This window comes from Microchirus variegatus (genome assembly GCF_963457635.1).
Source record: "Microchirus variegatus genome assembly, chromosome: 16".
NCBI lineage: Eukaryota > Metazoa > Chordata > Actinopteri > Pleuronectiformes > Soleidae > Microchirus > Microchirus variegatus.
The window spans coordinates 7,986,757-8,255,721 of record NC_139817.1 but is presented as its reverse complement, the minus strand read 5'-3'; the positions used below and the strand labels follow the sequence as shown (position 1 = coordinate 8,255,721).

General features: G+C 39.3%; 9 protein-coding genes across 9 annotated transcripts; 4 read left to right on the top strand and 5 right to left on the bottom strand.

The window, feature by feature from the left end:
• Positions 1–5,434: 5,434 nt before the first annotated feature.
• On the top strand, positions 5,435–10,479 carry LOC310938498 (eukaryotic translation initiation factor 4E-binding protein 1-like). The gene is made up of 3 exons (XM_083903012.1): positions 5,435–5,723; positions 9,270–9,470; positions 9,555–10,479. The coding sequence occupies exons 1-3, from the start codon at positions 5,588–5,590 to the stop codon at positions 9,584–9,586; spliced, it is 369 nt and encodes a 122-aa protein (XP_083759138.1). The 5' UTR covers positions 5,435–5,587; the 3' UTR covers positions 9,587–10,479.
• A 295-nt stretch (positions 10,480–10,774) lies between these two features.
• LOC310938308 (nodal homolog 2-A-like) lies at positions 10,775–12,448 on the bottom strand (the record flags this gene model as incomplete). Its single annotated transcript, XM_083902800.1, has 3 exons — positions 10,775–10,927; positions 11,033–11,796; positions 12,166–12,448. 3 exons carry the CDS (start codon positions 12,446–12,448, stop codon positions 10,775–10,777), a joined length of 1,200 nt encoding a protein of 399 aa, XP_083758926.1.
• A 35,941-nt stretch (positions 12,449–48,389) lies between these two features.
• Positions 48,390–49,214, bottom strand: LOC310938136 (claudin-23-like; the record flags this gene model as incomplete). The annotated part of the gene is made up of 1 exon (XM_083902581.1): positions 48,390–49,214. One exon carries the CDS (start codon positions 49,212–49,214, stop codon positions 48,390–48,392), a length of 825 nt encoding a protein of 274 aa, XP_083758707.1.
• Positions 49,215–52,541: 3,327 nt separating this feature from the next.
• LOC310938191 (poly [ADP-ribose] polymerase tankyrase-1-like) lies at positions 52,542–131,101 on the top strand. Its single transcript, XM_083902662.1, has 29 exons — positions 52,542–53,064; positions 54,395–54,510; positions 55,883–55,991; positions 62,324–62,419; positions 78,850–78,886; positions 82,437–82,512; positions 100,069–100,163; positions 100,915–100,981; positions 101,192–101,378; positions 103,306–103,427; positions 103,510–103,601; positions 103,718–103,796; positions 104,741–104,912; positions 105,977–106,056; positions 109,895–110,040; positions 110,132–110,297; positions 116,493–116,712; positions 119,181–119,290; positions 120,178–120,366; positions 121,988–122,068; positions 122,291–122,477; positions 122,562–122,641; positions 124,855–124,975; positions 126,524–126,621; positions 127,975–128,049; positions 128,232–128,337; positions 129,076–129,262; positions 129,905–130,061; positions 130,965–131,101. The coding sequence occupies exons 1-29, from the start codon at positions 52,566–52,568 to the stop codon at positions 131,049–131,051; spliced, it is 3,837 nt and encodes a 1,278-aa protein (XP_083758788.1). The 5' UTR covers positions 52,542–52,565; the 3' UTR covers positions 131,052–131,101.
• A 9,324-nt stretch (positions 131,102–140,425) lies between these two features.
• Positions 140,426–148,952, bottom strand: LOC310938526 (NACHT, LRR and PYD domains-containing protein 12-like). Its single transcript, XM_083903042.1, has 11 exons — positions 148,876–148,952; positions 148,009–148,110; positions 146,277–146,441; positions 145,964–146,083; positions 145,651–145,770; positions 144,737–144,841; positions 144,414–144,562; positions 142,242–144,048; positions 141,874–142,047; positions 141,538–141,708; positions 140,426–141,354 (listed from the first exon to the last, which is right to left on the bottom strand). The coding sequence occupies exons 3-11, from the start codon at positions 146,423–146,425 to the stop codon at positions 141,165–141,167; spliced, it is 2,985 nt and encodes a 994-aa protein (XP_083759168.1). The 5' UTR covers positions 146,426–146,441; positions 148,009–148,110; positions 148,876–148,952; the 3' UTR covers positions 140,426–141,164.
• A 2,310-nt stretch (positions 148,953–151,262) lies between these two features.
• gemin8 (gem (nuclear organelle) associated protein 8) lies at positions 151,263–154,367 on the top strand. The gene is made up of 4 exons (XM_083903069.1): positions 151,263–151,298; positions 151,498–151,563; positions 153,126–153,459; positions 153,871–154,367. Exons 2-4 carry the CDS (start codon positions 151,561–151,563, stop codon positions 154,128–154,130), a joined length of 597 nt encoding a protein of 198 aa, XP_083759195.1. The 5' UTR covers positions 151,263–151,298; positions 151,498–151,560; the 3' UTR covers positions 154,131–154,367.
• Positions 154,368–164,954: 10,587 nt separating this feature from the next.
• Positions 164,955–185,691, top strand: LOC310938244 (neuronal membrane glycoprotein M6-b-like; the record flags this gene model as incomplete). The annotated part of the gene is made up of 7 exons (XM_083902729.1): positions 164,955–165,024; positions 179,974–180,160; positions 181,243–181,402; positions 181,873–182,059; positions 183,761–183,834; positions 183,928–183,993; positions 185,452–185,691. The coding sequence occupies 7 exons, from the start codon at positions 164,955–164,957 to the stop codon at positions 185,602–185,604; spliced, it is 897 nt and encodes a 298-aa protein (XP_083758855.1). The 3' UTR covers positions 185,605–185,691.
• Positions 185,692–228,116: 42,425 nt separating this feature from the next.
• LOC310937861 (ras-related protein Rab-9A-like) lies at positions 228,117–236,666 on the bottom strand. The gene is made up of 3 exons (XM_083902242.1): positions 236,617–236,666; positions 232,609–232,789; positions 228,117–229,441 (listed from the first exon to the last, which is right to left on the bottom strand). Exon 3 carries the CDS (start codon positions 229,402–229,404, stop codon positions 228,799–228,801), a length of 606 nt encoding a protein of 201 aa, XP_083758368.1. The 5' UTR covers positions 229,405–229,441; positions 232,609–232,789; positions 236,617–236,666; the 3' UTR covers positions 228,117–228,798.
• Positions 235,451–236,420, bottom strand: tceanc (transcription elongation factor A N-terminal and central domain containing; the record flags this gene model as incomplete). Its single annotated transcript, XM_083902266.1, has 1 exon — positions 235,451–236,420. One exon carries the CDS (start codon positions 236,418–236,420, stop codon positions 235,509–235,511), a length of 912 nt encoding a protein of 303 aa, XP_083758392.1. The 3' UTR covers positions 235,451–235,508.
• Positions 236,667–268,965: the final 32,299 nt, after the last annotated feature.

The window sequence follows — 268,965 nt, the reverse complement described above, 5'->3', positions numbered from 1 at the left end:
TCTACAAACTGAAGGGGTACAAGGTTCGGTGACTGACTCACATGTGAGCCACGGGGCCGTTTTCAGGACCTAATCCCCCCGCCCCAACGGAGTGGATTGTGTCAGCCGAGTTGAGTCCAGTAAACACAACAGCCAAAAAAAAGAAAAGAAAAAAAAGAATCCCTCAACGGATGGATCTGTATACAGTTAAGCCTCTGCTGAGCCTTCCAAACGCTTCTCTCACTGGACCCTTTCCCCTGTTACTCTCTATGTGATATATGCACTCTATGCTACGTGGACATGTGTCAGATTGTGTATGTGTGCGTATGTGTGCGTGTATTCTTCTCTAACCGCATGTGTTTCTTGCTTCTGACATGGCGCTGAGCCCCGCCCCCCATGATTGGCTTAATTGGCCCTGTGATGTCACGGCACAATCAGCGCCGGAGTGAGAAAAGCCGCCGTGCTTCCTCCGCTCGTGAGTGTTCCTGTCTGTCTGTGTGTGTGTGTCCTTTTTTGGTTCTCGCTGGCTTTCTTGGTAAACCTTTTTTTTCTTCGGCGCGCGTCCGCCTCACTTTTCAGCTTTGCTTGCAGACAGGTGGAATGTTTTCTGTCAGAAAGCAGTCGACGATGCGTGATTGTACTGTGCAGCAGCTCTGTCACACAAAGATCAAGTTTTTTCCGTCGTCCCTCGTGACATTTTCTGCCTTCATCGGCCAGTTCCTCCCAGTAGCGCACGCCATTTTGAAGCACATCCTTTATCAGTAGCCTCAATCAATATGCAGTAAAAATCACCGGGCATCTCCATCCGCATCTGTCATGTATAAAAACTTTGAGAGCTCCCTACTTTCCTCCGCAATGGGTGTAGCACCTTTGCCGTGTCAAATTGTTTTGGTTCCTTCATTTGAAACTTTAACGTGAACAAAGTGGATCTGATTCGTGTGTGTGGATACAGTGAGTTGAAGGATTTGTGGCACATCATGCGGCGTGCAAGGATTAGGTAGCACTGTGAACGTCTTACTAACACTGACCCCAGACTCGTGAACTGTGAAGACACACACACACACACACACACACACTCACACACACACAACAGAGAAAAAACAAGCATAGAGACAAACAAAAGCACACCCACACACACGTGTACATGAATATTATGTAATTATGTATCATTGCCTGGTCAGATGGCTCAGATAGTTTTTTTTTTTTTGGAGTATGTCACAGCAATAATACCAAACGAAGAGTACACAGTACAGTGGAAGCTGAAGAGTTTGCGTTCATCTGCAGTATAAAAAAAGGATGGGTTTAAATGATGAAATCCCATCTTGGTAGTTTCTCACAGGACTCAGCAGCTGAAGTGGTGTGGGAAGGATTTTCAACCTACAGTATAACGTAGCAAATCATAAACCAGGACGTGTCGATGTACATATGTTACCCTGCTGCTGCCGCCGCTGCTCAGAGGTGAAAATCAACACACTCATTTTTTTTTTTTTTGTGCTTTTGAGTTTTAGTCGACGTTAACCACCAGATCTTTTCCTCTCTGTATGCAGAAAAACTGAAGGAGGTCACGTCATCGTAGCACACACACACTTCCTGCAACACAAAAAAACCGAAACATGTATCCCATAAGTACTGTAAATGCTACTGTAGCCTGAATGAGTGAGACGCCGAACTGATGAATGACTGAATGAATGAAACACCAACACATGATATGAATGCACACACAATGTTTTTTCATCTGATATATATTTATATCGCACATGTTTTAATCACATATCGCACATTTTCCACTGTTATTCCACTCAGGTTTTCAGTTCTGCTCGGCCAGAATCAAAATGTTTATAAGTTTCCTCTCGGGGAGGGGGGGGGGGGGAGAAGTGAATCAAGCTGGGGGCTTTTGGGAAGAGGGAGGTAGTAGTGTTTGTTGGTTTATATATGAGGAGTTTGTGTGCATGTGTGTGTGTCTGTGAGAGTGGGAGTTATTGGATTCAAATACCAAAAAAAAGCTAATTAAATGTGTTGTGTTCAGCTCCAGGGGGCAGCAAAGGGACACTTGTTTTTAACAGTAATGAACAAAACCAAAAAAGGTATTAGTGAAGCATTCCAGGGTTCCCACGGGTCCTTGAAATCCTTGAAAGTTTGTTCATTTAAAAACAAAAACGTTTTTGAAAATCGCCCTAAATAGACATGGTTCATTGAAAGTGCTTGAATTTTATGCAAGAAAGAAGTTGATGTTTAGGTAAATGCCCTGCATTGCTTGATGTATGTACACTAGGCCTACGCAGGACAAACGTTGAGTCGGAATTGCCCGCGGTGTTGTGGACACTGTCTCTCTCTCTCTGCCGTTGATGTGAGATTCCATGCAAAGAAATGAGCGAGTAAAGTTAAGTACGTGAAATGAAAATTCACCAGACAAATTACTAAGACTGGCTTTGACCAAGACCCCAAGGACAATCTGCTTGTCCAGATGTAGAGCTTGCTGCAAATCAATAAAAGCTGCTCTTACAAGTTGCATGTGTCCACACATTCGGTCCTGGAAAGTCCTTGAAAAGTCCTTGAATTTGACGTCAACCTAGGTGTGGGAACCCTGGCATTCACTCCCGCTACAAACAAGCACACCCTGTAGAAATAATGCCCCTGACCCAGACAGTGTTTTTATATCAGTAATTATTTCATTTAAAAACTTTATCTCATAAAGTCCAGCCTTTAATTAAGTAAAATCTTATTATTTTATTTCTGCTGAATCATTTATGGTTGATACTGGTTATTCAGTACAGTCACTAAAGTGACGCATTCTACTTCATTCCTTACCTTCTGGTGTGAGCACAAGAAAGAAGCTGAATTTAGGCATTTTAAAGAAAAAGAAAATACGACTAGAGCTTTGTATTTAAAGGTCCAGTGTGGAAGAGTTAGTGACATCTAATGGTGGGACTGTCTGGGAACTACGGTGGCCATCGCATACCAGAAAGGACGTTTTTCGCAACTCTCTGACATTTCCTCTTTGGTTGTTTAATGCATTGTGAGCCGTTCTTTGTTTACTTTTAAACAAAGCAGCACAAAATGGCGGCCACTGTAAAGCAAGACCCCCTCGGTGGACTGTAGTAATTTAATTGCCCTTCAGATATAAACACATATAAACGGCTTTAATAACCAAAATATTTTTATTTCAAAGAAATTCAAACATTATGTGTCATATATTGACTTTCTGCCCATCTTGAATGTTACACACTGGACCTTTAAGACATTATCCTTAAGATTTAACCCTATTTTTGTATTGAAATGACTTTTACGTGGAGCCGCCCTTCCATGAAGTATCATTTCTATGGAGTCGTGGCGGACGTAGACAAAAACTGATGCAAATTGACGTCTCTGTGTGAGGCAGCGTGATTGAATCAGACGGTCAAAGTCTCTGGCGACCGTCTTCTTTAGTCTTCCCAACAAAAAAATTCCAATCAGCCTTCAGATTTAAAATGTTTCCCGACGTCAAACTGGAGGCCGTTCTAAATTAAAGAAACGTGTCTTAACGCCATCTCATTTGTCATTACCACCAAAAATCCATCAAAATGTAAGTATAACTTTGATTTTTCACGCATTATCCTCATGTTTACTGCTAAAAAAAACTGATTATTTACAGATTTGCAAACCAGGAGTCATTTAAATTGGTTTTATGTCCAGATATAATTTGTCAGTGATCCTCTATGTTGTACTATATGAAAAATCACTATTTTTATGTTTCATGGATATCATGTAAGGGTGTGTGTGTGTGTGTGTGTGTGAGTGAGATCATGCTTGGTTTTACACTTCGGATCCGGGGAGGGGGTAAGAAAAGTGAAAAAAGATTTTTACCCGACGTGTGACTCGGGGAGGACGTGTAAACCCTGCAACGATGTATTTTAAAAACGAGTATTGTACAATTTTAACTGTCGCGAAAGAATAGAGATCACCTATACTCCTTTAGTATGGATACATGACAATGTAAACGCAATATCATATACTCTATCCTAAGGAATGCAACCGCGCACATGCACACACACGAGAAAAAAAAACGAGAAAAGATGTTTTTATGGAAATATATGTATAAATATATGACAAAAAATATATTTAATTAGAATGCTATGCACCCTCATAGAGTTGTTATGGATGTTCTTTAAGCATTATGTAGACTAGGCCGACGCCCATCTCATGGGGAATGTAGAGGCTTCGTAGCTATGACCACTTGTTTTCTTTTCTTTTGTATCGTCCCTGGTCGAGAGGAGAGTTTAAACGTGAACATGTATACAAGCCTTTCAATCAGAGTCGTTCTGACATCAAGATATGTATAGATCATCTTACCCTGTTACACCAGCTCAAACCATTTACAAGGATTAATAAACAAAGATGTGACAAACAAGCAAACGTCGTGCCGTGTTTTGTGCCGTTTCCCCCCGAAAAAGGTGCAGTTATTTGTGAAGTTACATGTTGCTGCTGAATGTCCCTGACTTTATTCTTCCCTTCCAGGTGTGTTGGAGAAACGATGTAGCTGTAAGTTATCATCAAAACTCAAATGATGTTAAATGTGTCCATTGTGGGCTACTGTGAAAACATGAAATACAATTCATAAACAATTCATATAATCGGGTGAAGAAAAAAAGTGGGTTTTTTTTCACTTTTTTCTGGCAAAAATTGTACACACATGACCTTTAAATATCGAAATAGTGTCTATTTTAAGTTATTTGGTTTTATTTTGTAGTTAAAGATTGCTCATTTAGGGCACATCTGCTCTAAGTTTTATCATGTTTGTTATTTCTTATCTTTATCTACACTCAGTATGTTTGCTGCTGTCACACTGCAGGACTAATAAAGGACCATCTTAACACGAAAGTGCAAATTAATACTAGGACACTTTTGCCCTCTAGGGTTATTTACACACTGGTTTGTTGTTGGGGGGGGGGGGGGGCAAATCAAGTTCTGCAGCCCAAGCCCCATTAAAGCTTGGGCCGGCCCTGATAAACACTCACTGTGGTTGTTTACTTATTATTGTTCGTTTTTCCGTATCCAAACAAACACCTTTATTTTGAAATTATGTAAAAAAAAATAGTGCTACAACTGTCTTTTGTTGCTATATCATAATCCCCCATACAGCTGGACTTTTTTGGCCCCCTCTTGCCCAGATTATCTGAGTTTGAGGCCCCTGCGCTAGACTTTTTAACTATGAGTTGAATTTGTTAAAAAGTGATAAATTAAAGTTTGTAAATACGTACTTTTTTGACGTTTAAATGTGAAATATTTTACATTAACGCCACTTTGAGTTATTTGAGCCAATGGTTTCGTCTGTGTTTTCCAGATCAGGTTAAAAAAAACTACAACTTCCAGCGTGTGTGACGCCCCCCTCTCTCAGCCAATCACAGCTCTCCTCTCCACGTGTTGTTTTGTAGGAAGTCCTCTCTCTCTCTCTCTCTCTCTCTCTGCTTCTCTGACTTGTTTTGGGTTTTTTACACCACGTGGAGCCACGGGGAGAACTTTTATTTTTATTTTTCCCCTGCAGTCTGTCCAGTTTCTCGTCAGTTCCGGACTTCTAAGTTCCGCGCTGACAACGACACCACGCGCAGCTTTACGCCGGCTTTCGGAGACCATGTCCGCGGGAGGCCGCACCACCAAGAGCCGGGCGATCCCCGCTGTCAGGCGGGTCGCGATCCACGATGCAGCGAACATGCCAGCGGACTATTCCACGACCCCCGGGGGAACTATGTTCAGCACCACGCCAGGAGGTAACGACCCGGTCAAGTGACATGTGACGTTTAATGGCTAAATATGACTCGGTGGGATTTGCATTACACATTTCAACATAAGTATTTATTCATTTTTACACTAGTTTTTAATTATGTTTTTGACTTGTTGCAACAATGACAAGGAAAGTTTTATTTTAAAATGATCATAAAGCTACTTTTTTCACAAAAAGTTTTACTTTAGGTGTTGTAAAACAACATAGCATTGAATCAAACCTTTACAAAGTTGAATATATATAATAAATCAACATTATTTGTTGTTTTAGCACTGCTATAATGATCATACAGTCCAATTATTTCTCAAGCACCTTATTGGAACACATCCAGAAATATGGCAAATATGTATGTAGGCTTAAAGTATTGTAGACCTGCAACTAACTATTATTTTTATAGTATACTGGTCCATAAAATGTCAGAAAGTGTTCCTCAAATGTCTTGTTTTGTCCACAAGTTTTAATTATTATTATTAGTTCTATGGAGCAAAGAAACCTGAAAATATTCACATTTAAGAATCTGGAATGTCAGAAAATTTAGTTGATAGTTGATGATCGATTAGTCAAGTAATTGTTTCATCCCTAGTTTAAAGGTGCATAATGTAATAAATCTAAATCAACTGGCCATAAAATCATCCTTATGTGTCACAGAGACTCAGGAATAATGTTCATATAACAAACTGAACTCACCAACAACAACAGTACAGCCAAAATATTTGCATTAAAAAAATATTTTGCAGACTGCAAATCATGTTTATGTTTTGAAATCATGTTTTGGCATGTGGCGCCACCTACCGCCGTCTACCAATCATTGCAGTCAGTAGAGTCTCAGCTGCCGAGCAACCATGGGTTGCCAGTTACGTCAGAAAAAGAAGCCTAAAAGACCTCTGTATTTTGAATTTGAATGTAGTAACCGTTTTTGGCCACATTCTTACATATGGTGCCTTTAAAGTAACATATTTTTCATAAAAAGGTCAAAGGGTCAAGTATTGAGTGTGACCTACCCTAAAACTTGAACTATAGCGTGACCCTGGTTCTCTAAAATCTGGAGTGGAACCCAAATTAATGTTACTGGTAAAATCTGTGCTTGTCCTACTACAAATATCTTCTGTTGAAAAAGGTTAATTTACTCCAGGTTTATTCAAGAAATGCATTAAAATACTAATTGCCAGCGTGTTGATATATAAATAAGACCAACTTTCAGTCACATCATTCCAATCCAAATGACGATGATGACAACAACAACAAATTGCTTTTAAGAAACACATAGAAATGAACGGCTTAAGAGGAATAAAGTGTTAAAGGGGTTAAAGGGATTTGCAAATAAACACAGGGATTTGTCTTTAAAGTCAAGTTTGTCATTCAAATATAACAGTTGATTTATAAAGAGGTTGTGTTGCACTATAGTGGTTAAAGACCTGCAGCATATGTTGTGTTGTTTCTGTTAATGTTTGATTGTTTCGTGATGTCGCCGAAGAACAGTTCTGCACATTTCACAGACCTTAGTGATTAGACCCGAAAGGTTATCGCAATAAAACATAACTCATGCTCATGGTTATTGCATTAAATTCAACTGTTTTTCACGTGATTTCAGCTTCTCAAATCAACCAAAGCTTTTCTGTGACACTGAAATCACTTTGTTTGTGGACAAATCAAAAACATTCTGAAGATGTGTAAGGATTATGCAGGGTTTGCAAGTTGCAAAATAAAGTTAATAGTGGTTTAGACCTCTAAAATAATACATTATCTTATGTCAAAGTGCTTTGTCTTATGTATAAACCTTATGTCAATATCAGTTGTGCTGTTAAACTGGATGCAACATAATTATATTGCAAAAATAATTTGACTTTCACTACCAATATGTTTGTTTCCTGAGCACTTAGTGACTGCACAGGTTTGTATATATTCATATTTTAAGTCTGTTGTGCATGCATTTATGTGTACAGACACTCTTAATTTTCATGTGCATTTGTCTTGTCTCCTGCAGCTTTAACCTTTGATGCAAATAAGGAACAGTATGGTTATTGTAAGGACTCTACAGTCAAATATAGGGCTGCACCCTCCCGTATTCTATTTATAGTCCTTTTAGTACTTCGCGCTGTTGTCGAGCTGCAGCAACATGTTTACTAGATGTGGCTTACACTGAGCCACGGTGGGTAGATTTAAAGTGGGAGGAAAAGAAAGCAGTTTATTGCTTTTTTTTCCCCAAAAAAATATTAAAACAACCGCTGAAGTATAGTACTAGTACTAGTAACTAGTACTGCACTGACAACTACCTTCACCTTAATATCAGTAAAACCAAGGAACTTGTAATCACCAACACCAGAACACCATCTGACATAATCCACAACCCCACCTGCATCAACAACGGCACAGTAGAAATAGTGGACTGTTTCAAATACCTTGGACTCACCCGGGACAATAAACTCGGCTTCGAGCAACACACCACTGACATTCAAAAAACGTAGTCGACAGAGACTCTAAGCCATCCCTAAGCTCAGAAAACTTTCTGTTGCCCCCTGTCACCAAGCATAGTCCAGTCCATCCTCCTCTACTGTCTTCCCTGCTTTTTCAACATGCTAACTGCTGCCAACAGAAACAGACTCACACGCATCACTCACACTGCAGACAAAGCGACAGGCCTCCCCAATCTCCCTAATCTATCAGACCTCAACAGTACACTCACCAGGAACAGAGCACAGACCATCGCTCATGACCCCACCCACCCCCTCAATCCCTTTTTTATTCTGCTTCCATCAAGACGCAGATACAGGGCTATGGGGTGGAAGCGAGTACGCTTTGGGAAAAGCTTTGTGCCCTCTGCAATAGCAGCACTGAACAACAGGTCACAGCGGTGATGGACCACTGGGCCGCCCTCATTCCCCTGTAATGCCAGCTGGTGATGGTTTTCCTGTTTGTGTCTGTGTAATGTGTAATGTGATGTATGCACATCCATGTGGATAGGGTAGGTGGGGACATGCGGGTGGGTGAAGAACCGTAACTGTGTGTATCTATGTATTTCATGTTTTTGAGGCTTGTATGGTCAGTGAAAACAAATTTCCTATTTAAGGACAAATAAACTAACTAACTAACTAGTATGAATCAGTCACGTCATGGGTGTGAGTTTCACTCTCAGCTGCTACGTCCACTCGTCTGACCCACTTATTTTACTCCGTCTGTGGGAAACATTCAGTGTGTGTGTGTGTGTGTGTGTGGTGACCAAAGTAAAGACTGTCTGTGACTGTGGGAAAATGCACACACTGTGCACGTGTGTATTACACACAACTGATAATGTGTTCTGTTAGTCGGCTTTATCCTGCAAAATCAAGTGTGAATGAGGTCACTGGCAGTGTGTTGACGTCAGAATAAGTAGGTCATAGTTGACGCTGTGTGTTTTTAGGCAGTAATTGGTATATTTGTTTTTAACCGTCTGCTTTTAATGCTGTGTGTCTGCAATGCTCTTATTTTGTAAAGCACTTTGGTCAGCCGTGGGTTGCTGCTGTTCTCAAAGAGATAACTTCCCTTCCTCCCGCAGGAACCAGGATCATCTACGAGAGGAAGTTCCTCCTGCAGTGTCGGACGTCTCCGTTGGCTCTCACGCCTCCAATACTACCCGACATCCCAGGAGTCACCATGCCGCTCAAGCCCAACCAGTCCGTCCACAAGAAGCAGCCCGAGCGGACGCCCAGCGGCGACGTCTTCGAGGAGAGCCTGGAAACGGAGGACATGGAGGCGGGTAAGACGTGTCCCTCATTGTGGACGAAAGAGTCAAACTGCTGTTTACGATTCTCTTACTTCATCGTCTTTTCTCTCCTCACAGGAGACGATGCCCAGTTCGAAATGGACATCTGATGAGAGTCGTCCACGGGGGGGTTTTAACATAGTTAAGTGCCATAGTTAAGTGCAAAGACGGGACTAGTTTTACTAAGCTGCTTAACCTTCTTTCGGATTTATTCTGGAGAAAAACAGCTTGTTTTTGTTTATCTTTGTTAAAGTTAATATGTGTAAAAAAAAAAGTTGTACTCTTATATAAAAAAAACACTTAAAGTGAAGCATTAAAGAGTGACTGTGACATTGGAGTCACACAAGTCAGCGTTTATTAACATTCAAGTCTTATGTGATTTAAATAATTATGTTCGGTGTCATGCAAATAAGTTAGTAACAGTTAGAGGCCAAATCCAGTATTTTCATGTGTAAAATGTATTACCTTTTGTCTTAAATTAGCTGCAAATATCTTTTTACTCACGCATACATTGTTCCGTATCAAAACAAACACTTTTATTTTGAAATTGTGCCAATTTGTAACACTGGATAAAATAACATTTGAATTTTGCAAGTGAGACAAGTAATATTTAGTGATGTTATAAATCAAGTGAGAAGTTTAATTTCCCATAGACTTTAATTCAAACTGAATGTTTTTGCGACCAGTAAAGTCGCCCCCTAGTGGCTATTCAATATAGTTTTTTTTCCCTGGTTGACTGGCAGAAACTGGAAGATTTCATCCATTCAAAAACTGGGCATTTTTTCTGTTCCCACATGTATGCCACACACTATTAAGTGTTTCATTTAATCTACAGTTAGATGTGGTTAGAGAGACACAGCCATATTTGTAAACACTGTCAAAATAAAATACTGAACTCTCTGTTCAAGGCAAGAAATAATTTATTGTAATACTGTACATAGTGAACACATAAATGGATCAATGTGACCCAAACATCTTAATAAAGTTAAAGCGCTTGCTGACACCATTTCCTTTGTCATTTCTATGGCATTTAAACATCTCGGCTTCATACTGTACATAAGTCCTCTCGTGTACAGCTGCTTCTACAGTGCTTCAGTCAGTGACTACTCCGGTCACCTCATCTTCATCATCAACAGTATGAATAAACTCCTCGTTTTCTTATATCCTTAATTTTAAAAAGTAGGGTCCCTTTTGTTCATGTCCCTGCATCACAGCAGCAGCATCTGTCCCAGTGTCCCTGTAAAGTGCCTATATGTCCCCGCGTTCCTCTCCCTTTGCAACCTCTGCAGGTCAGTGGCTCAGTGGCAGCCGCACTCCTCCACCACCATGTTCTCGTGGTGCCTCATGACCATCTGTCCGTTCTCGTAGTACAGCATGGAGAGTGGGGCCAGGCGCGTCGGCACGCACGACAGACACGGCACCTTGTGTGGGTGATGAAGATTCAGAAGACTCTGCATGAAGAAAGAGAAGGACATGGATGGTTAGAACATTTGTTTTTCTCCAAGCGTTACTTTCCACAGTTTCGGTTTTGTCTGCGTGAATGAACTCAGCCTTACCTGCATGTATGCGTGGTTGGTCGGGGTGAAGGTCTCGTCTACTGGTGTGGGGCAGCTCCCCTCGCAGCGATGGGCGTTGTAACGTTTAGGGTAAACGATCCACTCGCTCCAGCCGAGCTTCTCAAAGTCCACCCACATGTCCACCTTCCTGCACAGAGGACCCTTCTTCTCCACCTCTGCTGGCTTGTTGTGAGCAGGAGCAGCTCTGCTTTGCCTCCGCCTCTGCTCCCGGGTCCTGTGGTGCCTCTTGCTCCTCATCCTGGAGACGCTTGAATCGTCCAAGGCTCGCTCCTTGTTCAGGCCGACGTACTTGGAGTGCTCTGCTGTGCGGATGATGGTCGGCGTCCTGTTGGTGTTCTGCCTGGAGAAGACCACCATCATGACCCTGTCTGCTGTAGGATGCTGGACCCCGTCCTCCTGCTCTCCTTCTCTGACCTCCTCCTCGTCGTCATTCATTATCTGCACAGTGTGTTCCTGCTGCAGCCAATGGCGGAGCCTCTCCGTCATGTTGAACACCTTCCAGGAGGAGGTGGACGCGGCAGAATTGGGGTGAGCGTTCAGGTGACCCAGGAACAGCCTCTTCTGTGGGCAGTGGGAGTCGGAACACTGGACTTTCTGGGAGTGGTAGACGTCCACAGAGGCTCGGGAGGACTCTGTGAAGGCGGGCAGGCGGATGCGGAGCTCGGCCAGCTGGACGTCGTCGCTCGCTGACATGGAGGACATGTCAAAGGTGACGGACCACCGTTTGCCAACCTGGTGGCAGCCTGAAGAACACAAGAGAGGAGAAAATTGATTAGAACACCGGTGCACATTGTGGCTTTTATCCCTATGATTGCATAAGCATTTCAAAACATTCATCAAGTGGAGTTTGATTAATTAGAAACATGATTAAATTATAGTGACTGAAATAAATCAACACAAGTCCACTTTCTGTTAAGAAAAGTCAGGAAACATGATGCTAAAATCTATCAATGTTGCATACAAGGAAGGGTTGGACTGTAGATTATGACAATGTGAAGAAGATTATTCATGCAGATCATTCCTAATCCTATGTTTTAAATAAACTTTAACACAGTGACACCAAACCTCATTAAAAAAACACATGATTTTCTTTTCATTTGCTGAATACTCACTTTTAGCGACGAGGCTGATGACAGAGTCCGAGTCATGCAGACCCGGGTTATCTTCGGCCCTGATCGGGCTCATGGGGACAGCAGCCCGGCGGTCCTCGGTCAGCATAGTCCGGTAGAGCTGCATCATGTAGAGGGGCAGCCTGGTGCTGTGCTGCTGTCGCTGCTCTGTGCGTCTGGAGCTGATGGCGCCGAGGAGCGCGTCAGGACGGTGAGCCATAACCAAATCCACCAAGAAGAGGAAGAAGAAAAGTGCGAAGGAGAAATCCACAGTTAGTCCCTTCATAATTCCACTGCAGGTGCTGTTGTCTCCTCCAGAGGTGAACTCAAGTGTGGTCCAGGTCAGATCCAGAGATCTGGATTTATACTGGCACACCTCTGCCCTGACGTCCTTTGAACACAAGTGTCAATCCTGATGGATGGAGGGCGTGTGTGTGATCCACGGCAGCGCACTCCAACCACTGCGCCAAATGTCGTTGTGTATCGAAACCAGTTGGGTCTTTGTAGTGACGCAGGTGCGAAACGATGCGGTGATTGTTGTCGTTTTGTTCGCGTCAGATCCCTTTGATAAGAAGACGGGACGATAATTTTGGTTAAGGAGATTATACAAAGCGCACAACTGCGATGTGATTAATGGGAAACTGAGGTAAACAAACAGGAGTTAATCAGAAATGACTTTCTGTGGCGCAGGTTGAGACCTGTTACTGTATGTAACCCTTATTCAACAAGGACATATTTTTCATTCTGAATTTTGATTTTAATTTCTTACTAGTTTCCTGTAAAATGTACAAGAAGTTAAAGCAGCCAATATGTGCCCCATACTCCAAGTTTATAATCGGTTATAATGAAATAATATTAGTAATACTAATAATAATGTACTTTACAAAACAGTTTAACGTGCAAACAAATTCAGAATTGGGGCAAAATTGGGAAATAAAACAAATAAAGACATGTATTTAAAATTATTATTTTTAAATAAAGACTGTATGGAGGTGGTCAAATCATTTTTGCTACATCAGCTACATATGATATAGTCTCATTGGAATGTTGCAATAACAGATTGTGAGGGCCACTTAGACTAATCCTGCACATTTCTTTATTTCCTATAAATGTTTGTCTGTGTATTATTATTTTAATGTATATTAAAATGTCTCGTGGTCCTCTAAAATATACAACAGAAATAAATAATAATCATTTTGTTTTTGTCCCTTTTGGCTCTGATAATCCTGGTTTTAGTCTTAAATTGTTATGATTATTCATTTATTTATTTTGCTCCCTGGTGAGTATGTTACAAGGAAAGAATAAACATAAATCAACATTGAGTTTAATTATATATATATATATATATATATATATATATAAAAAAAAGAATATATGTTTCAGGATATTGTGTTTAATTATGCATTCGTTCACTTATTACTGTTGTGGGCACCTTCGATGAAAATAATCCACGATGATTGACAGTTGACTTGAAAGAGCCATGAATAATGGCGTGACCTGATCGGTGGTCATTTATACAACAAAGTGCACACTCGACCTTCAGAGGAACAACAAAGAGCTGAAGGCTTTTTTCGTCCTTTTCTGATGAACACGATGTGTGAAGACAATAATGCAAATGTATAAAAAAAATGACTCGTTAGTATTAAAGAGTTCCTGCTCTTTGATATTTCCTTGTTCTTAATATCAAACAAAAACATTAGTTTCAAGGTGTCATCTGAAGTTTGGGATGAGTGAGATGAAAGAAAACGTCTTCTTAAATTCTATAGAATTACAGATTTTAGAGATTTACAAAATGTATACATATATAAATAACATTTTCTATTTATTTGTTTGCTGATTGTACATTTTACGCACGAGCTTTTACGCACTGGTGTCCAGTGAATTTTAATGCGAATACCAAAAATATTCCCCATTTTTCATCAGTCCAACACATGAAGAATTTACCCAACAATGTTCTGTATCAGTTTAAATTTTTGGCATCACGTTTTTAAAATAGGAAACAAATAATATGGATAATGGACGTGCGTAAAAACTGTCCTCCTTGTTATTAAGTGTTGTATGTGTCCTTTTTACATTTTACATGTATGTTATGTTGGTTATAGTATTCCCCCTCCTTGTATGTTAAATTATTTATTCTTAAATTATGATAACATTATTTATTGTAATAAAGGGCATGATTAAACAAATATGATAATCCCAATCAAAAGATGATTTAAGGTTGTTGACAATCAGTTATCATTATTTGGACATATTTATTCATAATTTACTTCCGCAAAAGTAACATATAATAATAAGTGTACATGATATTGCATTGCATAATTGCATACAGGTAAGAAAACTAATAATTGTCAAACACAAATCAAACATCAAACAACCTCTCAGTTATGTGTACATTTCTTATTAAAATAGTTTAAAATGTGTCAAAATGCACCGTAAAGTAATTTAAAACGTAGGGTGAGTTAACTCGTAAAACCAAAATGTCAACAAACTGTGTAAAAGAAACATATTATCCAAAATTACAACGAAATACAGTGATTTATTTATTTTTTTCCCCCAAAATGTTTCCTCTATTCACTAAATAATTTAAGTTGTTTGCGTAAGTGTGGCCATGACAGTTGCGCACCTGCAGCCGCTGATTAAAGCGTATCCTCTTAGGTGACGCTGTTTGTCTCGAGGAGGGTCGCGGGCAGACATGGACCTGCACTGCGTGATTTGCCTGATTATTGCGGCTAATTTAAGAGCTGCCCCAGGTAACAACGCGACACAACTGTGTTTTTGTGTATAAGTTGTGCGATTCTGTGAGCTTTTGGCGTGGTATTTTCACTTATTTAAATCGCGCCGAGTAGCTGGTGTAGCCATATTGATTTGGGCCAAGATGGCGGAGTAAAATGGCGTCCACCTCTGTTTTCATCAAATCTGAATCTTGAAGCCTTGAAATTTTATTGGTTTTGAACTCGAAATTGGACAATAGAGTTGAAGTTATTTAACCCGGGATGATGCCTGATTAAATCTCTGTTTATTTTACTAATATCAGTTCAACAGTGAGGTAATTATACACATAAATGACATTTAAATAAGCCTTGTGTAGATTACCATGTCTTTGTGCCACATTCAAATTCAAAATGGCAGGGAGTGGATAAAGAAGGCTTTGAAGTTGATTTACCAATTTAGATTAATTAATAAATACGTTATCTATTGGCGCATGTAAGGGTTTTGACCAATTACAGTGGCTTTGTTTGTGTTTGTAGTTGAAGTTTGTGTTTGATTCATGTTTTGTTCTTGGTTTGTAGGCTGTACAGATTGTAACATCTTACAATGCTATGTGATTTTTGGACTGTAATTAGACTTTAAAACAGAGTATTAAATGTGTTCAATTCAACATTTAAATGCCAGTCCAGTGTTTGTATTACAATTGTCTACATGTTATGGATTAAATTTTTTTTTTTTCTATTTTATTTTTGTCGGGTTTTGTTATTTATAGATTCATTAGCATCATAATATTTGGTGAACTGTATATCAAGACAAACACTTTTACTTTGAAATGGTGTGCAGTATCATATGATTTGCACTACCATGATGGATTGTCGAGATATAATTTTAATCCCCGAACAGTTAATTTTCCCCCTCCTGACCAGATTAGAAGTTCACTGGCCCCCGGAAGGTCATTCTGAGTTTGATGCCCCTGCTTTAAAAAAAATCCTGAACCCTATTCACTGTAGATTTTATGGAATCCTTGCAACAGAATTTCTTGGCTTCTTAAGCGAAAATCTGTTTTACTGGCAACTTTACAACTACAAAGGGTTAAGTTTCTCAAGATGCAGATAAATCAATAGCACACAGTCCTCTCTCTGTAGAATTTTCTATTTTCTGCATAAGGATTTCTCTGAAGATTTCACAAACATGACCATTGTTGCGTGGCCCCCCATAACTTTACGGGAAGCAGCATTCGGCTGACAATTTAGTGTATTTGAAGAAGTCTAAATCTTAAATCTTCCAATTTTTTGTAAATGGATAGATCAATGACTTGACATGTATTTTCTATTCTGTTTCTTGTCTGTGTTGTTCTTGTTGCTCTGTCTTCGTCTTCACTCCATCTCTAGGCCACATAACCAGATGCCCTCGAGGCCAGTGGCAGTGTGATGATGGCAACTGCATCCCTGAATTGTGGAGATGTGATGGAGACGCGGAATGTCTGGATGGATCTGATGAAATGCAATGTGCAGGTTGGTATACTTTATGGTCTTATCCAAAAACAAATCTTAGCCCAATTTGTCTTGAGGAGCGACACCAAATTTAAATGTTATTTCCAGTGAATTTAAATTTGTTATCTGAAGTTAACCTATGTTAATACTTTTCTGGCCCTCCTCTCTGTTCATTTTTAGTTTGAAATAATGAATATTGGAGGACACAGCTAACTTTTATGCAATGCTGTTTTCCCCCTTCAGCACCCTCAGGCTCTCCTCAGTGTCCACAAGGTCAGTTTTCTTGTTTGGAATCTGTCGGCTGTGTGGACTCGTCAGCCCGCTGTGATGGAAAAGCCCAGTGTCCCTCTGGCTCTGACGAGGAGAACTGCCCTGCCACTGACGGCTGTTTGGACTCGGACTGGACCTGTAAGAACCGCATGTGTGTCCCAAAAGAGCTGCGCTGCAACGGAGTGAACGACTGCGTGGACAAATCTGATGAAAAAGACTGTGGTGAGGAAGATGAGTGGGTTGAGTTAATCTGTGTCATTTCGAAAGATCTACAGCTTTGTTTCCCCAAACTTGTTTTATGGGGCCTCACTTTTTGTTTTAAAGTTGACAAACTAGTTTACATAATAAATCATGACAAGAGCACAAGCATGAAGTTGTCACATGTATGTATTACAGGTGTGTGTGGTGAGGGCAGTGTGCAGTGTCCTGATGGGTCGTGTCTGTCCCCTGAAAAGAGGTGTGATGGACAACTCCAGTGCTCAGATGGCAGCGATGAGCCTGTGACGTGCGGTAAGTTTATCACCGATTAAAGTTCAACGATGGAAAAAGCTTCCTGTGCATGGACTTCTACAAAGCCAAGCTGTTTCCCCTGCTTCACTTTTTGTCTCTTGCAGGTCGTGTGTGCTCCGTGAACAACGGCGGCTGTAGCCATGTGTGTGTGGACGAGCCGTGGGGAAGTCTGTGCACCTGTCCTGTTGGGTATAAGCTTGCCGCCAATGGAGCCATCTGTGAAGGTGTACAGGGCAAAAAAAACAACCCATTATTTACTTTCAATGTTTATTGATGTTTGTTTAATTTTCTCTCACCTTGTCACATGAGCAAAATGACAACAACAAAAAAATTAGTCGATACTAATAGTCGGTGTTTTGGAATTCCTGTGAAGCTAAAATCAGCTCTTTCTCCCCAGATGTGGATGAGTGTGCCTCATTTCTTTCTTCCTGTATGCATCACTGCACTAACACCATCGGATCCTACTACTGCCACTGCAGAGAAGGCTTCACACTGAGTGGAAATTCCACTTGTCTTGCAACAGGTACTTTTTGCTCACTTCAAATAATCATCTCACACATTGTGAGTCAATACAAAAAACACACTAAATACTAGTACAGATCAAATGCTGGGTTAACCAGCCATGAATTTAATTGCACAATATGAATCTGCTGCGGCTGTAGTTTCATCCTCTAAAAAGATCAATCCAGATAAATACCATGAAGTGCACATGGACAATAAAGATGACTGTCGTCTTAATTGGCAGCCTTTTGATGTGACTGAGAAGATTACAAAAGTAGGAAAAAAACATCACTCTGATCAAAGATTGAACTTCAAAAACAGAGGAGTTGACATCAAAACCTGAAACTGTCACCTGACATGCTGGTGTTGAAGTTATTTTCCATAAACCAGATCTGCAAATGTGTCTACACTTACCTGGAGCGATATTTACATATTTCCTTGTTGAACATGTCCAGGAAATGCTACCAGACTGCTGATGGTGAAGAGGAAAGCGATTGGATTGTTGAACACAATGTCTCGGTTTGAAGTTGTCCATACTCCAGTGTTGGATGCTGTGGCTTTGACATATGACATCGCTCCTGGTTGGTACTACTGGGCCGACGGCCGCGGCAGCATTTACAAAAGTGATGGACAACAAAGCTGGATAACCTACACTGGTTAGTCGTCTGCTCCAATTGTCACATTTATAAATGTAGTGTAGTGAATAACTGGACGGTGATTTAACAGCAGATTTGTTATCCCTAGCTTGGCTTTACAGGAAATTGTAGGATATTTTTATTTTCCACTAGTTTGATTTGGCATTTTTTTTAGGGGTCGGGGGAAATCAATACAATGAAATATTGGGATATCTTTTTCTTTCTTCCTTTTTTTTTTTTTTTTTACCCGATGCTACAAATATTACACTTTTTGTGGCATAAAAAATAAATAAATTGACGTTTCAGTCCACTAGATGGTGCCAAGTGCTTGCTTTTACTATAGTAGTTTGTGTTTTCTCTATCATCTTTGTTCATGACCTTGAACAGTGAAGCTTTGACCACAGTCCAAGTTCCACAAATGTCCCTATTTAAAAAAAATTTTTTAAACAGGTAAGCCTGGGATCAAGAGTCTGACTTGTGATTGGCTGAATGGAAACCTTTACTGGACCAATGGGCAGACAAAGGCCATCTACATGCAAGCAACAGATGGGAACAGTTACGCCACTGTGCTCAGCAAAAACATTAGCCCATCAGATCTGGTGCTCCTACCTGTGGAGAGGTACAGTTTAAGTTTTCACTTCTGCTTGCGACACTGGATTTAACTTGATACTAATTTAATTATTACATTTTGTTAAAGTTTTGTTCTTTTTGATAAATGTTATTTGTGACTTTGCTGAATTTTAAATCAGTTTCTTACTCCTTAAAATGATTTTCTGGTGTTTTGTAGCATGATGTTCTGGATGAATGAAGGTCCCGGCGACAGGGTGACAATAGAAAAGTCGTGGATGGATGGATCAGACAGGAGCTCTCTGACCGTCCTCACTGCTCAATCTGCCCACAGCCTCACTGCTGATGTGGCTGCCAGGAGGCTTTACTGGCTCAGCGACTTCAAGAAGGTGAATTAATGAAACAAATGACAAATTAAATTTGCACTATAAAAACATTTAATGTACTTTTCATAGTAAATTGAATGAAGACAGAAACATGATATGCGAAAGTAGATATGAAATTAGTGAGGAATAGTAAGCTGTACTGTTATAATTATTCAGTCCATAGAAACAGTGAAGATCGATGGGACTGGGCGTTACTCCTTCTCAGGGTTGTTCAGCAGGAAACCACCTCTCAGCCTGGCTGTCTTCGAGCGTTTCTTCTACTGGGTTGACGACAAAGGAGTGTGGCAGGTTCCACAGGATCGACCCAATCAGAAGATGTTTCTTTTGAAAGCTGAATTTCCTCAAATAACCATTTTCCATGAGCTCCAGCAGCCTCGAGGTATTTTCTATATACCTGTCTGCAGTTTTGCCCACATTTAGTCCATTTAAAATCCAAATAATTTTGAAGGGGAGGAAAAAAATAGCCTTTAGCAAGATTGTCTATAGCAGGGGTCACCAACGTGGTGCCCGCGGGCACCTGGTAGCCCGCGGGCAGCCAATACGGTGCCCGCGGGCTAACTTCACTTCACCTCACTTGCATGTATCCGTATGATCACTCAGTAAAATATCTTTGATATTGTTTATAAAAACTGGTAATCGTTAGGAGTAAGCACTGGAATGAATGTGTATGCAGTTGAATGCATAATATTAATCATTTAAATGGTAAACAAACAAAAAAATATTATATGGTAGCCCTCCATATTATTTTTTACCCTTAAGGTAGCTCTCTGACTCAAAAAGGTTGGTGACCCCTGGTCTATAGCATAGTATTCTGCATTAAAATGGATGTACTGGTTTGAGCTTTTTTCTTTTTTAATCAGGTTCTTCTTCCTGTGTGAGGACTCAGTGCCACCTATGTCAGCTAACTAAAGGAAACCCTGCTGGATTCACCTGCACTTGTCCAAACCTCAAAGTTCTGTTGCTTGATGGGACGTGTGAATGTAGGTTTATTAATAGGATTTTTATTACAGCACATAATGCATCACGGTGCCTTTATCCAGAGTGGTAAAGCATCTTTGTCTCCAAAACTGATCTACTGAAAAGAGGCCAACTTGTTCATGCCTCTTCATTTTGGGGAAGTCTAGCGTACTTTTTGTTTCCCCAGATCCAAGATTTATATATGCAACTAACACGAACATCAACCTGTTGGAGTTCAGTGGTGAAGCGTCCACTGACACCCAGCTGTTTACCACTGATGACGGCATCCTGTCTTTTGACGTGGACTGGTACAAAGACTGGCTGTACTGGGCCAACAACACTGGCCACATCCAACGGACCAGTTTAACCCAGGTCAAGACTGAGGTGGTACCAACACCTTTGCCAGGTTTGTGCTTTGAGTGAGACATTAAAGGAGACATATTATGCAAAATCAACTTTCTAATCATTTTAATACCTATATTTGGGACTTTGGAGGCTCTATGAGTAGCCAAGATGACTCGCTCATGTTTTTGTGGTCTGCCTCGGTCTAAGTACAGGAGATGAAACACGCAATGTTGACTTCTGCCTCATTGTTACGTAACAAGTGTTCATCAACATGTTCATTAGGACACCAGGGAACTAGGTTAACTTGTAGAAACGGGGTATACTGTCTACTTCAAGGACTATATTCATATCAGTTACACTTTAAAGACCAGGGTATAAAATATATGAACAGTTATATACAGTTTGTGACAGTCTGCAGTCTCGCCACTAGATGTCACTAATTAAACATTAAACCTTTCAGGATTAATCAATTAAAATTACTTAACATTAAAAATAGTTAATTTCAGCTATCTTGTCTAGTTTCACTGCTGTTTTGTCACATTCCAGTTGTAAGCATTCTTTTTATCTTATCTTAATTGTCTAATTTTTCTTTTTAAGTTTGTCTTGTAAAAGTAGACCAGAGGAGTGGGAATGTTTTCTGGGTGTCATGGGACCATAAAAGCATCGGCGCCACCACAGTTGACGGCCGCTACCCGCAGCAGCAGCTATACCGCACGACCAGAGAGATTGGAAAATTTCACCTGGACTGGCTGAGAGGTGGCATCCTCTGGCTGGAGGAAGACCAAATCCTCAGCATGAGCATGGCGGGAGGCAAAGCCAAACAGCTGCTGCAGTTGGCAGGGAGAGTCATAGGGAACATCGCCTTTGACCTCAGGGCCACTAGTTTGCTCTGGAACTCAAAAAGAGCAGGTTGATTTTCCTTTCTTTTTTCATCATCATCATCATATACCTCACGTTTTTAGTTGGATTGTGTACCACAGTTTCTTGCCAGATTTTTTGCTTCTGCCATTTTTTGTTTACAGGTTTGACGACTATGAGTTTGCTGCAAGAGCGAAGCCATCAGGCAGGCAGAAGATGGAACATTTCAGGCTCAGTCGTAGCTGCTTTTGAGCCCTTCCTCTTGTCCCTTTCTGACAACGTCATGACTCTGTGGGACCGGCGTGAAGGCAGAACTATCCAGAACATGCCAGTTAGAGGTCGCGTTTTGGAAGTAATTGTTGCACTTGGAGACATTCAAGCAGGTCAGACAAATGTTACTCTTGCATTGAATAACGATTCAGAAAGGTGCTGTTTTATTTAGTATTATCTTGCGTCCTTTTAAATTTGTTTGATTTAGTGGCAAAGGTTCTTTGTGTGGGATTTAATGGTCACACTGCAGATTATATTAGAGGCCTCCTCTGCTTATCCTCACTTTCCCAAGTGTTTTGGGGAACTGGTGGCCCTTTTGTAAAGCAGGCCGATGCATTTTTTCCTTTGACACAGTTTTGTAATTAATCTGTATTTTTCCCTCATTATGGTGTCTTTTTTCAGTGCCCAATTCCTCGGTCTGCAGTGCACCATCTGTGCTGTGCAGACAATCGTCAGTGTGCCTTTCACAAACCCAACTCTGTGATGGCAAACAGGACTGTCCTGGTGGGGATGATGAGGAATTCTGTGCTACCACGTGTCCATCTACAGGTAAAGTCTCAGTATATTAAAGTACTTTTTCATTTTTTGATAAACATATCAAATCAAAGTCACAAAGGCATTCACTGCCAATTTATTTGACTTTAAACTTGTTTTGTACCCTTTTTTAATTAAACTATCTCAGAGGATTTCAAGTGCAGGGACAGTAGCAGCTGCATCGCCAGGGATCTTCTTTGCGACGGTCGCTCTCATTGTCGCGATGGCTCAGACGAGGTCAACTGTTCGATCGTAGCTCCTCCTGCAATTCAAGCATATGTCCTCAAGTGTCGCATAGGCTCAAAGCTGTGTAAAGATGGCACAGAGTGTGTTCTAATCAGCCATGTGTGCGATGGAGAGGAAGACTGTAAGGATGGATCAGACGAACTAGAATGTGGTGGGTGTCCTTAGAAAAATATCACTTGGGTGCTCCATCAAACCATCAAATTTTATTTTCTACTATTTTAACTGGGCAATTCTTGTCTTCAAGATGTGGCTTCAACACCTGACATCGCTACAGTTAAAACATCCCCTGCTCCCACTGTGCCGGCCTGCAGCAGCCCCTCTGTGCTCTGTCCCTCTGGTAATCTCTGTATTTCTCCGAGCCAGATTTGTGACGGTAGTAAAGATTGTCCTGATGGCTTTGATGAAAATAGCTGTGTGAAAAGATGCCCAAACAAATGTAAGTAATGTGTTTATTGTTGTAATTTGTTATTCACAAGAAATTATTTGTCAAGTCTCCTGAATCTTGAACTGATTTTTCAAAAAATGCTTTCAATTATCTTGCAGACGATTTTCGCTGCAAAGATCGTCGCAGCTGCATCTCAAGGAGTCTGGTCTGTGACGGTCGCTCTCACTGTCCTGATGGCTCAGATGAGCTCAACTGTCCGACCGCAGCTGCCGCTGCAGTGCAGGCAAACGTCCTGAGGTGTCGCTTTGGCTCCAGGCATTGCAGAGATGGAAGTGAGTGTGTTCTCTTTAGTCACGTTTGTGATGGAGAGCAAGACTGCCGCGATGGATCAGACGAAGAGGGTTGTGGTGAGTTTTTATCCAGAATTTAAAGCTGCTGTTTTTTTGTATCACACGAGAAACTCCTCCAGCTAACTCTCCGTGTGAAACTTGTAGATTCTCGAGATACCACCACTCCTGAAGAGAACTTCTCAAAAATCTCTAAATCTGTGGAACCATCTACTGAGCCCCCCACCATGCCACCCTGCACCAGTCCTTCAGTTCTTTGTCCAGGTTCTTCTTTGTGCATCAGTTTGACTCAGCTATGTGATGGAAGAAGAGACTGCCCTGATGGATCTGATGAACAGTGTGTGAAAAGATGCCCCTATAAGAGTAAGTAGTCGGGTTATGAGCTTTAAACAAGATGATGCTCAAAGCTACGGTTTTAGCTGCAGCAGTGGGAACTATCAACATCTCAAGTTAATCTGTCAATTTGAACTGTGCAGACCAGTTCTGATCAGTAGAGGAGTCGAGTTTGATAACTTGTTGCCTTTCACAGCTGACTTCCGCTGCAAAGATCGCCGCAGCTGCGTTTCAAAAAGTCTGGTCTGTGACGGTCGCTCTCACTGTCACGATGGTTCGGATGAGGTCGACTGTCCGACTGTAGCTGCCCCTGCAACTCAGGCAAAAGTACTGAAGTGTCGCTTCGGCTCCAGACATTGCAAAGATGGCAGTGAATGTGTTCTTTTCAGTCACGTTTGTGATGGAGAGCAAGACTGCCGGGATGGATCAGATGAAGAAGGATGTGGTGAGTTTTTGTTTGAGACATTAAAGCTGCTTTTCAGTTATGAGAAATCTAGAAATGTATATAAAAAAGAAACTTCCCCCTGGTAACTCTTGGTACAAAACTTTCAGACGCTATAGACACTACCTCTACCACTCCACCAGAAAATCCCATAAATGGACTGGTCAAAGCTGTGGACCCATCTACTGAGCCTCCCACCATGCCAAGCTGCACCAGTCCTTCAGTTTTTTGTCCAGGTTCTTCTTTGTGCATCAATCCGACACAGCTATGTGATGGAAGGAGAGACTGCCCTGATGGATCTGATGAACAGTGTGTGAAAAGATGCCCCTATAAGAGTAAGTAGTTGTTATGGGCAACTAAAACACACAACTTTGCGTGGCTTCTCAGAGGTGTTCATTAACTCAATATATTCTGTAGGTTTGAAACATGCAGAGCAAACCTGATCGGTAAACTTGACTTCGATTTGTTGTTTTGCCTTTCACAGCTGACTTCCGCTGCAAAGATCGCCACAGCTGCGTTTCAAAAAGTCAGGTCTGTGACGGTCGCTCTCACTGTCGCGATGGCTCGGACGAGATTGACTGTTTGGCTGTAGCTGCTCCTGCAGCACGGGCAAAAGTCCTGAAGTGTCGCTTTGGCTCTAGACTTTGCAAAGATGGAAGTGAATGTGTCCTCTTCAGTCACGTTTGTGATGGAGAGCAAGACTGCCGGGATGGCTCAGATGAAGAAGGATGTGGTGAGTTTATTTGGCAGTGATATCTTATTCTAAGGCTACAAAAGCTAAACTATTTTTATTTGAAAAGCTTTTTCCGATACTGCAGATCAGTCCCCTTCACCTGTCAAACCGTCGACTCAACCCAACACCACGCCCTCCTGTTTCAGCCCGGCATTTCTGTGTCCTCAGTCGTTTGCATGTATCAATCCATCACAGCTATGTGATGGACGTAGAGACTGTCCCGATGGATCTGATGAGAACTGTTTGACCAGATGCCCTTACACAAGTAAGTCAGCAGATTATGGATTGACATCAACCACTGCAGGAAGAGTGGATTGTTATGACGATAAACTCTTCCTTCTCAGCTCAGTTTCTCTGCAAGGACCGTAGGAGCTGCGTCTCAAGGAGTCTGGTCTGTGACGGTCGTGCTAATTGTCACGATGGGTCAGATGAGGTCGACTGTCCAAGTTCATCTGCTCCAGCATATCAGCCGAGTGTTTTGAAGTGTCGTGTGGGCTCACGGACATGTAATGACGGCACGGAGTGTGTTCTATACAACCACGTATGTGATGGAGAGGAGGACTGCAGGGATGGATCTGATGAGCAGGGATGCCAGGAAACCTGCCAAAAAGGTAGTTTTAACTTTTAAGTCTGTGATGTGAAGGCAGCGTTATTTAACCTGCTACATTGACATTTATATTCTTCTCCTATATCCTATTCCTTGATGACATTACTTTTTCTCCCCCTCTGCTCTATCCCAGATGAGTTTCAGTGCTCCCATGGGAAGATGTGCATCCCTGTAGCTCAGGTGTGTGATGGTAAGTCACAATGTCGGGACCAGTCGGATGAGGTCAACTGCCGTGAACAAACCAAAAGCTGCGAATTTCGTTGTACCGATGGCAAACGCTGCATCCCTAAGAAATTCCTGTGTGATGGTGAGAGAGACTGCCTGGATGGCACGGATGAAGTGGGCTGTGGTAAGTAAATTCATCTTTGGAGATAAAAATGTAATTAAACAATTTGACTGACTTTGATATTACCTGGAGCTCTTTTTTAGCGAGTCCTGAAGAGTCCATGAATTTAACATCAGTGCAGTTTTCAACTCTCCAGAGTCCACTACTGCAACAACAACTGAGCTTCCTGCCCCCGCTTCCACGTCAGCTTGCATCTCTCCATCTGTCCTTTGTCCGGGTTTGTCGCTGTGCATCTCTCATAAACAGCTGTGTGATACCCAGCAAGATTGTCCTGATGGATTTGATGAGAAAGACTGTGTTTTCAAGTGTAAAAACAAAGGTGAGCCATTACCTTGATGTAGGTGCACTCATTTGCTGTAATTTTGTTGATTTCCCTCTGTGATTTCCCTCACATCAGACGACTTCTTGTGCAAAGACCGAAGAAAGTGCGTCTCCAGTATGGATGTGTGCGACGGTCGTTCCCACTGTCCTGACGGTTCAGATGAGATGCAGTGCCAGTCAGCAGATCCCATACCACTCTGTAAGAAGAATTCAATGCAATGGTAACAATATCTATTCATAATCTTTGATTATTTTTTGTTTTTATCTCTGCCAAGCTTCCAATATGCTCAACCCCAAATCAGAACCTCTGAAGTGCCGCAAAGGTTTCAAGCCCTGTAAAGATGGCCTCGACTGTGTCATGTATAGCCATGTGTGTGATGGCGAGAAAGACTGCCAGGATGGGTCTGATGAAGAAGGATGTGCTGCTCAGTGCAAAGCAGGTTTGTTTTTCAAAAAAAGAAGTAACATTAAATTGATAATATTAAGAGATGAGATTGTTGCTCTTCCTCAGGTGAGTTTCGGTGCGCTCATGGGAATAGATGCATCCCTTCAGAGCAGGTGTGTGACGGTCAGTACAACTGTCAGGACCGTTCTGATGAACTGGACTGCTCAAAGCAAAGTGAGGGCTGCCATCACCGCTGTGACAACAACACTCGCTGCATACCAGAGACTTTCCTGTGTGACGGCGAAAAAGACTGTGGTGATGGATCAGATGAGGACAAGTGTGGTACGTGACTTTGAACACAGATTTGCACAGCAGCGTGGATCAAGGTGTTTAGAAATGCATGTCTATATGTTTCTGGAAATCACATGACTTTGTTTACACCACCATGTTGGCAGGAAAATCTTCTGAAAAATGGGATTGCATGACATGAGTTACCAGAGCTCTTTAAACACTGGATTTCTGTGCCAGGTTTGGTTTCCTGTGCGATCAACCAGTTTCGCTGTGCTAGCGGCAAGTGTGTGTCTGAGGCTCTGAGATGTGATGGATATGCTGACTGCAGTGATCACTCTGATGAAATGGACTGTGCGAGACCCCCGCGTTGCCCTACACAGCTGCGATGCCCAAACAGCCATGAGTGCTTGCAGAAGGAGTGGCTCTGCGATGGTGAAGACGACTGCAAGGACGGGTCAGACGAGAAGGTAAGTAAGGACAGAAAATAATGCTTAATTTTTGCTAATTAAAAAATAATTAGTTGAAAAATTATCAGATTTAACTTGGCTGCTCATTTGTGTTCAGAACTGTGTGACACCACCAGCAAAGTGCAGGAAGTACCAGTGGCAGTGTGGCGACAGCAGTCAATGCATCCCGGTGTCCTGGAGGTGTGATGGGACTAATGACTGTCACAACGGTGGAGATGAAGACAAATGTGAGCATATTTCTTTTAGATACCCATACTGTGCAATTCTTATATATTACATATCAGATTTGATTTCAGCATCTCTCTACTCATAGCTATCAGCCTTAATAAGAGAACAAAATTGAACATAAAGAATTTTCCAACTCTGTAAAATAATTTTTACTCACTGTAGATGACCTGCAGCAAATACATGCCTCTGCTTTTACAGGCACCCAGAAAAAATGCCCATCACACCTTTTCCAGTGTGGCAGCGGCGAGTGTGTGGACATGGACCTGGTGTGTAACGGCTTCACTAACTGTGCTGACCGATCAGATGAGGGTGTGGGATGTTCTCGACGCAACTGCTCCAGCCTGTTGGCTCCTCGCTGTGACGACCGTTGTGTCAGCACCCCAAATGGAGCGGTCTGTTTATAATTGACCTCTAACAACTTTTGACCTCACTATCCTTTTTATGGACTGATTCTCATTCCTGTTTGGATTTAAAAATGCCCTTTTCACCCAACCTTTTGCAGAGATGTTACTGTGCTGCAGGTTTCAGACTTCAGTCCAGTGGTGTGTCGTGTATGGACATCAACGAGTGCAAAGCAACACCTTACGCCATGTGCAAACACATCTGCATCAACACTCGTGGGTCTTACGTCTGTAACTGTCACCCAGGTTTCTACCTGGAGCCTGACAACAAAAGCTGCAAGACAAAAGGTACTGTGCTGCACAAAGGCTTGGGCCAATTTTAATTTAAATATGGCTCTGCTCTTATTTTTGGTGCTGTCATGTCTCAATTTGTAGACGAGCCCTGGCTGCTGGCGTCAGTGCAGTCCGAGATGTTACTCCTGGGCGTCCACAGCAGCAAACTGCGTCTCCTCTCGTCTGCCAGTCGGCCGGTCTTCTCACTCGATTATCACTGGAAACAGCACAGAGTTTACTGGCTGAGCCCTGACTATCAGAGCATCCGCTGGGTTGACATGAAAAACTCTAATAACAAAGGGACACTTATCAAAGGTAAGAGCCATCACAGGATAGAAGTTGGTCGATAGTAGACCTGTTGACATGTGATGACAGGAAATATTCATTTGAAATCTGTCACAGGAGTGAAGTCTGATTTTATTGCTGTGGACTGGGTCGGTAAGAACCTGTACTGGGTTGATGGACTTGTTGGCCAGATTCTGGCTGTGAAGCTCAGCGACGCTACAGTGAGATCCCAGGACTACAATGTAGTCCTCGGTGAAGATCTGGAGCAGCCCAGCTCACTGGTCCTGCTGCCCCACAGAGGGTAGGATTCAGATTCACAAGTTCCAACATTTTTGATCCTAGAAGGGAAATTCATTTGCATTTTACCTCATTTACAATTACAAAAATAACAATCAATGTCGCATGTCAAGGCACAGGTCAACAGAGATTGGTAAAGGACAATAAAATGGGTAAGAAAACACGGTAGTCAAGCAGAAATATCATTTAAAATGACCACTGCCATGTTAGTAATGTAATGGTATAAGGGATTCATGATTTGGAACTTCTGGTGGGTCTCCTGGACGGTGCATGATAGTGGCAGTCTTAATGTTTTAATGTTAGATCAGCTGAAAATGGTTTTTGCCTCTCGTTACTAGACTGCTCATCTTTGAGCAGACTTTGTGCTGCAGGCTGTTATCTTTAATACACTATATATATATTTATTTATTTATTTATTTATTTATAAAAATAAGACTTTGCATTGTGGACTATTTCATAAATTCTACAATTGTTCTCAGCCTGATGCTGTGGTCAGAGATTGGCAGCACCCCACAGATTGAACGGTCTGGCATGGATGGTTCAAAGAGGAAGGTGGTGGTGAGCCAAGGCTTGAGTTGGCCTGTCAGTTTGGCCTATGACCTCTTGGACAACAGGGTGTACTGGGCCGACGAAAAGCTGCGCTGCATCGGCTCAGCTTCTCTGGATGGAGACAACATCAAGGTAAAGATGTTTTTATTGTGAACCTCAAAGCAAGTGCTGTACTGAAAATACTATATTTCAGAGTATATCACAGCTCGTCTAATCTCACTAGATTCTTCAGTTGGCTGAAACTCCAAGCCCTTTCTCTGTGGCAGTCTTCAATGACAAAGTCTTCTGGTCCGACACAAAGAGAAGAGCAATTCGTTCAGCTGACAAGAACACTGGGAAAGATCAAAAGGTTCTACTGAAAAGACCAGGGCAACCATTTGGACTGAAAGTGAGTAATTCAACTCTTTCAACAAAGTGATTCATCCCCAAAGAGCATTTATTTACATATGTTTTTTAAACAAATACACTTATTGGCCAATTAAGTAGACTTGTCAACGAATACAGTGCAGAATTGAATTGGATTTCTATGAGCCCTCATTCATGCTTCCTCCTCCCACAGCTGATGCATGCACTATCTCAGCCATTCGTATCTAGTCCCTGTGATCAGCTACGCTGCTCCCATCTCTGCCTCTTAGCCCCAGTGGTGAGAGGCAGGTCTCCAGGAGCTCCAGTGGTGGGTGACCTTACTGCAGTATGTCGATGCCCAAAGGGACTGCTGCTTTCCAAGGACAAGATCACCTGTTCTCTGCCCACAGAGTCAACTTTCATCCTGCTTTTGTCTAGCAGGACAGCCTATCAAGTGAATCATCTCACCGTGGTTTATAATAAATGTGACTTTACATTACTGTCTTAATCTTGCTTGTTTGTCTTTGTTTTGTCCTCCTGCTCCTTACAGATTTTCTTGCGCTCCATGCATGAAGAGGGTGTTCCTCTTAAGAAAATGCCTAACAATCGAGTGTTGGTTCTCCCTGGAGTCACTGAGGCTTCAGGACTCGACGTGTCCATTCATGAGCGGTCAGTGTTTGCGGCAGATGCTAATCAAGGAACTGTGGATGTGTTCAAACTTGGCAGGTCGAGACAGGGACTGACCCCTGCAGGACAAATACTAAAGCTGAAGGTAAGGCAATTGAAAGCTTTTAAATTTCCTGTTAAGATCTTGAAAACTTGTGTTTTTTTTCCCACCCAAAAGGATGATTCAGTCATTGCTCTGGCAGTTGACTGGGTGACCTCTAACCTGTACTGGAGCAGCGCCAACAGGCCCCATCTTCATGTGACTTCCCGCCAAGGCAGCTACACCACCCCTCTATTGCAGGGATCACTGAAGGTGATGTTTTTGTCCATTTTTAATCTTCTTCTTACACCCAGTCAATCAATTTTTTTTTCTTCTCCTGACCCTATTTTTGAGATTCTCCACTTGTTTTACAGTTTTTTCCCCCTGTGTTTGTTCTTTCAGGGCACCACGTCCATTGCACTGCATCCTCCCTCAGGACGACTCTGCTTCACAGCAATATTTGCGGTTGGTGGAAACAGCGAGGCCCAGGTGAGCTGTGCCTGGATGGACGGCAGGAACAAAGCAGTACTGTGGCGAAGGTCAAGTCTTCCCACATCGCTTGTGTTTTCTAATAACGGAGCCACAATCTACTGGGCTGATACAGGTATGTGGATTTAAAAGAAAATCAAACATGTTAATTATTTTCTTGCTCCACGTGTTTTATTTCTCCTTTTGTCAGGTGAGGGAGTAATCAACTCTATTGGCGTGGATGCATCAGGCTATAAACAGTTCAAAGCGGGGCCAGGTCTGCTCATCTCCTTCACACATGCTGAGAACTACCTCCTCTGGATCACTCTGGACAAAGGTAAGACTATTATTGTTTAAAGGCTTATTTTAGCATGACGGGTAACGATGGTGGCCTTTCACAACTCCTTTTTTCCCCCAATCCTCTTTGTGTGAGTGTAGCTGTTCATGTGCATTTGTGTAAGATTCCACTTCAAAATGCAAATTGCACATCCATTCAGGCTGCTGTAGAAAGAGGCAGCCTCCATAAAGCAATGCCCTTGGCTTAAAGTTAGAATATGTAAATATATGCTGCTTCATGACATCAGAGAACTCTGCTTCATGAACTCAGAAGTCTTTTGTCATTTCTTTGATGAAGAGTCGCTGAGGAGCAGAAATGTACAATCTTGTGTGCATAAATGTCCCCAATGGCTACAAAAACAAAGCTTTAAAGGTGCCATATGTAAGAATGTGGGCAAAAATGGGTTACTACATTCAGATTCAAAATACGGAGGTCTTTTAGGTTTCGTTATCTAACGTAACTGGCAACCCGTGGTTGCTCGGCAGCTGAGACTCTAATGACTTCAATGATTGGTAGACAGCGGTAGGTGGCGCCACATGCCAAAACATGATTTGCAGTCTGCAAAATATTTTTTTAATGTAAATATTTTTGGCTGTACTGTTGTTGTTGGTGAGTTCAGTTTGTTATATGAACATTATTACTGAGTCTCTGTGACATATTAGGAGGATTTTATGGCTAGTTGCTTTAGATATATTACATAAAGCACCTTTAAAGCTTTCATACAGTTCACAAATACACTGATAGGTGTGTTTAGTTTCATCAAATAAACTTCCCACATATTACCTTAATCCTTCTTTTCTTTTTTGAATGCTTTGATTTGGGCTTGGTTTATTCTCCTTCTCTTCCATTGCTAAAGCCTGTTGAGTTTTGCATGTGGGAACTACAATTCCTCACCTTCACTTCATTTGTCTTTTTCCCCTTCAGGCAGCAGATGGCATCACAGACTGATGTGACTGAATTATTCAGTCACGTAATTCTTATCACTCTGCTCTGTTGGACAACTTTAAGCACTTCCACTTTAAATCACTGGTACACTTTCCTCTCCGTTAAACCTGTCTTTTCTGTTAAATATTGAGTCCCAAGAATTTAATGTTTCCTCCGTATGCAGTTCTAGAGAGTTTTTTAACCTTGATTTTTGCTTAATATTTTTTAACCTTTGATTAGATGTAACCAAGCTGTGGTTCAGTGACGGGTTTCAGCCTAAACAGCTGTGGTTTGAGACGAAGACCATCATGGAGGAGGTCAAAGCCTACAGCAACATCAGCCAGACTGGTGGGTATGAGTGTCTCTACAATTAGAGAAAACAAATGTCACCTGCTCTTAAAATGCATTATAACTAATGCTCACTTGAATAGAGTTGGCACCATAAGAAGGTTTAGTAAAGGCTACACCCTGCAACAGGTGTGTTCATAATTTAAACATTCTACAAAGACTGAGAAGACAGGACTGTATAAAATGACAGAGCAAAATATAATTTCGAATAAGTTAAAATGGAAACACAAACTGAGCAATGAGACTTTCCAGGTGTTAAACAAAATCTGCATGTGCTTTAGCTTGCATACGTGGAATCATTTTCAGCTAAATCCAGTTGAATTTGAACTTTGGTCACAAAAAGCTGATAAAAAAATGATTTGATAAATGTTGAAGTTTAATAATAAAAGCAAGAGATTTGAGACTTGAGATCATTACCAGAAATGACTACATTTCAGTCAACTGAAATGAGGGGGCAAGTTTCATGGAAATACATTATTTTTGGGGAATCTCTATATTAAGAATTGGGGCTTCAAGTTTACATGCTTAGTCAAGATGATAGGGAAGAAATGACTTATTCCTACCACCAGAAACGATAATAAGCAGTAAAAAAAAAAAAAAAAAAAAAAGTAGTCATAAAACATGTTTTTTTCACAGTGCAGCCAATACACACATAGGTCATGACACAAAACCATTCTGGCTGCAGAAAATTTAAAATAATAATTTTTAGTCCTCTCCCATTGATGGTGTTTACGAGGGTAAAGAAACGTGAATCAAAACACGCATTGCTCACAGCTTGGACTGGCCCTGTCAACCTGTCAACTGCAGTGCACTGTTGAGTAAGACCTATTTTTTTAACATTTAACATGATGTGTAGAGATTTGTTGGTTGACCACATTGTGGAAGTAGCTTGTGAACAGGTTTGTAATGCTCACAAACTGGCTTTGTGGCACACTGCTCAGCAGAGGTCAAACCAGTTTGTTAGTCATCTGCATGAGTTAGTCCACACTCGTCATCCACTTTGTGGAGAAAGTGGATGAAATGTTATAAGACGCCTACTGCAGAATCAATAGAATAAGCTTGGACTCGGTTAGAAATAGTTAATGGAGTAATGAGATGGATGCAGGGAAATGGAAAATTAAAAGCCTGTTGCCATCTTTGCTGCCGTAGGAAAGACGGATGTCAAATTAAGTTTGAAAATGATAAGTTCATGCTGTTACCTCCTGCTTATTTGACCTATGACACACAGTTTTGCAAAGCACAGTTTTGCTCTGTAATGATGTGCTGATGATAATCAACCAGTAGAATGATAATTCTACTGGTTGATTATTAAAACCACTCAAGACCTGAAATCCTCATACACAACAGTGATTATTTACCTTATTACTACCTATGCTAGGGAGGTTTTACTGACATTATAATCAAGTGCCAAGTCGAGTTGCCCCCTCGGGTTGGTCAATTATTTTGGCTTCAGATGGAACCTGAAGGCTGTGTCAGTTCTTTGTCTACAGTGTATTATTCTGAGTGTCTTTATTTGGGAGAAGTGAGTAAATGCTGTTTACTTGGCAGTGTCTTATTCCTATGGTTGTGTTATTAAAGTTAATATCGGAATCAGAAATCATCTTTGATGTGGCTCAGCGTACAGTGCAAAGTCAGACTTATCTGTAAAATATACATCATAAAATAATATTGTATTGCAATTCATGTAAACATAGTTGAAATACTAACAAAATCTAAATATCAAACGCCTCAACTAAAGAATTGCAGTGTGTGAATGTAACATTTAACTTCACTCTCTTAACTTTATTTACTAAATAAAGTTTTTGGTCATAAAACACATTCCCACACGTAGCCTTCGCCATTTGAATGAAATAATTTCGTAATAAAACCGCAATGATGTAAAAGAAAACCCAATACATGTTGGGGCTCATGCAGAAGCTTGGTGCTCTTTCCCCACACACACACACACACACACACAGTTCTCCATTGATGAGTGATGTCACACCTGTATGGCATAATCTGGGTGTGACTCAGTCTTTGACTGGAACTGTTCTCACTGTGTCTGAGTAGACAGTTGTTATACACTGCCTGAAGGCTTTGATTTGTATTTAAACGAATGAAAGACTGCCAAGGTCACATGATCTGGTGGGTACGGTTACCACCACATCAATGTATGACACAACCAACTTCATATAGTTTATATATTTTATATTGACCCAAAACAGAACTCTATTGCTTGTGTAAATGTTAATTTCAAAGACCAGTACCAACATGAACAAATGCGTTGCCAATTAATTACTAAATTGTTATTTTGAGACCCGAGGCACTGAATAAAATGGGTTCCCATTTTGCTTCTCACTCACAAGTCCAGTTCTGAGGTCCTTGCACTAGTTTCCCATCCGTCAAATCATTTTTTTTTTTTTTTTTTTTATTGCTACTAGTCTATAAAGCACTGAATGGTTTAGGCCCAAAATATTTTGTTCTGACCTGCTGACTCACTATGAAAATATTTTAAATCTGCTCTGAAAACCTACCCATTTACCGCTGTTTAAATAACATTTTGAATTATCCTCACTGCTGCACCACAGCCGTAACTGCAACATTTACTCACTTTTAATTTCCCTTTTCTCCCCTCTTTCTTTTACCTCCATTTAAATGTTTTTGTTTTATTATGCCTTTATATCTTTAATGCTGCAGTATTTTTCTTTCTTTCTGTATTATTGTAAAGCACTTTGAAAATCCCTTGTTGTTGAAATGTGCTATATAAATACATTTGCCTTGCCTTGCTATATCATCTTAGATGAAGCTTTGAATTTAAATTAAAAATAAGTAATTATCAATGAATTTTCTTCTGTCAGCTGAAAAAGAATAAATACAAATCTTTTCCAGGAACAAATAGCTGCTCTAACAACAATGGCCAGTGTGACCACCTGTGTCTGCCTTATCCTGGAGGGCGGACATGTAAATGTGGACAGGCCTTCTACCGCGTTGATGCCACTTCCTGCATCCCGCTGCCCGACTGCCCTGACGGAGAACAATCCTGCGCCGATGGAACCAAGTGCGTCAGCATCAGCAAGTTCTGTGACGGACACGCGGACTGCTCGGACCAGTCTGACGAACAGGCCTGTGAGTTTTCAGACAAATGGAGAAGAAACTATTTTACAGTTACAGTATAAGAGCCATGAATACACTTAATATGATACAAAAAGAGAACCACCATAGGATAATTTCTCTTTTCTGGGCAATTCACCGTAAACCCTAATGTTTGTGCATGAAAATTCCAGTGCATCAGCAACTTCTGAAATAAATCGCAACTATATCGCATCTCAATCCTCATTCTCAGTTCAGAACTTCAACAGGTCGTTTTGTCCATGTCTACGCGTTGCTGCCATGTGATTGGCTTATTCAATATTAGTGTCAAGAACCCTTCGAACAGTTGCACCTAATACAGTGCCCTCTAAGTGTCGGTACATTATCACCAACATGGTCTTTCTCTTCAGGTCCAGACACGGACTCTACCAGGATCAAACCCACTGACAGTCGTCCTGCCCAGTCATTATCCACAGCTGGCCCTAATAGCCAACAAGACCCTGTTCTTCCAGTTAAAAAAGACTCGGTGTCCTGTGAGCTCCAGCACTGCAGCGGCCATGGCAACTGTGCTTCAGAGGATCAAGTCATTCGCTGTCATTGCTTGGCTGGTTTCAAGGGAGAGTTTTGCCAGGAGGCGGAAAATGGACACAGCCATGTCCCTGCTGCCCTGGGTGTCTTGTGCCTCGTTGCTGTGTTGACAGCTGCTGTTTTTATATTTGTTAAAAGGTATCAAATGATTACTTTTGCATCCCACAGGGATTCCAACCAGAAAACACCTTCTATGGCTTCAAAACGATTGTATAGAATAAATATTTGACTCGTGTTCTTTGGTGTCAACAGGAGAGCCTGGGCTTCCCTCAGGAACAGATCCACGGACAAAGAAACTCTGATGGCCAACATGGGCCTGCCATCTGAACACTCTGATTCTGACTCTGAGGTAAAAAGTAAATCTTTCATGACTATTTGCAAATATGAATGACTTATTTACTCATATTATTTACTTGTAGCTAATTTAGTAGTTTTTACAGTAGCCTACAATGTACAAACTAAACATCTTGAGTTTTTGCCACACCAACACAACTTGAAGTGAAGGTTAACTTGAAATAATATACAAATACAACACTAACACAATATGAAACATTTTTTTTTGTTCTCTTCAACCTAAAGTTAAACGTATAAACATACATTTTTGACCTCTTGATGAGTAACTTTCTTGTGTATGATTTTCCTCGTTGTTATAATTATAGGTTTGTTGTATGTCGTCGTTATTGAGCAACATTTATGATCATTTCCATTCTGAAAATTCCTGATCTCTTCTTCATCAACAGGAGCTCGAGTCCCCAGTGGACGTTGACAACCCCCCACTTTTGTTAAAGTCCCTCCAGCCTAAATAGATGATTGTTATTGATCAGATATCACAAGTCCTATCAGAATATACTTCTTGGGTCCTGAATTTCCACATGTTGGTGCAGATTATTTTGAAATAAACATCATTTGTCGTGAACCAATAACCAGACTCTGTTTTAAATTCACTTCTGAGTAAAGTAGTTGTAGACACATGTGAGACTGTTCCTGGTGCAGATTCATTATTCTCAGAACAACAAACAAACTAACAAACTCTCCTGACTGATGTTAATTCAACTTCTTAAATTTAAGGAGTTTTTATAACCCAGACTCTGAGCAGACAGAATTTTCATCACATCTAATCCTTCCACATTTACTTCATCTGCCAGTGTTGTTTTACTGGAGCTTACTTGTATCAGCTGTTTAGTGTGTGCAAATGTTTTGTCGGTGTGAATCGAACATTCCAGACCAGCTACTGTAGGTAGGTACGAAGGAGGGCAGCCCGTCAGTCATGTCTCTACCTGTAGACAGTTTTTCTCAAACGTGACATTATACTCCTTGTAAACTTTGCATTAACATTTCAATTATCTCCTCTTAGCTCAGGTTGCAGCAGCAAAGTGGTGTCACTGCCCTTCACGACAGTCTGGAGCCGTAATCGTGACCCGATACCAGACTAAACCAAACACTTCCTTGTGACACACTGGTCCCTATTCTTCAGTTAAATGTAGTTCCATATTTGTCATTAGATGATTGTGTGTTAATTTACTTCCGCCTAATTTTCACACAAACCTGATCTCCACATAGATAGCAAAGGCTTGTGTGCACATGTTTTACTGCTGTTTCCTAATAAAAATTACACAAACGACCAACATTTCTCATCTTGAGCCCAGGGATTAGACGATAACACTGTACCGAGTGCGTTTTAGTCATGTATTTTTTTTCTATATAGGAGCAAAATATATGTTAAAGTTAGAGCATTGTTGTTTTTTAATGTGTAGCACAAACATGTTAACTTGGTTTCAGAGATGTTAGATCACTGAATCAGACCGATTTTGGTAAGAGGTTGTTGAATTGGTATCAGAATTCCAGAGACTCACTGTCTGTGCACATGTACTTTTACTGTAGTTGTGATAATTCGGTATTTTGTACGCCAAAGTAAGTCTTAAAAATGTTCAACCGTTCACGGAATTGTATCCTGAAGATTCATGACAGACCAATACACATCACGTTTTAATTTGTTGATTTAATTTGACATTCTGCTTATTTTCTGCTTTTATTCATCAGGATTTAAATATTTCCCCCGTTATGTTGTTAACATTACGTTTTCATCCCGATGGGTCGAAGGCTCAATCTGAAATTTTTGTGATGGCTAGGTGATCGACTAAGTATGTTCCCATTAAAATAAGGTAAGAATCTTCCCGCTGATGACACCACAAAAAAGTATCACATTTTCAAGAAATCCATATCTCTTATAATGGGCAAAACTGTAAAAAAAAAATGAGTATCATGTTTCCTATTATTCTGGCTTTAATGTCTTAGGTGTGTATCTTGACTTTGTGGGTGTGGTATTTATGTGAAGCGCATTGCGTTATCTTTTATTTATGAAAAGTGCTATGTAAAGAAAGATTGTTTGACTACTCTTTGAGTCCGAGGACCAATCACACACAAGAGGCCCTAGTTTATGGAAAATTATATGAAGCTGCATCTCTAACAAGTACAAAATAATAAGCAAAGCAACTTAATGTAGCACATTTCATTAGACTGAAACATGTAAATGGATAGAAAGTGGGTTCATGCCATTTTCTACATTTGACAAACTGTGCAATTTTAATCTAGGCTATTGCGGTGTCGCAGCTGGTACAAAATCAAATTATGTGTTTGTGGCTGGTGGTGATTTGTTTCCCCTGACCATGTGATCCTTCTACATTTGCCAGTGACACAGCCATTTACAACTCAAACTTCTGAGAGGGAAAAACAAGTAAAACACATCATCACCCAAAGGTGTTTTGCGTACCGTAACCATAGAATAAGTTATTTCAGCAAACCGTGCTTAAAAGTGCATACCGAAGGATTTACAGACATCCACACAAGATATATGTGAATGCCTGCACATTACACAGACATGTCTGACATGTGAGCTGTATCCTGTTCTGACTTGCCTTCTCTCTCTATCCCCCACTGGACAGGCCAACACACACACACACACTGTTTTTCATATTATTCGTCCTCAGGTAAGGGTGTGTGAGAGAAAGGTAAAGAGAGAGAGAGATCAGTGTCATGATTGTGTTTATTGTTGTTCCTCAGAAAAAGGTGGAGTGTCTTTGTCACATTTCTAGCTGTCGTCATTCCTAGGAGAGTGCGAGGCAGCACTCGCATGAAGATTACTTTTCCCACAGATGAGAGGGCATTAATCTGGGTGAGTCAGAGATTACCTGCAGCAGACAATTATGAAATTTGTAGTTGCTGCATAAGGTTTAGTGTGTTTTAACCAAGCCTGCTGAAGGATAAAGCAGAGGGAGGAGGTGTGTTTTTTTTCTTTTTCTTTTTTGTGTGTGTGTGTTTATTGGAAAGAGGAGTCCAGGTATTCACAGGTTTCAGCTTTCTTCCTCTTCCTGCCTCTTCTGTGACAGATTCCCTTACTGACTGAGGAACTTCACATTCTTCACCAACATCTGCACCGAAGCAGCATAAAAAACTCCTCTGCCTTTGTTTCAGGACACCTGGGCTGCATTCTTTCATCTTGTGAGTACATGATTTTGTTTTATCTTTCTTTTCTTTCTTTTTATTATAATTATTGTGTGCCCACCCTGTGCTGCTGTGACGTGGGAAACCTGAATAGCGAGAAAAGCAGAGTAACTTAAAACACCATTTAGTCTTAAAACTTTGTTTTGGCTTTTCCACACCTCGCTATACATATCTATATAACTATAACAGATCCTAAATGAGGAAAAAAACCTGCTCAGGGTTTCACCGATGAGATTAGAGGAAATGTTTGTGTCATTGTTAGTGTTTTAAAGGCGTTACAGCCTAAAAAAAGAAACTTTATTTATGGGAGAGCGTTTCGATCATTCGTCATGGATCTTCCTCGAAAGAGTTTGATTTTACAGATGTCAGAAACCACTCATATATACACATATATATACGGCTATTGGCCACCACATTATTCCCTACTGTTAGAAAAATATGTGTGTAAACAGTGAACAAACATTTCATTTTAAAATGATGGGGCAACATGTCAAAATGTATGTACGAAACCATCAGGCAGTAGATCAAAGTTCAAGTTTCAAGTGTATAGAAAATGTTTTAGAATGTAATCTTCATTCAGATCATCTTAACAACACATATTACACAATAATAATTGCCATTGTTGCACGTTTATCTGCCAGCTGCAGTTTATGGTCATTTGCATGTTATGATTTAAAAGTAAAATCTGTTTACGGCACCACACGACAAGCAGCTCACAGTAAAACTATGCCATTTACATTACTCTTGTTGCTCTGCAGTCACAATGTGTTTGAGTTTTATTGTTGTTGAGCAAGACTCTGTGCTGTTAAATGTAAAGTTATGGTTGAAATGGACTGTGGTTTCATGCTGCAACAATGTGATCCAGTCAGTGCAGAGTGAAGAGCTCACTATGTAGGGTCTGTGCTCTTGCTTTGTCATGTTTACCTTTTGTGTTTAAAGGGTGTGTCCTTGCATTCATCCATCTCTTCTATTGTCATTCCCTTCCCTTAGGAGACACTTTCCTTCATTCCCTCCCTGTTTTCTGCGATGACCACCCCTTTTGCTGTTCTCCGAGGCCTCGACCCCAACCTGCCCACCTGTGGAGAGCAGCAGTGCAGCAGCCATGGCACCTGTGTGCCTCCCTTGGGCGGAGGAACCGACTTGGTGTGCGAGTGTGACCTGGGCTACAAGGGCGAGTTCTGCGACGACACGATCCACGGGTCACTGAGTCTGCCGCTGACCCTGGGTGTGCTGGGCGCCATTGTTGGCGTGGTGATCTTGGCGTTCATTATCGCTAAGGCCCAGCAATGGCAAAAGAAGAAAAGCAGGTGCTAAAACTTCATGGATGGAATCTATTATTGTTAATGTTCCCTTTGTTGTTTTTATGAGACAGTTACGGGTCCAGTATGTAACAATCGTTTACTACCCCCCACAGTGTGTTTATATAAGAACAACATATCTTTTGTGATGTGACAGCCCCCATAGTTCACTGACATGTTTGTGAAAAGTTTGATAATCAAAAGATCTGGAGTCACATGATTAGATTCTTATACACTGGATCTTTAAAGATGGTTTGTGTAAGCAGGTGAAAAGAGTACTGAAATATTCTACTCCAGTAAAATTTGATTGAAATAGTGGTCTAAAAATGTACTCTGTTGAAGTAAACAAAGGAGCTTGTTTAAAATTTAAAAGTAGATACAAATCTAACATGAATTGTTTCTATTTAAAGACAAACCTCTACAAATTAAAGTGCTGACAAAATAAAATATGTAAACATATAATGTATCAGTCAGAAATGCTTTAACCTTTTATTTTTTTTTACATCCAGGCCAACATTTAAAACGGAGCAACAGTTTTACAGTACTTCCAAAAGTACAAGTACTCAAAAAAACCTATTAAATTACAGCAATGCGAGTAAACTACTGCACGTCATATATGTAAAACCACTGTCGCTTTAAGGGTGCATTCACACCAGTCCTTCTAAATCTAATCCTAGTTCTGATCCGTTCCAAGGAATCGAACTCTGGTCCGCCTAAAAACGTAGGCCCCGTTCGCTTCAAGTGAACCAAATGCAGGAAGCGGACTACGTCGCAGGGCATTCCATTGCGGGTAAACGCACACTACATAAGCGCGTGTATAATGATAGACGGGAGAAATGGCTGAGCCCATTGTTGCAGTGCATACAGTATGTGTCGTATGTTCATGTTAAACCATAGGATTTGAAGCAGCTCCATGTTTTGCTCTTATGTGGAGGAAACAAAAGTTGTCCTGCATTAACCAACAGATAAGCGAGTTTTCTTGTTCATTGTTGTCTCGTCTTCTCCTTTATTCTTGAAGCAGCACTGCCTCAGGCGAGGAGGGGAATACGTTATTCAAAATGTTCACTTTGTTTCACTGAAGTGTGAAATCAAACTCTGACCGACTGAATGTTGCAACCCCCAATTGAACCGAGTCCCCAATTGTGCCGAGTCTAAAACTGACCTGAGGCTCTCGTGAGATCTTACACAAACCTAAAAGACACTTCACCAGCTCTGTGTTTAATGTTCCAGTGTCAGCACGGATCTTTTATTACACCAATAAATGTCAATTATTTGTGTAATTGACAGTCATTCGACAACACAGCCTGTAGAGATATGCAAATACTCACAACAACACAACCAGGAAGGCAAGTGTGCATCATGTTTGTGGATTTCCTTATGTATATGTGGATGATGATGTTGTATATGGTTGTGTTGTGTTGTATTTGCTATGCACGATGAGGGTCTTTTCTTAATTTGCTCATGTTTGTGTTTTGTCGATTAAAATACAAAAATTTCTGTTGAAAAGACACTGCAGTTGAGTTATTCCCAGAAACATTCAGTGTCTGTGAACTTTACTGGCAAACAAGAACAGGTGTGTGTTTTAATGAGCATAATAATCACTTTGCTGTAAGTGTCAGAGAAATTAACAGCAGACACGTCATACACAAGGATTATTCATCAACGCGAAATTCAAAGAAAAATATGCCTCTGTGTGACAGACACGTGATCTTTTGACCCTATTGTGTAAATACACAAGGATTCTGTGGCTGCGAATTCGTCACTAAGCCGAAAATGACAGATTCGTGAGAAAGCTGCTTTTCAGGAAATGTTTAAATGATCTTTTACTGAACTGAGAGCTGTTAAACTGTGTTCCCTCGTGAGAAAAGTGTGTTTGTTTGTCTTCCACTGGTTCACACACACATGCAGTAACAGGAACTTGTGTCAACACAAGACGAGGAGTTGTTGGTAAATTAACTGCATGTTGTTTGTTTTTTCTGTCTGTCAACAGGAAACGTGCGGCAGAGAAATATGCTTTTGACGTTGTTGTGTGAAGAGAGGTGAGAAAGATGCTGAAATTATGTTTTAATTATTGCTTTTCTTTATATTCAATACATTATCTGTGTACATTGTGAATGGCAAAGTGGGCAAATTGTGATTTTTTTTTTTCTCTTCAATTTATACATTTCCAAAGAAAAAATTAAATGACACAAAACACAAAATTGAATATGAAATAATTTCACACAAATTGAAATGGCAAAGCCATATTTGTAACACCTAATATCATTTTGAACGGCTAAATTAATTACAACTTCATTTTGTGCATGGTTTTCCAAACAGTGGTTTTCCAAAGTGTGGGCCTCAGCCCCCTTATGGTCTATGACAGAACTGCAGGTAGACTATGAAAGAAACATTTTTTTTTAACCGTTTTAAAATATGTACGATAGATTTCAAGAAATACTTTCTATATTATGACGTTTCATATAAATATATAAATGTAAATATCCAGTGTCACTCGGTCAGCAAACAGGCCTAACATTCTCTTCTGCTCCTCTTTCTCCTCCAGGTCAGATGTGACGACGTGTGACTCCATGGAGCTTCTGAAAGCTTCATCAGCGCTTCCACCACAGTTTGTTCAAGTATGGCTCTGACATAGATGAAACCAGGTACTCTTCCGCCACAATCCCTGATCATCATCATTATTGTTATTAATATTATTGTTGCTCCTTCGACTGTACGACTACCATACTTCAGTGTATATATCGGGAACTCGTACTGAACTGATGCACTGAACTTTGACTGTGTGAGAGAGACTTGACTGATGATCGGTCTGTGCTGCCCACAACTGTGGTCAACTCACTTCTGACATTTACCAGATAAGGGAACTGAGAAAAGGTTTCATGCGCTTATTGTTATCGACAGAACTTCAATGCTTCACCTTTTTGTTTTTCACTCAGTGATGTCATGACATTTATCTCCCAGTGCTTCACTGATATGTTTGAAAACTACTGATCATTAAGGTCAAAGTTCATTTAGATGTTTTTTTTCGATCATACAGGTAGGGAAAGCATTTAAACATTTGTTTTATTCTAAATTAAAACAATCAGCCGTTTTGGGATGTTTCACTGTGACTCATCAAAATGGCTGCTGTGCAAAGTTGGGAATGAAGGTTTTACCTCTGCCACAGATCAAGAAAAGATTTAGTTTTTGTTTATTTTTGTATTGATGCACATTTTAAGTTACTTTTTAACTCGGTTATCTCATAGCCTTATCCATAAAATCTGCTTTAACGTCTGGATCTCTGCAAATTGCAAAAGCAAATATATGGTTTTATTTGTATATTTGCAACTGCATTGACACTAACTACACAATTACCGTCCTGCAACCACTAATAGGCTCGTTTTTCTTTTTTTAAAGCAACATCATTTTTTTGCCTTTAGAAAAACAGAGAGAAATAAAAGGAGACGGGTTCACACGCAGGTTCTTCAATCTGTGTTTACAGAGATCATTTAAAATCAGGAGAACTAGCTTGTTTTTCCTTTCTTGTTTACACTTTGAAAGTCATAATAATATTTCCCCCCAATTTAAGCTTCTTACCAGTACTGATGCTTCATAAAATCAAAGACTGTTTGTGTTGTTGTTGTTTTGTTTGTGTTTTTTTTGTTCAATCCTGACTGAATTACTGTTTTATGTGCCTTTTTTTTGTAACTGTTGAAGCTGAAGAGTTTTAACCACAATACCGTCCTTTTTAAGGAATGTGTTTAAATTGTTGTCAAAACTGAAAATCTACTCTTGCTCAGAAGGTAAACGATGACTGATTTGAATTTTTTTGACACTATGGGCAGAGACGTGACTTAACTTATTATCCTCAATGATCCAGCGGAAAGACACTAGTGTTCTTGTTTTTTTTAATGTACACTGACCAGTACTTTTATTTCAACCATCGAGAACAAACAGTAAACCAACCGAAACCTGTGCGCTCACACCTACTCGGATCCTGTTCTTCTTCATTTTAAAATTCCTCTCTTGTCACAGACGTTTAGCAGGAAAACCGATCAGCCAGACCGTCATTTCACTCAACTATACTTTATGGATGGGTTATTTTTAGCCGCTTTTCAGGTGGCGTCTGTTCATGCTGCACATTTCTGGCGACATGGTTGATTTTTAAGTAGAAAAGGTAGAACAAGCTACAATTATTCTGCAGAAAAGCTCGTCTTTATCAATACTTTTTTGTTTGTATAAACTGAAGTCGATGTTAATTTATCGTATTCCTACACTTATTTCAATGTACAGTTGCACTTGTATAAATAAAAATCACTTCCTGACATGATTGTTTTTTTTTTTTGTCAAGAAAATTTAAATTTTAGTTGATGTCATGAGCTGTTTGGATTGATTTCACATACAAAACACAAACTAAGTCGATGATTACGACGTCTTTGTTTTGATTTTCACACTGCAACGTGTCTCATCGCTGTCAGAGTGTGTTGTATTCTTAGTAAATGTTAATAATGATATTTTCATTCACCCAAATAAGACTAACATGTTGTTACAGTGTTCTGCTGTGATCCGTCCGTGTGTGTGTGTGTGTGTGTGTTAACAGTGAAAATGTCACAACGTCTGTGTGTGCTTTGTGCAAACACACAAACTTTTACATAGTGTCTGTTTAAACTTCCTCTGGGGTCCAGTCACATGATAAGTTTACTCCACTCAGACGTTATGACTTAAACCTGAAACCAGAGCTCTGGACAACAGTGAAGTAAACTACTGGTAAAATCTGTATAATCCAGTATTCAGTAAATAATCCAGTATTTTTGAACCCATTGTAATATTTTGCCCTGTAATCCAATTTAAACCACTGCATCCATATATTGAGAAGCTCCCACCGTTATTTAAACAGCTGCTAAGTGAATTTATTACATATTTCAAACCACTCAGCTTCTTTTATGAGACTGAGTGTGGCAATAAAAACAGATATTCATGCAGACGCTGGGCCACTGCTGTGAAGATGATGTTTTTTGGAAACGATCAGTATCTGGGACTACGTTATTTATAGTTTATCACACCCTAAAGACAACATCTCACACCACCACACCTGCGTGATGGTTTATGAGTCAGTGAATTCTTTTGCATTCTTGTCGTCTTTTTTAGACACGGACGTGTGAACAGAGGGAACACACGGTCTCTCGAAAGTCCTTCCACTGAGTCTGAATCACACCATCATCGGATTTCTGGATGTGGAACTCTTTCAGAATAAAACTCATTCTCATCAGTTTCATCTAAACCCGAACCACAAAGTCTTCTGTCCGGGTGATGTTGAGATTATCGCTGAATTATTGTGTCACTCCTTAATCACAACAACTTTGTGGATTTATTTTAAAAAGTGCAAGAATGCCACAAAAGTAGAGCTGCGACCGTTATTGATCGGTAACTAAATGAAACAGCAACTGCTGTATTATTATTATTATTTTTTTTATAATTGCTTATTGATTCTAGTGTTATTTTTTAAATAATTAACGTTTTCTGATTGTCCAGCTTCTCAAATTAGAATCTTTTCCAGGTTCCTTTGCTCCACGCAACGCAGAAATCAGTAAAACTGAATCGTTTTTGAGAACGTCATCATGTTTGGGTAAAAAGTGATTATTGATCAACAACGGTTGCAGCTTTTACTTTTATGCCATTCTTGCACTTTCAAAATAGGTTGACAACAGTTGTTGTAATTCAGGAGTGATGGAGATTGTGTTCTCCAAGTAAATGATGCAATAATCTCAACATTTTAAGGACCAAAAGAGCTATCGATTCATTGAGAATGCACAGTGTACATGCAGTCAGACGTTTGCTGTATACGTGATTTTCTGCAACTAGGACGCTCTAACAGAGGAGATTGGAATGGATTAATATGCTGATATATACGTTCTACTTCTTTTTAGTTTATACCTTTCTATCTTGTGCTTTATTCCCACTGGTTCCAGCTGACCCTGTCACATCATGGCAGAGTCCAAGTGCAAAAGAGGAGCAGCCAGGGCGATCACAGGTGCCTTGCCTTGTTTTATATGTTAAGCCAGTTTAAACACTGCATGCGAGCAATGCTGTTCGACAAGTCGCTGAAAGGAAAGCAGCCTCTGAAACCGGTCGGGCTACATTGTGTGTATACTTACAAGGTTAACACAGAGGGAGGCGATGGTTGGTGGTGATGGTGGAGAAATATCACCGCAAACTTAGTGTTTGAATAATGTCCATAACGACTTTTCCCCCCTTTCTCTTATCCGATTCTTTAACAGTGTGTTTGCAGAAACCATGACATGATGATGATGATGATGATGATGCACTTATGTTTGGATTCTTTCAACCAGAAAAACCTGCAGCAGCAACATCTTCTGTCACTTCTTCCTGTACAGGTTTACCGTTTAAAAATCAGAAAATTCAGGAACACGTTTGGAACAGTTTTAATCTCAAACAGCACTTGTGTCACAGAGCAATGAGGGCGGCGACGGCCTTCAATGTAAAGTGCATAAGAAAAACAGTATTTACAAAACAATTATACATGCATTATTTAGCCAGTGAGCACGCGGGGGAAATATATAAAGTTTACAAAGAAAGTTCAGCATCATTTTCCACAAAAAAATAAAATACTTTTTTTTTTTTTTTTTTTTTTACAAAATCCTTCCCCTAGAATCTCTTTTTTCTGCTGCAGTGATGACAAACGTCTCTGCATCAGGAGCCACATGTAAGTGCAGCCGTGGCTCCTCACTCGCTCATTTCACACCTCATCATCCGTTCATATTTGATCGTTCGACGCCCACGATAATCGATCAATCGCCGATAACTGCACTGTGGGTGTGGGGTCAAAGTATATACTTTCTGGTATTATTCATGTTTTTTAAACGACGCAAATGCTGAGAAAGTTTCCACTTTCTGCTTCTTTTTTTTGCTCTATACGTTTATTATTCAAGTTGTCCAATCATGTTTTAAGTCATTTCAGCAAACTATTTGATCACCTCATAGGAGGATAGTGACTGCAGGTCATTAAAAGTATATTTTGCAGTTTTTAAATTGATATTCATATTAATATTCCCCTTTTTTTGCTATATATATAGTTGTTTTTCCTTTGTTATAGTAACTAGACAGCTGTTGGAATATTTAAGTGAGTTATTTGATCACTTAATACCAGGACAATCAATCAAAAATGACTTACTTTATCGTTTTTCAGACTTTTCAGTATGTTTTCATGTTTCAATTTGTTGGCCTTTTTTTCCCCCATATCCCTGCAGGTGATTAAAGTGTTTACTGCTATTTCATTAACTTGTTTGATCACATGAAACCAGGATAATCAATCAACGGTGGCTTTAAACGACTTAATGGTGTTTGTTAAGAGTGAATATTTTATAAAGGCACACGGTTTGCTAGAGTCATTTAGATTTGTGGGCTGTAAGGTGATTATTTAAAAGCCATTTTCTTCTTCCAGAGACTTTGTTTTCATCTATATTATGTCCATGTTCCAATTGTTTCTCCTAATAATCAGATGCATTTAAGTGTTTACATCTATAAATAGGTCATTATTCTAGATTTGGGGTCTGTAAAGTCATTATTTAATCACCGTTTCTTCTTCTTCCAGGAACATTTGTTCATTCTCTGTCCCTTTTTTTTCTTATTTATGTCCATGTTCAGGTTGTTTTTCTTTGGACTATGTGGCTCCTCATAGGTCCGCGTCCCCGGGTCTCCCGCTGTATGAGGTGTTCACAGAGCGGACTCCCGGACTCTTGGCTCGCGGGAAGGACACGTCGTCGTCCAGGGAGTCTTTGGAGTAGGGCACGGTGGTGCTGGGGTAGCTCCTGCGGTCCAGGCTCGGGATGATCGTGGGTCTCGGCGGCGGCTTCTGCCTGAACTCGGTGGCCCGGGCCTCCTCCATGCGCACCTCGCCGCGGTTCTTGCCGCCGCAGCAGCGGCAGATGCCGATGAACATCACGAAGCCGCCCAGGACCTCGAAGATGCCGCCGATGTAGCCCAGCACGATGCAGTAGCCCACGCGCACGTCGGTGAGCGGCGACACCGTGGTGACGTCGGTGAGGATGTGCGTGTACCACGCGATGGGGATGATGGTCATGACGCCCGAGAGGAAGATCAGGAGTCCCCCCAGACCTGCCGCGATCCAGTTGGGTCTGTCCCTCCAGCAGCGGACTCCTGGTATCGCCACGGCCAAACCGATCAAAGTCACGACCAAGGAGGCGATCATGAGACCCTGCGCGACCTCGATGATCTGGTTGGCGAAGTAGGTGGTGTCCTCCAGGGAGCATTCGCCCCTCGGCGAGGACGAGGTCCTCCTGCAGATGTCCCAGATGCCCTGCTCGATGTACTCACTGGGCGGTCTGTTGGGGAGGCTGTTCAGGGTCCTCCAGCTGGGGGCCACGGTGGCGGTCAGGTTCAGGATCCATCCGCAGGGAGCCATGACCATCCCGAAGATGAGGATCCCCGGCGTGCGCAGGGATAAGCGGATCCATTCCTGCGCGGTTCTCCTCGGCATGTTTGCGGCTGCGGCTGTAGAGAGCGAACTGTGGTGTCGTGAGGCTTTTAGACAACTTTTAAACAGCTGTTCAAAAGAAAACAAGTCCGACGGAAACCTGTATGTCTGGATGTGGGCGGGGCTTTCAGGCAAATAGAGACAGGTGTGGCCGTGCACGCGCAGCCAGGAGATGTTTTTTTTTTTTTTTTCATCCTCACCTGCGACAGGTGAAGAGGAAGAGTTTCGACGAGGCTTTTATTACGCAAATCTACGCGTGGAAAAAAAGATAGAGAGATAGAGAACTGTTGCAGTCACTGAGTCTGCATGTTTCTAAATAAAGTGCTTCAATACAAGGATAAACCTCATCCATTAAAAATTGGAGTCTAAGTATCTGCACATAATACATAATAAGAGTTTACATGTTTGTGCAGCAGTTTTCTTCCGATTAGGATTGCCAGATTGTTCTTTAACAGAACAGAAATCAGATTATTTTTAAAGAAACTTAAAAGTTCTGTCTGAAACTGCACATTTTCACCTTACAAACAAACATAAACAGCCAACGATATGCAGCGGTTTAATTTGTAAGTTTAGGATTTTCTACGGTGGCCCTGAGGTGCAAAACACAAACGCAAATCACAAAACACAAGAGCATTAACTCAGAACAGAAACACAAATCACACAACACAAAAGCAGAAAACACGAAAACATTAACAATGCAATGTTTTCTGCTTTCGTGTTTGCGTTGTGAGTTAATATTTTCGTGTTTTCTGCTTTTGTTTTTGCGTTGTGTGATTTGTGTTTCCGTTTTGAGTTAATGTTTTTGTGTTTTTGATTTGCGTTTGTGCTTTTGATTTGTGTTGTGATTTTGTGTTTTGCACCTCAGGGCCACCATAATTTTCAACTTGTTTTTGACTGAGAATGAAGTGAAAGTTCAGTTATTAAAAAAACAGTAAACATTGGTGGTGATGCCTCAACAACAGTTCAGTAAACTATTCTTATACGCGTCTTATAAAAGTTCTCGTCTTATGATAACACTATAGTTAACACGTTTTGCAGCAATTTCTCCCCAGATTAGGATTTTCAGATAGACTGTACAGTATAATATTGTTGTTCTTGCTCTGTAAAAAATCTTGTAATTAGGATTTTACTCTTATAATAATACTGTTAGAATAACTTAACTAAATTAATCTGCACATCAGAGGATGTAACAAATGCACAAAAACTAACAGATTAAGGCAACATGTGCTGCAGGAATCTTTCCCAGATTAGAAATGTAACCTCAAATTCAGATTTTCAGATTGTTGTCACCAGAGAATTAAAAAAAAAAAAACCTGAAAGTTGTGTTAGTTCAAAATAAAACGGTAGATGTGAGTGGGTTGGGTCAGTTAATCTTTTACTAGGAGGCTTGGTCGGTCCAATAAAAGCAGAAAAATGTTTTTTATGGTGAGACGATGTTTGATTAAATAACCTCAGCTCATGAAAACACGGAATACTTTGTTGTTTTTTGAGAGTCATGATTGACGTGGAGATTTTGAAAGAGTGTGGGAAGTGTTTTTGACAAGAATGTTGTTCTGCAGGAATCTAGTCCTGCATCTTTGTCTCTCTGTCTCTGCGCTCTCTTCTTCCTTTTCTCTGTCTTTATTTTCTTCTGTGCCTTCTCTCTCTCTCATGAGGTTTTCTCTCTAATGGGACAGATGGGATTATTCATGAAGTCTCTTTTCTGGAGATCTTGCTTTCAGAGTTGGCCCAGAAGCAAGATCTCCATCAATCCTGTCTTTAATCTGGTTTAATCTGGCCGCCACTTATGTTTTACTGCAGTTGTTGTGATGGTGTGAAGTTGCCAAAATAGTCACATTGTCTTTTATCTAATAAAAGTGAAAAATTGTATTTTATAAAAGCCGTATATGATCAAATGTATGTTTTGTCTTTGTAGCGATTTTTGTTCTTGAAGTTGTTTTTCAGGCCAAGTTTAAACTTTGTCACACAAGCAGCCGTTGGAAGAAGAACGTCAGGTATGTCGACCAACTGACCGGACAGAACTCTGCATATTTATCCACTGACATCACACACACACACACACATAAATCACTTCCACATGCTGAGTCACCACGACAGCAGGTGACACTTAGATCAGCTGCTTTAACTCATATCCAAATGTGTGCTAACATTTAATTATATGTCTTTTAAAAAAGATTTACTGAAAAGCGCCCTAGTATGACACCCATTAACCAATTAAATACATACTCAATGACATTTTGACCTAAAATACCAACTTACTTTTCAGATTATGTGACTTTAACACCTTCCAGGGGGAAAAAACACACTTATTTACAATGTTTTTCTTAATTTTCTTTTACACTTGTGGAAAATCAGATGTAATTCCCATAATGAATGTTAGTGAGATAGTCATAATCTGTCTTGATCAATAATGTTGAATTTTTCAGCGTAGATTAGAATTTTAATCATATTTACTCCATTAAAATGTATTTTCTATAACTTGTTTTGCTTGTTTATCATTTGTCAGAATCCTCACTGTCTGAAGAGGACTTTGTTTTTGTTTTTCCATTACCCATTATCTCCACTAGATGTCAGTATTGTCTCACGTCTCAAGTGCATCACTTGTTTTTTTAAATGATTCCTTTTCAATGTAATTTATCGAAACAAACAACAGATAATGATATAACGTGGAAAAACAATTGAAAATGGTTTATTTTGTAACTAATAACATTTATTTCGAACATAAAAGCACTAAAACCCAAACAAACAAAACGAACTGAAAACAGTGATTAGAAATAAACATTATATATGAATAATAGAGATGGTATTATTAAGATTTTTAACGATACCACTACTACTACTACTTTTTTTCGATACTGCTTATAAATCTGAGGCTTTAACAGTACTCTTTGGTTCTTTTTAGGAGAAAGAATTTAACAAAATAAGTAAGTACTTTAAAATGGTATATCAACATTTAGGAGAACTGAAACGGCGCTATTTTAAAGCTGTTTTTTTAATGTTAATAAGTTAAACTATTTTATTTACAGGCCTGTTTAATACGCTCAAACAACCATGTTTTTTTAATTTGGTAAACACAGGGATTTGATAGCATCGTTGCAGTACCCACAGTGGCCACAAGTGGGCCGCGGCTCTGTTGATCAGGGCTCTCTCGTCTCTCTAAGTTGCGTAAAATTATGTAAAATCACGCAAAAATAAATAAAACACTACACAAATTAGTTAGTGTGAACAAACAAACCGAATAAAAAAGTAACACATTAGTTTTCAGCTAATCCCTGCAAACCGGAAGTTTGACTTTTCTCGACAGGAAGCTGTCAGCAGTGTTTTGTTGCTAGTGGGGACTGTTGTGTTGTGAAAATGGCGACGCCTCGTCGCTCCTCTCAGCAGCAACAGTCGAACACCCTGCCGCCCCGCAGCTCCTCCATCCCCGGTAGCCCTTCCAGCTCTCCGCCGGCACCTGCCGATGATGCTACTCCGCTTCCCCGTAGAAGCGCGGCGGAGAACACGGCTGACGGCGAGGCAGCCCCGGCCTCTCCCACCACCACCACCACCACCACCTCTCCATCTCCGGCCCTCTCCTCCTCCGCCAGCAGCGGCAGCAGCAGTAGTGCTAGCTCCCCGACCACCACCGAGGGTAGCGGGACAAGCCCTGGCTCCACGCCCGACTCAGGCAGTGGTAACCCGAGCAGCAGCAGCAGCAGCGCTGTGGGTGCTAATGCAAACGGGGCGTTCAGGGAGCTGTTTGAAGCCTGTCGAAACGGGGATGTTTCAAGGGTGAAGAAACTCGTGGATGCGGTGAACGTGAACGCTAAAGACATGGCAGGACGTAAATCGACACCCCTGCATTTCGCAGCAGGTAACATTTACTAAATAAATCTAATTACACACAAATAAAATCGTATTTTTCAGACCGTTCACTTGTGATGATGCGTTCAGGGTGTGGGAGTGACCAGACACCAGTCACAAGCGTATCTGCAAACTTTATCACATTCGTTTTCACAATTATCAGATGTACACGTTTAAAACAGTCACTTTGTTGAACTCAAAAAACATTAAAAGCAAATTTTATGTTACTGTTAATTTAATAAATGAGATATAAATGCATTACACAGGGTGCAAGGCAGAAAATAAACAGGTGAAAGTATTTAAGAGAATGATTACACATATTTGAGTTGAGTGAGGAAAAAATGTATGAAGAGAAAATAAATGAGACAATATGCACTTGACACTTAACAGGGTGTTCATTTTTTTTATTTTTTTTTTGTGTATTTTGTTAAAAACACTTCACTTTTATGGCTTATTTTAGTTTTATGTTGTTGTCATAAAGGGTGTAGTCGATTGTGTAGGTAACTGAAAAAGACAGAGCGTCTAAGATTCCTTGTGTTGAGGTAATAATAATAAGTGATGTATTCTTCTAACTTCTCCTTTCCTAATCATTTAAATATGTATTATGAATGTATATATTGTATTATTGTTCACTTTAATGAAAGTAACAAACAAATGATTAAATAAATACTCAAAAACCAAACGATAGTACTGTCACATTTAATGTATAAATGACACATTATACCCAGCAACTGAAAGGTTCACGCTGTCATCTCAGGGAACCAGCTTTTTTAAATGCACTTAATGTTAAACAGTGGTGCCATTGTAAATGTTTACTTTTTTATTCACCGAGTGAAAAATCTGTAATAAGTGAAATATCCATAACTTGTAAATATAAACATTGCCTTTAGTTTTATTAGTTTTAGCCACATGCAAGACTTGAATCAAATTAGGAAAGTTTCTGTGTTTGTTTAAGGTGATCTTCAGCTCTCTTCTTTCAGTTTGGGCTGTTTTAAGCCTTTTAACTGTACAGCAAAAAAAACAAAAAAAACAAAAAAACAACAACAGCTGTTTTATATCTCTGGCTTTTCTAATCCTTGGCAGCTTGAACAAAAACAGATTCTCTAAAGTCTCTGGACACAGTTGACGTGAAGAAGGGTGACGTGACAACACTTTCCATGACAAATGTGATACAGATAGAAAATGACGACGAAAGTCGAGTAAAGTTTTAGAATTTCAGCATAAATAAGAATTAAATCAGATCTGTAAACACGGATGGTGAATATACAAAGTATTGTAAATGATGTTTTCTTCTTTTGATTCTAAATTAATCTTTTTCACCTCTTTTTCTCGTGCCTCAGGTTTCGGACGGAAAGACGTGGTTGACCACTTGCTTCAGACGGGCGCCAATGTGCACGCTCGGGACGACGGGGGTCTGATCCCGCTTCACAATGCCTGCTCCTTTGGTCACTCTGAGGTGAGATTTACTTACACGATCCCCCCCCACTGTGCTGTCCAGGCAAAATAGCACACAAATCCGTTTCCTGCTTTTGTCGACTTCCTGCTTTGTCAGGTGGTCGATCCACAAAACCACAAAGTGTGCAGTCATGGGTAGAGACCACCGTGAGAAGACGTTCATTCACTGCTGTGGTCATCCCCTGATCCTGGTGATGATGATGTTGTGGATTATGTGTAACAGATGTGCGGCTGAGGCTTTGTTGTTCTCGGTTTCATGTGTTTTGAGAGGTTTTGATTGAGAGCACTTAACGTCATCGTCGGAGAAGTGCTGTGCTGTGTGTGATCACACGGCAACGATTTGCATCACGATGAGAGTGAAAACACTTCCAAACTGAAACCAGTCACTCAGCAACTACAAAGCTGAGGTTCTTAAAGTGCTTGTTTGTCTAGTTTTTAAGTTGTTTTTTTCCTGCAAATTAGATGCAGTGACCTTGTTCTCCGACAGACAGTGGAAACCCTCTGCTGGAAATCGGATAGTTAAATGGACGGTTGAGGTACTGAGCTGTGTTGTTGCAGACGGTCGAGGTTAAGAACTTGCATTCTCTTTTACAACCAATGGAATTCTATCTACAGCTTTAAAGCTGCGATATAATATAATGCTAATAATAAAAAACTATCATTGATCAGGCATGTTTGGTCCATGACATGGGTCCCTCAGTTTCAAGTCCACAGGAAGGACACTCCTTATTGAGGTTAAGGTGTTTGTTGATTAATAAATAACAACAAAAGGCTGAATCTCTGACATCTTTTGTGAATTTTTGCCATTGTTGACTTTATTACTCTGCCTTTGTTTGCCTCATTTACCTGGAAACAGGCTCTGTCAAGCAAGACTATCAGACCTGACTGAGGCAGTGTTTGTGTGCATACAGTGGCAGTGCAATAGACATACATAATAATAACAATAATACATCAGATTTTTAATACGCTATTCATGTCGCGCAAAGACTCTTGAACAAGAAAACAGAAGAAAGGTGATCAGTAATAAATCAGTTAACTTAAGTAATGAATAACTATGAAGTAACTATGGAATTTCCAGTTTTTGCTAAATCAACCAGTATAAAGTTCTGCACTCCAGTTTTAAGTTTCGGCCGTAATGCTCATTGTTCATCGCCATTTTTTTTTTTTTTGTTTTGTTATTCTTTTATCTAAAGTAATGAAATCTCAAAAAGTCAGCTGGATTTCATCTGTTGGTAGGTTTAACTCAGAGGATTCACAACATGGCTTACTGTCACTTTGAAGTATATCCAGCCTGAGTAGAGTAAAAGAACATCTGATGTTTTTATAGTGTTTGCTAAATGAAAAGTAAGTTCAATGTTCTTCTTTTCTTCCAGGTGGTGTCCTTGTTGCTATGTCAGGGAGCCGACCCTAATGCTCGAGACAACTGGAACTACACGCCGCTACACGAAGCAGCCATTAAAGGCAAGATAGACGTCTGTATCGGTAAGTGCACAAAAGCAATGTGCTCAGTTTATTTTGTGTTTGAAGAAGTAAGTTATACTAATAATTGCCATGAAGAGAAATGGAAAAACCTTATTTCTGTGTGTGTGCAAGTACTTGGTTCCTTTCTGGTTTGGTTAAATATGCTTTTAAAGACATGGCATGTAAGATTTCTTTAACAATGACAAGACTTTTTATATTTCCAACACTCTTTAAACCCATATGAATATACATTATTCAAGGTAACAGACTGTAAAACAGCCTCTAATTGTGCTGCGTTCTGTTAACATTGTAAATCAGAGGTCACAACTTGGTGTTATCTTATATGTATATATTCAGTCAGATATTTTTGTCTACAGCAGTCAGGAGCCATTGTAAATGTTTACTTTTTTATTCACCCAGTGAAATAACCTGTAATAAGATATACTTTGCAGAAATATAATATATACTCTTGTAAATGCAAACATTGCCTTTAGTTTTATTAGTTTTAGCCCCAGGCAAGACTTGAACCAAATCATGAAAGTTTCTGTGGTTGTTTAAGGTGATCTTCAACTCTCTTCTTTCAGTTTGGGCTGTTTTTTAATTTGTGCTTTTAAAGACATAGTATGTAACATTTCTTTAACAATGACAAGGCTTGTTATATATTTCGTTTAGTGGTGTATTTACAGTAGCCAAAACATTTCCAACACCCATATAAATATACATTATTCAAGGTAATGGACTTTAAAACAGCCTTTATTTGTGCTGCATTCCGTTAACATTGTCAGAGGTCACAACTGGGTGTTATGTCACCTCTGAGTTGACCTTGCTCCTGAGAAATTGCTACCAAAGGTCAACCGGTGGCAATGGCAACAATTCCCATGATCCCTTGTGGTTTTTACGTACTGTTAATTTAATTCAGGACTTGTTAAATGTTAAATTCTGCTTTAGTTTTATATTCTTTTGTGCGTTTTATGTAAATGCACTCCCCACCCTTCAAAAGTCTTAACCCATATTTCTGTATAATCACACAGTAATTTTTAGAAACAATCGTAAACCACCCACTATTGTTTTTCATTAAGCTCGAAGCAGCAAATAACCCACGGAATCGCAATCACCGCGTTATAGTGCTTAATTCTTAAACTCACACGGGGACAAGAGCACATTGATTTCTCCGTCCTATATTATATGAGCTCCCACCAACGTGGTTTTAAATTAAAAAAGTGAAACGCCACCGCAGGCTCAGTTAGCAGCAGCAGTCACAGTTAATCTGAAGAATAGAGGGGGATGCTGTGTGTTACTGATCCCACAAAGTAGAAAAGATGCATCTTGACAGTAAACCCGTCCGCGCAGCCTTTTGAGGGTGATAATCTTTATGATCCTAATGGAACAGCATTGCTCACTTTGAATAATGATAATAATAATAGTAGACATACTGGCAGAAATCTTCACTGATGGTCGGTTTCATGGGGCTTTGAGTGCTGAGAGCAACGGGGAGGAAAAAGTTCCATCAGTCATTTTATGTCTGCAGTACCTGCTGCATAATGTCTGGGCCCTGAAGGACTGCACGGCAGCAGGGGGCTTGTTGTTGCTCTGATTATCACCACACACAAATTTAATCTTGTTATCAACAACTGGTGCAAGGATTGATGTATAAATCATTTTAAATGACATGGAGATTAAGGCCTTTGGTCTTTTGTTTTTGGTTGTTATACAATGAGCATATTTAGTTTTTTTTCTCAACTTCCTTTTCTCATTAATGGAAATGTCACATAGTTATTCAAGAATTGCTACTAAATCCTACTCACTTCAACTTTTAAATTCGCAATACTTGGTTGATTGTATTTCAGAAGACACCTCCACTCTTCTTCATTTGCGTAATGAGCTTCTGTTTTAAAATATAAAATTAGAGGTCGACCTATATTTATTTATATTTTTATTTTTTAGCATGAAATTATAAATGACAAATAAGATCATTAATCTAAATGATGCATGTTTAAATGGGGAGTGGGGAGAAAATATGTGTTTATTCAATGCCATTTTTTTAATCTAATGTTGCAAATTTACATTTAAAATACTTTCTGTCCAATCTTTGTTTAATTTTACATTATATACAGTTAATTTCAATAAAAATAATGTATAAACTGCATTTATCAACATTTATTGGATTTCTGAGAAAAAAAATGCATAATTTTTTATAATTGAGCTGAGTAGCCCAACCATTTTTTGACCTACCTCTACACAAACCTCCATAAAGCAAGACTCTGGCCTAAAGTACATGTCAAAGGCTTATTATTAGTTTACCTAAATAAAAGAACAGGTCATTTTGAGGATGTCTTTGCTCTGAAAACACTCTCCAGGGATGCTGTTTGCTTTTATTTGTGCGAATGCATCAGTGTTGAGGTGAAGGACGCAGACAAGCGTTGACAACACCGTGGCTCTTCTTGGTTCAGTTGCGAGCACAAATCACGAGTGCCGACATTTAGCCAACACTTTCTCCCCCAGAAAATACCCGCTTCAAAACACTTTGTGAAGCAAGAAGTTGATAAATGCGTTTTACTGTGCGGGTTCAAAAGGTAAATATTTTCAGGACACATTTCCAATTTGTGGAATAATTTGAAAAGGCTGACTCCTTCACTGCTCCTATATTTCTTTCACTGCCCTCTGGCACAACTGGAGACTGCAATACACATTTCCACTTATCATTTGTCCAAGTCCCTGAATGTGCGCATACTTGACTGCAACAGTGAAGGTATTTCTCTGAATTGTGATTGGAAAAACAGACTAAATATAAGGCATGCTTTAAGTTCACATTTTTAATGACTATCTATTTTGGGCAAGTCTACACACTTAATTTCCATTATATATAGAAAGTATCTGCAATCATCGGCTGCCAGGAATGCTGGATGTGTCTGAAACGTGCTGTTAAATGTGCGTAATAGTCTCGGAATATGTGGCAGAAACACTTGCCTGGACTCTTAAATAGCACACTGCACTTGAAGATACTCTTCAAAATTAAGAGCCACAGTTCATTTAGACTTTATCAGGGCATTGACATTATTGATTCGCCTGGAAATCTGTACTGGGCTGTCTTGTGCCTACACAGTATATTTAGCTTCGGAAAAACTTGCAAGACAAATCCCCTGCCTTTTTGCTAAGATGAAACCTCTCACACAACATTATAGACATCATCACAACTCGGGTTTGTACAGAGCCTCCTCCAGGGTCACGGTGGGAAAGTCTTTAGAGCAAACTTTAGCGTTCACTCGCAAAACGTTTGAGTTCTCTCGCCAGCTCTCAGACGGCCACTTGCACCCTGGCTCTCCTGGGGGAAAAGAGCCCAGCACGTATAAGCTGCAGCTGTTTATCTGTAGCTCCATAGATTGGAGCCATGGAGCCCTGGCTAGGGTAGGAGCGTGGCTCTCCAGAGAGGTCTTTTGGGGAACCTTCTGAGGTCCTTGAACAGTGGGCATCCCATGGCCAAGTGGAAAGGGAACTTTGCTTGTAACAGTAGGGTTCTCCAGGTCAAATGCCTGGAGTAACCCTGAGCAAAGTACCCAACCCCAATTGCTTCCTGTGCGCTGCTCCGTGGCTGCCCTCTGCTCCTAATTCTAGGAAGTTTTCTAGTAGAGGATGGCTTAAATGCAAAGACTTAATTTCCCTACGGGGGATTAATAAAAGCACAAAACAAGAACTGGGGAGCACCAGGGAGGAAAAGCACATGATTTGCAAGTAAACGTAAAAGTTTACTCACTAAAAGTTTTGCACCCTTTCCCATACGGTGGCTCCGTAAGGTTTGTTGAGTTGAAACAGGGAAGAAAAACCTGACTTAAATGTTTTTCTCACAAGGAAAACCAATGCATGTCAGCAAAAAGTCACATGACCCCCGGTGGCTTATTTATTGGACCAGCGTTTGGTCAACTGTTGTCCTGCCAGTTTGGAGATTTAGCAGCTGGACATGAGACTAAAATGAAGGCTGTAACTACAGCTCAGCATGATGGGATCACACACAACAAAAAGATACTTGACCTGTATCTCTTCAAGCTCAAGGTCCAGAGAAAAATCTAATCAACAAACCGTGGGAGAAGAAGATCTTGAAAAATGAGAACATCCATCATTTACACTTCAGTTTATAGTTAAACTGTGTTTGTTCCACTTTGTTTTGCGGGTTATGGTTAGATGATCAAGCCTTTCATCTCCATGTGAAGCCGCCGCATTTCTCAGTACAGCTATAGTGTTTTTGCTTTAATGTCGTTCATGATCACATTCCCACGCTGCAAACAGAGCGATGCGTTTTACGCCATGAACAATAAAGTCCCGGCAAAAGTACAACAGCTACATTGTGCTGGAGAAGCGAGGCGGCTGCATACGGTTTGACTACGGCTATAAATGCCAGATACGCCTATGAAAAGTGGATTCTACAAATAAAAATAAACATAGTTATTCAGTAGGACTTCACAGTTGTATTTTAATCGAGATCAATATTTTTTTTTCTGATGGTCTGTTATTGAAAGTGCATGATCTGCCAGTGGAAAACACAAAGCAAATAAAGCGCTCTCTAAAGAACTGCCTGGCCAGCCCACAACGATATAATTCCTTTATCTTTATTATGTAAGATGGAGGTTTGATGTTTGTCATGTCAGCATCTAAAAACTCTTTGCCCAAGTGTTAACTTGAACAAGATACTACTTAAAAAAAATGTGAAGATATAAATTCAGAACTGCTAAAAGTAAAAAAAAAAAAACCCAGCTTGTTTAATTGCTGTTATGTGTCATCAGCAGCACTTTGTTACCATGATGTAATCAGTTTTGGTTAATGCTCGCTTTTTTTCCACGGTTTGGTCACAGCGAGTCGTAAGTTGCAAATCTGACGATGTCCTGAAAGCTAATCCTGTCCAAAAGAAGGGATCTGGGTTGTCCTGGTATTTAAAGCTGACAAATGGGGGTTTGGAAATATGTGCTAAAATGTCACTATGATGACAAATTTTAGTTAAAGTCTAAATTAATATCGACGTTTTTTTAACATTTTCATCAAAGAAATATAAATATTTGTGTAAAGGGAATCAGGCTTGTATCGCACTGATATCTGTATTGGTACGTTCTTAAAGTGGTATTTAGACATCCCTTCTCAGGCTTCTCGACTGGCGTATGAAGGATTGATGCAGAGCTAAATCATGTTTTTGTTTTGTTTTGTTTTGAGTGGGTGAATAACACGATGCACAGGTACACGCACGCAAACACACGCACGCACAACATCCTGAATTTTTAAAAGTGTGCCTGCCTGGTTATCTCCGCTTTTCCTGCTGTGTTCCAGCAGGATGGTTCACAGCGAGTCAGAGGGCACGTGCGACGAGAACCGTTTCGGCAATCACAACAGCGGGAAGCGAGACAGAGAGGGAGGCAGGCGGAGTGGTGACATTAGTGCCCTCACAAGAGCTAATTTACAGGAAGAACTGAGCACAGGCAGAGTTTATTATTCAGCTCATACCTGTGGGGTAGTTCATCTCTCCTCTCTCCTCTCGTTTCCTCTCCTCTCCTCTGCACCCACTCTTATGTTTTGCTCTCCCTCCCCTCTTTTTGCCCTCTACCTCTCCCATCCTCTCTCTATGACTCCCCACCACCGCACCGTTCCAACCTTCTCCCCTCCTCTCCTCACTCATCCTGCTCTCCGCTGCATCGCTCAGTCAGTTGGAGAGGCGAGAGTCTCTCCACTCGCACCGCCTGCCTGTCTTGCTGCTGCCACTGCCGCCGCCGGGGCTGCTGCTGCTGCTGCTGCTTGGATTCTTCTCCCCCTTCCTCACTCATTTTGATTTATTTTCTCCGCTCGAGCAAAGGCTTCCCTCCCTTGTTCCCGTGGAAGTGGGATGTTTTTTGTAACCAGTCACGTAGCCCTTTTGTGAGGTCCTCTGTTTCTCCGGCGCTGTGGTCTCAGCGTTGCTTTTCGCAGCTCCCGTTGTGACATGTCTGTTTACATCAGCAGCATGGCTCGCAGGGCAGGGGCAGCCGGGGGCAGCCAAGGGAGCAGCGCTAGCAACAGAGGAGGAGCAGCTGGAGGAGGAGGAGAGAAATGTGAAGTAGGACTTGGAGGAGGGCTGCCAGTACAGCGCGGAGTCAGAATGACCAGAGGCGGAACAGGGGGGATAGCAGAGGAGCAAGTGGGAGAGAAGGGTCCAGGGAGAGCTGTTTATGGATCAGAATGTGGTTCAGTAGTAGCAGCAGCAGCAGCAGGAGGAGAAGGAGGAGCAGGAGGAGGAGGAGGAGGAGGAGGACTAGGACTAGGAGGAAGTGTGTGTCGAGGAGTTTGTATGTCAGTTCAGGAGCTCAGCTACTGTCTGTGTCTGCCCTGTTGTTGTACAGTGTTGCTGCAGCATGGAGCCGACCCCAACATCCGCAACACTGACGGCAAGTCTGCGCTGGACCTGGCTGAACCCTCTGCAAAAGCCGTGCTCACAGGTCAGTTTCCTGCCTATGTGTCTGTCTGCCCGTCGCTGCACTCACTCCCACATTTCAGTCTCACACACTCTGTCTTTGTGTTTTGCTGTGTGTTGGCTCTGTGCTGTTGCAGAATATGTTTGTTTGTGATTTGTTTTGTGGGGGATGTTAATGATTAATTGTTAGTAGGTTAATTAACAGAATTAATTAACCAACAATGTCTGTTACTTTTCATCCGTGTGTTATTTCGCTGGACCTCAAATACGGTGTAGTTACAACCGATACCAGAAGAGGGCGCACATCAACCCAAAAGCACTAACGTTATAAGCGGATAAGGTCAGAGTGCATGGACGTGAATCGCGTTGCAGCAGCCTCTGAGCTTATAATTACGATCTATCCGAACCATAAATCTGGTTTGTGCAACGCAGGTGTGAAAGTGCGGCGATTTCCTGTTTCCATTTTTGTTTTTACTACAGATGTAGTAACACGTAAGAAGAAATCCTTGCCCTAATGCTAACCCCTAAACTGTATGTATTTTTATTAGAAAAGCTACTACTAATAATAATAAAACAATTGTTTTTTATCGCGAAAATCCAAGTTTGCACCGTTGCCATGGCAACACAATGTAACGATAGGTGAAGATATTCAACACGCATCATCTCCATGTTTTTTGAGTGTTTCCACTGACAGGGGTTATCGTATCAAACTCAAAATCAAAGTTATTCCCGAAATCGTAAAGAAACTGTGTATATCAGTCACCGTACGTCAAAGTTACACTTCCTGTTTCTGGGCATTCCACTTCCTGTAGGGTGGTCATCCTTTGCAGACATGTTCAGGATGAGTCTCTGGTGACACATATTAAGTTTCTATGATTTGTTGTTGCCAATGAACTGACAATAGTTCAACTCCGTCAACTTTTAATATCGGTTAAGAAAATAGACGCAATTTGCAACCCGGGTGTGGTGAAATAGTTTCTCAGAATGTTCACATTTCACTCCTTGCTTTCTCACCAATATTCCTTTACTGTACACATGTTGCCCACTACCTTACATTTTCTTTGGTATTATGTTTTTTTCTCTGCCTTCTGCTCTGACTGAGCCCATCGATCAGCTACGCAAAAACAAGCTCACGGTGTTGGGTTTTTGCTTTTGTTTGCTTCTATTTTGCTTGTGTGTTTTTATCTTGTTCCATGTCAAACACACAATAAAACAAGCAAACATTGACACAGCTAGCCTGTTATAATAGCTGTTAGGTTACCTAAAACTGCAGCACTGTACCATTACCATTACATTCCCTCAGATACAGACCGTGGGAAACGCCTCCATCGACCATAGTCATCATCACAGCCGCCAACATTGTCATTATTGTCCTAGTTGGGTTTATCTGAAGGCCTGTTGTCGTACTCCTGCACATTCTCACTTTCGAAGCTTCAATCGATCACTCAATGGATTTCTTTTCACCCTTTTCATGTCAAAATAAACCTCCCAACGTTTTTTTGCTTGAGTTTAAAGAGCAAAAGAATCTAAAGTTAAACTCATATAAAACTTCTAGTGACCAACATGGGACACTTAAAGTATGTAGTGAATCTCAGACTAATTTACGGGGTCTTTTATTGTTACGAGCTCTTAAAGGCAGCAGGACTCATTACACCTGTTCATTGGCAGGAGCCGCTGGGACGGCTCGTGTTTGCTTGTAATTGAGGAGCTAATTTAAAACATGTCCTTTTTAGATGAATTATTTTGTGTGTTTTAATTAGACATCTCAACGTACTGAAACAACAAGCCTGTTTTCTTTTTTAGTCTGATTTTGTTCTTCTTTGCAAATGAGCACCTCATTTTCATACTGTTCATACACCCATCTGTAAATGTCTGTTCATGGCATAACTATCTGACAGTGTGTGGAGTGCTGACTTTGACGTTGTTTGAATCGGAAATGCAAGAACAGATGTTGCCCTATTGTCATATTTAATGTGTATCATTCCTTTTCTGATCTGGTAGGAGTTTAAAGTTTAATTTGTTTGTTTTTCTTTAAAGTTAAGTTTCTGGTCCCATAAAAAATAGGATTTTTCACATTTAAAAGTCTCGCTCTGTGTTCATTGTCGCTCACTTTTCCTCTCTGGGCATCAACACGGGCTCTAAATCAGTTTCGCAGCACCACTTCTGTGTTTACACTGGGTTACATCATCAATTCTCCTTGTTTGGCCTATGCGCCGGATGAGACAGACCTCAAGATACCACACTGAGACTGTGCAATGTCAAAACATGAGCGGGGAATCTCACTGCAGCCAGCCTGTGAAGAATTATTGTCCTCGGCTGCAGGAATTGAAATGAGGTTGTTCGGTGCCAGGATTATTGCACTCTGCCGCATGTGTCGCAGTTAGCCCCCCTCACCCTATTCTATCTCAGTATTAGACACGGTACACGTTTTACAGTGTAATTGTCGTGGTAGTGCAATTTATTGGCGGTAAAAATCAAAGATTTAGCTGAAGAGTACTTTAATTGCCCTCAGTCTAAATGTGATAGAAAATCAAACACGGTGCACTTAATCAAATGTGTGTGTGTGTATATATGGAATGTAATGACTCATGGCAGCTAATAGGCGATTTATTAAATCATATCAGTGCACACAAAACCAGAACTCTGTTAGATTGTCCAACTGTGTATTATGCCCATTAGAAGGTCACAAAACAATAATCACAGAGAGACGATGGTGTTTTAAAATGTACAAACTGTGGCAGAGTATTAAAATTTTAATGAGAACGTGAACAATGGTACATTTACAGGAAAGCCTTCTCTCCCCCAGTTTTTAGCATCTGCTGTTTCACACATAGAGGCACCTGCCGATGCATTCGGGTGAAAATTAGCAGTTAACAGGGAAAACGAGTCGATCCATAACAGGGGCTCTCGCACTCTCTGCTCTGTCATCAGTCTCTTTCTCTTGCAGTGGCTTGTTCTGTTGTTCTGATCCGTGTAGCTCAGATCTGAGAAGTATGCAGATTCTGGTTAGTTTCATGAGTTATGCTTCAAACGACCGGCACTAATTACCTTAAACTATCATCCCGTCACATTGTCTGCTCACCTAGTGCCAACCTGTAATGATACTACTGTCATAAAGACACTCGCCAGTGAGGCGGTTAAATCGGTGATCTCATAAATGCCTTTGTTATTGCCCAAATGGTGCAGTTTAGATGGAAGTGGCATAGAATTTAAACATTTCTCAAAAAAAACCTCCATAAATGCAGTGTCTGTAAAAAGTGTGACTTTGTTCTCCAGTGACACTCTGTGCTAGCTCTTTCTTCCCTGTCCTATATGTTCATTGTACATGATTTAGAGGTTCTGCTCTTTCCCTCATTTCTGCTGCATGCCAGTGCAGCTTTCAGCTCCAGTCTGTGGTGATGGAAGTTTATATTGACCTATAAATTAGCACGGCTGCTCTGCCACGTCCAACGCGCCGCGCCTAGAAACGACTCTGTTCTCCTTTAGCAGCAGATGTGACAAGGAATGGCAGATAATTTGTTTTTACTGAGCCCCAGAAGCCTGTCATGCTGCTCTAATGCGTGAATTTATTTGTTTTTAATTTCTGTTTTCCTGAACATGGTAAACACCTTACTTCCTAGATGTGCCGCTTTACACGCACAAAACCATGACATCCTGCAGACTGCTGCTCTAATTTATCGCAAACATGATTGCACTACACCATGAGGCAGATTCATTTGAATAAATGCATGTAATCAATTAGGAATTTGATTATAAAAGCCTTTCTAGTCTGCTTTACAATGTTTTCTGTACAAAGGTCTAGTGAAGATGGATAGATTTAATAATTACATTTATTTCTATAATAATAATAACAATTATTTTCATAATCAATTGATCTCCTAATCATTATCTTGATTAATTGATTGTTGTTTGGCCCAAAAATTATCAAAATAGTTTGTGATAAATAATTGCTTTTAAAGATTAGTTGACTAGTTGCAGTCATACTTTTATCCATACTGAACCAGTTTAACCTCCAAATCCCACTCGTGGGCCCTTCATTAATTCATGTCAATCAAACATCTAACAGATTTTTCCAAGGTTCCTGCATCAACGTGAGAGCATTATCAAAAACCCAAAGTATCCCTTAAGCGGGCTGCTAGTAAGTAATTGCAGAAAACGTGCAGTAATGATGTGGAAAAAGCCCCAGAACGGCTAACTTGAGAAATGAAAAGGTTCACCACAAGGATTTTTCTTTACATCTGTCTGTCCTGTCATTGGTGATTGATCTCATTCTGGCTGGAAACCAGTGATTAGGACACTTTCATCAAGTTGTCTATGTCCTTGACGATTATTTCTCTTCTCCCCTCATCTCTCCTTTGTCTACTCCCCTCACTCATCAATTACGCCGCTGTTTAATGAGCTTGCAAGTACAGCACATACCCCTCATCCACTCGCACACCAGCCCTGGTGTCACATCATCCGTACTCTTTGTCCTCTTGCCCCCTGCTGTCTCCAATCCATCGCAATCTCTGTAACAATCAGACTCTCCATTTTTTTTCCCCTCTCTGACATTTGTGATCTATTCTCTCTCTCTCTCTCTCTCTCTCTGCTCCTCACTTGAAATGTCTCACTCTGCCTCGAGTTACCTCTTCAAGTCTGTGACAGTAACATATTTCTAGTATCATATTAGTCTGTAAAGTGGTCATGATGAATCACAGACCTTGAGAAACCCTGGAAAATGTTACTTTATTTACAAAAACATATTTAAATAGCCCTCAGAGCTAAGATTTTATCAGCTAATAAATAACCAAAAGACTAACACGATAGATCAATCAGTAGCTCTGGCTGTTATCTCACTGTGGATGGTTAGATAACATACAATATTTGCCTTCAGTGCACGTTGTATAATTTCCTAGCTATAAACCAACTTTAGATGTGAAAGTCTGAAGAGTCTATAGCTTGGGGACAATTACAAAGAAGGAAGGAAGCGACTGATTAGTCATTCCTGTATGCATTATTGTTGCGTAATAAAAATGAGAGAGAAACACTGAAGGGAATAAATAGAGACAGACAAGAGACAGGAGTGAGGAGAGAGTCCATTAGCTCCTATTAATTACCACTAATTGGTATTCACAGACGAGCTGCTTCTGAGCCTCAGAGAGATCAATTCTCTTCCCTGGACTCAAAACATACATACACACACATGCAAAACAACACATCGCCACACAGGCATGCACACACTCATCACACAAATTCTTATTCAGATCTATGTTTTCTAAATTGGTCCGGATTGCCTGTTTCTTTAGACACCTGTACGACTTATTGGTACAAAATATCTATAAAGCCAATCACATGTCAGCAACTTCATGTCTCTACATGAATTAATGCATGTAGACATGGTCTAGATCGGGGTTTATCAATCCTGGTCCTGTGGACCCACTGTTGTGCAAGGAAACGTCTAAAACAGGCAGCACAGTGGGCCCCCAGGACCAGGATTGAGGAACCCTGGAGATGACCACCTGAAGTTCAGAGCATCAGAATGGTGAATGGTTAATATGGCATGGTTGTTGTTGCCAGATGGACTGGTGTTAGTATTATTAGAAACTGGTCACCTACTGTCTGTGAAGGTTCGTATTCATCCATCACTCAACACCAGTTATGATGGTCAGGCCACATCGCAGGCATGCCAAACAAATGCTCTGGTCGGATGATTGCACGGCAACGCAGAAGAAGAGGTTTGGCACATTGGCCTGTACAGCCACCTGAATAACCACAAATGATCAGACCAACCCGAAGGAGGACAATCTTACTTGTTGCGAGCGATCACCAATGATGATGACTCCTCTTCAGTAATTAGCTATAGACAAGTGGACTTGTTTGAGTTAGGTTTCACCGCTCATCCAACAGGCTTCTTCAGTTCAGAGCTGCACTGAAGAAGCCTCTGGAGTAACAGATAAAACATCTTCAATGACAAGATATGCAGAAGATGAGTGTTGATGAGTTGGAGGAAAATAGCCCAAGTGGCATTCGTTAATAAGAATTTGAAGTTGTTGAAATGAAGGCAGTAGCTCGTCTCCTTCCCTATTCTCGACCTTGGTAGCGATTACTCAGCTTTATTTAACATGGTTTATACCATTGTTCTAGGAGTCCTCTTGGGTACACGGGATTTAGCTGAGTTGTCGCTTGAAGGACAACTGTGCAGGTGACTGGACAGAGACTCAGCTGTTGTGTCTTTCTGCTAAATTCGCCTTTTCAAGCAACTGCCCCGTTTTATTGTCACACAATTGGAGGATAATTCCAACACGACGATACCCTTGTACGTCATTTTTTATCTAAATTGGTATTGACAAAAAACTGGACTCCACTATGGTGTGTCTCCTCACCTTTGATGGCAAAAGCCGGAGGCATTATGTTTTCAGCTAGTCCAATTCTTTTACCTCAGAAACCGCTTGATGGAAATATCTTTGTATTTGGCTCTGATATTTACTTGATATAACTGGTCTTATTTTGGTGGTCAAAGTTCCAGGTTGCTGTGACCTCTTTGCTGTCCTGTTGTTGTGAGGAATGCCTGGAGTGAATCTCATGCTGTCAAAGTTTTTTGTCATAACTCTGAATTTAACGGGGATATCTGATTGCATAAAAATCACGCAATGACATCTTATGTCTAAAAGTTAACTGGGATTTCATAACATTCTGTGATTTAAATGATTCTGGACACTGTGCACTGCCATTACTCGGGTACAGAAGAGGACAAAGTGAACATATTTCTTGCAGCTAGACTCTTGGTGGAGGCTGTAATCCAGGTCGCTGTATAAATTGATTTGCTCTGAGGTCAGATATAAAATTAGGACACCTCTAATGCCACTGTAAAGACGGCCTTCGATTCTTCTGCCTTGTTTTATTCCTTTTGATGTGGTTTCACCCACAGATACAGGCTCTCTTCTAGGTCAGAAAGTCCAAGGTAATATCTGTGTAACCTTTTACTGTACCATTATCTGCTGGTAGACAGATGGTTAAAGGTGCAGGATTCCTCACTGGGCCAGTGTCCAAACAGTGGACCTGAGGATTTATGATAGCATTGGAATACAATATATCTTGCACTTAAATCCATAGAAATAACATGTAGAGATAAACAGCATTATATAAACTGGTAAATGTGTTTCATACACAAACAGATTTTTCTCCTGACCTTCTCTCGACAAACCCGATTACTTTTGCTAAAGCAATAACTCACATGCACGAGGAAAATCAATCGCTTCGTCTTATGAATTCTTCTGAGCGCGGTTTTCACATTTTTCCTCGGCATTAGATCCTGATCTATTGCCTGAACTGAGTAAAGAAAACATTAGTCTTAAGTTAACGACCTGTGTGCAGTCAACATTTGGCCACACACATGGATTTAAACTCAGAGATTTCTGAAGATTTCTGGTTTTATCCGCACAGATCGATTTGATTCCTCCACACGCTCGGCATAAAAGTGAGACACTTATACTGATGGAATATTGTGTTGACTTGGTTGCAGTCATTGGATTTGATCATTGTATGTGTGTCTATAGATGTTTTCCACTAGTTAGTCATCTTTTTGTATCTTGAGTTTACAGTCACTGTCTCTTTTTAATGTGTCTCATAGGTTGTTGTTTGCGGTCTCTGTTGACATTTATTTGCAAGCATCTTGTAATTCTTTGTTCTTTAGTGTCTCTTTGTATCTGTTTTGTGTCTATTTGTAGTTTGTTTTGACCAAGTCTCTTTCTGTTGAATCTCTTTGTAGTCGTTTTGCCACTCTGCATTTGTGTTGTCTTATTGTAGTTGTTTTGAGTCTCTGTAGTTGCTGATGGTCTCATTTATAGTGTGTTTCTTGTAGTTTTGAGTCTTTGTGTTTGTTTCTGAGTTCCTGAGTTGTTTTCAACAGTCTCTGTAGTTCCTGGTCGTCTTTGTATTTGTTTTCAACCTCATTATGGTTGTTTCTAGGTCTTAATGGGTTTTAACATAATTCTGGTCATTTTGAATTTAATTTTCTCTCTCCTTGTTTTAGTCTTTCCCTACTGTGTCTCTTTCAAATGCAAATTCAGTTTAATAGCCTCTGAGTCTTTGGACCTATGGTCTAAATTCTTCATCATCTCCAGTCGAAACACGAAGGTGAAGTGCGTATAACTTGAATGACGTGCAGTGGAGTTTAACAACTTTTAACAAGCTTTATTTTCAAGAATCTCCCCTGTCATCTTGACATAGTCGGCATTTCATCCTCAGGATGTTGTGACGGACAGTGGTAATACCCTGTCACCACTTAAGACACTCTGGCAGCAAAGACATGCTGTTATTAAACGAAAGGACGGAGGAAAAAGATACACTGAGCTAAACGTTTTTTTATAGTGTCCCTGTCATCTTGTCATATGTGGAACTGGAACTAATCTGATTTGATTCGCTGTCGGATTGGTTTTCATCCCCTTTAAAATCAATAAGTGCCTGTGTCCAACCTGTGCTGTCGTGTTCATACTTGTACTTCTCAGCTAAATCTTCAAGGAGCTCTCCTCAGTCTCCTGTTTTGCTTTTTCTGTGTGACATAAAAAGAAAAGTTTGTAATAAGTGGTACTTGAATAGACATTGTGTGTGCATGAGTGTCTCCATTCAAAATAAGTCTTCCTGTCGCACTGAGTCTTTAAAAGGCATTGCTCCCAGCAAGGACTTCCACTTTATTGTAAATAAAGAGGCAAACATAAGCTGTTGCTTTTAAGAGAAGTCTGTGGTAGGTTAGCAGATTTACAAAGGCTTGTGGAACATGATGGGAGATTTAAGAGAGTGAGGGAGAGCGTGAGATACAGTGAGTCGATGAATGAGTGGAGGGCTGGGAGGGAGAGAAAGCTGTTGACTAAAAGAAGACAGGAGAAGAAAGGAGATCTAAGGTGTGATGGATGAAAAAATGCAGAGATGATAACGAACTTTTAACTGTGTTGAAGAACTTTAAACTATGATCAAGATAATTTTTTTCTGTGGAGGGCAGCATTGCACCTCTATTATTATTAGTAGAAGAAGAGTGGGGGTCAAATATGTTTGAGAAACAGGAGTAGAATGATCAGTATGATGGCTTAATGTGGCAGGATCTACAGTGATCTTGCACCTGATTGTGTGTGGTGTGTGAGAGACCTTGTCAGGACCAGCAGTCCTGACGGAGGGGTAGGTGGGGTGAGTGTGAAAGAATGGAAATGAATGACTTCTGTCTGCATAGTCTAAGTGTGTAGCTTCCATCCCCTTATCAGTGACATGCTTATTGATTACCACGATGACTACTGGTCGATTGGTCTCCAGTGATGAATGAGCCCGGACCTTATTGTCTTGTAGACAAACACAGACACACACCCGCACACGCACACACACCCGCACACGCACACACACACACACACACACACACACACACACACACACACACACACACACACACACACACACACACACACACACACACACACACACTTAAGGGTCACAACATGATTGTTTTTGCTGTCTTGCAGTCCAAAAGAAAAAGCACAAAATGTCCTCCCATAAGAAGCAGAGCAGATTTATTTATTTCCTGTGTCGATGTGTGTTTGTGTTACTGCCACAAACTGCGTTTGGGACCAGATATTTAACTAAAAACTGTCATTTGGGGTCAGTTTGTCCAATTTATGGGTCGGTAGTTGACGTGCGGGTATGAGCTGGGCAACCTGTGGCTTTGGTTGAGGTTAGGCTAAGTCCTCAGGAAGTGAACGCGAGTGTATGTGATGTCCCTAAAAGTGATTTGTGTGTGTGTGTGTTCCAAGGCTACCTCATCTCCTGAGTCGTTTTCCTGCAGCTGAAATTGCCTTGTTTTCCACTTGGCTGCACAGCTCCAAAATACAAAGTTAGTGGAGACAGTTGGCCACTCTGCAGGAGGAGCCTGATAGTGTCTGCTAATAGACTTGAATGTGGACTTCCCTACTCACATATGCAAAGAGAGAGAGGGGGCGAGAGAGAGAAAATGTGCGTCTTAAATTCTGCAATTCTTTTTCAATCACTGATGAATATAATAAAACAAACAAAGACAAAAAGTATTTGTCAGTTTTACAGTTGTTATAAAGGGGGAGAAAAATCACCGAGACACAAGGGAGATGTTTGTTTTAAACACTGCTGTAATTTGCTTTTATTATCCGTCCTGAGTAGTTAGTGTGTTTTGTGGACTGCTGAGGATCTGAAGTGACTGTGGTTCTGTTTTGTGTCTCCTCTGCCGCTCCTATAAGAAACAAGAGTATGATATCATCTTTTAAATCACTGCTAACTTTGTCTGTTGCCGTTGTTGATTCGTAGTTCTGCCTAACAAGGCAGGGAGGGAGGGGAAGTGTGTGTATCATCGGTATCTCTCTATCAAGTGTTTTGTAATGTGTTGTGGCTTTTCAGGCATGCTAAGTAGGTTGGCGATATCATCACCAATTAACATTGTGGTGTTTTTTAATCGTTATCCAGGAAATATCCTAACAGGCCTCAGGAGCCGTAGTCAGTTCAGACCTGGTATTAAACATTTCTTTATTGAATTATTTAGGAAACAAGGGTGGGAGGGTTGGAACACATTCAAGGGTGGAACGCATTCAAATAAAAATGTTTTAGTTTTGTTTTCTGTTCCATTTTTATGTATGGACACACACACACACACACACAGACACGCGCATACGTTGAATCTTATTAAAGTACAAATGATTCAGCTTGTGGTTTAGAGATGTACAAACATATAAACACGTCCACATCCTTATGTTTACTACAAGGAGGGAGGTGGGTGTGCGGGTGGCTTTGAAAACCACAATTAATCCAGTGCCATTCTCTTTAGTGCAACCTATAAAGCAATTAATCAGAGTGTAAGTGATGAGTGCGTGTGAATTTAGCTGAGCCAGTCGGCAAAGGCTCCAATCCCTCGCTCTTTTTAATTTCCTTTCGCCTCCCATTTATTTGTTTTTCTGCCACTGTTGATTGGCCTTAGTGTGCAGAGATCCACTTACAACCTCAGCAGTTGTGACCTTGCGTAGGTTAAAAGTGGATCGCTCCGCTCCTGAAACCGTTGACTCGAAGCCAGTTGTTGTTGTTGTTGTTGTTGATGTTGTATAACAGCGGAAAATCTGCTTCTACATTAAATGATATTTGATTCAAGAGCACAGACGCACACAGAGAAAACGAGTGGACAGCTGGGCACCGAGGCGACTCATGGTCCAGTCAGCGTCGGTCAACATCATCTGTGCTTGTGCACTTCACACACTCGATATAGTGAGTGTAATGGCTTTACCAAGTCCTTGCAGAATGGTCAATTTACTTCTATATACAGTGTGTGATTTGTTGACACACGTGCGTGACCCTGGAGTCACATTGTGCAGGTGCTCACGCAACTTCATGCGCACGCACACACACACTCTCAAGCATAAACCATTGAAATTCAAACTGTGATTGCTGCCGTCCACTGCTCTCTGCCAAGAGAGTGACACTAAGACCTACATGCACACAAACACACACACACACACACACACACACACACACACACACACACACACACACACACACACACACACATATCATCATTCAGGAGGCAGCAAGTCTGTTCTGAGCTTTAACCTGCCCTTGTCTGCTCTGTTAGGAGTCAGCAGGATTGTCTGTGACGCACGCACACACACACGCAGATACACAGAGCTTTGTGAAGCTATTCTTCTTAGGACACTACATTGTCGTCCATTCATTGGAACAGCTTAAACAAAGCACTAACCCTAACATTAACCTCAATCTAAGCACAATTCAAATGTTCGCCGTGAACCTCCTCAAAAGTGAAGTCCTGACAGGTTCACTGTTTATTACATGAAAAGGTCCCTAAAGAGGCAACAAATACAAGGACATGCACACATTTTTGACCAACTATCTTACTGAGGACACTCATAGGCATCACCTATTCCCTTACTTTACCTCAACCATCACAACTAAGTAGCCTTAACCTAAACCTAATTCTAAATCTAACCCTGAAATCCATAAAAAGCCTTTTTAAGGTGTGACAGACAGTGAGGAACAGCCTCAGTGTCCTCGCTGCCCCAAAATGTCCTTGCTTTTTATTATTTGTAAGTCGTAATGGTTCTCACAAAGATACTGTATATGTGCACACACATCATTTGAACCCATTCTTTGCCACGGAGGAGCAAAAAGAGAAGAACATACTGTGTATCACATCGAAAAGAAAAAGAAAAAGAAAAAAACTATTATTCCCCACTAATAACAGTGATTCCATCAAAAAAAATGGGTGAATAATTTAGAAAATGATTAATAATCAGCTAATTGTTGCAGCCCTCATCAAATATTCATTAGATAATAAGTCTTTTATATGAAGAAAGAAATATGGATGTATGACACAGATGCTACACATTGTATCGTTGCACTTCTCCTCCCATTCATTTGAAAGAAGCCTGGTCTTGTTAGCCTGAAATATTGGCTGCTGCTGAGTGATGAGAGTTCCCAATAGTTAGGACTTTCTTTAAGTGTATTTTTCTATATGGTTATATGTGGATAAACATTATTTTTGGTGATTGTTTTGGGTTCCTCACATGAGCACATACAGTATGTAATCGCCTTTTTTCCTGCCCTTTTAATGGAGGTGTCATCGAGTGTTAATCAATACTCCCTTGTGCCCCCCTCGTTTTGCTACAGTGGTCACCGCGTTGTCACTCTGAGGACAATGAGACCGTGTCCACAATCACTCCATCAATTGCTCGTTCACCACCACTTCCTCTATAGGTGACAGTTTATTCAATAATAGTCAGTAAATTGAGACCTGAATGGGGTGTGGGGTTTCTTGGATAGGTTTTGTTAAATGCCCGCCTGCCTTCTCGTCCGCCAAGAAGGAAGAAATGAGAAGAAACAGCGTTTGACCATTTCATGTTGAGGCCTGAGATATATAAAGTAGGTTAATGTTATAAACAGGATTTCATCTATCAGCAGAGATGGTAGAAAGCCAGATGACTCATTCAGTAAATAAAATAAGGACCTCAGCTCCACCACGACGTGACCTACGATCATTAACAATTCACTTTGTTCATTTAAGCTAATTTTATCGCCAATTTCTGTCAACAATGTTGGCTTATCATCGCACCCTTTGTTGGGAAAACTTACACAAGCTGTAAAGGCTTATGTAGGTTGTTTGGTATTAAAACTATTTCCTTTTTTCACTCTTAAATCTCAGAGGTTTGAAAATTGTGAGACGTCGTTGATATCTAGAAAACCTTGTGCTGCACAAATTCTCAATATCACTGATCGCTTCACATATTCCAGCAATAACGTATATCAAAAGTCTGTGAGCCCAAAATTGTGGTTTTATACCAATAGAGATTAAAGTGTAATGATCTGTTTAAAAGCAGAGATTTGTGAGACTTAAAGTAGAGGAGAGTTTGAGCTTTTCTCACAACTTTTTTCTTTCCCATTTTCTCTGGCATTTTTATGAAATATTAGCTCATGAATCAGTCCCAGAAGTAAAATCACAACTAAATGATGGCGAAAGTGAAGATTAAATATGACAAATATGCTATGCTGAGCAAGCTGATCGCATTGATTAATACTATTTATGATGACACAGTCCAGACAGCCACAACGACTCTGTCTGTCATGATATTTAATGGAAAAATGACGTCTCAACGCGTGAGAACTACACCATCAAAGTCACTTCCCTCATCTCCTTCTCGCTGTGATTTTCTGTTCCCCTTTTTTTTAAATTCATATTTCTCTCTCTCTCTCCTTTTACTTCTTTTTCTCTTTGAGTGACTTTTTCGCCTTCGCCTCCCTAACACCAATTATACTGTGTCAAATCCATGCATGTCAGTTTCCAGATCCCTAATCATCCCTTCTCTCTTTCATCTGCAAATCCTTTGTTCCTCCCTCACCCCCCCCCCCCCCCCCACCCCCATTTTTCCCTTCCCTGTAACCTTTCTTCTTCGTTCCTCACCCCGCCCCAGCTCTCCGTCTGCTCCACGCACACGCGGCCCATCATTCTTATCCTCCTTTCATTTATCTGTATTACATTTACCTCTCTATCTGCCTTTGAATGTTCTTTTTTTTTAAATTCCCTATTTCAATTTTATACCTGCCTTCCTCTCTGGCCCCCGTCTCAGATCCAAACTTCGTTGCATAATGCGCTGGCAATTTTTCATCGTGGTTCTCACGTCTGAATTTGCCCTCAAGTCACTCGTCAGTAGAAGTCGCGGCGGTAATCCTCCCAGGACGGACGTTGTCATGCCATTTTTCTGTGAACACGGCACTTACAGCAGTAGCCGCAATAACTTGTCTGCCTCCCGCGACTCGACATCAAACTCTTAATATTGCAGATAATAGCAATATCATGTTGTATGTCACTTTCTCCTTGAGGAATAACTCCTTTACTTTATATAACTTTATACAGCAACTATAGCTGCTTCACAAATGCAGTCTGAAATGGGGCGGGTCTGATGGTAAAGCAATTGCACAACATAATTAACATACAATTATTGGTTTATTTAAAGTAGAGGTAGTATATGAATATATTTCCCAACATATATATATATAATGTAATATTTTGAACACTTGCTCAACACTTCAAGACAGAGGAAACTCGTACGTTTTACCTTTGTCCTTCATAATTTGTAAATGAAAACAGTTGATGTTCGGTGTCATTTTCACCTCGTTGCCAGTCTGATTAAAGACATCCCTCTGATCCATGCCTGACACTAAGCAAACAATGCAAAGCTAAAATATCAGCTTTCCCTTTACACTGGCAGGGAAATGCTGTGAAATAAAAAACTTTCACTTTCTTGCTCCATTACTTGTATGGTCCGTAAAATGTCAGAGAATGTTGAAAAATGTTGATCAGTGTTCCTCAAACCTGGAAATGATGCTGTCTTGTTTTGTCAACAAATAAAAATGATTCAGTTTTAATGATTTCTTTGTTTCTATGGAGCAAATAAACTAGAAAATATTCACATTTAAGAAGCTGGAAAATCCAAAAGCTTGTTTTAATAATCACACTCAACTCTCAAACCGAATAATAATCGATGAATCACTGCAGCCCTAGTTAGTTTAGACATGGATTACTTCTGATATGGAGCTAAAACGCTTAAAATGAAAACATATGTTTTTATGGATGATGTAGCCCCAGTTTTCTCATCTTGAGGTCTAATGATCATTAAAGCCTTCTATGCGTTTCCTTAATTAATCGTTTAATTGTCACAGTGGTGCTGAAGCTGTTTTTAATTGTATTTTTTAACAGTTTTTGACAACTGGTGAATCTGTTGTCAACCGTACGCACGATATAGTTTGGAATTACAAACCCTGCATGACATCAGGCTTTTTGCTGACATCATTGCAAACACAGTGTCGCCTGCCAGTAAATTCACCAAAGGAAGCAGAACACGATACAGTGGCGACACTATTTGTTGAAAAATAAACACAAGCAGCCTTGAATTCCTTCTCTCTCTGTGTCAGAATACAACAGTATATTTAAAAAATATGGCACATTTTGAGTTTATCACCTTTCTTCTTCCTGTTGTTGTACAGAAGTGATGAGTCTCTGTTGACCAATCAGCAGACAGCAGTGTGTCCAGCTCCACCCTTAAGGTGCTGGACCACTGTGCCAGGGTTCCCCAACAGGAGGATGCTAAAAAAAAGTGGGACGGCGTACAATGATTGCGATTGCTTTGGTGGAGACAGCGCTACATAAATCATTAAATAAATACATCCAGCATCGTTCCAGGTTGCATGTCTGAAAAGACACTTGTGTATTAAGCCGCCCATGTCTTGTTTCCCTGGCGGAGGAGACACATATGGAAAGGTGTGACCGTAGTAGCAAGGGGGGCGGGCTAAGAGCGAGATGGGGAGGGGGCGAGGGAGTCAGGGGGAGGGGTTTGTTTATTTCTGTTGTGGTGTTTTTTTTTTTGTTTTTTTTTATGGTAACTGCGCCTCCTGAGCCCACAGGGGAAAAAAAAGGAAGGGGGGAGAAAGACACAGAGAGAGAGGGAGAGAGACGGGGATGATGGAGGATGAAGGGAGATGGTTAGCAATATGAGCTGCCGCCAAGAGACCGGGAGACCGACGCGGCGAGCGAGAGAAGGGATGCGCCGACACATGAACGCATAGAGGCTGAGAGCGCGCGTCCGTCCGCCTGCCCGCCCGCCCGCCGCTCACCACCCAAACAATGAACATGCTGTGGTCGCTGCCGGCAACACATCGTCACGGCAACCGGAGCCAGAGGGGTGCGCACTGAGCGAGAATGGCAGAGAGAGGGTGGGGGGAGGAAAGATAGGAAGGATCCATCTACCGGGGAAGATTCCTTCTGTGTGTGTGTGTGTGTATATGTGTGTGTCTGTGCGCGCTGTAGTATGTGTGTGCGTGATTGTTCTCTCTGCTCGATGATGTGTGTCTGTGTGTGGTCGGTGTGTGTTAGCGGCCGGCTGTCTGACACTATGATCTTCTGTAACCATCTAGGTGAATACAAGAAGGATGAGCTGCTGGAGGCGGCGAGGTGAGTAACTGACTCTTTGTTTTCATTTCCTTCTCGCCTCCTTTCTTTCTTCCTGCTTTGTCACATCCCCTCATATTTATCCCTCGTCCATTTTCACCTCTTCACTTCTGTCATCTCATTTTTCACTGGTTATTTTCCTCTCCTCTGATCCTGTTTGTTTCTCCTTCTCCTGCTTGTATCTCCTTTTCTCTTGTGTCATACTCTTATTTTCCATTTCCTTCTTTCTTCTATTCTCCCATTGTTGTCTCTCCTATCTTTTTTTACCTGATCCCTAACTATCCCTCTTTCTTCTCTCATCCACTCATGTTTGCTGTGTTTCCTCCTTGTTTCTCTTCATCTTCTCCCTTTTATTGTTGTTGTTGTTTTGCTTCTTTTCTTCCTGCTCAGCCTCTATGGCATTCATTTCCTGTTTTTTTTAATCACATTTGACTCCTTCTTTTCTCTGCGTCTTGGCTTTGATTTTTCTCCTTTTTTCCTTCTTACCTTCACTTTAATTTATGCTCTTTCCTTTGCATTCGTCTACTCTCTTCTTTGCCTTTCCTTTCATTTCCATCTTCTTCTTGCTCTTTCATGTATTGCTATTCCTTTCCTCTGTAAACTGTTTTCATGTGAATTCATTATTATGGACACACACACACACACATATTTACACAGGTTTATGCAGCTTTTCTTGAATCGAGCCTAAACAAAGCCCTATCCCTAACCTTAACCACAACCACACTTCAAATGTTAGTCTGTTCCATGTATACATGTGTTTTTCTCTGTGTTTACATGCATGTGTGTGTTCTTTTTTTGGATGGAGGTGAGGGGGTTGTTGGCTGTGGAGGCAGTGAGTGCTCAGCCACCCACACACACACACATAATCCCAATGAGAGCTATGGTTTTTCCACATGCAAGAGACAGAACACACACACACACACACACACACACACACACACACACACACACGGAAGGAAGCAGCTGGTCCTGTATCACTGTGCTCCAGTGTATTATGGGGTCAGGAAACTGTTAAAGTGTGAACTGTGAACCCAGTGTGCTGTTCTCACAGCTGAGCCACTGATGGGCTCATCACCAGTGTCATTTATGTCGCATTTGGTCAAATAACTCCCACTCACAGCTTGTGGGATATTGTTATTCCTCTGCTTTACTTGTGGCCCAGATCACATCTCTGCTATGGCAGGGGGAAAAAAAATCAGAGAGCAGAGCTGGTGTAATGCTTTTTCTGCAGGGGCCTTTACACAACAATTTATTATTTTAACACTTCCCACAGGCATGGGGCATGACAGTAACATTACTGCTCAGCACTGTATTCTTCAACCAGTCAATAATTAGGTTTTTCTGTCAATTGGTGCTGGGTGGGTAAAGTTCAGAGTATTTTCTTTTGTATAAAAAAAAAATAAAGCTGTTTGGTTTGTCTGGATGTGTCTGATAGCTGTGCGAATAAGCCAGACTGCTTATGTAGTGATCATTGTTCAGAGTGATTCAAAAAGACAATTTGAAATCTGATTTAAAGAGCCAGAGTAAAGCCTTCAGACTGATACACATCTGATCACATTTCAAACCACCTTCAAATGGGGTTTGAATCAGATAGGATTTATTTTGCTGCCCAGACTTTCACAAACAATTTGGTTAAAATATGACTCAGCAAACTAAATAATGATAATTTTTTTCTGGTAGAAAATAGCTAAATATTATATCCCTTGCATTAAAATTTTTCAAAATTAAAAAAACGCGTCTGATTTCACGCAATTTCAGAAAATTGTAAAAGAAAATGTTGATCATTACTAAATATAAAGACAACTCAAAGTCGTGTTTTCTTCACCAACTGACGATTTTCTCTTTTGTTATTTCCTTGGTGAAGAGGAGCAAATACAACCAGAAGAGTATTAAGATGAAGAAAAGTTGAAAAAATGCGCTCAAAATGATTAAGTTTGCGATTGCTTTAGTAAATGATTAACAATTGATTAACCGATGAGATATTTGTTTGATAAAATAATCACAACCCCACATCGTGCATATGTTTTTTGCATGAATTCTGCAAATGTGTTAAGTGAACAAAACAAAATCTCCCATGGCCCGGTCTGTGGGAATGACTGAAGTATATTCCTTGTAATCCTTAGCTTCAAAAACCAAAATTGCTGTTGCTCTACCAAATATGCCAAAGTTCAGAAATATTTCCTTTGTGAATACCTAAAACGACTTTGGTCCTCTCAAATTCAATTTCCATGCCAGATTCCTGCAGTTTTAGCCACTGTTCATTGGTTTTCTCCCGCGAGCACGTAGCCACTCACCAAAGTTACTTTGTGCATAAATATGTGTTCAGGGTGAAGGGATTAGAATGACAAGTCAATTTAGGGTTTGGGGGTTTCTTTTATGGTAAAGCAGTTGCACGATATTGATTTAGCACACAGCTTAAGTTATTTGTTATTTGTAAAGCTTTGCGATAGCATGAAAGTCTGGATTTAAGAAGCAGCTCCTTCTATAAGGATTCACAGAAACGTGTTTTCCTTTTTAAATCCGCAAATATTCAGACATGTTTGTGACACTCTGTCCTTTCCCAACCACTGTGGATGATTTTTTTATGATTAAATACCTGACTTTAGGGAAGCAACAAAGCAAATGTGAACAGAATCAAAACCCACATACTTGACTGGACATCGATATGTCTTCACCCTGTTAAATCCACACAATGTTTGTTCGCATCAGAATTAAGGTTCTCCTTTTCTTTTTGGTAGTAGCATTGGAAAGACGAGTTGTGAACAGGGGATGCAAAGGTGAAAAGGAGGGTAAAGATGGACCTGGATGAGTTGAGAGTGAGAGGCAAATAAGAGTCAGCAGATAATGGTTGCAGGAGGAGAGTTGGAGGAAAAACACGGAAGCACGGTAGGAGAGATGGACGGCTGAGAACTGTAGAGGATGTGGATGTTATCGAATGAAAAATCTATAAACAAAGAAAAGGAAGGAGAGGCCCAGCAGAGGAAAACAAAAGTAAAAAAAAGAAAGTGAGAGGGAGCAAAGGGGTACATCGGAGAATGGAAGAATAATCCTTTTCTCTCCACGTGACGGCCTCTTCCTTTACGGCTGTCATGGCGATGATGGGTGGGATTGGATGCTGCCTTGGTAACACTTCCCAGTGGTCATCCACTGCCAGGGCAGCCTGTCTGAGAACCAGGAAACACAAATCAACAACATAAACAAAATCTTAACTATTAACTCTGTAGCCAAGCTAAGTGCTTGTGTCTCCATCGTGTTCTATGTACCTTGTTGCTGTCACGTTTAGAAGAAAACGGACACACACACACACATACATATTTAAATTTTTGTTGATCCATCCCCTAAACCTTTCTTTACATCGCTCTGTTTCTGCAGATGAAATTTCTCAGCCCTTTCCCTTCCAGTCTCAAGCTCCTTATCTCATTCTGCCTCATTTTCTCCCCACCACACTCTCCTGCTGAGCGACAGTGCTAATCCTCTATGGTGTTGGATGTTTCCTGTGTGGTAATATGTGTGTCTCTTTATGTGTGTGCGTTTGTGCGTCTTAATTTTGCAGGAGTGGGAACGAGGAGAAGTTAATGGCTCTGCTCACTCCGCTCAACGTAAACTGCCACGCGAGCGACGGCCGCAAGGTAAGAGCAGACACAAGCATGCGCACGAGCACAACAACAACAACAACAACAACAAGCTTATCGCTATATTTTCTTTATGGCTTCACCTCAGGAAAGACAGTAATGTTACAAAACCGTTTCCGAAAGTGCTTTAAGGCTTTAGTTATTTACTTCAACCGAGAAAATAAAACAAACGCTGCTATTGGCAGCTGCAGGCTTGAGTTAAATCAAATAATCTGACCTCTCTCTCGACCAGTCAGCATCAGCAGCAGCAGCAGCCTTTTCTGGTTGTCAGTGTCATTAAGATAAACAGCGAGAGACGCAAAGCAATTCAGTAAATGAATGTGCACTCTTGCTGAATAATAGCAAAAACTGAATGTTTCGTTGCACAGGAACTATATCTCAACTATGCCTTCTCTCATAATATATAAGTTCTAGTTGTGGAACCATCTAGAACCACGTGGAGCTGCTTTCTGTGTCTTTCCAAAGATTTTTCTAACCTCATGTCAATGTCACACTCAGGGATGGCTCTTTTCTTCTTCCTGTGACAAAAATAATAAGTCTGTTGTTGTTTCTTTGTGCCTTTTTCTGTTGATTAGTGAATATATGAAATAGGAAATGGGGGAGAGGCTCTGACTTGGGAGAGCTTTATTTTTTCTTAAACAAAATAATTAGTTTTGCATAGAGTGAGGAGCAGACAGCAGTTGTCAGAAAGCAGGTTTCTCTCCGTGATTGTGTGCACAGTTATTTTGGAAAATGCTTTATAAATAAAACTCTTGACAATTGCCAAGGATGGAGTACGGGTTTTTTACTTTAAAAGATGACGATAATAACACTGCCCTTTGTACCGAGGCCTTCTCTTTGGGGGTTACCCATTAAAAGCTTGGTTGGACATTGGCAGAAAATGGAGTGTGGAGTGTGGCATGTGTACAAGAAACATGAGAATTTGACAAGATGAAAATCAGTGAAACCTGTCTACACCCTACATTACTGTGAGATGTGGCTAAATTGCTGGATGTGATTCACACAGTTTCCATTTTCCCAGATTCCACTATTTAAGAAACAACTTAAATATTTAAGAGGTTGAATGATTTTTCCCCCAGATTCACAGTTTGAGGCAGTCGGTCTAATAGGAATTCAGTTAACTGTGATCGGAGCGAACGGTCATCTCTCGGAGCAGTTCTCCTGAAACGACCGTGGTGTACAGGAAAGCCGGGCTAATTAAGAGCCAGTCAAGTGTGGATGCATTTCCTGTGGCGTGATGCAAAAACAATTTGGACACTTTTGAGGTTAGGTTCATTGAACATGAATGAGTTTCCTGTTGCCGGTCATGACTTTATTGTGTTGAGTGTTTAATTACCTTTATGCAATTCTTGCTTGAATAATAGTAGATCAGCGTAATGACCAGCAAATGCTGTGTTTGCAAGTTAATTCTGATCTCATTAGAGTGCAAATTGAGACTTTAGGGCATCGGAAAAATGCTGGGCGTGCTTAATGGAATGCTAGGTAACATTAAAAAAAAAGTATAAAAGTGCATTGGCCAACATTGCTTTGACTTGGAAAAAAATGGGTGAGCACAGCATCCCTTCACGCATCCTCAGGGAGAGTTGAGCCTCAGGTCGAGCTCTGCTGCTTGTGATTAATCCTTTGGATGGAAGACTGGAAGGAAAATCAAACTACTCTTCCAGGTTTGTGTTTTCCATCTTTGGTTCCTCACATCTTCCATGCCACTGCTTCTACACGTCATGTAGAGAGTTGCAGATCACTGCTCTCCATGGAGGCCCCACAGCTATGGCGAGCACAAATTATGGATCAATGGCTTCATTCACTAATTTAAGGGTCGTTTTTTGCTGTGTGTACATGTGATTTTCTGCTAATGATTAATTACAAAACAAAATTTCTGGTGCTGGATCTGTGCATGGCAGCTAGTGTCATTCATGCAGAGCCCACGGCATGTTGAGTTTAGAGATGCATTCAGTGAGTGTCGTAAATTTCTCAGGCTGAACAATTAATCGAAATCGCAGTACGGCCTACTGCAATTTTCAAATCAATTACCATTTTGGATTAAATATTGTTCCGACAGACTGAAGATAAAATTTTGTTTCTCACAGCTCTGCACAAATACCACAGTAATCATATTGAATTCAGATTTAGATAAAAAAAAAAAAATACCATTCACAATCACAGATCAGTCAGAAATAATCTCAATTATATATTTATTCAAAATCGTTCAGCCTTATAAATGTCAAAATTAATTCTGCAAAACCAGAATAATTTAGGTAATTATTTTGGTCACTGAAGAAGTATGGAAGTACACTTATGTTTTTTCAATCATTGCTGTCATTTATTATTTAGTTTAAAAAATGTATGTTTTCCTGAAATGTCGTAACAGTAATTTGGTTTTTAAATGCTCTTATCATTTGTTATTCTTCTATTTGGTCTTGCTCTTTATCTAAAGCCCAGACTTGCGACATTGTTGTTGGTCTGTCATGAACAGGTAGTTTAATTTCAATGATTGGGTCATTTACTTGTCATAAAGAAGAGCCCCGTGTATTTTATTTGTTCCTATGACAAAAAGGGAGCCTTTTAATCAGCACTTTTGGTAAACGCTGTGAAGAGCCCTTGAGGAGGCTCCTCCCTGTAATTAAAGGTGCTTCAGTGTGGTGGCGGAAGATGCTCAGCTGCAGCTCGTATCCGTCACATCGCCATCGCACCCAGAATTGTGAAGGAACAATCCTTAGGCTATTATCAGTACAGGTGTCTTGCTGGGAACACGGTGGCCCAGAGGGGGACAAAAAAAAAACTGTGTAATCTGAAATTGTGTGGAGATGCTGCGCGGACAAACACAAGAGTTCATTGAAAGTTGCTGATATGTAATGGTTTAAAATTAGATGACTGTATCCATGTCTAGGATATGAATAATGTGCTCAGACGTTCTTTTTTTCTGAAATGACCTCTTCCACTCACATCCGTATGTGTGATGCATTACAAATGCTCAGACTGAAAGCAGTCATGCACAGCAGATGGAATGTATTTTCACACCAGTGCCATTTCATCCTCATTATTGTCCTGGAATAATTTAATGGGGTGATGGGGATTTACTCCCCCCCCCTCCCCTCTGCTTACAGAAAACCATTGTCACTTCTGCTTAGGAGAACATGTTCCCACTTCGTCATTGTTCTTCCTTTGTCATTGTCCAGAGACAAAATCACTGATCTGGAAAAGCTGTTTTTGTAAATCACATAAACCCATTAGAAAAACAGAGTTTTAAATATCTGCTGTTTAATACCGTTACATAACTGTATATTTGCTTTAAAAAAAAGTACAAGCCTTGTAGATGTACTTAAGGTAAGGGCCTTGCTATTTGGAGGCCGCCATCTTAAGCCACCGTGTTTCTACGGTGGCCCCTAATGAACAAATCAGCAGAAGCATAGCTTGAGTTTCCCATTTTGAAACAAAAGCGTTTCACTGTCGGAAATGAAGGACAATGACGTTCTTTGTGGTACGAGAAGGCCACCGTAGGAAGACCGTGTTACAGTTGTCTAAATCTTACACACTAGACCTTTAGGCCACATTCACAACGAAACGGCATGCAACGTAAACAAAAATTTCCCTGCAAAGTGTAAAAAAAACAAACAAAAAAAAAAACATTTCAGGTACACTAAAACGCCTCTCTGATAAAATAAAAGTATGCATATTCACCTAAACCGGTTTTTCTGTGATGGCCCCTTAAAGTCACCAAATCATCACAAAGACACTTGTTTCAAATAGAATCACACACAAGACAGTGTGTGACTTCACTCCTCTGCCACCTCCTCCTCCTCCTCTTCCTCTTTCTTCTTCTCTCTGAATTTAATCTAAAGTGGCACAGGCTCTCGCGTACACCCACAGCCACCCACTGCCCCCCCCCCCAACCCCCAAACTCCCACACAGATCTGGAGCGTACATTTTGATTGCAGAAGCCTTTTTGGTGAATTAAAATGCTCTGCTTGTACACAGCACACACAGGAGGACAGAGAGGGAGCAAAGAAGATGAAGAGAGAGAGTGAGAGAGAGCAAGAGCGAGGGAGAGCATTGAAGTTCTTGGCTGAGAAAAATATGTGGACACCCCCAACCACTTAATTTTGGGCAAGAACATTTTCTTCCTTGCAGCTGATTGGAAGGTAATCCACACAACTAGGTTCCTATAATGAGGAAGGCATTTAATCAGCAGGGTTAAATTTGAGGGACTTGTTTTTTTATTATTTTAAAAGCTGTATATTTATGTGATTTGGGGTTTGTGGGTGTACTTTTCAGGTGTCTACATACTTTTGGCATTGCAGTGGTTTCAGCTTTGTGCCAGCAAAGGTCTTTTATTTTTCTTTCACAACCCTATTTCGAGTAACAGCTTCTTTTTTTCCTTGCTGCACTTCTGCGGTATGGGCAGTAAGAGCTGTAATGTGTGTGTGTGTGTGTGTGTGTGTGAGAGAGATGATCAGAAGATTGAGGGCCCGTCAGAGTTGGATATTGTTAGCACATTTGAGTGGAGAGCTGCCTCTATTGAAACCTACCCCTTCCTCCCACATACATTTAGCCAAGCACACACACACACACAGGTTTGTGCAGCTCTTCTTTCAGGGACACTGCATTGACTTCCATTTATTTGGACAGCCTCAACAAAGCATCATCTCCTACCTTAAACATAACATTCTGCCTTCTCTTACTTACCAATACTCCTTGACCTTGTCCCTCTCCTTTACTCGATTAGTGTTTTTCCACTTTATAGTTCTAGCGTGACTCGTTTTTTTTGCTTTTCCATTAGGGATAGTTTTTGGTACCTGGAATTTTTTTAGTACTTGCTCTGGCGAGGTTCCAAGCGACCTGAGTCGATACCAAAATGTGACGTCAACAGACTGCCGACCATTGATTGGTCAGAGAGTGTCACCATGTGAGTCATGAGCACGACTTCCGACACAGGAATTAAACCGAACAATGCCAAACTTTAGATCAGTTAAAAAGACTTTAGCAGAGGAAATTTCGAAAATCTCCACATTTAACAGAGGAGTCTCTTGTATTTAGCGACAGCACCGTTAGCCGAATCAGCTGCATTTTAGTTCAGTGACTGTGTCGGAGTCTGCGCTCTGGTCTTGCCAGAAGTACTGAGCTAATCTTTTTAATTAACTGATTCTAATTCTAATTCAAAGATGCCATATGTAAGAATGTGGCCAAAAATGGTTACTACAAGGTCTTTAAGGTTTCGTTTTCTGACCTAACTGGCAACCCGTGGTTGCTCAGCAGCTGAGACTCTACTAACTGCAATGATTGGTAGACAGTGGTAGGTGGCGCCACATTCCAAAACATGATTTCAAAACATAAACATGATTTGCAGTCTGCAAAAGATTTTTTTGATGCAAATATTTTGGCTGTACTGTTGTTGTTGGTGAGTTCAGTATGTTATATGAACGTTATTCCTCAGTCTGTGACTTATTAAGAGGATTTTATGGCCAGTTGCTTGGGATTTATTACATAATGCACCTTTAATACACCAAAAACAACTGCTTTGCTCCTAACTAGTTTGGTTATCGCATGAAAAATGGCATGCCTTATACTAAACTGAGTTGAGACATTGATGCTGGGTTTTATCGCCCACCCTCACCCTCACCGTACAAATCTTAACCCTGAACTTAACCAGTTCCTCAGAAATGCAGTCCTGCCTCATTAGGAAGAGGTGTTTATGCCAGAAAAAGGTCCAGAAGGGCCGTTCTGTGTGGGCATCCTGCATTCCTCTAGTCATCCTAACTTCAAGCTACTTCCATCCATGCCTCACGTCTCAACCTTCAAACGGGCCTTTGAATGATGAAGCAGAAAATGAGTGCAGCCAGCAAACTGCAGCCACACTTCAAAAACCTGCACTTGTGTTCTCTCACACAAACACACCCACACTCGCTGGATGTGGACTGACATGGATGTAGAAATCCCTCTTTCCTTCTTCTGTGCTTCATCTACTCAGCGTCTGTTCTGTAAAACCCGGTTTTTCTGTTCATCTTTTCCAGAGAAAACCTGTCCGTGTTTTCGTCTCTGTGTCGAGCTCCATCTGTTGTAAATCCATGTTTGCATTTGTTTACGAGCGTATTTGCGAACATTGCGAAAACGTTAGATCTATATTTTACCAGCGAGGAATCATGGCACCCACTCGCGTCCTAGCTGGCACACAAATCAAAGAAAATGGCAAGTGGAGAGCAAGACCGAGATTCCGATTCAGAGAGAGAGAGGGAGAGACACTTCCATTGAAGCCTTGTTTAAATGTTGATTGAGTGATCTTATCCTGCTGAGAGCACCAGGGCAACTGGCATCATTCCCAGCTGCTGGAAAACATGTTTCTCCTAAAGGAAGCTTTTCAGGAATAGAACACAGAATATTTAACTTTGAGGAAAAGTTGATTTTGAACTTTTCTTTTGGCTTATGACACAGTTCCATCATTATAATAAAGTTCATGGGACACGTTGAAAATGTAACCAGATAATATGTAAATATCAAGCTTAGAGGTTGACCACAAATGGGATTTTCTTAAGGAATCAGTGCAGCTAATGATCAACAAATGGAGTAAATTGAAAGATTTTTGCTGATATGTTTGGCTGGTTTGTTATTGAACAACACTTATGGTTTTGTCATTTTGTGTCTGGGCTGCAGTGCACTCATATATTTGCATAGATCCAGATCCTGAAAATTAAAATGTCTAACTGACATAAATAAGTGATAATTGGCTGATTAATGAAATAAATTAGCGACAAAAACAACAACAACAAAAAAATGGCAATGACAATTAATTACTCAGATTAAATCCATTTTCCTATAGTAAACAGACTTTTACTGTAACCTTTAAAAACATATTTTTTTCATTTCACACCATTACCATTAATGAAATGACATCATATTGTTATTTGTAAATGTTTTAATAACCGACTGAATCACAGATTTCTAAGTTACTAGCACCAGCTCGTAGACAACAGTGTCCACCTGTGACTAAAATTTGACTGCAGCAGCTGGTGTTTGACTAGAGAGAAGATGTGGATGCCAATTTTTATCACTGAATATTACATTACATGTCATTTAGCTGACGATTTTATCCAAGGCGACTTACATTGATCGATTCTCACATCTGAAAAAGGCAAATAGCATTAAGGGCCTTGCCTAAGGGCCCACACTGGGTATTATCTGACCTGCCCTGACCGGGATCTGAACCCCGGCCCTCCACACCAAGGTCTGTGGACTATACCACTGAGCTGTAAAAGATAAACTGAGTGTTTGCACTTGGAGCAACAAATGACATTACTAAACACCCATTTAGGTTTAGGGGTTTAGTTTCACCTTAAAGTGCCCACAAAATGTTGCCTGTTCTACTGTTCGGGGATACACGCTTTTAGCCCCCCACTCGCCCGTGCTGCTGCTGTATACACGCAAACGCTCCCTCAGTCAGGTCTGACAGTATTGCTTGACAGTGCACATTTTCAGATGAGGCTGCAGCATTGTAAATGATGTTGCATTGATTCTGTTCACGATGAAACAGAGGCAGAATAATAACATCAACAACAGCAAAAAATATAAAAGTAAGCACCTGAGGTTGCGTAGTGCATCTTTAATCCCTCATTTGCAGGTGTCCCTTGTCACCCCTGGTCTGAACAAATGATCCTGGTCTTAACAAAGCCAGCTGTACGTGCACAAGGCCGTAAGAGTGAATGTAAATTCTGCTTCATAGGGTGTTTTTTTTTCCCTTTCTTTCTTTGCAAATGTAACCCGATGCCCCGCCTGAAAGGCATTACACCTCTGCTCTTTTCAAACACGGGAGCGAAAATATCCACAGGCATTTGTTAACCGTTCAGTTGGCAGATGACAAATAGCGTGTGGGAAAGTTTTAATAAACTTCTGTCAGTGACAAATTAAGCGTCCTGCTTCTGTGTAAGCCCACGGCGTATTGTTGTCTGAGGAAGATGTATACACTTGCAGCCTGCAGGTTTCGCTGCTTGTTTATCACAGGGAATCAGATGTCACAGTCTGTGGTTACCCAAATTAAAAACTTTGAATCGAGTGCTGAATTTGTGATTCATTTCAAGTGTTCTACCGGCAGTTTAGTTGTGATTTAATAAATCATTCAGGATTATCTTTTCAGAACTCAAATTAAACATTAGCATTATGTTTTCTAATTATTACCTCTGCCTGGGCGGTTATGGTTTGATGTTTGTTTTTGTAGCAGCATAACTTTAAAAGTTAAAGGCGGATTCCAATCAAATTTCCTGGAGATGCATTTTATGGCCCAAGGGAGAAAATATTGGATTTCATGCTGATTCACATTCAGGACTTTTATAAATGAGATAGATCAGGGTTTTGACCCCTCACTTTGTGGGAATCTAAGTGGGTGGAAGGTTTGCACACTCTTAAATGTAGGGTTATGTCATGTTTTATTGCTGAAAACATCCACTTTTTGCAGTCAGGATGAAGAAATATTTGATTAAATGCAGTGTCTATACAACACGTGTATATGTGTATATCATATACAAGCGTTAAAACAAAGCAATTAATTGTTTTTAAATGACATCGCAATAGCGAAGCCGGCAATTACATTGTTCCATTTTTAATTGTTTCATGTTCTATATCTGGGGTGTCTTTTTCAATGTTACTATTATAATTTTTAAATGGCAACATAAGCCGTACACGAGTGAACAAATATGCCTATGGATATGCATATGGAGTCAGATATTATAGTAACAGAAAGTAATATTTACAGGTACATGACACCAACAGTTATAGGCAAACCTTTAGTTTAATACAGTAAATGGACTGTTTCATTCGGTGAATGCATGGATCCGGACGTGAACCCTGGACCCAGGCGTCAGAGTGTGACTCCTTAGCTGAGCTAAAGGGAAAGGCTGAAATTGTTATGGTGGTAAATGTTAGAAAATGCCAAAATGCCAGGTCCGTTTTTTCCTGTCCCAGTCCGTAAATAATTAATTTTAAAGCTGAACTGAAGCTGTAGGCTGTATCCTGTTCAATACCATGTGTTCTTAGTCAATTCATATCAGTACTTATCCTTAAGGCCACATTATACTTCTCCGACTGCGTATGCGTTATCCGTCTGCGTCACCACGGAGACGCCTCGAGCATTTATACTTCTGCGTCGTGGTGACGGACACTCGCTGCAATTTCCCGCCCGATCAGTAGGGGTCGCTGCGCAAGGTTGTTGTGCTTCTGGCTACAGTGAGCAAATGGCGTCCGAGAAAGAAAGAGAGAGAAAGACTGCTGTTGTTGAAAAAGTGGCCGTTTCTCACTTTTCTGTGTCACGGAACGCAGTTTTAAGATAATTTGAGGCGAGAAATTGGACATTTAGAGTCTAAACATGTGCTGTGTGTGTTAAGATATGACGTATTTATAGTTCGGCAGCGGCGTTATCGGCGGGGATCAGCTCCGCCTCTGTCAGGACGCCCGGAGCGCACTGAGAGCCGGCACAGAGCAGCTTAGCTCGGCCTGTCCTGAGGACCAATCGCAGCTCTTGCCGTCTCCGTAGTCCCTTGACGGAGTGACGGACACTTAAAAAATATTCCGTGCACCCGGAGACGACGCAGAGGCTCTTCGACAGGTTCTGCGTCGACGCAGAGGACTCTGTGTAGCTACGCAGAGCACTTTACGCAGAAGTATAAATTGGGCTTTACAATAGAGCAGGGGTCGCCAACCTTTTTGAGACAAGAGAGCTACCTGAAGGGTAAAGAATAATATGGAGGGCTACCATATAAACATTTTATGCACCATTTTTTTTACCATTTAAATTATTCATATTATGCATTTAATTGCATACACATTAATTCCAGTGCTAATGATTATCACTTTTTATAAACAATATCAATGATATTTTACTGAGTGATCATATGGATACATGCAAGTGAGGTGAGGTGAGGTGAAGTGAGCCCGCCGGCACCATATTGGTGCCGGCTACCAGGTGCCCGCAGGCACCACGTTGTTGACCCCTGCAATAGAGCATCCATCTATCCATCCTCTACTGCTTTATCCTCAACATGAGGGGAGCTGTGCCAATCTCAGCATACATAGGGCAAAAGGTGAGGCACACCCTATTTTGATGGAATCTTGCTTTTAAATTATAACAGAGTTAAGAAGTAATAAGGCAAATCACAGTCTTACTTGTTTTTGTTTTTTTACAATTTGAATTATGGCTCCATAGGATTGATTAATTGCTGTTTATTTCTCATAACTATCTGGCTCAGTGAACACTGACATTTCACATTCATATCAGAGTTGCCTCTCGCCGTAACCACACTCTTTCCAACTGTGGCAAAGTGTACATATTCCCTTAAGTTAATTAATACTAAAAATGATTGCAGTAGCATAAGTTAAAGCAAATAACTCCTATTAATTTATTCCTGTTGGCTGACTTGTATCGGCTGCTTGCTGGGATGCATCACAGTGTCTCCTTTGCCTCTTGTGTGGGAAGCAACATTCAGCCATAGAGAGACTCTTCAGCGGCATCACTCTCATGATATACTAATAACAACACAGCTTGCTGCCATAACTATCTTCACCTCCCTTTGTGCTGTATTTGGAATTGTTGATTCAATGCTTTACATGTGTGTTTATAATTGGGGATGAGCTCAGCAGGAATTGTCACGGCTGCTCAGTGTCGACTTGTACACTGACATTTTTGTGTTCTTCTAAAACGACAGTAGAACTCCTGCTGTAAGGGATATGTGTTATTTTGCCTGTCAGTCGATGCCGAGAAATACGATATTAAAAACAAGATGTCCGTCAGAGATATAAAGTGACTTCCTCTTGTTCCCAAGCAGTATTTTCTCAACATCTTATATATATATATATATATATATTATTTTTTGTTGAGCTGCTCGGCTTTAAAGCTCCCATGGAGCTCTCACCTTTGCCTCTCGTCTGGAGAGCAGAGCAGGGAGCAGATAAACAGGTGATGGCTGAGATATCACTTCATGTGAGTCTCGACTGTGAGTGCACACAGAGAGCTTAGGATGAGACGACTAGCTGTAGGTTATTTATCTTTCAACCTGTTGGCTGGTTCTGAACTGTCAGCTGTTTGATGTGTGTGTGTATTTATGTCTTTGGGAGTTACAGAAAATGTAAAAACATATCTTTTTGGGGACATTTTGTCTAGGGCCATATAATTTTAAAGTGTTTTTTCAGGTTCAAGACCTGGTTTTGGGGTTAGGGTTAGAATTGGGGTATGGTAAGGCACTTAGTTTTGATGGTTAGGGTAAGGGTAAGGGTAAAGGGGAATGTATTATGTCCTCTTAAAGATATATAAAAACATGTGTATGTGTGCTTCTGTGTGTCAGGATGTGTTCATGCAACTGTTTGTCAGGCAAATATCAGCTAGATTTGATTATTTGAAGGTTAAACCGTCTGACAATATTCACTTTTTTTCTTGGAGTACAGCTTTAAAACACTCAATCTATAAATTTTGATGCACAAGTTGTTTTTGAACATATTCATCAAGTCATTTACATTTCATAAATACAAATAAAGTGTTTCAACTAATAAAAAAAACAATCTAACTAAATTAATCAAGTTCAGTTTTGTTCTGACACTAAAGATCTCAGGTATATTTGTATTCTTTTTTAGAATATCATCCCTCCAAAAATGTTTATTTCTCACATTAATAATAAAAGTACAGTATGTAATCTCTGCCACTGGGAATATAATAATAACAAAAGACTGGGTTTGACGATGTCGGGAAGCAGTGTAGGATCATGGGAATTGCTGTCACGTTTGCTTCTTTCACTCGTCTCGTAGTGGGGAATTCACATAATAAAATGGAAAAAAATGAAAGACAACACACTGGCAAATGATTTATACCAAATGTTTCTGTCCTCACTCTGACGTCTCATATGTGGTTTAAATAATAGCCGACATGGGTGGGTAATGTCAGTAACAGTTGGTTAAAATGAAGTGCATTACCTTGAGTAGAAATATGACGTTTCTATTGATGTAAATGGCATTGGAAACATTTTGGGTAAAGGTAGTGTTAATCTGTGTGGCCTACAAAGGCCTTAACGGGGTCATATTATACCCTATTTCTCCAAGTTAAACTAGTTCCCCGGTGTCCGTCGGTCAAAATACCATAAGGATGAAGCACCACAGCAGTTCAATCACCCTGCCAAAACAGCCCTGTTCAGAACGCTCTATTTAGTAGTATCTCTTTAGGTCCACCTTTAGGTCCAAGTTAGCATTTGGAAAAGTGATCATTTGCAGGCTCTAGCAGGCACATTGCCGTCATATATAACATGTGTCCACCAATTCCAGGTATTTAGCGCATTGTGATGTCCCAATGAGTGCAGAAGTCAACTTCGCTGTACTTAGATTGAGGAGGACCACAATAACATGAGTGAGTCATCTTTTTCACACTTTGCCGACTAATAGAACCTTCAGAGTCCCAAATATAAGGATTTAAATGATTAAAAAGTTGATTTTTCATAATATGTCCCCTTTAACGGTTCATCAAACACAGTATTCTTATAATCAGCCAATTGTCCGCAATGAAATGAACGTGCATCTCATTTCCACTCGATGTAGTTTGTACTTTTGTCAGGCACCTGATGGATTGCAAAGAATCTCCTCGCCATTTCTCACAGGTGAAGATATTTATGACCTCGGCGCTCACTCGGTTGCTGATTGATGCTCTCGCCGACGCAGCAGATCACAGCGCTGCCCCTCCAGTTTCTACACTGTGTGTGTGATTGTGGTTTATATATTAAGTTTCACTGCAAGTAGACAGTGAGGGAGCTATTTATGTTACAGGCCGGCTTGCGTGATTTTGCCTGCAAAAATAAATTAAATCGTAAGTCACTGTAATATTTGTTTGAGGAACTCTCCAGAATCTCTGGTGATATCTGTGGTGTTGGTGACTCAAATGAAGCGCGGTGTTTGGAAGGTTCATGTACAATTAATGGGGGACAACACTAATGGCTCTTTGGTATCAGGCGCGTTGTTTTCCATTACTGTAGTTACCTCCTCAACGTGGGCGTTAGCGCGGCTGCACGGAACTGTTGTGACGTTGTTTTATAAGCGACACAAACACATAAACTAGTGACGAGCAAAGCAGATGTTTTCAGTGCACTGAATCATTACAATCAGTTAATTAAAAGACACAGTCACTGAACCAAAATACGGCTGAACGGGTTGTGATTTGGCTCACGATCTGCAGCTTTCAGCAGTGCTGTCGCTAAATACACCAGACTCCTCTGTTGAATGTTGAGATTTTCTCATTTCCTTGGAGATAAACGCATTATTTCAGGATTTTCCAGTCTTTTTAACTGTTCTATTGTTCAGGCATTGTTCGGTTTGATTCTCGTGCTCGTGACTCTTCCAGTGACGACACTCTCTGACCAATCAGTGGCCGGCAGACCAGATACAGACTCTTAAAATTGTTAGTTTGTCAAGAAACACCATCGCGGACCAGGTTACATCTATAATGCATCATATTTGTAACTGGAATAAGTCTTTCTACTTTGTTTGAGTAGTAATCCATTTCTAAATGTGAAAACATCAACGTGAGATGGTTGCCTCTGAAACGCAAGCGTCTTTCCTAACGTACATATCAATGGTGTAGGAAACTTTATTTTTAAACAATTAAACACTATAAATTGGACCTTTAACATTGATTTTTTTAAATTTTACCATTCACCTTCTCAGATATATTGTCTCATTGCTATGGCAACTGCTGACAGCTACCAGTCACCGTTGTCATGGGAACAACTTGACAGGCTCCTAAGAAGGAGAGTGAGAAGGGGGGGAGTAGAGGTTTAAGAAAATTGGAAACAAAAAAGACCAACACAGCAGCTGATTACAGACCGCATGTGTTTTTAATGACAAGTTAAAATGTGTGAATTTGACTTCAGGTTACCAATCTAGTAAACTTTATAATGTGTGCTCTTTGAATTTGCAGCTACCATTTAAATGTTGTTTTTTAGGGCAAATAGGGAAATAAATCAGAAAGCAACAACAACACAAAATGCTATCAAGGAAAGAAAGTGTTTTCTTTTCCATCCAAACCTGAACAAGCCCCTCTGCCCAGATTCTTGTGCTTCATTTGTTTTTGCTCGCGCACTCTTCTCTTTCATCTCCTTCCCCATCCTCCACCTCTCAAAGACGGCTTTTAGATGATTAAAACACAACACGGAGAGTAATAGAGTATTTTTTATTACTATTGTTCCCTTTCAGGCTGCCTCTCCAGGTGCCGATTGAATCTGTTTGAAATATAGTCCACCAGGTTTCACTTTAGGGCAACATATTTCACTGAGTCTTAGGTGACTTTAAAGGGAGGAGGGAAAAAAAAAAAACACAAAACAGTTGGACAGGAGCAAAACGCAAACTACATCTAGTTAATTAACTCGTAACTCCGGTGCAGTGAATGAACAGCCACCCTAAAAAATGAATGGCATTACAAAACCTTGCAGACAGAAAACAAACAAATCAAATAAAGAAAAGAGCAAACCCTCAAATTAATTATTAATTATGACACAATAAAAGCCTCGTTCATGTTAAGATTTGTGAGTGTAGCCATGAATTTTAAACCCAACACCATGTGTTTTTAGAAATGTTGGGAGTTTAACCTTCAAGTAATGTCTCCAAGGTCATTCTCACCACAGTCAAAGCCTGGAACTTTGGGTTTTGGGTTGGCACTGCAATGAGACAAAAGGAACCCAAACATTTGCCACATGTATTTTGCTGCATTTGTAACAGGCAATACCGGTTACCAACTGCAGGGGGACCCGAGAGTAAATCCTACGTTGTGTTACTTTAACACCATTTCCATTGGTTTTGGTTGTTAATGTTTCACTCCTGCGTTACCCCAAAGTAAAAATATGAAGTCACAAATGTTTATTTTAGTCTCTGCCGTGCTTTGCTCATGTTTGTGCACTGAATTTAAAGGTTGCTGTACCCGAGTACACCAGAATAGATTGGGACCTTGTCATTTTCACTACCCTACTATAGATAACGTCATTTAAAGTCTTATTTGTTGATATATTTGTATAATAAGGCCAAAGGAGAAGTCATTTACATTTACATGAACAAAAAAGCATAAAATGGCAGCTCAGCACTAGGAAAATGATAAATGAGTGATCATTTTGATTATTTACACACACACGGCATGTGGGTGCCGAGGTCAGACGATCATATTAAAGGTTTCAACTGGAGCTGGGGTTATTTTTATGACTTGAATTTAAATAAGCTTCTGTGTGAACATGTCAATAGTCAACACACACACACACACACATTGAAGAAAGATATTGACAGATTGAGAAGTTGGAACTTAAACTACTCAGTCTGACCCTGGCAACATCATCATGGTGATGCAGCAGCATGTGTGTCTGTGTCAGTGTGTTTGTGTGTGTGTGTGTGTGTGTGTGTGTGTGTGTGTGTAATGGACAGGCTGAAGTGATGACTCACTGGTAGCTAAGATGCACTTAAAGCTATATCGTTGTTGTTGTTGTTTTTTTAATGTGTCACTCTTTATTTATATTCACAAGAACAAGAACATAGACACAGAATGACAGTGCATAATATGAAGCGAGGGTTGTGACAAACTGAGCACTGTGTACTGTTCCCCGCAACGCCGTTGTCACATGCTGTAAATACGAGTGAACCATCTGTCCTCCCAACTCTGCCTCGCTGCTGCTGCTGCTGCTGCTAATCCTCCGCTGAGCTGATACAGCAGCAGATATCACCGTTTATTTTTCAAGATGTCCTCTAAACTCTCGGCAAAGTGGCACGCGGAGCAATTATGGACCTTTGCGTGATTGACAATTATTTTTGCTCTCATGTATGAGCTCCCATTATTTTTGCACCTTTGTTCTTTTTTTTTTGAGTGACTCATTGGTTTGTTCTCTTGTACTCTGCCAGAGAATAAACCAGGCCGTGTAATTTGTGGTATAATTTTTGTGCCATTGTTAGTCAGTGATGACATTCTTTTATAAAAAGGAACATTTTTCCTTTCTGTATCATTTTCCTTCATTTTGTACCACACCGTTTTGAGTGTAATGGCTAATCGTGATCAACTAAACCAAAAAAAAAAACTACATTTAACGATGTTGTCGTGAGCTTTATAAGACAAAAATAGCAATAACACAAACTTCAGAGTTCCTTTAAAGCTACAGTATGTAATAAATCTAAAGCGACTGGCCATAAAACCCTCCTAATATGTCACAGAGACTCAGGAATAATGTTCATAAAACATACTGAACTCACCAACAACAACAGTACAGACAAAATATTTGCATTAAAAAAAATATTTTACAGACTGCAAATTTATGTTTTGAAATCATGTTTTGACATGTGGTCAGTAGAGTCTCGGCTGCCGAGCAACCACGGGTTGCCAGTTACGTCAGAAAACGAAACCTAAAAGACCTCAGTATTTTGAATTTGAGTGTAGTAACCGTTTTTGGCCACATTCTTACATATGGCACCTTTAAAGTAGTCAAACCTCCTGTTTGCTGCCTGTTGTTTAATCACACTCTGATTTAGATTGTTGTTTTTGTTCATGGTGACATTGGTAGCAGTTGGCATTGTATGGGTGCAACAATGGTGTGCCACTCACAACATCTTCGCTCATGAATATTATTTTAATAATGTATGATTCACAGCAACTGTAGTCGGTTTTGTGGGGGAACATCGGAGGTTCAGTGTTGTCCTGGAATACAGATTCTTCGCTCCTGTTATGAATGCAGCTCAACCTGTGCCTTCATGGACAATCACAGTTTGAAATTACACGCACATGAAAGTGCAATTCCTCCACATTAAGTTGAGTCAGTTTTCATCAGCTTAGACAGAACTGTGTGGGAGATTTGGCCCTTTTAACGGGGTCTGTGTTCAAAACTCCTTTGTCTCTCGGGCCTGAGCAGCTGTGTCTTTCAGTGTCACTTTATACTGTGAACTTTAAGCGCCGTGTTAAAAAGGGCTAAATCGCCCACACACTTCTGTCTGTGCCAGTGGAGACCTGCTCGAGTCAAATCCCAGAGTTGGCATTTTGATGTAATATCCATTATTCTATTTCAAAGCAAATGCATTAAAGCGCAGAGCCTAAAAAAAATAGATGCAACCGTCAAAATACTCGCTGTCTTGACTTTAAATGACGCAAGTGACAAATGGAAATTTAGATTTAATCCCAGTCCTATTCATAATATAATTTCAGTCTCAACATCTTCATTTCATTTCTACTCTCTGAGGTCTTTGCTGATAGCAAATCAAGAAAACAGTGCACGGAGACATGAAGCGGTCTCATCTCGGTCATAAAGCATTAAGAGCTGCAGCTTTTCACCGGTTTTATAGTGGACATGCAGTTTGACTTTGTGACTGTAGACTGAGAAAATCCAATTTCTCCTTGAGAAGTCCTGCCTTCTAGAAATGTTCCTGTTGCTCAGCGAAAAAAGAAAAAAAACAACCCAAATGTCCAAACGTGTGCTTCCTCCTTGTATACATGACTGGTCGTAATGAAGTCATGGTGAAAAAGAACATATGGGCTAAACATTTACTCTTTTTTTCCCTCCCTTCTCTCTCTCTCTCTCTCTCCAGTCCACCCCGCTCCACCTGGCAGCAGGATACAACAGGGTGAGGATAGTTCAGCTGTTACTACAGCATGGAGCAGATGTCCACGCCAAGGACAAGGGGTATGTACAATGAAGAAACGTGAAATAAAAATGAGATTGTCAAAGGAAGACAACTTAAAAAAAGAGACCAGAATTTGAATAAAGCAGCAGCAAAAGCTGCAGAAGAGATGGATGAATAAAAACGGCAGAAACGGGCTCTCACACCATTCAAGTTAATAATCAAACTACTGAAATGTGTATGTGTGGCCATGTGTATGAATTAAACTAAGATGACGTGTGATGACGATTGATCTAACTGACATGCCCGAAATAAACAAATAAATAAATGTTGTTCATTGTAAGTAGGGCTGCAACAAACGATTGTTTTCTGTCGATTATTTTCCTCGATTAATCGAGTCATCGTTTGGTCCAGAAAGTGTTAAAAACCTGGAAATGATGATGTTCTCAAATGTCTTATTATGTCCACAAACCAAAATGATTCAGTTTTAATGATTTTTTTTTTCTTATATGGAGCAAAGAAACCTGAAAAATATTCACATTTAAGAAGCTGCAAAATCAGAAAACACTTTTTGAATTGAATCAAAGAATTGTGTAATTGATTCAGCCATAATTGTGATATCAAACCAATTTGTCCCAAACTCATATATTACCAGACATTTTTGATTGTGAGCGCAATGATTTTTCCAATTATGGGATGTTGGCTATCAAATTTTGTTGTCTTATAAACATCTTTATCGAGCTGAAGACATAAAAATGCAGCAGAGAGATAATGAGTTCTCCCCCCCCCCCCTCTTGTTTTTGGCTCCTCCAGTGGTTTGGTGCCTCTACACAACGCCTGCTCGTATGGACACTATGAAGTTACAGAGCTTCTGCTTAAGGTAAACACAATAACCAAAGTAAAGAATATGATTATATTTGTATGATTCAGTTATTTCATCAAACATCTCATTCGGTATTTTTAAGTGTTTCTTTTAACGTTTTTTGTTTTAATGAGGTAAAAAAACAGATGCTCCTGAAAACCCTGTGCTGTGTGTCCTTTCCTTCTCTACCTGCTTCATGCTGCTCTCCTCGCTTTCTTTTTCTTCCAGCATGGAGCGTGCGTTAATGCCATGGATCTGTGGCAGTTCACTCCGCTCCATGAAGCGGCATCTAAAAACCGAGTGGAGGTCTGCTCCCTGCTGCTGAGCCACGGGGCCGACCCGACCCTGCTCAACTGCCACAGCAAGAGCTCCGTGGACATGGCGCCCACTCCCGAGCTGAAGGAGAGACTCACATGTGAGTGTGCGGCATTTGCATAAACAGCAGCAGCCGTTCCGTAGGACACCTCTAAATGCGTCACGGTGCTGAATTAATGAGGAGATGATATTTTGGTAGGGCGTGTTTGCACCAGGTCAGGTATGGATTTATTTAACCGTTGGGCTTTAACTCTCTTGTTGTTTCCTGAAGCAGAAAACAAGGAATTATGAGCGTGAAGCGAGACAGATGCCAGTATCTGATAATCAGCACATTTACATGCTCGGATAAGCTGAGCGGAGCAAATATAAATTCTAAACTTGTGCACGGTTTTTGGGTGTTTGTACAGTTGTTTGTTTGTTTCCTGTGTAGCCATGAGTTCAAAACACAGTAGCAGAAGAGAACACTGGGGGTGGACTGGTCTGGGTTTTTCTATTGCAGCTGTGCTATGCAGATTTTACTCGACAGGGAACTGAAATTCAACGAATCAACAAAGATTTATTGAACAACGACCATGGTTTGTCTTTCCAGTCTGCATTTTTTTTGTCTGTACTTTAATCCACTTGTTATGTAAGTAAAGTTTCTGAGAACAGAATTGTGTAAACATACATGAATAAGTAATTAATGCAGATTTAAAAAGTGAGTAATCAAACAATTTATTTACCTCTGCGAATATTATTTTTTTACCTTGGCAAGAAACTTGCAACAAACTTATTTGGCTGAATGGAAGCACCTTTGCTTCAGAATCAGTTTTAATGAGCCTTTCAATACCCTTAAATAAATATTGTCTCTTATTCTATTTTGAAATTAAGTGGATTCACAACCACACAAAGTGTATTTTCATCTCTCCGTGTATCTACAGTATTAATAAGCCCTTTCTTTTTGTTTTTCTTTGTTCAAAAGTGAGACAAAAATCTCTTATGAATGTAACAGAGCAGTTTAGTGAAATTCATTTTATTGAGTGTTTTTTCTTCAGTTAAAGCAAACGCAGAACATTGAGTCTTTGTCTCTGTCAGGAATCTTTTCACCTGAAGCTTCCAGTGTGAGAAAGAGTGGCCTTGACTTTCAGCCTCGTCTTTGCCTTGAATTCAGATTTTTTTGTTTTCCCCGACAGTAAGAACTGATTCATTCACATCACCTTGACAAACGTGGAAAGGTGTTGAAGGTACCGAACGTGACATTGGAGCGAGTAAAGCATAACGGTGGCCTCTTAAAGGAATAGTGTGACATTTTAGAAGGAAAAAAAAACCAGAGAAAGCAGTTATTTGCTTTTCTGCTATGAGGTTGCCAGGCAACTGCCTTCATGGCCGGGGCGTGCCTGCTGAGATAGTCTACTATATAGTGTGTATATTTCTGCAAAATCCAAAACTCCACAAAGAAATGGGTTTCTTTTTTGTGAAGCTGAACTAACGGTGTCAAAGCTCCAGCTGAGAGATCATTTAGACTGAAAGGAGATATATAATGTATTTAATCCTTAAAATCTCCACAAAAATGTCCACTCTAGGACTTTAACTTGAAATAAAACACTGCAAATACATAAAGTTTCCTTCAAAGTTTGGCAGCCACTGAGCAGAACGCTCACAGACATGACAAATACGTTCTGAATAAATTGCTTTATAAAGAGGCTTTTTCCAATACATCAGCTATTTTCTATGTTGTTCAATTTGCCCCCCCCCCCCCTCTCTGTCTTAAGCGAGAAGATGCGACATCTGTGGTGCCCTTTCCATTTGTCTGAATGTCTGATTATGAATGCATGAACGCCGTTGCTCCGACTCAAAGCAGAATCCTTTTTATGCTGCTTAAAATGCTTCCGAAACAAAGTGGTTTTGTTTCTGGTAATTTTTTGGTCCTCGAGGGGATAATCAGTTGTTTCCGCTCCGTGTGCTGTTATAATGCATGGGGGGGGGGGGGGGGCAACAACTTTGAAGTGATGTATGAATGTGTTGTCTGTCTGTCTGTGTGCTCTCAGATGAGTTCAAGGGCCACTCGCTTCTCCAAGCTGCTCGAGAGGCTGACATGGCGAAAGCGAAGAAGACCCTGGCGCTGGAGATCATCAACTTCAAACACCCACACACGCATGAGACGGCGCTGGTGAGATAAACACACACGTGCACACTGCACGTAACGATATCCACACACGTGACCATACTAATACGGCGTTTCTGTCTCGTAGCACTGTGCAGTAGCATCGCCTCACCCTAAAAGGAAACAGGTGACAGAGCTGCTGCTGAGGAAAGGAGCCAATGTTAATGAAAAGAATAAAGAGTAAGTGTTTACTTACATATGTGTACAAATAACAGTGTAAAAACATGCTTTAAATATTTGTATATTACCTGAGAAACCAACCCAAACCTACTATACTTCTTTTTTTTTGTGTGTAGTTTCATGACTCCTCTTCACGTGGCTGCAGAGCGAGCTCATAACGATATTATGGAGGTGCTTCAGAAACACGGTGCAAAGGTAAACTGCCACCATTTATATTTCCTGTAGTATGAATTTATCTCTCTCTATCTTCTTCCACCTAATAATTATCATACCCACCCTTCATGTTGTACGTCAATCCATGTCTCTACAGATGCTAAAGTCACACATTTTTATTTCATATACTGTAGGTTTACTACAGTGCACAGCTCCCATCATTACTTTAATTATCCAATTTTATTCAGACTAAGATTTCGTTTTCTTAATGGCATCTAGTCCAACTAAAATCGGGCGCTAGTCTTAGTCGGACTAACATACCTGGATAATGTGATTCATAGTCCGATTACTCCTGCATGTATATGCTTGGTCGGACTTGACATACTAAGTGTCTTGTTTTTAACAACAACTTTTCAGTAAATAAATAAAAAATAAATAAAATTGTCACCCATCACGTTGTCATTACTGCAAAAATGGTGTCCTCTTGAACTTCACTGTGTGATCACTCTGGTACTGACCCGTGTACGGAGCTGAATGTGGAACAAATGTGATTAAATGTCCTCCAATATCCACACCCCACCTACACACACTGCAATCTCTAACAATATACCTGTTTATTACACCTCTGTAGGCAGTGTTGCGAATCCACTGCTTTATGACTGTATTGATGTTTTTTTTGCTTTCGGCTATTTGTCGGATTAGGTTAAAAACAGACTTTTGTCTCAGTTGATTTGTCCATTAGATTATTTACATCAATATCTCAATATATGTCATGATGAACCTGAACCACATGAGTATTTAGCAATAAAAATCATATTGTTGATGAAAAACGAGGTTGAATGTTGAAGGGATTCAAAGCTTAAACAAGACTATGTTATTTTTTCTGTGATTCTCTGTCCTTATATTTAAAAAGTGTCGCACTTTAAGGACTAAAACGCGGATAGCTTCATGAATTAGCGCCTAAAGTGTTTGTGTTTTTTTTGCAGGTGAACGCCTTGGACACGCTGGGTCAGACGGCACTGCACCGCGCGGCGCTGGCCGGCCATCTTCAGACCTGCAGGCTGTTGCTAGGATACGGGGCCGACGCCTCGCTGGTATCACTGCAGGGTTTCACTGCTGCTCAAATGGGGAATGAAGCTGTTCAGCAGATACTCAACGGTATGTTACCTTGTGTTTGTGTGTGTTTGTGGGTGGGTGTGTGAGTGGGTGGTCTGTTGGTGGGCAGATGTACAGGTGTTGTGCTCTGGTTGCTATGCAGCAGCTGGCAGCGAGGAGATCAAACAGGATTGTTTTGTAAAGGTCAATATTGATATTTTCAGACTGGATGGGTGCAGATAAATGTTTTTACCAATGTGTTCTGTTGTTCATGAAACTCAATTGTACACTGGAAATAAGTAAGTTCTGCTTACAGTCAAACACGCCGTGTGTATCTTTGAGGGCTAGAAACCAGCAATATTTACATCATATCAAAAAAACTGGCCCGGTTCTAAAGCTGGTTTTGACAACGGTAGATGTAACTACATGCACAAATGGAACCTCTGTGTCTTTGTGGAGTGTTAAGTCATTTTCACATTCATTCACAACTTTTAAAGGGGACATATTATGCAAAATTCACTTTTTAATCATTTAAATCCTTATATTTGGGACTCTGGAGGTGACTCACTCATGTTTTTGTGGTCCTCCTCAGTCTAAGTTCAGGAGATCAAACACACGATGCGGACTTCCGCGCTCATTGGGACGTCACAATACGATAAATTCCTGGAACGGCTGTCTCGCGGCGCTCCGCCTTGTCCGTTAAACACAGGAGAGTGCTGGCGAGGGCAACGGTATCCGAAAACCGGAAGTCAGCGAAGTCCGCGATATGTTCTATTCTTGACTCCACAGTGCAGCACAGAGTCCTACACAAACTTCCAGCCTCAGAGGATTTATCTGTCCAGTGGATACATGTTATATGACGACAACGTGCCTGCTGGAGCCTGCAGATGATCACTTTCCAAATGTTAACTGAGTGTTCTGAACAGGTCTGTTTTGGCAGAGTGATTGAACTACTGTAGTGCTTAATCGTTATGGTATTTTTTTCCAAAGCAGGTCTCAGACGATATGTTCATTAGAACATCAGGGAGCTAGTTTAACTTGGAGAAATAGGGTATAATATGGGACCTTTAATAACCCTTGTGCAAAGTTTTTCTAACTCGCGTTTATCCCATGTTCGTGCTCCGCAGAAAACGTCCCGGTGAGAAACTCAGACGTGGACTACAGACTTCTGGAAGCTGCTAAAGCCGGAGACCTGGACACTGTCAAGGTAATTTGTTTTTAAAAACATTGTGGTCATTCGTGGTGAAGATAATCAAGATAAACGACATGTGTACAACTGAATCACTGAATACGATAAATTGAATTTGTCAATCTTAAAACAAATCTGTTTTTGGGTACAGAAAAAAGTAAATCATTTAAAACTCTTATGTCTGAATTAGAGTAGATCAGTTTGCAAGTCACAAGTCGTTCTCCCAACACTCAACGTTGCCTTAATTGAAAAAAAAAAGAAGAAAGAAAATAGACATGAAAGAACAGAACATTTTCTCAGTAGCCTCCGTGTGCCTGATGACACCGATCCTGTGAAATAATTAGCTCTGGAGGAGCAGAGATCTTGTTTAAATTGCCTCATTAAGGGTAAGGATTAATGTAGACTCTTATTTAGAGGGAAAAAAACATCTATGAACGTCAACCGGCTCTGTAATTAAACATGTCACGATGTTGTCGTTAAAAGTAAAAATATGTGCTAATTGCTAAGTCAGCAGTGAAGGTGATGTCTTTTTTTTGATGATCATTCCCTCATTGGCACTTTAGAGGAGATCTACTAACATGACTTTTATTTTGAAATTAAAATGGATAAAAATGTGCTGACCTTTTATGATGGTTCTTGCTGCTCTTATTGATTTTCTTTTTAAATGCAATTTTCCGTTTGTGAGGTCACGCTGGTTTTCGACAAAAAAAAATGAAATGACAAAATCTGTAATTTTCTTTTCACGAGAGTAGCCTTTTTCACGTTTTCATTTTGATTTCCACTTAGTCTACTTGTGTCAAAAGAGGTCTCGGTGTTCATGATGTAACTGGGAGACTGTCAGAAGCTGACAGTGCTCTGTTAGCAGACGCTGGCAGAAGTCTTCGGATGTCGAGTGAAAATGTGCACGTCTTCACTCACTGACACGTCCTCCTCAGCTGGATAACCTCACCTGTCTGTGTTTGTGAGGCTTTGGCAGCTCGGTGAGGGGATTTCAGGAAAACAGACAAACATCTCTGCTCTGGCTTACTGTCAGTCTCTGTTACCAACGTTTTATTTATTTATTTTTATTTAAGTAATAACTTACTTACTTGCACTATTTCCTCTGTTCAAATGTTTGTAAGACGGTCAGTGGTGACGGCTGTACGTCTTTCTCACAGTAAGAGTTTCTGCGTCATCAAGAGAAGAAAATCTTTTAAATAAGGACTAGTTTCAGAATCCATTACTCTCTTTATTATATTCTCAAGTACATTTTTTGGTCAACACTATGTTGAAACATAAGTGTTTGATGATGAAGATGATGTATTCAAATGTCTTCTTTTGTCCACAAACCAAAATGAATCAGTGTTTTAATGATTTCTTTGTGACCTGAAGCAAAGAAACAAGAAAATATTCACATTTAAGAAGTCAGAAAACAAACAAACCGAATCCGTAATAATTACCATATTAGTTGACGATTGTTATTCTTCCACGACAGCCACTGTACAGAGTTTTCTGTCATTGTTTAGCACCTTTTCAAAAAAAATCATGTTTTTACAATTCAGATATTCCCCGTCCGCACGCACGCATGCGCATGCACATGCACACGCACACGCACACGCACACGCACACGCACACGCACACACACACACTAATCGGACAGCTTTTATTGTTACACACTGATCAATTTCATGAGGTCTCTTCTGCCGCTTCACTGTCTAATCTACACTCTTAGAAATAAGGGTTCCAAAAGTGTTCTTCTACTAGGGCTGAGGTTCTACCTGTAACCATTTGCTTCTGAAAAACCCTTTCCAGAAGTAAGGGTTTTTCAAGGGTTCTTGGTAAAACTAATGGTTTCTGTAAGAACCATTTTGATCTAGAGAACCCTGAGTAAAAGGTTCCACCTGGAAGTGTTACCAAGAACCAAAAAGGGTTCTCCTATGAGGACAAGCCGAAGAACCTTATATGTATCTGCTGAGTCATTTTGCACCATTTATGAACTATGAAGCTGTTGAGTCATTTCAAAGACATAATTCTCCAACTGTGGAACAAATATTGTTTTCCCCCAAAATAGTAGAAATAAACAGCCCAAACATGACTCGGCTAAAATGCTTTTGCTGAGTTTTATTAAAAAAATTTGTGAAGCACCGTATCATATTTTTTTCCATCCATAAAAAGTCAACCCGCGTTACCAGCGCCCTCTGCTGGTCCATGCTTTAATTACTTCACACAGTGTGATGGGCTTCAAGGCTGTATATTCTGAACTTGAGGTTTGAGTTTTCTCTTTCCTCCTATGTTCAAATGACTTGTTTTTCTAAACCATAGATATTCCGTTTATTAGCCTGAATAACAAAAATGTCTCACTTCTCTTTGTTTATTAGTGAAGTTGTCAGAGACGTCGTACAGCTTCTTGGCGGCACCACAGATAGCTTTAAGCTCATTTTCATCTGTTGACCCCCGGGAAGCAAGCAGAGAACAACATGTCTGCAAGAGCAGTCAACAGAATAATAAAAACACTTCTCCAAAAGAGAACGCAATATTCACAATAAATGTAAAAAAAATGCAACACGGATTCAACTCAACATATCCGTCTGGTTGCAGAAGCTGGAAGCAGCAAACATAGTCATATCCATCTTCATTTCCACTCACTTTGGCACAGATGACACCTTTTAAAGTGTTTTTCTCTGGAAATCCATTTCTCTTAAATTGCAGCCGAGGTGAGAGATAATGGCTGTGGATGGAGGAATGGGTTCACTGCTGAGATATATTTTTTTTACTTCCTGTACAGTGGGGGTGAGTTGTAGAAAGAAAGAAACTTTAAAATAGAATCTCAACCTGTGTTTTCTTTGCCAGCCTAAATTAAGGTGAAATTGATTCGGGGAAAAGTATTGGAGCTGTTATGTGGGCAGCAGGTGTCGGACTCAGTTCAGAGTTTTTTTTTTTTTCACCTTCAGTTATTAACTTCAATATTGTTACTGTTGCTCACTAAAACCCTTTTTCCCATATATTTCATTTTACTGATGTACTCTTTCATCATACGTCTGGGCAGGTAGTCTCTCTTCTCTTTGTTTTTGTTTTCCCCGTCTCTGACGCGTCTCTCCTTCTCATTTGATGCTGTTTTAATGGAAAAACAAAGGAATTATTTTTTTACAATACATAAACCTTTTGTGTATCAAGGACAGGATGGTGTATGTGAGACCACATTTTTTCTCTGATCTTTAAAATGAACATAATATACAATTTATTGACTGATATAAAAAGGTCGGTGCTGCATTTTCATATAGGGAAAGGTGTATATTGTAAATATCCTGATAGTATTTTAAATAATGTTTAATTTTTATCTTATTTTCATGCAAATTCTATTCATATATTCTTATTTTTAACCTAATTTTCTTGCTTATTCTGATTTATTTTCAAATTGTTTTCTGTAATAATTCCCTTGTCTTGAAGCAGTAAAGTCCATTCTAATTGTATGATACAAATGTTTAAACCAGGTTTCAGTTACTGCACATCTTAAACGTAAATGCTAAGCTCAACATAAAGACGAACAAGTATCCACTCTCACGGTCAATTTAGAGTGTCCAATTTGCCTAATCCCCAAATCTGCATATTTTTGGGCTGTGAGAGGAAACTGTCATTACACTTCACCAATTGCGTGGCCTCTTAAAGTGAATCAAAATCTTGAAACGGCTCCTCTTACAGCTCATTAATAAAGAAGACGAAAATAACACGTATACTAATTGCAACTGTTATCCAGAATTGTACACTGCCACAGATTTGTTTTTGTGTCTTTTTGATCGATTAGCTGTGAAAGTTGAGGCTAGATTTTGATTGATTTCTGTTTCATCTTTTGTTTCTCTCTCCCCCTCTGTGTCTCCAGTCGCTGTGTACGGCTCAGAATGTGAATTGCAGAGATCTGGAGGGACGGCACTCCACTCCCCTTCACTTTGCTGCTGGATACAACAGAGTGTCGGTGGTCGAGTACCTCCTGCACCATGGAGCCGATGTGCACGCCAAGGACAAAGGGTGCGACACTCGTAAAATAAATGTTAGGAAAAACGAGTGCAGGCTGATTTGAGGCTTCACAATTGTGTGTTTTTGTTCTCTTACTCTGCAGTGGTCTGGTTCCCCTCCATAACGCCTGTTCATACGGCCACTATGAGGTGGCAGAGCTGCTGGTCAGACACGGCGCCTCGGTCAACGTGGCAGACTTGTGGAAGTTCACGCCGCTCCATGAAGCTGCCGCAAAGGGCAAATACGAGATCTGCAAACTGCTGCTAAAGGTCAGACTCGCACGGTCCTGCTCTGTCCTTTTATTTAACGCGACTATAACGTTCACTACTGTGAGTTCAGCTGAAACAGTCACAGACTAGTCTGGTGATCAGTGAATCATCTGGGTCTGTCATGTGTCACATTTGAAGATATAATCTTAAAATATGGCACATTTTAGGGCTGAACAATGAATCTTTTTGTCATTGAAATTGCAATTTGAAACCACACAATTAGTACTTTAATTGTTCTGTTTTTGAGGGTTCTATGTCCTATGCATATGTTTATAATAAGAAAGCACATCTTTCAATAGCTGTAAGTTCTCAACCTTCATATTAGTGTATATGTTATTGTAGTTAAAGTTACAGTTGGTAGAATTTATTATTACCTTAAAGTCAGAACCACATGTTGTTGTTGTTGTTGTTGTTGTTACCACCTTTCTCTTCCACGGAGAGGAATTCAACCCCCAGATGCCACAAAATCCTACAGACTGGTCGTTAAATATTTCAATATTTTTGGTATTGTGTGGTGCTTCTCCCTTATGTTTTACATCTTTTACACAGTGAATATTAAACTGAAGTCATAGCACAAACTAAATTGCAAAACTTCACATGTAGACATTAACCTCCCTTTGGAAAGGGAATCTACCTTACGGACACATTTAAAAACAATGCATGCAAACTGTCTGCAGTCTCTTGTGCATAACTTTGAAGTTCACAGAAGAACTTCTGTAAACATACACTTTGTCCTCATGTGCTCACAGTTTGAGACTTTACTGAGTCTGAGAGGAAAAACATGCCCCGACTTGTAATGTGGAAAAACATTGACTCAGCAATAGCAAATATCAGAATGGTTGTAATATAGTGTTAAGTTGTCACTTGTCTGAACTCAGATCACCCGGGGAACAAGGTGGAAAATATCTTGTGTTTGTTACCTGATGTGCACTTCTCTTTTAGAATTCCGTGTAACGTGTTATTTTCACAGTCAAACGTGTTTGTTTATTTATTTCTAGTCATAAACACCTCCAGACGCGGTTGCATCACCACTGTGTTGTTGCTGCCATATGGGGCTGCATAAATTAATTCAACACTGCTGAATACGCACACACACACACACACACGTGCACATAGTCTGGTTTCCATGACTTTAGAGGACATTACATTGGCTTACATTAATTTCCCGGACCATGGATTTACACCAGGCGTGTTACAGCAGCGGAACGTCAGCGTCGCAGTCGCTGTTGCTGATCGCTTCCATTCTAATCAATGTGAGCATTTCCACCGGGCACGCTGTGGCATGTTTTCATTTTCGATTAGCATTAGCGTAGCTAGATGCCGTGGCTGACAGTTGTATTATGTTAGCCCTATGCTAATCGTAGACTTGCTAGCTTACCTTTGGAAACAGGTTCGCCAAGTTAGCCGCAAAGTAGTAGCATGCTAATGCAAAATAAATATATGCTTGCGTATTGGTGAATGGACACCTCGTCGTTTTCAGTATAACACGATGTTCTATAACACCTTTTTCACACGTTGAAGCTGCTGATGATGAGCCGCCGCCTGCCTGGTGTAGCGTGATACATCGGCGAAAATTACAATTCCTCCAAAAGATTTGAAAATCAAGGATGCACACCATCGGGCCCTGCTCAACCTATATCCAAAGTCTTAGGGCAATCTGTCTGACGGTCAGCGAGATATGCCTGTCACAGACACACAGACGCAACTTGCTTTATAGATAGATGCACTGTCATCACACAGAAATATTAAGGTTAAGAAAAATCTAATATTTAAAAGCTTACACAATCAAAAAAATACAATCAAAGACTAGATTAAACACTTCAGTCAACGCAGTCTGTCCAAGGACGAGTAAGAATTTAATGTTTTAGCTCAGTGTCAGTTGAACTTTGCTGTACACAGTGTTCACTGAACAGTCCTGTGAGTCCAGCGCAGCATAATAAAACAAATGAAAAATGATGACTTGACGACGTTACGCAACCAGAGACCTCACTGAAATTAATACGGCCTGGGTGGGAAGGTAGTGAAAAACACAGATTGTGTTTGTGATAGCACTTTTGAGGCTCGCTGTGACGAGGTGCAAACCAAGCGATGACAGTAACAGTAATGACGCAGTGGGTGTGGAACAGCTGTGGTGAAAAGGTGCAGTGGAGCTGCTCGGGATCAAAGTTATCGTTGGGCGTAGTGGGCAGTGTGGAGGAAAGTGGCAGCTCTGGGACTCGGGCAGCTCAGAGTAAGAGCTACATAGAGCTGAGGAACAAAAACGTGCACTGGCTGGTGTGGCTGTTGATTGATTTCCCAGAGGCACACACACACGCAATGTTGTAAAGCAAGAAATTGTAGTGATTTTTTTTTTTGGCTACTGAATAAACTGGCAATTCTGAAAAGAAAAGCACGAGAAGGAAAATGGGCGCAACTATTTGTCAAAAGTTGTGGACAAAATGTGACAAATTTAAATGCCAGTAATTGTCAGTTATGTCACTGCACGTCTTATTCATGCTGTGGAGCTGTACGTCCTTTTTTTTTTACGGAGTGAGTCATCTTGTTCAATCTCTGCTGTTTAGGTAACAGCTGAGGCGAACAGCTGAGGTCACAGATTTGTATGTGACTTTTCCATGTGTGCTGTAAAACCAGAAATACATCCACATGCTGCCTGTCAGGTTCTTTGGTGTCGTGTTTGTCTGCTCAGGTGCACAGTGAGCCGTGTTTGTGTCCTCCGTTGTCTTTGCAGCACATCATAATGACACGGTTGTCTTCTTCCGGCCGGTATATTGTGAACTCAAAAGGGTTTTAAAGGTGATGTGATTATTCAAATAATCGTCTCATTAGGTCTTACTTCATACACTTTGTTGTCTTTTATTTGCTTTCCCTGTGAAGATGCTTACTGTACAGTATTTCCAGTGCCTTTGTAGTTGGTCAGCATGTGCATTCAGTACATAACCAGTGACGCCATCTGTCTCAGCAGCTTTGTTTGTGTTCATCCAACATAAGGTCAGCGTGACACTGAGGGAAACAATTGATTCTTCATCCTCAGCTGTTCTTTGTTGTTTTCCTTTTTCTCTCTCCCTTGTTTCATATTATGCGAGGGTTGTTAAAGCTCCAGTACGCAACATTTTTTTTTTATGTCTTTTTGAGCAAAGCTTCTGTAATACCCTTTCAGCATGATAATTCTTATCATGTGATCTGGCTTCTGGATCCACCTCGGGGTGCGTGAGACAGATGGCAATGGCTTTGTCGCCGGCTACGTGAATATTCTTAGTTTAAGGGTTTTTCCTCTTTCATTTGGTGCTTTTGATACGGGCTAACTTTGATAAAACAACAGCATCAGGGTAGTGACAGGGACATCTGTGGCACATGAAGCTAGTTGGCTATCATCAGTTTTTCTAGTAGTGCTGCATACGTATAATATGTAACTTTAACATAGAAAACAGAGAGACTATGTTGAGTAGTTTTCTTACATTAGCCAAAACATTTCCAAATATCTTTAAATCAATAGAAAATAATATATTATCTCAAGGCAGAAACCTTACAATATTCTAGAGAGAAGAGAAACCAAACAACTGTGGAGAGAAAAGAACTCACAGGAAACTAACAGGAAGAAATGTGCCTTGACGGGTTGCGGTGAAAGGAAAAAAGGGGGGAAGAGAAAGGGATAGATAGAGAGAGAGAGGTAAGATAGAGACAGAACTCTCTTGGGTCGCACTGATAGATTTTCCTCGGCAGAGCTGGTGAAGACAACAATTCCCATGATCCCACGCTGCATCTCGACACCATCAAACGAGGTCTTTTGTCATTGTTTTGATTGAGAGACCCCTAGAGACAGAAATGACAGAAACATCTTCTCCTCAGTGTCTCAGTGTGAGAGTCACAGCAGCTCCTGCAGACAGGACTTTTCCCCCTGATGTGATTGCTGGTTTGTCTCCTGCAGTGAGATGTCTGCAGGCGGCAGTTAGAAACGCAGACAGGTGACCGATCAGTGCAAAGCAGACACGTTTCCACTCTGCTTGGAAAATTGGAAGTTCTTGTCGTGGCAAATTTCAGCTTGATATTGAGCTTACATATGCGATTTCCTGTGTCCTCTTTTCCCCTTTCACACATTAGAGCGCACACATATAGCGACGAGATACATGGTGTTCCTCTACGCTGGTGTTAATCTGTCTTGGCCTCGGGATCTAACTGTTCTATCTTTTTGAATAAACTATTCCAGGATCCAGTTGTAGGTTTTCCTTTGTGTTTTGTTTTTTTCCCTTTGTGTTGTCTTCTCACTCTCTCTCTCTCTCCTGTTTTGTGTTGGCGAGTTTGTGCTGAGCATTAAACTCTTGCTGCTTCTATTCCCAGTGCTCTGATCGTGCGTGCGATATACAAAATGCCCATTAGCATTTTCTTTGCTTGGGAGGAGATAAAAGAATCAGGCGTTTGGATCTTGGCTGGATGTCTGGAAGGAGCGCGTTGTTGTCTTGTAAGAGACCGACTGTCAGTGGAGCAGGGAGATGTCTTGTTTGGATAATCAGTGGCTGAATTATGGACGATCACTAGAGGACTTGCTTTTGTTTGTTCGGCCATGTTGGATGCCACTGATCATGTTCAAAACCTATTTCTCCTGGAAAAAGAAGGAATCGCAGTATATCAGTTTCTGTTTTACAGTTTCCTCTCCTAGAATTGTGCTATTTCTACCAACTTGAGAAACATAAGCAGTTAAGAAAGTGTTGAATGTTGTGTTTTTGAGTGAAAATACTTTTTTTCTGTTTCTTTTAAAGGCTCGTATTTGTGCTGCATCCTGCATCATTTTACCCAACGTTTTATTTATTCTTTACTCAGAGCACAAGCCCAAAACTTTGCTTTACATGGCCAGGATGTATTTATTTTATGAACTGAAGAATCTGTTGGACATTATTTATGTTCCACTGTCTCATTCAGTTCAGATGAATATCAGACTGGCTGTGAAATGTGGAATGGATTGATTTTGGAAATATGACTTGTCTTTGTTTTGGTTTAAGGGAGAGGACGTCACAATTATCTTTATTTTTTAATCACAATATTTTGCCACAATTAAACCGATTTTCAACACAAATTGAATCAGCACCCAAGTATAATAACACAATAGCGTTGTGACAAAAGCAAAACTTTTCTCATTCCTAATACTAAAGACATACTTTTATTAGGCAAAGCCTTTTCTGATTTTATATTTTACACAATATTGGTTTTATGTAGCAAATCATTTTAACCTTTTCCTTTTAAAACTGAAGATTACATTGAACAGTACAAGTGGTCTATAAATAAAAATGCATGGGTGTTAATTATTATTATTATTACTGCAAATACACCAGTCGGGCCTCAGATACCTGGTATAATGTGGTGCCTAACTGCTTTATTTATTTATTTTTAGAAGTAGAAGTGCATTCATTGAGTCATGAAAATGCAAACAGCATTAGGTCAAAAAATTACACACAGCAGTAACAAGAATAGGCTCATGCTCATATCTGTCCATTATTTCTGAAGAAGAAAAACACGAAAATTAAGGAAAAGGATACAGTGTATACATAAATACATTTTTGATGTATGTGTAGTATCTGTGCCTGTTTTCTCTCGAGATCTTTTGAATTTCTTATCCAAAGTCAAAGTCGGGACCGCACACAGCGGCGCACTTAGTAAGTCTCCTGCCAAAGTCCTGAAGCCTGTCATATGACCTGCAACACCTATTGTTAAAGCCATGAAAGAAATGCACAGCGGAGCTTTTTTTCCACACCAGCGGTGGATATTCAGGAGAGTGGTGCCTCATCATCCAAAACTTAGACCGTAACCTAGGAGACAAATGTGCAAATATCTGCTTCAATTTGCCCGTCTCCTGGGATGTGTGGTGTTTTCCACTTCACTGGATATCCTGTTTTCACCTCTCTACCTTCCTTTGTCACTGCCGCTCTTCTTCTTCTCTCTGGAGAACTACCTTCATCATCCTCTTGTTCGTCACTTGTCATCGTCTTGAAACTCCCTCACTGGGTAATGCACCGACCAGGGACTTTGAGCATTGGTAATTTTTATAGGATTTATGTGGATGGCAGTTTCCGCTGACATTTTGGGGTTGTTTATTTATTTTTTTTGCCTTGACATTTCAAAGGGAAGAACTTTAAGATGGATTAACCTCTGCATTCTTTTCTTGTACTCCTCCTCTCTGCCTCTCTCCTGGCTCCTTCTCTGCAGCACGGAGCGGACCCCACCAAGAAGAACCGAGACGGGAACACGCCGCTGGACCTGGTGAAGGACGGGGACACTGACATCCAGGACCTGCTCAGAGGAGACGCCGCTCTGCTCGACGCCGCCAAGAAAGGTTGCTTGGCCAGAGTGCAGAAGTTATGCAGCCCCGACAACATCAACTGTCGGGATACGCAGGGGCGCAACTCCACTCCGCTGCACCTGGCAGGTAATGTGCACGAAAAGAAACACAAAGAAACACAGCTCATTTTGAGTAGTAACGGGTCAATGAAGTGCAGGTAAGGCCCAGTGTGTAAGAATGAGTGACATCTAATGGTGAGATTGCAGATTGCAGGACACGATAGTAGCCTTTGCTTTCCAAATATTATGTTCTTCTTCATTTACTTTGTAAATTTCGGCTCAGAAATTCAATATACACATTCAAGTTAATATGGAAACGCATATGACCGACTTAAAAAGTCTTAAATGCATGTATCTAAAATTAAATTAAGGGGCATTAATATTTCGGGGGGCAGGACTATTTATTGTTATATTTTCTCAAGGGACTTTGAGAAGGAGCTGTAGAGACTATATATTACTATACTATATTATATTATTTGTATTTTTTATTTTTTTGTATATATTTTTTTGTATAATTGGTCGGAAACATGCTTTGCTTTGGTTTGAATACAGGAGATCCCCCAACTATCGCCTACATAGTTCATTCGATCTTAAATTTAATTCAAGGTTGCATTAAAAAGGTCTTAAAGAGTCTTAAATTTGACTTGCTCAAACCTGCAAATATTCTGGACCGAGATAAAGAAAGACCTTTAACCTAAAGCACATATAAAAACAAACATGTCTTTATTTTACAAACATACTTATTGGTAATATATCCAATTTCTGCCATTAAACCATCCTAAAAGTGACACACTTAAACTTTAATAACCTTTCAATAAGCTTTACACTACACTCAGAAATAAGGGTTCCAAAAGTGTTCTTCTACAAGGGCTGAGGTTCTACCTGGATCCATTTGTTTTTCAAGGGTTCTTGGAAACACCAATCATTCCAATAAGAACCATTTTTGATCCAGAGAACCCTTTAAAACCCCTTTCCTGAGTAAAGGGTTTTAAAAGGGTTCTTGGTAACGGGTTCTACCTGGAACCAAAATGTGTTCTACTATGAGGACAAGCCAAAGAACCTTATACGGTTCTACTTAGCACTTTAATTTCTAAGTGTATGATTCACACACAGCATTTTGTCTATCACACATCATTCACACGGTGCCAGCAGCTCGGCCGTCACAGGCAATTTGCAGTTCAGAGACCTTTCCCGCGAGCAGTTTGACATGCAGACTGGACAAGCCGCCCCCGCACCTCCCTGATTATGTAAAGCTCACTTACTAGACACATTAAAATGAAGGATAAAGCCAGAGGCTTTTTCGATACCATTTGGCTGAAGTTTGCAGGATTAAAGTGACTTTGGACGTGCTATATGCGCCGGTGCCAATCACTTCTGGCTTCCTCTGTCTCTGTAAACGCTGGCCTCTTGGGATATTTCGGCTCAGCGCGGTGCCAAGAACAAGGCGTCGAGCAAATCCAGACGGCGAGTAAGTCACGGGGTCAAAAGCACTTTGTTCAAAGGCAGACAAGCTCTTGCAATTTAACAATTCATCTGTAATTTTTTAAGACCCCACATAAGGCAATTATAGACATGAGGTTAAGCACACAGGTCACTTATGTGAAACAATTGTGGAGCTAACATGCCATTTTTTTTTTAAATACAATGTGACACTGAAGGGAATTCATTGTTATTTTAGGGAGAGATTGATTTTTCTCAGCTCTTGCATTGCAAGTAGATGCATCACTGAACTGCCAGACACAGCTGTGGGTCAATAACATCTCAGTGTGTTCCACCGCAGCCTCAAATGTGGCTCTCGCATTCACTGCAGGACCTCACTTCTCCCACTGACATCCTAAAGTATGTGGGGAGCTGTAGTGGCAGAGGCTCGCTCTCCTTGTCTTTTTCCATCTATTTTTTTTGCTATATGAGGACACAATGATACAGATCGTAAAAGAGTTTGTTAAATGTTGTTTGGCTGGTCTCGAACCTTTTTACAAAGTCACTCCAACACCCAAAATGTGATAATCTCAGTGGAAAATCTGCATCTTAGTCTCTTCTTAGTCTTAGTTACTGGTTAACTGTTGACATGGTAACGGTGTCACACTTTTCTGAAACACGAAAAGTGCATCACCGTGAAAACAACAAAGTAAAAACAGAGGCACGGTAAATAATGAGGTATCACGGCAGGAAAAGAACAGTAAAAAAAATGGCTTCATCTAAAAAGATGAATCAATTAAATATGAAAACACTCGAGGGGATAGTTTGCGTTGAAAAGGCCATTCATGAATTAAAACCACTAAATGTTCCTGCGTCTTCTGAATCATCCACTTCTGCTGGATAAACTGATTTGTCTTTTTTTTATTGATAATTTCTTGAACAGACTTTTTTTCTTTTATATCTTGATAATGTGTGTCTTAATAATAGGATGCCTTGTTCTCTCAGTATCACCTCCTCTGTTATCACCTGACTTCATTTTTGTTTTCTGCTCTTTTTTCCCTCTGCGTTGACTGGTCTATCTTTCTTTCTTTTTTTATTTACGTCCTGCAACTCAACCCACACTCCTCCTCTCTCTAGCTGGCTACAACAACTTGGAGGTAGCAGAGTATCTGTTGGAACACGGAGCCGACGTGAATGCACAAGACAAAGGAGGGCTGATACCTTTACACAATGCTGCTTCATACGGGGTAAGACACACACACACATATGCAGCATACGTGCGTGCATTCAGATCAACATTCTGCTTTAATTTCTTCTGATGACAGATTGAGTCACTATTAATTTAGGCTGAAATATAGTATGATAATTGCTATAATCTGGTTCGTTGATGAATTAAGGCTCTGGGTCCTGTTCCTCAAATGTGAGAATTTACTGCTGCTATTACATTTTACACATTTTCGCTGTTTAGTGGATTTTAATACATTGATTTAACTACAGACTAAATCTAAAGATGATATTCATTTTTTTCTTAAATGGTGCTAATTTGTGTCTAATCCAACTTTCTTGACTGTTGTTTGATCGCTCACAAATTCTCATCGATTGTGAGACCCATTTGACAGATTATTTTTTAACTTTATTTCTTAGCTGATGGCATTTATTTATTATTTATCTGACTTAGAACTAAAAAAAGAGACTTATTTCCACTATTTTTCCCCAATTAAATTGACCACTGTTCTAAATTTCCGTGCTATTGCACATCTCTGAAATGGAGCGTGTGAACTTCTCCCTCAGTCCGTCGTCGTCTCACAGTCACTTGAAACTAGACAGTGTTCGACTTCTAAAGGAGTCAAACGCATGTTTGACAGGAACGAGCACCACATTGTGTTTGATGCCAAGACACGAGTTGACAACGTACAGTGCAGGGGAAAAGGAGAAAGAAGAGAAAGAGTAGAGGCTTTTGTGGGAATACTAGAATCATAATGGCGTTAATAATTCACACTTCAGAGGATCCAACATTTATTCACCACGTTATAGATGTTTGATCGTGTTTAAATGCTTTTTTACAATGGTGTTTTATCCCCTTTTTTCCACTCCCTCTCCTCTTCCTCATGTCTACCTTCTCCTGTCGGTCCAGCATGTGGACATAGCTGCTCTGCTGATCAAGTACAACACGTGCGTCAACGCCACGGACAAGTGGGCGTTTACTCCCCTTCATGAAGCGGCGCAGAAGGGACGGACTCAGCTCTGTGCTCTGTTGTTGGCCCATGGAGCTGATCCCACGATGAAGAACCAGGAAGGACAGACGCCCCTTGACTTAGCAACGGTACAAAAGTTACACTATTGGTCCTCATTTCTTGAGGGATAAGCAGCACATTGGAAATCATTACTTTGACTGATATACAGTTGGTTATTGTCAACTTTTTTTTTAAACAGTGTGGAGACACCATGAGGATAATCTGTAGAAATGTAGATAATGATGTAGGGTAGCCTCCCTAACTCCCTGCACCCTAATGAGGCAACCACTGGTCTTTTGCTTGACAGGTGGTACTTAAGTTAAAGTCCTCCCGAGAAAACAACACATTACTGTAAGTGATGGGCACAGGAAGTGAAAGGAATCTTATAATTCTCACAGTTGTGCTCATTTTGCCAACAAAAAAATTGCTAAGTCAGCTTCTTTTCCCCTTGTTTTCAGTAGTAATTCATGTAATTAAACAGATAGAGGTGCTCTAGGGTAGAAGTGAATGGTTTGTCTTCCAACTAGAAGGGCAAATTTCAATCCCCGGCTCCGCACGTGTTCCTGCACTAGACTGATAACTGACTTAAGATTGCTCCAAATTGCTCCTGGTGGCTGTGCTGTCAGTGTGTGAATGGGTATGATAGATGTGCTGTATGAATGGGTGAATTTCAAAACTAGTGTGTAAAATGCTCTGAGTGGTCAAGAGGAGGAGGAAAGTGCAACATAATTACAGACCACATTTCTTTTGTGTCCGGTGTGTCCAGTTTGGATGATGCACAGGTTAGCTTGAGGGAAGCTCTGTTCTTTACTGTGTCTGTGGCTGCGTTCACATTACCGGCTTATTACAGGCCGAAGTGACTCATATCTGATTATTTTTTCCAGGACTTTGTGAACAGAAATGTGATCGACACTTCCGATTATCAAATCTGATCTGGGTCACTCAAGTTTGTAGTGCTCGAACAGATATATGTATATCTGATATGCAGCCATGTGACATGAACAAGAATGGTGATATCTGAATCCTTGTGGCTTTTTTAAAAATATTTACTGTGAATCTTTGAGCGGTGCCATCACTGAGCCTTGCTATTATCTACCTGCAAACTCGAACAACAGAGGTGTGTGTCTTCTTCTATAGTTAAATCTCACTTAGAAATCCACTGTGATACTTTCTGTTTCTGAATTTTCCCTTTGGGGGATCAGGTGCACATCTTATTTTTTTTACATTATCTCCTGCTTCAATCCCATCCGGTCTCACAAATATGACCTTTTCTGTCGTTGGCGGTGGAAGAACGCATGCAATAGGTATATCTTGGCACGTGTGCTGTTTGAGATGATTCATGATGCGTAATGAATCAGATTTGAAGTGGATTTGTACAACGTGGCTGGTCAAGTGAACGTATGACCAATGTAGAATGTAGAAATGCCCACTGTGATGCCTTGTTTTACTGTCTCTTTAGAATTGGTTACAAGGGAATTCATTAGGATAGACCTGTCTGGTAACATGTTTTTGGCATTGTAGAGCCAAAAACATGGCCATTTTTCAGTGATTTTGCCTATTAAAGCTTTAAGTTAGAACATTTACTCATTAACATACTATTGTCCAAGAAAGTTATTAGCAAACTTTCAGAACCATCCATGAAAAAAAATAATGTTTAAATCATAGAATACATACCATAAACACCTCATCTTGCTTCTCTGTGTGTTGCAGGCTGATGACATCAGAGCGTTGCTGATTGATGCCATGCCTCCAGACGCCCTGCCAAGCTGTTTGAAACCTCAGGCCACTGTGGTAAGAAACTACAACGCCGTAACACTAATACAGCAGAGACGGAGCGTTCAGCTGAGACAGGTCCTGTGGTGGATTTATATCGCGTTTGTTGTGAGGAGAAATAGCGTTTTAACTTTTAGAAGAAAGAAACGGACTTGTGAGCTCTGAAAGTAAACAGAAAAGTAAACGATTTGAATGTAAACAAAGTTCAGCTTCACATCTCTCTCTCTCTACTACTCTCAGGTGAGTGCGACTGTAGTGAGCGCAGGTGCTACAGGGGGCGTGGTCATCTCTCCCTCGCCATCCCCGTCATGCCTGTCTGCAGCCAGCAGCATAGACAACCTGACCGCGCCCCTTAGTGACATGACAGTCGGGGGAGCCACTGGAACTGCAGACGGAGCGTCCGGGTCAGAAAGAAAAGAAGGAGAAAGTATGTTTTCACACGTCCTAAATTAGGGCAAATAAAATGATGTTACGAATAAACATGTGTAACATCTGCTGACTTTCTGCGCAGCTCTGCTCGACATGACCATCAACCAGTTTTTAAAGAGCCTGGGGCTGGAGCACCTCCGAGACATCTTCCAACGGGAACAGGTACAAACACACATCATGCATTTTTGGTCTCCTCACTGTAACATTAACCATCACAACTAAATTTTAAGCTTTAAACTGTTCCATAAACAAAACATTTTTATAACTGTAGGGTTAGGAAAAGGCTAAATACGAAAACCAGATGATTCTGAATGAACTAGTGGCGCATTCTAGCACACCTTTAGTATTACATTTTAGAAACATTTTAGAGGAAGCTGAGCTTTTCCTGCTGTCTTAGAGCAATCGCCGCTGATATAAAATTCGTTTGAGTGGGACAGAAAAGACGGTGACGCACTGTTGAGCGAGAGCAAGTGATTGAAATGGAGAGAGTCCAGGAGACAGATGGAGAGACAGAAAGAGGATAAGTCGGAGACAGAAATAGAAAGTAAAAGGTGACAGCTGGTGAAAGGCTAAGCATAGACGGCAATGTGGGAGAAATGAGGGGGAGTATCAGTGTGTCTGTGTGTTACATTTATTATTGATCCACCGCTAAAGGGAAACAAGTCTTCATTAATATTCAGATGAGTGTCAGCGGGGGTCAGACCTTGTTGATATTTCAACAAGGTCTTGTGAGATGGAGTCATTACAAAATCCATTTAATTATTATTTTTATAGCGACATTGTAAAACCAAAGTTTGGCTCATTGTGCGTCTGTAACTAAAGTGAAAACTGAAAGTAAAAATAAATAAATAAATAACACGTTCTTGTGTTAAATTCTAATTAATGAGACACTAAAGCTATTTCAGCTGTAATATTTAATTACATATCTGATGTGACTCCATCTCTTCCCTCTGTAAAGCATCAATGTCGACTTCTTTGCTCTTTCATCACAGTTTAGAAAATTTTTTAAAGATTTTGTTCTTTAGTGGGGACCAAAAGCAGCTGAACGTCTACAGAATAATAACGTAAGCGTGCCAGTATCAAACTGCTAGTTCAACAAAGTGTAGAGAAGTGACATCTTTACCATTTTGATGGCAGTATAATGAAATACTGTACACAAACATGGAGTCAGTATGTTTACATTCACAGTTTAGTCGGGCTAAGGCCATAGTCTGACTAAGGCAGACAATCGGACAGTTCGCTAATTTATTGGCTCCGTTTGTCTGACTCCGCCTCCATAGGTAGCACTGTATCTCTCCATAAGCTAGAGCGTATTGAATGAGTTTCCTGTTATCCTTTACGTCACAGAAAAACCAACTGTGAATGGCATTATCCGAGTAATGTTAGTCCGACTAAGATTAGCTCGATAGTAGTCGGACTAACATGTTTACATGCCATTAAGAAAACCAAATTACTGTCTTAGTCTGACTAAAATCAGACTTTTAACCTGCACTGGTAGTAACTGCTCTGCTCTTTTTTTTCCGTTTTAAATCTGTCCTTTTTTTTTGCATCAAATTCATTATCGGGACACAGACATCTCAGCAAGCTAGAAAACCACAGGCCATAGTGCAGTTAGTTAAGAGTAAAAGCGGTAAACTGCTGATAAAACTGCTGGTTTTCATACTGTAACAGTATTTGAGGAGGAGTTACAGTATATACTAAATATGGCGCTGGTGTGTCATGGAGCCATATATTTAGACACGCCTACAAACTCCTCCACAGAATTCTAATTCTTTACTTATTACTTTTTCACATGTTCTCAGTCAAAGTTTAATTCAACAGCATGTTTGTGTAATTATCACAGTGGCATTTATAGATGGATATCTAAGTTGAGTTTTTTTTTTTTACAGTGAAAATGTCACATTTAAGTGTCATCCTTTTCAAATAATGCTTCACACTGGGTGCAAAATGAAAAAGAAATGATATACAGAGCTTTGTCCCTCAGTATTTAGGACGTGATGATGATTCATACCTGATCACAGCGACACAAAGGTTAACGTGTGAAATATTAGACTTATCGCTGCCTCCAGGACAAATCTCCTCTCTCTTCTCCCTGAACAATCTCACCCTCATACATTTGCATATCAATGTGTTGATTGCTGTCGTCTCCTCCTCGACCTTTTCTTCTTCTCCTGCAGCATCTGTTTGCCTCTGCCGTGTGTTTGTCAGAGCTGTTGTCTCTGTAACAAAGCTTAGACGACTGAACGATTTATCGATTGTCAGCAAATTCTGATGGCGAGCATTAACCTGGCGGTGTCCCAGTGTGTTTCTTTGTTTGTGTCCACAGATGTAGATGTTCAGATGTTTTTTGACACCTTATTGCTGTTTCTGGGCAGATTTCGCTGGACGTGTTGGCAGACATGGGTCACGAGGAGCTGAAAGAGATCGGCATAAATGCGTACGGTCACAGACACAAACTCATCAAGGGCATTGAGAGGCTGCTGGGAGGTCAACAAGGTCAGGAACACACACACAAACACAGGTGTATGAATGATGAATCAATCATTTTTTATGTAAATATGAAAGTATTTAAGCCAAAATTACATTTACAACTAAATTAAAAGAAATATATCGTAAATATTGACACATTAATAAATTATGTTTTGCAAAGTAGAAAAGCAGGAAGTCGTTTTTTACTTTTTAGTTCCTGCCTCTTTTTCCACCCAGTCAATACATCACAAACATGAACATTTCAGCAATATGATGACTCAATTGTCATTGTCCAGGAATTTTGAATGTGAAAATCGCAAGAATTAAAGCAAATTCAACCGATTATCGTTTTAATGCTTGAAAGCAAAATGCTTTAATGAGTATTTTTGTTGTTTACACTATTATGGAAAATAATCTCAGCTAATTTTGCAAATTCATTGAAAAATATCCATTAAAATCACTGCAACGTGCAACTTTTTTGTAAAAGCTGCTGCCAAAACTGGCTTTTTTTGGTCTCAATTCAATAAAACTTATAAACATGAACAACTTTATCAATTCTGTATTCCTCTTTGGAAAACTTTTTTGTACTTTATATTTATAGTCTGTTATAGTTGCAGCTTCAATAATGTTTTTATTTAGTCCACCTTAAAATAGCTCTGTATATCAGTAAATAAATCTTAATGTCATTTGGAAATATCGTTCCTGCCATCCTAAATTTAATCAGATCAATAAACTTTGAATATAGTATCTATCTATCTATCTATCTATCTATCTATCTATCTATCTATCTATCTATCTATCTATCTATCTATCTATCTTTAAATATATAGATATATATATATATATAGAGAGAGATATCCTACATTGTTTACCACCCGTGGCGGCTCTCTTAGTTACTGTACTGTGTTTATTTTTTTACGTAACGATCTTCCTTTTGTTTTGACAAGGTGAGAACTGCAATTAAATAAAAGCTGTACTTTTTATGTACTGTATGTATTTCCCCTGCTCCGTGTACCTGCCTGTACACGGACTCTGTGTCAGATAATCAAACATTGAGTTTCGGCTCCTGAGTTAATTGTGTTCGTCGTGGTTCGAGAATACTTTAGGGACTGAAAACAACAAACTTTTATTCACATGATATCGATATACTGAGCGTTTGTTATATTTATATAAAAGAAAATGATGTTGTGATATGTGTTGTTATTGAATTACTGCCCTGCCCTAGTGCATGGTATAAATCCTAATATTTTGTGTCTAATTTTGTTGTTTGCTCTTCCCATTATAAATTCTTGCTGCTCTTAATAAGTTAATTGCTCCAGCATGGGATCAAATATGTTCATCATCTTTAATTGACACCTCATAATCAGCTTAATTGTATTGAAATTAATAGTTAATCTCAAAATAAACATTTGTGAAATGTTTGTTCTTCACGATTTACATTATCCTGATTATGTAAGAATGTGATATGTACTAAATCTGCTTATGTGTGAACATCTTTGATGGCAAATACAGAAAAAGAACATGTTTAACGTATTTCTAAACATATATAAAATTGATTTACTCTTGTGTTTGTAGGTGGGAACCCGTACCTGACGTTCCACTGCTCCAGTCAGGGCACCGTGCTGATCGACCTGGCACCCGACGACAAGGAGTTCCAGTCTGTGGAGGAGGAAGTACGTGAAACACACTGACGCTCACGCTAAAGTTGTGTCATATTTTTAAACATCTGGCTGAGGAGGACACACACCACACACTGTACATAAACCAGTCGTATCTTGATTGGAAATCAAACGAATGAAAAGGATGTTACTTAATAGACATGATTTTTTGATTTATTTGATTATTTCACACAGTATAATCTTGAGAAAAGTCAATGGAAAAAGCATTTTCAGTGGCACCAGTACTGTTTAGTTGCCTTTTCTGTTTAAGGCTGTGTGTTATTAGTGTTGGGCAGATGAAGAATCGTGCTGCAGTTTTCTTAATATCTTCTAAAATGACTTTATTCATCCTGCAGCTCATCCTGGATTAAGAATTTGTGTGACAATATGTCACTGGCTAAAAAAACATTGGATAAGGCAGAGAGGACAAGGACAAGATGTCATTAACCCTGTAAAGCCTAAACCATTGAATAATTGACAGAAAATTCAAATTCGTTGAAACTGGAGCCTTTATTGGTCCTTCTGAACAAACAAAAAAACATTTCAAATATCAATTTCCGTATATAGAGTTTTAATTTGTATCATTTTAGATACATCGGGTCATAATGCTCAAAGATTCAAAAAATACAGAATCAAGTCCAACAAAACAATGCAGCAATGGAACTGGCAGGGTGGAAGTCTGGGAGACAACATTTCGGTTATTTTAACTCATTTTGCGGTTCACAACCTTTTTATTTTGAGTGTTGTTCGGCTTGAAAACAGTTGTTCAGACAAAGATGCACTCTGCATTTCTCACAGTACACATGGGTAAAGTGGCCTACACAATGCTTGCATCTCTGTCGGGTTTCCCATAATTTTAGGTTTTTCAGGGAAAAACATGTGGAGGGCTCAAAAACTCATGTATCACATATGATATGTTTGGCGTCATTGGGTTAAAAACACTATAAACATTTCTCTCTCATACAAGAGCATTAACATTAACCTATTGCTGCCTAAGTTTTACCAAAATGTCATTTATTTAACGGTCTTTTTTTTCAACGTTACAGCAAAACTTCATCACTGATCTACTTTTTTCAGTTGCCTTGATTCAGCTTTCCCACCGGCATCACTTAATCTTCTGTATTCAAATCTCATTAAGTGCACATGTCTCTAAAACCTGAAACATCAGATATCTTTATAGAATTTAGAGGAAGACAAATTGAAAAGTACGCATAGGTTTTCAGCAAGGTGGTCACTGGGCTTCTCCTGCTCATTTTTCTCTGAGTAGTGAGTCTTTGTTATGCAGAGAGCTGCTTGAATCAATCACATAATCTTTTAAAAGCTTTGCATGCGTTCGATTTTCTCCTGACTGTGTTTTTCTCTCCTCAGCTGCAGAGCACGATCAGAGAACACCGCGATGGAGGCAACGCAGGCGGAGTCTTCAGTCGCTACAACATCATTAAGGTGTGTAGTCAGTTTCCACCGTTTAATGGCCACAAATAATGATCTGGATCCCTCATTAAGCTACAACTTTTTGTCAATTCTAAACGCGGTGTCCTTTTTTGACTTTCGCAAAAAATTGATTTTAGTTGTGAATTCCTCAGCGGACGTGACATAAATGTTATTTCCCTCCTCTGGCCTCGCAGATTCAGAAAGTGGTGAATAAGAAGCTGCGGGAGAGATACTCGCACAGGCAAAAGGAGATTGCGGACGAGAATCACAACCACCACAACGAGCGCATGCTCTTTCACGGTGAGTGCTTTGACATTTTGACGAATTTAAACGTGACAAAATGAAGGAGCTTCCTCATCATATCAACTTTACTCCAACACCACCACCGTTTAATATCAGTATATCTATATACGATCACGTTTTTGTATAGGCTGTGTAAAACCAAGTTAATTATTATCATCACGGCCGTAAATGTGGTGTAATGGAGGCCATGGTGAGACAAAAATTGCATTCACAGCTGTTTGTGTATATATATCTATATATATAGATATATATATAGATATACATTCCGATTTAAAGAATCAGTTTTGCACGGGCAAATGTGACCAAAAAAATAAAAAAAATACTGCAACATCTGATTAATTCCAGGTTGTAGTCTCCTGTCGCGATGCTAAGTATAATTTGTCCAGGACGGTGACAGTAGTTTTCCTCCTCATTAACTTTTCACATCTCCCCTGCAGCTTCAGTCACTTCCTCTTAGTTGACAGCAGCGGAGCGCAGCTCGCTGTTCTGCCTCAAGATTCGCTTGTTCCCGTGTTCCGAGATAAACTCTGCGTCACGCTGCAAACCTTTCCCCCTTTCTCGCAGTCTGACCGTATGCTCGAGCAAATCGCATTAATCACCCACGTCCTTTTTTCACTGAGGACACGACTCTCAGGACAGCAGCACAGTGCTGTTTTTTCTCTCTTAACTTTAAACGCTGCAGTGCTCTGTTGACTCTTGTTTATTTTATTATTTCTTTTTTTTTGTTGTTGCCAGGTTCTCCCTTCATCAACGCCATCATCCACAAGGGCTTCGACGAACGCCACGCCTACATCGGCGGCATGTTTGGAGCCGGCATCTATTTTGCGGAGAACTCCTCAAAAAGCAATCAGTACGTGTACGGCATTGGCGGAGGCACGGGATGTCCCACCCACAAAGACCGCTCCTGTTACGTGTGTCACAGGTGAGGCATAACAGTTTTGTGATTAAAGCTTTATTTTGATGTCACTGTTGACTTACTTACTTACTTACTTAAAATGGCTTCTTATTTTCAGAAATAGTTTGCCTGATATAGATCTATCATCAAAACATTACAGTATATATATACATATACGTATATGTATATAAACGTATTTGTATACAGTATTTACTCCTGTTAAGGTCCAGTGTGTGGAAATTAGTGTCATCTAGTGGTAAGACTACAAATTGCAACATACGTAGGACTCAGCCCCAACCACCCCGCTCTTTTCCAAACTACGGTGGCCTTCACATACCAGAATGGATGTAAACACACTTTCAAAACACTCTTCCACTTTATCTGTGAGATTCATGTGGGCAGAGTCAATGTTTTGTCAATTGTGCGCTTAAAAATGTCTTTGTAAAGCAACTTTCTTGCCTATAGTGCATATGAAAGGCATGGACAAGCCTATTCCAAGGCTAAGAAAACCAATGTGTAGTAAATGGTACACACTGAAGCACACTGTATATAATATATTATATATTTTTACCACTCACAGATGATGAAAACTCGTACATTTTTCATGTGTGACATCTGAAAGTCCACTTACTGTTTCCTTTGCTCTCTCTCTCGTCTCTGTGTTTACAGACAGATGTTGTTCTGCAGAGTGACGCTGGGCAAGTCCTTTCTTCAGTTCAGTGCCATGAAAATGGCACATGCACCTCCTGGACATCACTCCGTCATCGGTCGACCCAGCGTTAACGGACTGGCGTATGCGGAGTACGTCATCTATAGAGGGGAACAGGTCAGTGAAGCCTTCAAACAACATCTAAATCTTTACGCTGTTAGTGGCGTTAACGTTACCGCATGACGTGTTTCCATGACGACTGACCGGAAAAAGACACGCGTCATGTTAACGTGATGTTCGATTGTTAAAATGAGTAACGCTAAACTTTAAAAAAACGGAGGCACACATACGCAGTACACAGGTACGATGGTTATTTGTAGCGCTGCTCTTTTCGTTTAATAAACAGACCGCTCCTGTTCGACTGTGGGTGCGCTAACAGCGCTAAAGGAGCTAACGCAGCTAACGGAGCTAATTGGTAAACGGTGCCTGGACTCAAGTGCCGTGGCACGAAAAACTGCTTTACTTTAGAAACTCTTTTTCTGGTCAGTCGTCATGGAAACGCGCCATAAGTGAACTTTAACGCCGTTGTTGATGATGCTAGTTTTCATGAGCAGAAAAGATGTAGCAATATTTGTGTGCTGTCCGTTATCTGAGAATGAGCTGATTAGGGGAGCGTTTGTTTGTATGCACCGGCAACACAGGGGTGTGTGGAGAACTGCGGTGTCCACTCATCCGAGCTTCATCAACGAGTGATTGAGACCACTAACTCCTCAGGAAAGTGTTAACTAATGTGATAAATGAAGTCAAAGGAAAGCTAATTTTCCTATAGACTTCTGTTCAAGCATAGTACTTGCTGTGTCACCCCCTGGTGGCCATTTAGTCTATTTTTACATCAGGAAGAACCTGGAAGACGATGTCCATTTTCTGGCCGGGTGACACAAGACCTAAGCACCACTACACTGAGCAACGCAGAGGATGTTGTGTGGACCAAATTGGAAAAATTCAGATTATATGAACTAGTTTCACAACAGTTTAACGTTCCATAATTTCAACATTTAAAATCTTGTTTTTGTTTTCCAGGCTTACCCAGAATACTTGATCACATACCAGATCGTGAAGCCAGAGAGTGTGGCCGCACCTGCTGCCACGGCAGAGCAGAAGTCCTAAGGTACAGACTGTTGTGGACTTCAAGAGGACTAAAACTGGACGAGCAGGTGTTTGTCTCAAAGCCTCCACAGAACACAGACGTGACGACCAGTAGAAAATCCCAGGAAACAGGTGGACCAGCTGTGTTTATGGAGAAAGACAAGAAGACGGGGGCGTCGTTGAGATTTGGGGTATGAAACATGCAGACTCCAGAGCAGCAAAACGCAAAAGAAAAAATCTATCAGTTTAGTTTATCTATTTAATTGGATCTATTTTTTGCGGGGGAGGGAATGCAAACGGCTGGATCAATGTGTCTGGAAGTGAACCAGTAAGCTTAATTTTAAATTTGCCAGCTTGTGGCTTGATCTTTAAAACAATTAAGGAGAGCAATTAGAAGCGGACACAGTCCAAAGCAACAAAAACAACAGCCCCGACTTTTCAGTGCTCGTGTGTGTGTGTGTGTGTGTGTGTGTGTGTGTTTTCTACTCCCAGATTTTAATGTGTTGTCTTGATGTCGTGTCCTCTTTTGGCTTTGTGCATCATCGACAGCAGCACAACAACGCAGCACCCTGAGGCTGCTCCCAGAAACAGCAGTTGTCAGAGAGGGAGCGAGAGAATAGAAATCCAGCATTTTCTCCTCCAGCTTCTCACATTTTCACCAATGAGGCTCATCTACACACAAACAAAAACAAAAACAGAACAGTCGTGTGTGTATGTGTGTGTGAGAGTGTGTGTGTTCACATCCTGTCCTCTGCAAACACACAGGGAACAATGTAATGAGTCTGAGCGAGAAGAAGTAAAAGAGACTCCTGTGGACAAACGAGTCTGTAAGCAGAATAATAAACAGGCGACCACAGTGAGAATCCACCGCTGACTGTGGACTTTTCCACTACAGTTCACTAGCAGGATAATTTCCAGTCAACTCATTACCAAACATGTGAGGACAAACATGGACATAACTCTCGAAACAAGCAAGCAGCAACCACAACAGCCGAGTGTGATCAACTCAGGCACCTGTCGATCAAGCCATCCTTTCCTCAACACACCACGCAGAGCCTTAAATTAACGCTTGATGAAAGATTTCTCTCCACATACACGTTAGGGCTGCAACTAATCACACATTTCATTATGGATTCACCTGAAGATTATTGTTTCAGTTTGCCATTATAGTTGTTTCATCCACAAAATGTCAGGAAATGTGTTTTTCCCCAGACATCAAAGTGGTGATGTCCACTTAAGACCATAAGTGTTCAAAAAAAAGGTACAGTAGGCAGACTTTTTGTCAGTAAAACTTTCAGCCTGGTGTAAATCAAGTGACCTGAGCACCTGCTCTCTCCGTTTATAGCCTCGCAATGTGATATGTAGCAACATGGAGGAGTTCTGGAACAATCACAGGTTCAGAGAGAGAGGAAGCAGGTGTACCAACGACACCTTTTCAGAATAAAAGAACCTTAAAACCTTGACAGTCGAGACCAGAGATGGAGACGCTGCCTCAGGTCTGAGACGAGAGAGCTCAGTGATCCAAAAGCATTCATCTATTCATCGTCTACTGCTTTATCCTCCACATAATTGCATTATAATATGCAGATTAAACTCTTAGATAATTTCTGCCACTAGAGGGCTAATACGAAAACAAAAGGCCTTGTCTGATGAGATCATGGGAGTTGTTGTCTTGTTTGCTTCCCCTGTACACACTAGTTGTGATGCATTAGTGACAAAAACTGACACTAACAAGTTGTTTTCTTCCTTCCGGGCGGGCTACAATAAAGCGGATTTAAAGACTCGAAAGTCAATATTCAATGAAATGTATAGCATTAGCTTCATTTTCTGTAGATATTTTTTTTTATACACAAATGTTATATAGTGTGTCTTTAAACCCTCAAATTAATCACAAAGTTTAATAATTCAATATCTCAATTAAATGTACTTAAATGACGATTTTGTCGTTGCAGCTCTAACTTTTTTACAACAAAGAATGTGAACAAAAGTTCAACTCTAACTCTGGTGGTCGCTGCTTGTTTCAGGTCAGCTCACTGGGAAAAGAAAAACCACACCCAAACCAGAACCAGAACCAGGGACCAGACTTATGTAGTTACAAGAAATGATTGATAAAGATATAAGTATTGTGTTATTATTGATCGTAATCCTCGCCCGGTGCAGCTCAAACATTCATATTTCTCTTCTTCCACATGTTTCTGTTACAACCTCGTGTTTTTAATTTTTATGTCGCTGCCTGACTTTCCTCTCTATACGTTGATGCCACCTAGTGGCGCAACAGAGGGACTGCAGTATTGACTTATATCTCTCTACATACACTACTATTTATTTCTGTTTTTATGTCTTTATTTTCCTCACACCTACTTTTATTCCATTCAGTTTATGTTCATCTTTTAAGAAAATGTGAAGTGAGATATTTCCTGATATTAACCAGAAACCTGCAGCTCGACTGAAGTGGGCACAATCTGTTGTACATAAACGTATACTTTTCAATCAATAAATATATATATATATACTATATATATATATATATATATATATGTGTTTGAAATCATGTACGACAGGCGGCAGAAAGCACTGTGTGTACTGTAAAAGCGTAAACTGATGTTTTGAACTACCCTGACCATGTTTTTTTTCCTTTCCAGTAATAGTTTATTATTATTTATGATTATTGTTTTTTTTGTTGTTTTTAATTAACGACACTGTAAAACTTAAACGGGACCACGTACGCATTTCATTTCTTTTACTGTTTTAAAGAGCGTTTGAAGGTTGAAGGAAATTCCTTAAAAAGTGCAAGGGAACGGAGAAGAAAGTGGCCTTAAAAAGTTTTTGAATATATATATATATATATGTCTATATATATACACATATACATTGCCTTTAATTCATCTGGAAACTCGTGACGTGATTGTGTTTGTTAATAAATTAACGAGAGCGATAGGAGGGGGAGGGGCCAGACTAAAGATTGGCGAAGCTGCTTTGACTTTTTCATTTCTTTTCACCCTGGACTTTCAGGGGGGTGAAATGAAGTCGACATGGGTTCATACAAACCGTTTAACACTTTGAACCCGAGCCTTAAGTGAACAAAAGTTGTCCGTCCGCTCTAAATATCTGCTAAAATTAGCGTTTATGTAAAGTGTTTTTCAAAGCCGTCTGCCTTTTTTCTCCCTCCTCCTCCTCCTCCTCCTCCTCCCCCCTCAGCTCTGCAGCACACGCTGCAGATTTAATATTTCATTCCATTAACGACAAAACGATAACAATTATTTCCGCTCCCTTCGCTTGTCAACAAAGTAAGGAGTGATTCATTTTGGGAGGGAAATGAAGAGGAAATGAATTAATAACTGGGACAGAATAAGTAGACAGAACAACAACTCATGACTAAAGCAGAATGGAGGGGAGGGGGTGTTTTTAAAAAAGAAAAGCTAATAAGCTTGAAATTATATTGTAATAATGAGACATTTTCAAAGGGAAAAAGTGAAAGAGCTGCAGCTTGGGGACACAGTGTGTCCGTGCAGCGTTTCCCCATGTAATTCATGTTTTTAATGGCATTTAACAGAACGATGAAAGCTCAATTTACAACAGTCAGATTGTGGAGTTTGAAAACTTTTCTCTGTTTATTGAAGCGAGTCTTTTGGACTTAGTTTGAAAAAAAACCTCTCGCGTCGTCGTCGCTGATTGCTTTCAGATGAAGTGGAAATCGTCGTTGCTGAGGTCAGCGGCGCATTATCGTTTAAATCTACCAGCCTTTGGGCTCCATTTTAAAAAACGACACTGTATATAAACTAACACCCGATGGGCTCTTTTTATGGATGATTTTCCGTTTATTTTTCTTGTTTGTCACTAATTTCATTTTTTTTTTTTGTAAGTGATGAATTTGAAATGTGTTTCAGCCGCTCTGTCTCTTCTCTACTCATGTGTGTGTTGAGGGGTCAGGGGTCAGGCGGGGGTCATCTTTTTGTGAATAAGAGTGTGTGCAGGTTTGATTGTGTCACATTCTGACCTGCCTTCTACATTTTCTCACCTGTTACATTTGACCCGTTGTTGTACAGATGGTTGTACAGAGCTAATGTGGAACTGAAACTCCTCACACTTGTACAGAAAAGAAAAAAAAACCTTAATAAAACAACTTAAAGCATCTGTTTTCTTTTACTTTAAGTAACTTTTACTTTATTACCTCAGGATGTTTCTCTATGAGCAAGTTTACTGACCTGAAGAAGAAAATCTTGACTCACAGAGGGCAGCCATCTTGTGTCGTCATGTTTCTCCAGTGGCCTATAAAGACAAACAAGCCTGTTTTTATGTCTTCATGTATGTTATGTTTAAAGACATCGAAATAATATAGATATTTGACATAATTTCAAAATAAAAGTGTTTCTTTTAATATGGAACGATGAACAGATGACAATATAAACATATTTATGGTGCCAAAATTAATCAGTAAATACATCATCATCGTGAAAATTACAATCATCATAAAACTACTTCATGTTATAATTATTTTCCTGGACAATAATATAAAAAATAAACCTGAGGTCTGTCAGCAAAATTTTGTATTTTACAGCATTTTTGATTATTAGCATACAGTATGTCAGTTAATGGAAAATCAACATTTGATTGGAATTATATAAGGGAAATCAGGCAAAAACAACATGATATGACATGGAAATAAACCAAATCATAGGTTAGACTTGCACAAAAAAGTCAGATTTGTATGTTGCCCAATATTTGACAATAAAGTCATACTTTAGTATGTCGTCAAAAAGTTGACAATTTTTTGGGAAATTTTTATACTATGACTTTTTGATCATTTTTGGACGACATACTATAGTATGACTTTTTTGACCAAAAAATAGACCGCTTAGCAAAACTCAAACTTAAATGACGAAATAAACACCATAGATGACTATGTCCTCTGAAACACCATCAAAAAAGTCATACTATAGGATGTCATCCAAAAATGGTAAAAAAAATGTCAAAGTATTGTATGTCATCCAAAAATGGTCAAAAAAGTCATAGTATTGTACGTCGTCCAAAAATGGTCAAAATTGGTCAAAAAAGTCATACAATAGTATGTCGTCCAAAAAGTCATAGTATAGTATGTCGCCCAAAAATGGTCAGAATTGGTCAAAAAGTCATACTATAGTATGTCATCCAAAAATGGTCAAAAAAGTCATAGTATTGTATGTTGTCCAAAAATGGTCAAAGTTGGTCAAAAAAGTCAAACTATAGTATGTCATCCAAAAGTTGTCAAAAAAGTCATACTATAGTATGTGGTCCAAAAATGGTCAAAATCTCATAGTATGGTCAAAACTTGACAAAAACGTCATACTATACTATATAGTATGTCGTACTATACTATGTCGTCCAAAATGTGACAATTTTTTCTAAAAATAAATTTGGTCCAAAATTGGACAAAAACAACATACTACTATGTCGTCCAAAATCTGAGAATTTTTTGAAAAACATTTTTTTGGTCCAAAACTTGACAAAACGCCATGCTATACTATGTAGTACGTCATACTCTATGTCGTCAAAAATGTGACAATTTTTTGAAATACAAATTTGGTCCGAAATTGGCCAAAAACGTCATACTGTCGTCCAAAATCTGAAAAAAAAATTGAAAAACATTTTTTGGTCCAAAACTTGACAAAAACGTCATACTACACTATGCAGTATGTCATACTATACTATGTCGTCCAAAATGTGACAATTTTCTGTAAAAAAAATTGGTCCAAAATTTAACAACAACAACATACTATACGATGTCGTCCAAAATCTGACAATTTTTTTGAAAAACTTTTTTTTGGTCCAAAACTTGACAAAAACGTCATACTATACTATGTAGTCAACATACTATACTTTGTCGTCCAAAATGTGACAATTTTTTTGAAAAACTTTTTTTTTTTACATACTATAGTATGTCGTCCTAAAATGGTCAAAAAAGTTATACTATGGTATTTCATCCAAAAATGATAAAAAAAACGTCATGGTATAATGTCTTCCAAAAATGGTCAAAATTGGTTAAAAAATGCATAGTATAGTATGTCATCCAAAAATGGTCAAAAACATCATAGTAAAGTTTGTCGTCCAAAAATGGTCAAAAACGTCATAGTATAGTATGTTGTTCAAAAATTGTCAAAAAAGTCATGCTATAGTATGTCGTCCAAAAACGTCATACTATAGTATGTCGTCCAAAAATGGTCAAAAACGTCAAACTATAGTATGTCATCCTAAAATGGTCAAAAATGTCATACTATGGTATGTCGTCCAAAAATGGTCAAAAACATCATAGTATAGTATGTCATCCAAAAATTGTCAAAAAAGTCATAGTATAATTTGTCGTCCAAAATTTAACAATTTTGGGGAAAAAAATGTTTTGTCCAAAATTTGACAAAAGGTCATAGATAATTATGTGGTAGCAAAAATGTCATAGGTTAGTATGTCGTTCAACATTTGACAAAAAATGAGGGTGTGAGCCAAACTTGCACTTGCTTTCTTTATCTTCTCTGCACATTGTTCACTTTATAGGTTTGTATAATTTCTCAGGCATTTATTTTTTTCAAGTTTTTTTTCAAGTTTAAGCATTTTTATTAGATTGTTTTGTGTTTAATTCCATCAGACAAAGAAGCTTCATGTAATAGGTGAAAGGTCAATGGCCCTCTGCTAGGCCCCTGATCCCTGAGCAGACAGATCACAATCCTTTAAAGAAATGACTGTCCTTTTTATTTCCATTGACTCAAAGGTCAATGGCAGGTTTTGTGTTTTATAATTTGTCTTCGTTTTAATTTTTTGTATTTACACCACAACAGTTTTATTTATTTTGTGTATCAGACTGTTGTTAATGTCCATCTCTCGTCCCCATAGACAAGTCTATGTAAAAAAGCCAGGCTTCCAGCAGTCATCATGTTTATGTTTAAATATTTTATGCACACTGACATTATAATTAATTGATGCATTAGGAATAATACCTAATTGTCATTATATCTTCCTAAATCGTAAGTAATTTAACAACATTACGTTATTAAACATTTTAGATTAATTAACCTCCACAATCACTTAAAATCCAAATCCAAAGACACTTTTTTGAAAATAGAATTCTTTGTATTGAGAAACATGAAGAAAAACATGAACACAAGCAATAAAAACATGTACAGACTAATAAGCAGTAATCGTGTATCAATGTTCAACATTAGAATAAATACTATATAGTACTTACAAAATTCTTATTTTTCTCTACATATCTATTATCAATTATATATACATTTACCGTGTGAGTTATACACACACATATAGTTATGTATACACACAAAGGTAATTTTGCAACACTTATTTAAACTTTGTGAAAATGACAATAAGCAATAAAGAAATTGTAACATGGTCATTATGCAGTATTCGCTGTAACAATAACATGAGTAAATAAATGAATACTACATATTTATTCTTTGAATCATTTCATCTTTAAACCATCAAACCATTATATTTTCTATGTATCTATATTTCTCTGTCTAAAATGAACCAAGTGTCTTCATATACAACAAGTTACTGAAAATGGAAAAAAAAAATACATAATATATATATATATATATATATATATATATATATATATATATATATATATAAGCAATAAATGAAAACAAGCTATTAAAAATATGTACCTAAGACAAATCAGACTGGACTCTTCTGGTGTTTGTCTGATATACCTTTGCTTTAACAGACTGAAGGTCCAGTCTGTTTGTGTTGCTATGGAGACAAGAAATCACAGCTCAGTCTGTTTTCTCTGGGCTCCTCGGCAGGTTGAGGAGAGTGGGTCACTGTGTGGTCTGGTCTGGTGTTAGTTCCTGGACATCAGTGATGGCAGGAGCTTCATCAGCTGAGGACACAGGAGCTGGTGTCTCTGGAAACAGGTCAGTGTCCAGTTCAGGACCGGATGCAGGTTTTTCCTCCGCTTCATCCAGACTGTCCTCGGGGTCACTCTGGATGACCACAGGTTCATCACCAGTGGTGCTCAGAGAAGTAGAGTCAGATTCTTTGTCCTCCTGCTGTCCAGACTCCTGACAAACATCTTCAGCAGTGATGACGTCACTCTCTCCACCTTCCACGGGTACCACAGTGTACCAACTAGTACAAACTATGATCCGTTTGACAACAGGAACGAGAGAAGTTGTAGTTTTTCTTTGGAAAACGTCCACAACAGGTGAGTTTCAATGTTCGTCTGAGAGAAATGACTACTGCTGCTGCTGCTGGTCGCTGTAGTCTGTGTGTTTACATACGAACGCGATCAAAGAACAATCTACGTCACGCATGGTCGCGCAGTCTGATTAGTTGTGCGTCGTCACGTGAGCGCCGCGCCAACCGTTCGCTAAGCTAACCTTGTGGCTAACGTTATCGGCTAGCAACGTCGAAACGAAATACACATATACATGTTTCAAGCAAAAAAATGAACCCCTTCATCTAGAAATGCTAACACAGAATCATTGGTTAGTATTGTTTTAACCGCGTCCCGTTCAACAACTTAAACATACGGTTTACCTTTTACAGACTGCCTTCCAAATGGTATATCCCACGGCACGAACTTCTGAGAACTTCCTGTAGTTCAACTGCAGTGCAGAGGTCTCAAGTCTCGAACACGCATTTCACGTCACATGCCATTAGTGATATATGAATGGATGATGCGAAGGCAGATTGCTATGCTGCGTGCATAGTCCAATCATACGGTTATCTTGAATTAGCAACCAATCAGGTAGCCAATCAGAAAATGCTACTACTTCCGGGTAAATACACTGGTTGCAGAATGGATGCTGCACTCCAGCTGGAGTCCTGAGACATGGTTTTGTCAGGGTACTTGTTGTATGAAAATGCAATGTATACGTTGTAAACACAACAAACGCAGCAATATTTCTATATGCAATTTTCAACGAACATTTTAATTACAATTTCCGTGATCATTAAATGTTTTTTTGTGAATTTTCCTTCAATTTGATCATTAGGATGATAATAAAACACAGGACGAAGGATTTTAGGCAAATAAAAAATACTTTTTCTTAACCAACTCAATATTTACCGTTTTAAATTTGACACTAATGACCATAGGTGTGAGTGTGTGAGTGAACGGTTGTTTGTCTGTAGCCCTGTGAACGACTGGAGAACTGTGCACAGTGACCCCACCTATCGCCCTATGTCAGCTGAGATTGGCACCCCCCCCCCCCCGCGACCCTCATGTGGAGGATAAAGCGGTAGAAGATGGATTGATGGATATTTGCAATTTTATCAAACTCAATTTGCATACATGAGCAAACATTTAAAATTTTAAAGTTTTGTAAATTTTTATTCAGAAACAAGTTAACAACAATGTAACAATAAGACAATCTTAAAACATCAATATAACAAAAAAGGTTCCTTTCAACACACACATATGTGCAAAATAAAGTATATGGTACCAATAAAAAAAGGGCAAATAACTAAACAAAAGCAAAAACTACGACAGGTTACTACTCAGAATACAGTACCAGATAAGCTACTTTTATAGATTCACCTGCAGGTTGTAGCTGCACATAGAATATTTCTTTGTACTGGTAATATTAATTGTTTTGTATGCTAATTTATGTTTTCTTTGTAATGTTTCACAAAATCCTGTGTATGACAGTTACCCAGTAAAAGCAAGAGAAGCCAAGCCTTGTGTACTTATTGGAGGACTAATGTTTTTTTGTTTTTTTTAAAGTACACAGCCTGCAAGGACAGTACAGCGACAGAAAAACAACACAATCAGCATTTGTGTCTTCAGATGACTTTTCTCCCAGATCTGCTGAAGCTGCAGCACAGAGCAGGACTCATCACCACTTCCACCTGTTGAGAGAAGATGAAGATGAGGAGAAGAGTCAGAGTCACAGCAGTGAGTCAATGAATATATCAAAAACACCAGTGTCGCGCCTCGCCTACCGATGGTGACGGGACATTAGGAAAAGCTTCTGTGGGTTGTATTAAGCCATAGACAGTGAAGACATTTTGGCAAGTCCACACATCTTTAAATGGGTTTTCAGGGTTAAGACCTGGTTTCAGGGTTAGGCATTTAGTTGTGAAGGTTAAGGTTAGGGTAAAGGGAATGCATTATGTCTATGATGGTATGACGTCGGACACTGATTAACACTCTACTGACCTTACAGTGTCCAGTCTGTAGTCTGGACTCGTCACAAGATCAGACAGAGGCTTCACTCCTGAATCCTGCAGATGGTTCTCACTCAGGTCCAGTTCTCTCAGGTGGGAGGGGTTGGACTTCAGAGCTGAGGCCAGAGAAGAACAGCTGATCTCTGACAAACCGCAGCCACTCAACCTAAATAAAGAATACAACTTTTGAGACTTTAGACAACAACTGTTTGTTTGTGTGCATGTGTGTGTGTGAGTTTGTGAGTGAGAGAGTGTGTGCGTTTCATTTATTCATCAGTGAATCTAAGGATTTTAATGAAATTAAAGTTTAAAAAAAAAAAACAACAGCAGCTTCAGTCAGTGAACTCACTCCAGAGTCTCCAGTCTACAGTTTGGACTCTCCAGTCCAGCACACAGCAGCTTCACTCCTGAATCCTGCAGCCTGTTCCAGCTCAGGTCCAGTTCTCTCAGGTGGGAGTTAGACTTCAGAGCTGAGGCCAGAAAAGAACAGCAGGTCTCGGACAAAATGCAGCAACTCAACCTGAATAAAGAATAAAACATGAAACTTTAGACAACGACTATGTGTGTGTGAGAGCGAGAGAGAGTCTGTGCGTGTGAGAGCATGCAAGTGTGTGAATACAATTAGTTTAGTATGAATAGAATGAAGGTTTATAAAAACAACATCAGCTTCAGTCAGTGAACTCACGTCAGAGTCTCCAGTCTACAGTGTGGACTCTCCAGTCCAGAACACAGCAGCTTCACTCCTGAATCCTGCAGGTTGTTCCAGCCCACGTCCAGATCTCTCAGGTGGGAAGGGTTGGACTTCAGAGCTGAGGCCAGAAATGAACAGTTGATCCCTGACAATCTGCAGCGACTCAACCTGGATAAAGAATAAAACATTGAGAAGTTTTGCTGCTTGAAACCAGTCAGTGTTTGATCATGTGTTCAGAGCAGAGACCACAACTTCACACCGAGTCTCTGAGAGTTCACAATAATCCAGTCTGTGATTATGTTGATAAACCAAACCATTAATCATCACTCATTGATAATGTTATTGATCATGTCCAAACTTACCGAGCTTTTCTGCAGTTCCTTACAGCTGCCATCAGCCTGTGTTTTCCCTTGTCCGATGAGCTGTACTTGTCCAGGTCCAACTCATCCAGAACTTCCTCAGACATCTGCAGCATGTAAGCCAGAGCTGAGCAGTGGACCTCAGAGAGTTTCTGTTTTCTGTCATTTGACTTCATGAACTGCTGAATCTCCTGATGCACTGATTGGTCGTTCATCTCCGTCAGACAGTGGAAGATGTTGATGCTTCTGTCAGGGGAGATGTTGTCTGTGTTCATCTTCTTCAGGTTCTTGATGACACTCTGGATGATTTCTGGACTGTTCTGAGTCTGACCCAGCAGACCTCCGATGAGTCTCTGGTTGGACTCTAGACAGAGTCCATGAAGGAAGCGAACAAACAGGTCCAGGTGACCATTTTCACTTTGAAGTGATTTCTCCGTGGCTTCTTTCAGGAAGTCGTCAAGTGAAAAGTTTCTGCTAAACCCGTTCGAGTCCCCGTCGACTTGCCTGAAGAAGTCCTGCAGTACCTCTGTCTTCCTGTTGGTGAAACAGTGGAACATGTAGACTGCAGCCAGAAACTCCTGAACGCTCAGATGAACAAAACTGTAGACAGTTTTCTGGAAGATAACACACTCGCTTCTGAAGATCTCTGTGCAAACTCCTGAGTACACCGCGGCTTCTGTTACACTAAGACCACACCGCTCCAGGTCTTCTTGGTAGAACATCATGTCACCTTTCTGCAGATGTTCAAAGGCTAGCCTCCCCAGCTTCAGAAGAACGTCCCTGTCAGCCTCCATCAGTTCTTGTGGACTCGTCTCACGTCCTTTATCGTACTTGTTCTTCTTCCTCTTCGTCTGAACCAGAAGGAAGTGTGAGTACAGGTCTGTTAGGGACTTGGGCAGCTCTCCTCTCTGCTCTGTGGTCAACATGTACTCCAGAACTGTAGCACTGATCCAGCAGAAGACTGGGATTTGACACATGATGTGGAGGCTCCTGGATGTCTTGATATGCGAGATGATTCTGCTGGACAGGTCATCTCTGGATCTCTTCCTGAAGTACTCGTCCTTCTGGTCGTCAGTGAAGCCTCGTACTTCTGTTACCCTGTCAACACATGTAGGGGGGACCCGACTGGCTGCTGCAGGTCGGGAAGTTATCCAGATGAGAGCTGAGGGAAGCAGATTCCCCTGGATGAGGTTGGTCAGTAGCACGCTGACCGATGACCTGTGTGTGATGTCAGAAAAAAGCGTCCTGCTGTTGAAGTCCAGTGAGAGTCTGCTTTCATCCAGGCCGTCAAAGATGAACAACAGTTTACAGACAGCGAGCTTCTCTGCACTGACCTTCTGTAATGTTGGATGGAAAACATGGAGCAGCGTGAGAAGACTGTGCTGCTGATCTCTGATCAGGTTCAGCTCCCTGAACGAGAGCAGAATCAGCAGATTCAAATCCTGGTTTTCCGAACCATCGGCCCAGTCCAGAGCGAACTTCTGCACCGAGAATGTTTTTCCAACACCAGCGACGCCGTTGGTCAGGACCACTCTGATGGGTCCCTGCTGGTCAGGTAAGGCTTTAAAGATGTCACAGCACTTGATGGGAGTGTCCTGGACTGTCTTCTTCTTGGAGCTCGTCTCCAGCTGCATCACCTCATGTTGAGTATTGACCTCTTCACCCTGTCCCTCTGTGATGTAGAGCTCAGTGAAGATCCTCTTCAGAAGGGTTCTACTTCCTCTTCCATCAGTTCCTTCAGTGACATGTTCAAATCTCCTCCTCAGACTGATCTTATGTTCATCTAGAACCTCCTGCAGACCAACATCTGCTGAAAGACAAGATACAAAGTCAGAGTAAAGGAAGAATCTGAGCAGCTGATGGTTATTTTCATCATTGACAGAAAAACTAAACATATGCACAATTTTGGTAAAACTAAACAAAAAAAAAACAATAAGAAAAACTGACAACGTTGTTTTATGTTGTTGTCAAATGAAAAACTACAGTAATTTTCGCTGTGAAGACTTCAACAACTGTGATCTGTGAATACAATACTGATATAAAAGCAGGAAATTGTGTGTAAACCTTCATTTCTTGAACCTGCAGGGGGCAGCAGAGAGTTAAACTCAATAATCTTCATGAGTTAACATGAGTAACATTTTTATCCTTTAAACATTTTTATCCTGTCTTACATACTCTGTACACTGATGATCTGTGGTCCATTTCCTGTCCTGGGTCTTTTCCCATAGCAGTGACCACAGCTGGTGGAGACTGGATCCTTCAGGATGTCCTGACACACAGGACAGCAGGACGTCTGCTCGTCCACAGAAACAGCAAACTTGTGTCTGTGAAGACATTTCTTTATTATCAACATCGTCAGTGACGGCTGAGACAGTGAATTAAAACTCTTGTTTGTTGACTGGAGCAAATGTTGAGCATGTGTGTGTGTTAGAGATTGTTGTGTTGTGAACCTATACTTTTATGAATCTCACTCCTTCACAGGACAAACTGTCTCTTACTTTGGTTCACGACTGAAGCCTAGAGGGTGATCCATGGACTGGTCACTCTTCACAGACAGACAGCTGGGTCCTGCAGCCTCAGCTCTTCGTTTCTGGTTCTGACCACTGCAAAAACAATCAGGTTTTTTATCCACATCATATCACAGTCTTAAACTGACAGTGCCAAAGAACTTAATTATTTCTTTTCTAGATTTGACACCTTCATAGACTGATTTACAGCTTATGGTCGATGATCTTTGTGTAAAAAAATGCTTCTACAAATGGGTATAGAAGCAGTAATTTAGTAAAAGTATATTTAAAAATGTTCTGATAATTCTGAGCCTTTAACATGCCGATGACAGCCCCTCCCTCTGTTACAGAGAGATTGACTTGTTCAGGTCATGGTAAGCATCAAGGTTTTGATGCATTTTATGTAGCGGTAGAACTAATCATTGTAATTGTCGTAGTTAGTGAGTTTTTCAGTCAGTTCTAGTTGAGTTTTGAACTTGTAGTTTTATTAGTTTTAGTGATATAACCTTCAGTGATTATTATAATAATTTATATGTTTGTAGTACTGGAAGAAAACGCTGAGAAACAATAACAATAAATGTCTTTAAGCAGTTTCCTCTTATGGTAAATTATTTATTTCAGAAATATGACAAATAAGTTGAAATGAGTCCATGTCAACATTATTATTTTCACTGACTCTAATTTAATTACATCTGGTTGTATTTGTTCATATTATGTCAGATTTTGCATTTTTGCATTTGTGTTTAACACACAACCAAGTCTGTTATCTTGTTGTAGGTGCATTGATTGCAAGTTTTCTCCTCATAAAAGTTTTTATGATGGTTGGTAAACCAGATTTAATGTACATTACTGCCACCTGGAATGATCTGCTGCTAACACGCTTCACTGGACAAACTGTCTCTTACTTTGTCTCTGAGGCTCCAGGTTCACGACTGAAGCCTAGAGGGTGATCCATGGACTGGTCACTCTTCACAGCCAGACAGCTGGGTCCTGCAGACTCAGCTCTCCGTTTCTGGTTCTGACCTCTGCAAACACAAACAGGTTTTTTGATAAGAAACAAGCCTCATTGCGACTTCCAGAGAGGAATGATCTTGACAGAGCCAAATAACTGAATTATTCCTTTTCTAGATTTGATGATCCGCATCTGACACCTTCATTGACTGATTTACAGCTTGTGGCCGCTGATCTTTGTGTAAAAATCGCTTCTACGTCTCTTACTTTGTCTCTGAGGATCCAGGTTCACGACTGAAGCCTAGAGGGTGATCCATGGACTGGTCACTCTTCACAGACAGACAGCTGGGTCCTGCAGACTCAGCTCTCCGTTTCTGGTTCTGACCTCTGCAAACACAAACAGGTTTTTTGATAAGAAACAAGCCTCATTGCAACTTCCAGAGAGGAATGATCTTGACAGAGCCAAATAACTGAATTATTCCTTTTCTAGATTTGATGATCCGCATCTGACACCTTCATTGACTGATTTACAGCTTGTGGCCGCCGATCTTTGTGTAAAAATCGCTTCTACGTCTCTTACTTTGTCTCTGAGGATCCAGGTTCACGACTGAAGCCTAGAGGGTAACTCATGGACTGGTCACTCTTCACAGACAGACATCTGGGTCCTGCGGACTCAGCTCTGTCCTTGTCTTCCTCCACACAATCGCTCATCTGCTGGACTTCAGTCATTCTGAGAGAGACTGAGCTGACACACACAGAAAAACAGGAGAGGAAACAAACATGAAAATATCCAGAGTGATAAAAAAGATCTGGGGCCTGTTGCATAAGAGTAGTATTACAGTTTTTCTCGATTGTTTACACACATTTTCTGAAAGCATGCCTCATGCTCTCAGAATTCTATATACAAATCCAAAAACACACACACAATGGGCAAAACCCCTTAGTAACCCAGTTATTTCTTCTCAAAATGGTATTTTGCTTTCAAATGACACACAAACCGTCATATGAATAGACATTTATAAGAACCAGTTGAACACTGATGTGCTCAATGTAAAACACCATGATGAATGGAAAACACTTCTTCTCCATTGATCATAATGACTTAGGCCTTTTTTTAGTGTTTAGTGTTACACTTACTACAGACAATTCATAAGTGTGTAAAATATTTTATAATATTGTTTTATAGGCCCTGTGATGGACTGGTGAACTGTCCAGGGTGTGACCCCGCCGATCGCCCTATGTCACCCCGCGACCCTCCGGTGGAGGATGAAGCGGTAGATAATGAATGGATTGTTTTTATACTCAAAACACACAGTAACAAATATATTATATTCCTATTTATTTCCCACAAAAACAATGTACACAGTGTCCATCCCAACCAACACAAAGTTGCACATACAGTGGTCTGCAGACAAAACAGAACCCTTTTATGCTAACGCACTGATTGCAAATTGAAAACCTGTGTGACAGTGTTTTCCCATGTGATGGGTCAGTTTGCATCGTAGGGAAATTAACTTCAGAACTTTGAATGACAGTGTGTTCCTTGAAAAAACAAGAGATTTTCTTCTTGAAAAGTGTGCCAAATGCAGAGAATTGTGTGTAGTGTTTTGAAAAAGTGTGTTTTACAACTGCAATTTGAGTGTAAAGCAGGAATTGTGCTTGTAGTTTAGCACAGTTGGTTCAGGGGGTTGGTGCATGAGTTACCTGTTGTGGTCATTGTGTCTCAAGTACCAGCATTTGTGTGTAAACAATTGAGAAAAACTTTAAGATATCTGGTCAATCTGAGAAAGTGGTCCTTAACCTATGCTACTAAATTCCTCCTGACTGAACATCAAACCAGGATGAGGAGACAGGGTTTGGTCAATCCAGGTGTAATTTATCCTGGTAAATTCACATTCACGTCTCTTTGAAGTCGACCATCACAGATTTACCGATGCAGAAATGGAGAAGACGTGTGTCGACAAGCAAACAACAGCTAATCATGGAAACTTATGAAGAGATGAAACCTTTGATACGTTTTTTTTAAAAAGGCCACCCAGTAACTTTTAATATAAAAAGCACCCTTTCTCTTCGTTGTTCTAATGAGCTCCTCACTTACATATCACTACTCATAATATGAGTAGTACTTGACTTGACATATTATTTCAAGTCAAGTCAAGTCATGTTTATTTATAAAGCACATTTAAAAACAACCTCAGTTGAACCAAAGTGCTGCACAGTTATTAAAATACAATATAATCACACACAATATAATAATAAATAAAAACAATAAAGGAATAGTGAGAGCTCATATTTGATCATTAAAGAGTTACCTCTCAGTTTGATTGAAACTCTGCAGCAGAAAATCTCCTATCACGTTTTCCTTGAGGACGTTTATTTGATGTGGCTCTGCGTTCAGTCCAGTGACCAATAATCTGTAAAACAACATGAGTTTTCTGTAAGAGAAGGTGTTTCATGAAATCTGAAGTTCATGCTACTTGCATGAAGCCCACTCTTCTGTGGTGACTGAGTAGCATCTGTGTGATACAAGCAGCCTATGGCCAGTAGATGGTGCTAGGCTACTGTGCTTGTATGTTGTTGAAGGGGTGTTGTCTGCATTAGTCAGCTGACAGGAAAATAAAGTTTAATGAATTGATATCCAGAGATATCCCAAATACATGAGCCTCTGACTTTATCACATTATCACACAGTTCTGATAGTTCAGAAAATCCTTTATTTAGATTTTCCATGTGTGCATTTGAGGATTAGAAAATGACAGAGTAAACGTACTTCATACTACTTGTGCATGAAGTAAATAACGTGTTTTATCCAATAAAATAGAAACCATAAACTAGTAAAAATTGTGGATTTTATCCCACTAAAAATTTAGACAAAAAGTTAGAATCTTGTTCATTTTAAGAAATTTTGACCTTGGATTACTCCCCCCAAAAAAGGCCAGGTGATCTTTTTTTTTAAATGACGTATATCGTGTATTCATAAACGTCCATTATAATCCGTCAGGATTACGTCAGTGTGAATTTAGTAGCACAGGTTAAATCTCGCGTTCAGTCTACGCTCGAGACAGGCCTAAGATCAAAGTTTGTTTAACACACACACGCGCACACACACACGCACATACACACAAATAAAATCATCATGTATAGCCATATATTATCATCATAATCATATAAACAACTCACTCGCTCTTCTGCCCTTCTGTTGCGCAGTTAAAATGACGACGACGGGGGAGAAAACAGTCACAGGACGGTTTCACTTTCACGTCTCCTCCCTTTTTCCCACCTTCTCTTTTTTCCAGGATTTCCAGGAAGCCGCGCCGATGGTCTCCTCTGGAGTTCGGTCACTAAACTGGAGCTGGAGCTTCCTCAGTCTGTCTGTCTTGGAACTATCGATATTTGGCTGAATGGTGGTGGCCAAACCAGGCTTCGTGAAACTTTGAATCCAACTTTGAATCCACCTGGACATAGTATTTAGAATTAATCGAGCACGTGGGCGACATCTGCTGGCACGGCGGTAGTTGTGCAGCCTCTGAAATGTGAACAATGACATGAATGAAGCTGAAGTCAAGTGAAGTATCTTACTTCAATAATTCGTAATCATTTTGAAACGGATTTATAAATGTGTAATCAAATTACTCCCTGGACAGAGCAAATATGTATAAGTCTGTGAATGTAATTCATGTTATTTCAGCATAATATGATATATTCATATTACAATGTAATAGAGCTAAAGTGGAGCTTCTAAAGATTTGACTTTGACTTTGACTTTGCGGCCCAGGAACCATCAGAGGAAGTGAAGTCTACAAGTGAAGTCTACAGTTCCACTTAGGTCCAAACTTTCAGTTCTGCTATTAATGAGTGGCACGAGGACGTTTTAAATCACAAGACAGCAAATCTATTTTTGAATTATTTATTAATTCAGAGTGGAGGATTCTTTTAGCCACACTTTCAGATTATCTATCACCCTCAATAGTGCTTTCATTGATTCATCACTATTAGTCACATATTGATTATTTCTGTTCCAGTGCACCATTCAAATGTTTTCATTATTAAATGTATTCCATGTTAATAGTTGAACAAATACCAATTTTTATACCCAGTTGTTACTTGTGTGTTCCTTTGAAGAAGAACATTGAGACTCATTAAATGATTGAGATTGAAATAATAAAACTATTACAATTTGCTCCAATCAAAGCTGGTTAATTGATTGACAAATGGCAGAAAAAAAGGTCGTTGCATTGGCCGGGAATCGAACCCGGGCCTCCCGCGTGGCAGGCGAGAATTCTACCACTGAACCACCAATGCTTGATGAAACCGCATATGTCATCAATCGGTATTCTGTCGTTACACTTTTTGTATTACCTTCTACGATTGGACGGCTCCCCAATTGCTAGGACTACAAAGAACTTTACCGAATGTAAATAAATAAATTTATGAACAATGAACACAGGGTGTATATATAGATAAATAAAGGGATAACCAGCAAATGGTGGAGATATATTGTGTAAGCTACTTACTGTGATCGAGCTAGTCCTCACCTAGCTTTCCGTGCTCAAATCGACCGCTCCTAAATGTCAGTGTCCTAAACGGCCCTAAAACGTTTCCCATTCATTCTCTATGGTAGTGCTAAACCACTACGGATGTAATGCGCATCCCGGCCACTCGCACCTTTGGCGCTGTAAGCACTCCGTCTCTCTAAATCGTTTCCCATTCATTCTCTATGGTAGTGCTAAACCACTACGGATGTAATGCGCCTCCCGGCCACTCGCGAACTTTGTGAAATGTGAAGTGCGCTCATATTCTCTCATTTACGTCAATTCCTTACGTCAATTCTAATTAAACGGCCCAAACCAAGCAGTCCTATTTCCGGTTCTATACATAATAGTCCTATCGAAAGCGATCACAACGTACTGAAAAGAAAATGTTACAGTATGTCAAAACAACTATATCATATTATATTATAGTGATTATATGTAAAAAATAATAATGTAAACATTAGTAAGATGTATAGTAGCTCTATACTGCAAACAGTGGAGCTGTAGTCATTTCGTCATATTCTTAGAAAAGGTTGATAATTAAAAATGAACAAATAAAATGAGACGAAAAGTGAGAAAAGTGTAACTGCACTATATACAGTATTTGAGATACATTTTACTAATGTATTATTTGACATTATTATATTTGACTTCTAATGTAACCTTTTCTTTTGAGTATGTTGTGTACGCTTTCGATATAACTTTATTTTGAAAACCAGAAATAGGACTTGGTTTGGAGAAGAATTGACGTAAAGGAGAGAATATGGGCGCACTTCGCAATCAGGAGCGGCTGATTTGATTAAGGATAGCCAAGTGACGGCTGGCTTGACCGCAATATCTATCATACATGTCACATTATTTTCTCTAAACGTAATGACAGATATACAGTCAAATATGACTGCACAATGAACACAATTTTAAAAGGATGTGTTCATTGATATTGCAATATTACAGTCGTCAGCGTGAGCTGTGTCCACGAGGTGGCGATAGCTACATGCTAGTTCTCTGTGGCTCTAAGGATGCTGGGAAGTTTACGCTGCGGAAGTGTCCACGATAACACACTGCACAGAGGTAAAAACTATGAGAAATGAGAGAATATTTGTATGTAAAAGACCTTATTGCGAGTGTTTGCAACGCTTTATCACTTATTGGCAAGTGTCCCCGCTGTTTACAACTCACAAGTTATCTAGTTTGTATTCATGAACGCAGACGTTGTGGAACTTTGAATTAGCATGTTGCTAATACCGTTTATCTGTATTTGTACATACAGGTTGCTCGCTGCACGATAGGTAAAGTTAGCAGAGAGACCACAGAGGAAGAGGGACCTCTAAACATGGTGAGTACAATACTAAGCAGTGCTCCCCTAACACTCAACTCAATAAATATTACGTGATATTAGGTAAATATTATATTTCACGAGTTGCACAAACAAACAGCTCTGTGGGACAGCACAGTGAGAAAGCTTGTTGGTTAACCTAATAACATTTAAAGAGACATCAATTTTCTCATTTGTTAATGTCAAGCAGGGTTCTTCAATCATGTTCCTGGGGACCCACTGCTCTGCATGTTTTAGACGTTTCCTTGATTCAACACACCTGATTCAAATGATCGGGCTTCTGCAGATCTTGTTGATGAGCTTAACATTTGAATCAGGTGTGTTGGAGCAAGGAAACTTCTAAAGCATGCAGGGCAGCGGGTCCCCAGGACCAGGATTGAAGAACCCTGTCTTAGATTTTTTTTCTGCATTGCTTAAGATCCTCTTCACAGCCTGATTGTAACCAATTAATTAATACATTGTCACAAAAAAATAAAAAATGTCAGTCAGCTGCAGAACGGACAGGCCTGTAAAAACACCACCCAACCATATTGAACAGCCTGAACAAATGAATTGGATCGTGATACAAGCCTTACATACAAACTGTATCAACTAATAAAAGCGGTGTGTAATGTAAATGAAAATAATAAATAATGTGAATTGTGTTCATACATCAATGAGATGCGCCGTTACATTTGCGTATTTTATGAAAAATACCTAAGCCCATAGCACCACCTTCCACGACTGGCTGAATTGCTGATTGATATGACTACCAAGAAGTTTACCTAATGTAAAACAATAAATATATGAATGAATGAATGACTAAAAGGATAGGTAAACCAGTAGATGGAGTAGATGTCTTGTATAAGCTACTGGTTAAGCCGGTGGTCACTTGGCTTTCCGTATATATCTATATCTATATCTATATATATATCTATATATATATAGATATAGATATATATATAGATATATATATATATATATATATATCTATATATATAGATATATATATATATATCTATATATATATATACACATATAGGGGTGTGTATGTAAAAAATGTGCAAAGAAATGCACATACACCTCTTCCATGCTCAGAATACAGTGCCAGAGCTTATGCTAGCTTGGTAGATCCAACGAGACAGTTGCAGCAACGTTATGGCAAAAAACAAACGCAAGACTTTTTTTGGGAAAGCTACTGCCAAGAAAAAGGTAGATGCAGAGCGATCGAAGATCAGTGTGAACGTCGGTGCTGCATTTGAACAGTGGCGACAACTGAAAGCCCAGAAAGGACATGGTGGCTCTGTTTCTAATGGACCGGTAGTTTAACTTTATGTCTTTGTGAACTTTTTTCGAGTATTTGTTGTTTTTTCATCATCGCGTTGTCAATTGAACAAGTGTCCAAAAAACTTAGCGTGACCTAAAAGTACCCGTGAACTGCGCAGTGCACGTGAATCTGTGTTCGTTGCGCGTTTCTGTGCCCTGGAGGCGTGAAGTCTGAAAAAAGGGGCTTGGACTTGGTGACCATTTTGTGATTTTTAGCTTAATACAGTGGTATACACATCAATGTATTTCGTATACAGGAGGACACAAGCACTGTGATGTCCTGGTTTTCCAGTCCCGTGTACAACCGTTACTGGCAGCACTACTACCAGGCCATGGCTTGGCACCAGAGACACAGACGTGCCTACAGTAAAGCCCTGGAGGCCGCCTACGGCCCCGGCTACAGCTGGGAGCAGTTTCCCAGCAGCCCGCAGCGATACGCGGACTGGCACGCTCCAAAGAGTGACGAGTGCGAGGAGTGGGATGAGGAGAGCAGCTCTGACAGCGAGATCGAGTGTGATGTCAGCAACATGGAGATCAGCGAGGAGCTACGGCAGTACTTTGCCCAGACGGAGAGACACAAAGAGGAGCTGAGTAGGTGTCTCCATCACTTCATGGTTCAGTGTGGTTTATAGTTTAAGTGTAAAGATTCTTAGAAATAAAAATTGTTAATCTAAGAGTATTCTTAGAATAAACTATATACTTTAAGCCAGGGTGTTGTTTTACGGAGGCATACAGAGTATGCATTTTAAATTGTGAATAGGAATACTTTCTGGTATGAGAAGGCCACCGTAAATCACTGACACACACTTTCTCACACTTGAGAAAGGGAGGATGTTAACAGAGGAGTTCTTTAGGTCTTTCCCTTTCCATTCTCATCATTAGATCTCACCGTTTCTTACACACTTGAACCTTTTATTCATGACTAATTTGTCTTGCCTGCACAAGGTGAGCACATAACAGAGCCAAGTACCTAAAAATAATCTTGTCTTCCTGTCCTTCCAGAGAAGCAGATGGAGGCCGAGCAGCAGGACTGCTACGTGCTGGCTGACCAGGACCTGCGCGGCGGCGGCGGCTCCCAGCAAAGCACCGGAGCTCCTCCCATCGAGCGACCGGGCGAGAGGCGCGTGGCAGAGATGAAGAAGCTGTACGGCAAGGACTCCGCCAAGATCTTGGCCATTGAGACGGCAATGCAGCTCACGTTTGATAGAAACTGTGACCGGAAGCAGCCAAAGTACTGGCCTGTGATCCCTCTGAAACTGTAACTGTGCTGCAGGCAGAACCATCAAATCAAAGGTATTTTAGGCACCAAGGACCCATACACACAAGTTGAAGTACACATAAAGACTTTTTAAATCGTCACCTTACCTTTTCATAGATAAACATGATCATCTTTATAACCCTTTACCCTAGACGTAACGTATACAACGGCGCTTGCTCCCTGTCTTCTTCATTTTTGCTGTACTTCTGTGGCGGCCTTACAGTACCGATGCTTCATCCTGCAGCAGCTCCTCTCATAACAAATGTTTCAATGCACTCTGTGATGTGCCTGTGTTTAAGGAGAAATCTTGAATATTCTCTTTTTTAAACGGAAGTTTTTTGTGTGTTTTTTTTTTTTTTTACATAATAAATTGTTATTTGTTTGGATAAAACCTGCTTGTGGTTTCTGTTCTTGATGACACGCTGTAGCTGTAATTCAGCTTTTTCTACATTTAGAAACTGGGTCAGTGTTTTGTTAGTGTATATGTCATTGAGGATTTCCAGTGCTGAAGCTGCACTTCACATGCATATTTGTTCATTCAGAGAACGTCCACAGTGTAGGTGTAATATTTTAGCTGCCTATTACCATTATTTATGGGTCAGGCTGACATGTCATCGCAGATGTTTATGTATATGTGTATACATGTATACGTATATGTGTATATATGTGTATGTATGTATATGTATATATGTATATATATATATATATGTATGTAATAAGTGTATATATATGTGTGTATATATATATATATTTTGTTTATATCATAAATACAATAAAAAGATAATCATTAATTTCATTAAGGAAATCATTAATTAAGATGATGCTTGGGGTATGTTTGGATTTTGGATTTATCATAACTCCACCCAACTCACCCCCCCCCCCCCCCCCCCCCCCCGTTCTCTTCGGAAAGCTGCACAGCCCCCTAAACCAAACACACCACCACCACACTTCACTTTTTCAAACAGCCAGTGGACAAACATCATCTGGGAGTTGTTGGGTTTGTTTTTGTTTTGTTTTTTTAATTCTCCGTTTTCCACTGGAGCTGAAACACTGAAACATGGGTGAGTGAAAACCTGCTCCTGGCTGTTGTTTCCAGGTCTCTCTGTGCGCTTCACTTCAATTTGCACACGTCTGTTAATCAGTTTAAAAGCTCAGAGGCTCCCGCGTCTGTTAACTTTCCCCAATTCACCCCTGGACTCTTACACTACCGTGCACAGCAAACCAAACAACACATTATTTGCTGCAGCTGCTTAATTGTTTGCAAGTATTTCTCTTGTTGTGGCTTTTTATGTATGTTCTTAATGTAAACTATATTTCTTGATCTGTGGAGTGCAGCGTGTGCTGGACAGAGCATATTAGAGCTTTGAAAGATTAAGATCCGTTGTTTCCACACACTGCTGGTGCATATGTGTTTCCAGACCTTTCTTTAAATATGAAAGTATTTTTAAATACTTTACCAGAACATTTTAATCCCATAGCGCTTCACTGTAATGCTCCGTCGTTTGTCTCCTGTTTCAAGGTAAACTAAACACCTCATCCTTCACATGTCCACTCCTAATGAAAGGGCTGATTGGCTTAAGAGGGAGGTTTAACCAAACCGTAGACCTTTAAAAACAGATTAATGTTTTGGGTCTAGTACACACTGAATGTTCCTGCATGGACAGTCCAAATCTAAGAATCTCCTTTGTTTCTGCCTCTTTCTCTCCTTCTCCTTCTCTTTCGCTCCCCATTCATAACATCTGTTTCCAATAAGGGAGCAGGTCTGTTTATCGCCTTCAGGGCCCGGTGAGAAGTTGAGAACAGACAGGATGTAGCCAAGTGACATGATTTAGTGCCATGCAGGAGCCGGAGACATTTTCCTGCGGGGAGCAATCGTAAAAAAAGAAACTTCTCTCGTTTCGTCTCCGGTGTAAGTTCGGCCCGTTTTGTTCCCTCCAAAAACCAGCTTCTTCTGTCTCATCATCTTCAGCAACGTTCGTGTGCATCTGGTCCTCTCATCATCTCCCTGCTCATTGTGTTCATTGTTATTCCTCTGCCCCCCTCCTCCTCCTCCTCCTCTGTCATGAATTCACTCTTTGTGCTCACTCTTTTCTCTTTTGCATGTGGAAATTCATATCCTCTTGCATCCTCTCCTGTGGATTCCAGCTGTGGTATGGATACAGAGCTGCAGCAGATGGACTTCAAAGTCCACACATTTTGAAAGGACTGTTTTATTCTGAGGGAATAACTGAACACTCCGCTAAAATGGAATGATCCATTCACCCGATAACAAAGCCACTAAATCTGTTTATAAGTATTTTAAAAGCCGGTATATTAAGACGAGACATGATGACACCCAAGTAGTGTATTTTTTTAAGCATATACTGAACATCCTAAAACTGTGGGATGAAACCTTTGAATCTCATGTCTTCTGGTGACATGAAGATGAGATTTGTATGCTGCAGCTGTATACCCACAAACGCTCCCTCTGTCAGGTCTGATAGTATTGCTTGACAGAGCCTGTTTTCAGAGTGAAAATATCATTGAAAATAACCCAAAAAAAAGTCACTAAAAGTTGCATACTATGTCTTTAAAATACTTTTGCGACTACAAATATTCATTGAAAATGGGATGAAATCCTCAGAAAATTAAGTTTTTCAGCATTAAAGGTCCAGTGTGTAACATTCGGGAGGGTTTATTTGCAGAAATTTAATATACTAACAATATCTATAAGTGTATAATTGCTTTAAATTATTAATAATAAAAAAATAATTAGCCTTTTATATGTCCTTAAGGAAGGGGTTAGTTTACAGAGTCAGCCATCTTGTGCCACCATGTTTCCACAGCAGCCGAAACGTCATAAATTAAGTAAATAATATGAAACGATATTCTTTTTCTGTTTTCAAAATCTGCTCTCCCACCATCAGATGTCACTAATAATCACACACTGGACCTTTGACAAATACAGTGTATCTCATAATATATGGAATACGGCCTTGTTTGATGCTGTCCAGGTGCATGAACATCATCGCAGGGTCCTGAGGAGAATAGCTGCTCCTCAAACCCGTGTGTAGTCGAATGATGAAAGGCAACGTGGAGGTCAGCTGCAGGTCAGGGAGGATGGAGCTCGGTCTGGAATGACATGATAGAAAGTGACCAGCAAATAAATAAAGAAAAAAAGGTGATAAAAGAGTGATCCATCACAGTGTCTCCTTCCATCAACATTAGTCATTCCCTTTAGTTATTTAGACACTGTCATCTTGTCCTTTTCTTCATCTCCAACTCCTCCAGCAACTCTACTTCATCTTCCTGTCTACGAGTCGATTTTGTGATACCACTGATCTCTCTCCTGGAACCAAACTATATCACAGAAATTGACAGCATGAGGAGCAGCCAGTTTCCTCGCAGCAAAATCATTACTTGGCTTATGTTTTTTCTATATGTATTATTGATTTTGCTAGAGATTAGTTTTTTTTGTAAGGCTTTGAAAAGTGCTCTGACAAAAAAGGGAAGAAAAGGTAGTTTTTTTTTGGGGGGGCAACAGTTCAAACATACATCCACGTTTTCTCTACACTTCAAGCTCAGTCCAGTGGCTATACTCTGTGTTGGAGACAATCGATGCTGTGAGGACCTGTTGCCATGGCAACACTGCGATGAGGAGGCCTCAGAGGCATCTCAAATCCGGGGCACATGCGGACCCTGTGATCACGCAGGCCCACGCAGGCAAAAAATAGATAGTACGTTCATATGCAAATGAGCGACAGACAGCAGGGGATTGGCGTTATCTGTCATTTCCTGCTATCGCTCTGACACCTCTGCAGTGATGATGATGAGGATGATGATATTGAGTCCAATGCGCTTTGTATTTTCTCCAAACAGTGATAGCTGTTGAGCCCCGAAAACCTCACTTATCCCTACATCACTGCAGGAGGAGGGGCTGCACTTCAGGCACCTGAGTCACATGACTTTTTTGCAGAAGTCACATGGTACAAGGGTGTATTGCCCGTGTGTGTGTGTGTGTGTGTGAATGACGGCATAACGTCATGCGAAACAGACTGTGGACCAAATCTGGGCCAGCGGGATTAGCAGCTCGTCGGATAAATTGCGGGATGGACTGGGGATGGTTGTGTAGGACAGTGTGTGTGTGTGTGTGTGTGTGTGTGTGTGTGTGTGTGTGTGTGTGTGTGTGTGTGTGTGTGTGTGTGTGTGTGTGTGTGTGTGTGTGTGTGTGTGTGTGTGTGTGTGTGTGTGTGTGTGTGTGTGTGTGTGTGTGTGTGTGTGTGTGTGTGTGTGTGTGTGTTAGTTAAGCTGTCCGTACTAGCAGGAGTCAGATATTAAAAATAAGGCATGATATAGCAGAGATTCTCTATGATTTGACATTTGTACATGGCTCATGTAGAGGGTTAGTGTCCAGTCAGCTGCTGCAGTCGTCATTTGGACCAAAGACCAGACGTGAAAGAGTAAAAACATACATTTTTAAATATCTTATACAGTTCAAAGTTCAGCAAAGTTCAGCTCTTTGCTGCATTGCTGTGCTTCATTTGTTTAATTGTTAAAATAACACTCAAGATAAACACATCTGTTTGGAATATCCCTACCCTTAAAACTGACCTGGGATCCTCAGCGTAATTGTTTGTCCATGTGAGTGGTTGAGGTGGATTAACCTTTTGTCAGCAGCATCTGACGCCTCTGCACCGCAGGGACGCGCGGGAAGCGTCTCCTTTGGTGACCGTCAGCTGAGGGCCTGTGTGTGTGTGTGTGTGTGTGGGATTGGCCGAGGTGGAAAGTGGGTCATCATTACCACAGATTAAGGGCCCGGATCTCAACACACATGCATATACGTATATAAACACACATACACACTCAGGTGAGAGATGAAACAAAGGCCATTGTGGCTACTGTATGTCGCTCTCTGCCAAAGAGGAAGCCAGAAGCTCATTGAAATGGCAAGGATTAGACTAAAGTGACAGTGGGCGTCTCATAAAGCCTTCACAGAGACACTTGGCTTGTTTCTGTGTGTGTGCCAGTGTGTACACCAGTGCCTTTTTTTCTATTTATGTTTGGCCTGTTTCCAGCACGACTGATGAAACTGTTTGATTTGGCCAATGGAGGCGGAGAAATGAGTAGAAAAGCTTTCATGACTGAGAAAAATGTACAAAGCCGTCACTTTGTGCACAACCTTCTTCATGTTTTAGTCACGCACCTGTAAGAGCCTGTGTTAGATTGTATTTTTTTGTTGAATTGCCGTGGGAATAATACACAACTCCTTATATGGGCATCCTGGGGGTGTGTGTTTATAGGTCACATCTTCAAGCTTTAAAAAAACGTACTCTTATATATAGTAGGTTAAATCCCAGTTGTCTTATGTATTATATTGTATATTGGTATTTAATTTCTTAACATGCCGCGACACAGGTGTTTTTATTGTACATAAAATCTCTGTTATATTTCAGACTGTAAAGCTCCCTTTATATGAAATATTTAGCTCCATCGGTAATTATACATGAGGTTATGAATATTATATTCATTGCATCTAGCGACCTGCACAATGCCAGCTAGGATTGGCTTCAACCCATCAAGAATAAGCTGCGCAGATCACTGTTTGCCAAGCTTTTTTTATTTGGAGACCCACTTTTAAAAGATGGCCACCAAACCACAACCGAATTAACAATATAAATGGTGTGTGATATCAATTTGAACAAGTAAACTAGCCACTTCCAAGAGATATATATACAAGCTACATTTTGAATTCAAAAGTCCAAGCCCCTTTATTCAGACTTCCCTCCAAAGCTACGCCTCCAGAGCACAGGAACGAACCCAGATTCACGAGCACCGCGCAGCATCTGTAACTTTCTGTACTTTTTTTGGTGACGCTAACTTTATTGGATACTTGTTCGAATGACAACGTGATGCCCAAAAACTCTAACAAATACTCTAAAAAGTCCACAAAGACATAAAGGTGCAGTAGAAACAGAGCCGCCATGGCTCAGACGCAGCACCGATCTTGGATCTTGGTCTTATCAGCCTTATTCTTGGCAGTAGCTTTCATTTGCGACCAACACCTGTTGTTGGCACCTTTTCTGCAATAACGTTGCTGCAACTGTGTCGTTGGATTTAGCAAACTAGCATAAGCTTTGGTGTTGGCTTGTGAGCATGTGCGATTAGTGCATGGGGGGGTACACGCATGTGGCAGTTTGATTGATCCATTACGATCCAATCAATTTGTTCGGGCCGGTCAATATGATTGGATGGTGTTTTTACAGGTGATTTTTCATTTTTGTGACAATGCATTCATTAATTGATTAAAATCGGAATGTGAAGAGGATTTAAAGCAACAACCTTTTAACCCAACTGTGTGTCCTAGTCTTTGGGAACCACTTGTATACATAATACAGTACATGAATGGATATTCAATAGCTCCTTCAGGATCTGTTTCCATTCAAAGGGATGACCGTCCAGTTTGTGAATCCTCAGATTCAAAACAGAGATCGCATTTACTTATTTACAGCCTGCTTTTCCTTCTTGCATCTGAGCCTGAAACGCTCTCTGCAGCTTGTCAACAACCACAAAGCAGCGGTGCTTGCCCAGGAGAATAAATCATGTTACTGACGGGACAATGATAAGATTCTCTTCAGTCCCTCCCTCTAATTAATTCGTTTTTTTATTATACCGGCAAGTCGTATTAGAACATTTTCAAGGAACTGATAGCATCGCCACGAGATGTGAATCAGCGCAGCCTGTGGAACGTCACGGCTCCATGGCAACAGCAAGAGTCTGAGACGGGACTGCTTTGATGTGGGGGATGTGACCGTCATGAGTGTTTGATCAAATCTTTTTTGATGGGGTTTCAAAATAATTTCAAGCCATTCAGAAGTAAGATGTGCAGAGGTTTTCTCTTCTTGTTATTTGCAGGCTACTCTTTGTTAGCTAAGAGGTGATGTTTTTTAACCCTCTCACCAAGTTCCATTGAGAAAATCACTTATTTAACTAGAGCTGAAACACTTTATGGATTAATCGATTACTAAAGATTACTAATTACTATTTTGATAATGGTTTTGGGGCTTTTTTCATTATTAAAACAGGATTTCTGATTGTTTTAGCTTCTTAAATATGAATATTTTCTTAATTTCTTTGCTCCACATCACACAGAAAGCATTAAAAGTGAATCATTTTGGTTTGTGGACAAAACAAGACATACGAGAACATCGTCATTTTATGGACCAAACGATTCATCGAGAAAATAATCGACAGATTAATCGATTACGAAAATAATCGTTAGTTGCAGCTCTGTATTTAACATCACAGGGGTTTTTGATCCGTTCCTACCTCTAGCAGTAATCTTACTCTGGGATTTTGGTGGACTTTGGCGTTTGAAATCCTTTAGTGAGCCAAAATCCAACCATGAGCTAAAATCACTGATTTTATCTATGGATTTTGGTGTGGGAGATTGAAAAAAAAAAAAACTGCACTGTTCCTTTAAGGTTGAAAACTACAGGTTGTGTACATGGATTCATTTCCAGTGTGTTTTGATGTGCTGTGAGTGTATATCTGTGTGTGACAGGGTGACGGTGAAAAGTGCCAGAAAACGCTGGATCTCATCTTCTGGACTAGTCCTTAATCTGTGTGACCCAGCAAGGGATTATAGGCATTCTGGGAGAGGGGGGAAAAATGGGGGCTTGGATTACCCTGTCAACCTGACAACTGACTATTTAGAGCATTTGTGTCTATTTATGTGTGCACTTTGTGGATACAACAAAAAGATAAGACTTGAATTATGATGAACCTGCCTCTGTTAAGTGAGAATATAGTGAATAATATTGTGGATAACCACCAGGGGGTGACTCTGCGGGTTGATTTATAACGTGAATTAACAATTTCAAGATGTATTTGCTGCAATTGCTCAACTTTCAACAGATCATCTGGTGGATTTTGACAATTAAGATCCAGATTGGAGGTAATTATACAATAGTACGGCACATATGAGTGGAATGGTACCGTCCAATAGGAACCTTGTCTTGGTCAAAATCAATTCTTGAGGCTTCAAAATGGAACTGTGTCAACTTTCTTTTTATTTTCACCTTCATTGATAACATGGGACAAGAGGTGGCAGTTTGCTTTGTGGTGATGATTTATTAAATTAGGTCTATAAGTGTCTAAGGATACACAGGCACATTTTAAATCACAGGAATCAGTCCACTGCTTGTATAAACAGGTAGATTATTCCACTGTGTTTTAACCCGAGACTGTTATTGCCAAAAAGTGGAATAGAATCGGGTTTCTTCATGGCTCGCATTCAAATCAGTGTAGAGGGCGCCGACCCTCCCTCTGTGCTCCATGCAGCAGCATATGCTGGTGTTGGTTTCAGCCCTGGGGGGAAATGGATCCACTAAATGTCATGGATGTCATGTTTGCCTGCTTCTGAGCGTTTGATGTTTTTTGTTGGAGGAACATGAGGGGCTGCTTCTGTTCTGCTGCTGCTGCTGCTGCGTCTGCTGCTTCTGTTGCTGGTGGTGGTGGTGGTGGGGTTCACCTCTGTCTGCACATTGTCTCGGGGTGAGTGTGGGGGATTTCCTCCTTCTCCGTGGGGCACAGCTTTGTCTGAAACAAGGCCACGTGGGCCCAAATTAAAACCTCATGTAAGAGGATTCGGGGCAGATGGCATCCCATTGTTTGAGGATGTGTTTATTATTATTGGAACATGGGGGGTGCTAATGCTGCATCCCGTTTGTAGTCGGAACTCTGAATTTCCAAGGTTCCTGAAGAGGAACTTGCTGTATCATGTATCGTGGAGTGATAATTTCATAAATCCAAATCTGGTGACGGAACACGGAACCCCTAATAGATGACAACCAATCATTCTATGGCCTATGCTAATGGAAATCTGTTCCATTTGTAGACACTTGGAATTTCCGAGGTCAGAGCGCCTTCCGAGCAACCTCACGTACCCCGAGTTTAGGATTCCAAGATGGCTATGCCCCCCTTTACTGAAGATCAATGATCACTTAACCCCGAACTGAAGAATTCAACTGTGTTAAGGTAGGATTTGTTTTATTGTTTTAGAGTGGTGAGAGTGTAGGTCAGGATATTTTCAACCACCAGTGAGCAGCAGGTGATGACAAACTTAAAAGCAAGCGCAAATGTATCTAAGGTGCACTACCGTTCAAAAGTTTGGGGTCACCTATACAATGTTTTTGTGTTTTCCATTAAAAGTCACACTTTTATCCATTAAAAGAGTTGCAAAATGAATAGAAAATATAGTCAAGACATTGACAAGATTAGAAATAATGATTTTTATTCAAAATAATAACTTTTCTTTCGTCAAAGAACCAGCAAAACTGTTTTCAGCTGTGCTAGCATAATTGCAAAAGGGTTTTCAAGGGGTTTCCAATCATCCAATAGCCTTCTAACGCGATTAGCAAACACAATGTACCATTAGAACACTGGAGACATGGTTGCTGGAAATGGGCCTTGATACACCTGTGTACATATTCTGTTTAAGAAGTGGGCGAGCAGTATGAGCTTAAAATTATAACACAATATTCCACCATGATGTAGGGATAAAGATACTCATGATGATATTTCACAGATTTTCAAAGTATAAGTTCTTGTTTTCCTACAACACGACGCATGCTTCAGAATAATAACATATTTAAAAAGCAAAATAAGTCTATTACTATCAAAAACAGGGAAATCTCAAATTATATCAATTATAAAATGGACAACCATACAAGCTGATATATATGTAAATTAATGTTGGCTGTAATGCATTTAATGACGTGATAATTATTACTATTATTATAACAATATTCTTAGCAAATTTAGTTCTATTCATATTCACCAACTATATAAACACACCTGAGCAAAAAGTACTCATAATGTTTAAAATCAAAATTTGGAAATTAAAGCCTGAATATGTGACCTAGAAACACACAGCCCCAGGATGTCCATATAAGGCGCTGTGTATTATTCCCATTACCATGGGTGCACCTGCGGCACAGATTACAACCGTGTGAAGCAACAAAATATAATATAACCATATTATGATATACCACATGAGATATTTGGCTTAGGGGCCACTTTAAAGATATCTGGGGTGAGTAACATAGTATTAGTAGTGAAGATATGGAGATAGTAGCACAGAGGCCTCTGGGCCCATTCAGTAATCCACTAATAATATCTAAGACATGAATGTCAGCCTTTTATTATTATTATTATTATCTGTCATAATTTGATTTTTGTCACTTCTTTCCTATCTTCACACCCACATTCTCACTACACACACTTGCACTCTCCTTTTAGCACTCTTCTTCTTCTTCTTGTCTTTTTTTCCCTCTCTCCTCTCCACTCTCCACTCCTCCCCTCCCTGACTCTCTCAACTCACCAGATGGAGAGGGGGCGGTGAGTGTGTGTGTTCTTGCATATACAGTATATATATGTGTGTGTGTGTGTGTGTTCTTGCATGCATGGTTACCCATGAGTTTGCATATTTACACCTCCCCTGCACATTTTGTCCTCATTTCCTCCTCTGCTTCACTGATGTGCAGCATGAAAAAGGTCAGAACCAGGTTCTTTTTTTGTTGGTGAATAACGGAATTAAAGACTGTTGTGATCAGACATTTTTTTACTCCACAATTCTGAAGTGTTGTCTTAATGTAAGCTGACAGGGCCTCTGCATTTTGAAGCTGGATTGTTAATAATAAAGAGGGAGGCAGTGCTGAGCTGTAAGGGAGAGAGGGAGGGAGAGAGAGAGGGAGGGAGTGTGTGTGCGAGAGAGAGAGCATCAAGTCACAGAACAGCCTCCACCATCCTCACACTCACACACACACGGAGACTATACCCCTCTGAAATAATGGACGGGACAAAGCCTGCCATGGAGTCCAACGCGGAGGAGACTCAGGACGAGGGACAGGAGAGCAAAGGTACAATATATATATATTTTTTGCGCACAGCCCATCAGCGGCTTTAACGCATACTTGCGACACAATAGCGGTGCCATTGCCTTCCACCGCCTCTGGCCTCTCACCTGGTTTAACAATCCCCGGCACATGCGATTGACAGGAGATTATTCCCTGCAAATCCCTGCGCAATTTGATCGTTTCACGCGTTATACCGTGCGCAACAGACAGAATGGGATTTGGCGGAGGATGTGGGCGGGTCGATGGGTTTGAAGAGGCTCGATTTGGTTTTATGGAGCATATTAATGCCCATTTTCCCCCTTTTCTTTAAAGCACAGCTGCATTATAAGGGGGGTTATTTAGGCGTCGTGGAGCTGCGTGCTGTTCCGCTCCGCGCGCGCCATTGTTGTCCGTCAGGTGCGGCGGCGGAGAGAGAGAGAGGCGCGCTTCCATTCTCCGTTTATTCTTCTTCTTATTGTTATTATTACAATTATTTATCGCGGATTTGTCCCCACGTGTGTGTTTGTGTCGAGTGTGTTGTGTGTCTGTGTGGCCGCAGTGATCGGATTCAGGAGAGCTTGACGCAGAGCCTCGGTCCTTGTTATAAACGATGCTCTGTCTGTATGTGTTTGTGGCTCCGCAGTGAGACTGGGAGCCCTTGTTTGAATCCAACCCTCATTGTGTGTGTATTTGTGTGTGAATCCTCTTCAAAACACACAGATGCAACATGTAGTTAGTCATCATGTTTTGTATGCATGCTGATTTTAAGCCAAACTAAATCACCAAATGTGCCAGATTGAGTCCACATATAATGCCAAACTGTTGCTGCTCAGTGTGTGTGTATGTGTGTATTGTGTAGGCGTGTCTATATAATGCACCCACGCACTGCTGACAGATACATGGAAATTATTTCACTCCAGTAAAATCACAGCCATCAGTTCAGATGGTGAAGAGAAGCTCCTTTGTTGCATTTTTGGGTCACATTTGATCCATTAAAAAAAAAGCATAAGACCTCATGATGTCATCCAGACTAAGAATCTGAATATAAACTGCTCAATCCTTTGCACGCGATTTTTAGATCGCAGGAGTTATCACTAAGTTCAAATGCGTTATTTTGTGTCTTTGGTGTTTGAAATCTTTCGTTCCCATTTCCCCTGAACACAAATTTACCAAATGAAAGCAGCAGTTGACCTCATTGCTCATGTTGCCCCCATGAGCTAAAACGTGGGATTTTTTTTCTCTGTGGACTTTGGAGCAGGAGGGCGAAACAATTCACAAACACCATTTTTGGAAAAAAAAGCTGTATAACAGTCTAAAACATTGAATCTCGACTGGATTACTCAACTTTAGCCATTCTTTTGTTGATTTCTGGTCAAAAATGACCACCATAAATGGGAAATAAATGGATAAGACTATATTATATTTATCCATCAGAGAGAAAACATTCCCATTCAGTACACATCCACAACTGCCCACTGCTTGCACCAAACTCCAAAGGGATTTTCATTACACTCTTGAAATGAGGGTTCCAAAATGGTCCTTCTACAAGGGCTGAGATTCTACCTAGTACCATTTTGCTTCCTGGTAACACTAATGGTTCCAGTAAGAACCATTTTGATCCAGAGAACCCTTTAAAACCCCTTTCCTGAATAAAGGGTTTTAAAAGGGTTCTTGGTGGAACCCTCGCAAAGGGTTTTCCAATGAGGACAAGCCAAAGAACCTTATATGGTTCTACTTAGCACTTTTATTATTTTAAGTGCACAGTTGCCGTTAACAGTTAGTTCAACAGTTATGTTTTATTTTGTTTGCCTCTGTAACACAAATTTACCAAACGAGGCAGCGTTGGACCAACAGCTCCTGTGCCGCCACAAGCTAAAATCAGCAATTTTCTCTATGGCCTCTGGTAAAGCAGAGTGAGCAGGATCCCCATGGATCCTGAAAAGTCATACATTTAATAATTGATATTCAAGGTCTTAAAAAGTCTGCAATTTTCTGTATATATTGGTTTAATGTTCAAGTTTATTTTTGAATTTTGCCTGTATTTAATATCCCCACTTGTGGACATACTGTACCTATGTATTCATTCGTTTGTCGCTGTGACCATGACCGTCACTTAAACGTAGAAGAAGAAGACAGTTTGAAGCAAATGTAAATCTAACCAAAGGTGGCTGTAAGAGGACAAATATGAACTCTGATGAGCACCTTTTCGCTAGCACCAGTCGTCGTCCCACGCTGCCTGACCCTTGCTTTGCCCCCAGTAATGGTCTTGATTCTTCCCTTTTGAGGTCTTAAAAGTCATTAAAATTGCCTCGGCATTTGACACACACACCACTTCACTCGGCAGGAACACACTTCCTCATCACTTGTATTTGAGAAACCCAGAGTTTGACCCCGCAGCAGCGGTGACACTGCTCCGTCACAACAGTCTAGAGATGCGAGTCCCTCAGCAGCGATGCTCTTTAAAAAACATTACATCATCCTCTCTGGAGGCACGCCGCTGTTCACACATGCAGGTGAACACACACACCACACAACAACTGCGTACGAGCAGGTCCTCGAGGACAGGCGAGTACGAGGGCGGCCGTATTTATAGTCGGGCAGTTAACCCTCTGAATCCCTTAATCACCATTTTATGTGGAGGCAGTGAAATTATGACCCGGTGAAACCCTTGCAGCCCCGCACAGCTGTGCTCAAGGTGTGAAAACAAAATCTGCCCTTAAAAGCATATACTGTACCCAAAGAGCTCAGGATCGGATGGGAGGACATTGTCTGTTTGTCGGTGTAATCGCTCGACATCTGGATTGTGACCAGAGGCTTATAGCAACCATCAAGACGCTGAAGATTTACAGTGATGGGGGGGGGGGACAAGAAGACAAGTGCTGTCCTGTAAGGAGCTTGTGCCGCTGCTGCGGGTATTGTGTGCCAGCAGCAGTGCTGCCCTCTTCAGAGCTCCACAGCAACATGTGTGTGTGAGTCACAAAAGCAGATGGAAGTGGAAAGTTTCCAGTGGTGGAAACAAAAGTACACGTTTCAAAAGGGACTCATTTTACTCGACTACATTCATTTATAATTTTGGACAATCACTCAAGGTTGTTTTGCATGCAGACTTATGGACCTGGGAATCAAACCCTTGACTTTTGAGTTGACAGACACTTAGTTGTGACTGTATACTTTAGATTTGGACAGGAAATCTAATGACTGAATGCAAAATAAATCTAATTTGACCAGTATAATACAATTATTATGTTTTAAATGACAGAAGTAAATCAAAGTTTAGTTGATGATCTGGTAAAAATCACTCAGTATCAATAATTATGAATGATGAATCATTTAAGATTGCTGTTGCTCCTCGGTGAAAGTTGAAGAAACCAGTGAATTGTGGTTTAAATCTTCTTTATGTACAGAAATATTTAAAACAGTGGTAACACTTTAGATGAGGGAACACATATTCACCATTCACTAGGTGCTTACTAACATATATAAGTAGCATACTAGCACTTTATTAGTAGTCATTAAGCACGTATCAACATCTTATTCTACCTCTATTAAGATGTGAATTAAGATTTTTCCTGAATAAGGTGTTAATATCTACATTGATGTCTATATATAAAAGCCTGTAGCTGCTACGTTATGTCATAGGTGGCAGCAGCCATCTTGGTACGTGACCTCAGAAATTCCCAGTTCCGACTACAAATGGAACGATGTGGAAGTCTATTACAATAGAATTTAAAAAACAATATTGGTCGTATATTATCTATTCCATCCACCAGATTTGGATTTATGAAATGATCCAACATGATATTATGTACTTTTATGGATTATTTTCAGCCAATAATTAGCAAAAAAACTGACAAAACTACTATATGTTCAATAACCAATCATAATAATTGTATAATGTCCATGTGAAAAATTGACATTTTGGCCAATATATAGAGATTTTTCAACTCTCAATGTATTTGGGAGGACACGCTGATTAGCCGCCGTCATTATGCTAAACTGTCCACGCTCTTGATTGCACGGCTGCTGTTCGTTTTTTGTGTTTGTTTTTGCTTGATTGCTTCATATAATCCCTAATCTGTATGTGTGTGTGCACAGGTGTATATATATATATCAGAGTGGCAATTTATATTGACGTCTGTCTGTACACTTTCCTTTCCTTCCCTGTGTGTGTGTGTGTGTGTGAGAGAGACCACACTTCACTGGCTCTGTGTCCCTGGCTGTGATGTGCAGATCAGAATCGAAGGAGATTACATCACAGTCTGCAGGTTTTGTTGAATGTTCTGCATGAAAGGACACAGCCACTGCTGCTCAAACCAGAGTTTCCTCATAATCGCGAGCTATGTTTACACGAGTAATCAGAATAAAAGGAAATCAAAATCCAAAAACGCTGATGCATAGTGACCTACTAAGGCGGCAAAATATACTGTGCGTAAAAATGACCCGAATCACGACTGATGTTGTGATCTCCGTATCTACCATACGAGCCATGTGTGGGTCCTTAACCCAAAAAAGCTTACGAAAAAAGCTTTTCTGATTGGCTAAAATGTTAAATTAAACAGCTTTTGATCGTAATTTACTGTCACGAGAACTAAAACGTCTCACCCGAGAGGTGTGTGAGGTTCCCACATCCTGCTGTCAGCCTTCAACTGTCTGTGTGTGTATATTTTATGTTTGTGTGGCACGGTCAGTGACCAATTGTGGTTATGGGGAATGTCTTGTGTCTGTGGTTTGAAAAGTCTTTATTTGTGTGGCCGAGAATAAGTGTGTGTGTGTGTGTGGTTTGCTGCTGTGTCCACATTCAGCATCAGTCTCCTCTCTGTGGTCACATTTAGATTCAAGCTAAATCATCTCTCTTTGCTTATATCATCACAAAGTACGTATGTGTATTGGCGTTCTGCCACTACGAAGTACCGCCTCATTGTGGGCGGAGTCATCACAACGCGGCTACGGGTTGGGCTAAGGGTTCCAAAAGGTCCTTCTACAAGGGCTGAGGTTCTACCTGGAACCATTTGCTTCTGAGAAACCCTTTCCCGAAGAAAGGTTTTCAAGGGTTCTTGGTAACACTAATGGTTCCAATAAGAACCATTTTGATCCAGAGAACCCTTTAAAACCCCTTTCCTGAATTAAAGGGTTTTAAAAGGGTTCTTGGTGGAACCCTCCAAAAGGAAGCCAAAAAGGGTTCTCCTCTGAGGTCAAGCCGAAGAACCTTATATGGTTCTACTTAGCACTTTTATTTCTAAGAGTGTAGTGGAAACACGCCATAAGTGTGCAACAGAGTTGATGTAACTGTAGATGAACGGGTGATTTCTTGGGTTGTGGACCACAATCTGCCGCCTCTGACCCTGAAAAGTTGCGTCCAACTTTGTGTGAGTACCTAGTTTGAAAAGCTACGTTTAAATGAGCGTTCCGACCTAAGCAGAATCACTAAAAGCAGTCACCTCAGTTGGAAGTCTAGTCTGCGGTGGGTATATGAATAGCAGCGAGTGGCAGGTTGGCGCAGCATGTCTTGTTCCTGAGTCATGCCAACCTCCTTTGGCGTTCCTCCATCGCCCACTGATTCCCAATCTGCTCTTCTCATCGACAGTCCTATGAAGTGTGTGATGCCGATTAGCGCTCGTCACAGATACATGTAAGGATGGCACGTTTTTCGCGTCCAATATATATGTCTTTGCGTAGTAAAACATGCGATTTATAGTATTTTGGGATTGTATCAGATTTCGATCTACGATATCCCATCCAGGGATACTGGGTATCGTATTGGCTCATTCATCCCTAGTTGTATGGCGGACTTTGATAAATGACTTGTAGAAGGTGTGAAAGTCACTGATATTTTAGAGGTTTTTCACGATATCCAGTGTCGGTATTGGTCAGAATCAAGGACTCGGATATCAGAAAGAGAAAATCATAAAATACCAAATGACCCACATATGGGTCACATGCCATTTCTTTTTGGTCCCCAGACAAATTGGTTGAATTTTGCCCAATTTAAGACTATTTACTGATTCAATCTGGACCTATTTTGAGATAGAAGCAATACATTGGTTAAAAGTTTCTTCAAAAGAGTGTTGTTTAAGTAGTACCAGACATAGAGCTGGAAAACAATATGACTTTCTGATTATGAATGCATTTTAAAAAAAATAGGTATATACATTCAAAACATAAAACAGCAAACTATTTTCGCTGATCGAGTCGATCAGTTTGAGTATTCAGCTCCTTCAAAATTAACATTTATTCTTTGCTCCATATAACAAATAGATTATTTAAAGTGACTCTTAATAAAACAATATGTGAAATAATTATGTTAATGATGGCTACTGTTTACTTTTTACTGTTCAGAATTCAATATACAATCAAATTGGAAATTAGTAAGAGTACAACTAATATACACTGCAAAACAGCGCTAATAGATATTATTATAAATATTCTTGAGTTTATTAAATTGAAGACTCTGCCATTGGGTTAAGCAAATTCTGCTTGGCTGGAATATATTAAACTAATGTATCGTTTTAATGTGCCTTAAAACAAGGAAAAAAATTGAGATTTGCGAGCAAAGAAATTCTTTCTTTACTTGATTAAGCTGTAAATCTTATGAAGAAAAGTTTGATATTTTACTTCTTAAAATTAGATTATTTTCCTCATGAAAAACTTGCTTGCCGAGATCATTTTTCATTATAGGGGAAAAAAATACGAACAAATTCCCATAAATGGGGCTTGTTTTACTTCCTTAAAAACAATTTTTTGCAGTGTATGATTGTGCTCACTTATAACACAAAAAAGCCCCAAAGGGAATCGAATACAGATGGAAATAAACCAGAATTTCTCCTTTTATTTTTATTACCTTGAACATTTCTGATGTGGAAGCCCTTTTCTGCTAAGAGGGTTTTTTATTTATATCACGTTGACTTTATTTTTGATTGAAGTAACGCTTTCATCTTGACCAAATCTACATCTTTTTCTTCTCCTCTGGGCAGAAAGTGGAGTCCTCACATCCTCCTGAACATTCTCTGTGGTCATCCTTCTGCTTTTTTCCCCCCAGTGCATCTATTCTTATTTTTTTGTATGTGGAATCTGCTGAAAAGGCAGCTTTATGAGAAATAAATACTACTGTGATGCTTCCAGCAAGATCTCTGTGGAGATTACTATATTCTGGACTCAAATTACAATCTGGGTCTGCCAGTAAAACTGATTGGTAGCACTGGAGTTTAGTTATTGAATGATTGGGAAGTTGATGAAGTAAATAGTAAATGTAATAATTACTTTTTGCAAGAAAAAGCTAACCTTACCTTAAAAGGCTCCATTAATCACACTTTAGTTTCCAACTAGATGCCTGTTGTTCCCAAACTCGTGTTGAAGGGAGATTAATAGACGCAGAAATGATGCTCTAATCAAGGTCGTCTCCACAGAAATCAGAGCTCAGACAACAAGTCTGGCTGCTGTTTGCCCGCATTATCGTGAAGTTCTTCTTCTTCTTCTTCTTCTTCTTAGTGACAGAGTGCTTTTTAAAATTGCCTCAACTTTCATGGGATATCCCAAGGTACCCCCAAGGGAATGGTGCCAAAAAATGGAACTGGTTATATCGGTAATGGCTAAACGCAACAAAAATGTCGTACCATGCTGCACCAAATTGAACTCTTCCACTTGATTTACACTGGAAACACGAGTTTAGATACCGGTTGAGTGGCGAGAACATGATTCCAGAGATAGATGGTAGCATCCAGGTGCTAATGAAATATGTTAAGGTCACACAGACGGATGATGTCTTCAGCCCTGGCATGCTGCTTGTTAGAATGTGAGGTCGTGTACGGCTGTGTTCACGGCCTCTGTTCTCTGAGCTGTCCTCGGTGAATTCTTCTTACTTTACCCTTAAAACACAATTTTCGGCTGCTTTTTTAAATATTTATATTAATATATCCTATGGCAAAAAGTACTCAACATTTTTAAAATTGGTTTGAATTTGTGCAATTTGGAAATACGTCAAAAAAAAGAAAAAAGAAAAGTGACTTTAGTGACTTCTGCACAATTATTGCCACATATCCCTACTACAAATGCGATGAAATGAATCATAACTTTGACACAACAACATGTTTTGCCTGAATATGAATATGTGACCTATAAACACCCCCAGGATGTCCATATAAGGAGTTGTGTATTATTCCCACAGCAATTTACCACGGATGCACCTGCGGCACCGATCCGAGCGTTAAAAGCTTTGTAAACAGCATAACAATAATACGTTATGAAGCAGGTTTTACATTTTCATTGTAGGAAGCTTCTGCTGAATAAAATCAACAATTTGAAGACAAGACCTTTCACCATTTCTTTTTAAAGACAACTAAAAGAGAGAAAGTGGCAACTCTGATTATTTATCATATCTGAAAATCTGGTTCCTTGTTTGCAACATTCGAATTATTAAACTCGTGTTGTGTTTAGTGGCAGTAGACAATAATACGATATACAGTACTTTCCTGTTTTTAGCTCATTTAGAATGTGCTGTTTCATGTTTCCTGTCAACATTCAAAAGGCTTTCATCAAAGCTTACCGTGTAACCATCTCTCCTCCCCCCAGCTCTCTTTCTTTTACTTTCCTACACCTCTCCTCTCTTTGCCCCACTCCCCCTCTCTCTCTCTCTAAGGATCTCTTCAACTACTGTTACAGTCTACCCACAATGCACTGTGAGCAAATTGCCCCATAATGAATACAGCACTTCGAAGTTGGAATATGGCCGCGGGCAGGAACCTCACTGGCCGCTGAAATATTAACAAAGCTTTAATGCTGTTAGTCCTGGCAGATGCACTCTGCGTCCTCACAGTTGGTGATAATCGTGCTGCGCCTCCGACTTGTACAGTTTACACAAATCATCTAACTAACACGACAGTCGATATAATCTCTCTCGCACTCCCTCCTCTACTCTGAATTTATATTCAAATCTGCTTTATAGACATCGACAGCAAAGGGAAATCAATCCTGCCGGACAGCTACGGCCCACAAATCCAGACAGTTTTATTGACAGATGACAGATGAACATATTTTTTGACATTAATGCGTATTCAAAATACAAACTGTGAGCATCAGAGGGAGGGAAACCTCCTCGCTTGGCTGTCGGCTGATTGAAAGGAAGCGAAGAATAATCGCAAAAGATGTCAGAATTCATCATTCATCCAATCAAACAGCATCAAACGTGTTTGTAGTCCAGTAAAAAAACAGAAAATCAGAGTATTACAACAAGATTATTGTGTTCGTGCAACAAAAGCCGGACTTTTAAAATACATGTGGTTTTGGGTTGAATTACTATAGCATGTATACGTTTGCATATGTTCACCTAAAGGACCTAAAGTCCCTGCACGGTCACTTCCTGGTTTTCAATAAGCCAGCCGCAACTGTTTTCCGCTGAGCTGTCCAAGCCAAAGAGACATGCAGAGACATCTTCTAAAGTTGGCGTCTGCAGAAGTTACCAAGAGTATTTAGTGATGAATTATAGATTTAAGCAGCGACTGTGTACAGAGGGATGGCATTTTAGGCCGTGTTGAATCCCTTCCCGACTAACTACTGAAACAACTGCTAAAAGACAACTGTAATCACTTAAATTACCTTACAGTTTGGCCTTAGAGTCTACTGACAGGAAGTTAAGGACTTCAGGTTGTACGTGATGTTTCATGCAGATAGTCTGGACAATGCAATAAAACCAACAACTCCTTGGTAAGTGCTTGTACAGTATACTGGGACAAGAACAGCAAAACACTAAAATAATTTCTTAACCTTTAAGGTACCGTGTGTAAAATTGAGCTACATTTATTGGTGAATTTCCTTCCTTTCATCCTTCCTCTCCAAGTGTGTTGGAAAACCTATGTAGCCGTCAGTTAGCATCAGAGCTAAAGAGGTGTTTTGTAAAAACATGATAGTCCAAAATGGCGGCAGACCCAGCCCTAAAAGCCTTATTTTATCTTCAATTTCTGTCAAATGGAACTAATTTCAGTTTTACATTTTAGACAATGGTCCTTTAAGTTCTCTTTCAATATTTGTTTAATCCTCTCAGGATTTATTTAGATTTTATGGCTGTAGAATTGTAAAAAAAAAATGTTCAGTGAGTGAGTTCTTCTGCCCCTTTTTCCAAGATAACTTTCACTTTCCATATCTGGCTGTTATTTAACTGTTGTAGAGCAACAGTGACATACTACAGCTTGAACATGTCATTTAAATGGGCAGAAACTGCCCATGACTTTTGAAATATGAAATGATGAACATTCACTTCCTAATTGTTTGTGGTTTTCACTGTTGTTTTGTCTTGAGCAGATTTTTTTGAAAGCATTAGAACGTTTGCCTCAGGAACTGTGATGAAACCAGACTTAAAGCTTGTCAGAAAGGTGTAGGATTTGCACGTCTGCAGACGAGTTGACGCGTTGTTATATTTCTTTGCCTGACGAGTGTCACTTTTTAGTAACGGCCTTTTTTTTTTCTATTGGAATGAGCATGTATCACTCCTCATCAGAGTGTGTGTGAGCGAGTGAGGAGAGAAAAGCGGCAGCGAAGGACTACGCTAAAGCTGAACTGGGTCGTGGGTAACTCGTTGCTATGGCAACTGATATTTGCCGGCCCTGGGGCCAGGAGCAGCTTTTCCCTTACACTTTCTTCCTCTCGTGCTCTCATTCTTTCTTTTTTCTTCTTCTTCCTTGTACTCGCTCTGCCTTTTTCTTTACCTTCCTTTCCTTTTGTTCTTCTACAATCTCTTGCTCTTTTGACGTCTTTTCCCTCTCTCGGGCTCCTCGTCGCCTCTCCTTCGTCTCGCACTTGAATTCCTTGCTTTTGTAAAGCATTAATTTATCACTCTTCTCACAACTGCAAAACAATGATTGAATTGATTTTAATGTAAGCTGAGGTACAGTTATTGCTTTTGTCCAGCAAATGCATGCAAACGGATGAACGGCAGCCGCTCTGAGATTGTTGAGATGATATGTGATGCAGAACTGCAACAGGAGCTCGTCGTATTGTCTCGGTGATTAAGTCCAGCTGGCTCACTGTAAGTACAGTGTGGGCATGTGGTCGTATTTCAGAGACAGGAGTGGAGAGTAAGACGGGGCCAGAGAGATAGAGGTGGTGGAGGTGCACTGAGGTATGAAACAAGAGCAATGGGCTGCTCCCGGTGTGTCATCTAAATTCTTACTCTAATGAAACGTCCATCGATTTCCATTAGGGCCGGCCCGGAGCTGACCACCCGGCTCTGTCTGTTTCCCATTAGCGCACTTTAAAAGTGAGTCTGACAAACAGCCATCGCAGCCACAGGCAGAGCAGATGAGTCTGCTCCGCTGAGAAGAACCAGCCGAAATATTACAGTCCTGCACTCCTGCTGAAGCCCCTTCCTTTCCCAAGCGTGAGGGAACTACTGTGGCGTTTACATTCTCCTTTTTTTGTGCATCAGGTTGTGTTTCCATCATGGCACGGTACAGTTTGGAATGGTAAAGCTGTGGGTCAGGGTTTGTGTTTCGTCTGGGCTGCATAGCGCGACTTTGTACCAGTGCGAAGGTAAAAATGGAGGACATCCAGCAAATCTTTTTTTAAGCACATCTTATTCAGTGGTGGAAAAGCCTGGATTTAAGCATTTACTGGTTATTGTTGCCTTCGTATTGTTCATAAATGGTTTACATTTGACAATAAGGCCTTAGTGTGTTACATGGCAAACATTGCGGACATTATGTCTCTCATGACACCATGTGCACAATCGAAATCGGAATTATTAAATTAAATTGGTTATCATGACATAAAACCAATGATCCGAGACTAAAAAGATTGAGGATCGTGACCTTAAAATTGAAAATCAATTTGAATCAAGGACACCCCTCGTGTTTTTTTTTTTCTTTTTCTCGTTTTGTCTTTTTTTTTATCTCTTAACATTGTACTATGTCCAGTGCCTTGAGATAATGTATGCTGTGATTTGCCACTATGCGAATATAATTCCATTGATTTGATTTGAGTATAAATGCATTAAAAGTTTAAATTACATAATAAAGTTATCAGAAATAGAGGACAAATTGCAGCCAGAGTAGTAAATTCAATATCAGCCAATAAACTCTCCTTAATGTCACACATTTGAGCTTTAAAGGAATAGTTTTTCCTTAAATAAAGGAGTGGAATAAGTTTTTAAAAAAAAGTTGTGTAAAAGTGGGATAATTAGCACATGGGAATTCTTGAGTTGCATTTAAAAAAAGGCAATCTCACCATGGGGTGAAGTTTTATTTTAGAAGACCAGCTTACCCCTCCCTCCCTCCCTCCCTCCCTCTCTCCGCCTCCTTCCAAGGCTTGGCCTGTTTCTCCGCTCGGGGATTTTAGAGGCATTTTACAGCCTTATCAACTCCCTTCCATCAGCCTGTTTCCTTCATTAACATTAATAGGATTTGGATCTATTATGCAAAGAGGCTCCGCTGCGTTACACAACGAACTTCATCTTCATCACTGATCAGACTGAGAAAAACAACACAGAGTTTACTTTATGCTTTTATATTACTTCAAACATTTACCGCCCAGCTTTCTGTGGATCACTTTTGTGTGCTCATATACTAAATATACATTTACAAATATATAAATAATTATTAAATATTATAAATCAATTAAATTAGCATGTTTTCCCACTGTGTGTGTGGATTTTCTCCGGCTTTCTCCCACAGTCCAAAAACATGCAATATGGGGATTAGGTCAATTGGACACTCTAAATCAGGGGTCACCAACCTTTTTGAGACAGAGAGCTACCTTAAGGGTAAAAAATAATATGGAGGGCTACCATATAATATTTTTTTGTTTGTTTACCATTTAAATGATTAATATTATGCATTAAACTGCATACACATTCATTCCAGTGCTTACTCCTAACGATTACCAGTTTTTAAAAACAATATCAACGTTTGCCCGCGGGCACCACGTTGGTGACCCCTGCTCTAAATTGACCGTAGGTGTGAGAGTGAATGGAATGGAAATCAAATAAGTGATTTAAATTACATCATCTACCAGCTTCCACACGACTCTCTGTGTCTCTTAATATAGCAGTGTTTAGATCTCGTCCCCGCCCACCCTTGCTCTGCTGCTGTATACACACAAACGCTCCCATGGTCAGGTCTGATAGTATTGCTTGACAGAGTCCTTTTTTGGAAGGAACACAGCAATGTTGTTAATGTTTATTTTTTCTATTTTCACAAAGGCAGAAATAACGAAAACAAAAAAACAATCACCAAAAGTCACGCACTGCAGCTTTAAGTACTTTCAGGGATTTCAGGGCACTTTCAGGGATTTTTTTGGTGATTTGTTTCCCCTTGACAGACAAATCAATCGGCTGTTTTAATCTCATCAATAATGTTTGCAGCTTACCAAACGGTTAATTCAGAAACAACTGAGCAGGAAGGCTTTCATTTCAAATGAAAAGGAATCGGCGACGCAAGCATGGGAGAGCCTGTTAGTGTTTGTGAATGTGTGTGTGTGTACTCCAGCTCCAGTTGTTTCAGCACGTGCAGGTTTTTAAAACACATCTCACGTGTTCACTTATGTTTTCCAGGCTTTATAAAGTGAAATATTTAGCTTCCGAGTATGAAATAATGATGCTTTGGAGTTGTAGATTGAGCAGGTTGTCATGGGAACAGCAAAGTGGTGCACTCAAGACCCTTCATTTTGTCTTTATCCCCCCCCCCCCACCCCCCACCACCACCACCACCACCACCACCACCCCCGCCCGCGCAGTAACTTCCTACTTTGCTGAAGGAGCTATTTTTATCAGGCATTATATAAGACACAACTCCCGTGTTCAGTGCAATTCTTATTTCCCTTCCTTCTCGTCCGTCAATGATGAGATTGCAGTATGCATCATGTTTGCCTGTGTCCTGCACAGAAGTCATTTATCATCATAAAGGGAGCGTTTCAGATCATTTGTGAAAAATGAGAAAGACGGAAATGTAAAACAGGTGTATGAAAAGTGAATTTCTTTTTTTTTATTTCTTCCCTTGATACGATAAGACAAGACAAGATAGTAGAAGATAAGACAATATAAGATAAGGTAATCCTTGATATCAGATTGTTTTAAAATGCACCACATCTACATAAGATAGGATAAGATAAGACAAGATAGGGTAAGATAATTCATGATAGGATAAGATAAGACAATGATAGGATAAGATAAGACAATTATAGGATAAGATAAGACAAGATAGGATCAGATAAGACATGATAGGGTAAGATAAGTCATGATAGGATGAGACAAGACAAGATAGGATAAATTCAGTCATGATAGGATCAGATAAGACGAGATAGGGTAAGATAAGTCATGATAGGATAAGATAAGACAGGATAAGATAAGTCTTGTAGTGTCCCCAGAACAAGACACAGTAAGAATCTGTGCCACCGTGATTGATGATCTTTCAATTATTTATCTAGGATTAGATTATGATTTATTCGCCCAATCTGGTCTAAAATTTGCCTTTAAAGACAAACAGCAGAGAGGAGCGGGTTTTACCCGAGCTCCGCTGACATGTAATATTCAACACTCCCAGCTGAGCACAGAGTGGATGCGCACTAACTGTGAAAGACACCACGATTAGCTGCTCAACATGGCTGACAGCAAAGACTGTTGTTTGTCTTTCTCACACACACACACACACACACACACACACACACACACACACACACACACACACACACACACACACACACACACATATGCCTGACTCAGCCTCAAACAGTGTGATCTTGAATCTTCACAGCAGTGAACAAAAGGCCTGAGTTTTGCACCGTGTGTCATCACCAGTGCTGTTTGAAGTCTCTTCTGCCCTTTCAAAGCAAACATTTTGTTGTGCCTTCAGCAATTCGTTCCCTTTCAGATCTGACCTGGATTATTTGTTGTTTGTTGTTTGTTGCGCCTGTTCGCTATCCGGGCAAGTTTCTTGCATCACCAGTGTTCCTCTCTGTAAATGAGTCCTCCTCTCTCTCTGTCTCCCCCCGTAGGATGCTTCGAGTGCTGCATCAAATGTCTGGGCGGGGTTCCCTACGCCTCCCTGGTGGCCACCATCCTTTGCTTCTCCGGCGTGGCTCTGTTCTGCGGCTGCGGCCACGTAGCGCTGACGGGCACGCTGACCATGTTGGAGAACCATTTCTCCACAGTCCCCACCGACCACGCCACGCTCGCCATAGTGTAAGTCCCCACTGTGGGTGGGTTAAAAGCGTAAAATGTGTGAAATATGTACAGCAGTGGCCACTAGCAATTAAAGCAGGTAATGCAATCCCAGGTCAAACTAAAAATTATGAAGCAGGTGACTTACTCATGTTGTGTTCCATTTACGTCGGAACCCGGAACTGGCTGGCCTTTGCCAGTTGAGAAGTCGGGAAAAACAAAAACGTGGACGTTATTAGCCATTGTTAGCAATACCAGTTAATAATAACCAATGGTACTACATGGTACTTTTTAGCATACAGTGTAGCAACACACAAATACGAAAGAAGTAGGATTAACCATAAATTAGCAGTGTTGGTGTGGTGGTGGCAGACATCTTGGAATCCCATGTCGGGGTTGGTGAGATTGCTCTGAGTAGGAGAGTTGGAAAACTCAAAACTTACAGTTAAGATACAGTTTAACATAGTTCCAATACAAAGAATGCAACTGATGTGCTGTACGTGTGCTAATTTTCACCCTAGTTGGGCTTTTACATGCACAATCTGATCAGCACAATAACACACAGATGATCAACAATTAATCTGGTCTGCCTCTTATTTTATTTGCTGCCTCTTATTTTATTTTCTTTACCGGTTGCCAAGCAACGACATTTCGTTGCCAGTTTTTCACTGTTGTGTTCTCTGTGCAATGACAATAAAAGGAAGTCTAAGTCTAAGTCTCTCTCTCTAAAAGAAATGAGGCGAGAATAACACACTGTAAAAACTACACCTCGCCCTTCTACAGTAGCTATGCATCAGCAGAGTTGTTATTATCCCATTAGCTGACTAATTGATTCAGTTATGACTAGTCAACTGTGACTACCTACTAGCAATAGTTAGTCACAGCCTTATTGTTTCCGTTGCTATCTGTGATGCTAGTATTTCAATTTAAGGGTAACCGCTAAATCACTCCTAAATCACTCTCACTCCACATTTATTTTCAAAATTAGGCATTGGGCGGAGTTAGCAGCAGAAGAGTGGGTTTAGCTACTCCACATTTGCAAAGAAGCCAAGCATTATGTCTCGTGTTTTTTTGACGACAACGTCCGCTCTGCCTGTGTTCAGGATCCAAGTCTTTCAGTACATCATCTACGGCATCGCCTCCTTCTTCTTCGTCTACGCCATCATCCTGCTGGCTGAGGGTTTTTACACCACCAGTGCCATCAAGAAGGAGCTGCAGAGCGACTTCAAGACCACCGCCTGTGGACGCTGTATCACTGCCTTTGTACGTGCATGCACATAGTACACAAGTACACTCACAATAGACTGATGAGTAGTAGTGATTTCTTGATTAATTGATTTTAATTTTGGCAGATAAAATAACATTTTCACCAAAACACATTTTGTAAAGCCTGAATATGTGACCTATAAACACACAGGATGTCCATATAAGGAGTTGTGTATTACTCCCAGGGTAATTTACCATGGCTGCATGAGCAATAAGGGTTAAAAGAACAAACAGGAAACAGTGATTTATTATATTTTGTCAATCACACGTGACACACTTATTAGAAGAATGCAAAATCCTGTGTACACACATGTACTCACTTAAAAACCCAGTTAAGCCTTGAGGGTAAATCTGGCCTAGTTTTTGTTTACTCTGATCCCTCCATTAACATTAGCTTCAACGCAGACTGTGACTGTGCGGTGCTCGTCAAGTAATAGTGCGACTCAAACTTTACTTTGCTCTTGCAGTTCATGTTCCTGACCTACATCCTCGCGCTGGCCTTCCTCGCCATCTTCTGTTTCACGGCGATCCCCGTGTTCCTCTTCTTCAACATGTCGAACACCTGCGCTGCCATGAGGTCACCGGATTTCTACAACAACATCACCGACATCATCACCACGCTCGAGTCCATCTGTGTGGACGTCAGGCAGTATGGTTAGTTCCCGTCACACACGGAGTGGATTCTCCACTCTTTACCAATTAATATAACAATTTAGAATTCACTGCTGTGAAGATAATACACCATATATGATTGAACGATGCTATTTTTGTGAATTAGCTCATCTATAATGTCTGTTAAAGGTCCAATTAGTAAAAATTAATAACATGTAATGGTTAGACAATTTCTAAGCGCCTCAAGGAACTATGGTGGCCTATGCATACCAAGAAGGATGAACATTCTTTCACTCTTTCTGCCATTTCCTCGGTCTTCTTCACTGGTGTATGGAAAGAATTAATGTGAGATTCTGCCTCAAAATTCAAAATGTGAAATTCAGGCTGCCGTAAAAAACATGGCAGCACAAGATGGCGGCCTCCATAAAGCAAAGTCCTAGTTTTTATTTTAAAGCGTTTATATACTTGCCATGCCATTGTTAGCGATACTAGCGACACAAACAGCGTAGTAACATGCCTACACTTAAAAAATAAACAGTACTATGTGTGTACACGTGATTTACTGTGAAACAAATACAACAGAAGTGCTATAAGATGTAAAAGTAGCAGTGTTTGTACTGTATAGTGGCAGCCATCTTGGAATCCTAGCGTGGGGAGGGGACCGTATCTATGTTCCCCGGGTCCTATGTTCCCCGTTTTCCCAAAAAAGGTCCTATGTTCCCCACTTTGTATGTGACAGGGAACCCTAACCCTACCCTTTTTCAAAAAAAGGGTAGGGTTAGGGTTAGGGTTAGAGAAAGGGTCCTATGTTCCCCGCTTTGTATGTGACCGGGGAACATAGGACCCTTTCTCTAACCCTAACCCTAACCCTACCCTTTTTTTGAAAAAGGGTAGGGTTAGGGTTCCCTGTCACATACAAAGTGGGGAACATAGGACCTTTTTTGGGAAAACGGGGAACATAGGACCCGGGGAACATAGGTATGACCCCGTGGGGAGCATGAGGTTGAGTCTTCGAGACTTACAGAATACGTAGGAACACATTTCATCATGTAGTGATATTGATAATAATAATATCATTTAAACATGCAGACACGTTATAGACAATGTAAATGGTCTGCTTTACGCTCTTTACTTTGTTTCTGTCAAGTTACTGTCGAGAGTTTTTTAGGTTTGTGCATGAGTAGAAATATTTCATCCCCCTTACATGTGTCGCAGAGACTCACCTGCAGGATTAAACACATACAGTTTTCATCTCTTTCCCACATAAAGAGGAGATTTAGATTATTCCGCACCTGATTATTGAGCGCAGTATCGCTCCCCTGTGATTGCATATATCTGCTTATCTGTCTCATGTACAGCATGTGACCCACATTTGAGAGACAGCTGGCCCTCGCTCGCAGACGAGGACGAGGACCACATATGCTTCACTGGCAGTCAGAGCTGAATCCACTCTGTTAAAGAATCTCAACCCCAATTACAGCAGGCATACAGAGTCATTGTATATGACCATAATTACTTTATCAATCATGATTCAATAGTCTGTCAATAAAATTGAAATAAAGGTCCATATTTGCCCATGGTAGAGGCTCAAAGGCTCGGACAGCAGCAGCAGCAGCAGCAGCAGCCATGTGTCCTTTAATCTTCCATTCATAATGCCTTCAATCACACAGTGACTCTCAGGGGAGAAGAGGGAAAAAGCTTCTTGTCCCACACACGTGACGTTTCATCTCTGTGATCCCGCAGGTATTATTCCCTGGACCGCCACACCGGGAAAAGCTTGCGGCGCCACACTGGGAGACATCTGTAACACGAATGAGGTGAGAGAGGACTCTGACCTGACCCTCTCACTTTCTTATCACTTATCCTTTCATCCCCTCACTCCTCTGTCTCTCTCTCTTGTCGTCACACAGTTCTACCTCTCCTACCATCTCTACATCGTTGCTTTCGCCGGAGCCGGAGCCACCGCCATCGCATTGGTAAGCGTCTCGTGTGATTTGCCCAAGAAATATGCACGTTGCCATGGCGTGCTTATTGGTTGCCATAGCAACCCCGCCTCTCATGCTTGTCGGCGTGTCGTCCTCCTGGGTTAGAATCGTACCCTGCAGCCTGGCTCTGCTGTGTGAAAATGTGAGCTTTACTCTGCTGTGGAGGCGGACTTTTTTTGTGTGTGTGTGCGTGCGTTTCAGATGAAGTGGGGAGGCTAAAAAAAACAATAGCGAGGAGCACCTCTGCAGATGTTATTGGGTCAGTGCTGTGTAGTAGTTTACGAAATGTAGGCGGTGGAAACATGGTAAGGTTGGAACATTCACCGCTTGAACTGTGTTTTATGATAGTAGAGCGTAACCATGTGACCGTTCCATGATCTCATCGAAAACAAACAGGTGCTGTTGAAATTAAAGGTTCACGATGTAAGGATTTGTGACGTCCAGTTGTTGAAATGAAGCGCTGGCACATCTTAATTTCACTATTTAGAGTACAGGTGCTTTTATTCTAGTGTTGTTGTCTTTTTTTGGAAATGTTAAGGATAATCTAAATATACAAGTTGGCAAAATGTGTAGCATAAGTCCAGTTTTTAGTTATTTAAATACAAAATAGAATTTGTGAACATCACTAATATCCTCTTGTATATTTTACTTGCTGAAATGATTTTGTAATACCACCTCATGTGGATGAGGGGGAGTACTGGTGCTTATGTTTTCACACACTGCTGACATCTACTGGTGAAAGTGAGGATTGCAATAAATAAAAGGACCCCCTCCACTCAAAACCACCCTTTCCAAAGTGTGTCAGCCAATTACGGTGGCCTGCACATGCCAGAAAGAATGTTGTTAATCTTCATTTGGGCAGAAAATCTTGCCACTTCATTGCCCAAAGACGGACAGATAGACAGATTGTCTAGATTGTGCTGAAAAAAGGATATAAGACACTCTATATAGCCTCTGTATATACTGTATGTTTTAACATACACTACTGTTCAAAAGTTTGGGCTCACCTATACAATTTTGTTGTGTTTTCCATTTAAAGTCACACTTTTATTCATCAAAAGAGTTGCAAAACGAATAGAAAATATAGTCAAGACATTGACAAGATTAGAAATAATGACTAAATAATGACAGCAAAACTGTTATCAGCTGCACTAACATAACTGCACATGGATTTTCAAGGACTTTCTAATAATCCAATAGCCTTTTAACGCAATTAGCAAACACAATATACCATTAGAATCCTGGAGAGCCTCTATACACCTATGTACATATTCCATTAAAAACCAGACATTTGCAGCTAGAATAGTCGTTTAGTTGTTATATTCACTGAAAAAAAAGTGCCTTTCCTTCAAAAATAAGGACATTTCTAAGTGAGCCCAAACTTTTGAATGGTCCAGTAGTATTGGAAATGTTCTAAGGGTTAACAAAAGATAAACCGTCTCCCATCAGATCCACTACTTGATGATTTTGGCAGCCAACTGGGCCTATCTGAGGAGCGCCGTCTCCACACACGAGTACCAGGACATCAAGACCAAGGACGACCAGGACGTCGAGGCCGAGGCTCGCTCAAAAGACGGCCAGAACTCCTCCTCCTACTCATAAGGACGAGGAGAAGCTCGTCTCCTGCCGCCACCCATCTCCCGTCCACGCCTCACCTCTCACAAAACACCCACCCATCTCTACCCCTTCCCCCCCGTCCACGCCGTTTCACACAAACCACCTCGGTAATGTTTGATAATCCCGCGGTCTCACGATTCTCCATCCTCTTCCCCTCCAAAAGTGCTGAGTCACAGTTGTGGGAGCACCCCCCCGCCGCCGCCACACTGGAGGGGAGGAGCATCGAGGGTCAGGAGAGGTGACGGGGTCAGGCGGAGGCAGATGTTTCAGAGCAGTGGAGCTCGCCCTAACGACCCCGCCTGCACGCCTTTCCACCCGCCCGGGTCAGGCTCATGTACGGGTACATCAGTTCAGAAGCGTCTCCCCCCCACACACCCCACACACACCTCCCCATCCCCTCGTGCTTTTGGGCGGCGGCTCGTGAACATGGCCCCCGGCTGTGACGGCCTCGCGCCCTGAGCCAGCACAGCCTCGTGACACAGCCTAAAACACACACACACACACACTCACACACACACACATACAAAAAAAACATTTTTCGCTGTCAGCGACCACCTTCCTCCATTTTGTTGGTGTTGTATATATATATACATATATATATATAAAAACACTCTTTCATATATATATGTATACATATATATATATATATGAATATATGGCGTGAATGTGTATGAATCTTGTTGTTGTTTTTAATACTCTGAAATGTGTGCCAGGTTCCTTTATGACCTTTTTTCCTTTGTACCTTTTCTTCTTCATCTTTAAACTTTTTATTGCTTATTGCTTGATACATGTTGCACTATTTAAGAAACTTTACAACGACAAATTTACAACGAAACCATGAGGTATCTTAACCCTTTAACCCCCTGCGCCTCAAAATCCAATGTCCGTCTGGACGTTAAAGGGCCAGAAAATGTCCCGTGAGTAAAAAGTTTATTATTATTTACTGCGTATTAGCAATGAACAAACTCCAGATTTGACGTGTTAAATTTGAAGTATGAACAGTGTAAAACATTTAAAATGGAGAGTTTTTGTCTCAGTGTCCAAAACCAGGCTGTGTACAGGTGTTTTTGCAACTCTGTCCTCTCTGGCGACAAAGACGCTGATTCGCCGGCGTCCTGCAACATCGCGAGTGACGTTACCGTAACAACCACACGCTTTTTTCCTGATAGCACAAACTGCCACGTAATTGCGCTCGGCGTTAAAGGGTTAAGGATTACGCGATCGACCGAAGAAAAAATGAACTATTCCACCCTCGCACACCTCAGGTATGAATTTAGAATCAAATCTGATCTTAGCCGATTTTGTTCTTTCACTTTCTTAAACACTTTCCTGATCGGGACGCTGTCCTGTGTGAATTCTTCGACATTTTTTCTAGTTCCACTTGTAAATAACCAACTCTTTAAAAAAATAATTATTCACACACCTCCCAAAGAGACGAACAGGGAGGACACAGGTGTTTAGTTTTTTTCCCCCCATGATGAATATATGTAAATGTACCCTTTTGCGATACGTGTTAGCGATCAAAATACTAGCTCAGAATTCGATATAATAATTGTGAACGTAACATCTTGGATGAGAAGGATCCAGTGCAGTCATGATATGAATATGATGGAGTGAGATGCTTGTGATGTGTACATTTTCAAATGAGATTTTTTTTTTTGTTTGTTTAATGGGTTTTAGGCAGCTGAGCACTTCTCGTGGTTCTGTATTAGTAACTTTTTATTTTGTTTTGTTTTCCCCTCTTTCCTTTTTCCTTTCTTTTTTTTTTTAATCCTCAATGTCAAGCAGCAGATACTGTTTTTTGGATGTTTACACTCTGAAATAAAACAAGTCAGGAATTTTCATAAATTGATTTTATAATCAAATATTCTTTAACAAATCATAAAAGTATATTCTATATGGGTCGTCACTGGTTAGTTTGCCCTTAGGAAAAAAAAAAAAAAGAAGAAGAAAAAACCCTGAAGATGAGTAGATTTTTTTTTTTACTTGAAGCATGTCAGTATCGTCCATGTGTGCAGCTGTCTATTCTGTATAAAAAAAAAAGGACTATATTGCCATGTGTGTTATGTTTGATAAATATACGTGCTTTTTTGCCGCCGGGTTGATGTAAAACGGCAAACTTCAATTTCCTATAAGACAATACTACGTGTCGGGGTGTTGTTGTTTCCTCGTTACTTTGCATGAAGGAGACATGACTTTGTCTTTGCAGTTTTTCAGGTGATGTGTAGTCAATTGTACTGACAACTATGGTAGGCGGTGTTTGCCCCCCCCCCCTCTTCCTCTTCCTCTTCCTCTTCCTCTTCCTCTTCCTCTTCCTCCACGCCCTCTGACCTCTCTCCGCCCAATCTTTTCTAGAGAGAAGAAAACTCCATTGTACTTTGATGGCATTGTAGTCCCTGTAGGTGTTTCATTATGCTTTTGATTTTTTAAGTTTCAAACAGTTCTATGACTCCCATATAGTGATGATTTTTGTAACCTTCTCTAGTAAAACCGATATTTTTTATTATCGTGACACTCTTGTCTCCTGTCTCTTTTTTTGACTTTGGCTCTTGTGTGTCCTAAAAAACTAAATAAATATATATATATATGTACATATTTGTGGAAAAAATACCTATGAAACCTTGGGACTTGGGAAAATAAGTGTAATCACAAAATAATCAATACATTGCAGATATTTAAGTGATCACTATAGCAGTTTTAAGTAATTACTTAATATGTTTCACTTAATAAAAATGTTATTAAGCGAAACATATTAAGTAATTACTTAAATGTGGAAAAAATAACCATTATACACAAGAAAATGTTCAAATGTTAGCTGTTTTACGTCCAATCAAGTCCAAAAAATGTAGAAAATCACTAAAATAATCAATTAACAATGTTAATTTCTGTTATTTTATGTAATTTTTCAAGTGATTGTGCTCATTATACAAATGTATTTGGAATTAGATGCTACAGATTGAATGAAACATTACATACATGTGTGTAATTGGTATCATTTACTGCAAATATATTCACATATACATATACATATACATATACATATACATATACATATACATATACATATACATATATATATATATATATACACAGTACAGTAGAGTAGAAGAATAGGCAACAGTTTCTAAGATTACCAAATTTAGCCACAAACTGGGTGTTCACCCCTCACATTTTGACTCAGGGACACCACCCTGTGGACAGAAAGGGTGCTACAAATGGAAAATCTTCATCTTTAATCTTTACATAATTCTCCAAAAGGAAAAAAGGGGCCTGTTTCACAGAGCAGGTTCAACAAACTCTGAGTTAAAACCTGAACTCAAGCTTGACCAACTCTGAGTTTTCAAACTCTTGATTTTTCGGTTTCAGAACAGGTGAAAACAGTTCAATCAACTCTGAGTCAAAGTGATGCAAAAGAGCAGGAGTGGCAGAAAATTGCTGAGTCAATGCGTGAGTATTAATTGGAGAAAAAAAATACGTTTTGTCGCGATTGTTCCACTCATTCAACAATTATATTCTAAATATATATTGGCAACAACTAATTATGAAATATGAAAATGTAGTTCAAATATAGTACGACTTTTCTGTCCAATTTTGGACAACATACTATAGTATGACTTTTTTGTCAAATTTTGGACGACATACTATAGTATGACTTTTTGTCAAATTTTGGACGACATACTAAAGTATGACTTTTTGTCAAATTTTGGACAACATACTATAGTATGACTTTTTGTCAAATTTTGGACGACATACTAAAGTATGACTTTTTGTCAAATTTTGGACGGCATACTAAAGTATGACTTTTTTGTCAAATTTTGGACGACATACTAAAGTATTACTTTTTTGTCAAATTCTGGACGACATACTTTAGTGTGACTTTTTTGTCAAATTTTGGATGACATACTATAGTATGACTTTTTTGTCAATTTTTGGACGACATACTATAGTATGACTTTTTTGTCAAATTTTGGACGACATACTATAGTATGACTTTTTTGTCAAATTTTGGACGACATACTAAAGTATGACTTTTTTGTCAATTTTTGGACGACATACTATGGTATGACTTTTTTGTCAAATTTTGGACGACATACTATAGTATGACTTTTTTGTCAAATTTTGGACGACATACTAAAGTATGACTTTTTTGTCAAATTTTGGACGACATACTAAAGTATGACTTTTTTGTCAAATTTTGGACGACATACTAAAGTATGACTTTTTTGTCAAATTTTGGACGACATACTAAAGTATGACTTTTTTGTCAAATTTTGGACGACATACTATAGTATGACTTTTTTGTCAAATTTTGGACCAATTTTTTTTTTCAAAAAATGGTCACATTATGGAAGACATAGTGTAGTAGGACGTACTACATAGTATAGTATGACGTTTTTGTCAAGTTTTGGACCAAAAAAACGTTTTTCAAAAAATTAGTCAGATTTTGGACCAATTTTTTTTTTCAAAAAATGGTCACATTATGGAAGACATAGTATAGTAGGACGTACTACATAGTATAGTATGACGTTTTTGTCAAGTTTTGGACCGAAAAAAACTTTTTTCAAAAAATTAGTCAGATTTTGGACGACATAGTATAGTATGTCGTTTTTGTCAAATTTTGGACCAATTTCTTTTTTTCAAAAAATGGTCACATTATGGAAGACATAGTATAGTAGGACGTACTACATAGTATAGTATGACGTTTTTGTCAAGCTTTGGACCAAAAAAACGTTTTTCAAAAAATGTGTCAGATTTTGGACGACATAGTATAATAGTATGTCGTTTTTGTCAAATTTTGGACCAATTTTTTTTTTCAAAAAATTGTCACATTATGGAAGACATAGTATAGTAGGACGTACTACATAGTATAGTATGACGTTTTTGTCAAGTTTTGGACCAAAAAAAGTTTTTCAAAAAATTAATCAGATTTTGGACGACATAGTATAGTATGTCGTTATTGTCAAATTTTGGACCAATTATTTTTTTCAAAAAATGGTCACATTATGGAAGACATAGTGTAGTAGGACGTACTACATAGTATAGTATGACGTTTTTGTCAAGTTTTGGACCAAAAAAAGTTTTTCAAAAAATTTGTCAGATTTTGGACGACATAGTATAGTATGTCGTTTTTGTCAAATTTTGGACCAATTTTTTTTTTCAAAAAATTGTCACATTATGGAAGACATAGTATAGTAGGACGTACTCCATAGTATAGTATGACGTTTTTGTCAAGTTTTGGACCAAAAAAACGTTTTTCAAAAAATTTGTCAGATTTTGGACCAATTTTTTTTTTCAAAAAATGGTCACATTATGGAAGACATAGTATAGTAGGATGTACTACATAGTATAGTATGACGTTTTTGTCAAGTTTTGGACCAATTTCTTTTTTCAAAAAATTGTCACATTATGGAAGACATAGTACAGTAGGACGTACTACATAGTATAGTATGACGTTTTTGTCAAGTTTTGGACCAAAAAAACGTTTTTCAAAAAAATTGTCAGATTTTGGACGACATAGTATAGTATGTCGTTTTTGTCAAATTTTGGACCAATTTTTTTTTTCAAAAAATGGTCACATTATGGAAGACATAGTATAGTAGGACGTACTACATAGTATAGTATGACGTTTTTGTCAAGTTTTGGACCAAAAAAACGTTTTTCAAAAAACTGGTCAGATTTTGGACGACATAGTATAGCAGGTCGTTTTTGTCCAATTTTGGACCAAATTTTTTTTCTCCAAAAAGGGTTACATTTTGGAGACATAGTATAGTATGACGTACTGCATAGTATAGTGTGACGTTTTTGTCAAGTTTTGGACCAAAAAAACGTTTTTCAAAAAACTGGTCAGATTTTGGACGACATAGTATAGTATGTCGTTTTTGTCCAATTTTGGACCAAATTTTTTTTCTCCAAAAAGGGTTACATTTTGGAGACATGGTATAGTATGACGTACTGCATAGTATAGTGTGACGATTTTGTCAAGTTTTGGACCAAAAAAACGTTTTTCAAAAAACTGGTCAGATTTTGGACGACATAGTATAGTATGTCGTTTTTGTCAAATTTTGGACCAAATTTCTTTTCTCCAAAAATGGTCACATTTTGGAGATATAGTATAGTATGACGTACTGCATAGTATAGTGTGACGTTTTTGTCAAGTTTTGGACCAAAAAAACGTTTTTCAAAAAATTGTCAGAATCAAAAACGACATAGTATAGTATGTCGTTTTTGTCCAATTTTGGACCAAATTTTTTTTCTCCAAAAAGGGTTACATTTTGGAGACATAGTATAGTATGACGTACTGCATAGTATAGTGTGACGTTTTTGTCAAGTTTTGGACCAAAAAAACGTTTTTCAAAAAACTGGTCAGATTTTGGACGACATAGTATAGTATGTCGTTTTTGTCCAATTTTGGACCAAATTTTTTTTCTCCAAAAATGGTCACATTTTGGAGACATAGTATAGTATGACGTACTGCATAGTATAGTGTGACGTTTTTGTCAAGTTTTGGACCAAAAAAACGTTTTTCAAAAAACTGGTCAGATTTTGGACGACATAGTGTAGTATGTCGTTTTTGTCCAATTTTGGACCAAAGTTTTTTTTCTCCAAAAATGGTCACATTTTGGAGATATAGTATAGTATGACGTACTGCATAGTATAGTGTGACGTTTTTGTCAAGTTTTGGACCAAAAAAAGTTTTTCAAAAAAATTGTCAGAATCAAAAACTACATAGTATAGTATGTCGTTTTTGTCCAATTTTGGACCAAAGTTTTTTTTCTCCAAAAATGGTCACATTTTGGAGATATAGTATAGTATGACGTACTGCATAGTATAGTGTGACGTTTTTGTCAAGTTTTGGACCAAAAAAACGTTTTTCAAAAAAATTGTCAGAATCAAAAACGACATAGTATAGTATGTCGTTTTTGTCCAATTTTGGACCAAATTTTTTTTCTCCAAAAAGGGTTACATTCTGGAGACATAGTATAGTATGACGTACTGCATAGTATAGTGTGACGTTTTTGTCAAGTTTTGGACCAAAAAAACGTTTTTCAAAAAACTGGTCAGATTTTGGACGACATAGTATAGTATGTCGTTTTTGTCCAATTTTGGACCAAATTTTTTTTCTCCAAAAATGGTCACATTTTGGAGATATAGTATAGTATGACGTACTGCATAGTATAGTGTGACGTTTTTGTCAAGTTTTGGACCAAAAAAACGTTTTTCAAAAAAATTGTCAGAATCAAAAATGACATAGTATAGTATGTCGTTTTTGTCCAATTTTGGACCAAATTTTTTTTCTCCAAAAAGGGTTACATTTTGGAGACATAGTATAGTATGATGTACTGCATAGTATAGTGTGACGTTTTTGTCAAGTTTTGGACCAAAAAAACGTTTTTCAAAAAACTGGTCAGATTTTGGACGACATAGTATAGTATGTCGTTTTTGTCCAATTTTGGACCAAAGTTTTTTTTCTCCAAAAATGGTCACATTTTGGAGATATAGTATAGTATGACGTACTGCATAGTATAGTGTGACGTTTTTGTCAAGTTTTGGACCAAAAAAACGTTTTTCAAAAAAATTGTCAGAATCAAAAACGACATAGTATAGTATGTCGTTTTTGTCCAATTTTGGACCAAATTTTTTTTCTCCAAAAAGGGTTACATTTTGGAGACATAGTATAGTATGACGTACTGCATAGTATAGTGTGACGTTTTTGTCAAGTTTTGGACCAAAAAAACGTTTTTCAAAAAACTGGTCAGATTTTGGACGACATAGTATAGTATGTCGTTTTTGTCCAATTTCGGACCAAAGTTTTTTTTCTCCAAAAATGGTCACATTTTGGAGATATAGTATAGTATGACGTACTGCATAGTATAGTGTGACGTTTTTGTCAAGTTTTGGACTAAAAAAACGTTTTTAAAAAAAATTGTCAGAATCAAAAACGACATAGTATATAGTATGTCGTTTTTGTCCAATTTTGGACCAAATTTTTTTTCTCCAAAAAGGGTTACATTCTGGAGACATAGTATAGTATGACGTACTGCATAGTATAGTGTGACGTTTTTGTCAAGTTTTGGACCAAAAAAACGTTTTTCAAAAAACTGGTCAGATTTTGGACGACATAGTATAGTATGTCGTTTTTGTCCAATTTTGGACCAAATTTTTTTTCTCCAAAAATGGTCACATTTTGGAGATATAGTATAGTATGACGTACTGCATAGTATAGTGTGACGTTTTTGTCAAGTTTTGGACCAAAAAACCGTTTTTAAAAAAATTGTCAGAATCAAAAATGACATAGTATAGTATGTCGTTTTTGTCCAATTTTGGACCAAATTTTTTTTCTCCAAAAAGGGTTACATTTTGGAGACATAGTATAGTATGACGTACTGCATAGTATAGTGTGACGTTTTTGTCAAGTTTTGGACCAAAAAAACGTTTTTCAAAAAACTGGTCAGATTTTGGACGACATAGTATAGTATGTCGTTTTTGTCCAATTTTGGACCAAATTTTTTTTCTCCAAAAATGGTCACATTTTGGAGATATAGTATAGTATGACGTACTGCATAGTATAGTGTGACGTTTTTGTCAAGTTTTGGACCAAAAAAACGTTTTTAAAAAAAATTGTCAGAATCAAAAACGACATAGTATAGTATGTCGTTTTTGTCCAATTTTGGACCAAATTTTTTTTCTCCAAAAAGGGTTACATTTTGGAGACATAGTATAGTATGACGTACTGCATAGTATAGTGTGACGTTTTTGTCAAGTTTTGGACCAAAAAACGTTTTTCAAAAAACTGGTCAGATTTTGGACGACATAGTATAGTATGTCGTTTTTGTCCAATTTTGGACCAAAGTTTTTTTTCTCCAAAAATGGTCACATTTTGGAGATATAGTATAGTATGACGTACTTCATAGTATAGTGTGACGATTTTGTCAAGTTTTGGACCAAAAAAACGTTTTTCAAAAAACTGGTCAGATTTTGGACGACATAGTATAGTATGTCGTTTTTGTCCAATTTTGGACCAAATTTCTTTTCTCCAAAAAGGGTTACATTCTGGAGACATAGTATAGTATGACGTACTGCATAGTATAGTGTGACGTTTTTGTCAAGTTTTGGACCAAAAAACGTTTTTAAAAATATTGTCAGAATCAAAAATGACATAGTATAGTATGTCGTTTTTGTCCAATTTTGGACCAAATTTTTTTTCTCCAAAAAGGGTTACATTTTGGAGACATAGTATAGTATGACGTACTGCATAGTATAGTGTGACGTTTTTGTCAAGTTTTGGACCAAAAAAACGTTTTTCAAAAAACTGGTCAGATTTTGGACGACATAGTATAGTATGTCGTTTTTGTCCAATTTTGGACCAAATTTTTTTTCTCCAAAAATGGTCACATTTTGGAGATATAGTATAGTATGACGTACTGCATAGTATAGTGTGACGTTTTTGTCAAGTTTTGGACCAAAAAACGTTTTTAAAAAAAATTGTCAGATTTTGGACGACATAGTATAGTATGTCGTTTTTGTCCAATTTTGGACCAAAGTTTTTTTTCTCCAAAAATCGTCACATTTTGGAGATATAGTATAGTATGACGTACTGCATAGTATAGTGTGACGTTTTTGTCAAGTTTTGGACCAAAAAAACGTTTTTCAAAAAAATTGTCAGAATCAAAAACGACATAGTATAGTATGTCGTTTTTGTCCAATTTTGGACCAAATTTTTTTTCTCCAAAAAGAGTTACATTTTGGAGACATAGTATAGTATGACGTACTGCATAGTATAGTGTGACGTTTTTGTCAAGTTTTGGACCAAAAAAACGTTTTTCAAAAAACTGGTCAGATTTTGGACGACATAGTATAGTATGTCGTTTTTGTCCAATTTTGGACCAAATTTTTTTTCTCCAAAAATGGTCACATTTTGGAGACATAGTATAGTATGACATACTGCATAGTATAGTGTGACGTTTTTGTCAAGTTTTGGACCAAAAAAACGTTTTTCAAAAAACTGGTCAGATTTTGGACGACATAGTATAGTATGTCGTTTTTGTCCAATTTTGGACCAAAGTTTTTTTTCTCCAAAAATGGTCACATTTTGGAGATATAGTATAGTATGACGTACTGCATAGTATAGTGTGACGTTTTTGTCAAGTTTTGGACTAAAAAAACGTTTTTAAAAAAAATTGTCAGAATCAAAAACGACATAGTATAGTATGTCGTTTTTGTCCAATTTTGGACCAAATTTTTTTTCTCCAAAAAGGGTTACATTCTGGAGACATAGTATAGTATGACGTACTGCATAGTATAGTGTGACGTTTTTGTCAAGTTTTGGACCAAAAAAACGTTTTTCAAAAAACTGGTCAGATTTTGGACGACATAGTATAGTATGTCGTTTTAGTCCAATTTTGGACCAAATTTTTTTTCTCCAAAAATGGTCACATTTTGGAGATATAGTATAGTATGACGTACTGCATAGTATAGTGTGACGTTTTTGTCAAGTTTTGGACCAAAAAAACGTTTTTCAAAAAAATTGTCAGAATCAAAAACGACATAGTATAGTATGTCGTTTTTGTCCAATTTTGGACCAAATTTTTTTTCTCCAAAAAGAGTTACATTTTGGAGACATAGTATAGTATGACGTACTGCATAGTATAGTGTGACGTTTTTGTCAAGTTTTGGACCAAAAAAACGTTTTTCAAAAAAATTGTCAGTATCAAAAACGACATAGTATGTCGTTTTTGTCCAATTTTGGACCAAATTTTTTTTCTCCAAAAAGGGTTACATTTTGGAGATATAGTATAGTATGACGTACTGCATAGTATAGTGTGACGTTTTTGTCAAGTTTTGGACCAAAAAAACGTTTTTCAAAAAAATTGTCAGAATCAAAAACGACATAGTATAGTATGTCGTTTTTGTCCAATTTTGGACCAAATTTTTTTTCTCCAAAAATGGTCACATTTTGGAGATATAGTATAGTATGACGTACTGCATAGTATAGTGTGACGTTTTTGTCAAGTTTTGGACCAAAAAAACGTTTTTTCAAAAAATTGTCAGAATCAAAAATGACATAGTATAGTATGTCGTTTTTGTCCAATTTTGGACCAAATTTTTTTTCTCCAAAAAGGGTTACATTTTGGAGACATAGTATAGTATGACGTACTGCATAGTATAGTGTGACGTTTTTGTCAAGTTTTGGACCAAAAAAACGTTTTTCAAAAAACTGGTCAGATTTTGGACGACATAGTAAAGTATGTCGTTTTTGTCCAATTTTGGACCAAATTTTTTTTCTCCAAAAATGGTCACATTTTGGAGATATAGTATAGTATGACGTACTGCATAGTATAGTGTGACGTTTTTGTCAAGTTTTGGACCAAAAAAACGTTTTTCAAAAAAATTGTCAGAATCAAAAACGACATAGTATAGTATGTCGTTTTTGTCCAATTTTGGACCAAATTTTTTTTCTCCAAAAAGAGTTACATTTTGGAGACATAGTATAGTATGACGTACTGCATAGTATAGTGTGACGTTTTTGTCAAGTTTTGGACCAAAAAAACGTTTTTCAAAAAACTGGTCAGATTTTGGACGACATAGTATAGTATGTCGTTTTTGTCCAATTTTGGACCAAATTTTTTTTCTCCAAAAAGGGTTACATTTTGGAGACATAGTATAGTATGACATACTGCATAGTATAGTGTGACGTTTTTGTCAAGTTTTGGACCAAAAAAACGTTTTTCAAAAAACTGGTCAGATTTTGGACGACATAGTAAAGTATGTCGTTTTTGTCCAATTTTGGACCAAATTTTTTTTCTCCAAAAATGGTCACATTTTGGAGATATAGTATAGTATGACGTACTGCATAGTATAGTGTGACGTTTTTGTCAAGTTTTGGACCAAAAAAACGTTTTTCAAAAAAATTGTCAGAATCAAAAACGACATAGTATAGTATGTCGTTTTTGTCCAATTTTGGACCAAATTTTTTTTCTCCAAAAAGAGTTACATTTTGGAGACATAGTATAGTATGACGTACTGCATAGTATAGTGTGACGTTTTTGTCAAGTTTTGGACCAAAAAAACGTTTTTCAAAAAACTGGTCAGATTTTGGACGACATAGTATAGTATGTCGTTTTTGTCCAATTTTGGACCAAATTTTTTTTCTCCAAAAAGGGTTACATTTTGGAGACATAGTATAGTATGACGTACTGCATAGTATAGTGTGACGTTTTTGTCAAGTTTTGGACCAAAAAAATGTTTTTCAAAAAACTGGTCAGATTTTGGACGACATAGTATAGTATGTCGTTTTTGTCCAATTTTGGACCAAATTTTTTTTCTCCAAAAATGGTCACATTTTGGAGATATAGTATAGTATGACGTACTGCATAGTATTGTGTGACGTTTTTGTCAAGTTTTGGACCAAAAAAACGTTTTTCAAAAAAATTGTCAGAATCAAAAACGACATAGTATAGTATGTCGTTTTTGTCCAATTTTGGACCAAATTTTTTTTCTCCAAAAAGAGTTACATTTTGGAGACATAGTATAGTATGACGTACTGCATAGTATAGTGTGACGTTTTTGTCAAGTTTTGGACCAAAAAAACGTTTTTCAAAAAACTGGTCAGATTTTGGACGACATAGTATAGTATGTCGTTTTTGTCCAATTTTGGACCAATTTTTTTTTCTCCAAAAATGGTCACATTTTGGAGACATAGTATAGTATGACGTACTGCATAGTATAGTGTGACGTTTTTGTCAAGTTTTGGACCAAAAAAACGTTTTTCAAAAAACTGGTCAGATTTTGGACGACATAGTATAGTATGTCGTTTTTGTCCAATTTTGGACCAAATTTTTTTTCTCCAAAAATGGTCACATTTTGGAGATATAGTATAGTATGACGTACTGCATAGTATTGTGTGACGTTTTTGTCAAGTTTTGGACCAAAAAAACGTTTTTCAAAAAAATTGTCAGAATCAAAAACGACATAGTATAGTATGTCGTTTTTGTCCAATTTTGGACCAAATTTTTTTTCTCCAAAAAGAGTTACATTTTGGAGACATAGTATAGTATGACGTACTGCATAGTATAGTGTGACGTTTTTGTCAAGTTTTGGACCAAAAAAACGTTTTTCAAAAAACTGGTCAGATTTTGGACGACATAGTATAGTATGTCGTTTTTGTCCAATTTTGGACCAAATTTTTTTTCTCCAAAAATGGTCACATTTTGGAGACATAGTATAGTATGACGTACTGCATAGTATAGTGTGACGTTTTTGTCAAGTTTTGGACCAAAAAAACGTTTTTCAAAAAAATTGTCAGAATCAAAAACGACATAGTATAGTATGTCGTTTTTGTCCAATTTTGGACCAAATTTTTTTTCTCCAAAAAGGGTTACATTTTGGAGATATAGTATAGTATGACGTACTGCATAGTATAGTGTGACGTTTTTGTCAAGTTTTGGACCAAAAAAAGTTTTTCAAAAAAATTGTCAGAATCAAAAACGACATAGTATAGTATGTCGTTTTTGTCCAATTTTGGACCAAATTTTTTTTCTCCAAAAATGGTCACATTTTGGAGATATAGTATAGTATGACGTACTGCATAGTATAGTGTGACGTTTTTGTCAAGTTTTGGACCAAAAAAACGTTTTTCAAAAAAATTGTCAGAATCAAAAACGACATAGTATAGTATGTCGTTTTTGTCCAATTTTGGACCAAATTTTTTTTCTCCAAAAAGGGTTACATTTTGGAGATATAGTATAGTATGACGTACTGCATAGTATAGTGTGACGTTTTTGTCAAGTTTTGGACCAAAAAAACGTTTTCAAAAAACTGGTCAGATTTTGGACGACATAGTATAGTATGTCGTTTTTGTCCAATTTTGGACCAAATTTTTTTTCTCCAAAAAGGGTTACATTTTGGAGACATAGTATAGTATGACGTACTGCATAGTATAGTGTGACGTTTTTGTCAAGTTTTGGACCAAAAAAACGTTTTTCAAAAAACTGGTCAGATTTTGGACGACATGGTATAGTGTGTCGTTTTTGTCCAATTTTGGACCAAATTTTTTTTCTCCAAAAATGGTCACATTTTGGAAGACATAGTATAGTATGACGTACTGCATAGTATAGTGTGACGTTTTTGTCAAGTTTTGGACCAAAAAAACGTTTTTCAAAAAAATTGTCAGAATCAAAAACGACATAGTATAGTATGTCGTTTTTGTCCAATTTTGGACCAAATTTTTTTTCTCCAAAAAGGGTTACATTTTGGAGACATAGTATAGTATGACGTACTGCATAGTATAGTGTGACGTTTTTGTCAAGTTTTGGACCAAAAAACAGTTTTTCAAAAAACTGGTCAGATTTTGGACGACATAGTATAGTATGTCGTTTTTGTCCAATTTTGGACCAATTTTTTTTTCTCCAAAAATGGTCACATTTTGGAGATATAGTATAGTATGACGTACTGCATAGTATAGTGTGACGTTTTTGTCAAGTTTTGGACCAAAAAAACGTTTTTCAAAAAAATTGTCAGAATCAAAAACGACATAGTATAGTATGTCGTTTTTGTCCAATTTTGGACCAAATTTTTTTTCTCCAAAAAGAGTTACATTTTGGAGACATAGTATAGTATGACGTACTGCATAGTATAGTGTGACGTTTTTGTCAAGTTTTGGACCAAAAAAACGTTTTTCAAAAAACTGGTCAGATTTTGGACGACATAGTATAGTATGTCGTTTTTGTCCAATTTTGGACCAAATTTTTTTTCTCCAAAAAGGGTTACATTTTGGAGACATAGTATAGTATGACGTACTGCATAGTATAGTGTGACGTTTTTGTCAAGTTTTGGACCAAAAAAATGTTTTTCAAAAAACTGGTCAGATTTTGGACGACATAGTATAGTATGTCGTTTTTGTCCAATTTTGGACCAAATTTTTTTTCTCCAAAAATGGTCACATTTTGGAGATATAGTATAGTATGACGTACTGCATAGTATTGTGTGACGTTTTTGTCAAGTTTTGGACCAAAAAAACGTTTTTCAAAAAAATTGTCAGATTTTGGACGACATAGTATAGTATGTCGTTTTTGTCCAATTTTGGACCAATTTTTTTTTCTCCAAAAATGGTCACATTTTGGAGACATAGTATAGTATGACGTACTGCATAGTATAGTGTGACGTTTTTGTCAAGTTTTGGACCAAAAAAACGTTTTTCAAAAAACTGGTCAGATTTTGGACGACATAGTAAAGTATGTCGTTTTTGTCCAATTTTGGACCAAATTTTTTTTCTCCAAAAATGGTCACATTTTGGAGATATAGTATAGTATGACGTACTGCATAGTATAGTGTGACGTTTTTGTCAAGTTTTGGACCAAAAAAACGTTTTTCAAAAAAATTGTCAGAATCAAAAACGACATAGTATAGTATGTCGTTTTTGTCCAATTTTGGACCAAATTTTTTTTCTCCAAAAAGAGTTACATTTTGGAGACATAGTATAGTATGACGTACTGCATAGTATAGTGTGACGTTTTTGTCAAGTTTTGGACCAAAAAAACGTTTTTCAAAAAACTGGTCAGATTTTGGACGACATAGTATAGTATGTCGTTTTTGTCCAATTTTGGACCAAATTTTTTTTCTCCAAAAAGGGTTACATTTTGGAGACATAGTATAGTATGACGTACTGCATAGTATAGTGTGACGTTTTTGTCAAGTTTTGGACCAAAAAAACGTTTTTCAAAAAACTGGTCAGATTTTGGACGACATAGTAAAGTATGTCGTTTTTGTCCAATTTTGGACCAAATTTTTTTTCTCCAAAAATGGTCACATTTTGGAGATATAGTATAGTATGACGTACTGCATAGTATAGTGTGACGTTTTTGTCAAGTTTTGGACCAAAAAAACGTTTTTCAAAAAAATTGTCAGAATCAAAAACGACATAGTATAGTATGTCGTTTTTGTCCAATTTTGGACCAAATTTTTTTTCTCCAAAAAGAGTTACATTTTGGAGACATAGTATAGTATGACGTACTGCATAGTATAGTGTGACGTTTTTGTCAGGTTTTGGACCAAAAAAACGTTTTTCAAAAAACTGGTCAGATTTTGGACGACATAGTATAGTATGTCGTTTTTGTCCAATTTTGGACCAAATTTTTTTTCTCCAAAAAGGGTTACATTTTGGAGACATAGTATAGTATGACGTACTGCATAGTATAGTGTGACGTTTTTGTCAAGTTTTGGACCAAAAAAATGTTTTTCAAAAAACTGGTCAGATTTTGGACGACATAGTATAGTATGTCGTTTTTGTCCAATTTTGGACCAAATTTTTTTTCTCCAAAAATGGTCACATTTTGGAGATATAGTATAGTATGACGTACTGCATAGTATTGTGTGACGTTTTTGTCAAGTTTTGGACCAAAAAAACGTTTTTCAAAAAAATTGTCAGAATCAAAAACGACATAGTATAGTATGTCGTTTTTGTCCAATTTTGGACCAAATTTTTTTTCTCCAAAAAGAGTTACATTTTGGAGACATAGTATAGTATGACGTACTGCATAGTATAGTGTGACGTTTTTGTCAAGTTTTGGACCAAAAAAACGTTTTTCAAAAAACTGGTCAGATTTTGGACGACATAGTATAGTATGTCGTTTTTGTCCAATTTTGGACCAAATTTTTTTTCTCCAAAAATGGTCACATTTTGGAGACATAGTATAGTATGACGTACTGCATAGTATAGTGTGACGTTTTTGTCAAGTTTTGGACCAAAAAAACGTTTTTCAAAAAAATTGTCAGAATCAAAAACGACATAGTATAGTATGTCGTTTTTGTCCAATTTTGGACCAAATTTTTTTTCTCCAAAAAGGGTTACATTTTGGAGATATAGTATAGTATGACGTACTGCATAGTATAGTGTGACGTTTTTGTCAAGTTTTGGACCAAAAAAAGTTTTTCAAAAAAATTGTCAGAATCAAAAACGACATAGTATAGTATGTCGTTTTTGTCCAATTTTGGACCAAATTTTTTTTCTCCAAAAATGGTCACATTTTGGAGATATAGTATAGTATGACGTACTGCATAGTATAGTGTGACGTTTTTGTCAAGTTTTGGACCAAAAAAACGTTTTTCAAAAAAATTGTCAGAATCAAAAACGACATAGTATAGTATGTCGTTTTTGTCCAATTTTGGACCAAATTTTTTTTCTCCAAAAAGGGTTACATTTTGGAGATATAGTATAGTATGACGTACTGCATAGTATAGTGTGACGTTTTTGTCAAGTTTTGGACCAAAAAAACGTTTTCAAAAAACTGGTCAGATTTTGGACGACATAGTATAGTATGTCGTTTTTGTCCAATTTTGGACCAAATTTTTTTTCTCCAAAAAGGGTTACATTTTGGAGACATAGTATAGTATGACGTACTGCATAGTATAGTGTGACGTTTTTGTCAAGTTTTGGACCAAAAAAACGTTTTTCAAAAAACTGGTCAGATTTTGGACGACATGGTATAGTGTGTCGTTTTTGTCCAATTTTGGACCAAATTTTTTTTCTCCAAAAATGGTCACATTTTGGAAGACATAGTATAGTATGACGTACTGCATAGTATAGTGTGACGTTTTTGTCAAGTTTTGGACCAAAAAAACGTTTTTCAAAAAAATTGTCAGAATCAAAAACGACATAGTATAGTATGTCGTTTTTGTCCAATTTTGGACCAAATTTTTTTTCTCCAAAAAGGGTTACATTTTGGAGACATAGTATAGTATGACGTACTGCATAGTATAGTGTGACGTTTTTGTCAAGTTTTGGACCAAAAAACAGTTTTTCAAAAAACTGGTCAGATTTTGGACGACATAGTATAGTATGTCGTTTTTGTCCAATTTTGGACCAATTTTTTTTTCTCCAAAAATGGTCACATTTTGGAGATATAGTATAGTATGACGTACTGCATAGTATAGTGTGACGTTTTTGTCAAGTTTTGGACCAAAAAAACGTTTTTCAAAAAAATTGTCAGAATCAAAAACGACATAGTATAGTATGTCGTTTTTGTCCAATTTTGGACCAAATTTTTTTTCTCCAAAAAGAGTTACATTTTGGAGACATAGTATAGTATGACGTACTGCATAGTATAGTGTGACGTTTTTGTCAAGTTTTGGACCAAAAAAACGTTTTTCAAAAAACTGGTCAGATTTTGGACGACATAGTATAGTATGTCGTTTTTGTCCAATTTTGGACCAAATTTTTTTTCTCCAAAAAGGGTTACATTTTGGAGACATAGTATAGTATGACGTACTGCATAGTATAGTGTGACGTTTTTGTCAAGTTTTGGACCAAAAAAATGTTTTTCAAAAAACTGGTCAGATTTTGGACGACATAGTATAGTATGTCGTTTTTGTCCAATTTTGGACCAAATTTTTTTTCTCCAAAAATGGTCACATTTTGGAGATATAGTATAGTATGACGTACTGCATAGTATTGTGTGACGTTTTTGTCAAGTTTTGGACCAAAAAAACGTTTTTCAAAAAAATTGTCAGATTTTGGACGACATAGTATAGTATGTCGTTTTTGTCCAATTTTGGACCAATTTTTTTTTCTCCAAAAATGGTCACATTTTGGAGACATAGTATAGTATGACGTACTGCATAGTATAGTGTGACGTTTTTGTCAAGTTTTGGACCAAAAAAAGTTTTTCAAAAAAATTGTCAGAATCAAAAACGACATAGTATAGTATGTCGTTTTTGTCCAATTTTGGACCAAATTTTTTTTCTCCAAAAATGGTCACATTTTGGAGATATAGTATAGTATGACGTACTGCATAGTATAGTGTGACGTTTTTGTCAAGTTTTGGACCAAAAAAACGTTTTTAAAAAAAATTGTCAGAATCAAAAATGACATAGTATAGTATGTCGTTTTTGTCCAATTTTGGACCAAATTTTTTTTCTCCAAAAATGGTCACATTTTGGAGATATAGTATAGTATGACGTACTGCATAGTATAGTGTGACGTTTTTGTCAAGTTTTGGACCAAAAAAACGTTTTTCAAAAAAATTGTCAGAATCAAAAACGACATAGTATAGTATGTCGTTTTTGTCCAATTTTGGACCAAATTTTTTTCTCCAAAAATGGTCACATTTTGGAGACATAGTATAGTATGACGTACTGCATAGTATAGTGTGACGTTTTTGTCAAGTTTTGGACCAAAAAAACGTTTTTCAAAAAAATTGTCAGAATCAAAAACGACATAGTATAGTATGTCGTTTTTGTCCAATTTTGGACCAAATTTTTTTTCTCCAAAAAGGGTTACATTTTGGAGATATAGTATAGTATGACGTACTGCATAGTATAGTGTGACGTTTTTGTCAAGTTTTGGACCAAAAAAAACGTTTTTCAAAAAAATTGTCAGAATCAAAAACGACATAGTATAGTATGTCGTTTTTGTCCAATTTTGGACCAAATTTTTTTTCTCCAAAAAGGGTTACATTTTGGAGATATAGTATAGTATGACGTACTGCATAGTATAGTGTGACGTTTTTGTCAAGTTTTGGACCAAAAAAACGTTTTTCAAAAAAATTGTCAGAATCAAAAACGACATAGTATAGTATGTCGTTTTTGTCCAATTTTGGACCAAATTTTTTTTCTCCAAAAATGGTCACATTTTGGAGATATAGTATAGTATGACGTACTGCATAGTATAGTGTGACGTTTTTGTCAAGTTTTGGACCAAAAAAACGTTTTTCAAAAAAATTGTCAGAATCAAAAACGACATAGTACAGTATGTCGTTTTTGTCCAATTTTGGACCAAATTTTTTTTCTCCAAAAAGGGTTACATTTTGGAGATATAGTATAGTATGACGTACTGCATAGTATAGTGTGACGTTTTTGTCAAGTTTTGGACCAAAAAAACGTTTTCCAAAAAAATTGTCAGAATCAAAAACGACATAGTATAGTATGTCGTTTTTGTCCAATTTTGGACCAAATTTTTTTTCTCCAAAAAGGGTTACATTTTGGAGACATAGTATAGTATGACGTACTGCATAGTATAGTGTGACGTTTTTGTCAAGTTTTGGACCAAAAAAACGTTTTTCAAAAAACTGGTCAGATTTTGGACGACATAGTATAGTATGTCGTTTTTGTCCAATTTTGGACCAAATTTCTTTTCTCCAAAAATGGTCACATTTTGGAGATATAGTATAGTATGACGTACTGCATAGTATAGTGTGACGTTTTTGTCAAGTTTTGGACCAAAAAAACGTTTTTCAAAAAAATTGTCAGAATCAAAAACGACATAGTATAGTATGTCGTTTTTGTCCAATTTTGGACCAAATTTTTTTTCTCCAAAAAGGGTTACATTTTGGAGACATAGTATAGTATGACGTACTGCATAGTATAGTGTGACGTTTTTGTCAAGTTTTGGACCAAAAAAACGTTTTCAAAAAACTGGTCAGATTTTGGACGACATAGTATAGTATGTCGTTTTTGTCCAATTTTGGACCAAATTTTTTTTCTCCAAAAAGGGTTACATTTTGGAGACATAGTATAGTATGACGTACTGCATAGTATAGTCTGACGTTTTTGTCAAGTTTTGGACCAAAAAAACGTTTTTCAAAAAACTGGTCAGATTTTGGACGACATGGTATAGTGTGTCGTTTTTGTCCAATTTTGGACCAAGTTTTTTTTCTCCAAAAATGGTCACATTTTGGAAGACATAGTATAGTATGACGTACTGCATAGTATAGTGTGACGTTTTTGTCAAGTTTTGGACCAAAAAAACGTTTTTCAAAAAAATTGTCAGAATCAAAAACGACATAGTATAGTATGTCGTTTTTTGTCCAATTTTGGACCAAATTTTTTTTCTCCAAAAAGGGTTACATTTTGGAGACATAGTATAGTATGACGTACTGCATAGTATAGTGTGACGTTTTTGTCAAGTTTTGGACCAAAAAACAGTTTTTCAAAAAACTGGTCAGATTTTGGACGACATAGTATAGTATGTCGTTTTTGTCCAATTTTGGACCAATTTTTTTTTCTCCAAAAATGGTCACATTTTGGAGACATAGTATAGTATGACGTACTGCATAGTATAGTGTGACGTTTTTGTCAAGTTTTGGACCAAAAAAACGTTTTTCAAAAAAATTGTCAGAATCAAAAACGACATAGTATAGTATGTCGTTTTTGTCCAATTTTGGACCAAATTTTTTTTCTCCAAAAAGGGTTACATTTTGGAGACATAGTATAGTATGACGTACTGCATAGTATAGTGTGACGTACTGCATAGTATAGTCTGACGTTTTTGTCAAGTTTTGGACCAAAAAAACGTTTTTCAAAAAACTGGTCAGATTTTGGACGACATGGTATAGTGTGTCGTTTTTGTCCAATTTTGGACCAAATTTTTTTTCTCCAAAAATGGTCACATTTTGGAAGACATAGTATAGTATGACGTACTGCATAGTATAGTGTGACGTTTTTGTCAAGTTTTGGACCAAAAAAACGTTTTTCAAAAAAATTGTCAGAATCAAAAACGACATAGTATAGTATGTCGTTTTTGTCCAATTTTGGACCAAATTTTTTTTCTCCAAAAAGGGTTACATTTTGGAGACATAGTATATTATGACGTACTGCATAGTATAGTGTGACGTTTTTGTCAAGTTTTGGACCAAAAAACAGTTTTTCAAAAAACTGGTCAGATTTTGGACGACATAGTATAGTATGTCGTTTTTGTCCAATTTTGGACCAATTTCTTTTTTCTCCAAAAATGTTCACATTTTGGAGACATAGTATAGTATGACGTACTGCATAGTATAGTGTGACGTTTTTGTCAAGTTTTGGACCAAAAAAACGTTTTTCAAAAAAATTGTCAGAATCAAAAACGACATAGTATAGTATGTCGTTTTTGTCCAATTTTGGACCAAATTTTTTTTCTCCAAAAAGGGTTACATTTTGGAGACATAGTATAGTATGACGTACTGCATAGTATAGTGTGACGTTTTTGTCAAGTTTTGGACCAAAAAAACGTTTTTCAAAAAACTGGTCAGATTTTGGACGACATAGTATAGTATGTTGTTTTTGTCCAATTTTACCAAATTTTTTTTCTCCAAAAATGGTCACATTTTGGAGATATAGTATAGTATGACGTACTGCATAGTATAGTGTGACGTTTTTGTCAAGTTTTGGACCAAAAAAACGTTTTTCAAAAAACTGGTCAGATTTTGGACGACATAGTATAGTATGTCGTTTTTGTCCAATTTTGGACCAAATTTTTTTTCTCCAAAAAGGGTTACATTTTGGAGACATAGTATAGTATGACGTACTGCATAGTATAGTGTGACGTTTTTGTCAAGTTTTGGACCAAAAAAAGTTTTTCAAAAAACTGGTCAGATTTTGGACGACATATTATAGTATGTCGTTTTTGTCCAATTTTGGACCAAATTTTTTTTCTCCAAAAATGGTCACATTTTGGAGACATAGTATAGTATGACGTACTGCATAGTATAGTGTGACGTTTTTGTCAAGTTTTGGACCAAAAAAACGTTTTTCAAAAAACTGGTCAGATTTTGGACGACATAGTATAGTATGTCGTTTTTGTCCAATTTTGGAACAAATTTTTTTTCCCAAAAATGGTCACATTTTGGAGACATAGTATAGTATGACGTACTGCATAGTATAGTGTGACGTTTTTGTCAAGTTTTGGACCAAAAAAAGTTTTTCAAAAAATTGTCAGATTTTGGACGACATAGTATAGTATGTCGTTTTTGTCCAATTTTGGACCAAATTTCTTTTCTCCAAAAATGGTCACATTTTGGAGATATAGTATAGTATGACGTACTGCATAGTATAGTGTGACTTTTTTGTCAAGTTTTGGACCAAATAAACGTTTTTCAAAAAAATTGTCAGAATCAAAAACGACATAGTATAGTATGTCGTTTTTGTCCAATTTTGGACCAATTTTTTTTTCTCCAAAAATGGTCACATTTTGGAGATATAGTATAGTATGACGTACTGCATAGTATAGTGTGACGTTTTTGTCAAGTTTTGGACCAAAAAAACGTTTTCCAAAAAAATTGTCAGAATCAAAAACGACATAGTATAGTATGTCGTTTTTGTCCAATTTTGGACCAAATTTTTTTTCTCCAAAAAGGGTTACATTTTGGAGACATAGTATAGTATGACGTACTGCATAGTATAGTGTGACGTTTTTGTCAAGTTTTGGACCAAAAAAACGTTTTTCAAAAGACTGGTCAGATTTTGGACGACATAGTATAGTATGTCGTTTTTGTCCAATTTTGGACCAAATGTTTTTTCTCCAAAAATGGTCACATTTTGGAAGACATAGTATAGTATGACGTACTGCATAGTATAGTGTGACGTTTTTGTCAAGTTTTGGACCAAAAAAACGTTTTTCAAAAAACTGGTCAGATTTTGGACGACATAGTATAGTATGTCGTTTTTGTCCAATTTTGGACCAAATTTCTTTTCTCCAAAAATGGTCACATTTTGGAGATATAGTATAGTATGACGTACTGCATAGTATAGTGTGACTTTTTTGTCAAGTTTTGGACCAAATAAACGTTTTTCAAAAAAATTGTCAGAATCAAAAACGACATAGTATAGTATGTCGTTTTTGTCCAATTTTGGACCAAATGTTTTTTCTCCAAAAATGGTCACATTTTGGAAGACATAGTATAGTATGACGTACTGCATAGTATAGTGTGACGTTTTTGTCAAGTTTTGGACCAAAAAAACGTTTTCCAAAAAAATTGTCAGAATCAAAAACGACATAGTATAGTATGTCGTTTTTGTCCAATTTTGGACCAAATTTTTTTTCTCCAAAAAGGGTTACATTTTGGAGACATAGTATAGTATGACGTACTGCATAGTATAGTGTGACGTTTTTGTCAAGTTTTGGACCAAAAAAACGTTTTTCAAAAGACTGGTCAGATTTTGGACGACATAGTATAGTATGTCGTTTTTGTCCAATTTTGGACCAATTTTTTTTTCTCCAAAAATGGTCACATTTTGGAGATATAGTATAGTATGACGTACTGCATAGTATAGTGTGACGTTTTTGTCAAGTTTTGGACCAAAAAAACGTTTTCCAAAAAAATTGTCAGAATCAAAAACGACATAGTATAGTATGTCGTTTTTGTCCAATTTTGGACCAAATTTTTTTTCTCCAAAAGGGGTTACATTTTGGAGATATAGTATAGTATGACGTACTGCATAGTATAGTGTGACGTTTTTGTCAAGTTCTGGACCAAAAAAACGTTTTTCAAAAAAATTGTCAGAATGAAAAATGACATAGTATAGTATGTCGTTTTTGTCCAATTTTGGACCAAATTTTTTTTCTCCAAAAATTGTCACATTTTGGAGACATAGTATAGTATGACGTACTGCATAGTATAGTGTGACGTTTTTGTCAAGTTTTGGACCAAAAAAACGTTTTTCAAAAAAATTGTCAGAAACAAAAACGACATAGTATAGTATGTCGTTTTTGTCCAATTTTGGACCAAATTTTTTTTCTCCAAAAAGGGTTACATTTTGGAGACATAGTATAGTATGACGTACTGCATAGTATAGTGTGACGTTTTTGTCAAGTTTTGGACCAAAAAAACGTTTTTCAAAAAACTGGTCAGATTTTGGACGACATAGTATAGTATGTCGTTTTTGTCCAATTTTGGACCAAATTTTTTTTCTCCAAAAATGGTCACATTTTGGAGATATAGTATAGTATGACGTACTGCATAGTATAGTGTGACGTTTTTGTCAAGTTTTGGACCAAAAAAACGTTTTTCAAAAAAATTGTCAGAATCAAAAACGACATAGTATAGTATGTCGTTTTTGTCAAATTTTGGACCAAATTTTTTTTCTCCAAAAAGGGTTACATTTTGGAGACATAGTATAGTATGATGTTCTGCATAGTATAGTCTGACGTTTTTGTCAAGTTTTGGACCAAAAAAACGTTTTTCAAAAAACTGGTCAGATTTTGGACGACATAGTATAGTATGTCGTTTTTGTCCAATTTTGGACCAAATTTTTTTTCTCCAAAAATGGTCACATTTTGGAGACATAGTATAGTATGACGTACTGCATAGTATAGTGTGACGTTTTTGTCAAGTTTTGGACCAAAAAAACGTTTTTCAAAAAACTGGTCAGATTTTGGACGACATAGTATAGTATGTCGTTTTTGTCAAATTTTGGACCAAATTTTTTTTCTCCAAAAAGGGTTACATTTTGGAGACATAGTATAGTATGACGTACTGCATAGTATAGTGTGACGTTTTTGTCAAGTTTTGGACCAAAAAAACGTTTTTCAAAAAACTGGTCAGATTTTGGACGACATAGTATAGTATGTCGTTTTTGTCCAATTTTGGACCAAATTTTTTTTCTCCAAAAATGGTCACATTTTGGAGATATAGTATAGTATGACGTACTGCATAGTATAGTGTGACGTTTTTGTCAAGTTTTGTATAGTATGTCGTTTTTGTCCAATTTTGGACCAAATTTCTTTTCTCCAAAAATGGTCACATTTTGGAGATATAGTATAGTATGACGTACTGCATAGTATAGTGTGACTTTTTTGTCAAGTTTTGGACCAAATAAACGTTTTTCAAAAAAATTGTCAGAATCAAAAACGACATAGTATAGTATGTCGTTTTTGTCCAATTTTGGACCAAATTTTTTTTCTCCAAAAAGAGTTACATTTTGGAGACATAGTATAGTATGACGTACTGCATAGTATAGTGTGACGTTTTTGTCAAGTTTTGGACCAAAAAAACGTTTTTCAAAAAACTGGTCAGATTTTGGACGACATAGTATAGTATGTCGTTTTTGTCCAATTTTGGAACAAATTTTTTTTCCCAAAAATGGTCACATTTTGGAGACATAGTATAGTATGACGTACTGCATAGTATAGTGTGACGTTTTTGTCAAGTTTTGGACCAAAAAAAGTTTTTCAAAAAAATTGTCAGAATCAAAAACGACATAGTATAGTATGTCGTTTTTGTCCAATTTTGGACCAAATTTTTTTTCTCCAAAAAGGGTTACATTTTGACGACATAGTATAGTATGACGTACTGCATAGTATAGTGTGACGTTTTTGTCAAGTTTTGGACCAAAAAAACGTTTTTCAAAAAACTGGTCAGATTTTGGACGACATAGTATAGTATGTCGTTTTTGTCCAATTTTGGACCAAATTTCTTTTCTCCAAAAATGGTCACATTTTGGAGATATAGTATAGTATGACGTACTGCATAGTATAGTGTGACTTTTTTTGTCAAGTTTTGGACCAAATAAACGTTTTTCAAAAAAATTGTCAGAATCAAAAACGACATAGTATAGTATGTCGTTTTTGTCAAATTTTGGACCAAATTTTTTTTCTCCAAAAAGGGTTACATTTTGGAGACATAGTATAGTATGACGTACTGCATAGTATAGTGTGACGTTTTTGTCAAGTTTTGGACCAAAAAAACGTTTTTCAAAAAACTGGTCAGATTTTGGACGACATAGTATAGTATGTCGTTTTTGTCCAATTTTGGACCAAATTTTTTTTCTCCAAAAAGGTTTACATTTTGGAGACATAGTATAGTATGACGTACTGCATAGTATAGTCTGACGTTTTTGTCAAGTTTTGGACCAAAAAAACGTTTTTCAAAAAACTGGTCAGATTTTGGACGACATAGTATAGTATGTCGTTTTTGTCCAATTTTGGACCAAATGTTTTTTCTCCAAAAATGGTCACATTTTGGAAGACATAGTATAGTATGACGTACTGCATAGTATAGTGTGACGTTTTTGTCAAGTTTTGGACCAAAAAAACGTTTTTCAAAAAACTGGTCAGATTTTGGACGACATAGTATAGTATGTCGTTTTTGTCCAATTTTGGACCAATTTTTTTTTCTCCAAAAATGGTCACATTTTGGAGATATAGTATAGTATGACGTACTGCATAGTATAGTGTGACGTTTTTGTCAAGTTTTGGACCAAAAAAACGTTTTCCAAAAAAATTGTCAGAATCAAAAACGACATAGTATAGTATGTCGTTTTTGTCCAATTTTGGACCAAATTTTTTTTCTCCAAAAAGGGTTACATTTTGGAGACATAGTATAGTATGACGTACTGCATAGTATAGTGTGACGTTTTTGTCAAGTTTTGGACCAAAAAAACGTTTTTCAAAAGACTGGTCAGATTTTGGACGACATAGTATAGTATGTCGTTTTTGTCCAATTTTGGACCAAATGTTTTTTCTCCAAAAATGGTCACATTTTGGAAGACATAGTATAGTATGACGTACTGCATAGTATAGTGTGACGTTTTTGTCAAGTTTTGGACCAAAAAAACGTTTTTCAAAAAACTGGTCAGATTTTGGACGACATAGTATAGTATGTCGTTTTTGTCCAATTTTGGACCAAATTTTTTTTCTCCAAAAGGGGTTACATTTTGGAGATATAGTATAGTATGACGTACTGCATAGTATAGTGTGACGTTTTTGTCAAGTTCTGGACCAAAAAAACGTTTTTCAAAAAAATTGTCAGAATGAAAAATGACATAGTATAGTATGTCGTTTTTGTCCAATTTTGGACCAAATTTTTTTTCTCCAAAAATTGTCACATTTTGGAGACATAGTATAGTATGACGTACTGCATAGTATAGTGTGACGTTTTTGTCAAGTTTTGGACCAAAAAAACGTTTTTCAAAAAACTGGTCAGATTTTGGACGACATAGTATAGTATGTCGTTTTTGTCCAATTTTGGACCAAATTTTTTTTCTCCAAAAATGGTCACATTTTGGAGATATAGTATAGTATGACGTACTGCATAGTATAGTGTGACGTTTTTGTCAAGTTTTGGACCAAAAAAACGTTTTTCAAAAAAATTGTCAGAATCAAAAACGACATAGTATAGTATGTCGTTTTTGTCAAATTTTGGACCAAATTTTTTTTCTCCAAAAAGGGTTACATTTTGGAGACATAGTATAGTATGACGTACTGCATAGTATAGTCTGACGTTTTTGTCAAGTTTTGGACCAAAAAAACGTTTTTCAAAAAACTGGTCAGATTTTGGACGACATAGTATAGTATGTCGTTTTTGTCCAATTTTGGACCAAATTTTTTTTCTCCAAAAATGGTCACATTTTGGAGACATAGTATAGTATGACGTACTGCATAGTATAGTGTGACGTTTTTGTCAAGTTTTGGACCAAAAAAACGTTTTTCAAAAAAATTGTCAGAATCAAAAATGACAGTATAGTATGTCGTTTTTGTCCAATTTTGGACCAAATTTTTTTTCTCCAAAAAGGGTTACATTTTGGAGACATAGTATAGTATGACGTACTGCATAGTATAGTGTGACGTTTTTGTCAAGTTTTGGACCAAAAAAACGTTTTTCAAAAAACTGGTCAGATTTTGGACGACATAGTATAGTATGTCGTTTTTGTCCAATTTTGGACCAAATTTTTTTTCTCCAAAAATGGTCACATTTTGGAGATATAGTATAGTATGACGTACTGCATAGTATAGTGTGACGTTTTTGTCAAGTTTTGTATAGTATGTCGTTTTTGTCCAATTTTGGACCAAATTTCTTTTCTCCAAAAATGGTCACATTTTGGAGATATAGTATAGTATGACGTACTGCATAGTATAGTGTGACTTTTTTGTCAAGTTTTGGACCAAATAAACGTTTTTCAAAAAAATTGTCAGAATCAAAAACGACATAGTATAGTATGTCGTTTTTGTCCAATTTTGGACCAAATTTTTTTTCTCCAAAAAGGGTTACATTTTGGAGACAAAGTATAGTATGACGTATTGCATAGTATAGTGTGACGTTTTTGTCAAGTTTTGGACCAAAAAAACGTTTTTCAAAAAACTGGTCAGATTTTGCACGACATAGTATAGTATGTCGTTTTTGTCCAATTTTGGACCAAATTTTTTTTCTCCAAAAAGGGTTACATTTTGGAGACATAGTATAGTATGACGTACTGCATAGTATAGTGTGACGTTTTTGTCAAGTTTTGGACCAAAAAAACGTTTTTCAAAAAACTGGTCAGATTTTGGACGACATAGTATAGTATGTCGTTTTTGTCCAATTTTGGACCAAATTTCTTTTCTCCAAAAATGGTCACATTTTGGAGATATAGTATAGTATGACGTACTGCATAGTATAGTGTGACTTTTTTTGTCAAGTTTTGGACCAAATAAACGTTTTTCAAAAAAATTGTCAGAATCAAAAACGACATAGTATAGTATGTCGTTTTTGTCAAATTTTGGACCAAATTTTTTTTCTCCAAAAAGGTTTACATTTTGGAGACATAGTATAGTATGACGTACTGCATAGTATAGTCTGACGTTTTTGTCAAGTTTTGGACCAAAAAAACGTTTTTCAAAAAACTGGTCAGATTTTGGACGACATAGTATAGTATGTCGTTTTTGTCCAATTTTGGACCAAATGTTTTTTCTCCAAAAATGGTCACATTTTGGAAGACATAGTATAGTATGACGTACTGCATAGTATAGTGTGACGTTTTTGTCAAGTTTTGGACCAAAAAAACGTTTTTCAAAAAACTGGTCAGATTTTGGACGACATAGTATAGTATGTCGTTTTTGTCCAATTTTGGACCAATTTTTTTTTCTCCAAAAATGGTCACATTTTGGAGATATAGTATAGTATGACGTACTGCATAGTATAGTGTGACGTTTTTGTCAAGTTTTGGACCAAAAAAACGTTTTCCAAAAAAATTGTCAGAATCAAAAACGACATAGTATAGTATGTCGTTTTTGTCCAATTTTGGACCAAATTTTTTTTCTCCAAAAAGGGTTACATTTTGGAGACATAGTATAGTATGACGTACTGCATAGTATAGTGTGACGTTTTTGTCAAGTTCTGGACCAAAAAAACGTTTTTCAAAAAAATTGTCAGAATGAAAAATGACATAGTATAGTATGTCGTTTTTGTCCAATTTTGGACCAAATTTTTTTTCTCCAAAAATTGTCACATTTTGGAGACATAGTATAGTATGACGTACTGCATAGTATAGTGTGACGTTTTTGTCAAGTTTTGGACCAAAAAAACGTTTTTCAAAAAACTGGTCAGATTTTGGACGACATAGTATAGTATGTCGTTTTTGTCCAATTTTGGACCAAATTTTTTTTCTCCAAAAATGGTCACATTTTGGAGATATAGTATAGTATGACGTACTGCATAGTATAGTGTGACGTTTTTGTCAAGTTTTGGACCAAAAAAACGTTTTTCAAAAAAATTGTCAGAATCAAAAACGACATAGTATAGTATGTCGTTTTTGTCAAATTTTGGACCAAATTTTTTTTCTCCAAAAAGGGTTACATTTTGGAGACATAGTATAGTATGACGTACTGCATAGTATAGTCTGACGTTTTTGTCAAGTTTTGGACCAAAAAAACGTTTTTCAAAAAACTGGTCAGATTTTGGACGACATAGTATAGTATGTCGTTTTTGTCCAATTTTGGACCAAATTTTTTTTCTCCAAAAATGGTCACATTTTGGAGACATAGTATAGTATGACGTACTGCATAGTATAGTGTGACGTTTTTGTCAAGTTTTGGACCAAAAAAACGTTTTTCAAAAAAATTGTCAGAATCAAAAATGACATAGTATAGTATGTCGTTTTTGTCCAATTTTGGACCAAATTTTTTTTCTCCAAAAAGGGTTACATTTTGGAGACATAGTATAGTATGACGTACTGCATAGTATAGTGTGACGTTTTTGTCAAGTTTTGGACCAAAAAAACGTTTTTCAAAAAACTGGTCAGATTTTGGACGACATAGTATAGTATGTCGTTTTTGTCCAATTTTGGACCAAATTTTTTTTCTCCAAAAATGGTCACATTTTGGAGATATAGTATAGTATGACGTACTGCATAGTATAGTGTGACGTTTTTGTCAAGTTTTGTATAGTATGTCGTTTTTGTCCAATTTTGGACCAAATTTCTTTTCTCCAAAAATGGTCACATTTTGGAGATATAGTATAGTATGACGTACTGCATAGTATAGTGTGACTTTTTTGTCAAGTTTTGGACCAAATAAACGTTTTTCAAAAAAATTGTCAGAATCAAAAACGACATAGTATAGTATGTCGTTTTTGTCCAATTTTGGACCAAATTTTTTTTCTCCAAAAAGGGTTACATTTTGGAGACATAGTATAGTATGACGTACTGCATAGTATAGTGTGACGTTTTTGTCAAGTTTTGGACCAAAAAAACGTTTTTCAAAAAACTGGTCAGATTTTGGACGAAATTTTTTTTCTCCAAAAAGGGTCACATTTTGGAGATATAGTATAATATGACGTACTGCATAGTATAGTGTGACGTTTTTGTCAAGTTTTGGACCAAAAAGACGTTTTTCAAAAAAATTGTCAGAATCAAAAACGACATAGTATAGTATGTCGTTTTTGTCCAATTTTGGAACAAATTTTTTTTCTCCAAAAAGGGTTACATTTTGGAGACATAGTATAGTATGACGTACTGCATAGTATAGTGTGACGTTTTTGTCAAGTTTTGGACCAAAAAAACGTTTTTCAAAAAACTGGTCAGATTTTGGACGACATAGTATAGTATGTCGTTTTTGTCCAATTTTGGACCAAATTTTTTTTCTCCAAAAATGGTCACATTTTGGAGACATAGTATAGTATGACGTACTGCATAGTATAGTGTGACGTTTTTGTCAAGTTTTGGACCAAAAAAACGTTTTTCAAAAAACTGGTCAGATTTGTGACGAAATTTTTTTTCTCCAAAAAGGGTCACATTTTGGAGATATAGTATAATATGACGTACTGCATAGTATAGTGTGACGTTTTTGTCAAGTTTTGGACCAAAAAGACGTTTTTCAAAAAAATTGTCAGAATCAAAAACGACATAGTATAGTATGTCGTTTTTGTCCAATTTTGGAACAAATTTTTTTTCTCCAAAAAGGGTTACATTTTGGAGACATAGTATAGTATGACGTACTGCATAGTATAGTGTGACGTTTTTGTCAAGTTTTGGACCAAAATAACGTTTTTCAAAAAACTGGTCAGATTTTGGACGACATAGTATAGTATGTCGTTTTTGTCCAATTTTGGACCAAATTTTTTTTCTCCAAAAATGGTCACATTTTGGAGACATAGTATAGTATGACGTACTGCATAGTATAGTGTGACGTTTTTGTCAAGTTTTGGACCAAAAAAACGTTTTTCAAAAAAATTGTCAGAATCAAAAACGACATAGTATAGTATGTCGTTTTTGTCCAATTTTGGTCCAATTTTGGACCAAATTTTTTTTCTCCAAAAAGGGTTACATTTTGGAGATATAGTATAGTATGACGTACTGCATAGTATAGTGTGACGTTTTTGTCAAGTTTTGGACCAAAAAAATGTTTTTCAAAAAACTAGTCAGATTTTGGACGACATAGAATAGTATGTCGTTTATGTCCAATTTTGGACCAAATTTTTTTTCTCCAAAAATGGTCACATTTTGGAGATATAGTATAGTATGACGTACTGCATAGTATAGTGTGACGTTTTTGTCAAGTTTTGGACCAAAAAAACGTTTTTCAAAAAAATTGTCAGAATCAAAAACGACATAGTATAGTATGTCGTTTTTGTCCAATTTTGGACCAAATTTTTTCTCCAAAAAGGGTTACATTTTGGAGACATAGTATAGTATGACGTACTGCATAGTATAGTGTGACGTTTTTGTCAAGTTTTGGACCAAAAAAACGTTTTTCAAAAAACTGGTCAGATTTTGGACCACATAGTATAGTATGTCGTTTTTGTCCAATTTTGGACCAAATTTTTTTTCTCCAAAAAGGGTCACATTTTGGAGATATAGTATAATATGACGTACTGCATAGTATAGTGTGACGTTTTTGTCAAGTTTTGGACCAAAAAGACGTTTTTCAAAAAAATTGTCAGAATCAAAAACGACATAGTATAGTATGTCGTTTTTGTCCAATTTTGGAACAAATTTTTTTTCTCCAAAAAGGGTTACATTTTGGAGACATAGTATAGTATGACGTACTGCATAGTATAGTGTGACGTTTTTGTCAAGTTTTGGACCAAAATAACGTTTTTCAAAAAACTGGTCAGATTTTGGACGACATAGTATAGTATGTCGTTTTTGTCCAATTTTGGACCAAATTTTTTTTCTCCAAAAATGGTCACATTTTGGAGACATAGTATAGTATGACGTACTGTATAGTATAGTGTGACGTTTTTGTCAAGTTTTGGACCAAAAAAACGTTTTTCAAAAAACTGGTCAGATTTTGGACGACATAGTATAGTATGTCGTTTTTGTCCAATTTTGGACCAATTCTTTTTTTTCTCCAAAAATGGTCACATTTTGGAGACATAGTATAGTATGACGTACTGCATAGTATAGTGTGACGTTTTTGTCAAGTTTTGGACCAAAAAGACGTTTTTCAAAAAATTGTCAGAATCAAAAACGACATAGTATAGTATGTCGTTTTTGTCCAATTTTGGACCAAATTTTTTTTCTCCAAAAAGGGTTACATTTTGGAGACATAGTATAGTATGACGTACTGCATAGTATAGTGTGACGTTTTTGTCAAGTTTTGGACCAAAAAAACATTTTTCAAAAAACTGGTCAGATTTTGGACGACATAGTATAGTATGTCGTTTTTGTCCAATTTTGGACCAAATTTCTTTTCTCCAAAAATGGTCACATTTTGGAGATATAGTATAGTATGACGTACTGCATAGTATAGTGTGACGTTTTTGTCAAGTTTTGGACCAAAAAAACGTTTTTCAAAAAATTGTCAGAATCAAAAACGACATAGTATAGTATGTCGTTTTTGTCCAATTTTGGACCAAATTTTTTTTCTCCAAAAAGGGTCACATTTTGGAGATATAGTATAATATGACGTACTGCATAGTATAGTGTGACGTTTTTGTCAAGTTTTGGACCAAAAAGACGTTTTTCAAAAAAATTGTCAGAAGCAAAAACGACATAGTATAGTATGTCGTTTTTGTCCAATTTTGGACCAAATTTCTTTTCTCCAAAAATGGTCACATTTTGGAGATATAGTATAGTGTGACGTACTGCATAGTATAGTGTGACGTTTTTGTCCAATTTTGGACCAAATTTTTTTTCTCCAAAAATGGTCACATTTTGTAGACATAGTATAGTATGACGTACTGCATAGTATAGTGTGACGTTTTTGTCAAGTTTTGGACCAAAAAAACGTTTTTCAAAAAACTGGTCAGATTTTGGACGACATAGTATAGTATGTCGTTTTTGTCCAATTTTGGACCAAATTTTTTTTCTCCAAAAAGGGTCACATTTTGGAGATATAGTATAATATGACGTACTGCATAGTATAGTGTGACGTTTTTGTCAAGTTTTGGACCAAAAAGACGTTTTTCAAAAAAATTGTCAGAAGCAAAAACGACATAGTATAGTATGTCGTTTTTGTCCAATTTTGGACCAAATTTCTTTTCTCCAAAAATGGTCACATTTTGGAGATATAGTATAGTGTGACGTACTGCATAGTATAGTGTGACGTTTTTGTCAAGTTTTGGACCAAAAAAACGTTTTTCAAAAAAATTGTCAGAATCAAAAATGACATAGTATAGTATGTCGTTTTTGTCCAATTTTGGACCAAATCTTTTTTTCTCCAAAAAGGGTTACATTTTGGACACATAGTATAGTATGACGTACTGCATAGTATAGTGTGACGTTTTTGTCAAGTTTTGGACCAAAAAAACGTTTTTCAAAAAACTGGTCAGATTTTGGACGACATAGTATAGTATGTCGTTTTTGTCCAATTTTGGACCAAATTTTTTTTCTCCAAAAATGGTCACATTTTGTAGACATAGTATAGTATGACGTACTGCATAGTATAGTGTGACGTTTTTGTCAAGTTTTGGACCAAAAAAACGTTTTTCAAAAAACTGGTCAGATTTTGGACGACATAGTATAGTATGTCGTTTTTGTCCAATTTTGGACCAAATTTTTTTTCTCCAAAAAGGGTCACATTTTGGAGACATAGTATAATATGACGTACTGCATAGTATAGTGTGACGTTTTTGTCAAGTTTTGGACCAAAAAGACGTTTTTCAAAAAAATTGTCAGAAGCAAAAACGACATAGTATAGTATGTCGTTTTTGTCCAATTTTGGACCAAATTTTTTTTCTCCAAAAAGGGTTACATTTTGGAGACATAGTATAGTATGACGTACTGCATAGTATAGTGTGACGTTTTTGTCAAGTTTTGGACCAAAAAAACGTTTTTCAAAAAACTGGTCAGATTTTGGACGACATAGTATAGTATGTCGTTTTTGTCCAATTTTGGACCAAATTTCTTTTCTCCAAAAATGGTCACATTTTGGAGATATAGTATAGTATGACGTACTGCATAGTATAGTGTGACGTTTTTGTCAAGTTTTGGACCAAAAAAACGTTTTTCAAAAAAATTGTCAGAATCAAAAACGACATAGTATAGTATGTCGTTTTTGTCCAATTTTGGACCAAATTTTTATCCTCCAAAAAAGGGTTACATTTTGGAGACATAGTATAGTATGACGTACTGCATAGTATAGTGTGACGTTTTTGTCAAGTTTTGGACCAAAAAAACGTTTTTCAAAAAACTGGTCAGATTTTGGACGACATAGTATAGTATGTCGTTTTTGTCCAATTTTGGACCAAAGTTTTTTTTCTCCAAAAATGGTCACATTTTGGAGACATAGTATAGTATGACGTACTGCATAGTATAGTGTGACGTTTTTGTCAAGTTTTGGACCAAAAAAACGTTTTTCAAAAAATTGTCAGAATCAAAAACGACATAGTATAGTATGTCGTTTTTGTCAAATTTTGGACCAATTCTTTTTTTTCAAAAAATTGTCACATTATGGAAGACATAGTGTAGTAGGACGTACTACATAGTATAGTTTGACGTTTTTGTCAAGTTTTGGACCAAAAAAGCGTTTTTCAAAAAATAAGTCAGATTTTGGACGACATAGTATATGTCGTTTTTGTCAAATTTTGGACCAATATTTTTTTTTCAAAAAATGGTCACATTATGGAAGACATAGTATAGTAGGACGTACTACATAGTATAGTATGACGTTTTTGTCAAGTTTTGGACCAAAAAAACGTTTTTCAAAAAATTTGTCCGATTTTGGATGACATAGTATAGTATGTCGTTTTTGTCAAATTTGGACCAATTTTTTTTTTTTTTAAATGGTCACATTATGGAAGACATAGTATAGTAGGACGTACTACATAGTATAGTATGACGTTTTTGTCAAGTTTTGGACCAAAAAAACGTTTTTCAAAAAATTTGTCAGATTTTGGACGACATAGTATAGTATGTCGTTTTTGTCAAATTTTGGACCAATTCTTTTTTTTCAAAAAATGGTCACATTATGGAAGACATAGTATAGTAGGACGTACTACATAGTATAGTATGACGTTTTTGTCAAGTTTTGGACCAAAAAAACGTTTTTCAAAAAATTAGTCAGATTTTGGACGACATAGTATAGTATGTCGTTTTTGTCAAATTTTGGACCAATTTTTTTTTCAAAAAATTGTCACATTATGGAAGACATAGTATAGTAGGACGTACTACATAGTATAGTATGACGTACTGCATAGTATAGTGTGACGTTTTTGTCAAGTTTTGGACCAAAAAAACGTTTTTCAAAAAACTGGTCAGATTTTGGACGACATAGTATAGTATGTCGTTTTTGTCCAATTTTGGACCAAATTTCTTTTCTCCAAAAATGGTCACATTATGGAAGACATACTATAGTATGACGTACTACATAGTATAGTATGACATACTGCATAGTATAGTGTGACGTTTTTGTCAAGTTTTGGACCAAAAAAACTTTTTTCAAAAAACTGGTCAGATTTTGGACGACATAGTATAGTATGTCGTTTTTGTCAAATTTTGGACCAATTTTTTTTTTCAAAAAATTGTCACATTATGGAAGACATAGTATAGTAGGACGTACTACATAGTATAGTATGACGTCTTTGTCAAGTTTTGGACCAAAAAAGCGTTTTTCAAAAAATTAGTCAGATTTTGGACGACATAGTAAACGTATGTCGTTTTTGTCAAATTTTGGACCAATTTTTCTTTTTCAAAAAATGGTCACATTATGGAAGACATAGTATAGTAGGACGTACTACATAGTATAGTATGACTTTTGTCAAGTTTTGGACCAAAAAAACGTTTTTCAAAAAATTAGTCCGATTTTGGACGACATAGTAAAGTATGTCGTTTTTTTGTCAAATTTTGGACCAATTTTTCTTTTTCAAAAAATGGTCACATTATGGAAGACATAGTATAGTAGGACGTACTACATAGTATAGTATGACGTTTTTGTCAAGTTTTGGACCAAAAAAACGTTTTTCAAAAAATGTGTTAGATTTTGGACGACATAGTATAGTATGTCGTTTTTGTCAAATTTTGGACCAATTTTTTTTTTTTTTAAATGGTCACATTATGGAAGACATAGTATAGTAGGACGTACTACATAGTATAGTATGACGTTTTTGTCAAGTTTTGGACCAAAAAAACCTTTTTTCAAAAAATTAGTCAGATTTTGGACGACATAGTATAGTATGTCGTTTTTGTCAAATTTTGGACCAATTTTTTTTTTTTAAAAATGGTCACATTATGGAAGACATAGTATAGTAGGACGTACTACATAGTATAGTATGACGTTTTTGTCAAGTTTTGGACCAAAAAAACGTTTTTCAAAAAAATTATCAGATTTTGGACGACATAGTATAGTATGTCGTTTTTGTCAAATTTTGAAACCAATTGTTTTTTTTCATAAAAATGGTCACATTATGGAAGACATAGTATAGTAGGACGTACTACATAGTATAGTATGACGTTTTTGTCAAGTTTTGGACCAAAAAAGCGTTTTTCAAAAAATTAGTCAGATTTTGGACGACATAGTATAGTATGTCGTTTTTGTCAAATTTTGAAACCAATTGTTTTTTTTCATAAAAATGGTCACATTATGGAAGACATAGTATAGTAGGACGTACTACATAGTATAGTATGACGTTTTTGTCAAGTTTTGGACCAAAAAAACGTTTTTCAAAAAATTTGTCAGATTTTGGACGACATAGTATAGTATGTCGTTTTTGTCAAATTTTGGACCAATTTTTTTTTCAAAAAATTGTCACATTATGGAAGACATAGTATAGTAGGACGTACTACATAGTATAGTATGACGTTTTTGTCAAGTTTTGGACCAAAAAAACATTTTTTCAAAAAATTAGTCAGATTTTGGACGACATAGTATAGTATGTCGTTTTTGTCAAATTTTGGACCAATTTTTTTTTTCATAAAAATGGTCACATTATGGAAGACATAGTATAGTAGGACGTACTACATAGTATAGTATGACGTTTTTGACAAGTTTTGGACCAAAAAAGCGTTTTTCAAAAAATTAGTCAGATTTTGGACGACATAGTATAGTATGTCGTTTTTGTCAAATTTTGGACCAATCTTTTTTTTTCAAAAAATGGTCACATTATGGAAGACATAGTATAGTAGGACGTACTACATAGTATAGTATGACGTTTTTGTCAAGTTTTGGACCAAAAAAACGTTTTTCAAAAAATTTGTCAGATTTTGGACGACATAGTATAGTATGTCGTTTTTGTCAAATTTTGGACCAATTATTTTTTTTCAAAAAATGGTCACATTATGGAAGACATAGTATAGTAGGACGTACTACATAGTATAGTATGACGTTTTTGTCAAGTTTTGGACCAAAAAAGCGTTTTTCAAAAAATTATACAGATTTTGGACGACATAGTATAGTATGTCGTTTTTGTCAAATTTTGTACCAATTTTTTTTTTCAAAAAATGGTCACATTATGGAAGACATAGTATAGTAGGACGTACTACATAGTATAGTATGACGTTTTTGTCAAGTTTTGGACCAAAAAAACGTTTTTCAAAAAATTAGTCAGATTTTGGACGACATAGTCGTTTTATGTCGTTTTTGCTAAATTTTGGACCTATTTTTTTTTTTCAAAAAATGGTCACATTATGGAAGACATAGTATAGTAGGACGTACTACATAGTATAGTATGAGGTTTTTGTCAAGTTTTGGACCAAAAAAACGTTTTTCAAAAAAATTATCAGATTTTGGACGACATAGTATAGTATGTCGTTTTTGTCAAATTTTGGACCAATTTTTTTTTTCAAAAAATGGTCACATTATGGAAGACATAGTATAGTAGGACGTACTACATAGTATAGTATGACGTTTTTGTCAAGTTTTGGACCAAAAAAACCTTTTTTCAAAAAATTAGTCAGATTTTGGACGACATAGTATAGTATGTCGTTTTTGTCAAATTTTGGACCAATTCTTTTTTTTCAAAAAATGGTCACATTATGGAAGACATAGTATAGTAGGACGTACTACATAGTATAGTATGACGTTTTTGTCAAGTTTTGGACCAAAAAAACGTTTTTCAAAAAAATTATCAGATTTTGGACGACATAGTATAGTATGTCGTTTTTGTCAAATTTTGAAACCAATTGTTTTTTTTCATAAAAATGGTCACATTATGGAAGACATAGTATAGTAGGACGTACTACATAGTATAGTATGACGTTTTTGTCAAGTTTTGGACCAAAAAAGCGTTTTTCAAAAAATTAGTCAGATTTTGGACGACATAGTATAGTATGTCGTTTTTGTCAAATTTTGAAACCAATTGTTTTTTTTCATAAAAATGGTCACATTATGGAAGACATAGTATAGTAGGACGTACTACATAGTATAGTATGACGTTTTTGTCAAGTTTTGGACCAAAAAAACGTTTTTCAAAAAATTTGTCAGATTTTGGACGACATAGTATAGTATGTCGTTTTTGTCAAATTTTGGACCAATTCTTTTTTTTCAAAAAATGGTCACATTATGGAAGACATAGTATAGTAGGACGTACTACATAGTATAGTATGACGTTTTTGTCAAGTTTTGGACCAAAAAAACCTTTTTTCAAAAAATTAGTCAGATTTTGGACGACATAGTATAGTATGTCGTTTTTGTCAAATTTTGGACCAATTTTTTTTTTCATAAAAATGGTCACATTATGGAAGACATAGTATAGTAGGACGTACTACATAGTATAGTATGACGTTTTTGACAAGTTTTGGACCAAAAAAGCGTTTTTCAAAAAATTAGTCAGATTTTGGACGACATAGTATAGTATGTCGTTTTTGTCAAATTTTGGACCAATCTTTTTTTTTCAAAAAATGGTCACATTATGGAAGACATAGTATAGTAGGACGTACTACATAGTATAGTATGACGTTTTTGTCAAGTTTTGGACCAAAAAAACGTTTTTCAAAAAATTTGTCAGATTTTGGACGACATAGTATAGTATGTCGTTTTTGTCAAATTTTGGACCAATTATTTTTTTTCAAAAAATGGTCACATTATGGAAGACATAGTATAGTAGGACGTACTACATAGTATAGTATGACGTTTTTGTCAAGTTTTGGACCAAAAAAGCGTTTTTCAAAAAATTATACAGATTTTGGACGACATAGTATAGTATGTCGTTTTTGTCAAATTTTGTACCAATTTTTTTTTTCAAAAAATGGTAACATTATGGAAGACATAGTATAGTAGGACGTACTACATAGTATAGTATGACGTTTTTGTCAAGTTTTGGACCAAAAAAACGTTTTTCAAAAAATTAGTCAGATTTTGGACGACATAGTCGTTTTATGTCGTTTTTGCTAAATTTTGGACCAATTTTTTTTTTCAAAAAATGGTCACATTATGGAAGACATAGTATAGTAGGACGTACTACATAGTATAGTATGACGTTTTTGTCAAGTTTTGGACCAAAAAAACGTTTTTCAAAAAATTAGTCAGATTTTGGACGACATAGTCGTTTTATGTCGTTTTTGCTAAATTTTGGACCAATTTTTTTTTTCAAAAAATGGTCACATTATGGAAGACATAGTATAGTAGGACGTACTACATAGTATAGTATGACGTTTTTGTCAAGTTTTGGACCAAAAAAACGTTTTTCAAAAAAATTATCAGATTTTGGACGACATAGTATAGTATGTCGTTTTTGTCAAATTTTGGACCAATTTTTTTTTTCAAAAAATGGTCACATTATGGAAGACATAGTATAGTAGGACGTACTACATAGTATAGTATGACGTTTTTGTCAAGTTTTGGACCAAAAAAACCTTTTTTCAAAAAATTAGTCAGATTTTGGACGACATAGTATAGTATGTCGTTTTTGTCAAATTTTGGACAATTCTTTTTTTTCAAAAAATGGTCACATTATGGAAGACATAGTATAGTAGGACGTACTACATAGTATAGTATGACGTTTTTGTCAAGTTTTGGACCAAAAAAACTTTTTCAAAAAATTAGTCCGATTTTGGACGACAAAGTATAGTATGTCGTTTTTGTCAAATTTTGGACCAATTTTTTTTTTCAAAAAATGGTCACATTATGGAAGACATAGTATAGTAGGACGTACTACATAGTATAGTATGACGTTTTTGTCAAGTTTTGGACCAAAAAAACGTTTTTCAAAAAAATTATCAGATTTTGGACAACATAGTATAGTATGTCGTTTTTGTCAAATTTTGGACCAATTTTTTTTTCAAAAAATGGTCACATTATGGAAGACATAGTATAGTAGGACGTACTACATAGTATAGTATGACGTTTTTGTCAAGTTTTGGACCAAAAAAACTTTTTCAAAAAATTAGTCAGATTTTGGACGACATTGTATAGTATGTCGTTTTTGTCAAATTTTTTGGCCAATTTTTTTTCAAAAAATGGTCACATTATGGAAGACATAGTATAGTAGGACTTTTTTGTCAAATTTTGGATGACATACTAAAGTATGACTTTTTTGTCAAATTTTGGACGACATACTATAGTATGACTTTTTTGTCAAATTTTGGACGACATACTATAGTATGACTATTTTGTCAAATTTTGGACGACATACTAAAGTATGACTTTTTTGTCAAATTTTGGACGACATACTAAAGTATGACTTTTTTGTCAAATTCTGGACAACATACTTTAGTGTGACTTCTTTGTCAAATTTTGGACGACATACTAAAGTATGACTTTTTTGTCAAATTCTGATGACATACAAAAGTATAACTTTTTTGTCAAATTCTGGACAACATACTTTAGTGTGACTTTTTTGTCAAATTTTGGACGACATACTATAGTATGACTTTTTTGTCAAATTTTGGACGACAAACTATAGTATGACTTTTTTGTCAATTTTTGGACGACATACTAAAGTATGACTCTTTTGTCAATTTTTGGACGACATACTAAAGTATGACTCTTTTGTCAAATTCTGGACAACATACTTTAGTGTGACTTTTTTGTCAAATTTTGGACGACAAAATGACATGAGGCCACAGCCAGTCCAAGTCTCGGAACAGTGAGGCAATTTCCTTTATTTTTGCTGTACAATGAAAGCATATGAGTTTGAAATGCATCAAATGTATATAAGACAGTATTTCAGGTTAGATGATTAGAAGACCTGACCTTTTGTTTGAATCCATCCATTTTTCAAGAGAGCAAAATGATTGCTCCCCCTGAACTGAATCACTCACTGAAAGGATTCATTCATCTCACAGCCCTGCAACTCGAGTGAGACAATGGATGCAGGAAGTACTGAACAATTTGCCGAAAGTATCTTTGGAACAAATATTTTTAATGATTCAGTTTTGACCGTTACTAAACAGCACTGTATGTCTGCATACATTATGATCATCATATGACCAATAAGGTACACCAGTAAACAGAATTCAGGTTGCCTATTTGCAGTTGGTTGCTAATACTCCAAATCTGGTAAAAAAGGACAAAAAAGGAAAACATTTAATCCCAGGTTTAAAGGGGTTTTTCACCAGTCAGAAGATGTTTAATCAGATTTCACTCCCTGGTCAAATGACTGTAATGCACACAGAGGGAACATGAGTATGACGATACATGCTAATGTCTTCTTTGTCTGCTCGATTTCTGTACCATTTCCTGCATGTCCCAGCTGCTCGCATATCATAAATTAGCACCAATGTTAGCATTGACGGGAATATTTCAGGCATAATATTAGTGCGAATGAGGCTTTAGTTGCACATCCAGTAGCATGGATGTAGCCTCAGATCAATGGCATAACAAAGACATCATATGAACTCCTGTCGACCGAGTCCCTCAACTCAGCAGCAGGTGGAATCAGTGCGAGTCTTTCTCGATAAATCCACTGTGTTAGTGTGGATGACATCGTCGGCTCTGTCATCCAATGCCAGAATACGGCGAATCGCCTCCTCGAAGGCCAATGCTACATTTGTAGCGTCCTTGGCGCTCGTCTCAAAGTACGGGTGTCCTCCGTTCTCACGGCACCACTTCCTCGCATCCTCTCCCGACACCTGACGTTCAGGAACGTCCAGTTTGTTGCCAATGACCACGAAGGGGAAGCTATCCGGGTCCTTCAAGTCCGCGTAATAAGTGAACTCCTTCTTCCAGTGAGCCAGGTTGAGGAAACTTTGCCCGTCGTCGACGCTGAAGGTGAGCAGGCAGCAGTCGGAGCCGCGGTAGAAAGGCGTGCGGAGGCTGCGGAAGCGCTCCTGACCTGCCGTGTCCCAAATCTGCAGAACGATGTGGTGGTCGTCCACCTCCAGCTCCTTGTTGAGGAACTCCACGCCAATGGTGTGGAAGAGGTGAGTGTTAAACTTGTTTGTGACGTAGCGGTTCATGAGCGACGATTTGCCAACGCCGCCATCGCCCAGAATGATGACTTTCAAGAGTGAAGACTTGGACATCATGGAGTGAGCTTAAGACGGCCGGAGAAAGAAAATTCACCTTGGGAGGAAAAAAAAAAAAAGGAAACAATTATTTAAACAATAATAATACTTGAAGATGAGTTCAAGGGGCGTTCCCTGCACAGGATATGGCTGCATCACTGCCTAGCAACTGCTTTATTTCATTCACAGACTCTTAACCTTTGTCCTCACAGATAAAAGTGCCTGAGATAAGAACGAAAAGCATCTTTATCAGCTTTCACTCTCTCTCTTTCTAACACCCTCACACACATTCTTAGACAGCATTCTTAGTAAGGACACACATCTGCATTGTATACCAATGGCAGCTCGTCAATAGGGGGCGCTAGGACGCCACTCCATCAGCAAAGCAGACAAAAGAAGGCAACTTCTGTTGAACATCCATCTTTCCATTTTCTACTGCTTTATCCTCCACATGAGGGTTTCGGGGGGATTCTGTGCTAATCTCAGCTGACATAGGGCATTAAATCGAGTGTTAAATTGATAATCCCCATATTGTACGTCTTTGGACTGTGGGAGCCAACAGCCAACAGTCAAAGTCACTGTGGCTTCCGGCAGCTAACAGCAGTTAGCATTTGGAAAAGCCATCATTTGCCGACATATATAACAGGTATCCACTGGACACGTAAATCCTTTGAGGCTGGAAGTTTGTGTAGAACTCTGTGCTGCACTGTGCAGCCAAGAACGGAACACTTCGCAGATTTCCCCTCTTCCAGATACTATTGCCCTCGCCTGCACTCTCGCGTTTTTTTAGGGACAAAGCGGAGCTCCGCGAGACAACAATTCCACAAATGTCTCATTGTGACGTAGCAAAAAAGTTGATTTTGTATAATATCTCTTCTTTAACCATTTCCTCAGAACTGGCCAGAGTCAGATGAGCTAATCTGGCTAATCCCATCAAACAGCCACCGCCCACTAATTACCCAACGCAAATTAATGAGCTGCCTGCGCAGCTTGTAATGCACTACTGTGCATGAAATGGTCCATGAAAGAGCCACAAAACATCACATGATCACACTGATCACAGGACCAGCGAGGCGTCCTCCGTCCATCCACAGTGTTGCAATTCAGCAACAACAGGAATGTGTTCCAGTTTTATAGCTGCACATTTGGATTAAGATACTGAACCCACTCACTGGCTTTGGTCCTCAGAGGGAACTAATGAGGGTTTAAGTGTGAATTTAATTCTGGACACCAGCTGAGGCTCGTGCTCATCATCCTGTACATCAAAGAAGACCAGACCGCTATGGAAGGAGGGAGGGAATTCTAAGAACTGGCTTTGTTTCGTCTCCTCCTGCACTCAATACTCATTATATACAGTATTTTATAGTCATACTTGAAACTACTTTAAAAATTCAATAACAAACATTAGCTGGTTCCAATTTTCTCAAATACATGGATTTGAAGCTGTGGTTTGTCTGATAATAATCTCATCATGAAATAATAACTAACTTTCAACAATTACTTGTGTCATGTCACAAGAGAATATGATAATGATAGTACGCATCATCATTATTCCCTACTTTCTGACATTTTACGCTGTAATGTGCAAGTTAAACGAATACAGAATATCAGTGTTTATCAAAAATCACAATATAAATAAAAATAAATAGAGCAAATGTTTGTATAATGTAGCAACTAATTTACAGCCATAGCTTATATATCATTTCTGAAAGATGTTTTTGTGATAAATTAGCTAAAACTTCATGTTATTTAAAACATTCACATAAATCATAGGTTAATGGTTGGGAAAATTCAGCAAACTTGTGCATTGGGACCCCCAAAACAAGCTCCTGTGACCCATCTGTGGATCCCCAACCCAATTTTTGAGAACCACTGCAGTATATTATACATGTAGGTTAATAATCTAGATTTAGTGCAATCCCTCAATGACTTTACAGAGTTTGAAGAGTTGGAAAAAGTGATAATTTAAGCTCTGATAAGAAGTGAAAGGAACACAAGCTCATTTTCAGCCCCAGGATCAATGCATTAACAGGAAAATGACACGACTACTAAAGTGGTGCAGAGGCAGGAATGCCACTCACACAGGCACACACCCAGCAGTCATATGCTTCATTCAGCAGAAAGCACAAGAGAGGCTGTTCTTTGGCCTATTCCCAATGAGGAACAAACTTCAAACATTATTCGATTAAAAGCCACAAAATCTGTGGGACAATGAGAGCGAGTCAAAAGAGCAGGGCAATCGTTTTAGCCAAGTAATACACAACCCGTCTCAGATTTATCTCAACCACAGGTGTGACGCTTTTTCATTTTACGACTCCAAATATCAGTGAATCAGCAGCAACTAAACTTGGAAAGAGACATGAACCAGTATTTCCCAAACTATCTACGAGGGGACCGACGTTTTAAAGACGGCAAACAATCGTGAATCACAGCGTAGACCATGACATCACTTTGAATTGGTAATTTCCAAGACGCGTTTTGGAAATTAATTAGATTTAAGGCATTTTATTTTATAAATTTTTAATTAAAAGCTTGAGAAAATTCTCCAAATTGGCTTGGAGACCCAAGAAATATCTTCCACAACCCATGTGTGGGTCCCGCCCCAGTCTTTTGTAACCACTGATCTACACAGGCACACGTTTTTGACCTCCACTAAGGAGGTATATGTTTTCGATGAGATTTCCAGAAAATGTCAACAATGGGACCAGGAACAAGTGATTTAATTTTGGGCGTGATCTGTAGATGCTATATCTATTTTTAATCGCTATTTTGTGGGGGGCTGAAGCTGCCTTGGCGGAGGTCTGCGCTCTCCGAGTGCTTTTCTAGTTACATTTTAAAATCAATGTATTTACTTTTAATTACTTAATGAGCCAAATAAATGTCTTAATTGATTAATTGATCAGTTGTTTGGCAAAAAAAAAAGTTTTATTTTGTTATATGGAACAAAGTCAACCAGATTTATTAATATGTAGAAAAAGTTGAAAAAAGAAACTCCACTAAAACTGATTAATAGTTTATTAAAACAAATAATTTGTATTCGATTAACCGTTGCAGACCTACTGATTCACTTTTACGACTCTTTGTCCGATAATGGAACCTTCACCATAATAACTCCCCACTGTCCGATAATGGGCGCGCCAGCTGATACGCACACACTCGCCGCGTTAAAAACGACACACGGTAAGATTTTCTCCGCTCCTGAAATGAATGAATGAGTGAGTTTACCCGTCACTGTGGTGCTCGCTGTCCGCCTCTGGTCACTTCATCCATGCCTGCGATCCGGTCAGTCAGTGCCGCTGCTGCTGCTGCTGCTGCTTGTGAGGCACCGCTGAGCCGCTGCTGACGCTCATATGACCGGGCAGCGTCACGCCTCCTCTCATGTGGTCACTGCATCCACTGCATTGTTCTGTTTTTGTAATGTTTTCAAAGGAGAAAATAGTGTCTTTGTGAGTGGTTTTTCACGCATGTGACAACTGACGTAAAGTCACCATGAAAAAACACAACAGGACTGTGGGACTTTCCACTCATTTCAACACTGTAAATAACTAATTCATCTCTTTAAAGGTCCAGTGTGTGAGATTTAGGTGAAGTTTGGAATGAAAAATAATTATAATGACTTTTCTTCGTCGAATCTATAATGGAAGTATTAGGGCATTATTTTGAGAATAAAGTCATAATGTTATGAGAATAAAGTTGTTGTTTTGAAACGATATGGATTGTACCATTTTGTACTTTCTACACTGTGTATAATATGCTTTTCCTTACAGAATTATAATTATTGTATTATTATCAGGTGTCATGTCTGACTTGTGGACATGAATTCCAAGTCTGAAACATTATTAGAACACATTTTCTGCTCTGCAGCAACAACAACAACACACGTGCCATTATTTGTATTCACAAGGGTTAAACTGCGTGAAATTTGCTGCCTAAATTACAGGCCACCATGAATGAAAAGGCTGAAATCCTTCAACCCACACACCTACCAAGGCTGCATTTACACTGCAGGTCTTGATATGTGCAGCATCTGAGAGGAGACACAACACAGAGCTGAGGTATCACACACACACACACACACACATTCCCACTGTATCTCTGTGTCTGACAAGGTGCTGCTGAAAAGAATCATGGGGAAAAGTGGGTGTTATCATGTTTGTCAAGCTGTAAAAAAAACAGACCGTAATGTGCCGTAAAATGAGAAAATAGGGCAAAAATGAGAACATTTCAGCACTTTCAGCAAATAAATTCAATCAAATCAAAAGTATTTACTTACATTTAGTCTCCCTTTACTTAATTAAGCTGGCTTTAAGAATACATAGCTTAGAATTTCTTATATTTGCACATGTAAATCATTGTTTCAGCTCGTTACTTAAGCTGTAATATCTTATTATTATAATAAGATAAAGTCAGATATTGTTTATTTCTTAGAATAAGAAGCAACATCTCAGATGATCTGTTACTAACAATTAATAACACATTAGATAATGATAAAAATAAACTTTATTCTCATAATATTCTGACTTTATTATACATAATATTACAACTATATACTTGTAATACCACTTTTTAATATAACGATTTTTATCCACATAAAATTGCAACATTCTTTTCATAAAACTACAACTTTATTCTTGTAATATTAAGACTTTATTCTTGTAATATGACTTTTTAATATTACGACTTTATTCTTGCAAAATGATGACTTTTTTCTCATAATATTATGACCTTTTTTTATATATATTAAGTCTTTATTCTCGAAAACATTACTTTTTTCTCTCTCTTCAGTTTTGCCCCAATACTCTGTCATACTAAATGTATCTTAATGTAGTTATTTAGGCAAAAAAACAAGCACAAAAACAGCCTTTTTTGTCACAGCTTTGTTACAAGTCACATCTGACAATCCTTTAATCCTTTATATAAAAGAGATTGTAAAAGGTTTTCTAAAACTGATTTTAGGCCCTCACTGTGATGTTACGATGATGTGTAAATCACTAAACTGTGCCACATCCACTGAGTTCACACACAGTGGGATATCCACTGCTCAGCAGGCAGATTACTGACTCACATGCTCACCCTTTACTGAGGTCACATGTCTCACCCACTCACTCACAGTTTGCTCCAAATGAATGGGATATTGTAGAAGGTCACGGGCATGTGTTGTTTTTTTTCTTTCATTCTTTCTTTGGTAAGGAATTTACCCAGCATTCATAGCAGGGATGACTAACAATATAACACTTTCTTGATGAAGATCAATAAAATCAAGTTGAGTGAGCTGCTTTTCCAGATATTGTGGTTTTAAGTCTGCAGCTGCCGTGGCTCCGACTGAACGTTGCGATCTCTACTAAAAAAATCCTAAGAATTTGTTGTTTAAACAGCAAAAATGCAGCGCTGTCGTCTCTCTCTGTCGTGTCAGTGCTGAAGAAAACACAACACAAAAGAGATATTGCCGAACATTCCCTCGTATAATCGATCACTTTTGGGGGATTTATGTCAGTTTTAAAGGATAGAGAGGGAGAAATTCACCACTGGCCACTGTATGAGTATCATTTCTTTTACAGTGTGTCATAGTTTATAATTGTTCTGTAGAATCACCTGATTGTATGAATTGTTGTCTTTTGGACCGCTATGTTTTTATGGTAGCCCACTATGGACAAACTTAATTTTGATGGGAACTGAAAGCTCTTCTTCACTGGCCTTAACAGTGAAAGATGTACATTTTTTGAAGTTGCATTACCAAAAAAGCTAAATCTATGGTATTTATTAAAACGTAGTGAGGTCATCTGTGTCATACTGAGATACTGTGGACTGAAATCCCATACAATCCAAAAAGCAAATGCATAAAAATGTGGATTGAAATCAGCAATATCATATTAGCTGAGTCATGTTGTGTGCTGTTTATTTCTTCTTCATGGGAGAAGAATATTTGTTACACAGCTAGCCAACATCGTCATTTCCAGGTTTGACAAACACTGATCAACATTTTTTAACATAATATGGACCAAATGATTTATCAATGACAAAAATAATGGTTAGTTGCAACTCTAAAATGAGATATGGGTATTGTTGTTCTCAAGTTTGTGATCTCGGTATCAGACAAAAGTGGTATTGTGCCATCCCTAATTTCTTCACAGACAGATCCAGCCACTGTGGTACCACTGCTTCCCACAGTCACTGCAGGTCACAAAGGTCATTGCATCCTCGTCCGGGCCGCCTCGTCTCACCCACGCCGGCAGGAACAGTGCACCTCTGGAAACCTGCGTCACTCTACAGTCCGACCCGCCGCAACTTTTGCAGTGGATCTTCTGCGTCTGCGTCCCCTCGATCCCCTGTGGAAGCTGCCTCTCGCTCAGTCCCTGCGACGAGTACGCCTCTCTGAGCTGCCGCAGCTCTGCGCTCGCCATGTCCTCTGCCGACATACAGGCGAAGGCCTCAGGCGACAGGGAGCCGCTCAGGAGCCTGAGACGTAGGTGACTGTTTTTCGGATTCCTCAGGTTGGCTACCTTGCTCCTCACGCAGGTTTTGTATTTGGCCTGGTTAGATTTGTGGAGTACATGGATGTGTTGCTCGATGTTGTCGGCCAGCTGCGTCGCCACATCCTGATCAGAAGGTTCGGGGGAGAGGGCAGTGAGGAGCAGCTGAGCACATTTGGTTCTTACGGATGGAATAGCAGACGATACAGATGTGTTCTCTGCAGCCTCTGTGGATGTAGCAGCACCACTGCCACCAGCAGAGTGTGAGGAAAGTCCTCCCTCCTCATCAGTGTGTGGTCCTGGACCCTTCACAGAGAAACCCTGTGTGTCTCTGCAGTATCGTCTCCACTTGGACAACAAGTGCTTGATTTTCTTCTTCACACTGACGTCAGAGCAGGTTTTCAGGATCTTGTAAAGAACTCGGACAATGTCGGTTGTTTCCATCTGCTCTGCTGTGACCCGAGCCTTATCAAGGTCACTGAGGATGGTCAAGATGTTCCCATAGCTTCTGTCTGCATTGGATTTCTCTATCTGCAGCACACACTGGTCTATTTCTCTTGCATCCATGACAACCAGAGAAATAAAACACTTAACATCATAACTCCTGCACGTAAAGATCACAAATCGTTATGGAAAATACCAAAAAGGGTATTGTCGTGGTGTTTTGTACTGGCCACAGACTGTAAAAGCAATATGACTCAACTTTGCAGTATTCTTTCAGTTAGCAGATTAAAACTTATTTTTTCTGTGTTGGTTCGTTTACCTGCGGCCCTTTTGCTCCGTTAATTCCTACGGAGTTGCTCGCCCAGCGCGTCATCCATGCCAAAAAAACATTTCTGGTTTATTTCCGGGTTGTGTTACTCCCACAATGCCTCTCGGCTACGTGAACGAGACGTACGAGCACGTCAGTCTCCTCTCCTCAATGAACACAGCAGCTCGTTAATACATCGATAATGCGTTTGAAAATAAATGCGAATGAGTGACGAATAGATATTTTATTTCATGTATGTGAACGAAAACCCCCTCATTGCCTTCATGTATTCACATTTCTCATACAGTTCCCTGACAGCGGCGCCGTTCCCGAGACGCCACATGACCGCGCTTTGCTGTGCTCGTACACAGCTGTGACGTCACTCTGGGAAATAATATTTTTAGTGACTTTTTATGGCCTTTAGTAATGTTTTACAAATATGAAACTCCGTGAATTAAAAATATAGAATATAAAGATCTATAAACGCCTGTGCCCGTGTCTCGAGGTGTCATGTGGACAGTTTTACAGGCGTCTCTTTTACTATTGTGGTCAATGGGAAATGTAGTATCTTTTGTTGCAGTACCCAGAGTGGCCACCATGACAAAATTGTTCTTTATCCAGTTCTCTCTATCCAGCAGCCATGTTGAAAGCGTCTTCAAAACAGTGTCACCACCGAACTTCACCACTAGGTGGTGCTGCAGCCTCACAAAACTGAACCCTCGGTCGTGACCATGCAAATTTGGAGTTCCTGCTAAATGGAGATGCCAAGCACTCATCAAAACTTTTGTTGGGGATGCAAATATTGGATTGTGTTATCAGTGATGGATATTTGGTCCTTTTATTTAAGCTTTTCAGTTCGTTTGCACTTCATACTTTCCCCCCACAATATAGCTATGGAACAGCTTTGCATTGACTTCCAGGCCTCACATAATGTGCAGATCGTGCAGCAGCTTGCCAACAGTCACCAGACAAGAATTCCATAGTGGTAGGTGTCTGCCGACAGGCCGAGACAAGCCTTTTTTTTCAGCTGTTGTGCAATTACACGTTGTGACAGACGGCCGATGAATGTGTAGGATAATGCATTGTTGTCATGTCGCTATAACTAGAAATGTTTCTGTGCATCACAACAAGGGTGCCCTTTATTCCTCCACTACAGAGGATTTTAATCCCCAATAATCTGGCCGACTATGGTGGAATAGGGTTACATATAGTGACACAAATAATCCGGCTGTTGATCGTACAGGATGTTCTATTAATATGTTACAGAATATAGTCTGATTTTAACTCACAGATCAGGATACTCAGCATGTGATAGTCTTGTCCAGATTATTGTTATAATATTGCTGCTACACTATAAAAGCGATATATAACATCAAATGTTATTGTTACAACGTCATTCAACTGGTTCGATCACTAACAATTGAAAGAAGCATGAAGAATTCCTAAAAGGTTAACACCCATTTAATTGTTAATATGAACAGAAAACAAGATGGTTAATGGACAAAAACAATCACACCAATGATTTGGAAGACATCTGTGAAGAGAAGTAGAAGCAGTTCAGGGGCCAGAGTTCACTACAATTAATCTGGCTGTGATTCACATCTGCAACTAGAGAAATACACGTTGTCCCAGCAAAATTATTTTGGGCCTTAAAACCGACGATGTTGTTGGTGCTTTTGTTCACAGTAACAGCTGGTCACTGCTTTATAACTGGCTTTGGGGAGTTTTAACTGCACAAATCCCAGTGCCATAATTGCAGACACATAATGAGATACCTCCGAGCATGACATCACCCTGTGAAACTTTTGCTTTCCAGATTCAGTGCAGTCAAGAGTCAAGAGCAGCGGAGGCCCTGAGGGAAAAAACGGATGCAGTGTAAGAGCTTCTGGCTCTCACGTCTTCAAACTGCAGATCTGAAGATGGAAATGGAAGCTTCCTGTGAGGCTTTTAGTCGCGTTAATGTCGAACTTTCCTCTCTGAAAACAAGTGTGTCGATGTTGATAAAGAGGCTTCCTGCAGCTGTACCTGTGACGGTCTCCCAAACCAAACTGTGTGTGTGTTGAGATGGGTGTGGTTCTGCTGGGAATTCTGTAAACATACATTTGAGGGGGAAAACAAACCTCTTTCACCAGTCACGATACCAACGACCCCCTGTGTTTTGTTCGTCCAGCCACAGATGACTGAAATTCCCGAAAACACTTTCAAGGCTCCACAGATGTTATCAAATAATGGAATGGAATTTTACCAGCACGCCTCTGATGTGGGGCACTGTCGCCAGGAGGTGGCGCTCTCTGCGCTGGCCTGACTTCAGTGGCCCATGATAAGGAAGTGGAGTGCTGCTGTATCACATCCTGCTTTTGTTTGTCTCCACCTCTTGTGCAGACCACGCCACACTTGATGGTATGTACACATGACCGTTTAGCACACATGCTACTACCCCCGCCCAGAGCTTGAGAAATCCTAAGGACAGAGGTCATCGTGTTAGAGTGGTCCGTTTCTTTTCTTTCACTGATAAACATTCATAATAACATGTTGAGTCAACACACGCACGCACACCCTGAAAACCAAACACAAAAATGTGCCTTTCTCACACTCAGAAGCCATTTTAACATGTTTTAACAGGAAAAGCACAGGTGGTACTGATCACATCGACTCTTCAGTTCACGTCAGTCAAGACATGCATGCACTCTGAAACTCAGGAAGCTAAATGGAACCCGGCACTCAATGTTTTGTTGATTTAATGCCTTTTCCCTTCTGTGTATGGCCTTTCAAAATGGCCGCTGTCCAAACAGTTCATTAAAAGTGTTTGTCAGCAAGGTGTTAGCAAAGCATGCGTGTTAACTTTTGCTTACTTTTAACACTTAATCCTTGTGAGGCTATCCTGTGTTCTATTTATGTTGGAAGTCGGAGCTGGGAGTGACGTCATGGACAAACAGGCTAGCAATTGTTAGCAACACAGCACCACGCATCAAGATAAAAATGAAACGGTATGTTACACAGTAATGTGTGTACAGCTGATTTACTGTCAAAACAAATACGACGCAAGTGCTATTAACTGTAAAAGATGTAGCCTAATGTTTGTACGGGGGCAGCCATCTTGGAATCCTAACAAATGCCACGCCTACCACCACCACCAAACATGCGGATGCTAACAGCAGCTATGATGAGGAAGCTAACCAAAAGATAGCTTTATAATTCCATAATTAACAAACCAAACTCACATTATTACAACGACAACAACAACTGTTGCCTTTCGATGATTTCAATCCAGTCCGGTCATCCTCCCCCTCTGACCCATGGCATTTTCTCCCACAGAACTGGTGCTCGCTGGATATTTTGGAGCATTTTCTATAAACACGATGAACAAGATGGATCGGAATCTTTTCTAAAATACTTAGACCAACAAACATGCCCCGTTCAAAGTCATTAATCAGCTTTCCTCCCCTCAGTTTGAACTTCAGCAGCTTGAGTCAACAATGCCTGCACGACTAAAAGCATAAAGATAAACTGCACTGAATGTGTACCTAATAAAGTGGATAAAGAGTGTCACTTTGCATGGTATATATACACACACCAGTAGTTATTTCTGCACAAATTAAGGTTTTTGTATACATTTTTGTATGAACATTAATGTTTGAGTTAGATCTTGAATCCTTTAATGTTTTTTATAGATGATATTAATGACACATTTGTTTGTACATTTCCCATTTCCTGAGTCTTTTAAGACCGTCTTGTATTCAGTTGTTGATGTTTTATATGTGTGTTTTCACAGCTTCTCCTGTTTCACACTGACATGATGTGGGCTGTGGTTTTCATGCTGTCAGAGAAAAACCTACCGATATTTTCTGTCTGCTCTTGACAGGGTGTGTGTGTGTGTGTGTGTGTGTGTGTACTGTATGTATGTGTGTGTATGTACGTACATACGCATACACATAAGACGCACTCCTCATGACCTGAGGGGGTTGATCACAGATGACTTTAGTTTATTTTCTGCCCTGGGGTTTGTTCTGTTTTTTTTTTTTTTTCTCAGTACAGTTTTTTTTTCTACAGCTTTCTATTTCGGGCTTTGCGCTGAAATGTCACACTCTCAGGCTTTATCTGGTACCTCATGCAGGAAGTGGGGACCTCATGCAGGAAGACATGCGACTGTTTCGCGTCTGATCATAATTCTGTCCTTCCCTGTTCGTCAGAACCAGACACACTTCTTTTGTTTTTTTTGCAATTAGTTCTCTAATTTAGCAAAATAACTAACTGTGTTAAAACCCACACACAACACATTTGCTCTGAATCCTCCCTGGTTATGACCATGTGTTCCCTCTGCTGCATTAACAATCATCCACATTGATTCATCACATTTGTTTTCCCATGACCCCCCTCTTTGTTTTGCTCTGTCTCTGGGAAATCCTCCGCTGCCAAGACTTACAAGGGTTACAAATAACCACATCCTCCGCTTGCAGTTGTGCAGCATCAGACTAACATTTGTAATGTGATCACAGTGGAGGCAGTGAGGATCGGACTGTTTAAACTGTTTGATTCCACTGTGGCAGAGAGATGGAACCAAATGAGCATAATGCAAAGATGTATGGGTAAACTGTAGTGTGTAACTTCTAAATGTTAAATGCTTTGTCCATTACATTAAAACGAACAAAATTGTCAAATGAGTTCACGAAACGTTTGATTCGCGCCACATGTTTCTCAGCAGAGCAGTGTTTGTATCTTGTGTTGTCTGCTGCACACAGGAAGTGAAGTATGGCTACGGCCAACAGGGCTAGAGTATGACTAACTAGCGCACACCAAAAGTTTGCAAAACAACAACAGTCGTACATCAGATGGATGTGGCGAGTGCTTCTCGTCTCCGCCCATATACACGCACAAATGCCCCCTCAGTCAGGTCTGATAGTATTGCTTGACACAGTTTGTATTTATGCCTCAAAATGTCTGTCTGGATCTTTTTGTTTATTTTAACCATAAAAGGGCCAGATCATCAATCATCAATTTCCTATTCATGTATGAGATGGACAATACCGACTCCAAATGCCATGGCATTGGTCCGTCCCTTGTGTCTGTCCCCATCAAAGACATGGTTCCGTACATACGTTTTCATTCTATACAGAATGTGGTTTCTTTCTGGAAGCATGGGGATAGACAAGACAAGACGTTATAATAATTCACCCACAACAGCACTACACTATACTCATCGCCTTCCTGGAATCTACAATAATTCATAAAATCATGTGTACATAACTTCCCTTGTTCCTTTTTTCTCCCCCCCTCTGTGTGCACACAGTTAAACATCCACCTGTGTAACAATGTTCAAACAGGTGTGATCCTGTAAATGAAAGATAAGAGCTGAAGGTGCTTTTGTAGAGAAAGGGTGGTGCTTTGTATGTGTGTGTGTGTGTGTGTGTGTGTGTGTGTGTGTGTGTGTGTGTGTGTGTGTGTGTGTGTGTGTGTGTGTGTGTGTGTGTGTGTGTGTGTGAATGAGCGCTGTAACAAAAAGTCCTTTCTGTGCACGGTGACCTGCTCTGAACATTAATCCTCTCATTCAGTTAATCCCACCCCCAAAAAGTACACTGTTACTGTTAAGCATTAGAGATAATGACCATAATCATCGAATTAGCATTTCTGAGTGACGCGCGTTGTGAAAATGAAGACGAGGAACTCATCTCTTCACGCGAGTTATAAGTCTTTTTTTTTTCCCCAGCGAGGACAGAGACAGCATGTACTGTCCTCTGTACATTTTTAGTCTGCAGTCAACCCCCCCAAATCCCCCCCCCCCCACGCTTTCTATCCCCCATCGATGGTAATTTCCGTTGTGCGATTGAGTCTGAATTCCAGATATCCCACAGTTAAGAGCCATGAGCCTGCAGTGTTTGTGCAGAGGACTCTTCTCCACAAGGCCGGGCCAAGCCTTTATGGGGCCCTACGCTGAATTTGATTTGGGGCCCCCCACCACCACCACCCCCTGAGTGTCACCTATGTTTGTCTATTATTGACACAAATGTGACTTTGTTATTTTTTTTGTGTTATTTACTCCAAACCAGGGTCGCTCTTGGGTTTTTTTTATTGGCAGATAAATTTTCAACAAACCAAATTACGCTATGAAATGCTGAGTGGTGAGAAAGACAGATAAAGGAGCAAGAGAGAGAGAGAGAGACTGTGGTATTTAATACTCCACCACAAACTCTTCTTCTTTTCATAACAGTTGCGACTTCAGCTGCTGCAGACAAACTTGACACTTTTTCCTCACCCACTTGTTAGACTGCATTTTAGCCTCATGTGGGTGACAGCTGACTCAGCAGAATCCCGGGCAAATCGAGGCTAATTTAATCTACCAGGATCTTCTATGTATGCAACCTGTGTGTGGCCAAAAGTCACATTGTGTCACTTAAACCATGACGTTGTGACATCGTGTTTCATACAACTTTTCCATAGTTCCATTATCATAACAAATGCTGAATTTTGAGCTATTCAGTATGCCTATTTAGAAATGGAGGATTAAATCTTAATTTGTGTTTTTACACTTTACACCACTATCAGATATCAGTTCACATTATAAGCAAATACTAGGCATCAGTGGAGGGATAAAAACAAAATAACAACAACTCCCTTTTGAAATCTCTGACAAAACAAAACATGAACCAAAGATGTGCGGGCATCTGCCTCGACAGGTTGGGGTGAAATGAAAAATGGGGGACAGAGGAAAGAAACCAGGAGCAGATATACTGTATAAAAGTTTGACTCAGCATAATAATGATATAGATTATACTACTACTAGTATGGCTACTAATACAGTAATAACAATAGCCTCGCAACTGGATCTGGATCCTGCAGCACAGGCTTCACCAACAAGATGGAAACAAGGTTGATGATGTGTGCAATATTTTATGGGTTTTAAAGGTTCACACTGTAAATATTATGCTTCTGCTGTATATATTCTCTGGTTGTAGCCTCTACTACACATTATATGTTTAACTGCACGTTGTTAACGCCGTACATTCCCCTGCTGTGGGACTTATAAAGGACTATCCTATCTCAATATTTAGATTTCTGTGTATTTCATGGTGAAATAATGAAGTTTAAGGTATTTTTTTACTGCAGTCAAATGTCACACAACGTCTGACAAAATCGTTAGCATTAGCTGGAATTCCAGCGTCACACACAGCTGCTGCTGTGACTGTGGACTCTTTATCAAATCTCGGCGGCGACGAGCCAAAACAAATGGAACAATCATTGATCGTTTGGTGCAATTTGGACTCAATTTCATCATTATTTAGTTAAGTGAAATCCAATTTAAGGACTTTAAGGACACTTTCGGGGTGGTGGTCATGCACAGAAAAGACTCAGTTCAGAGGATGAAAGCTGCACCTTGAATGCGGTTGACATGATGACACACACTGAGTGAGAAGATCTGAGAGCAGAGCACAACAGCTCATGCCTCTTTTCATTCAATCCCTTCGCTTTGAACCAGAGTCTATTGTCACTGATATGAGGTAAACCGCCGCGTCTCACTTCCTTAGCACAAGGGGAACTTTTAAAGTACGATGGAGGAGGAAAAAAAAACCCAGATTGTTCTGTAGGAAGTAACCCTAAGCAGGAAGTAGGTGAGGAGTCCTGCGGTCGAGGCTGAAAAAGCTTGGACATGAAATGGGAACAGCTGAAAAACGTCACCAAAGAATGTGAAATATTTGACACATTATAATACATTTGCGTTTTTTTTTGTTTTTTTTGCACAATAATCTAAACGCCGCCCCAAAAAACGGAGCGACTTTTTACGACCTCTGTGAAAACATGCACTTACGTCAGCTGCCGAGAGCTGGAAAATGACCATTTTAGGCCTTTTTTGTTCAAGTGCACACAAGTGTGTGTATGTGTGTGTGTGTGTGTGTAGGGCTGATACAGTTGGTGAAACACAGCAGCTGTGGCCAGCAGAGGAAAAAGGGGAAATGTTTTTCTCCGCTCAGTGCAAAGGTTCACAATCCCGCTCTGGCCGCTTTAATAGAGTTACATAATATTGAACATGTGAGAGAGCAAAAGCATAAGAGAGCAAAATATGAGGGGAAATATGAGGGAAAAAAAGGGAGGGGGGAGCAGATGATGTCATGCATTTTATAGTAAGAGAAGGAGAGAAAATGCACAAGCATCACTGGTTTTTTTTTCTTCTCTCATTCTTTGAGTGTGGAGTAAATGCCGAGACGTTTGGACGACAGCTACAACGCCGGCCTCGGATTTCAGCCCATGTGGCGAATACTGGCCTTATTTGGCATCACAGGGGGAAGAAAAAGAAAAGGAAGGAAGGAAGAAGGCAGCGAGGGCCAAGAATTCCACATGAGGTTTTTATCAAACTAAGACTGATGTGGAGTCAGCAGCAGCATCGGCGGCGACGGCAGCAGCAGCGGCCTTTCAAGCTCGATTCGTCTGCTTTAAAAAAGCTGAATAACAATATCAGAACAGCCATTTTAAAGGGCCTTCAGGCACACAAAGCCACGTCTATGGCCTCTGTAGGCTTCATACTGAGATGTATGCTACTTTTAGGGTCCAGTGTGTAATCTATGGGTACACATTGAATACACAATACTGTATAATAACTTTAAAATTGAAAAAAAACAGTCAATATTACCCATATTCCCTCATAGTAAGTGTCTATGCTGAATTTTGAATATATAAATTGCCCATTTGACATTTAAAAATAGATTGTTAATCCTTAATAAATGGATATTGGTTAGGTTTTACACCAACAAAAGCACTCTCTGACCTCTCAAAAGACTTATGTCATGTGATTTTTGGGGGCAAATGCGGTGGGACGTTGTGATATTCACACACACACACACTCATGCAGTGGACAGTTTCACACCTTTTAAGACTCCGCGAAACCACAACTTTCCTGCTTTACTGTGTTGCAGCTGTACATATTTCATGACATGCAAGCTGTCAAAATGTCACGTCTGACAAAATCTGAGACAATCAGTGTGTCAGTGTGGAGGATTTACGTCTTTTTGGTGACGCTGTTAACTCAAATTACAGCTTCACACTGAGCTGCTGCTGCTGTAGACTTTGAGTATCTCAGTAAATCTCAGCAATGAGCCCGAAACTAAAGGAATAAACAGCAAACGGTATGCAGCGGCCTTGCTTTATGGAGGCCGCCATCTTGCGCTGCCATGTTTCTACAGCTTAGGGAATTAAAGGTCACACACGCTTGACCTTTAAGTGTACATGTTGTAAAGAAACGATGAATTTGAGGGCGAAAATATGAGGGAATGTCATCTGTCGCCGTCTCACAGCTCAAACTCTTCACTTTGACACATTCAGCCGTTCACATCTGACCAAACAAGCAACAGGAAACGGAACAGACACCTCCTTGTCTGCTGCGTGCTCGCCGTTTTTTGTTTTTTTTAAATAGCCGCCCCTGCTGTTATCAGGCGCGGGTCATACTTCCTGTCTTTCTGCTGCACTTGAGTTTCGCTAAAGGGATTCTGGGTAACAACTATAGAGGAAACACACACACACACACTTGAAGGAGACGCTGTGAGAAATGACGAGATAATTGTGTCCTATTTATATCTTCTTGTTGTATTGTTATCATTTATTTTATTCTTTTTGTGTTTTTATCTCCAGGCTCCACCAATCCTATACATATATATGTATATATACATACATATATATGTATATATATGTATATATACTGCTTGAGCCTGCAAATTATCACTTTTCCAAATGCTAACTGCTGTTAGCTCCAAGTAGCCTCTGCGGCTGATGTCATTTCCTGTCCCTTAAGTTTTATTTTACTTTACTATTAAACAGAGCGTTCTGAACAGGGCTGTTTTGGCAGGGTGATTGAACTGCTGTGGTGCTTCATCCTTATGGTATTTTGTTGTTCATTAGGACACCAGGGAACTAGTTTAACTTGGAGAAATAGGGTATAATATGACCCCTTTAATATGTTTAAAATTCTTAGTCATTTTCCCTCCCCCTGATCACCAGCTCTGGGTTAGATTACACCATTAACCATCATTTGCCGTGTCGTGCAGGACTAGTGGTTTTTAAACATGAGGTCAGCTCAAAAGAATGTGGGCAGTGCTTTTCCTCCGCTGCACTGAAACCAGCCAGATAACCTGCACATTACAGGGACAATACATGACCACATCAAGTAGGGATTTTTTTTTCCTTTTTTTTTTTTTTCCATCCTGAGCTGAAGAACCAATGTTTTTGATTCACAGAGCAGCCATTATGTGAGGAATGTGGGAGGACTGCTGTGTTTATTAAGGGTTAGGACATAAACTCGGGCCTGAAATGTCACTGAGCATCAGATTTGGGTTTGTTTTTTTAAAAAGAGGAAATGCCAAGAAGTTTTCTGTTCTTTTTTTCTTTTTTAAACCTGCTGCATACCTGTTTTTCCATCAGTGATTATGGACACATCCTTGCTGTTGTGTTTTTGCAGCACTTACTCAGCTTGTTTTAATTGGCTCTGTGGTCAGAGCGTTCACAGTTAGACCCCCCAGAGACGAACGCCGACACCAAACACCTCGTAGCTACTGAATAACTAAGACAAGAGTGAAACTATATGCTTGAGAGGTTTCCAAACCAAGTACCACCACGTTATAGGTCACATATTATGTTAGGTAAAGCTTTAGCCGCATTTTTAATAGAGAGGAAGTTGTTCTACCTGCACACGTTTATATATAACGTTTGTATATAACCATCAGAACTAGACGGAGGAAAAAAACACTTCTCACGTATTGAACGTATAGTTATTTCCTTAATTTCAAAGAAAAAATGAAGGATGATAACATGGTGAAGGCCCTTTATTTGTGAGTACTGATAAGACTTATGAGGAAGAGGACGACGAGGCCTGCTCGGAAAGAGAACTGAGAGCGAACCTCTCGCCGGCCTGAACCACCTCCACTTCTGCATTTGCTCCTGCCCTAAGAGGAAGTGGGAGTGTTGCACTTCCTGCTGCTCACATACCTATGTGCACTATATGCGTGAGTGTGTGTAGCTGTGTCTCAATAGTCGAGGCTGCTGCATCCTCCATGTGTGCGTTCGTCGTCCAGATGTTGTCAAAAATGCGTCACAGCACCGCGTCGTGGGCTGTCCCAGGCGTCGCATGAATCGCATAAAGAATTCTGGGGTGGCGGAAATGCACCTACATGCTGTTTTGCACAAGCACCATAAAACACAAACACCTGTTTTTTTTAAATATGTATATGTATATGTATATATTTATATATGTATGTATATGTATATGTATATGTATATGTATATGTATATGTATATGTATATGTATATGTATATGTATATGTATATGTATATGTGTATATGTATGTATATATGTATATGTGTATATATGCATATGTATGTATATGTATATGTGTATATATGCCTATGTATGTATATATATGTGTATATATGTATATGTGTGTATATATGTGTATATATATACATATGTGTGTATATGTATTATCCTCAACCATATAGCAATCTGCTAACAATGAGCAACGGCTAGATTTAGGAAAGTGACTCATGTCCAAATATGGTCGCGTGCTGGCACTTGGCGAGAAATGAGGTAAAAGCAACAGATACAAGCTGTGTGTGTGTGTGTGTGTGTGTGTGTGTGTGTGTGTGTGTGTGTGTGTGTGTGTGTGTGTGTGTGTGTGTGTGTGTGTGTGTGTGTGTGTGCGTGCGTGCGTGCGTGCGTGCGTGTGTGTGTGTTTTCCATGTGGACATCCCCCGACCACCCTCAGGTGGAGCCAGCGATGGCCTCTCGCTCTCACACATCTTCTCTGACAGTCTCATGCATATTCATGTCCCTCTTTTATGTTTTACCTGCCACAGTCAATTCATCACACCACTTTGTGCACACACACACACACACACACACACACACACACACACACACGGACACACATGGGCACAAAATGAACAACATAGGCAGCTAATGAGCAGGAATGTTCTCAGATTCACAGATCACAGCAGGGGGCGAAAGGGTCTTTTCTCTCCCTCTCATTGCTCGTCTGTTGTCCACAGCCAACGGCGGACGTCCAATCAGACGACGGCACGCTTTGGCTTTTCCCGCCAACATTGTTCAGTGAAGGAACAGAAATGGGGACGCAACAAAATGGACTTTGCCGCCACTTAAACGTTGCAGACAGTGTTATCAGCAGGGCGATATGATATCTCCACATAAAAAAAAGTTGCACAAGGTATTTTTAAAGGCTACTTCCTGCTGAGGGGGTGGACGGGGCACGGTCACAGAATCATTAACAGAATACACTGTAAGGATACGTATTTGTATACAAGTTGTGTTGTGGTGGCGGGAGAATCTGCCAGTGCTGTGGGAATATTCCCAGAATTTAGTGACTGTATGAAAAGAAATGATCTGGATTGCCTTATTCAATCTGATATAAGAGTAGAATTTGACTGACAGGTACACCCACAAAAGCGGTTAAGTTACATGCTTTTATAGAGACCTAATTGTCATTATTTATAAAAACTAACTCATGTGACAGCTTTATAACTGACAGTTTTTTTGCAAATAACCCTAAGGGATCCCTCACAAAGTGGATCATTTAAAAGTGTGTATGTACCGTTACATCAGGTCAGTATGTGAAGCTAAAACACTGAATGTGTGATGAGATATTTGTGCAAACTTGACAGAAATGATCCTACAACGTGCATCAACACACCAAAATGTAAAAAAAAGTACTTTACTTTATCTAAAGAAATACTGAAACTGAGCCCATTTACTTTATATCTTCAATATATCCAATAGCAACAGTTTTTGTTACTTCATTTTAAACCAATATATTTACTAAATTTGTCTTTTTGGACAAGATTGAAAGGTTTAGATCACACAAGATAAGCCACAATGTGTTGGCTCTATATTCAGTTGCTTTGAGAAAAAAACATTGGCCCAAGGCCAAACATACTCAGTGACCCCTGGTTTGGAATGTCTTATATTTGCACACACACCGATTTGTGATAGTGGATTTTACCAATAAAAAAAGTACTTAGGAGTACAATGTTATGTAGTTTCTAATTAATATTATGTTTTCTACAGTATTTTATTGTATTTTTCATTGGTTGTTATTAGGTCTATTATTTGTTTTATCTCTGATCACTTTGTTTCAGCTGTTGTTTTCAGAGTGTTTTATAAATAAAGTTGGATTGGATTGGAATAAGTGAAAAACTTAAAGATTATTTTTAATTTTAAGCAAAAAAAAACAAACCCCAAACTGTAAAATAATTTTACTGCCATATACTCTCCGGCCTCACCGCAATGACCAGTTTTGTGGAGTGCATTCATAATAACATACAGACTTTGTGTGTAACGTCACAAGTGGAACACAAGTGGTTACATTAAGTCCCATCTGCTGCGGCGGCTCAAGGCCACATTATACTTCTCCGACTGCGTATGCGTTATCCGTCTGCGTCACCACGGAGACGCCTCGAGCATTTATACTTCTGCGTCGTGGTGACGGACACTCGCTGCAATTTCCCGCCCGATCAGTAGGGGTCGCTGCGCAAGGTTGTTGTGCTTCTGGCTACAGTGAGCAATGGCGTCCGAGAAAGAAAGAGAGAGAAAGACTGTTGTTGTTGAAAAAGTGGCCGTTTCTCACTTTTCTGTGTCACGGAACGCAGTTTTAAGATAATTTGAGGCGAGAAATTGGCCATTTAGAGTCTAAACATGTGCTGTGTGTGTTAAGATATGACGTATTTATAGTTCGGCAGCGGCGTTATCGGCGGGGATCAGCTCCGCCTCTGTCAGGACGCCCGGAGCGCACTGAGAGCCGGCACAGAGCAGCTTAGCTCGGCCTGTCCTGAGGACCAATCGCAGCTCTTGCCGTCTCCGTAGTCCCTTGACGGAGTGACGGACACTTAAAAAATATTTCGTGCACCCGGAGACGACGCAGAGGCTCTTCGACAGGTTCTGCGTCGACGCAGAGGACTCTGCGTAGCTACGCAGAGCACTTTACGCAGGAGTATAAATTGGGCTTTAAAAAATATTTTGTGCAGACGGAGACTACGCAGAGGCTCTTCGACAGTCTCTGCGTCGACGCAGAGTCTCTACGTAGCCTACGCAGAGCACTTTACGCAGAAGTATAAATTGGGCTTCAGTGTCATCTCTGAGGAATGCACAACTCTAAGAGTAAGGAATGTTAACAATTAAGGCTGGGGTCCGAGTAGACTGGAGGTGTGTGTGTGTGTGTGTGTGTGTGTGTGTGTGTGTGTGTGTGTGTGTGTGTGTGTGTGTGTGTGTGTGTGTGTGTGTGTGTGTGTGTGTGGAGTACACAGAGAATTCTCCATCACTGACCGATTTTTTTCTACCGTGATGAAACAATCTGAAGGCTCTCCGTCATTTTGACAGATTGAACACCGAGGGCGATCGTAACTTCAAATAAATCACACACACAACACCGTTAGTAACAACTTGTAGACCCTCTGTAACAGTGGCGCCATCCTTCAGCCTTCAGAGCAACATTAATTAACACTCATATTATACCCTATTTCTCCAAGTTAACCAAGTTCCCTGGTGTCCTAATGAACAAGTCTGTGACATGATTTGGTCAAAATAGCACCATAGCAGTTCAATCACTCTGCCAAAACAGCCCTGTTCAGAATGCTCCGTTTTGAGTGCCTGTCTCTTTAAATGCAAATGAGACACAAGAAACTACGTCAGCGTGAATAACTGAGGCTCCAGCAGTTAGCATTTGGAAAAGCCATCATTTGCCGACTCTAGCCGGCACATTGCCGTCATCTATAAAATGTATGCACTGGACGAGTAAATCCTCTGAGGCTGGAAGTTTGTGTAGAACTCTGTGCTGCACTGTGCAGCCAAGAATAGATCGCGGACTTCCACTCTTCCGGATACTATTGCCCTCGCCTGAACTCACGCGGGTTTTTTTAGGGACAAAGCGGAGCTCCGTGAGACAACAATTCCAGGAGTGAGTCATCTTTTTTCACACTTTGCCTACTCATAGGGCCTCCAGAGTCGCAAATATAAGTATTAAAATTAATTATCATTAAAAATTTGATTTTGCATAATTAGCGCTGGGCACGTTATTGGCGTCAAAGTTAATACATGACATGGGTTATGTCATGTTTACGTGCCTCGACACGTCCAGGCACGGTTTAGCAGTTAGCTCCGTTATCTGCGTTAGCTCCTTTAGCGGCGTTAGCGCGCCTACATTCGAACTGGAGTCTGTTTATTAAACATAAAGAGCAGCACTACAAATAACCACTGTACCTGTGCACTGTGTGCCTCTGTTTTTAAAGTTTAGAGTTACTTTAGAGACTCATTTTAACAATCGGGAGTCACGTAAACATGACGTCTTTTTCCGGTCAGTCATCATGGAACGGTCATTCGTTAATGTTGACGCCATGTTATGCACTATATTGCATAACATGACCCCTTTAAAACGACCATGAGAATGAAAATTAATGAAAAAAAACCAACTAATTATAGACTTAGTATAGACGTCAGTTTCACTGCGTGTGTGAAAACAAGCTCCTAATGATTGTAATTCTGCCTCATAGACACACCCATTCTTTACATTGCTGGGAATTTCTAACATGTAAGAGCCAGAGAAGAGACTGATGAGAGCAGCAGGCCTGCACATGTTTTGTCCCCCTGTCCTTTATGGACACACACACACACACACACGGCGATTGAAACGCAAACTGAGAACAAGTCCAAACACTCTCCCGCTGCGTCTGGAGCAAATCAGCAGATAAAGCTATACTCTGACTCGCATCAATTTCTCGGGGCCATCTGCTCATTTCTGGCCCACACGAGCCATTTCCATGACAACAGGGTGTTGATAAATGGAGGACGGTCTAATTTAAGTCTGCAGTCTGTTCCGTAAAATGAAGTCAACCCTGCACCGTCTCCCCCCCCGCTGTTTTTATTAAAATGAATACCAGTGGCTGCTGACAGAGACGACCTGTAATCCTGGATCAGCGTGTGCAAAACACAGAGGAACTTTTGTGCTGTTGTTTTCATTTTTCAGGAATGAGGGGGGGGGGGGGGGGGGGGGGGGATAAACATCTTCATGGGGTTTGATCGCATAGTACGGGTAGAGATTTAAGCCGTCAATCTGCTCAACAACTAAAAAAAAAAAAATATCTCCATCTCTGCTCCAATTCCCACGAAAACAGTTTATTCTTTTTGTCCGCGATGGAGATCCTCTTTCATGTGACCTTTTCTCCTGCGCTTAAACCACAGGGTTTTCAGTTCCTCAGGGGGTTTGTCCGCTCCCACTCAGGTAGAGTCTCTTTATGCACAGATTACAGCCTCCTGCAACACTGAATAGTGCCTCATTCAAACGTGCGTCAAGATTTTACACTATATTTTAGGGGGATTAAACCACTAAGAGAATATTTTAATTATATGGGGATTATTATATAATTATATGCTTTTTCTATAGCTATCAATCCCCTTAAAAAAATAAGCGTGTTTCTTTTCCCTGAATTGGATAATAGATCAATTCTGCTGAGTCACTGCAGTTATTCCACTTCCTGCTGACTCAGCATAGTCTTTGGTGTGTTAGTTTATATAAAGTAAATAAAAGCAATGATTAAATTAGTTAATCATTGCTTTTAAAGCAATCAGGATAGATTTTTGTGGCTTTTTTGCATGTTTACACCGAATTTACTCCGATTTTAAAGTAACACAATGTAGATTTCGCTCTCACAGGCCCCCTAGAGTTGGGAAAATGGTATTGTCTGTAACAACTCTCGTGAAATATATGTTATTTAAAGCATTTAATATAAAAAATATGATTGCATCGTTTGATTTTTCAGAAACAAAAACTAACCCCCCCAGAAAAGACAAAGTTAATACTTTAATACTTAATACAAGTCGGCTGATTGACATTTTTACATTTTTGTAACAATGCATTTACGGTTACGGTCTCACCTCTGACGAAGAGGAGTTAGTTTGTATTGCCCTGAGGTAGCGTAAATCTGATCTGTGTGCGTCTGACTGACAGCTGCCATGAGTTATGTTCGAGCCAGCCGGAGGCCACACACACACACACACATGCATGAGCCTGACAGGACGTACACACTCCGCTATATATCTATAGTCTTTGACAACACCCTCCTCTGTCAAATCAGCATCTTGTCAGACTCTGTGTGGTGGGATCTCTTCCAATTTGAACACATGTCGTCAGCGTGCGAGTGGGTTTCCTCAAACCACAACCAAAACATCCCGTCATTTATATTTAAAGTGGAACTTTGCAAGTCTGCACCCCCTACAGTACAGTGCATATTTAGACGACACCGCCGTAAGCATCCATCCACTGTCGCTGCCCTTCCCTTCTCCCGTCCCGGCCATGTGCATTTGTTTTCAATGGGGCCCTGCAACACAAGCCGTGAAGTCATGTCCATCGGCATCCATTTCATGCTTCTTTTTCGCCGACTCTGCCACGAAAATAACGTTTTTGCATGTTGTAAATCTGGGTTTTCCACTAACAGGTAATAAGGGGAGTGGACCAAGCACCTAAACTCCCCCACAACACGCCATTAAACCGTCCCAGTGACTCAGAAGCTGCTTCAAATTGGTGTTATGCAACAAGCCCGGATAGCCCTCACAGATAGTGTTCAGCTTCCCAAAAACCCAACTTTAGAGCAGCTACAATCCGACCCAACCATTTCATGACCCGTGGCAAATAACGCACTCTCGCAGCCGAGCCCTGATGTGACATAGATGTGCAGGAAAGAGCATCCATTTAGCAGCGCTGTTCCCATCACTGTGCAAATTGATTTGCAGCTAATAGCCACAGGCTGCGTTCAGGCCACTCTGTCTGGTGGAGGCAGGAATGTGAGAGGCCGTCAGTGTCTCACATCAAGCCTTTTGTTTTCCAGCTGATAGAGACAGCATTGTGGACACAGACAGAGAGAGGGAGAGAGAGAGCATGAGACAACGCAGTGCAATGCAAATCTAACAATCTGAAATAAAATATTGATTTCCTCTGTTTAAAGTGTCTTCAGCCTGAGGCTCCTTAAAGCTTCTCGTGTTTGTCCTTCACTTTCATGTCAGCACACTTTGTATTTAACGATGTTCCGGATTATTTAAGAAAGAAAAGACACTGTTTACACTCTGGAGTCCGATTACATGTCACATTACAGCAATAAAACTAGTTTGTTTGGTTTAAGACGAATAACTGTGTTTACTTCGATGACATGAGCAGTCGGCTTTTACCTACAACTGCAGAAAGCTGCAGAATTAATAGGATTTCCACTACTGTAGATGGTAGAGCTCACGGTTCATGTGTTGCTCACCCAATTGGCAGCACATTGAAATAAATGTAAAAAAAAAAGAAATATTTGGCCTATTTCTAGTAGGGCTGTTTTTGCAGTGTAGAGGAAGGGTGTTTCCTGAAGTGAACTCCAAGCAGAAAAACACAGAAAAATACACTAAACTGTAGCAAAGACTGGGTGGAAGTTAAAGTATAGATTTGTTCCATATTTGTAAGACATTACTATTTAATATTGTACTGAAAAGATGCAGAAACCATGTAAGTCTGTGACAGAAAAATGACGGATTACTGTAATAAGTCCTAAAGGTAAATTGGCGATTATGTGAGAGGCAAGAGGACATGAGTGGGAAATTGAATATCTGGCTATTTATATCTGATTATTTTTGATGATAAAGTTCCTTATTATTCCTGTTTTGTGCTTGAAGTTTGATGTGAAGCTTGAACACAGAAGATTATTAGAGCCCAAGTTCGAGGACATTGGAATTCCAAAAGGATTACATTTTTGAGGCACTAAACGTTGGTATAAACGTTGGTCAAAACGAAAGACAAAAATTGTCAATTGGCAAATCAGAACTGGCGAACAAAAATGTATCAAATAAGGGTAATATATTAAAGTGGTGCAAAATGGCTCAGTAGTGCCCCCCAAAGGTGAAACCTGGTAGGAAAAAGCCAAAATTAAGTTGCACCAAACTTCACGAAACATGTCCCAGCCCAAGACAAACAAAACTATCTATGTGCACATCAGAAAACTATAATCGTAACTACATTAAAAAAAAAAAGATTAGCAAAAGGTCTCGCAGATTTAAAACAGCCAAGCAAAAATGTGCTAACCCTATCAATTTGTCTTATTAATAGTAGGGCTCTTTTTGCCGTTGAAAACAGGTGCATCGAAGACCCAGTAGCAGCACAAACAGCAGACAAATTAGATCTCTAAATGAATTGAAGCTAGAGTAAACAGTTCAATAGAGTTTGAACGGCAGACCAGAGAGTGAAAAAGCTCTGGATGCAAAGTTCTGTAACAGACTTGTTGACAGAAATTACAACTGTTGCCTTTGTGGTTTTTGGGTTCACCAAACCAGAAGCAGAGCGGAGACGTGGGGCACCGACAAATGACAAGGGGGATACAGTATGATGGACGCGATGACACGGCACCAGAGGAATCCAGACCAGACCAGTCCAGACCACAGGAATGAGCTGAAAGAAACCGGGCAAAGGCAGAAGCAAAACTTGGGAGTAATTACCAGGGAAACATCAGCGATGGGATGTCAGGATAGGGACTCTGTTTTTTTTATAGAAAATAATCTAAATAAAATAAATAAATGATAAAAAAAAAAAAAAAATAGTATTATAATAAAAATGATAATAAGGTGGACCACACAAACAAAAGACGTCGTCTCTAGTGAACCAGGCTACAGCAGCTTTAATAAAAGACGTGAGCCAAGAACACTGAAGCTCAGATCATCCCTGTTTCACACCGACATCTGGGCCAGAGCTGAGTCATGTGTGGGCCAGAGGAACGCTGAGAGGATTCCAAACAAAATGATATTAAATATTAAAAGACTGATGAGTCATGCAAAGCCACTTATTTTCCAAGATATTTCCTTACAACAGAAGGGGCGAAGGACCACGCTTAATAACGTTAATGTTAGTCCAGATTTGTGATGATAAAGACACAATGAGTGGACAATGCAGACTCCTCACAACGTCCTGTTGCTGTGTGAAAACAACGCTGTGCTCTTGGCTACGAGTCCTCGTGTGTTTGGGAAGATTTGTTATGGAACGACGGAGATGGAGGGTGGGCCTGTTTCTGAGAAGTAACCCTGCTCTGACCTCTGGGGAGGAGAAATAAGGGGGAGGGGGGTGAACATGAAGGAGGAGGAGGAGGATTATTTGAGATTGTGGGCAGCTCTCTCTCTCTCACTCTCCCTGCACCTCCTCTGCCTTATTTTCTCTATATCTCATGTTAATTACATGCTGTTTTCTTTATAATGTTTATAATAATCAACAGAGTGGAGATATTTTCATTTTCTAATCCAATAAAAACAGGGATTTAAACTGGGATTCACTCAGCTGGTTCTCTCTGGTGTGTATTTTAGCTCCAAGAGAGCGACTTTTACAACGGGAGATGAGAGTTGTTCTCCTGCATTTAAACGTCTGAAATCATCATCTTCATGGATCATAGATTTGTTATTCCGGCATGGCGGGGGCACTGGGGTTCACACAGCTCAAATTCCCTGCCTTCCCACTTCAACTTTTCCCGCCCACGACAGTGAAGTCCATCAGATAAACGAAAGCACGGGATGAAACCTCGAAGTTTCCCTCGATGCCATTCTAAACCTCACAAAATGAGGCCTGTGTTTGTTTTCCTTCCTCTTAGAAGCGGTTTACCACTTTTTCATTCTAATTTTAAAATGTGACCTTTTTTTGAAACAAATCCGCCGACCCTGGGAGAAAAGATGCCGTCATGGCAAACTTTGACATTTGTGATTAAAAATAAAAAGAGGATTTCTGTGGGATTTTCTTGTGGTTAGAGTAGAAAACTTATTATTCATCAACAATGAGAACAAAAGAAGGAAACTTCTGTTCTGCTCATCCTCCAGCTGCAGCTCCACAGCTCCAAGCACACACTCGTCTTCTCACTTCTCACTAATATTATATTATCTTACTTCATTGTCGCCATTGTCACTGAGCTCCACGTCCTTGTTGTATCGTGTATGTGCGTGTAGGGGATTTTTTTTTCCCGGACCAAAATGGGGAACAAGGAACAATAAAAGCGTGGGTGGCGTTTGGAGCTGGGCCCACACACTGCCAGTAGCCAGTGCATGGGTCATGTGCCAGATCGGCGGACAAAGAGGGGTGAGTCGGTGCTCATCTGGGCAGGAGGCCAGATGAAGTTGGGGAGTGGGAAGGCAGAGGTGGGGGGGGGGGGGGTTATGAGGGAATGCAGGCACACGTCTGACCAAAAGCCTTTATGTGGCCAGGCGGCCCCCCAACGGACAAAAAGACACAGGGACAGGCTGTTTGTCTCTGCTCAGACGGACGGGGGGGAACCTGGGCATCTGGGATTCTATTCACCCAGCAACGGCTCCAATCTGGAAAGTGAGCATTTTTAGGGAATTGCAGCACAAGTGTTGTATTTGGGCTGACAATATGGGTCCGAATCAGGCTTGTCCGTGGTTTCCATGGTTGCCCCAACCATATTTGCCCACTTCAAGGCCACCTGGGTTCCTCCTCGACATGGGGCGAGGTCGTCATATAGCACGTTTCTTGACGCCGTTTCTTATGCGACAAACACAAACTAGTTTTATGAGGAATGAATCATAAGAATCACTTTAAATGAAAAGATTAGTTCGGAGCACAGTAGACTCCGTCTGATACAGTCACTGCACTAAAATAGGGTGGAACAGGTTATGATTCGGCTCACGATTGCCGGGTTGTTGCTAAATACACCATAGTCCTCTGTTAAAGGCGCCATATGTAAGAATGTGGCCAAAAACGGTTACTACACTCAAATTCATACACCGAGGTCTTTTAGGTTTCGTTTTCTCCGCCACTGTAGCTCAGACGTAACTTGCAACGCGTGGTTGCTCGGCAGCTGAGACTCTACTGACTGCAATGATTGGTAGACGGCGGTAGGTGGCGCCACATGCCATAACATGATTTCAAAACATAAACATGATTTGCAGTCTGCAAAAGATTTTTTTTTATTGCAAATATTTTGGCTGTACTGTTGTTGTTGGTGAGTTCAGTTTGTTATATGAACATTATTCCTGAGTCTCTGTGACATATAAGGAGGATTTTATGGCTGCTTGCTTTAGATTTATTACATAAGGCACCTTTAAATATAGAGATTTTAGACATTTTCTCTGCTAAATGTTGGAGATTAGCGTACGTTTTACCAAAAAATGCTAATGTAAAAGTAAAAAACCAAGCATAGTCGAGCCGTGCTGTAACTGTATAATGGAAAAGCACAATAAGTGGGTACTAGTACCCTTTGAGGACTATCTGGGTACTAAGTGAACATGGGCTTGAATGGGCAAATATCTGCCTCTCGTCCTCACGTACAAAGCAACTTGGAGTAATTCATCATGGGAATTACAGCCGCTATAAACAAATGCGCTGCCAGCAAAACCTCCACGATTCATTAACCTCAGAAGAACACACGTTCACCTTTGATACGCAGATGCAGGAAACCTGGCAGAAATCAGCACCAAAGCCTTGGAAAACTCCAAAAAACAGGAAGAGCTACCAGCGCTCCTTTACTTCCTTGTGCAGCAACAACGGCCAGCTCTTGTTTTTGGAGAACAGGCCTTGAAGCCGTTAAATACTTAGAAAAGAAATGGCTGCACAGGGAGCTGTTGTGATGTGTGCCTTCCATTAGGACATAACACTGCTAATCTGTTGGCTCAGAAACCCAGATTTAATCTCGTCTTTTTTTTTAATCTTCTGAGATAATAAACCTCAATAACAATCGATACATTCAGAATCAAGATGATTAAATAAGGACTTGTTATCTTTATTGATTGGGCGTTCACTCACTATCAGTGAGTCACAGTCTGGAGAGATCTCTTTTTTGCTTTATAAGGAAAACTGTTGTGATTGCAGCCTGTGACTGTTTCGTGATATGATGGATCAATGAATAACAGACCCCAGGAAGGACACTGTGGCTGGAATAAGGCCTCAAACAGCAGGCTGTATAACATGCATACGAAAAGCGAAGAGGTCGATTTCCACATAATTCCCCCCCCCTTTGACACACAGTGTTGATTCTGTTGATTCCTCTCTCAGGACCCGATGTCCAGAGAGAATCATTTATTGTTTGGCAGCGGATGTCGAGCAACATTTCAGCCACAAATCCCCAGCAAACATCATAGAAAGAACTCTGACCGTGGCAGGAAAAACTATGTGAACGAGTTTGCCAGGAAAAATAGTGATATGTTGTCCGTCTGTCACAAATATGAACAAATGTAGTGTTGCTTGAGTGAATAACACACAAAGAATTGATCTTCTTCTTAAACGTTCACGCTCTGAGGTGGAATAAGCAGATTTGCAGCACACTTGGAACCCAAAAGGCAGCCGGTTATGACATCACCGATAAGAATCTGGCATCAACTGCAACTGGGCTCCCATTATCCCATACCAGCTGTCCACTCATATGTGCCTTAACGCATCATCTACTTTCTTCAAAAGAAGAAGAAGAGGGCGAGAACTAGCGATTGACATGATTAATTCTTTAGGAAAATGTTTAAGAGGCAAATTTTCGGATATACGTCAATTAAAACGGACTACTTTTCTGCCCCCTGGTGGGTATTCAATATATTTTTACTTCCTGTTTGACTTCACAGACAAAACCAAAAGACTTTGTCCATTTTTTTCGTATATACAGTATGGTTGACCCTTCATTGACAGCAACAGCCTCAATCAAGTGTTTTTGTTAGCAACCTGGCTCCTAATTGGATGATATCAGCTGTCACTCACGCTGGTGTTCACGCCTATGTGCCATACTCTATGTCATCTTTTTTCCATTGTCCATTGAAGAGTAGCTGAAACTACTGATTGTGACCATGAAGTCCACAGGAAAACGTTTACTGATGATAAAAAAATAGAGACAAAGAAGACTTTTTGCCCCAGGTGGCTATTATATACACGTTTACTTATGTTTACTGATATGGTTGGATGTCAACCAAGCACTTCTGTTAGCTGTATATTCAGCTCTGACTTTGACTGGTCAACTCCAAAAGCTGTCGAGGCCAATCGGTCATCGTTTGTTGCATCACCCAGCTTCGACAGAGCTCCAGCTGAGGGAAAAGTCCCCCCCCCCCCTCCCCGACATGGTCCATTCCAAGATTGCTTGATGAATTAATAAAGCACCGACAAGCTGTTTCTGGCCCTGAGGCAGCAAAGCGGGGGCCAAATCATCATGTTCCCTTCCCCTTCACCGTATTTCACCATTTTACACATTATGTAACGCTGGGTGTTCTTCTTCTTCTTCTCCAAACAGTTCTGAGAACATGTTCCTGGGTGCACTGTGGAGTGTCCAGATGCTGTCTGGCAAACCTCAGAGGCCGTCACAGGAGAGCATTGGCTGCCTCAGTGGTTTGTGTCGCTGAGGATTCTGCATCAAGCCTTTGAAGTCGCATCTTGACTGGTTGCCCTCTTGTTGGCAGAGTAGCACCAGTGCTAATTTGTCTCCAATGTATGTACAATGAGTCTAAGATATCTAAAGCCTTTGAGACAACTTAATGAACAGTTTGTGTCTTTTTAGCTCAAGCACATCGTGTTTGTTCATATTCATGTGCTAATGCATCTTATGTTGTAATGAGGTTACTTCTACTTCACCTTACACGAACCCTATTTTACATAAATTCAGCGCGTTGTTGCATAGCGCGCTGTTAATTACGTTGTTTTCCCTCGCCTTGTACCTCTGCATGTTCTCACCGACGTGTGACATTTTGAACCTGGAGGTGAAACTGTTTATAATATCAAACAAAACTAGTTCTGAAACCTTTCGCCACCAAAGTTACAACGGATATAATGAGAGAGGAAGTCAAAGTGCAGCCAGACTTCCCTTTTTGAACAAAGGAACCACACAAACAGCCTTATTGATTAAATCACACACACACACACACACACACACACACAGAGAGAGAGGGAGTGCTGGAAAGGCATGCTGGGACATTCAAGAGGCAGGAAAAGCTTTGCAACTCCTCCACATGGGGTGAAAACCCCAGAGGATCGTTGAATTTTGGACATCTGAGACCTCATGTGACAATTCATAACTCAGATTTAGTTCAGGCTGCTGAATCACAAGAAAGTAACTTTAAATTTTGCAATCTACTGCAATGATGATGACTTCACTTAATCCCTACAGGGAAATTGGACACAGGCTGAGATTTAGGAGGTTTGCCGACAATCCAGGCTTAAGACTGTGTTAACGTTAAACTTATTTCCGTGCTGCTCCAGTGTGGAATTTCCTCATTAATGGCGGCCACACGTGGAAACTCCATCTTTGCCGTCTTTGATGTCTCAGCCTTATCTGCATTCCCGGCATTCCTGTTTTCCATCACCAACAACAATGTTATCGCTTTCGCCCAAATTGGGTCTCCTCATCGAGACGTTTCACAGCTCTTCCTTCAGACAAAACAACAGGTGGCGCGGGATTCTCGACATACTCCGCGAAGCGAGGGTTTTGTCTTGTTCACGTCTGTTGCGGTTGTACATCCTTGACATCCTTGTGCGCTGGGATGGTTGGGAGGCAGCAGCAGCTGACCTCGAGCTCAGCAGACTGTGGACCAGGAAGTGTCGTATGACACGAGGAATGCGATACATTCGGATTGGAATTCATTTAACATTTAGTTAAACCCGATCAGCTGGTCAATTTTACAGCGCAGGAGTACAGAAAAAAGATGCTGCACACGGCCCCGTGTTGCACTGTGTTCAACCTATTTATTGTTTAAATATTTACCCTTATTAATTTAGTTAGTTTGATGTGGTCGAGACGTTTTTGAGAGGTGCACTGAGGCTTTTGAGATTCTGCATTTCCAACGCTGAGCAGCTAAGTTCGCTAGTATATCGATTTTACTCCGATGGTCATTTTATATGTTATTACAATACATGTCTTACATATATCACCTTTAATTTCCCCCCTTATTTAAAAAAAACAGTTGCCAAATTCATTTCATGGAAAGTGAGTGGTGACGATCGGCTCATGAAGGAAAAATCCACTTTTGCGTCCTCTAAATGAAGAAATTAGGTCTGTGCGTGACCACAGGTGTGTGTTCCAGCATAATTTGTTTCTCCGTGCACAGACGGTACAGTTTTGCCTCATTTCAGTCCATCTCCGAGTCCAACAGACAAAGAGCCGCTCTTGCCCTGAGGCAGATATTTCAGATATGTCCTCACATATCTTTAAACCGTTTAGAGGGACCACTCCGTTATTTTTGCTGTACACGGCTCCATGTGCTGTTAAGTGAGCTGCTCTGTTCTTGTTGCCAGTGCATCGACTCGACCTTGGCGTGGTGCAACACACGGCCGTGCCAGCGGGCGTTATCACCACTGCACTGACCTCGCCAATGGGAAATAAATAAATAAATAAATAAACACTGCATTGGACAAATATTGAGATTGGGACCAGAGATGAGATTGAGTGGATTACAGTCATGTGGCGGCTCCATCGCTGCTTGAGACTTAATAGCATATATATATGATAAAACCACTACAATTTGTTAGGTACACCTATTTAAGTACTTGTCAACACTTTTTTCTTCTGAATCCTGTGAAAAAGGACGGTGTCAAGCAATACGAGGGAGTGTTTGTGCGTATACAGCAGCAGCACAGCAGTGAGTGGAGGACTAAAGCGTTTATCCCATCAAATTTCTTTATGACCAGGTTTTTTGAGCAGTAGAATTCCTGCCTGCAACTTTCTTTGCATACTTTTTCCACGTTTTCACTCGTACTCCATGCCCGTTTGCATTCGTCTCGCTTTACTAGCGCAATGTTGTGGTTGTCTTCAACTGTCTGGGCCTGTCAGCGGCAGCCAGTCGTGGCGTCAGAAGCCTTCAAACCTGAAGCTCAGACTGCATTTGGACGTTACACAACAAAGTTTTTGAGAAAATAAGATACTATGACGGAAGGTTATGTGCAGCAAAAGCTTTCTTGGATGTGTTTTTTGTCAGTAGCCAGTTGCTTGGCTAACAGATGCTACGTAGTTCCATGTGTGACATCTGAGTTTAATAAACCAGTTAATGGAACTGAGTGTAGGTAATTCATGACATAACCTCAAAGATAATGAGACAACACAAAGCTCTTTTTTTAAAACCATGTGTGCAGTAATAAACCCGGGTGGTGAAAGGAGGCAAACAGCAGAGTGAACACAGACACACAATGCACTAAATTATCAGTACACTTCTACACTGATAACGAGACACACCAAGTGATGAATGTGTGCACCTCCCGCAGTCAGATTTCATTTGCACGCATCAACAGGACGAGGCAAATAAACAGCCCGCAATTCTTCTTAACTGCAGAAGAGGAGAGGAGCCACTTTGTCAAGGCCTCGAGTCAGGACGGTGTGAAAAAGCCCGGGCTCCGATCCAACACTGACTCATCAATCAGCATCAGAGCGACACCAACACGGCGAGGCTGAAAACGTGTCCTTGGGGCCGTTTTCAGCGGCATATGCAGAGCTGCATGCAGTGTCATGAGAATCAGACCTACAGACGATACAAGCTGGAACACATCCCTGTAGACTGGGATTTTATCTCCTCATAGAATTAACTGATCATGGTATATGGTGCAGGAGGTTAAACTGCAAATGCAAGATTTCTCTTAAATCCACACGACGCTCTCTGCGTTCCTGTGTTTATACATCGTGCTGCACACAGGAAGTGAATCCTTTTATGTCATAACAGACGGAGGCGACAGTAACATTGTACTAATAAGGTGACTGCAAACAGCCTAGAGTTTCAGAGGTGATTTTTACTGCTGAAAAAGAACCCCATTCGTTCAGCAGTTTGACCCCTGCACTGCTGTTATATACTCACAAATCAATCAATCGTTATTTATATAGCACTTTTCACACAAGGCAATGCAACTCAAAATGAGTCACAGGATAAAAACATAAGGGAAAACACTGGAGACTAAAATACTAATGGATGATAAAATTGAATGAAATAGATACTCAAAAATAAGTAAATAAATCAACAATCCCCTCAGTCAAGTTTGATAGTATTGCCTGTTTTCCAACAACGCGCTAAAATCAACCTCAAAAAATGTACAGAAGTTGCGTACTGCAGCTTTAAGTACACAATTCAAAAACAAAATAAAAAGCAGAAAACAAACTCTTAATAAGACCTTTCATAAATATGAAGGTCCAACAGGAAGTGCTCCACTTAAACAAATCATGTCTGATCTCTGCTTTTTGTCCGCAGTGATAGTGAAAAAAACAACTCACTATAGCCTCCAATATTGATGCAGCGCCACCTCAGGCTAGGAGGGGAATACGTTATTCAAAAGGTTTGGTTTGTTTGATTGCGAAAGCAAAACTTTGTCCAAGTAGGTGCTGTTTTTATGCCACAGTGCAAGTTGAGATGGATAAACTTCACCTTCCTCTCTCCTACCATTCAGGGTCTAATCAGAAATGCCCACTCATAATAGAAATCCTGTACCAACCCCTTGATAATAAGAGCTAGAGGACAAAGGCAAAAAGAAGCTTGAAGCCCCAGTTGGTTCCATGCTGATCAACAAAACCCTAAATAAGAACAGAACACAGTTAAGCTTGTTATTATCCAGAGACTGTAATTAAGTCGCTTTCTCCTGGGACGGCCCGGGTAATTAACTCTGCTGATTAACACTGTTCTGAACCAGGAGTTCCCACTCTCAGGACTTGACTGTAACGAAGCAGAAATAGCCGTTTTCCTGTTTTAATGGTCGGGCTTTTCTGGTTCCACACACGACTGTAACAAACTTTGTTTTGGGATTTCATGCAAAAACTAAATTTAAATCCATGTAAAGCAGTGACAGTGGGTTCAGTGAAAAGAAGGAGACATTGTCTCAACGTCCAGACATTTTTGTCTCTTCCTCTTCTGGCAAAAGAAGACGAGACGTCGTGAGTGACCCAGATCTGTGCCCACAGCGAGGGTTCAGGGAGAGAGAAATGTCAGAACTGTCACTGCGTATCAAGCCTCGGGAGAGCAGCCACTGAGTGCTTCTCCGTGTTTACACTGCACGGAAGCATCAAGATGATTTCATGCACCCACTGGTGTTGCCACAATACGACACTTTCATGCTCAAAACTGATATATTCTCAGTTCTTTTCCTGCTCCAACAAAACTGATTCAAACACTCAGCTCATCACCAAAAGACAACCAGAGGTCTCAAACTCACATGTGGCGCCCAATCAATTACGTGTGACTCACATTTCAACACTTAAATGTAAATATCAAGTTGTACACAGTCCACTGATTTAGATTCAACGAGTGCAAAATGCCAAGACAACACAAAATGCAGTTTAGATAATGTTGTATTGATAAAGTAAATAAGTAGTTTGTAGTTCCAAAGTTCAAGAGACATCCTACCACAATCTGTGGAAGACCTTCCAACTGCGTAGGTCCTCCCTCCTTGTTCTTGGGGTTCGCTCAACATCATAATGCTCCTGACCTGTAATAGGTCACAAGTTATAATTAATCATTGTTGTACAACCCTTTAAATTAAATTAGCTTATGTTCGTAATATTTAACAATCATTATTGTAATCAATCAATTCGTTAAATGGAGTTAACCAATCAATCAATCAATCAAAAAATTAATCAGTAACATATTTGAATGTGTAAACAATGTCAACAGGTTAACAGAAAATGCTAACAAACAAAAGCTAATCGCTAACATGCAAATGCTAACATGCTAACAACCAAAAGGCTAATGGGCTAACATAAACATGCTTATATGCTAACAAACAAAAAGCTAATGGGCTAACATACAAATGCTAACATGCTAACAAAATGCTAATGGGCCAACATATAAATGCTCACAAACAAAAAGCTAATGGGCTAACATAAAAATGCTAACATGCTAAAAAAACAAAAGCTAATGAGCTAACTAATACAAATTCTGACATGTTACAGTCAGGACTTAAAATCAACAACCCTACCGCTGACTGGTGAAAGTTCTATGCTACACACATTCAGGTTCTCTCAGGTGGCATGGTGAAAACAGGAAGTGACCTCAGTGACCAAGACATACATAGTAACAGGAAGTGACATCAGGGTCTGTCTGAACGTACACATGCAGTAGTAGCTCAACCCTTCATCCCATTTTATGGTTGTTTTAATATGAAATTCAGTTTCGTACAATTTCAGACTAACGCAGTAAATCGCTGTTGTTGTTTTTTGTAACGTCACGCAAACACACCGACTAATGACTCGACCGAACACTCTGCCGTCTGTGCAGCAGCAGCAGCAGCAGTGAATCTGCGTGTTGCAGCTGATGCGTTCACAGGGAGCAGCATTGATCGGGGGCTTCCATCTGAGGCCAGACTTAACGGAGCATGTCTGGAATAATAAAGCAACACTCGCCCACGGGCAGCTGATGAAAAATGCCGTCTGTGTGAAGCAGGAAAACCACACCTTCACTTTGCAACACAGCGCCCGTGCATTTATGCCTCGGTTTGATGCTGTCATCAGTGGTCACACAGCTGTTCCACATAATATTGCTCCTGTGTGTGTTTTCACTGCTGATGCAAATCTTTAAATGACTTATTAAATCTAGACGTGGTCAAGACTGAAGCTAAACCTGAGCATGAAGCGATAGATCATTTTCTGGAGCATACAGACCCTATAAAAAGACCACAGAGTAGGTCTGTGGATGTTGTGGAGGACATGGGGAGAGTTGGTGTAACACAAAAGGACACAAGGGAGAGGACAAGATGGATGCAGATGATCCGCTGTGGGGCCACCCCTAAAGGGAAAAGCGGAAAGAAAAAGAAGAAGGAGAAGGTCAACAGAGAAAAGAGGAAATATCCAGGGAGCATAAGTTCTGTGGGAGAAATTATGTTGATGCAAGAGGTCAGAGGTCAGAAGTCAGAGTGACTGACTGGTTTTCAAGACAGTCAACAGAAACTCATAATATTCCATGTTTTATTATTCAGTCACCGTATGAACATCTTCCTGGAATCATTAGTGATTTTGCGGGCAGCTTCAGATTTGTTCATACGACCATATGGTGCTGATCACTGTATTACATTACACTCTGAGGTCACATCCTATGACACACACACATTCTCTCGCAGCATTCTTACTGAGGACACTAATGCATTTCCTAACCCTAACCTAAACCTAACTGGTTGGATGGTTTATCCACTCTTGGTCCTCACATGGATACACACACAAAACGGCTGCTCGCACCATACACTCTGGTCATCACCATATGTCGATAACGTCTCTGGTATCAGATGAAGACTGAGCAGATGGTGCCCAGAACTTGTGTTCTTTTGTTTTCATCCTCGCTGACAGCTGAGCACAAAGTCGTACTATTAATAAGACACTTTTTTTCTTCATCCTGAACAGATTTTTAAGTGCACTGAACTGAAGGTCCATTTAAGGAGGTTTGAATATACTACCTATAAGTATGTTTGCAGCCTTTTAAATAAACCTTTTAAGCACGGGCCAGACTTTACTGAGGCTGCCATGTTTTTTTTGTCTATGTGCATGTGCTAGCTGGAACCTGTAGACTTCTAGGTAGCGCATGGTAGCTGATCTGCATATTTATATACAGTATTTTGGCTGTATTTACTTGTGCATTAATGCCAGATCAAATATGAAAAGTGTTGTTTTGGGACGGAATCGGGAGTAATGTCTCTTTGAAAGCTTCTGTGCGCTGTGATTGGTCGGTGTGGTGACACTCGTGCCCTACGTTTCCCTCCACGGACAAAGGCGCTCCAATGTCAATCACTGCATAGCAACTGCCAAGCAAAGCTAATGATGACATTAGCATACATTAACCATGACACAAGGGTATAGAATGGCCAATTTTCACCTTAAATGTGATGTGGCTGGTAATCTGAACGTAGCCTAAATATCACATACTGTATCTTTAAAGACAGTGGGCTGTGTGTTGATGTGCTGTAGCTCCTGGGTGGTTGGTTGCCTTGTAAATGCAGCAGAATCAGTGATCCAACAAACAAACTGGACACGTTTGGTTTGCAGCATTAAAAATGCATGATGAAAAATGGGATTTCATCATTTATTTCATCAAGCTAACAATAAAAAACAACAACTAACCACAGCTCTGTCTATTCTCTAGTCTGTGTCTGAGAGATGTGGTGAGAGTTTAGTGGTTTGGAACGGTCTGCACCATCTGTCAGCCCAACCCGGGACGTGACTCAGCAGCAACAGCAGCAGAAGAAGCAGCAGCAGCAGCTGTTGCCATGGGTTACCAGGCAGGACACTCGCAGGATTCCAACGAGCTTCAATGCTGACACATCCGACTCACCTCCTCCTCTCCCACACACACAGACTCACCCATATAAACTCATCTGATGCCGCACCTTAAATCCTCCTGCACTTTTCTCTGGAGGTATTGCTGCAGAAGGAGGAGAAGGCAGGAAT

Bases quoted from the DNA above. Each gene is read 5' to 3' on its own strand.
- LOC310937861 (XM_083902242.1), bottom strand. From the start codon at position 229,404: ATGATGTCCAAGTCTTCACTCTTGAAAGTCATCATTCTGGGCGATGGC.
- gemin8 (XM_083903069.1), top strand. The intron at 153,460-153,870 runs GTAGGTGTCTCC...CTGTCCTTCCAG, and splicing joins GAGACACAAAGAGGAGCTGA to AGAAGCAGATGGAGGCCGAG.
- LOC310938191 (XM_083902662.1), top strand. From the start codon at position 52,566: ATGGCGACGCCTCGTCGCTCCTCTCAGCAGCAACAGTCGAACACCCTG. The intron at 101,379-103,305 runs GTGAGTGTGCGG...GTGTGCTCTCAG, and splicing joins GCTGAAGGAGAGACTCACAT to ATGAGTTCAAGGGCCACTCG. The intron at 104,913-105,976 runs GTATGTTACCTT...CGTGCTCCGCAG, and splicing joins TGTTCAGCAGATACTCAACG to AAAACGTCCCGGTGAGAAAC.
- LOC310938526 (XM_083903042.1), bottom strand. From the start codon at position 146,425: ATGACTGAAGTCCAGCAGATGAGCGATTGTGTGGAGGAAGACAAGGAC. The intron at 145,771-145,963 runs GTAAGAGACGTA...TTGTGTTTGCAG, and splicing joins CCTGGATCCTCAGAGACAAA to AGGTCAGAACCAGAAACGGA. The intron at 144,842-145,650 runs GTAAGAGACAGT...TTGTTTTTGCAG, and splicing joins CCTGGAGCCTCAGAGACAAA to TGGTCAGAACCAGAAACGAA.
- LOC310938498 (XM_083903012.1), top strand. From the start codon at position 5,588: ATGTCCGCGGGAGGCCGCACCACCAAGAGCCGGGCGATCCCCGCTGTC. The intron at 5,724-9,269 runs GTAACGACCCGG...TTCCTCCCGCAG, and splicing joins GTTCAGCACCACGCCAGGAG to GAACCAGGATCATCTACGAG. The intron at 9,471-9,554 runs GTAAGACGTGTC...CTCTCCTCACAG, and splicing joins AACGGAGGACATGGAGGCGG to GAGACGATGCCCAGTTCGAA.